At 41.9% G+C, this 288,358-nt stretch overlaps 1 protein-coding gene across 7 annotated transcripts; it reads left to right on the top strand.

Annotated features, from left to right (window-relative positions):
- Window positions 1-50,641: 50,641 nt before the first annotated feature.
- ETV6 (ETS variant transcription factor 6) lies at window positions 50,642-267,427 on the top strand. 7 transcript variants are annotated; one of them, XM_054591426.1, is made up of 8 exons: window positions 50,642-50,945; window positions 137,581-137,707; window positions 218,464-218,628; window positions 230,504-230,647; window positions 244,292-244,837; window positions 257,461-257,603; window positions 259,495-259,595; window positions 263,321-267,427. In XM_054591426.1, exons 1-8 carry the CDS (start codon window positions 50,913-50,915, stop codon window positions 263,424-263,426), a joined length of 1,365 nt encoding a protein of 454 aa, XP_054447401.1. In that variant the 5' UTR covers window positions 50,642-50,912; the 3' UTR covers window positions 263,427-267,427. The 7 variants fall into 7 exon arrangements, with proteins under 7 accessions (XP_054447401.1, XP_054447399.1, XP_054447403.1 ...); XM_054591424.1 differs by having other exon boundaries at window positions 137,578-137,707; XM_054591428.1 differs by lacking the exon at window positions 50,642-50,945 and adding an exon at window positions 54,761-55,024 and having other exon boundaries at window positions 137,578-137,707.
- Window positions 267,428-288,358: the final 20,931 nt, after the last annotated feature.

Raw genomic sequence — 288,358 nt, 5'->3', positions numbered from 1 at the left:
AGTGCTGGTGGAGAGGAAGAGGAGAGGTGTGCTCATGAAGAAAAAGTGTGTCGTCCTGCATGAAAGATGGAAATGGGATCCTTGCCCACCGAGGAAATTCTGGCTTCTCGGTCCAAGCCTATGGTTAAACGCTGTGAAAAAGAAAACAGCCGGCAGGTGGCAGCACCAGATTACTCGAGTAAAACAAGGCTGCAAGGCCACACTCCAGTTCATCTTGCCTATTCCGTCTGTCCTGTAACTTTTCTTGGGTGGGATTTCATTTAGCTGTCAGAGTCCATCTCCATAAGAAGGAAGAGGTTTTGAGTTCCTCTCTGTATTTTCAGTACCTAGCACCGTGCCTGGAACAGGCTGGGTATATTTGTTAAGTGAATGGATCATTAAAGGAAGGAAGGAAGGGAGGGAGAAAGGGAGGGATTTTGAAAATTCACCTAAACTAAAAAAAGCCACCATTTATCCCTGACTGGTATGATTCAGTGGATTTATCATCTGCCTATGAACCAAAAGTTCACAGGTTCGATCCCTGGTTGCAGGCCAGGTCCCAGTTGGGGGTGTGAGATAAGCAACTAGTTGATGTTTCTCTTACATGGCGATGCTTTTCTCCCTCCCTTTCTCCCTCCCTCCCCTCTCTCTAAAAAGAAATAAATAAAATCTTTAAAAGAGAGAAAGAAAAAGCCATCATTTGAAGTGGTCCTGTTCCCTACTTCTTATCCTATCCTACTATTGTCATGTTAATTACAAATTTAATTAGTTTTAGTAACAATAATAACACACCACACTAGATTAATTCTCTACTCACCCTTGTGGCAGCCTACATCCTTATTCTTTACTTAATTAAATTTTCCCTATCTCTTCTGGAGACTTTAAAAAATCATGGACTTTTTTAAAAATCTGAGATTAGAGATACAACAGCTAAAATTCCATGTTTAAAAGAATTCATCTATGTTTGGATGTTGATGTTTGTAAGAAAAGTAATAGATAGTCATTCTTTGATGGGCTGTATTTTTTTTTTTAACCAATTTTTTGTTGGCCAACTGTAATTATTTTAAATTTACTCTTTAAAAAAGTTTTTCTTTCATTGGCCTTCTTTAAAATATGCTATTATGCTGTGGCTGGTGCCTTTTTAGAATCCTTTCTTAATAATAATAATTTGAGGTAATAAAAATAAAAAGACTAAATAAGCTAATACATAATGAGAGTGCACCATGCACCAGGCACTGTGTGATACTGGGGAAGGGTGAGAACTATCACTCTTAAGATGGTGTAAAAAAACCTTCACCCTTTGCTTAACAAGGGGCACAAAATAGCCACAATGGGCAGCAAAATAAAAACCTTCATATTTACCTATCAGAATGAGGGAGAACCAAACTTTCCCTGAAAGCTAGGAATAAGAACTTTGCTGATAAAATGACAGTGAGCATCCCCACCAGCTGAGCATGGGGGTGGGAGGTGTTTATGCATATGTATGGGTTTTTTGAGGGCAAGAATGTTATCTTATATGTTTTCATATCCCTGGCACCTCACCCAAAGTCTGGCATGTTTTAGGGCCTCAATAATATTTACTGAATGTGTGGAGACTATCAGAACATATCTCACTAAACAATGGTACTTGAATCAGAGCCACATTCTCAGCAGAAGAAAATAGGAGAGCCCATCATGAGAGCCAGCATCCAGCAGACTCATAAAAATGGGCTCAGAACCAAAATAAAATCAGATAGCATCATCTGGAAATAATGACACCCTTAATTATATCATCTTCGGAACTCCTATCCCTACTATCTTCAATGTTGTTACACCTAATCATTTACTAATGCTTTCACAGCCTTATTGTAAAGCTGGAGCAAAACTACTGGAGGTTTACAGTAGTGAGTACATGAAACACAGAGTTTATTCTTATTTATTAATTACTGTATTATTTTCCATACCAAAAAAAAAACCCCTGTAAACTTACATTTACCCCACCCTGTGTATTAAATGCAACTTTCTTGAACTCAAAGAGCCCATTTGAGTCCTTTCTATCCATAAGGGAAACTTCTGAGTTATTATTAGTCTCCCTAATGCTAGAGGGATATTGGATCCTACAATTACCTTAAATAGAGATGGTCCCTGGCATCGGGTTAACTCCTATTCTCTTCTCACTCGGCATGCTCTCCCTAGGCAATCTCATCCCCACCCATCATTTCTATACCAGTAACTCCAGATCTTAACCTATAATGTAGATCTCTCTCCTGATTCCAAGTCCATACATACAGCTAATTGCCTGCTACACATCTCAACCTAGACATTCCATAGCTACTTTAAATGTATCACATCAAAGATCAAATTCAGGAGCTTCTCGTTTAAAACAGCAGATTGAGCATATCGATTTATCTTTTTTCCAAAAACCACATTAAAATTAAGGTAAGGAAATAAAGAGGTGGGGACATGCTCAATTGCACCCAGCAAAGAAAATGGAGAGGAGTGGAGATTCCAAAAAAGAAGTCAAGAGATGGATGAAAAGGGGTAACTGATGATCAAAAGGGGTCCCCAACCTGGGCCACAGACCTGTAAGGCCCTGTCTGTGGCCTGTTAGGAACTGGCAGCGAGGGAAGCTCGCCTGAGCTCCACCTCCTGTCCCACATCTCCCCACCTCCCACGAGCAGGTCTCTGGTGCCAAAAAGGTTGGGGACTGTTGATCTACAATGAGACACAGCCCAGGAAGGCATCACACTACCCAGAATGAACCCAGAAATGCTCTCAATTTGCAGAAGGCAAGAGCGTGAGAAAACCAAAGTACTTTAGTATCTTCAGAAATATTAAGAATGACATTGCACCCATAAAACAAAAGCAGGATAAAATCTATGAATACCAAAACGTCGTGTGTCTCCACCAACCTGCTGCCTCTCATCTCGGTGAACGCCACCATCATCCACCCAGTTTCCCCAGCCAGGAAGTTGGAAATGATCGTTTATTGTTCCCTTCTCTTTATGCCTCATTCAATAAACTAAGGGTTGATTCAACCTCGTAAATATCTCTCCTTCCCCACAGCCACTGTCTTTTATTATGTCTTTCCTGAATTCTCTCAACAGCTTCATTTCTAGTCTTCATAATTCTAGTTTGAAGCCTTCCCAAATCATTCTCCAGGAGCCCTTCCTGCCTCATCTGCCCAGCATCTGGCACACTGCTCTTCAACCAGTGAGTGCTCCATAACTACTTGGAGTAATATCTGACCATCCGTCCAGCCCCAAATGTTCACAACGTCATACTTTGTTCTTTATATCCCATTCATGTGAACTTACTTTTTGTTCTTCCTCAAAATGTGTCTCCTTTTTAAAATATGTGCTGTTCTCTTTGCCTGGAACCCCTGTTCTCTTTATTGCCATGGAAACACCTTTCAAGCTCAGCTCAAGTGTTGCTTCCCCCAAGGAAGTCCCCAAAATTCCCTCGACTGATGTGAGACTCCTTGAATGCCCTATGTCTGTCTCATATGCCTCCACCACAGCATTTAAGTGTTAAATCGTACATTTCCTGTTTCCAAGGGCAGACTGAAGGCAGGAGCCGATCCCTTGAGCTTCATAGCCCTTGCACACGCACCACATGGATAAATGATTATAACCATAGCAGGAGGACACTCAAAAAAATCACCCAGGTAGTCCTGGCCCTTAGGCCAATGGAGTATTATCATTATCTTTTTATTAGTTGAGGCATCTGAAACACAGAGATTAAGTGACTTATTTAAGGTTGCAAAACTGAAACCTACAGTTTGTATGTGTGATGGAGAGGGGAGAGCGCGGTGGTCACAACTAAAATCCTGGTTCTCTACCTTCTTATACAGTGATCTTCCCACCACATGATGACACCTCTCACAAATCTATTATTTACTAAATCTATTGTTTACTAAAGAAATGCAACTGGGAAAAAATATATACACCAAAATAATAATAATAATAATAATAATAATAATAATAATAATAAAAATTGCCCAAACTAAGGGTATGACTTTCTTTAAAATAATGACAATTATTATGTGCTATTTTTTAAGCCTGACCTTGTTCTGCACCAGGAGGAACACTTTGAAATCACCATTTATTCATCAGGCACTGTGTGCCATATGTAATTTTCTGTTACAACAAACTAACAAGCAAATGCTTTCAATCACATTCAGTTCTCCCCTTATCCTCTTACTGCCATTTCTGGCACATATGCCGAAGGTGTCAAATAGGCCAAATGTTATCAGTGTGCTGGCCAGCCAAAACCGGTTCTTTGGTCCCTACCTCAGCACAATCTCAAGTAGCCCACCATTACCCTACCTGCCCTTGAGAACTGGCAAGCTTTCTCCACTTCAGAGAAAGATCTGAGTCCTCTTCTTCTTTCCTGGCTCCCTTGGTGCCCTATCAAAGTGCAATGATCATCGCAGGTACTCCAGAGAGAGCTTGCTGACCTGATAAAGACGGTAAAAAGGAGCTTACACTTTCTTACCCAGCTTCCTCTCTTAGATATTGTTATTTGAGAGCTTCTTCTCAACCTCCCTTTCCATTTTACCCTTTTAGGCTCACCATTCAAATTGTGTCAGTTTCCCAAATTCTGCCCTCCGTACTCTTCTCTGAACACAGCCTCCTTGAACAGTCTTATCCATTTCATTTCATCGTAACCTGTATGTTAACGACTCCCAAGTCATGGTTTTAAAAGCAACTTCTCCCAAAAACTAAAGACCCCATTTTCTAAGATCCTCCAACATAATGCCACATATAAAACTGGACAAACCTTAAAAATAAGACGTCTAAAATAAAATTCATCACTTCCCCCAAGCCCATTTTTCTGTTTGTTCAAGGAATCACCGTCTGCCCTTTGTCATCCTCAGTCCCCTTTACTATGCCACCTCTGGGAAGGCTGAGATGGCTCACAGCCCACAGGAGTTCCCCTACGACAGCGCTACCATACCTTCCCTTACCCCCAACCAGGAATTCCTAGCGGGAGCAAAAACAACGCCTCATATATCAGGTCTAGTGACTGATGCAAGAGATGGATGTGTGACCCAAGTTCATCCCTCAGTGTCCATCTCTGGAAAAGTTCTAGCTGGCCCCAGGGAAGGTCCCATTCTTCTTTAGTCCCTGAACCAGAAGAACCAGCTATGGCAATGATCCTCAAGCATGGAGAGAGCTGTTGTATAACATGAAGTTATAAAGGACACCTTCAAAGGCAGGACATGGAGGAAGAATGATCTTAGGCCCAAATTCAATGGTCCCTACCTGGCTTTATCTCTGTCCTTCCCAAAGTTAGGTTAGTAACCTAATTTTGCAAATAAATTACCCCTTTATATGTTTTAGATGTATCAACATGGGCTTCTGTCATTTACACAATCCTAATTTAAACCTTTCTCCTGTTAATCTGTTTCTTATCTATTTGATTGGGGGTGGGAGCAGCCCATGAACCTAAGAGGGTAGAAGAAAAAAAGTCTTTCCTCCCCTGCTGTACTCAACATAGTATTTTCTATCTAGTAAGCTTTCACCAAATGCCTGTTAAATTGATCTAGTTATGACATGTAGATTTGGGAGGAGGAATTGTTTCTGTTATAATCATTTCAATTTTTAATTCAGTGTTGGAATTCATGCTTCCTGTGGAATCTGTGAGGCAGTTATGGAAGTCTAGATGATCAGACTGGTTTTTATTCTACCATTCTCATGGACGTCCTCTGTAAGAGAAGTCTCAGTTTAAAGTCTATTCTATAAAAACACTGAAAGTCTGATTCTACCCCTTAGTAAAAAACAAAATTTCATCTTCCTTTCTCCTTCCTTCCTTTTTTTTCTTTCTGAGAGACAATCAGAATTCAAGCTATGGCTTGGGTGTAATTATAGGTGCCAAACCAGACTCAGCCTTTACTTACAGCCCTTTGCTGAGTCAGCAGTCCATCTCCTCCTCTCTGATGTATGCAGGCTGCTCCCGAACCAGTTTGAGTCATGTTATTTGTATACCATAAAAATGGGGCATCTGATAATATGTTCCCCTTCTCTGGTTCAAATCATCAATGGGGCTCCTCTCTCTTATCTTAGTCACCAGCTTTTGAATATTTACAATATGTGGTAGTACAAAAAAAAAAATGGATTTTGAATTCTATGCTGGCTATAGCTGAAGTGGGAAAGCCACAAAGAAAGAAAAAGCAGAGTGGACCCCTGATAATAATGAGTTTTCTGTGAGTGGGAGTAGGTTATGAAGGATGGAGGAGAAGAAGAATGAGGATGAATGACTAAGAGCAATGAAAGTGTATAAAGAAAGTTAAATATTTGCTTATGAATGAACAGGAAGGGAAGAAATAGCATTATGTTTTTTACATACATAGTAGGTATTTAATAAGCATTTATATAAGGATTTTGGACAGTGCTAAAAAGATAGGCTTTCTTTCTTAGAATTAAGAAGTAATAAGAAAAATTATGTCTTTGAAAGGGCCATGGATTTTTAAAGCTATAGGATGACATATTTAAATGGTTTGACTGTGACTTGGTTAAGTTCTTACCTGCATTCAATTCTGTATAAGCTGAGTTTTATAGAGTCTTTGGTTCTGGGTTTTTATAGCCTGAATCTTTATCTATATTTCTGCAGATGAGCTGTATTGAGGACATGCAATTTTAGATGACCTAATCCTGGTTTTACAACCAGGCAGAGCCACAGCCAGCCCCAGTTTTGCTAGGTTAGCACAGTTAATAAGAACTGAAGCAAACCTGAACAACTGGATTATGAATCCTGAGCCTGGCTGGCCAAGGAGAGGAGACAGATGTTACTGATAGAGTCAAAGAATATGTAGGCAACTAATCCAGTACTGAATTCAAGACGGGATATTGGAGTAGAAATTGTTTCCGATCTGTGGTCAGGACAACATGAATTGGGATCTCAGTTTTCTTGTGTGGACTTTGAGCAAGTCACTGTTTCTCCGTGATTCAGTTTCCTGTGACCTTGAGCAAAACACTATTTCTCTCAGATTTGGCATCCTGTGAAAAATTGGAATATAAAGTAGTTGTGAGAATTAAATGAGAAAATGCATGTGAAAGTATTTTAATAGTTTTAAAGTGTTACATAAATGTAAGGTGGTATGAATTTTAGGTTATGGTCTGGTTAACATTTTGATTAAGCAAATGATATCTATTAGTTTCTGAGAGTGAGGAGTCATGTCTAGTACATGTATAAAGAGGGTGAGCCATTCACCAATTGAACACTAATTCAAATGTCTATTCATGACATACTATGTGCCAGAAGTATTTAAGTGCTAACGATACAGCTGTAAGAAAAAAGGAGATAAAAATTCTTGTCCTGATGGACAGAATAGAGATAATCAACAAACTAGTATAGATGGAGAGCTGCAAAAATTCACTTGTGTGAAATTTGTGGTTACATTATTTTAAGTTGATGTAGAATTATATTTTTAGTTGAGACTATAAAGATAACAAAATACGCTATACACACAATTGATAGAAATTGAGCTGAGAAAATCCCAAATTATTAGGAAGGAGTCACTTCTGAATTCCCGCTCACTTCTGCTCTGCCCTTGCCCGGAAGAACTTGAGCTGGTTATGAGGTGAGAATGGGAGCTGGGCAGAGACTGAGAGCCAGGAGCCTTATACCTGGGGTTAATGTATATAATACAGAGTCTGGCACAAATAATGCCCACTTTTTATTTCAAAATCATAAGCATGTAATTCTGTAACATAACAATATCACACTCAAGCACACCATATGGTATTTTAGGTAAAATGTTCAAATTAAAACTATAAATTCTTACACCCATATTATTACCCTACCAACCACACTCAAGCAAGCCTTACTCTGCCAGACCCTGTCTAATAGGATGTCTCCTGTAGAAAAGTAACATTGGGAAGAGAAAGAGCATGGACTATAGTTGGCAGGGATGGAGAGAGGTCAGGGAGACCTCACAGAGAATGTAACATCTGAGCGAAGGCCTGAGGCAGGGGCAGGAGCCATCCACATGGAGATCTGGGGCAATCACATGTCTGTCTAAAAGTACAATAAATGGAAAGTCCTGAGTTGGAAAATGCCTAGTGTGCTTGAGAGAGTGAGGAGTTCAAGTATTTTGATTGTTATACCTTTTTAATATAGTTTGAAATAAAAAAGTGTGATGCCTACAGCTTTCTTCTTCTCAGTATTGCTTTGACTACTTAGGGTTTTTTGTGGTGTGATACAAATTTTAAGATTGTTCTATTTCTGTGAATAATGCCATTGGAATTTTGATAGTGATCACATTGACTCTCAGACAGTATAGACATTTTAACACTATTAATTCTTCCAGTCCATGAATACAGGATATCTTTTTATCTGTGTCTTCTTCAATTTCTTTCACCAACATCTTATAATTTTCAATATACAGGTCTTTCATCTACTTGGTTAAATTTATTCCTATGATTTTGTTCTTTTTGTTGCAGTTTGAAGTGGGATTATTTTCACCCTGGCTGGCATGTCTCAGTGGATTGAGTACTGGCCTGCCAACCGAGGGGTTGCCAGTTTGATTCCAAGCTGGGGCACATGCCTGGTTTGCGGGCAGGGTCCCCAGTTAGGGGCATGCGAGAGGCAGCCAATCACATCGATGTTTTTTTCTCTCTTTTTCTCCCACCTCTCTGAAAATAAATAAAAATCTTTTTTAAAAAATTAAAATTTAAATGAGATTATTTTCTTAATTCCTCTTTCTGGTAGTTTCTTTTTATTGGTGCATAGAATTGCAACAGACTTTTTTACATTGATTTTGTATCCTGCAACTTTACTGAATCTGTTTATTAGTTCTAACAGTTTTGAGGTAGAATATTTTGGGATTTTTACATGTAATATCATGTCATCTGCAGATAGAGACAGTTTTCTTTCTTTTGTGATGTGGATGTCTTTTATTTCTTTTTCTTGCCTAATTGCTCTTGCTAGGACTTCTAGTGTTATGTCAAATAGAAGTGGTAAAACTTGACATTATTGTCTTCTTCCTGATCCTAGAGAAAAACCTTTCAGTTTTCTATTATTGAGTATGATGTTTCCTGTGGACTTGTTATACATGGCCTTTAGGATTTTTTTTAAAGAGAGCTCTCACCCTAAAACAAACATACATTAATATCTATGGAGAAAACAGACTGAAAGGAAAAGAACTGGAGAGCACTTTGGCTGACCTATAAAAACAAAACAAAATTCTCTTATAAAGATTAGGAGATAGAGATCAGACTAAAAACATGTTAAGAATTGCAAAAGACAATTTTGTGAGACTTATGTAAATACTGATAACCAGGAAGCAGCCTTAATAAAGCTCCTGAAAACACACAGCAAAGCTGACGCATTTACTTTTCCTTACTGTGTAATCAGATCTCATCAGCTCCAGGACTTTCCAAGCAAAGACCTTTGTGAAAGTATTTTGGACTTCCACCATAAACAATTCTTAGACTGCCCTATACTAAATTTAAAAAAAAAAAAAAAAAAAAAAAAAAAAACTTAAGTAGTAATTGCCCTAGATTTAAGCAAGTATGCCTCTGTACTCCTTCTTAGAGAAAACTAAGATTCTTTCTGTCCCTTGGAGGTGTAAATCTTACCATCACCTCAAAATGTAAACACCCAAGATAACTTTCAGCTAAAGCAACCACCTACAACTACCTGGGACTGAAAAAAATAAAAGAAGCCTTTGGAAACAAACTGCTAGATATTTGCAAAGGATCCTTTATCCAAAATTTAAAGTACAGTCTTTTTAACATCACTTATCAAGAGCAAATAAAAATCTTAAATGTCTTCTCCAGAAACATTCATAGAAAGCTGTAGCTACCTATTGAGTAGGTAATCTTCATTTGTTCTGCCAGGAACACAATATATAAACTAGTGAGTTTTGTATTATTGTGCCTGACTCATGAGTAAAATTTTTAAAATATATTTTGTTGATTATGCTATTACAGTTGTCCCAATTTTTCCCACTTTGTTCCCCTCCACCCAGTACCCCATGCCCTCCAGCAATCCCCCCTCCTTAATTCATGTCCATGGGCCATGCATATAAGTTCTTTGGCTACTCCATTTCCTATACTGTTTTTAACATCCCTATGTCTATTTTGTACCAATTTGTACTTCTTAATTCCTGTACTTCTTCTCCCTTTTCTCCCCTTTCCACCTTCCATGTGATGACCCTCCAAATGATCTCTGTATCTATGATTCTGTTCCTGTTCTGTTTGTTTGATTAGTTTGTTTTTTTATTCGGTGTTGATAGTTATGAACTAATTGCAACTTTAATGTTCATATTTTGATCTTCTTTGTCTTATATAATGCCCTTTAACATTTCATGTAATAATGCCTTGGTGATGATGAACTCCTTTAGTTTTAGATTGTCTGAGAAGCCCGTTATCTGCTCTTTGATCCTAAATGATAGCTTTGCTGGTAGAGTAATCTTGGTTGTAGGTCCTTGCTTTTCATCACTTTGAATACTTCTTGCCAGTCCCTTCTAGCCTCCAAAGTTTCTTTTGAGAAATCAGCTGACAGTCTTATGAAACTCCTTCATAGGTTACGATCTGCTTTTCTCTTTCTGTTTTTAAGATTTTCTCTTTATGTTTAATCTTTAGCATTTTAATTATGATGTGTCTTGGTGTGGTTATCTTTAGGTCTATCTTGTTTAGGACTCTCTCTGCTTCCTGGACTTGTATATATTTTTCTTTCACCAGTTAGGGAAGTTTTCTTTCATTATTTTTTCAAATAAGTTTTCAACTTCTTGCTCTTCCTCTTCTTTTTCTGGCACCCCTATGATTTGGATGTTGGTATGTTTGAAGATGTCCCAGAGGCTCCTTAGCCTATCCTCATTTTTTTTAAATTATGTTTTCTTCCTGATGTTCTGATTGAATTTTTTTTCATTCCTTGTGTTCCAAATTGTTGATTTGATTCTCAGCTTCATCCCCTCCACTGTTGGTTCCCTGTAGATTTTTCTTTTAATTTCACTTAATGTAACCTTCATTTTTGCCTGGGTCTTTTTTATGCTGTTGAAGTACTCAATGAGTTCCTTGAACATCCTGATGACCAGTGTTTTGAGCTCTACATCTGATAGGTTGCTTATCTCCGTTTTGTTTAGCCTTTTTTTTTTTCTGGAGATTTGATCTCTTCTTTCATTTGGGCCATATTTGTCTCCTCACTTTGGCAGCCTCCCTGTGTTAGTTTCTGCATATTATGTAGAGCTGCTTTGACTCCCTGTCTTAGTAGCATGGCCTATTGTTGAATAGGACACCTCTAAGTTGTATGAGGTGGAGCCTTAAGTGATCGCCAGGGCAGGGCGACCCATGTCATTGCTCTGTGGCTCTGTTCGGGGGAGGGCCTGGAATGGGAACAATGTTACTGCCTGGCCTCTGGAGTTTTGCCCAGGAGAAAGCTGTCTCCTGGCATTCTCCCTGTTGTCAGTCACTTCCATTTCTCCCTGTACGCCACTGGCGCCCTTGCAGCAATTGCCCTGGGGCTGAATCCCAGAAGGAATGAGTCCGCATAAGTTTTAAATTTGTTGTGGGCCCTTTAAAAGGAGTCTTCTGAGAATCCTTCAGTTTCTTCTACTGCACCAACCCCTATTGATTTTTACAGCCAGAAGTTATGGGGACTTATCTGCCTGGCTCTGGAACCCTGGGCTGGGTGGTATGGTCTGGGACTGGGATCCCTCCCTCCCAAGGTATACCTCCTGATTTTTATCCACCACACTTGTATGTGGGACCACCCATTGAGAATCTCCACATCTCTCCATGCCTCTCCATATGTCTCCATATCTCTGTGTCTCTGTTCCTCCTACCTGTCTGGATGAATGTGGCTTCTTTAAATCTTTTGTTGTTGTACTTCCATATACCTTGATTTTCTGATGATTCTGGGTGATACTTATTTTGTAGTCTAGTTGTAATTTTTGCTGTAGTCGTACAAGGAGGCAAGGCACATTTACCTATACCTCCATCATGACTAAAATTATCTGAACTCATGAGTAAAATTTTTTAATAAAAGTTCTAAGATCTCTTATTTGTGTACGTTTTTAAGTTTGTGTATGTCTATATGTGTAAGATTTGTACATGTGACATTTTTCTACCTTCAGATGGTATTGCCAAAATTCATAAAAAGACCTTTCTTGAATTAGTTTAGAAAGAATTAACACAAATATAAATTAAGTATTCCTAAACCTGTCAGAAAAATAGACACTAAGCCCAAATTTCTTTTATTTATTTATTTTTTTAAATCTACATGATCTAGGATGATCTTTGGTAATAATGCTACCTTAATATCCTTGGTTAAGTAAAACTAGATAAGTCTTCAGAGTTGTCAGCATTACACATATTTTATTCTACCTGACACAATTTTATTCTACCTGAGTTAATTGGTAAAATAAGCTAATGTTACCTCTATTAGCTGTTTAAGAATATAAAATTATAAAACCAAACTAAATCATATGTTTAACTTTTAAGTTCTTTATTTCTGTTATTTTAATTATTTGCCTAAATATATTATGTCACAAAATTTGTTAACAAGAAAGTTACTTTAAATGATGGCTAGTTTTGTTTAAAGTCTTGTGAAATTTTTATGAACAATCCCATACAGTGGTTAAAAACACATGAATGACATGGATGCAAGTGGGGAAAAAGCTTATGAGTGATTCTTTCCACTTAAAAATAGTTTCCAAAACTTTTTTTGGTAACAAAACTTCAAAGTTATACTTAGTTAAGTTAAATGAAAGATATTCATTGACTCTCTAAAGCATTTCCTAATAGGAGAAAATACTGAAACTTTAATTGCTAAACATAAATTTATCTATTTTTGGACGGTTATTACAGAGAGACTAAAAAATTTGGGTGTGCTAGTAAACATATTCTTTTACCACATCGAAATTTATACTATAAAAAAAGTCTCTAAAAATAACAATATGGGTATATTCATAAATTTGCTTATCTACTACAGAATGCTGATGTCTGTAACACAATTCGCAATTGCCTACTGCCTTGTTTTCACTGGAAATAGGGCTGCTAAGGGTTCTGAATTTTACTCAATATATGTAAATTAATCACTAAGAATCATAAAGATGAAGGAAAATTTTTTATGAAAAGTATGAAAAGAAAATACAGTGTGTTTGGCAACATAAGGTATGAGATATGAAGGATGTTTTATTGTTTAAAAAAAAGGAATAATTTTGTCCTAAAGTAGTTTAAGTTTATTTAAGATAATTTCAGGTACAAAAGTGGAAAATAAAGGACAAAACCCAAAATGGATATAGGAATTTGTAAAAGAAGAAAGAAAAAAGAAAACATTGTCTCATGTGGTCAAGTTGGCTAAAATTATGATAAATTATGATAAATAAGGTTGTTAAATGAACTTTAATGTCAAAACAGTACTTGAGACAGCATAGGGTCCTGGGGAGTGGAGAATACCTGGTGGCCAGGAAACCCACTTAAGACCAAGTGATCAGAAGGAAGTAGGGATGAGCTGCCTGAAAAAAAATGTCACTACTCCTTCAATCTCTCCTCAAAAACACAGAGGTAGCTAATTTTATCTCCCTTCTAAATACCTGCTTAAACTACTGACTAAGGTTTGACTGCTATACAACCTTCCCATACTGTAGGCAGGGGCCTAGCTACCAGGTAACATCGCTGGAAAAAAGTCACCCAACAATTAAGTAGAAAAATTTGCAAACCTACCTTTCTCAAAATACCCATCTTTTTCAAAAAGCCCACTTTTGTCCCCTGCTTATAAAAGCAGCCAACCAGAGCCGGCCTCTAAGCCAATTCAGAGGACCTTCCTTTCCCCTGCGTTGTCTCCCTTGTGCTCAAGCATAAGCTAAATAAAATGTGTCTGAAAATTTATCTGGGGTTTCTTCTTGATTTCTATCTTGGTGAACCCAAGATCCCCAATGCTGGTAACATACTGGCACAAAACTGGAGTTTTGATTACTGCTCTGTTTTTAATAAAGATTGTAAAAGGTTTTCCTTTACCTGTTGAGTAATCTACCCAAGAAACAGACTCTGTGACTTACCAAAATAATTTCTAGTGCTCTGTATTGACTTTATCATGTCTTTGAGTACTCAAGAAAACTGAATCTTTTTAATATTAAAACTGCTATGGTTTGTTTTTTACAGTCATAAAATCTTTTTTTGTCACTTTAGTTAAATAGGTAACTAAGAGTTTTTTTCATGGTGACTTGTGACCCTATTTAATCAGGTGTTCAAACCTTTTTTAAATCTTCACCTAAGGACATGTTTATTGATTTTAGAGAAAAGAGAAGGGAGGGGGAGCGAGAGAGAGAGAGAGAGAGAGAGAGAGAGAGAAACACCAATGCAAGAAAGAAATATGGAGGGTTTGCCTCTCATACATGCCCTGCCCAGGGACTGAACCCACAACCTAGACATGTGCCCTGACCAGGAAGCAAACCTACCACTTTTCAGTTTATGGGACGACACTCCAACCAACTAAGCTATACCAGCCAGGGCAAGATGTTCAAAATTTTTGACATTATGACAAATTTCTGAAAATCAAATTCTAAATGGGGTCTTTTTTCCCCCCTCTCAAAATAAATTTGTTCTATCACTTTGTAAAAGAGAGATGTTAAACTAATTCAGTTTATTTGATATATTAAATTATATGGGAAGCATTGTCACATAAGGAATGTTTAAGTTACACTTGTATGGATATGTTATTAGTATGTGTTTCAGACATTGTACGAAGTTCTAACAAAGTCTGTCAACATCTTTGTTACTCATTACATTTCCTTGTAAAAGTTTATCAGTAATAATTCCAGTTATTATAAAATGTATGCTGCAGAAATAACCTAATTTACTTGTCAATTGTGCTATAATGAACTCTCATCAGATCTTTAACCATAGCCACTTAAGTGTTTTGTCATTCATGCGGCTAATGCTTTACTCCAGTTTTTTTCTGAAAGCTTTTGCAATCAATTACAAGTGAAAAATGCTTTCACCTTTGGGATTAATTCATGGAAAAGACTCTAGTAGTACCTCTAGAGTACAGATTTCTGGTAACTTTAAGGTCACGCCGCCTGAGTGGGTGAAGATTACCAAAGCGCCAAATGCAGAAACTGGTGGATTCATAAAACTGCTAAACCAATATCAAGCAAAACAAGAGTTAATTTCATGGGACTGAATGAACTCATGAGAATAATTACAATTTTTTGGAAAGATTACTTGTTCTTCAAAGCTGTATTTTCCAGATTAAAGAACATTTTTTTCTCTTTTCTGTTAACCAGGATTGTGACACTGGTATATATGCCATCGCCAAGGACATGCGAACTGTAAACCAGGAAATTAAAAGCGGGGTTGTCACTGCCATTCTCGCTCCATCACCTAAAAGTGCTTTGAGCCCAACATCTAGAAATCTTTTTTTGGCTGACTTCCTTCTGGTCCCCAAAACTGGTTTATAGTTTACTGTCTCCATTAACCGTTGTTTTTCTTTTGTTTCCATGGAAATGCCTCTTCTATAAAAAAATAAAAAGAAGTTTCAAATGGTAGAATAAAGGGTACCAGGATATGTCACCAAAAATATGCCTTTTTGGCTTAAGGGGTATTTTCAGCTAAAGGCAATTGAGAACCAGCAGATGCAGGAAAAGCTCTTTACCTCCCTCTAACTGGCTAAAAATAGAGTATAAATTTCCCCTTTTGGAAAGGAAATTTACATTTAAAAAGGAAATTTACATTTGTAAAGGTGTTTCTTACCTGGGAGAAAGCTACACCCAGAGGCCACTCTCATCACCTGAAAGGCTCTTATCTGCAAAGCAAGATAACCCTCCTTTATTGCAGTTCCTCCCTGGCCATTCCATAATTTGCCTTTTCTGCCTAGAAACTCAAAACCCCTTTTCCTTTGTCTAGGCCAAATGATATATAAACCTCAATCATCTGGCCACCTCCTTGAGCTTTTATTTCTTTGTGAACCTCCCCCGGGGTGTATATGGAACTAAATCTGTTCTTTTCTCTCTTGCTAATCTGTCTTTTTAATCAGTTTAATTGGAGGGCCCCCGCCAGTGAACCCAGGAAGGTAGAGGGAAAAAAGCTCTTTCTTCCCTTCATAGCCAAAGTCACCGGGGAGGAGTGACACCAGTGGATGTGAAGTAGTGCACAAAAGTGGCCAGTGCGTAGAGACAGTAAGTAACAAATACGTTGAAGGAAATGTATGGACTTTGAGGCCAGACTTGCAGAACAAAACCCAAACCCCGCATCACGTCCTACCATGCCCTACATAATCTGGCCCCTACCACCAGTCCAGCTCCATCTTGCTTCATTCCTTTTTTCATTTACTAAGTTCCAGGCACATTGTTGTGAACAAAAAGGGGTTATGTAATAAATCAGTCAAAGTCAGTGGGCAGAAGTAACATAACAGGGACATCTGATCATAAATTCCTAACAGGGCAGGTCATGGTGTGTAGGACTTTAACTTCTTTAGTGAAAGGGTTTTTTTCCCTTGCTTTGCCTTACGCAAGACCCGTCCATCGTTCTTGTGCATCTGGGTTAATACACCTTTGAAATCCCAGAAAAATCCTCTTTTTCAGACCCCTCAGAGGCAAAACCATCCTCAAGAGAGCACATGATCTTTTGCCTATATACCACCCTTATTCACTATAAATGTTAAATATTGACTAGCTTGTACCCCCCAATGAAAAAGAGATATACCTCCCCATTTTACTTTTTATCTCATCATAGGGACTTCCCTGCCTTGCTTTCTCCACCTCCATCTACCACCACTGGATTTCATGTAATCTTCCTTATGGTCCCTCCTTTGATTCCAAATATATACAAAGAACTACAAAACTACCATTCCCTGGAACAGTTTAAGATCTTGCTTTTGGACACTTCCTCAGTTCGGTTCAAATAAACTCATAAAATTTTCTGTAGGTGTGGATGTTCTCCATTGACTGTCCTTTCAGTTTCTAAGCCACATTACCCTTTTCCTGCCACACGACCTTAGCACGCAAACATCTTCTCTTCCTTTTCTACCGGCAAATGCTTTCTTATCTTTTAGTCACAGCTGAAGTGTCACCTTCCCAGAGAAGTCGTCCTGACTACTCTACATAAAAAAGATTTTTCCCTGTAATTCCCAAAACCATGAGTGTTTCTTTCATAATACTTATCACAGTTTAAAGTTATTTTATTAATTTCTTTCGGTAATTTCTTTTTGTCAGTCTTTCCCTTAGAACAGAAGCCTCTTGAGGAAAGGGCAATGTCTGTCATACGCACCATTATATTCTCAACATGGAACACAGTGCCTGACCCACTCAGAACTTTTCAAATTAAGCCATATTTTTTTTTAACAAAAACTATTTTTTATTCAAACAATTTTAAAATGTTGATCTTGAGCAAGATTTTTCAAACTTTAAAAAATTTGTTTTTTACTAATTTTAATTTTTGTATTACCATCCATAGTGAGAGATATATTTTATATTATCTGCATGAATAAACACATGCCTATAACTGAAACAAAAGCTTCATAAAACAATATTGACACTGTCAATTCAGTGCACTCTGATATTTTGTTCTAATAGATTACTTTTTTCTTTTTCTTTTTTAGTGCAGGTTATGACCCATTAAATTAATTTTATGCCCTACACATGTGTCACTTGAAGTTTTCATATTCTACTAATAAACTCTTTATTAAGAACCACAAGTCCACAGTAAAATCAATCTATTTAAATTTCTATTTTTCCCCTTCCTATGTTGAAGGTGATATGGATAGTGATAAAGAATTACAGGTAGAAAAAGGGAAAGTAGGAGCTTTGAGCATCTATGAAAGAAAATTCATCCAGTAATTTAACATTGACTATAGAGAAAAAGACGGAAGACGTTCACAACTAAATTGGAAATTTTTCACTGATTTTCTTTAACTGCCCATAAACTGTTCACATTTTAAGAGCTTAAGAGAATTTTTGAGAGAAGGAGGAGGCTGAGGCAATAGGAAGAAAGAGAGGTAAGGGGAAGAAAAAGAAGAAAAAGAGAAAAAAGGTAAATGTTCAGGTGTTTGTGGGTGGTCCTGACCCCTCTGGCCTCCACTGGTGCTAGGCTCAGCTTTTATGAGAAATACCCTCTATATATCTACAAAAGAACCTTCTGAGCCATATCAGCATCCCTTACTGCTGAAACACTCATTCTAAACTACAAATCTGATCATTACATGCCTGCTTAAAAATTTTCAAGGACTTCTCATCATTTCCAGGATAATGTGCAGATTTTTCAGCGTGACACACAAACCATTCATAATCTCATCACATTTTCCTCTATTTTCCCAACAACATTCATGCTCCCAATGCTCACACAACATCATCAGTCAGATCAAGTCCTTGGAGTCTTCCAAATCTCCTCCCTCATGCCTCTAATTTTTTTTTCAGCTCTTTTATCTTTCTAGAATACTCTCCCCACTGCTTACCTCTTCTAGTCCTTGAAGCTCAGTACATTCATCCTATTGTTACCAAACAGCAAGTGGTGCCCCAGTTGCCTGCCGCCACCCTCTAGGCAAAATTCCAGAAGCAAAGATTTGATGATAAAAGAAAGGAGTCTTTAACCAAGAGCTACACAATTTTGAATAACAGCTTTCCACATACTTTAGTCACTTAAGCCTATCTATTAAGGCTAAAATCTTGTAACTCCTGAGTTTCCCTATCATTCTCCCTGTTATTTTTTAATTATCTTATTTCTAAAGCATTAGTTTACAAACTGAAACAACATAAAATACAACAGCTATACAATTTTGGAAGAATGGCAGGCTTCTGCGTCAGAGCCCATCCCCTCTAGAAAACCCAAAGAAGACTAACCCTGCCATCCTCTGCCAGGCTGGCCCGATCCTAGGCTGTACCTACAGTTTCTTCTCCCATCCCAAATACTGTCCTTTGGGAAACCCAGACAGCTGCAGCACCATCATCCAGGCATCTGTGAAGAAAACAGCCTGAAAGCCAGTCTCTGCCCTTCTTTTATTTTAAGTCTTCTGGCCCATAATTCCGTGCACTCCAGAGATGGTTAGCTTCTCAGCCAATCCCATCCTAGGCTTTCTATTATTGCCTCGGGCAACCTCCTCCTATGGCCTCTCCCAACACCTCCCCGGTGATCTGATCAGATCCCTCTGTAGCCTCCTCTATTCTCCTCTAACACTGTGCTCATTCTAATCACAGATACTGACACCCTATATTGCAACACATACCTGTTCACCTTTCCCACTAGACCAACACTTCCTTTGTGAGCAGGGGTCATGTATATTCTATTCATAGGTGAACCGTGCTCAGGACATAGTAGAAATTCTATAAATTTGTTAACTCTTCTTTATTCTATGATGTTTGCCAGTCCTGTGTAAGTACATAATCTCCACTCTCTCAATAATACTTTAACTAAATCTTCACATAAGAAGTAAAATGTGAGTCTTTCTTAATTAAAAAAGATCATGATGCAGCAGAATGGGAACACAAGCCTCTGGCAGTCAATCAAGAGAATGTTGTCCTCCTAATGACTCCACCCCAAAACTTTGGAATTAAAAATAAAAAGAACTCAGAAAACCACAGTGGAGAGTTACCAGATTTTAGAAAATTTAGCATTTTAATTGTATCTCCTTTATTAGTGGAAAACAGAGATAAGTATAGCTAATAGTAAAAATCATATGTGTGAAAGAAAGCAAAGCACCTCTAAAACTCTTATTCTTACTTTGGTTATTAGAAGAGTAGGATTTCACTAAGATAATGAACCCTTGATGCCAGGAGTGAGCAACATGGGATTGAGATCATTCATATGATAAACAAAACAAGAGGGTCAATTAAATCTAATAACAGAAAATGGTAAGAGAGACAAAGATCATAAATGTTAGCCTCAAATGGAAAAAGGATGAAGTATCTGATCTCAGAAAATGAACAGAGATGAACCCAGTGAAAGTCCAAAATAAGAAGGGGATAAACCAGATCATGATTCTAGAGTGGCCACGCAGACTCTTCTGGAATTGAAGTCATTTTAGATTTGGTGCCTTAACAGGAAACACAAGAAGACAGCTAGCACATAAAAAATATGCTTCCATTAAGTTGCTGATAAAAAGCAGGTGGGGGAATATAAAGAACTAAGAACATGGTTTAACTCTCCTTGTCTCCGTGACACACAGGATATCTCAATTAGATAATTGATTTATTTTCATTTCCTAAACAACAAAGGAACTGAAGAAAGTAAATGCATTTATTATTGTGCACCAGAAAAAAAATAAAGAAGTCTGATCTCCAAAATTGTTTCCCAGTGATTCAAATTCTAGCCTTCAGTGAGCTCTGAAAAAAAGTCTATGAGCACATGAAGAAATATAACCAGTAAAAGTACATATATTCTTGAGAACAATTCAAAATACTGTCAACCAATGGTCATTGACATTTAACACCAACAAGAATCCCAAATTTGGCATGCAGTGAAGAGGAAAACTTTATTCAGCAAAACAGCTTAATTGTGATAACAGCATAGCTGTAGAGTAGCCTTGGGGCCAGGAGGCTGGACAGCTCTGCTGCGTGCTCTGCACTGCGCTGATGTGCTCCACTCTGTGATGGTCTGCTTCACTCTGTTCTGGCAAGCCTTCTGGTGCTTCAGCTCAGCCAAGGAAAGTCTTCAGTGAAAAGCGCACTCTGGAGCTGGAGGGAATCTGGCTTACATGGACAGAATTTCCCACCTCTGGATGATTGGTCTGTAATCACGCAAACAAGGATTCCGAAAGCACACAATTTGATTGGTTCAAAGGCACTGTCCTGATTGGTCAGAACAGAGCTGCTCTGATGGGTTGGAGCTGTACAGCTATGATTGGACGGGGGAAAGCCTCAGTCCTATTGGTTGAAATAGGGCTCCAGGAACTCCTTTATAAGGCCCGGCTCAGGGGGCAGAAGCACAGAGCAGGCAGGCAGTTTAGCGGCACAGAGGCTTCTTTAGAAGAGCACGGTTTGCATGAGAGCCCCCTATTCGTTTTCTAAGATCAGGTATTTTATTTGAACCCACTTAGCCACCAGGAACCTTTCTTAGTAGGTGTCCATTTTTCTTTCAAGGTATACAATACCGATGTCACTACATATTCATTATTGTTGGGGTTTTTGCCCTAAAAATTACTAGTGGTTAATGATAAAACTGCGGTTTTTGAAATTTTTCTTTTGCTTATTTATATTATCAAAAGTTTCTACAGTGGCCCCAGCTGGTGTGGCTCAGTTGGTTGGTGTGTCATCTCATAAACCGAAAGGTCACAATTGGATTATCAGTCAAGGCACATGCCTAGAATGTGTGTTAGGTCCCCGGCTCAGGCACGTACAGGAGGCAACCAATCAATATTTCTCTCTCACAACAATGTTTCTCTTCCTCTTCCTTCCTCTCTCTCTAAAAATCAATAAGCATGTCCTTGGGTGAGGATTTAAAAAAGAAAAAATTTTCTAAAAAGTTTCTACAATAAACGGGTATTATTATTGTAATGAATAAAAATTTCCTTTCTGCCCCCCTTCCTCCTCCTAGTATTATCAAAAAATTTGGTTTATTTGCTCTGCTGTGGTATAACTATGAAAAACGTGATCCCATCAACGCAAATCATTCCTAAGATGAGCTCTAAGATATTAGACTCTTCAGAAGAGCATCAAGGTCAGACTTTAGAACTACAATGTGGAGGACATAGTTCTAGCAGTACCGGTGGCTTTAATAATCCCTTTGCCCTGGGCAGTGGTGAAGTTATATTATTGTTAGTTGACAATTTGTAATTGAGTATAGTTGGAAGATTTTAATTTTAATTGGTTTAGTCATTGACTATGTTATAACCAATTTCTTCATTGAAAGAATAGACACTAACTCACTTAGTTCAGATTTTATTTGAGTGGTTTTATTTTTAAGGACAGAGAGAACTCATGAAAATACTATTCGCTCCAGCCTTATGGGAGCAGAAGATGGAAACGCATAAGCTGTCAGGCTGGAGGTCGTGCACCATAAATTCTAGACCCATATGACCTGTCTTCTTTGCTATTTTCTGAATATCTGCCCCATTCTTATCTCCACAGACCAGACCCTTTCACTTATTCATAATTTCTGTTTTTCTATGATTTTGGCCCTTACATGGCTTTTTCTAGGCCATAAAAATTACTCCAGGCCCGATGTTATATATAACAGATAGGCTGCCCACAGCTAACACATCTGTTTCTCAGAGGGCCAATTCCACATTGGCTCCAAGAGGAGCTGCCGACGCCTCAGCTTGGGTGAGGTAGATATCCCTGTTCCAAGCTGCTGTGGTAGAGGAATGGATGCATCATATCAACATGGCCAGCTACACTCACCTTGTCTACAGAGGCTTTTCTGAGGGTCATTTCCAGAGAAAGGGACTTTGTACTAACAAGTATCCAAATATATTTATTATCTTCTACTAAGCAACTTTGGACATATTGCTATACTTAGTAATGGGATGAAAATGCTATTTCTCCTTGCCTCTCCCAATATCCTGTCATTCCTTGTTTTGGCTGCCAAGAGCTCCAATCCCAAGCTTTCCCTGGCAGGTAGTAACCCAGCTCCAAAATCATCTGCACTTCTCTCTATCCACAGTCTCATTCCTATAGCAGCCTGCTCTTTCCTGACTGAAATAGACCAACCAGTTTATACTAAAGTGCTTATGACTGATAAAGCGACTTTATAGCAAGCCATTCATCTTACCAGTGACTTTATGTATTTCCAAAGTGACAGAGCTTGGATTAATTGACTCCTAAGTTATTTTTTAGTATAACTTTCTAACTTCAAAAAATAAAAGTTGAGGCTGTTTGCACTTTTAAAAAGCATTCTAAAAAATAATAGTTAACATCCATTTAGTGCTTATTATATGCCAGTCTTCTAGGGCTTTACATATAATAATCTCTTTAATCATTGCAGCAACCTATGCAAGAGACTTGTTAATTAGGACCATATGAACTGTGGTAACAAATAAATGCTGAAAATACATACATTAAACAAACTTGAAGTTTATTTCTCCCTTACATCACAAGCCAGTAAGGATGTCCCTGGTCTGTGGGTGGCTTCCTTCCATTTGATGATTCAAGAAACCAGGCTTTTTTTCCCTTGTGGCTCTGCCATCTCCTAGATGTCACTGTCATCTGCTTTTCACTACAAGAGAAAAAAGAGACTATGGACAAGGCACTCACATACTAAAGATTCTGGACAGAAGGAATCCACCTCACCTACATTCATACTTCATTGGTAAGAGCTAGTCTCAAGGCAACAGCTGAATGCAAAAGAGATAAAGAAATATTATCTCAGATGAGACAGTCATCAGAAAAAAATTAATTTTTTCATTACCCCTAATCTACACATTTGTTTCATGCTTTAACATCTCTTTGATAGGAATGCACTGTTCGATCAAGGGCAAATATTCAGTGTAAATTCATATTTATTTGGTAGCATTTTTCAATCTTAGTCATACATAAAATTGTGTATTTGACAACCACTGAGATCCTAGCTTCGATAAAATTTGGTGTATAATATAGAAAAAGGAACAAAATGTTGGATCTTTCTTAGTCTGCCATTCATTTGACCAAATATTCATGCACTCCCTTTTTTTCTTTTTTCTCACTCCAAGGATGCATATTATAGTCCAATCCAGTTTAAGCACATGGCTCCAAGTCCAGCATCTTTGGGTGATCTGAAGTCTTCTCATCTAAAGCTCATCTCAGTATTATAACATACAAACCTATAGAAAGGTTATCTGCATCTCTCATTATAGCATGGTAAAACAGGGACATGATAATCATAATAAAAAACTCCCATTAAGAAAGAGAAGTACTGGGAATATATAACAGTCACTGGTCCACCCGTAGTAATGAACTCAGTTTCTAAAGTTATCATATACGTAGTTTTTAAAATGCTTTGCCAGTGCATAATGTCTCCATCTTTCTAGCACCCAACATCTGTTTCTTTGCCACCTGCTGCCCAAATGTTCAGCCAAATGCATTTACTTTAGGTTTTTATTATAGCAGCATTTCCTTCAAAGTATCAGTTTCTGTTAACTAGCATAATGTTAGAGGTAGTAAAAAATAGAGTCCAGTGTGTTTGCATATACGTGTGTGTGTGTGTGTGTGTGTGTGTGTGTGTGTGTGTGTAGAGAGAGAGAGAGAAAGAGGTGGGGGGGAGAACATTTATTTGAGAAGATACAAATACAAGAAAATTGTACATAGGACAATGACATCTCAGTCCCCTTCAAAGCAGGCACCTTGGGACCTCACACAGTTCTCCCAATTGCCTTTAGTTGCCCCATCATATTTCCCTGAACCTCATCAATGTTTTGAAATCTCTTCCCTTTCAGAAGTGATTTTAGTTTTGGGGAAAATCTAGAAGTCACAGGATGCCAAATCTGGGCTGTAGGAGGGATGAGTCACCTGGATGATTTGATGTTTTGCCAAAATACTCTGTACTAGACATGATACATGAGCAGGAGCATTGTTGTGATGAAGCTACCACTTATTGCCCATAATCATTAGTTGTTCATAGCTGCAGCCTTCTGAATCATCTGAATAGTTTCCACGGAGGAATGTTTAAGCTTAAGGCAAAATTTGATGCACAATTTTTTTGCTGTACTAGCTCAATCATTTTGAATGCAATGGCCACACAGCACACATGTTCACTCAACGGTGCTTACTGCCCCCACTGACTAGTACAGTGAAGTTGTCATTGTTCACGCATGTGCATTCCGATCCACACTCCTTGTCTGCCAGGTTACATCAATTTTGCACAAATGATTCTTGTTATATTAACAATGGTTGGACTTTTTCCAGACAGGCTATGCACACACACATACACACACACACAAATATATACATATATGTATATATACAGATACATATATGGATATATGGATATATGTGTGTATATATGTATGTGTGTATATATACATATGCACACAAATATATATGGCACAAACATAATAGAGGTTTATGTCTCATTTATTTAACCACTTATGGTAAGTGTTCCCAGTTAATAAGCAGCTTTCCTTCATGCTATAGTTCAAGGATCTAGGCTTTGTCCATCTTGTGATTTAGTCTTTCTCTGGGGCCTCATCTTCAAATGAATCAGTTGGTGGAAGGAGAAAGATGATGGAGAACATACATCTGCTTCTTAAACCTTGACCAGAAATTGCCACACAGTACTTCTCACATTCTACCAGTTTGCATTACAGTCCTCATCTGGGAGGTGGCTTCCAGGAACAGCTCAAGTCTCTGAGGAAGCACGAATTTTGGCAGCTGATCCAAGAAAATGAGGATTCAGTCTTGAATGAAAGAAGTTTAATTGCAAGGAAGAAATTTAAATAAGATTATTAAGGTCTTCATAGGGTGTCTAAGGTCATAACATATCATAACTAACAACTATGTCCTCTATGTTTATGCCTGTGTGTAATTTTGAAATATTAGATGAAACATCTACAACAAAAATGCAATCAAAAGCAAGAATAGATGTTAAAATTTTTAAAGTAGCCAACAATGGTAGTAACAATAAAGTAGAAGCAGCTGGCTTTTTATTTTTTTTTTAGTGGTTTATGTATGCCAGGCACTGTCTTTTGTTCTTTTCAAGTATTATTTTAATTAAATCTCACTCACATTCACTCAATTTTATGGATATAGAAGTTTAGGTTAAATTACCTGCTGAGATAACACCTAGGAGTGCCTCATTCCAGGACCTAGTTTCTATCCATATACCAGTTATTTTTCCAAGTTAAAAACTCATAAACCCCTAGGATTTGTTGAAAAAAATATTTGAGAAGTACTGAATTAGAAGTTAATGATGATGCAATCATGACATAAATATAAATAAATTACCTGAAACTATTTACATGCCAGTCTCTGGTTAAAAGGTTATCAAGTGATTCAGAGCACATTTGTAAAGATGCGAAGATACATTTTATGTAATGTAAATTTAAAAAATTAAAGATTCTTATGGAAAACTCACAGTTTGAGAAGTATTTCCCAATTCCAAATGGACAACTACCTCGATCAGTAATCCTGTTGCTACCTCATAGAAACTTCAACTTGCTGGGAGTGTTTTTTCCTCCTTGTTAATATCACTAGTCCTTGATCTTTATTTTCTTTCTAAAATATCATTGTTAATTTTAAGCATCAGAGTTAATTCCACTGAAACACAGAAAGGTAAAGTTTTTCAAGTTCCAGTTACAGGGAGGAAATGCTAGGTCTTACTCATGAGTGACCCAGGGTGACAAGAGAAAGAATGCCACCCAGCCAGCCAGCCAGCCAGCCAGCCAGCCAAGGTTTAACCAGGAAAAATTGTGACAGTTCTTGGAAGGAAGACAGAGGGGAACGCTGACAGAGGAGAGCCGGTCCAGGGAAGACAGGCCTGCGGGGAATAGCCAAAGGCTCTCCTTTGTAGGAAATTTCTAAGAAAGATGTGAAATGGGATAAGGCAGGATCTGGTGAATAGCGTTTGGCTCTGCTGTCCTTTTAAGGCACTTCCTCCATTTTTTTACTGTTTAGCATCCATTCTTTCCTTGGGCTTCTGAACCTCAAATCTCTCTTTGATTGTTGAGCTTCCTCCTAGTTAGACTAGCCTACAAATTAACATTGCATAGAGTATGCAGAAAGACTAAAATTTTGCCCCCAGACAAAGGAACAGAGGAGCACACTTTACACCAGCCAGGGGCTGCCTACCCCAGGACCAATCCACAAAGCAGAGAGACAGCTGTCGCAGGAGAGCCTTGTGTATTCAGCTGATCCTGATGCTGAGTCTGGTAGCAAAACATTTGGTTACTTTATGTTAGAGGCAGAAGGAGGATGTTGTACCTTCCTCTTACAACAAACTTCAGAGTTTTCACTTAGGAGACTAATAGCCAAATAAATAAATATAAATGACAAGGAACCAATCAAAGGAGTACACCCAGGAAGAGCCAGTTAGTTTTACAACATATTACCGAAGAGTTATGAAATTTTATTTTTTACTTTTTTATTGAATTTATTGGGTTGCCATTGGTTAATGAAATTATCTAGGTTTCAGGTATACAAGTCTATAATAATACATCATCGTATATTATATTGTGTGTTCACCACCCCAAGTCATGTCTCCTTCCATCACCATTTACCCACCCTTTGCCCTCTTCTATCTCCTTAGAGTCATGAAATTTTAGATTTGCAAGGAACTTAAAGGTCCCATCTCATCTAAAGGTCACAAACTGGCAGCCTCAACTGGGATGTGCCTTGTCTGGTTCATTATCTGAATTAGTTGTTCACATTTAAAATAAGGATAGTTTACATTTTTTTAAAAAATCTAGATTCTTGAATAAATCAGAAGATACAACAAGTCTTTCCCCACAGTTGTAACTAGAGCTCTCAGTGTTATTTCCCTTGGACAGGTGTGCATTTCTCAGTTTCCCAGAGTCCCTACTTTCATTTGTTTACATCAACTACCTGGACTCTGTTGGCAGGTTTGGGGTTTGCAACCCTTGCGAGACAAACCTGTTCATGTTTTACAGTTAAGAAAGTGAGGCCTAGAGAGGCCAAATGACTAGCCCATCATCCCACTTTTTCTAAAAAAAAAAGAGTGCAGGCACTGGCACTCTTTTCCTACATTCCTTTCTCTATCCCTAAGAGACTTAGAAAGTAAGCGTGCAGCCTGAGGAAATCATGTTCAAAGCAGGAGGAGGCAAAGATGATGTCAACCACAGAAAAGTTGCAGGCTCACTAACTGGAACCCAAGAGACCTGGATAGGAAGTTATTAATGGGAGGAAGTGGAAGGAGAAGGGAGATTGCATGTAAAATAAGAACAAATGAGAGAAGCACATGTGAAGAGCTAAGGTAAGGTGAGAAGAAGGAGCCACGAAGTCGCTGAAGTGGTCTGATCCTACTGAGATGTCAGCCTTGATGGAAAGCAGCAGATGACAGAAAGGAGGCTGCCAAAGAGACATTATAATCAAAACTATCAGAAAAATGTTTAGAAATTATAAAAGATTTCTTCTTCAGGTTTATTTATTTTGAAAAAATAAAGATGTGTGAAGAAAAGCCCAGAAGACTTCTCAGGTCTGAGAAGTTACTAATAGAAGGAGATGGAGACAATGATCTAAAAGAGTAAAGCTCTGTGGAAGGAAGGAAGGAAGAAAGGAAGGAAGGAAGGAAGGAAGGAAGGAAGGAAGGAAGGAAGGAAGGAAGGAAGGAAGGAAGGAAGGACGGGTGGGAGGGAGGGAGGGAGAGAGGGAGGGAGGGAGGGAGGGAGGGAGGGAGAGAGGTGGGGAAGGAAAGGATAGAATAGAAAGAAAATGAAAGAGAATCTTCCTAAATCAAACATGCAAACTGGGGAATTTTACCAAAAATTTGCTGTTGAAGGTTCAGCAGAAGCTTTTCTAGAAAGAAAAATGAATCAAGACTGTGGCATGGAACTCTGTGTCTTAGGGAGAGGAAGGGTCTCAGGACTAGTCCTGCTGGAAGACTACAGGATTCGTATCAAACACTACTGTGTGAATTCACTGCAAAGTTTAATAAGGAGAAGTAGCAGAATAACAATTGAGATCCTGATCGGTACCAAATCAAAAGGGGATGGGTAATGGAGACAGTTGATTAAGCCTTAAAAGAAACAATGGATAATTAGCATGTAAAGGTCAGAAGACCTGGGTGCTGGTCTTGTCTCTGCCTCCAATGGGTTGTGTCACTTTGGACCAAGTACTTCAGTTTTCTAATGCTCAGTTTCTTCAGCCGTGAAGTGAGGGCCTCGCGCTGACTCTCCAGGTGTTATGCCCGGATCAGCAGCAGCAGCATCGCAGGAGAACTTCTTAGAAATACGCATTGTTAGTCCCCATGCCAGACCTACTGAGTCAGAAATGGGGTGAGACTCTGCGGGCTGCTCTGCAATAAACAAGACCTCTGGGTGAGAAAGGCACTGAGTAAGCCAATGTGGAGATGATCTCTTTTTCTTGTAGCTGTAAACACTCTAATTCTAAATGAAAAGTGAAGGAGTCTGGGTTACCCTAGTAACTGGCATGAAAGATTTTTTAAAAAGATATTCAGTAAGACAAGACATGATTACTTGTTTTGAATTATGCAGATGTTTGGTTAACAATTTGATTTTATGAGGTGTAAGAACACCATACATGGGCAAGGAGCATTCCAACAATGAAATGAAGCAAAGTTCAAGACCATACAGGTAGGAAGACAAGGACAGTCATTGGTAGTAATCCCCTATTAGGGTACATACATATCAGAATGAGTTCAGTATGCAGAGAGAAGAAGAGGAAGAGGAAGAAGAAGAGGGGGAGCGGAGGAGGAGGGGAAGGAGAAGGAGAAGGAAAAGAAAGAAGAAGGAGGAGGAGGAGGAGGAGGAGGAGGAGGAGAATCCCTCCCTTTTAGTGTTTAAATTCTGTAGTTTAAAAAATACCCTTATAACTCATTTAATGAACTACCTTGTAAGTAGCTATTTTATAGTAATGCTGCTTATGTTTACAAAAATAAAATCTTCAAGGCTCATTGGAAGTTCTGTAGAGTCAAAAAGCTCAAAGGTTGCATTCTGATACCAAAAAGCAAAACAAAGCAACCCAGGACACATAAGCAAAGGAGCAAATTAAACAAGAAAAACCAACTTCTTTCTTTCCAGGCCTGATTACATATGAATAAGGCTGCAAAACTGAGATGTTAGTTTGCTTTTCATAGCCTCGTGCTTGGGGTCTTCCCCCTTCACTCTTCAGGGACCAGCCCTTTAATTTCTTTTCCTTGCCAGTCATTTATGTTTGTTATTTCATTGACTCTTAACATATTAGTAAGAATAAGCTTCATGTTGTGATAGGTCAACCATACCTTTTCATTTGGTTATTTATAGTAAATTCTAGAATGAAAGGTCCTGTCATTGGTGAAAGGAGCTTCAGGTATCACCCAATATGTAGGAACATTTTGAGCAGAATGGAGGCAGAATAGCCTTCAAGATTAGTAAGGAGAGCTCTGAAAGTCAATCTTAGCGATCTTTTTAGTGCAATTGGGAGCAGTGACAGTAGGGGAAGTAGAGTAGCAGGAGGAAGTAGAGTAGCAGGGGGAGGTGGAGTAGCAGGAGGAGGTGGAGTAGTAGGAGGGGTAGATGGGGGAGGAGCAGTCCAGGAGCCTGTGGAAAAATGAGCAGTGACTATATAGTCCTCTTTGCTAAAGAAGGTTCTCCCACAGATGGGCAATCTGCAGGTGGGCTGGTCAAGACAGTCTGCATCAGTTGTCACAAAATCTACATGGAGTCTTTTTCAGGACTGAAGTCTTCCTGTCCCACAAGTTAGATCTTTCCCATCCTTCCTGCTTGGTCACCCCATCTTTTCATGCATGAGTACAGGTCAGCTCCTGCCCCCTCCCCCTAATCATAACCCATCTTCTGTCCCAGGAGGCTCGGCTGCTGTGTTGGTTATGTGGGCTGTACCCTTAAACAAAAGAGCCCACAAAAATGGCACCATGCCAAGGAGGCAAATGAAGACTAAAATCTAGTCCAATCTTTTCTCATCAAACCCTGTGTTAGGAGAGTACCTTTTTAAACTCTTACGAAGGACCCTATAAGCTAGCCACAACCATGTCAGTAACCCCTGCATTATATTTTTTGAGAAGAGAAGTTTTCAAAGAAACTTCTCTTAACATACCCTCTAGATTAACCCGTGCTTCTCATTCCCTCTGCAAAACGCACTGTCAAGTGCCATGACACACCAGGCCAGCAGCTGGGAGGCGCTCTCGAGTAGTTCTGGGCACGCCTGCTCCCTCCAGTTACGTTCATATGTCAGTCACCCCGATTGGTTCCCAGAAATGGTTTGTACCAGTTGTACTTGTTGTTTTAATTATCCAGATTAATTAAATATTGAATAAACTGATGACATGGTGTAAGAAAAGGGATGGTTGTGGTTTCTGTGAAAACTAAGTTTAACACTTTGCAGATTGGAAAAGGGTAAATACTAGGAATAGCTGTTGAGTTAGTTGTGGAGAAGCAGCCAATAAAGATTGGCAAAAGAAAAATGCAAAATCTAAGATTCTGCACTCAATCATTTTATATGCGATTTGAAATCCTCGATGCACATTAAAGAAATTCAATCTAGAAATCATAGACCATGAATTATGGGTGTGGTTTATGAAAGAAAGATGTGCCTGCAGACCCATGTTAAAAACAAAAAATAATTAAAAATCTTTTTTAAAAAAGCTTTGGCAGAATATTTAAAAACATACATTTACATGTTTTAGGGTAAAACATATACTTAGGAAATGGCTTTTAATCAATTTTTATCCATATTTTAATCAATTTTTTTCAATGAATCAACTGTCACAAATACACAGCACAGATGTTGTTGCCACATAAGGTTTCTACAGAATTTTATTCAAGCCTAATAAGATTTGTGTGTAGTAGCTCCATAAGCCTTAGTGATGCCTTTCCATGCAACTTTAAGCATCCTACGGAACAGCGGTCCCCAACTTTTTTGGCGCCAGGGACCCATTTCTAGGAAGCGGGTTGGAGAGGCGTCAGGAGGCGGAGCTCAGGCAAGCTTCACGGGCGGCCTCCCTTCTAACAGGCCGCAGACCGGTACTGGTCCACTGCTCGGGGGTTGGGGACCCCTGCTAGAGAAAACATCTGCCTTTGCTAAAAGTATTTTTGGGTTTTATGGTTTTTTTCAAATCGCTAACAGTGTTTTGACAACAAACAATAAATAATGTCTCACTTGAGAAAAGAATCATTCTCACTAAGAGCCATATAGTCTTATGTATACCAACTCAAAATATTATTTAAATGTCTTTTTGAATCCAATTTAACTTTATGATATATATTACATATTAGAACACACATTCTATCCGGCAATCACAAATCAGTATTTGGCACCTCTGCTGGGAGTTTTGTAAAACTTGCCTTTTTAAGTTCAAAATGACTAAAAGACAGCTGGATATAACAAACTCAGATCTTTTCTTAGGAAGGATGATTCAGTGTAAGGTTAATTATTCATTAAGGTAGGAAGGGAGGAGACTGGAAATGAGGTTTTATTCTATCATTTCCCATCCATCTGGAATCAAAGAATCACGCGCAGTTTTGGAGCTGGGGAAAAACTTCGAAGCGCTCAGGTTATGTCTTTTCTTTCATGGCAGAAATTTCTTGTTAAGATCAAACAGACCCCCGCCGTGTTTTATGACCACCTGGAACGAGATGTCCCCACGCTGGACAGCAGTATGCTTCGATATGGGAAAGCTCAATTTAGAAAATTCTTTCTTTTTTAAAAAGTAACAAATTACTAAAATTTATCATCTGAAAAGAACATCGATTTATTTCTCACAGTTTGCGTGGGTCCCTGTCCTCTGTGAGTCCAGGCAGAGCTTAGCTGGATCTTCTTCTCCAGGTCTCACAGGCTGTAACCACGGCCTGAGCTGTGGCTGAGATCTCATCTGAGGATCAGGAACTTCTAGACTCCACTGGATGTCGGCAGAATTCAGTTCTCAGTGATTGCAGGACTGGGGTCCTCAGATCCTAGAGACCGTGCCTCCCCATAGACAGTTCACAACATAGATGTTTGTTCTTTCTTCCAGACCAGCAGAATCAGAAAGAAAAAAATTTTTTAAGGTTTTATTTATGTATAGAGAGAGGAGGAGGGAGGGAGAAAGAGAAGGAAAGAAATGTCAAGTGTGAGAGAAACATCCATTGGTTTTCTGTTGCAGGCACCCCCCGCCCCCCCCCCCCCCCCCCGCTTCCCCCTCCCCCCCTTAGCCCCCCCTCCCCTGGACCTGGCCCACAACCCAGGCATGAGCACTGACCAGCAATTGAATTGGAAACTTCGTGTTTTACAGGACAACAAACAACCCACTGAACCACACCATTCAGCACAGAAAATTCTATCTTGTTGTGGGTGTTGTTCTTGCCATTTTTCACCTCCACTTTTGGATATTTATTCTGAAATTTGCAATTGGATCATTTTTGCCCTTGTATATTTTGACGGAACTGGGTGAATTTATCTTGGAGAAAACAAAATGTGTGTGTGTGTGTCCTAGAGGGATTATGGATAAGAGTAACAAACGTCTCAGTATAAGAAAAAACTGCCTATTAGTTTAGCAATTAAATAATGTGGAGTCTTGCCTTAAAAAGCAGTGTGCTCACTTGCTCCAAAAGAGAGCAGTGGTTACCTATTTGGAAGTCTTTAGGATAGGGTTCCTATATTGGATAGAAAGTCAGAATAAGAGGCCTCTAAACTTCCTTCTGAAATTTTGTCTTTAATATACTTGATATTTTCCCTGACTTTCTACTCCATAACATACTTGGTTTATTCAAGTATACTCATATGCTATAGTTTCCAGAAATTTCCACTATTTTACTTGACCTGCTATGAAAGCATAAATAACCTTAAAATTTGTTATTCACGATTACAACTTATAATTATGATACTGAAATGGAGTCATCATGAAATAATTTCCATTTGGAAATGTAGATATTGCTTATAAAAACCAACATGAAAAGCATTGTTGCGGAAAAGCCTTGGAAAACACTAATTTCACTGAAGTGGCCAGAATTTATCCTTAGAACTAGAATGTCACTAACAAATCAATAAGCTGATCAGTTACTTTGTAGTCTAATAGTAACTGAATAGTCTAATAGTCTAATAGAAATACAGGTCAAGAATACCTTATTAATAATTCCAGGAAACTATGAAAAACAAATTTTTTCATAACTAATTTGGTGGCAGACTCTGATATGAACCACTGGAGACTATTTGGTTATTTGTATTTATACTATTTTTCTGAATATTCACATATTTGGCTGCTTAATTATTTTAATCTGTGATTTGGGGGTACACTATACTACTTTCTAAAACCAAGATATCTAAATTCAGGAACACATCTGGACAAAGACTTTTGGCTTAAGGACTACAAACCTGTGATATGTGAGAGGAGACTTCTGGACATCTGTGTATTTGCAAGGAAAAAAAAGTGATTCTACTTGTGATAGTATGGTGCTCCGGACATTCTGAAGGATCAAGCAATGCAAATAAAAACAATTAAATCCTGAATAAAACATACTTTTAAGGCCACGCTAGATTCCAAAACAGCAATGGAAATCTTCCTCATAAATGAGCACAATCTCAATACAAAATAAATAGAAATAGACCGAAGCCATTCTAAACCAAAAGGAAAAAATGGAAAAAGGGAAGAAAATTAAAACACAACCATTCCAACAATTTATTATAACTTATTAGCCATAATAAGCTACTTGATGCTATGATGATAAATTAACTTCAATATCTGACTGACATAACAACATAAACACAATTTACTTCTCATCCTTGCTGCACACCAGTGCAGGTTGGTAGGAGGCTGCTCTATGGTCATTGAAGGACTTGATCAATGAAGGCTTTGCCATAGGCATGTTGTTGTGACACAATAAAAGAACACATGGAGAACTCAAACGTTTTTCAGCTTTGGACCAGAGATGCCATATCACTTTCATTCCCATTGCTCAGGATCACTCATGTTGCTTCTAAATGTAGGGTAACACATGGAATACTTGCCGATTAGCTATGTCTGCCATAAAAGGAGACTAAAGAAACATAGACAAGGTAGGACAAATAGCAATTTTAAGTGACACAGCATAAAAAAGTCTAGATAAATCTATAAGCACAATACACAATTGAAATGTACCTGTAAATAAAAAAGCAGGTCATGTCAGAAAGAATTATTTAAGTCTAGTTATATTATGTTCAGAAGTGGTCCACCAAAAATGTTAAAAACAAATAAAGCTTTAAAATAAAAAGACAAAAAAATGATATGATAGGCAAATATTTACCAAAATAAAGCTGATATGGCTATATTTTATTAAAACAATAGATATTAAGACTAAAAAATTATTAAGTAAAAATGGGGAAACTCATACTGATTTTTAAAAAGCTCGATTCACCAAGAAGAAAGAAAAATTCTAAACTTATGTGCACCTAATAAAATAGTATCAAATAATATGAAGTAAAAATTGATAAGGTGAAGAGAGAATACACTCAAAAGCTTAAAGTATTTACTAGCTGGGCTTTTACAGAAAAGGTTTGTAGACCTCTGTACATGGACATAGGCATCTTAGCAAATTTCAAAATATCAGGATCAACTGACAATAATCTTTGAATTACAATGTAATTAAGATGTCAATAAAAATAAATTAAAATTTAAAAATTCCATGCTTTTGAAAATTTTAAAGGGTTTAAAATTGCATGGGTGAAAGAAGAAAAAATAATGGGAATTTTAGAATACTATATAGTAAATTATAATGAAACTATTATATTAGAACTTGATAGATGGTCAACAATAGACAATTTGAACATGAATAAGGACAGTAATTTCAATGCATTAAAACAAATCAAATATGTTTAAATCCATAAGTTTAAAAACTTGGGAAAAAGCTAGTAGGTCACCTTGGGATGATAATAAAGAATCATACCTTAAGTTGAGAACTGGGAAATAAGAGGAAAAAACACGAAGCATTTATTATGTCTTTCCCACACAGGCTGTACCAGTGAGCAGTCAATAATTTGTCAAATGGAACCACTGGCACAGGTGGACAGTGGAAACTTGCAGGGAAACCCGAGAGGCCAATCATATCCAGATGCCCAAGTGAGGCCACCTGTTACTTCTGTGGGCTGATAATGGAATTTACAGGAAACAAAGACAAGATTGGATCCAATGGGGAACTCACCATATCTGACACAACAAAATTCCAAAAGCGGAGGCCACTACTTCACTTCACCTTTCAGATTTTATGTATGCTTTTTTGTTTTTTGGACAACTTTAACTCAGAACCATAAGGGAAAGGCAATTCTGGAAAAAAGCATCATAATTTAAAGTAGTTCACTGTTGTTCAAATTGGCAGCCATACACCTTCTTTTAACCACTTCCAAATAAAAATAATAGCAAAATCATCTTCCACCTAGGAAGATGTAACTATCCTTCATACAACTGAAAGGACACTGATTTTCTCCTTCAAAGGATACACCAGTTGAGATGATGTCCATTTGTCTTATAGCTGGATCTTACTCCTCTGATATCCTGTAACTTAAATACTAGTGTAAAACAATTGATCGATAGTAGAGGAATAAGAAGAGGGGATATGATGTGCGCATATATGAATATATTTATTTTAAAGAAAAAATATTCATATTTATAATCTCCTTTTCCTCACTATCCAGTCATTATTCTTTGCTCTCATCAAGCTCCACAGGTCTCCTGGAGGGAGGTCCAAACTTTCACTCCTGAAGGATCTGTACCTTTTGCAGCCCTGCTGTCTTGGGTTGTTGTATTATTTTCCTATCAACTTTTTCCACAGTACATAGGAGTATGAAAAGGAGTCACTAGAGGATCTGTTTAATTGCAGAGATACTCTTCCCTGCCCACATTGTGTAGTGACAACCCAATATCCCCTTGAGAATCAGGATCAATCACACCAGCTAATATAGTAAGCTACTTATTTTCCCCTTTGTTTCAGTAGGATGAGAAACTCCAAATAGCCAGGTTGTAGTCTCAGCTTCCAGTTTGATGGAGCCATTGTATCCTCCGTGAAAACAAATACTTAGTTCCTTTGAGAACTAAGACTTCTAAATCAACTGAGCACGCAGTCGAAGGGACAGGAAGCACTGTTTTTGCTAGTGGAATGAGTAATAGGAGGAGCCAATCCCATTTCTACTCCTTAATTCTTGGGACTGAGAGAAAGGCCACCATACGGTAGTTGCTTACTCAGTGCATATATTGCATCCTGGAAGAATTTACTCTAGCTCTGCAAGGTGTTGTCATCCAGCTGGCCCCACATCTGAGTCTGCAAAGGACCATTTCATTATCCTATCAGGTCAACTCCTTCAACATGATATGCAACATGATCAGCTCAGCGAATTCCATGAGTTTGAGCTCATTGCTATGATTTATTTGCTATAAAATCAAGTTTCCTGCTCAGAAGCAAAACTGTGTGGAATACTATAAGGAAGACTAAGGTGTTTTTTAAACCTAGAAAGGATAGTTTTTCCATAAATTTGGCAGACAAAAGAGGCAAATCTATATCCAGTTCTGACCACTGGAAGGATTTTCTGTAACCACTGGGTTTTTTCTTTTAGGTCCACTCCTGAGTAGGGTGGTAGCTGTGGTGTTCCACTTTAGGGTGGTACCAGCACAGGTCCCCAAAACCATTTGTACTCAGACCTGAACTTATTCTTTAGTATAGTGGACACAGAAAACTTCCCATGAGGCCACAAGTTTGAGAGAGAGGGTGAAATTTCATAAGAATAAGAGCCATAGGAATCTGAATCAGTGGTTCATGAAGCTTACTTGTGCCTTTAGGAGCTGCTTAAGCCCAATCTCTTATACATCACTTCCACTCATGTTGGAGTGAGGCTGTGCATGCCCAACATAATGGCTTAGTGCGTCAAACAACACTTAGTTCAAACTGGGTAGTTCAGGTTCCATGATAACTTGGTAGTTCAATGTCAAGCATTTGGTCTCTTGTAGGGCCCAGAAACTAACCAGAAGCTATTTCTTAAAAGGAAAATGTTTGTGTTTAGAAGATGGCATAGCTTCACTCTTAAATCCTAAAGGTCTTCACCTATAGGATCCTGCCCAGGGCCGCATAAAATGTCTTTATTATAGACATTTCAAATATCAGTCAGCAGAGTAGCGCAGCACAGTCAGCAGCATGCTGGGCCCATAAATCAAATATCAGTGGGTTTTCTGGGTTCAAAGGCTCAAAGGTCAGAGGAGCTGGCACACAGCTCAGACCTGTTGCAGAGATTTCACTTACATGGACTCCACTGAAAACTGGAAGTCCACTAGATGTTACAAGTCTTTCTTTGGAGTAGGAAGGGCTAGATGCAACCACTTAGAAGAGATATCTTGACCATGCTCCAGATCAGAGAGGCAGTCATTAAGGTGGAAGACCCTTAAACTTTTGTGAAATTTACTTCTTACCCTCTGAATATTTGCTCCTTTCTGCTCATAAGATCCAATCAACATGATATTGTTATTATAAAGGACCAAAATAACATTTGTGGAATGAAGAGGCAATCAAGGTCTTTTCAAACTAGATTAAGCTAGAGGGCTATAGAGTTGATAAAAGCTTGAGATAAGAGAGTGAAGTGTAATGCTAGTCCTACCAGTTGAAAGGAAGCTGTTTTTTGTAGTCTCTACTACAAGAGATGAAAGTACTAACCAGATCAAGGGCTGCATTTTAGGTACCAAGGATTGTATTTGTTTGCTTAAATAAAGAAATCTCATTTGGAATACCAATTGCAATTTGAATCATGACCAGATTAAGCTCATCATAATTTATCAGCATTCTCCAAGATCTGTCTCTTCTTCACAGGCCAGATTGGTGAAATAAATCAGAATATAGTAGAAATCACCATTTCCCCATCCTTTAAGGCCTTTATGGTGGCACTATTCTTTGTAATTTCTCCAAGCATGATAAATGGTCTATGGTTTATTAATTTAGCAAGTAAACAGAGTTCTAGGAACTTCTTGCTGGACTTTTCTATTATAAAGCCCTCCTCCATAATTTGGGGAACAATGTGGGGATTCTGCCATTTGCTGAATATGTAAATTTCAACTCTGCATTCAGAACTAGAAAAATAACCATGGGATGGGTTTGGGTATCCACCAGGCCTACAATGAGTTGGGCTAAAGCCAAAATTGCACTTATTCCCTGACTTCTTAGGCCCTAGTCTGATTGGCAAACCAAAGTGACATATTGAGTTTCTACAAATCAGTGTTAATTCAGAGCTAATGTGCAATTATTGCCCCCCCCCCCAAAATTCTAGTTATTTTTCCTCCAGCAATGCACATTCACGCTGGTAAGTGCCTTTAGGGAAGGGTAGGTAGAAAATATACAGTACTCATTTGGGCTCTGTACCAGGATTCTTTTACAAAGAGACCTGCGTCCCCTTAAGAGACTCAACATCCACTTGATCTGGACTGAATCAAGACGGAGAATCAGTTGGGATCCAGGACCATCTGTTCTGGGATTCAAGCCAAAATTCTTTCCTCTAGACCTAGAGCTCTTTTATGTGTAAAAATCAAGACATTAGTAGGGTATATATAAATTTGAATCCTAAGGAGATCACAATAAATCAGCCAACACCAAAGATCATTTTGATCATCACTTTAGCTCTGTCCATTATGACAACCATGGCTTCCTTGTTTCTGGTAGTTAAGATAGTTAAGTGATGTCACCTGGCACCTGCTACTCCAGTATCCCACCATCCCCAGTTTAATGATACCATTAATGGATTACAGAGAATGAGAATGGTTACTATGGAATTTGACAGGGATGCTGATGTTTGCATTTCTTAAAGCCTTGATGGCTCTGGCTGGTGTGGCTCAGTGAATTGAATTCTGGCCTGTGAATCAAGAGTCACCAGATTGATTCCCAATCAGGCACATGCCTGGGTTGCGGGCCAGGTCCCCAGTAAGGGGTGCTCGAGAGGCAACAATACATTGATGTTTCTCTTCCTCTCTTTCTCCCTCCCTTCCCCTCTCTAAAAATAATAAACACAATTTTTAAAAAACTTTCTTAAAAAAAAAAGCCTTGATGAAGGTAGTATCTTCTGAACCCTCCCAGTTCTTACACAGTAAATCCATGCCAGCATTCCAACTCCTTATCTTTTAGAAATCTTCCATTTATATAGTATGAGATGGATTTATAAAAGAGGTGGTTTTCAGGTACTACCTGATGGACAACATATAGTTTCATAGTTTGTGAGTGTGGGTAGAGTTTTGAGTAATACGGGACAAGATCTCGAATAGAAATGGCAATACTGAAGTAAGAGATTTGAGCAGAGATGACAGATCCAGCAGTGATCAGAGATGAACTATAGAAGTTCGGTAGTGGGAAGAGGGAAGTGAGAATAATCCAAACTGGATTTGCTACTTCTGGAAAGATAGAAGAGAATCTGTAGACAAAACAGAAAGATTTGGGAATAGGCAATACACATAGCATAAAAGACAGCAGCAAGTAAAAAATTATTTTGGGGTTCATTAAGCTGGACATCAATAATATGGTGGCACTAGTAAGAAAGATGGGGAATTTATAGGGATAAGGCATATAGAATACAACAGTTTGAAGGTTAGATGGGAAAAGATATGATAGAATACTGAAAAATTCTAAGAATGTAACTGTCAGAGGGGACTTATCAAAAGCTGATTATTGACTAATTTACCCAGCAAGGTTAGGATTTAAAATTGAAGGAGAAATAAGGAGACTCCCAGACAAGAAAAAGCTAAAGGAGTTTGTTAACACAAACCAGTACAGCAAAAATGTTAAAGGGCTTGCTTTAGGAAGAAGAAAAACAAAGGAGGAAAATAGTCTAACAGTAAAATGGCACTAAATACGTATCTATCAATGATCACCTTAAATGTAAATAGCTTAAATGCTCCAACCAAAAGACATAGGGTAGCTGAATGGATAAGAAAACAAACCCCATATGTATATTGCCTCCAAGAGACCCATCTCAAATCAAAAGATATGCACAGACTAAAAGTAAAAAGATATTTCATGCAAATGAAAAGAAAAAAAAAAGCTGGGGTAGCAGTGCTTATATCCCACAAAATAGACTTTAAAACCAAGGCTATAGTAAGAGACAAAGAAGGACACTATATACTGATAGAGGAAACAATCCAATAAGAGGATACAACCCCAGTTAACATTTATGTATCCAGGATAGGAGCACTGAAATATGTGAAGCAAATCTTGATGGACATAAAGGGAGCAATCGATGGAAATACAGTCATAATTGGGGATTTTAACACCCCATTGAATTCAATGGATAGATATTCCAGACAGAAAATCAACAAGGAGACACTGGCCTTAAATGACACACTAGATCAAAGGGATTTAATTGATATCTTCAGAGCATTTCATCCCAAAGCAGCAGAATATACATACTTTTCAAGTGCACATGGAAGGTTTTCTAGGATAGACAACATGTTAGAACACAAAAAAAGTCTCAATAAATTTAAGAAGATTGAAATCATATCAAACATCTTCTCTGACCACAATGCTGTGAAACTAGAAATCAATCACAAGAAGAACACTGAAAAACACATGAAGACATGGAAGCTAAATAACATGTTATTAAACAATGAATGGGTCAACCATAAGATCAAGGAAGAAATCAGAAGATACCTTGAAAGAAATGAAAGTGAGGACACAACAATCCAAAATCTGTGGGACACTGGTCAAGCAATCCTAAGAGGGAAATTCATAGCATTACAGGCCTATCTCAAAAAACAAGAAAAAGCTCAAACAAACAATAACTTCACACTTAAAGGAATTTGAAAAAGAACAACAGAGCCCAAGGGAGTAGAAGGAAGGAAATAATAATGATCAGAGCAGAAATAAATGAAATAGAGTCTAACAAAAATGATACAAAGGATCAATGAATACAAGAGCTGGTTCTTTGAAAAGATACACAAGACTTATCTTTGAAAAGATAAACAAGACTGACAAACCTTTAACCAGACTCATCAAGAATAAAAGAGAAAGGACCCAAGTAAATAAAATTAGAAATGAAAGAAGAGAAATAACAACTGACACCAAAGAAATACAAAGGATTGTAAGAAAGTATTATGAACAACTATATGCCAACAAACTGCACAGCATGGATGAAATGTAAAAACTCCTAGAAGGATACAGTCTTCAAAAATTAAATCAGGAAGAAACAGAGAAACTGATTAGACAGATTACACTTAATGAAATTGAAGCAGTAATCCAAAAACTCCCAAGAAACAAAAGCCCTGGACTGGATGGCTTCATAGGCAAATTTTACCAAACATTCTGAGAGAACTGATACTTCTCCTTTTCAAACTATTTCATAAAATTCAATAGGGGGGAAGGCTCCCAAACTCATTTTATGAGGCCAGAATTATCCTAATTCCAAAACTAAATAAAGACACTCCGAAGGAAGAATATTATAGGCCAATATCCCTGTTGAACATAGACACTAAAATCCTCAACAAAATATTAGCAAACTAAGTACAGCAATGCATCAAAAAGATCACATACCATGATCAAGTGGGACTTTTCCAGGAATGCAAGGTTGGTACAACATTTGCAAATCAATAAATATGATTCACCACATAAACAAAATGAAGGATAAAAACCATGTGATCATATCAATAGATGCAGAAAAATCATTTGATAAAACCCAGCATCCATTTACGATAAAAACTCTCAGCAAAGTGGGAATAGAGGGAACATACCTAAACATAAAATAAAGGCCATGTATAACAAACTCACTGCCAACATCATACTCAATTGGGCAAAAACTACAAGCATCCCCCATAAGATAGGGAACAGGAGAGGAATGTCCATTTTACACTCTCTATTCAACATAGTACTGGAAGTCCTAGCCACAGCAATCAGACAAGAAGAAATAAAAGGCATCCACATTGGAAAGAAAGAATAAAAGAGTCATTATTTGCAGTTGACATGATTCTGTACATAGAGAACCTCAAAGATTCCACTAAGAAACTCCTAGAACTGATAAATGAATTCGGCAGACTAGCAGGATACAAAGTTATCCTGTTGCATTTTTATATGCCAATAATGAACTGATAGAAAGAGAAATTACAAAAAACATTCTCACTTACAATTGCATCAAAAAGAATAAAATACTTAGGAATAAACCTAACCAAGGATGTAAAAGACCTGTACTTAGAAAATTATAAGACGCTGAAGAAACTGAAGAAAATTATAAGACACTGAAGATACAAATAAGTGGAAGCACATATCATGTTCATGGATAGGAAGAATTAACATCATTAAAATATCCATACTACCCAAAGCAATCTGTAGAGACAATGCAATTCCTATCAAGATTCCAATGATATATTTGGCAGAACTAGAACAAATATTTCAAAAATTTATATGGAACCACAAAAGACCCTGCATAGCAGCGGCAATTCTGAGAAAGAAGAACAAAGTTGGAGCAATCACACTACCTAATATGAAACTATAATATAAGACCACAGTAATCAAAACAGCATGGTACTTTCATAAAAACAGACACATAGATCAATGGAACAGAGTAGAGAGCTCAGAAATAAAGCCACAACTTTATAGTCAATTAATATTTGACAAAAGAAGCAAGCACATACAATGGATGAAAGATAGTCTGTTCAATAAATGGTATTGGGAAAATTGGACAGGTACATGCAGAAAAATGAAACTGGACCACCTTCTTACACCACACAAGAATAAATTTGAAATGGATAAAAAACTTAAATGTTAGACCAAAAACCATAAAAATTGTAGAAGAAAATGTAGGTAGCAAAGTCCCTGATATTGCTTGTAGCAATACTTTATTGGATATATCTCCCTAGGAAAGGGAAACAAAAGAAAAAATAAACAAATGGGACTACATCAAACTAAAATGTTTTTGCACAGTGAAGAAAATCATTAGCAACATAAAAAGACAACCCACAGAATGGGAGAACATATTTGCTGATACATCTGATAAGGGATTAATATACAAAATTTATAAAGAACTTACAAAACTCAACACTAAAAAACAAACAACCCAATTAAAAAATGGGCAAAGGACCTGAATAGACAGTTCTTCAAAAAGGATATACAGATGGCCAACAGACATATGAAAAGATGCTCAACGTTCCTAGTCATCAGAAATGCAAATTAAACCACAATGAGATATCACCTCACACCTGTCAGAAAGTCTATCATCAGTAAATCAACAAACAACAAGTGCTGGCAAGGATGTGAAGAAAGGGGAACCCTTTTGCACTGTTGGTGGGAATGCAGACTGGTGCAGCCACTGTGGAAAGCAGTATGGAGATATCTCAAAAAATTAAAAATGGACTTGCCTTTTGACCGAGCAATCCCACTTCTGGGAATATATCCAAAGGAACTCAAAACACTAATTTGAACATAAGCACCCCTATGTTCTTTGGAGTGTTATTTACAGTTACCAAGATATGGAAGCAGCCCAAGTATCCATCAGTAGATGAGTGGATAAAACAACTATGGCACATTTATGCAAAGGCATTCTACTTTGCCATAAAAAAGAAGAAAGTTTTACCCCTGGGACAGTATGGATGGACCTGGAGAACATTATGCTAAGTGAAATAAGCCAGTCTGAGAAGGACAAATATCATATGATTTCACTCATATGTAGAATCTAATGAACAAACTGAACTAACAAGGAAAACGAGGACAGACTCCGATGGAGAGCAGGATGAGAGCTAAGGAGGGGGAGGTGAAGGGGTGGAAGGATTGAGCAAAAAGCAAAAAAGGCTCATGGACATGGACAACAGTGTGGCAACTGCTGGGCGCAGAGAAGTATAAGGGGACTAAATGGTAATGTAAAAAATACAATAGAGATTAAATCAAAAAAAGTTTTTAAGTTGATTATATGCAATGACTTTGTAATTTAACAACTTGTCTAGGTTAAACTACATTTCCAGAATTCTCTTCTTTGTGTTTCCAGTTAGGGTGGGCCATAAGAGAGAGACTTGTGTGAGTTGCTAAAAAATGAAGCAGCAGTTATTTTATAGTTTACATATACTGTTATTTATATGTTGCCTCAACTTGGTCTGTGAGCTGGTGACTGATCCTCTTTTGCCCAGATACTAGTAGAGCTTCTGAAACTCCTGAGTCAGAAGTATGTGTTTGTTTAGTTCCATGGCCAAGGGCCTCACCTTGTGTAGGACACCCAGGCTATCAAGGTCAGCCTTTTAAAAAAATTAAGACACACACATAAATAGATAAATAGATAAATAGAACATATCCAAATTGAAAGACAAAGAGAAAAAAATATTTAAAAAACTTTGGAGTATTTGAGACCTATCGGGAACTGACATATGTTTTAGTCTATCCTAAGGAGAACTGACATATATTTTAGTCTATCCTCATGGATTCCAGCTCATGCTTTTGAGTTGTAGCTTATTTTTTATTTTATCCACTTTACATCCATCTGCTCTTATCAACTACCTGCCCTATATATACATTTTCTTTACTGTATCAGTCAGCATGTAATCAGAGAAGCAAAATCACTATGTACATATATGTGTATATACATTACACACATACATGCTTCTGCTTCTCTGGTTGCACCCTGATATAATAAAGAAAATATATAATTTAGGGCAGCGCTTCTCAATATTTCAAAATCCATGTCTTATATGAATAAGAATAAGCATTTCTTCACTTCTTTCCCACCCTCTGTTATGACAGACCTCTCTCAAAGAAGAATGCCCATTAGGTTAAGGAATTCTGGTTCAATAGAGATATATGGATGCTGTTTCTTACTGTAGTTTATATTGTTTAAAATGTTATCTTTTCATGTTTAAAATATAACATTATTCTATGGCAATAGCTATAGGTTTTTAAATTAAACACACCCACTTCCACATATTCTTAACTGCTCATCCTGGCCCACTCTTTGCCCTTCCCCATCATTCTTTTGGATGATAAAGATTAGACATTTAGGTTCCTTTTTCAGTTTGTATGTAGAAAGTCACAAGAGACCATAATTCATTCCCTAACACCCAAAACAAACCAGATAATCTACATAATTATAGTTTTTTAAAAAAACCATCAGAGAGATGAGAGCACAGAGAAAACTAAATGAACTAAATTTCAGAAAATGACAATCCTTCATATGAGAGAAAAGATCCACAATAGTTCTCACCCCTCACTAAAGTGTAGAGAAGACTCCACCGTAGACAATGGTAGGGAGAAGTAAACTGAACTTTTAACAAATGTTAATGGCAGTGTGTGGGCTGATGTGACAGGTTAGAATCCAGAGGAGTCACAGCCACAGAGCAAAACCGTACTACCTCACGATTCTTTCCTACTGATGTTCATTTGCTACTTGGGTAGGGCCACAAAAACAAAGGCACTGAAGAAGAGCTAAGAGAAACTCTCAGAGATATATTGGACTTTCAAGCTAAGAAAGACTTGTTGAAGGATAGAAGGGCTGAGAGAAAACCCCTGGCTCTTCAGACCTTCAGATGAGAAAGACGGGGGCTGGGAGCAGAAGAAAAGTGAAATCTTCCCCCAAACCTTAGAAACTAAGGAAGACATCAAGAAGAGCAAAAAAGCTGAGAATAACGGCTCTAAAAGATTTGCTTGTAGGAAAAGTCCTGATCCTAACTTGAAAATATTTGAGGCCAGTGGTGAATTTAATCAAACTAAAACATTAAAACAAAGTCCAAATCCAGCTCAACCATAATATAAATATAGAATAAATATAATCCAGATTATAGTTACTCAGCCTCAATTCTAGTGGCCTTATAAAGTGGCCTTTTTAGAGAAAAATATCATTTAATTCATTGTCTACTGCATTTTTACATAAAGTGTCCAGCACATATTTAAAAAAATTAAGACACACACATAAAAGCAGATAAATATAACCCATGGTCTAGAAAGATAACCATCAACGGAAGTTAATCAAGAAAAAGCCCCAGAGGTTAAAATTATCATAGCATGACAAAAATGCTAAAGGACATAAAAGGAAAAGTGGGAACCAACATGAAGATATGGGCAACTTTAGAAAAGTGATGGAGAATATAAAAAAGTGGAAATTCTAGAAAAAAATATTAGAAGTAAAATATTAGATAGATGGGTTTAACAGTAAGTTGGACAATACAGAGGAAAGAAATTTGAAAAGAGATAAATAGAACATATCCAAATTGAAAGACAAAGAGAAAAAAATATTTTAAAAACTTTGGAGTATTTGAGACCTATCGGTCAGTGTCATGTGGTCTAACATCTGTATTATTAGAGTAATAAAAGGAGAGGAGAGAGAGAATGAGTAGAAACAATACACAAAGAGATAACAGATGATAATTTTCCAAAAATAATGAAAAATATCAACTTAAGGTCCCAAAAACTGCAGCCAACATCAAGCAAACAGTAAGAAAAGTGTACCTAGACACATCGTAGTCAAAATTCTGTAAACCAAGTTTAGAGAGAGATCTTAAGAGTATCCAGAAAAAAAAAAATGCATGGCACACAGGGAGCTAAAATGTGAACTACAAATGACTTTTAATAAGAAAATAATGGAGTTAGAAATAGAATGACATATTTTAAGTGCCAAAAGGGGAAAAAAAATCTGTCAACCTAAAATTTTATATAGTGAAAATTATCCTTCAAAAATGAATGTAAAATAAATACAACCTCATACAGATAAAAGTTGAGAGACTTCATCTTTGACAGACTGCACTACAAGAAATGTAAAAAGTTCTTGAGGCCAAAGAAAAATGATAGTCTTCAAGAAGGAATAAAAAAGTACCAGAAAGGGCAAATATCTGGCCAAATTAATGAGAGACATATATTTTATTACCTTCATTAAATACCTATACTCACAATTTTTAATTATCAGAAAACCCTACAATGTATAACATGTAGAAATAAAATATAAGACAATACAAAGGATGGAAGAGGGACAAATAACATCATGTTGTGGTAAATTTCTTATAGTCATAAAATAATATTATTTGAAGGTAGACTGTGATCATTAAAGATGCATATTGTAATTTTGAGAATGATCACTATATTTAAGAAGGAAAGCTAGAAAGATAATCTAGGAATTTAAACAATATATGAAAAAGAAGCCCAATTTACCTACAAGAAGTCAGGAAACAAGGCATAGAGGAACAATTGACAAATGGCAATGAATTAATGAAAAGAACTTCCCTCAACCACTATTACTGAACACTGAATGGCTTTGGAAATTAGCTTTTGTTACAGATGTAATAACAGTTTTCATGATTTCAACCTAAAACTACAAGGCAAAAGAGCTATATGTGAAGCTAATATTGCAATTAAATCACTTTGATATAACTAACATTGTATGAAACACAAATAATATTGATCTGCTCTATACAATTCCAGTGCTGTCAAAAGTGAAAACAATAATTGAGATTTCCATTCGGACACAAATTTGGAGCATTTTTTTTTTCTCAACTCAAACTACAGTTCCAGCAGTTGTTTGTGGATTTTGATGTATGTGAAAAGGAAATTTTCATATTTAAAATCCATGCAACTGTGCAACTGAGGCACTTCCACCTAACCTTTAATTGGAAGTGATTAATCTGCAATGTAATGGCATGCTATAGGGTAAATATCAAAAGAATTTACAGAATTCTAATAGAGTTGTATAAATGCCTTCTAAGGGATGAATATGCTCAAAAAATCATATGCTCATGGACTGATATATTTCCCAGTACCTATCTGGGTGAAAAGGTATTTTTTAAAATGAAATCTGTAAAATCTCGTTCTAGATTAGTTTTAACAGGTAAATATTTACAATTAGTTTTGATGATAGAGAACACTTTGAATTGGGGTTTAAGTGAAAGGCTACCCCCCAAAAAAGGTTCCATTCCTCTCATCATAAGACCTGTATTACAATTATTATTATTACCCCTTATATTTTGTCAAAAAATTGTGACTATTTGTTTTCTCTCTTGTTATATAAGTATCTACTTCATGTTCTCATTTTAGCTCTGTGCACAAAACCTAAAATATTTATTAGCAGCCCCTTCACAAAAAGAGATTGCTGATCCTTAGCCTAAAACCAACTTTTGCCACAGTTGGTACTGTGTATTTTGCTTTGGGACTACGTGCAATACGTTCTATTTCAAACTACTACTTCAGTGAGTCACTTGGAGAAGATAAGGAAGAGATAGAAATGGAAGTTGAGAGTTCTATCAGTCATGAGGTTAAATAATTGAAGCTAACATTAGTTGAGCACATATAATATGTAACATTCAGGTAATTGAGCACTTCATATAAATTTGCTCATTTAATACTCACCAGAATGTTACGAGATAGCTACTATTCTGCACCTTCATTTACAGAAGCTGAGAGTGAGTTGCCAACTATCATATTGATAAGTGAAACCGAGGTTTCTAGGATTTAACCTAGCATTAGGACATCAGAACCAACGTTTGCGACATCAGCCCAGGGATTATAGGCAGATAGATAATTTTGGGGGTGGGGAGGCATCAGGTGATCCAAAAGTAGTTGTTGTGGACATGAGCTCTCTTGGGGAGGATAAGACCACCCGGTGACAAAAACTGCTGAGGTCCCTGGGTGCTTACGGTACCGAGTATTCCCACCTTCCCCAATCCCTTTAATAAATTCTGGTTCAGAGTGTTATCAGGAGCACGTGAAAAAGCCTGAACTTTTGGAGAAGTGAAGGACAGCAGGTAGGATAGCGAGAATCTGGGAAATCTGTCCTGGTATCTACGTATAAATACATAGACACACACACCCATATATATATATATATATCTGTATCTCTGTAACATAACACACAACCACACATTAAACCCCATGTACGCATTCGCAGAGTTTAGGATTTAAATATAATTATAATGTTCTCAGTCTTCAGAAGTGGATACTTAATAGCGGCTATAGAGACCATAAATTAAAAAAAAAAAAAAAAGTAATCAGACCACCTATACATACCCTAGGCTAGAACCCTTAGCTCCACCGACCCAACTTTCCTCTCAATTGTTTTTTCCCATCATTTATTGCATCCCTGGTAGGGTCGCAGAGTCCTTCAATTGGCCGGTGACGGTTTCAGAGCAGTGGTCCTGGGGAGGGCTTTTATTCTCAGGAACACATCCTGTCAACTTTGCAGTCGAGCCACCTATTTCAGTTGGTAGCGACCGCTATTTCTTTAAAAGGACAGAGTATTCCGAAACGGGGAGGAAAAGGGAGGGGGTGGTGGTCAGGAAAAGGAACTCAACTGTCTTTGATAACTGCCCAGAAGCCTTCCCTTCCCTAGAACGCGTGCTCGGTTGGGAAGCCGCCTCCGGCGGCCGCAGCCCCAGCCTGGCGCTCGCGGTTTGTCCTCTTTGCGAGGCGCCCACCTTCGCAGGGAATCCCCCCACCCGGCCGCCCTGCAGCGACTGCAGCGCGGCCGCCGGGGCTTTGTCTCCGGCGTCGCGCTCCGGCGCCCGCTCTCCCCACATTTCCCGGTGTGCAGGCTGTAATCCGATCTCCCATTTCCTGGTGGATTCTCTTAAAGAGGCAGCGGTCGAGAAGCAGAACAAAGGCTATTGTTTTATTTCCTCCTTTGGATTCCGCGTCCTTACTGGAATGTCACTTCATATATAATTTTCTGTGCTTTGTGGGGGAAAGCCTTGTGCATCAAAGAGACGGAGCTGGGGAAGGTGGGAGGCGTTTAATAAACCTGTTTTGCGGTTTCCTGGGCCCCGGTATAACGTTTTTCAACTGTGTTTTCCTTGAGCAAGGCAATTGTTTGGCTCAGCCTAGGAAACCCGGCTCCGGAGCCGGCAGAGGGGCGCGGCGGGGAGGGAGGGCGCCCGCGCCAGGGCCGCGCTGCGGTGGGTGGGCTGTGCCGCCCGCCTAGCCAGCATCCCGGCCTCGCGCGGCCCCGCTTCCCGGGTTTCCTCTGCCCGCGCGCCCGTCGGCGCCCCTCCCCCCTCCCCCCCCCCCCGCCAGCTTTTATTTCCCCGATGCCGGGTTGTAACCCGAGCTTTTATTTCCTGGTGGCTCCTTTAAGAGACAGAGCTCAGTGCTGGGAATTCGCGTCAGTTTCTGCACTGAAACTCTCAAGATCAATGAGCAGAGAGCTTTCTCAGTTCTGCCTTTCAGTTTCTCTCTTCCAGGAAGGAAAACATTCGAGAGAGCGAGCGAGCAAGCGAGGGAGAGCGGCGGGAGGGCGGGGGGCGGGGGCGCCGGCCGCGGGTGGGAGGAGAGAGCGGGAGGCCGGCCGGGCTGCGCCCCCGGTCGCCGCGCCGCGCCTCGACCTGCAGACCCCGCCGCTGCGCCGGGGCTCGGCTCCCACGCCCCCGCCGCCCCGCGCACCCAACTCCGCCGGCCGCCCTGCCCGCCCCGCGCGCTCGCAGACCCCCGGGGCGGCTGCCGGGAGAGATGCTGAAGAAACTTCTTAAATGACCGCGTCCGACTGGCCGTGGAGCGTTTCTGGGTTGGGGAGAGGAAAGGAAAGTGGAAAAAAACTGAGAACTTCCTGATCTTTCTCGCTGTGAGACATGTCTGAGACTCCTGCTCAGTGTAGCATTAAGGTAAAGATCTTCTCCCCCTCCTTCTCTGTGATCGGAAACCTTGAGCTGCGCCGGCCAGGGTAGTCGTGCTGGGCTCTTCAGAGGGGGCTGTTGCAGTCGTTCTCATCGCAGGAAATTATTTGGGGAGCCAGGGAAGGAGATGCAGCTTGTGGCGGCTGTTTGTACCCCTTAGTATGTAACCTTGCTACTCCCCTGCCGAGCCCCCTGTCGGCTCCATCGCCCCCACCCTACCCCCTTTCTTTTTGACAATGAAATGCCCGTCACAATTGGTCAGGAGGAGCCCGAGTGGTCTCTAGAACTGTAAAACACCCCCGTAATTAGTGCGCTTAAAAAAACAACAACAACAACAAAAAAACTGCTCCCTACTCCTACTCCCACCATGTGACTGAAATGTAACTTTTGTTCCCGAGGGGTGGTCTCCTTAGAAAAAAAGTTCTCCGGCCCCTATTGGGGATGGAATCATTTCTTTTTTTAAGGACTCCCTAGGTCTGATGAGACAGGATCCCCCCGCTCCCCCTCCCCCTCTGACGGTAATTGCAAGCGCTTGTCGGAGAGACAGTCCTGGTGTCAGCTTTTCCTGGGCATTGCACAATGAATGTCTTTCTCTTTCTCTCTCTCTCTCCCCTCTCTCTCTCTTTTTCCTTTTAACTAAGGTGAATAAAGTTGCTGAATGGTTATTTTACTCCGATGCATGTGAAAGTTGAGCAATCCCAAAGCAGAAAACTCCTGTGATGCAGGGACAGAAGGAATTATCTGAGTGACCAGGCAAAATGACCTTCCCTGTTTGACAGTGCAGGGAGGAAATCGAAGAGTGGAAACCTCCCGGCTTTCTGGCCATGTTTTGCAGCGTTGCAAATGCAAGGTGCTGGATATTTGCAAACACCGTTCTTGGCTTCCAAGTAGTTTTGTTTGTGCATATCTATCTATCTAGATTTAGGCTGGTGGTGCTTCGGTTCCTTGCTTCTCAGAAGTTGTTGTAAAGTTTGCCACCGTGAGGAGGCAGAATGATTTGTCATCTCCCCCAATTATTTTTCCCATGGCTGCATTTCTTGTGCACTTTATTTATTTCACTGTTCCATTAGTAGCCAGGTGGAAAAGCCTTCTGCTTCTATGAGAGGCTGAAGCTGCTAAAGTTTGTTTGGTTTTGGTTTGGCCCATTTAGTGTGTGTTCGTTGAGTAGACACTGTAGAAATAATGAACAAATAACCTGTTTTCTTCATCTACGGGGAATTAACGAAACCATTCCTGTTTGAACACTGCTTTTCCATTAGAATCTGTTTAGAGGAAACACAGTATTTTATCAAATTGGCTTACTAAGTTTTCATACTTATACTCAAATTTTAGAGTTTCTTATCAGGAAAGATTTTCATGGGTTTGGTGTGAACTGAAAAAGTCAATTGAGTTTCCTTGTTTTTGTCTTGCAAAAATGCCCAATGGAACTTTGGGGCTTCTGTGAACATACATATCTGGGGGGTAGCAATACTTCCGTGGTGGAGGGGGTGTCAGAGCAAAGAACTTAGGGTACTTTGACACTTCAAAACCAGTTTCTTTTGCTGTGTAAATTAGTCTTCAACAAATTCAGAAAATCCTATGGTACGGATAATGTAATTTATTTGACACTTCATACCACAAACAGAGGTAACTAAATAATAGGGTATTAAATCAGTAAATTGTATTTAGCTCGCCAGTAAATCTGACACCAGGAAAACCTGGGCCAATGATGGGCAGTAATATTAGGGTGAAACAACAACAAAAAAATCTTTGACTTTTCTTGATGCCTCTTTTAAAGAGATTATTATCCCTACCATTCTGATAGGCTTATGTTTGTGTGCTGCAGGCAGAAGTGCGACCAAGTGGCTCATTTTGCTGTGTTTTAGTGGGAAAAGAGTGCACTAGCCCCTTTTCATACTCAGAACCCATCCCAAACCCCGACAAAACACTTTCTTAAATGTGACATAAAATTGAAGCCATAGTTTGCTTATTTTTTTTTTCCTACTTAGCCTCTGACTTCTTTTTAGGTGCCTCTGTTCATGACTGTGTATTTCTGTGTAGTTAAAAAATAAATTTAATGTTCTTCACTAGTAGTAGAAGTATCGTATTTTGGATTGTTCTATATGGAACAAGTATACAGACTTAACAGACTTGCTGTTTCAGCACACATGTAAAGTGCATTTTTTCCAAGGAGTTTAATTCACAATGTTCCAACAATAAGCACTAGAGATCAAGGAGTGGGATTATTCCAGGTCATCTGCAAATGTTCTGGTGGTGTGTGCAGTGTCGCATTTAGTCCTTGGGTTGTGGTACAGTGCATAATAAATATGTTTGCTGGTAACCTGCGAGCAAGTACTGGGATCGCTTCTGGAGTTTAGTAAACAATAAACTTTTCTGTGGAGTGGAGACGGGATGTCAGAAGCTTTCAAGGATGAGCTGCTGAATCAGATGCGCTGGAGACGGGTGACATAGAGAGCTCTCTGGATGTGAAGAGATTTCCCTCACTCTTCTCTGCTCCTGAAACTTTCCTCACTTGCTCTCTCATTCTTTACAAGCAGCTGGTCAACAGGCAGGCAGTTCCTCAGCAACTGGGGTGATGGAGCACAGAGGAGCCTCACCAGAGGGAGCCACAGAGGGAAGGGACTTTGTTTACTTCTGAGTAGTGTACCATTTAGGTGGAGCTCCCAAGGTGAAAGTTTCTGAGTTAAGCATCGCTTATATGGTGCTGGTTGCCAATGTATGCATGACAGTGGCTTTTATATTCCTTTTGTGTTTTCTAAGCATGCTTCCCTCACCTAGGAAAGTTAATATCAGCCCCATATTTTACAGACGACAGGTTGACTAACTCAAGGTCACCTAAACTATCACTGGGCCCTGTTTCTCTTCATTGGACTGCCCTCTTGTGTAGTGGCACTTTCCTCAGGAGAGGTTAAATGTTTCCGTTTCTGACCATTCGGGGTTGTTTACATGCAATGACAGGGGCAGCTAACTACATAAAAAATCTGATGATTTTTGTTTTTTCGGAGGAGTTAGTGGCTGACTGTACTGGTCAAAGGAAGAAGGAAGAGGCTGTCTTTTCCATCATCAGCCTTCACCTTCAAGTCACCTGTTCAGTTTTAAGTTCAGCCAAGTAGCAGCGGAAAGTGGTTATGGCCCAGTAGACACAGTGCTCCACAAGGCTTGGCACGGCACTTTAGTCGGGGAGGGATATCCAGAAAACAAAACCTAGTCATATAACTTCCCTGGTCCCTCTTTCCCTGCCCTCTGTGCTGATTGAATTTCTTAGCAGAAGAAATTTCTTTTGATTTTGCTACTAACTGGAAGACTCTCTGGGTTTCCCCTGTTGGACTCTGAGCTCCTTGAGTTTAATGGTGCTTAACTTTGTGTCCTAGTACCTAGCTTGGCACATGACACAGAAATGTTTCTCAGTAATGTTTGCTGATTTGAAGGGAGGCATGGGATGAGGTCATTGTCCTTTCCTCTGTCTGTCCTCGTGCACCCTCGGGTGACTTAACACCTTCATCTACTAGTTTGTACAAAGTATTTAATAGGGTTGCACTTCTGTCTCAGGGAGGCCTACAGCACTCCCTGGGTACCTGCCCCAAAGTTATCATCAGCAGAATTTTGGTACTATTTTGATAAAATTTTCAAGAACTGCTTTTTTTGTCTCAACAAAGATAGCAAAAAAAAAAAAAAAAAAAGGGGGGGGGTGGGAATCAAAGATACAACAAAGGGAGTTCAGGAATCACTGTAGAAGGTTCAGATTAGCAGCCTTCTCTGTTTTCCTCAGTTTCTTATCAGTCAAATCAGGGAACTCTTAGACTTTAAGAGCTGACAGATCTCAGAGATCTCTGGGCTAATGTCTTATTTTTATAGAGAGGAGGTCCAGAGAGCTAAATGGTTTGCTTCAGCTGGTTGGTGACCGAGCCAGGTTTAGAGCTACGCAGGCCTCCTGGTTCTCAGCCCTATAAAAGGCCAAGGAAATTTGATACAATAGGTTGCACTCTCAGTGGCACTTTCTAGCGTGGTCCATTTTAATCACAAGCCAGCTGGTATGAGGGCACGGAGGTACGTGCCGGAGGAAGATGGTGAGTGGGGGGCAATTGGGCAGAGAAGGTATATTGTTAGATGTGAGAAGAGGAAGGAGTAGGAGTAGGGGGTGAGGGGAGAAGGGCCTGATGGACTTGTATTTGCACCATTTGCAGCAATATTTTTTTTATTTTGGTACAACATGTAACATTAAATTTACCATCTTAGCCATTTTTTAAAATTTTTAAAAAATTTTTATTTATTTTTAGAGAGAGGGGAGAGAGCAAGAGAGGAAGAGAAACATTGACGGGAGAGAGAAACATTGATTGGTTGCCCCTTGCACTCACCCCAACTGGGGACTGAACCTGCAGCCTAGGCCTGTGTCCTGACCAGGAATTGAACCAGTGACCTTTTGCTTTGTGGGACAGTATCCAACCATCTGAACCACACCAGTCAGAGCCATCTTTACCGTTTTTAAGTGTATAGTAATGTTAATATACTATAATGTTAATACAGTATATTCACATTGTTGTGCAACAGAGATGTAGAACTTTTTCATCTTGCAACCCTTATAATCTCTACCCACCAGACATTCATTTTCCCTCCTCTCTTCCCAGCCCTTGATTTTGACTACGTTAGATACTTCATATGAGTGCAATCATACATTATTTTTATTTCACTTAGCATAATGTCCTTGAGGCTCATCCGTGTTATAGCACGCAGCAGGGTTTCCTTCTTTTTTTTTTTAAGGCTGCACAATAGTCCATTTAAGGTAGATGCCACATTTTCTTTATCCTTTCATTTGTTCATGGACATTGGTTTACTTCCATCTCCTGGTTGTTGTGAAGGAAGCCATGGTGAACATGAGTGTGCAGATGTCTCTTCGAGATCCTATTTTGAGGTCTTTACACAGTAAGAGAGGGGTATGCGACTGTACTTTTCTTTTTCAGCGTATGAGGGACTGGTATTTCTGCTTTGAGCTGAGGGCACCGGACATGTTATCAGGACTTTTTTGGAGGAATCCTTGAGTGGACCATAGGCTCTTTTATCCAGGGGCAGCCAAGCATACCTCAATTTCTGTGCGGTAAGCTCCCTGTTTCAAACAGTAGCAGCCAAAAACTTGGCAGCTGGTCCTAGAAAAGTAGCTTACCTCCTCCTTAGCATAGGCAAGTCAAGTGTGAAAAATACTCCCAGCGGGTGCACCAGAGGAAGGTAGGAATAAACCAAATTCTATAAATCTGAGTTGAGCTGCGTTTCTACCAAGGAAGGTTGGGGGTGAGGGGGCAAGGGGTTGTTGGGAGTAACCCGAAGAGCAGTTGCATTTTTCTTATCGATTTTCCAAAGTTGCCCTTTGGTGTGGGATCTCCCAGAGAGTGAATCGGTGCCAAATGAAGCCCCCTAGGGTGTGGGATATACAGATGACATATTTTCCTCTGCGAATGCTACTTTAGAAAGAAGACTGGAGTTTGTTTTCTGACAGAGCCCTTCACTGCTGTGTTTGTTTTTAGATGTGTTTAAGAACTTAGTCTCTGTGTGTATTTGTTGAACAGAATGGGTGTGAGAGTACTCACGGCTCACATGCCCGAAGGGGCGTAGCTTAAAGACTGTTCGCTGCCAGACCTAGTATTCAGGGAGAAAAACATTAGACTGAATTAGTGAGAGGTTAGAATTATAGCCTGTTACCAAACAAACTCGGTTTTATTGATTTTTGAACATACGGGAACCAAACTAATAAAAGGTTGCCTACTTGGGCATCTCAGGGCGCACCTCAGAGAAGAGGCAAAAATGACTCACGTCATCTGTTGGAGCGAGTGCTACTATGTGTTTGAAACTGTTCCTACAATGCCAAAATACGCATGTTATGGCAAATATATTATTTGCTTGATGATCCTTTCTTCTTAGATTGTGAAAATATACAGTTCAGCCTGGTCTTTGCCTAAATGAAGTGGAGTTTTCAGAGTATGGTCAGGAAAGGGGACTGACTAAGGCATTAGCTTGTGTTTGATGGGTGTGGCCTTCCAGGTGCACAAAACTGCTCGCCCAGTCCTATGGACTATGATTATGGAAAACTGTAGAACACTTATATTTTGGGAGCATTATCCATTCGATGTGATTAAAGGTGCTTGTGTGCTGTTTTAGTGGTCATTGTTTCTATAGTTCCTCTATTTCCTCCTCCTTCATCCTCATCACCTGCATCATTTAGTGAGTGGTCCTTGTGTTAAGTGTTTTATTACATTATCTCTCATATACTCCTAACAACTCTCTCAAGGATGCAGTTTCTCTCTCCATTTTGCAAATGAGGAATCTGCAGCCCAGAGTGGTTAAGTGATATATTGGCCAGAGATCTCATAGGCTGTACCTGGCAACCGTAGGGCCAGAATCTACATCACGGGACTGCAATTCCAAAGCGTTTTCCATGACGCTGTTCTGAAGTACAGCCGTGGCTATGAAGAAAACCAGGAAACTCAGAGTGCTGGGCAGATGGTAGGGTTCAGGTAAGCCAAGCTGAGAGGCAGGCATAGAGTAGCTGGAGATGTTTCCAAAACTCCTGACTTTTGTTCCCTCTCTGGTCTCCTCTGAAGGGGGGTTGTTCTAGCCATTCCTGTCCTAGCAGGGACAGCCAGGTGTTCACGCCATGCTACCTACCTTGGAACGAATGTTCATGGATTTCATTTTGACACCAACCCGATGTTCTCTAGTCATATTTTGTCTTTCAGTGGGCTTCCTTTTGAGCCCTTCATGTTTTTTCTAAGAAAACTTTCCTTTCCCTCTCTGCCTCTCTTCTTTCCCCTAGGGCCTGACTACTCCTTAATTAAGTGGGTGACAGGCCGAGGCTGTATCTTCTCATCCCGTCCAGCCTCAGGAGTACACACCTCACCTGCATCACTGCTTGGTCAGTCTCTTCTTGCACAACTTTTTGTTTCCTTTACAACTTTTTAAACAATCCATGAACATAATGTTGTCCTTTTTTTTTTTTTAAAGCCATCCTTCATGCACATCTTTAAAACTGTGATTTCTAGGAATCTATTGGAAGTGTTCTCAGGTGTTCCCTGATTGTCCTCCGCTACCAAAGGAGTAATCTTTTTTCTTTTCCTCTCATCCGATAGTGTGACCATACTGGCATTCTTTTAATTAATTTAAAAGAAGAGGGAATTTTGGCTTTTACTTCATAAATTTCTGGATTCAAACAGCTATAATGAAGCATGTTTTCAGAGCAGATGTAGAGAAGGAAGCAGAGAGAGAGAGAGAGAGAGAGAGAGAGAGAGAGAGAGAGATGTACTGTGGAGGTAATAAGAGCGGATTAAGAAAGAATAACCCAAATTTCTTATGGAACAGATGACAAAACTGAGTCCCGTGGCTTTTAAATAGCACGCCTGAGGTCACATTGTTCATTGTGTCTGAGCCAGAGTCACAGTCAGGTATTCTGTCCTCAGGCCATGTCTCTCTAACAGTGTGGTAGAGGAAAATTGATAAAAAATGACAAGAATCCCGAAAGCATAGCTTCATCGGAAGGGCATGTATATAGAGTTAAACCCCTCTGTATGGCACCACACAATGACTGATGGTATATATGATAATAATAGTGACATCTTAGTTAAAGACAAACTTTAAATTATGAGATTTAGGAAGTGAGGAAGTAATGTAATGCATTATGGAAAGCTCTCCAACAAAAAAATGGTTGGCATAAAATAAAGTTAAGCTTCAAAAGGTTACACTTCAGGTATCTGGACGAACAACTTAAAAAACACTTCCCTCTCCAGTGAAGTCCGGAAAGAAGTATTCAATAAATCTACAGGCTCACCAGACCTTGTATTCTCCTCAGGGGTGTTTTCCCTTGGTATGCGGGAGTCAGACATACGGAAAACGATCTCATTTCCTGAATGACCCAAAAAGGATGCGTGGCCCTGCTGGTGTGAGTGCCGTGGATGCATGTGCTCAGTGATGTGTGTTGCTGCACTGTAATGCCAGTCATGTCTACTTCAGATTTTTGGTTTGTATTTTATTCTGTTTGATGCTGTCCTTGAGTTCCTATCCGTGAGGTTGATTTCCCTTACAGGGATTGTACATTGCTGAGAAGCGGCATCAGGTCACTGCCATGCTGTGGAGTGCTTCTAGGAGAAGAACACAGACACTGGAGTAGACTGAGTGTGAATTCTGGTTCTTGAACTTGAACTTGTTTGTTGTCATCTTGAACCTCTTAACTCATCTGAAGTGGTAATAAAAAGGCTTATCTCTTAGGGCTGTTGGGATATGTAAATTCTCTAGTCCAGTGTCTTAGGATATATTTAAAAAAAGTTAGTTCTGCCCTGGCTGGGAAGGCTCAGTTGGTTGGAGTGTTGTTCATCGGTTTCATTCCTGGTCAGGGCATGTACCCAGGTTGCGGGTTCAAGCCCTAGTCAGGGCACCTATGAGAAGGCAACCAATCGATGTTTCTCTCTCACATTGATATGTGTGTCTCTGTCTCTAAAAGCAAAGAAAAAATGTTCTTGGGTGAGGATTTAAAAAAAAAAAAAGGTTCTTCCTCTTTATAATTCTCCACATCGTATGGATCTACAAGGACCTAGCCCTAGAGATTTTCTAGTCCTTTGCCTACATTATACAGTTGAGAATACAGAAGCCAGAGATGTTAATGGTAATGCTCAAGTTCACATGGCTGGTTCATGGCCTTGACTGAACTAAAACCTAGGCCTCTCAAATTGGCTGACTCCCAGCGAGTAAGCTTGTCGCTATTTCATTGAGTTTCTCATAGGGCCGGGGTCACTCAGTCAATGCTCAGAAAGCTCTTATTCTCACTTTAATTGAATACTCGCCTCAACAGCAGGAGAGATGAGCCAACTGCAATTATAGGATAATAAATGCCTTTTGCATCTTACAGTAAAGTTTTGAGGGAATAGCTAGTATGGTTCTGAATAAGTTTCCAGAGATGAAAGAAAGGAAAAAAAAAACCTAAGCCTGGAAGTACTGTACAGCGACTCTAACTAGCAGTATTACTCAGAACTCAAGCATTTGAACCTATTCACGGATCTGCTTGTTCATACAGTTGCTTATTATTTGCGACTGGGGTGAGTCTTGAAAGAGAGCATCAATTCTTCAGTCTGCTTTTGTTTAACAGGCAGTCCCATGTCTGTCTGACCACAGAACAGACACTGTTTGCAGTGGGCGGTGAATTTCCAGTTTCAAGAGCAGGGAATAGATGGCTCTTAGTGAAAGTTTATACAGAAGAGCTGGAAAAAGCCAACTTTTTTCCCTTTGGGGCACGCGGGGACCTTCGCTTTTGGTAGATGTTAAGGAACTGATGTATCTGTTTTGAGCAGCAATATTCTCTTTGCTGGAGAGCTGAAATGCGTTCCTGAGTTTTCCTTTGTATATGCAAGTTAAATGAGGAGGTGAAATGCAGACTGGAAAAATGATCCTTTTTGAAGAACAGTGGAGAGAATGTTAGCTGCCTCTTCCGCCGACCCCACGAAAGCAGGTGTGGGTGAGAAGAACGAGCTTGTTAGGTTTAGAGAGACATCATTCCTCTGCAGTCCTGGAAAACGGAGTGAAAGTTTGTGATTTCTTCTTGGCTGCCTTGTCCCCTCTCCAGAGCACCGTGATGGGCCGTGTAACTTTGTCTTTCTGAAGACTGCCCATAGAATGAGGTCAGTAATCCTGCTTCTCTCACATCCCCTATACGTGAGGAGGCAGAAACCGAAGATGAGATGTTGACGGTAAAGTATTTCCTGGAAGAAATGAGTGACAGATAGAAATCAGCCTTGTAATTAAAAAAAATCCAACCCCAAAGAGCAGCTTGTTTGTCTCTGAAGCTGCCCATTTCCCTAGCGCTTCCCCTGGTTCCCTAGCAGAAGTGGTATGGTCCTGCTGAAAGATGAGAGAGGTAAAGAGAGAGGCAGGGCTTGGGTGGCCCCCTTGCTGTGGGTGTGGCTCGGAAAAGTGCTGGGGTCTCTAACAGAGAACCCAGGTCAAGAGACAATCTAGAATTAGGATTATTCCAGCCTAATTTTGAATGCTCAGATGAATAGATCCACACTGGAGTAGGCAAGAAGAAATGCAATACAGATTTTATAAAAAGGGGAGTGGGAATTTGCTAAGCTCTTTTCTGGACTGCTCTGAAGAATTCAGACAAAGGGAGGAAACTTCTCCACACTAGTTCCTTCATTATTCATCGTTGCTTCTGGACCATTCGTTTTTCCCAGACTATCCTTAACCATCCAGTCAGACTCCTGACAGAACAAACCAGACTGGAATGTCTCCTCACTCAGCTGTATGGACCAATTATATATTTTTGTGTATAGATTTTGTGATCAAAGGCCAGCACCCAAACGAACAGAGGTGAGTTCTCTTTGGGCCTCTTTCTGTGCTCCTGCCCAACCTCCTGCCACAGAGTTGGCACACCTGGCTTTGGGAAATGGAAGATTTTAAGGATTGGACCCCTGGTGTGTTTTGTATCTGCTATATCTTTCCTTTGACTTGAGATCTTGGAGATTTTAAAAATCTGTGTCATGAGTTCACTTGACTGGTGCCTTGCATTGTTGATACCCGGGGCTCTCCTGACTCATGAGTCCTAGCAGTAATGGCCAGTGATAGGTGGGGACAGCAGGGCAGGTGTCACTCTCACTTTGCGCCCTTTGATCTGATCTATATTCCAAGTGAGGTAAGCCAGGTGGGAGAGCTGTCATTTTGGGAATGAAGTCTGAGTATTGTAGATTACCTAAGGCTGAGTAAGTCTCCTCTTCTCCTTTCTCGGAGACCTGAATGACCCGATTTGGCTGACAGCATCTCAAATCGCCTGGAAAGGTGCCAGCTTCTTACTTGACTTCATGCCATTTAGTGCTTCCCTTCGTCTGCCGACTTGAATACTTTAGGGTGAAATAAAGACCATACCATTCGGAAAAGTAAGAGCCTTTACCCTCTGAGAACCAGAGAAGCAAAGGGTCACTTCCTGAATTTTGCATTCTGCTTTTTTGTGCCTGTGAGGCTCTGTGCTTTTGGCAGGGCGTGACTTAGATGGCGAGGGTGCTCTGCTCTGCAGGCAGAAGTCAGCTGGAGGTCAGACACAGCTTTTGAACACGATGGAATCCAGGGGGAATGTTGGCGAGCACAGGAAGGCTGGAGTGATGATCCTCTAATCGTTTTCAGCATGCTGTAAAGGTATCTAACTTTCACCCAGACAGGCAGGGCGACGGGCAAAGGGACCTAGGTGTTCGGTTACGTCTCAAGTAGGGCACCTATTAGTGTACCCGTCTTCCATGCTCCCACCCTTCCTGGCACCGTGGCTTTTCTAAGCTGCCTACCCTAGAAAATGAACGAGGAGGCAGTGACATCAACGGCAGGCTATTTTTTCATTATATTCTGGGTGCAAGGCAGTGTGCTGTGCTTGGAGATACGTGAGATACGTCAAGGTTCAGAGGGAAGAGAACCTTGAAAACATAAGAAGGAAAAAAGGCACAGAGCCACATGGGCCCCACTGAAAGGCCTTGTTATTCCAGCGGAGAGGGAAGAAGTGGACCTGGGGCACAGTTGCTGTTCACGTTAGCCGGTTCTTCTGAGAATTTGTCTGCCTTGAAAATTTTGGGAAAATGGCCAAACGGAGGTTCTCTAAGGTAGGGAGCATACCTGTGGGCACTTTTGTGGTTAGCCAGCATGTGGAGCAGTCCGATTTAAGGGAAGGATGGTTCTGTGCACATTTTCATTTCAGCTGTGGTATGTAAAGGTTTACCGTGGAGGAGGTGTGGATAGATGAGTGTAGACCTCTTGCCTCTTGGTTCATTTATATCTAGGTTATAGGTGAAAGCGAGTTCACAACGTGTCTTATTTCTTACTTGGATGCAGTTTAGGATGATCTGCGCAACCCAGGACAAATTCAGTTACTCCGCCTCAAAGCACATGCTTGTGGACTGCTGGGCCAAGTGCCAGAGGGGATATTGGAAAGAATTCACTTCCCAGCCCTGGCCCCCAGATTGGTGGTGTCTGTGGTTCTTCTTAGGGTCTTGCATTCCTAAGGTTTTCTCCTCTCATCTTTCTGGGACTCCGAGTGGGGTCTGTGTTGACAAGATTCTGCTACTTGAGGAGGTCTGGCTGCATACTTCTCCAAGCAGGGCGAGGCGGGTGTTAGTCTGGCTGGCTGCAAGCTGGGCAGCTGACCGTGCCTAGCGCTTCAGGGCTTTTTAGTATACCATTTGCAAGAAAGGCCATCTCTCTGCTGGTCCCAGTGTCCCCAGGGCACCAATGTTAGGCTTTGGTGGGGGAAATCACAATGTTAGGTTTACTCTTTGCATTTGTGTGCATTTTTTACCTCATACTTGAAGTGCATTGAAAGATTGCTCCACACTCCAAAGCCTAGAAAAGGGAACTTCCTTGGGTTGGGGTCAGGTTCCCAGGTAGTTGTTGAAGGCTCAAGCTTAAGAATCAACACTAAAGGTTAGAGTTAGCATGTTCTAGTGAGAACAGTGAGAGGGTAGCTGACACCATGCCTTTATCTAGTCAGGACTGTATGATGTGATGTGTGCTTCCTTGAGCATCATTCTGCTTTTATTCCAAGGGTTTGTTCTTGGGACTCGTCTTTGTGTACATGCCCATACAGGGCATGCTCACAGGATCATAAGTCACAGAAACTATGGCATAATCTGATTTCTGGCTTACAGAGTGAAAGATTGTACAAAACCCAGCCTTGTGGCAAAGAAACCTTACGTAGAGATATAAAATACATCTCCTTGGAGGTTGGTTTTCTGATGGGCTATAAATGAATTGTTAAATAGCGATGTGAGGAGCTGTTAACAAGCTGCTTCTAAGGGCACCTCCCTGGTCTGTTCTGGGAAGGTAATGTGGACATTGCAGCTATGAAATATTTTGCCTGTGGTGTTTATAAGTTGGTAGCTTCTGTGTGTCTATATCTGCAGTAGCCAGTGAGCTGAAAAGATAATTTTAAATGTTGGTTATTTGCTCCTTTAGCAGTATCCACATTCTACATTGGACTATATTCTGGTTTGTTTTTTAAGCTAGCTTAAATGAAGAGGTACTTGGTCAACCACAGGGCATAAGTCAGCCAAGCTTCAAAAAGCTTCAGTACATTTATGATAGTACCCTAAAAATATAATAGATGCTTTAAGGATTTAGAATACTTGGATGGTTAGATAATCACGTCCCTATAAGCAAACTAGCATTCAGGTTCCCAAGTTCAGCAAAACAGTGTTTGTATTATGTGTTTAATCTAACTGGAACTTCTTTTCACATTCAGGTGACATAGCTGAGAATTGGTTCATTTCAGTTTCTGCTGCTATTGGATTTTAATGAGAACTCTCTTGTAACTAGGACGCCATGCTTCTACTGTGTTCACAGCTGCTGTGTTAAAAAACAAAACAAAACAAAACAAAACAAACCAGGTGTCTTTTATAATGCTCTGACTGGATCAGTTTGCCAGCCTGGCAAAGACTTATTAGTGTTGTTTTTATGTACTTTGTCCCACCTAGGTCAGAGTCTGTCAAGAGGTGTTGATGAGCAGCATTAATGTGAGAGAAAATGGCAGCTATTTCTGGTGGAGGTTTCTGTTCAAAGAATCCATCTAAGAGTCTTATACTGTAAAGCTAGAGCTACATAAAACTGTTAAGGACACGAATCTCAGAGGATAATAGCTAAAGAAGGAGAGTAAATGAATAGTTCTGCCAAGTCACCGCTCTGTCATTCTTCAAAGGCCAGCTTAAAGCGAGCACTGCCACAACAGCCATCCAGGCCCAAGGAGCGTGAGTGATGGCTGTTCTCTGTCCACAGCACACTGGTAGACTCACCCACCATTGCGCCTTTAGGCTGCTGAATTGTACGCTTCTGCAAAACAGATGTACTCTCCTCTGGGACCTACATTCAATATCTCTTACACTGTTCTTTCTTCTCCATCCTGACTTGCACTGCCTTCCCACTGACCCCAGCTCTTCAGCTCTCTCCGTATGATCATCTTGGCTCCACTCATGCAATTTCCAATCCAACCCAGAATGATTCTTTGCAAATAAAACTTTGTTGCACCAGTTTCTATCTGACACTGCAGTTCAGGGTGAAACCCAGCTCTTTATCATGGCATGTAAAGCCTTGCACAGCCTGCCTTTCTAGAATCATCTCCAACCTCCCCCTCCATGTTATGTTCCAACCAACAACCTGCTGTTCTCCCAAACCACATAATGAACTTTTATGCCTGGAATCCTCCCCTGATCCTTTTTCTGCCTTGGAGCCAATTTGTCATCTGAAGCCTTCCTTGTTGCTGACAGGCACTGTGTTGAACATGCTGTGTTGAACATGCCTTTGTTATTTGCAATGATCCTGGTATAGTTTAATTGTTTATCATCCTCTAACTAGAGTTGAATGTCCACTGAAAGCACGAGTCTGATGGATTCATTTTTATATTTCCAGTGTCTAGACAGTGCCTAGCGCAGAGAAGGTCTAGTGTATGTAGTTGAATAGAAGTTTTTATATCAAGAAGTACTTACTAAGCTTCTAGTATGGGCTCAGTAGGTGCTAGGCTCTGTGATATATAAGAAAAGTATAAGATGAAGACCTCACACAGTTGCAATCCTGGGCAAATGCCCTTGCAAGATAGAGAATGGAAGAAAGGCAGAGACCTCATTTTTGTTGCTGTGTCAGGATGACATGTCCGGGCTAACCACATGGCCACCCCCAATGCTGAGGTGTTCCCGTGGGCTTAAGCACTGCATATACATGTGCACACATAACATCCACTCATTCTTTACCACTGAATTGTCCACCTTCCAGAGAGGAACACAGAAAGCTGGAGAAAAGGCTTGAGAAACTTTAGGCTGGGTGTACAAGAAGAAGCATGGACAGCCCAAAATGAATGAACTTCATCCTTTGTCCATCCTCTTTCTCTTGGCTTGGCTCAGGATGCCTCCTGCATGAGGAAAAGAGCTGATGACTGTTTGTTGCAGCTTTGTGCAGTTTTAAATTGTTAGCTGGGTGACTCTGGGAACCAGTGGGCTGTCACTGCTGTGTGGGACTATCAATTGTTCCCCTACCTCATTCCTCTGCTAGCTGATTGGTAGAGATAACTTGCAAGAGCAGCACAGCTTTCTGAGCCTTCTGTGACGTCTGCAATGGCCTTTCCAAGTTTGTGATTGCCTTCCATGTGGGTCACCTCTTCTCAGCCTTCTCCTTCAAACCCCACATTCTCGTCTACCCTTATGTGCGATGATGATCTCTTTGGACCTCTTATTTTTCTCCGGGTCTTGCCCGGGAGGACTAACGGAGTGAGGATGACTGAGCGTACCACAGGACTAGAAACACAACTCAAAGTCACGCCTAATGAATGGCATGGCAGCCTTAACATTTCTGTGTAGACAACTCAATGCTATTTGCTTAGAAAGGAGACTATTGGGAGAGTGTATTGGGATTATGAACCATCTGATAAGTGTGAAATGGGCCAATTGGAAGAAGTCAGGTATGTTGAGATAGAAGCAGATATACCTGGACCTTCCACATAAGCCCAAATGGCTCATTTTTCCCCTTACTCTTGTTGCATTGACATAGAGCAGTGATGCGGAGGATCAGGACCTGTGAGGTTTTAACTTCCTGAACCCAACCAGACCCCAGCAAGGGATATTTTACAGTTCTCCCTAAATTGGCATCTGCCATATTTTCCTGACCATCTTCCGGGGCTGTCTTTCCCAGACCCGCGCCACAACCGCCCGGCAGCCCTGCTCGCCTTGATGTCATCTTGGCTGCAAGTGGGCCGTCGGCACACTGCTTTACTCTAGGCCTTTCTGTCTTCTCAGGGGTCCAAAGGTTACCCTTGCCCCTCTCAGATAGGCTCCAAGAGGGGTTATGTGGCAAGTTGGGACTTGTTACAGGAATGCTAGTCTAAGCCACCGAGGGGAACAGCAAAGCATAAGTCCACTTGTTCCCAGTGAAAGTGCACACTGATGAAACTGTTAAGGTGGGGGTGGCCGCTAAGGGTGTGCCCTCTAATGAACTCAGCTCATATACCTCATACTTGGACAATGTGCTGTTGTCAAATTTCCTCCCCCTGTTACTGTCCTTGCCCAACATCTCCACTGCCAAGACTGTTGATATAGGCGCCATTTCCTTCCCGGTCCACTTCCTCTCTCTTTCTTCTTGCCTTACCAGGTCCAATGATAAGCTGACTGTTCAGGGAACACGGGGGTTTAGCAATGATGGGAATTAAGGTTTGTGACAACTAGTATATCACAATCTAATCTTGGGACTGCCCCCATTTAGTTCTGGGAAGAATTATGATCCTAGTTTTAGCAACCTGCTTAAGAACAAAAGTTGAACCCCGATGAGTCTATTAGGGCTATTGGCCCTTGTTTTCACTTAAAGTTGTTTAAAAACTGACCTGCCTAGGAGAAAATTTCTTAATGAGCTGTCAAAATGTCAATAGGAGTGGAATAACAAGTGTCCACGCAGAAGTTACCGTATTTTCCAAACCCTACATTGTGATATGTGATCTGATAAAGACTGTTTACTGTTCCTTATTTATGTGGCAAGCTTTATCAAAAAAAAAAAAAAAAGAAAGAAAGAAAGAAAGAAAGAAAGAAAAGTAAAAGCTGTGTGGTGTTATATTTTAGCAATTACTTTCATTAAAAATAAAATTCCATGAGATCAGGTTTGTTGCAGGATAGCCTTGCTTTCAACCCATCGTCAGTGTGGTGAAGGTGACACTCAGGGACCAAAGACACCACACCATGTTTTTCTTTCTGAACTTCCTACATTTTTCTGACCCCTGGCTGGTGTTGAAGAAGGATTCTTTAGTATATTTGTCTTTCTTTTGGATAGAAGTTGCAAGGACACTTAAGCCTATGCTTTAGGGCAGAATCCAATCACAATTTGAGATCGGGAAGAAATTTTCCCCCTGTGGTATTAGATTGCACAACTGCCCAGCCAGGTGTGCTCTGTCTGTTAAACAAACACACACAGAAGCTCATGCCTCCTCCCTGGCCATCTTCAGAGCAGGATGTGAGACCTCCTGGGCCAGTAGCCTAATCCCTTTGGCAAGTCCTGCACTCTGAGATGGAAGGCAGCTCCTGCACTTGACTTTCTTCCAGATGTGCTGTATTGAACTCAGGGCCATGTCTTCAAACCTACAACTCTGCCATTCTCACTTTGTGGGCGACGTGACACTGTGTCTACGTGGATACACACCCACACATCCCTGTGCACACATCTTTAAAGAATTTTTCATAAACTCACTTCCCATTTCTTGGCCTTTACTTTAGTTCCCACACTGTGTCAAACCCATATACATTCCCAGAACATCAAAATGCTGTTTACAGCTAAGAGTAGAATTCTGTGACAGAAGGCCCGCAGTTGCCACTCTCAGCTTTGTGTTGTAAGTGACCTCGAAGTCTGATCTAATAGAAGTTGGGGAGAGGGCTGATGGACTTTTTCTTTATGTTTTTTTCTTTATTCAAGGTTCTGTCTGTGCCACCTCTAGTGCAATAGGATTATTACCAGCGATTCCCAGGTTTACCTGCTTGCTTTTCTTCCTTTGCGTTTCTGTCTCCGGTGGTGCAGAGCTTCCTCTTGTCTCTATTATTAGCCTGCTTAGCTTCACCATTCACTTCCAGACCTCTCCTGTCTCCTTCTTCACCTGTCTTTTCCTTTTACCTCTCCAAACTTATTTGGGGGAACCGTTTCTTTCTTTATTAAAATAAAAATAATTTGTTTCTCTTTCAATTCATCATGTACTAATTCATGGTCATCAAATAGAAACCATCACCCTTCAGCACATGTCTGGCCAGACCTTTAAAACAAGATGTACTGAAGTGAGTCTCCAGACACACTTGCTCTGGTCGTAGGACTGTGGGCTCTGATACCCCAGCTGCCATGCGCTCATTTTCATACCATTTCTTGCCTTTCTCTCTGCATTCTGATGATTCTACTATAATCATGTTCCTTCCCTAAATGATTGTTTTAGCACTTAATGGTTAACCTTGCTTTGTTCATTTTGTACTTTATTGTTTCCTTCTAACCTTTAAGTTTTTCTTGTTCTTTGGGGTGTGTTGATATTCTTGTTAATTAAAGATTATACCAATTTTCATTACCTAAATTTGCTAAGTGGACATAATAGTATTTGATACTTATATCAAGTACACCCATCGGAAATAGGGGAAGGAAAGTAAATTTTTGGCAGCTTTTGATATAATGGTAATTGCAACCTGTAATAATTGAAAAATTGTTCTTGTGATTGTTATAGTGTAAAAGCTTAAAAATTACTCTTTTCTTTGTCATTTGTATAGGTCTTGTTCAGCTTGGGAAGCAACCCAGTTTAAATGTTTGACTTTTTCAGATAGTGGCCTTAGAACTTACAATTATTGTTTTATTTTCAACAACTAATAATTTAATTTCGGTATGATAAGACTTCTAATGTTTATGATACATTACTATGCAGTATTGGCCTATTGGTAATTATAATTTTCTCATTTTATAGCAGAGTGTATAATATATGCTGTGCTATATTTAAGTAGTAAAATTACATTCCTTTAAGTAGGCTTTTTTATTCAGATTTTTACTGAGATAGCCGTATTTTTTTACCTTCTATTACTATCCACATGTAAGATTTTTCTGTACAAGTGTAGTGTCGTCCTATTTACAATATGCCCTCTTCTGGGAATAGACAGAGGGAATTCTGTTTGACTCATACCCATCAAAGAGCAACATCATTTAGGAATGATAGCAGAGAAGTCCTTACTCTTCTAAAAATGAGTAGAAGATTTAGGGACATGGCTTGTGGGATCTGTTGTAAGACCTAGCCAGACATATATACTAATTCCCTCTTCGTAAGTGAGAAGTAGCCTTTAATAGCTTTAATATGGTCAGGCGAGTAGGTAAAATTTTATGCCACCTAAAGTGTGATACTTCTGTAAGTATCACACTTTGAAATTTGCCTTATAGGGTTCTAAACATGTTCTTTTCAGGATTTTAATCATTTATAATAAAACAGAGTCACTAACATTTTATTAAAACCATGTAGACTTTTTGGCATGGGATGGGGAGAGGGAGCAGGGTCAGTGGGTTGTTCTTGCTTTTCCTTATGCATTTGCTCTTAGGAAGTGATAAGAACCTTAAAGGTTATTGTGCATTTCTCTTTCCCAGAACAGGGGTCCTCTGCCTCTGACTTGTATCCCTGTGGTTCTGCAGAGGAAGAAAGGAGAGAGTCATTGATATTCTTTCCTTTTTTTTTTTTCTTTTTTTAAAACTCAATGTTAGCTTCCACAGCAATTCGAAAACAATGAGGACTTATCAGCTCAGCTGGGGAATCTAGTAGGGTTTAGTGGTTGGGATTCCAGCTCGAGACTGCTGCTGTAGTCTGAGAGCTATTTAGGAGGGGCCCAAGTCTAAAGCTTTGTGTTTTTGAGTCTTATTAAAGCTAGGTGTGCTGTTCAGGGCCCTGGGTCTCCTGTGGCGGCGATGAAGGATCCGAACAGGCAGCGTCCGTGATGTCTATCCAATCAGTTGTGACTGCTGAACACTTGTAATTCAGAAGATAGTCATTAGAATAATAAAATTTAGACATGTAGAGCTATAGGAATTTCAGACTCAGGCCCAAACTGGAACCCAGGCCTTCTAATTCCCAGCTCACTTGATGATTTTTGACTCAGTAGTTGGTTTTATTTACTTTAGTCTGTATTTTCAAAATAATAGGTCAGTTTAAGTCAAAGCCTTCTAATTCTTTTTTTCTTCTGTGTGTTTTTTTGTTGTTGTTGTTTTGTTTTGTTTTTTTAAAAATAAGCCAGGTGAACTGAGTGAACACATGCACTTTTCAGTCAGATGGTTTTGGTCACGTAAAGAAAACCACAAACTCAGAAGGTCTTGAATGCTTCATTGGGTTTTCTAAAAATTCAAAATGAATTAAGGCGGTGGAGTAGGAAATAGGCCATACAGGTAAGATACCATTGGCTCCCCTGTCTCATCACCTGCCCTCTCTTTGGGTGTTTCGTCAGATTAAGGTGAGAGGTTAGTTCTTGCCCCAACTACTCTCTTTTCTTCTGGTAAAAACCTGGGATCACAAAGTTTTTATTTTACAATGCACTTGAACTATGAGAAGGAACCAACTTTCAACCCAAACTGAATCTCCTCCAAGATCCTATTAAACAGCGAATGCCCTGAAAACCAGTATATGAAAATGCTTTTCTAGGAGGAGCTCAAAGCATTTCATCCTCCAAATAAAATCTATCTCCTCGCACTTAGATTGTTCAAAGGCAGATGGTAGGCAATTGAAACTGAGAGGCAAGCTGGCAAAAGGAAAAATAAAACCACAAATATCTGTACATGAAGGTGATCTACGCTCTTGCCAAACCCCTTCCTAACTTCGTTAACACAGCAGTGTAGCAATTAAGTAACATGGGAACTCAGATTCATATGGCTAATACAATTGTCCTCTGTTAATGGGGTGAAACAAAGCTTGCCTATAATATACAGTGCTATTTACCAAAGTGCAGAGCTAAAGGAGAGTTGGGAGGGAATCAGCAGAGTAGCCCATAAACCATGCTACCCATAGCTCACAACTGCCTTATTGAAATCTCACTGACCCGTACCACATGTTAACCATGGGGGTCCCGGGTATGAAATGTTTGCTGTTAGAGAGAGTTTCCTAAGGAAAGGGACCAGTCAGCAATATTGAGCTTCAGATTGGAAGTGAAGTGTTCTCAGCATGAGGGACGGAAGGTGGTCAGCAGATCCACTCAGAACCCTGGTTGAGTCCATAGCCGTTGCTGTGGGGGCAACCCCGAATTAGCCAGGGGTGAAAGTGATTGCCATGGTACTGCTGTGGGAGGGCTGTGTGATGAGAAAGCCCTTCTCTGTTCCCTCTGCCTTTTCCCTGACTGAAGGACTTTTCAGACTTTAAAATTTGGCACTTCTCACTGACTTTGAACTTGAACATCCAGCGACAGAAGGGAAAGGGAGCGTTTCAGCTGCCGGAGCTGGGTATTTGTGTGGCTCTGACGGTGCCAAGCTGTGGTGTTGTGATGGTGTGCGCAGGAGAGGGTGTTGATCCAGACTGTGGAAGGGGCAGCTTTCTGAGCAGGTGGGCGTGGTGAGTGAGGAGGGATGTGGTGGGGCAGGATGTGAGATGAGTTTGCCGTGCTGAAGAGCAATCTGGCGATGTCTGTGAGGAAAGAAATCTAGATGGCTGTTGAGATTGGGCTGATGTAGGAGAGCAGCTAGTACTGTCTGCCAGAAGAAGAGAAAGGCTGTCTTGGTATCAAAAGGAAGCCACTGTTAGGATCTGAAACTTTTTGCCGCCCAAGTGGCTGAGGGAAGACCTGGAAGAGTTCAACATGTTTCGAAATGGCAGTTAAGTCAAGCCTGAACCTTGAACTCCTTAGTCATATCAAGTTCAAATATGAGGTGTTTGAGGAGCGAAGATTAGAGAAAAAAGTATGTTGGGTGAATAAATGCATTCCTTCAAAAATCAAATTTTATAGTTATAGTTACCCCAAATACATCAGTTTTTCTCTTCCATAAGAGAGCTTGTCCCATTTTACCACGACATACCATTTTCAATTGTTTTCTTGCTTAATGGTCCCATTTTTGATTCTGGCCAGATAATGCCAGTGGCTATTGTTAGAATGGTCTTTTTCCTTTTTCCCAACCCAGTCAGCTGATGTCCCATGGTCTCCAAACTGGGAGTTGGCAGTGATTCACTACTGTTGTGAGTGCACTTCAATAATAAAACTCAGGAATGGAATGGCCATGCTGTGGAATTTGGTTGAAGCAAGTGTCGTGTTTATTCCTCTGCTAATGCAACTCTATCTCAGAGAATTTTTCTGTACCCAGGAGGTATGGCCTCCATGCCCCCTTCCTCTAAAAGGTACAAGTTAATGGTAATGCATATTTAGCTGGTGTTTACCTTGCGGGCCCTGCAAGGACAATGCGCGGAATCCAGCAAACAATAAAGAGCGTGTGCACGCGTGGCCAGATCATTAGCTTCCTTCCTTTTTCCGCCAGATTTTTGGGAAGTCCTTGCTTGTTAGTTCCATAGGCCAGGGGACGTAGCCGTATAAAATGCCAGAGGATGTTCAAAAGGGCATGTGGAGGAAGAGGGAAAGCAGGAATTCTGGGCCAGAGAGCAGATGGCCGGCCGGTGACCTAGGAAGGGATACTCAGGCTTTAAAAGTGAAAAAAATAGTAATATTTTCTTTTATGCATGGTTTTCATTACTTGATACCAATGCTCCAAGTTGGAGAGTTCCAAAAGTGGTCCTAGGTGCCTGCCCTTAAAGGTTTATAATCCAAAGGGGAGACAGTGTTTTTAATGTAATAATGATGTGCGGAAAAAGCTGGAGAAAATGGAGACACCCTTTGGTTTGGCACCTTCTGTGGTCCTGTTAAACTGTGTGCCGTGGCTCAGGGCCTAGGGGATTTTTTAAGGTTTGTTTTTGATGTTTTTCCCCATGATGACCTGGTTGTGCAACCCTGCATTTGGAAGCCAGCTGCTTCCTGCCCCTCTTTTCCAGGAGAGCATGGATGTCCATCCTCCTGGAGTGATGATAGGCTTGAGCGGGTGGGGAGGGAGACAGCGTGGCTGTCATTGCTTCCATGTCCTCCAGGAGTCATGAACCAAGTCCTGATGGCTGTGTCCCTGCTTTGCTAAGCGTGGTGGGGAACCTGGTGGTAATCGGATGAGAGCCGTAGCCCTCCTCATGTCGGAGGGAAGCTGCAGCCCCCGGTCAACACTTAGGGGAGGCACTGATTGCATCATGGGCTGCGTAGGTGCCCCTGGGCCCTCATTCACTTCCCTAGGGTAGACCTTGCCTCTTTGCACACATTTATTTATTTATAATTTTTTTATTGTCTTTTTCACCATTACCATTTAGTCCCCTTGTACCCCACCCCCCACAATCAGCACACTGTTGTCTCTGTCCATCAGTTCTTTTTCCCTTTTTGCTCAATTCCTCCGCCCTCTGACATTCCCCCCTTAGCTGTCATTCTGTTCTCTACCTATGAATCTGTCTCTGTTTTGCTTGTTAGTTCAGTTTGTTCATTAGATTCCACGTAATGAATAAAATGGTATGGTATTCATCTTTCTCTGACTGGCGTATTTCACGTAGCATGATGGTTCTCCAGGTCCATCCATACTGTCGCATAGGGTAAAACTTTCCTCTTTTTTTCCTCTTTTTAATGGCATACAGAGTAGTATGCCATTGTGTAAATGTCCCATGGTTGTTTTATCCCCTCTTCTACTGATGGACACTTGGGCTGCTTCCATATCTTGGCGATTGTAAGCAATGTTGCTCAGGGGTGCTTATGTTCTTTCAATTTTCCGCAGTGGTTGCACCAATCTGCATTCCCACCAACAGTGCAAAAGGGTTCCCCTTTCTCCACATATTTATTCCTCACCTGAGGACATGTTTATTGATTTTAGAGAGAAAGGAAGGGAGAGAGAGAAACATCTATGTGAGAGAGAAACATCGATTGGTTGTCTCCCATATGTTCTCTGACTTAGGATCAAACCTGTGACCCTTTGTTGTACGGGATGACGCTCCAACCAGCTGAGCCACCCGGTCAGGGCTGCATGCATATATTTATTAATAGTATTAGACCTCTAACACTAGCCACAGTGATGAGCCTACTTCTCGAACCTGCGCAAGTATAGTACCACTGGGATGTTTTTCTGCCCCAAAGCACCTGCAGCTCCCAGGTATTTTACATTGAGCTCAGAATTACCCAGAAAATATTCAGAGAGGACTTTGTAGAAATCACCATTTGTATTTCTGCTCTAAAGGGCAGAAATAAAGCAAGCAAACAAACAAAAAGCCCATGAAAGTCCTTTAGTCATAGTAATATACATTTGAAAAGTATTTTAAATTACTAACTGGGACATTTATACATTTCAGACCTTCGAAAAATTCTCTCCCAAACTCATGATACAGCCCTCTAAAGTTAATTAGCACATCTTATACACTCAAAGGAAATATTAATTTGAAATTAATACATGGGGCTTCTTCTTCTTTAGGGAAATGTAGTTAAGGCAGAGCTGTGTATATCTAGAAAAGGTTAAATGAAATAATACTCTGCCTTTTTCTTCGTCTACTCTCAGCTTGGAAATGCAGGAGCTCCGCCTGCCTCTCCTGCCCGCCAGTCATCATGCTTCCCCGAACTGCCCCAGTCACTCCCTGTTGCCTTCAGGGAACCCTGGCAGGGTGCTGTGGCACCCTGTGTGATCCGGCCTCACTTATTACTTCTCTGGCCTTGCCCCTCGTCTCTCACCCCCAGGCCCCCTTTACCCTACCCACAACTCGGAACTCTACAAAGGTACCATCCTCTCATCTCTCAGTCTTTTTGCACATGCCATTTCCTCTTCCTGAGTGAGACACTCCTTCCACCTTCCTTCTGCCAACCGACTTCCTTCTCTTACTCATCCTCAGGTCTCACCCCCAGGAGCCTCTTCCTGAGTCTGGATGAATGTCCCACTCCTGTATCCTCTCCTGTACTCATATGAAACCGATTTTGAAACTTCTGTCATGGGATCTTGTAATTGCCTGTTTCTATCCATACCTTGACAATAAGCCCATTAAGTTAGGGCCCACCTTGGTTTTGTGGCCTAGACCACAGTGTTGGGCATAGAGTTGGTGCTCCGTAAATACTTGTAGAATAGAGGAACATGTAGAAAACTGAATGTGGTCTTTGATTAATTCTGTGTTTGGCTCAGTATCTGGTGCTCCAGTCCGACTGGTAGCTGAGGGTAATGTGGATCTGCAGCATTGTCAGATGGAGTCAGGTTGTTAGGAAGTTTGCTTATGCAGAGAACAACCCGGAGTTTTTACTTGTAGTTGTCAACTCAGAATTCTCAGTCGTACATGAGCAGCAGTGGCTTGGTTTTTAAATTGAGTTTCTGCTTATTGTTAAATATAAACCAGATCAACGAAAGGAAGGTCTCCGTATCATTTGCTTCTCCCTATGAACAGTGTGGCTTGCTCGGAAGTTCCTGAAAGACAGGAAAAGCAATCACAGATCAATTCTAGTTGCTGCCTCTGAAAAAAGAGGAAGATAGATGGGTCTGGCTTTGTGAGGAACCTTTTCTTTTTCTTCCCTCCTCCTCTCTCTCTGCCAGTAATTATGAAGCTGAATTGAAGTGCTACTAAGAATCCAAGTTCTTTCTTGGCTCTGCCTAAGAGAGCATAGCATTTACATCTAGACGACTTGGAAATACAGAGGTGGGCAAAAGTAGGTTTACAGTTGTGAATACATGAAACAGAGTTTATTCTTTTATTATTTATTACTGTATTATTTATTTGCATTACAACTGTAAATGTACTTTTGCCCATCCCTGTACACATGCGTACATATGTACATGCATATACACGTGCATTTGCCTTTGACTTGATGGTCCTGCATGAAGACCTGTTTCTTTTCCTTAGGCAGGTGGACAGCTAAATTTATGTTTCTCTGAATCTTTCTTGCTTAGTTTCCTGAGATGTAGCTAATATAGCATGGGATATAGAGTCTGATTACTTGGATTAATTGAACAAATACTGAACACCTATGATGTGTAATGGGGCCAATCTAGTGCCACTTCTCTGTAAATTTAGGGGACAAATCACTTACCTCTTTAAACTTTCCATTTCTTCACTGTAAAATCAAGACAGAGACACCTACGTAGGGTTGCTGCGAGGATAGTAACATGTGCTTTATAGGGCTGCGAAGAGCGTCTACTGTATTAATGTTTGCCCGTTTCCACCTGATGAATCCCTGTTCATCCTTGACGTCTCTCAATGTAGTCACCCGGCCTTTTCTGATGCCCAGTGGCAGAGCAGGTACTCCCCTCGGCACTCCATAGCCCCTGTGCAGTCTGCTGGGCGCTTTGCTCCCCACTGTAAGCATCATTTGCTTTGGTGCATCTACCTGGGCAAGACTCTTCTTGCTGGAGAACCATATGTGCCCATCTCTGTAATCCCAGCGCCCGGCACAATGTCTAGCACATGACCCTTGATACATATTTGCTCCTGAATAAGTTAAAGAACAAGGTTTATGAATGACCTCCTATCACACATACGCTATTGTTATAAGAACTTCGGGCAAGAAAATAGAACAAGAAGAGAGTGCTTGAAGGCTCTGGAAGTTGAAGGAGATCCTGGCATGCCAATTCCTATTTTAAGGTTGCAAATGTGTGCTGCTTTTTACCATGGGTACTGAGAAACTACCCAAGTCTGTTTGATCAGACATGAAGGAAAAGACACTTCTTTAGGCCAGGAAAGAAGTCTACTTGTGTGTTTAATTGGGAGGTTAGAAAGTGTCTCATTAGCTAATAAAACTAAAAGATCTAGGTAGTTGGCAGTAAGAGGCTCATTCTGATCACTTTTTACCTTGTTCTCCACAACTCACATGGTGGCTACTTCTTCCCCTCCCAGAAAGAAGTATGTTTCTCCTCTTCTTGAAATCACCTTTTTTTTCCTGCTCTGATCATGCATTTTTGAGGTTGTTGTCTATATAAATTAGATGATTAATGTGGACTATTAAGACATTTGGGTTGAAAAGAAATGTTATATCCATTCTGGGGTATGTGTGTGTATGTGTGTAAAAAGTCTTCAGCACAGTCTAAACATGTGGGAAATAAGGAGTACACACTTTTGGAAAGAGATCGTGCCTTGAAGAGTTATTTTTTCCCTTTACCCACCTTTTTTGCTCTCAGCATTGAATTCAAAGCAAGGTCAGATTGTTGTTTGAAAAGAAACAGCCACTCTTAGCAGTTATGTACAGTGTTCTAGGTAGAGTTCTGGGTGCTTGATGAATGAATGAATGAATGGATGGATTGTTGCATTTTTGAGAGCAAACATTTCTGAGTGATGTTTGGTAATTATTCCCACAGCATGTCCTTTCATCCCTCCCTGGTTTCTGCAGACAGGGGAGATAGAGTGATCTTTTCTCCTCCCTCCTTGTGGGACTGCCACAAAGTTCACTTAGGGCATGTTCAATGACCCTGATGTCCCTCCAATCTATAAATAAATACTTAAAAAAATGGGGCCATCATGGGCTTTGACTATATTTATTCTTGTCACTCTCGTTCTTCTCTCCTCTCACAGGGAAATGGATTTAGGAAGAATTTTCTCTCATTGGTAACATTCAGTGATTTGTGTCTTTTGTAGACCATGTCTGTCTCCTGGTATCAGAGCTGGAGAAATGCACAGTATTTTACTTTTCAAATGTGCTTGTTCTAGGGTCCGTGAGCGGCCTAGGACAGTGACCACATTCCCTTCGGCATCCATCATTATGACACCCTCTGGGTTTCACACATCTTCCCATCGTATTTCTCCTCTCAAGTTTACAGACGTCTTCCTACTGATTTCATTTTACTTTGGCATCATGATGTAGTGGGACCAGCACTTGGCTGGGAATTAGGACTTGCTGTTCCCTTAGATAAGACGCACATCATTCCTGGTTTGTAGTTTTCTCTTCTGTAAAAGTTGAGACATCCAACTTGGTAGTTCTCTGGCATTTTGACCTCTGAAGGCTGAAAGGATGCAGGTGGGATTTCAATCTTTCATATTTCATGCCTTCTGGGAGCATTTTGATCAGCCACCTAAGTAATGATTCAAAAAATCCTGTGTGTTTTCATGAGAACCAAAAGGAATTACACTGGCCACTTCAGATGGCAGCTACTAGGAGTAGAAACCCTATAGCTGTTGGGAGCAATCAATTTATTTCAGGTCTATTGACAATAAGCTAGAAACCAAATTCCAAAATTGACCCATGCATGTTATTTATTATCATCAATGTTTACATTAAAAAAATTCTATGCTTTTTATGGTGGAGTAGTTTGCTTCCTTTGTATTTTATGGTTGAGAACTCCTTTTCGCCATAATAGTGGTGCTGTAGCTGACGTCATCCCAAATGGTCCGCATTACACGTGCAGCTAGGACAGGGACTGCATCAGGGCAAGCACCTCTGGTAGAATGTGACTTGACCTGACCACTGATTTTTTTGCAGCCAGGGATTAGTTCTCTCCATTGGAGATTCATGTGAGGGGAAGAACAGATAGCAAAGTGTTTGTGAAAATGATGGACTGTCCTTATTTCACCTTCCGGCAGCAAAATGGTCTGCTTGGAAACTAATTAGAGCATTTCCCCGATGGTGTTGATGATCTGCTCCTCCTCCTGGCTATAATTTGAACACTCCTGTGGTCCCTTAGCCAATTGTACCACGTGTGGGCCTGGCCGTAAAGCAGCTGCCCATCTCTCCATCTTTGTAGCCTGCCTCCCTCGAGTAGAAGAATGCCGAGAATGGCTTGTTCCTTCAAGTGAATCTCAGACTTCTTATTTCAGGTTTGTTGTTTTAAAAGGTTTTCTTTTCATCCTTCATGATGATGCTTGTTATTTTCTGCTTTTCAAAATCTTCTTTCCTTTTGGGTCCCAGAGTAGACAAGGAGAATGTGCATCATCTTTAATGTCAAGCACAGGGTGTTGGGAGACTTTAAGGCCCTCTAAGTCTGGTCCACACTGTCTGCAGCACAGGAACAAAGCTGACCTTACTCTGGAAGCCCGCTAGGCCAGCCTCCCTTCTCTGCACCCCACTGAGTCTAGACTTAATTTCTGTCTAGTATGACTGGTGTACTTGCCACATAGATCAAGGATAAGGATGATCTTTGTAATGCCAAGGTAGCTGTAAGCCACAGGCATCTGGGTTTCATAGTGGCCGAAGGCACCATCAAGTCCATTGGTTTGTTGTTTTTTTTAAGGATAATTTTTGTTGGATTCATATAATGAGTAGCAGTCACAGCGCCACCTTTTCTTTCTGTCATAACGTGCTCAGGATTTGGGTTCTGTGGCTTTATGTGGTTATTTACATAGTTAAAGTTACCTATTAATACTCTTGGGGAAATTTTGTGCCCCTTTCTTTTTGTGCCCTCTTTGTGGTATAATAAAAAATACCACAAAGTTTGTAGGCTTGCATGGGGTAATGCAGAAAATCAGGCGTAAAACTGAAGTTAGGAATGAAAGTTTCTGACTGTAAGTTCAATAATGCTCATTTGTACCCCCTGGCTAAAGGCTTCAGGCCACAGTTTAATGAGTCTGCCTATGTGGCACATTTTTTTTTATACTGTGATTGTCAAAGAGATTTTTTTAAACTTTAAGATTCTGCCTTGATTAATTCCCACTAAACATAAACTCATAAAATTTGTTTGAATTTCTACAAGAATGCTTTAATTTCACATTTCACAGGTAACACATAGACTTAGGCAAACTTTTCATACTCATGCCTCCATTATAGATAAGGTATTTAAATTCTAATGCAACTAAGATAAATTAAAAATGTAAAAAGTACTCTAATAAACGAATTTATTCATTCAGAAACTCGTTTCTTAATTAATTTATTAATTCATTCATTTGTTTATTTATTTATTTATTTTTGTGGCCGTGATGTATATACCACCAGGCTGGGTTACTTTCTAATTTATATATAGGGTCAGAGTACTAGGACGGAAAGAGGAAAGGGAGCATCAGCTCTCCCTTAACACTACCGTATAAGTCTGTTACTTTCTGTAACTCTCATGTCTCAAGTAACAGAGGGCAAACTGTGAGCCTGATTTTAAAGTTTGTCTTCCTCGGAATGTTATCAGAATGTAAACTCAAAAACAGATTGCCCAGTGAAAAATTCCATAAAGAGTTGTTGTTACTTTTTTTCTTACATTACCGGTTTTCTCATGGGATTTCATATAATGATACGTACTTCTTAAAGCTGCTTCCCAATCTTCCCTGCTTAGCTCCTTTTTGGAAAGATGCATTCCTTTAATTACTGCATGAGCATGTGCATAAAGACAAAAGCCTGACCTTCCTAATCACTATGTTATAAAATTAGCTGGTAATTAATTCCACAGATGTGTATTGCCACATGAGTAGAGGACAAGGATGGTCATTTATCACAGACATTGACAACTAAGTCAAAAAACAAAGCAAGGGAGTTGGCCTTGCACATAGGAAGTTTTACAAACACCATGCCCCATTCATGTCACTTATTTCTCTTTTGTACAAGAATGAAAGCAAACATGATGCGTGCATCTGACAGTTCTTTCAAAAAGTACAAAATGATATAAATGATAAGACAATTTTTTTGTTAGTGCTAGATAAATTGGTATGTACAGATGCTATTAATCTATGGCATGCTTTGAGTCATCGCTAATTCGATAAACTGAATGACCATCTAGATTTATGTATGTAGCTTAAAAAATTTTTTTTTCCTTCCGATATTTTGCTTAGAAAAACATTCTCCTAAAATCAAATAAGTATTCAGTTAAGTATGTGGAGTGTTACCTGTTTCATTTTGTCATTTAGGTTTCAAGATTTTATTAGAAAAATTTCCACACATATTCAGAAGTAAAGAGAACAGGTAATGAACTATATATAATCATCACTCACTTTAAACAGTTTCAATCAATATGCGATTAATCTTATTCTATCTATAACCTACCACACTTCTCACTACTTTCCCATTTATTATTTTGAAGTAGAAATCCCTCACATAATTTCATCAATAAATACTTAAGTATATGTCTTTAACAGACTTAAAAAAATAAACAAAAGGTCATTATCACACCTAACAGTTAACAGTAGTTCCTTCATATTATCGAATTAATATCTGGAATTCAAACATACCTAGTGTTGTAGGCACTGAGGACACAGCCTTTAAAAGAAAGGCCCAACAGGTTTTGATACCCACTCACTACTATTCTCATGTGAGGAGACCTACAAAAATATAAATAAAATAGAAACAAGATCATTTCTGCTAATGATGAGAAATCGGCAGGAGAATGACCCAGGTGTCGTCGGGCTGTTCCTGGTAGCGCGGTTGGAGCGGTGCTGAAGCGGCGTGGGTCCTGGGAGCCGAGACAGGAGGAAGAGGCGGAGCTGGGAACAGCTTCCGGGCCCTGGGAGGGACTCGTCAGGGCTCCGAGAGTATGGTGGGCTTGCGGGGCAGTCATCTAAACAAGCGGCCTTTTTTTTTTCTTTTACTGTTAATGTTGGCTGTAGTTACAGTCATTTGGGATGTGTAACTTTTCGGTGTCTTTTCAACAAGGTAAATAGAACCACTGAAAACACACTGATATTGAACTTCGTGACACTTTTTGGCTGATTTGTTTATCAGCTATGCTTAATTGCCCCTGGATATTCCAGAAAAAAATGACACTGAAAATTCGGGCTACTTAAAGACCCTTAGAAACATGCAAACTCCTAAGGGCACAGAACCTTATCTGTGTAATAATAGAGCTCTAATTTCTGTAGGGCAGGTTCTCTCCTGAGATTTTGGGCACTTCCTGATTTTTTCTGAGTAAAATAAAAGTGACAACTTTTTTTTCCTCATGACTTTTTAATACTTCTCCTTCTCTTAGTAAAAACCAGGAAGTGGGAAATGAATGTATAAAAACCAACAATACATACCCCCCCTCACATGTATTTTCATGTATATATGAATATATATATGGGTGATAGGGAGGAAAGATTGCATAGAGAAAATAGTCTATCAAATTTGATGTAAATGTAATAGCAAATTAGAATGCATTCTTCTAATATTTTTTGTAATGAAGTTAAAATGGGGCATAATGTTCATAAGACTGGATAAAAGTGGATGATTTCAGCTTTTTTCTTCTCAGCCATTAAAAGAAGAATTTGAAAGAAACAGTTCTTACAATATACATACAAAGAGTTCATCAGCCTATCTTCAAACACAGCCAGCCACAGTCAGACTAAACATTGGTAGACATTTCATTTAGTCCATGGTGGAGATATTTGTTGATTCACATATTTTCCTTTTTACAAGGAAATCTTCAAGGTTCCTGTTCACTGGATTTGACCCAAAGTAAAATTCCATTGTGTTGTAAAACAGCTTAAAATGCTATCTTTGATTTAACCTAGAAAGTTCTGTCACCATCACTTCTGAAAAAGGTTCTGGTTTGTTGGGCTTAACCATCAGCTACATTAAAGTCTGTGGGTTGTTTTGCAGTTTTTATGAAATTATTAGTCTTGCTCCTTTGTCATCTTCACCTGCCAAATGTCAATGCCCTTGTGTTCACCAGGGCCTAACTTTTGTATTTTTCTTCCTAGTATGTGGGATACCAGGAGGTGGGATAGAGAGTTTATGGCAGATTCAGTTTGTCTTTATTTACTCAACCACTGTTCAGGGACTGGAGCGGTCAAAGGCAAACTAGGAAGTTGTTTACACCTATCAGGAATTCAGTGCTCTTTTTCTTATGAGTTTTTATGCCCTTCAGAGACAATTCTGCATAACTTGACTGTCAGAAAAAGTCTGGGATATTTTTGGAGTACACAGAGATTACATTTCAACAATGTGGTCTGCTGTGATTCTCAGTGTTCTATAGTATATGCTTTCTTAAAATTTAAGTTTCCTTGGCAATAATTCATTTTATTAAGAAAATTGGTAGAAACATCCTTTGGAGTTTACCACTCATTAAGTCAAGATCACTGAGTATGAGCAATGAATTAAGTGAGCTAATGCATGTGAAGGATTTAGCAAAGTTGTGGCCAAAGTAGAGCCTAGTAAGAATTATTTTGTTGTTTTTAATAGCAAACATTTATTGTGTCCTTGCATTTAAGACATTTTCAAGTATTGTAGGGAAAGAAAAGTGCATGAACTATATAGTCTTTACCTTTAAGGAACTTGTAGCCTAATTGAGATAAGATATGCGTATAAGAAGCATTAGTATGGAAAATCAGTATGTAATCAATACCAAATGCAAATGTGTGCTAACGGGGTTTAAAAAAGAGAGTTCATTGCAGCTAGAATAATGATAATAACAGCAGCCAAAGAGTGACTAACCACATACTGAGTGCTTACCATGTATGAGGTACTATTCTAGATTTTACACATAGTCACTTACTTTAATCTTCGTATCAACCATGTGATAGACATTTCTATTATTATTTTTCTTTTATGGGTCAGGAAGCTGAGGCAGGGTTTGCTAATTGGCCCAGGGTCAGATGCCGAGGAAATGGTGGAGCCGCCATTAGCTTCAGGGCTGCCTGACTCCAGAGCCAGTCTTATTCATCTAGGTTGGTCTAGGAAAACCTGAGTGAAGAGGGGAACCTTTTGGACAAAGGACCGATACCCCCTCACAGAAGCCACTGGTGTAGATAGGGAAGAGTGAAAGGTGAGGTTTCAGGGTCATATTGAAGAGGCCTTCAGTGCAGGCTAAACGCATTGGGACTCAATCAGAAAGGCAGTTGGAGAACCAGTGAATGAACTGACCAAGAAAATAGCATGTACCCAACAACAGCTGGGAGGATGGATCTCTCAGAGGAACGTGGAAGATGTTGCAGGGCAACCACTATGGTTCGAGTTTGGGCTTTCTAATCATTTCTGCTTCAGCCTTGTGGCTGTCCAGTGGTTTGTCGTATGTTCCATTAGCCCTTTCTCCCTTAGCCTTGCGGGATCAAAAACTACCAAATCTTGGTCATCAGAGAGTATTGAACTCACTGTCCCATTAGTCTTCCCAACAACTCACACAAGGCCTAAGTGCTAGTGTGTAACCTGCCTTCTCAGATGGAAAGAGGTAAAGCCACGTGATGTCATTCCCCCTTGGGCATCCCTTCACTATTCTCTTGATTTGGGGCCAGAGAATTCAAAACCACACTTCAGAGCAACCTTGAAAACTCAGAAGGAGAACGGTGGTTCGCACAGACTCTTGCAGAAAAAAGCCCCAGCTGTCCCTGGAGGCTTGGCACTGGGTCCCCAGGGGCTAATTAGAAGACTCCTTTGTGATCACCTGGTTAAGACTACACATATTTAGAGAGCATGGTTAGGGGGAGTAACCACAGTTTTCTGCTCCATGCTGATTAATCTAGGGTTTAAATACAAGTTCCAAAATAAAGTGTAAGTGGTGGTAGTTGAAAGAGGCAAACCAAGCTTAACAATAAAGGACACAGGGCTCCTGAAAATGTGGGAAAGACTGGGAACAAAGGTTACTTACTACATCTATAATTCTTTTTAGACAAAGAAAATATGTGATTAAGAAATGTTTTGGCAAGATCTCACCAAGATTATTTACTGGGAAGGAGGCCCAGGACTCAGTCAGGCAGGGAAATGTGGGATGTTTGCTGGGGTTGAGGAAGGAGAATAAAGTATGGAAGCCGAGTGGGGGCCTCCGGGGGCGGGGAGAGTACCATAACATGGTTTTGTGCTTTGAAGGACCCCAGCAAAAGCTGAAATAACTAGAGGAAGGGGCCTGCTTGAAATTTAGAGACCAGACTGCAGGTGGTGGGGAGGGGAGGGCTCAAATCTTAATTCTTCCCATTAGTCATGTTTTGACTATTTAAAGACACAGCACAGTACTTTGACATTTTATTTTATTTTATTTTATTTTATTTTATTTTATTTTATTTTATTTTATTTTAAACCATGGCTAGCTCCTCTCCAGTCTTCACCAGGAAGAAAACATGATTGTTTGTAGCCATGCTGGCATAAAAATGTCCACAGTTATGCTAACAGGCAGGCTTAGGAGGTTCCAACATGTTAACTCGCTAGCTTTTTATAAAAGAAAAAATAAACTGCCATCAACTGAAATTTCAGGTTAGGAGTTTGGTTTGAGGGTGTTTGGAGAAGTGGCAGCTCCTTGCCGTGTCTTCTGTGGACATTGGACATGGTTCAGTGTCCTGGCTGGCCACGTTTTCCCCCTGGGGCGCATTCTCTCCAGAATCATTTGTCTCCCACCGGGAGACTCTTCTCCGCCTCTCCTTTGTCTATTTCTCAGACATCTGTGGCATACTTTCTTCGGGGCATATGGTCCAAACCATCCAGAGAAAGCTGTCAGCTTGGTGTAACTTCTAGAAGATAGAATTGATTGATTTTCATTCGCAAATCCAATGATGTTCTTGCCAGAAGCTCTGTGTACCCAGTGCCACAAGCGTGAATTTATGATGCCATTTGAAAAGGGTCAGAATACATGAAGATGAGATAAATGCTGGTCCACGAGTGCTTTGTGGTGCCGGGGTAACCAAAGTGTATCTAGTGTTCTCCAGAGCTCAAGTTTCTCCAGCAAATGCCAGGAGGGAAAAGAGGGCTTCTGGACTGACACTAGGATATGCGGATGCCCATTTCTTGCCTCCTTCCTGTTGGTAATTTAGACATAGGCTGGCTGGTGGAAATCAGTGGGAGAAGGTGGCATGAGCTGTCCTCTCTATACCCTCCTCACTTCTTTAAAGGATACCTGTTCATTTTGCATAGATTCAGACACCATGTTATAACATTCTTATAACTTTTTTTTTTTTTTTGGACTTTATATGCCAAGAATTGGATTAATCATCCTTATTTCATGACACATTTTCTTCATATTTTTTAGTTACTTAAAGTAAGCAACCATAAACCCGTTCCCTAAAACAAAGGCTAGGACAGTGAAAATAGCCTCCATCTGACCAGATGGTGGTCCTCCCACATCTTATCCCACTCCCTTCCCTGCCCAAGGTAACTATCCTCTGAATCCTGTGTCCACCGTTGCCTTACTTTCCTTTGTATATGCTTTCACCTAAATGTATCCCTAAAATAGACTACATAAAAACATAAAACATGCAAGTAAAAGCTATGCATCTATACAGGTGTATATTTTAGTTTCTTTTAACTTTATAAGAAAGGTATCAGGCTATATATAATCTTTTGGGACTTCTTTTCTACTTAATATTTTTACTGCTATTGTTCACCCCTATTGCTGCATGTTGTCATTGCAGTTCATTTGCTTGGTCTGCTGTATAATGTTCCATTGTATGATTATACACAGTTTATTCATTCACTCTCCCATTAATAGGTATGCACATTGGTGCTAGGTTTCCAGCTATGGCAAATATGTTTGATACAGATATGTTTGTACATATAGTCAGTTGCCCATGTGCAAGATATTATTTTGTGTATGTGACTTCATTTTTTGGAAACCAGCAATATAGTTCTCTGAGCCAGAGGAACATTTGTGAGAAGCACGATGAAGATAAACCCTCAGTGGTTTTGATTTCAGTTGGTGTGAAGAAGTAGCCAGTAAACTTTACATGAGACAGGACACCATCTTATTTTTACAATACTCGTTCCTCCCACCATCTTCCCAGCCCTACCCAGTGCTTGGAACAATGCTGAGCACACACGAAGCTCTTTCTTTTTACATGCCTTCAATGTAGTCTGTGCTTGTTGGCTTCATCATACTTTAAACTCTTTGAAGGTAAGGCCATGTTCCCTATAGACCAGTCTTTTTTTGTGCTTCCATATGTCTAATCGAGTCAGTTCTTTCAATTAGATTATCTAGTACCAGCTGTGAGCCTGGCAGATGTCACCTTAACATAGCACAGTCCTTGCCCTTAAAGAGCTTCCTATCTAGTGAGGAGAGGGTTGTGCAAACCGAGAATCATAATGTGTTATGATATGTGCTGTGACACTTTGATCATAGAGAAAGGGTGCTTACCTTTCCTTGGGAGAGAAGACTCCTTGGGGTCAGAGGGAGAGAATATGGTCGATCTGCTATCTGGAGATTGAGTAAGAGTTCGCAAGATAGATTAGGGAGGTGGATGGGGTAGACTATTGCAGGGAAGTCAGAGGCACGGGACAGCATGGCACACTCAGGCCCTGGCAAGTGGTTGGTTTGACTAGAACACGCATTGCATGCCATGAAATGGGGGCAGTTGAGAAATCAAATGTGCTTGTGTTTTTGTGAGTCTCGTTAGTTTTAAGGAATGCAGATGGACCAAAGTTCTTTTCACTTATTTCCAACCTCCACCCCACTACGGGTTATATGGGTCCGTGGTACTTAGCGGCAAATCTGACCCTTCCCCTTCACGGCATGTCCATTTGGCTAAGTAGGCAGGCCTGACTATGTGCCTAGAGCAGGGGGAGGAGCCCAGTGACCTCTGGTCCTTGTCAGCCTGTCTGTTTGGATAGTAGTGTTCACAGCCTGTGGTCACGGAGTGGTAGTGCTTTTCTCTACAGGGACTAGACTAAGGTAACTCCATTGTATGGTCAGAAAAAGTTCACGCTGGGAAAAGTGTACCTCCTCCTTCTGGTGTCTTTTGGCCATCTCTTTCTCTGCCATATCTCTGCCCCCCCCAGCTGCTTTCTAGGGATGAAGTGCTGGGGGAGCTACAGGGACGACGGCGTCACCCCCACCCATCCCTGGCCATCTGTTCTCAGACACTCTTTGGCTGGCAGAGGGAGCCATGATTTTGGGGAAGTGTACCAGAGGGGGCTGGTGGACAGCAGGCGTCCCTCTTCTCAGAGAAAACTGCTAGTCCTCTGTGGCCAATTCTCCAAGTAGAGGGATTATACAGCTACCATACACAGACACACACACACACACTCGGGAAGATCGGATAGAATTATACCAAATAAAAATTTTTTTGGAATGAATGGAGGGAGAGAAACACATTTTGTCATGTCACAGCATAATATAGTGTTATATTTTAGATGACTTTTTCAAGTATTTATTTTAGGTTTGTCTTATTAGAGGTCTAATTTCTTTGTAATCTTATATCTCCCTTGTGCAGTGGTTGAGAACACAGCCTTTAAGTTCGATAGACCTTCCTGTGTTTGAACTCTGCCACTTTTTAGTGCTGGGACTTTTGGCATATTATTTTACCTCTGAGGCTGAGTTTCTCCTCAGCTGAAAAACAGGCCACTAATACTTACCTCCTATACTGGATTATTATAAGGGTTATATGAGGTGTAATGCATGTATAATATTTTACAATAGCTTTTTATAGAGTCAACTTGACCATCTTGAAACCAAATGGGCTGTCTTCCGTAATGCTTAATACATTTTTAATGTCAGATGTTAAATAGGAGGATGATCATAAACAGACCAGGCACCTTTCTGCCTAAACATGGCTCTTTCATTTTCAAAACAGTGCTTTTAAAAAATCTCCTTCCCTACAAAACTTTCCTAATGAAAACTCTTTTTCCACCTGGTGACTGTGTCTGTGTTTGTTACAGCCTTCTCTCTGCCTTTATATATTTAGCTTTGCAGAGTCATAATCATTTATCCACACATACTTTTGTGTGTGTTTGTCCCATCTCTCTCTTTAGAAGACACATCTCCACTGGTGCATGGAATAAGAGATTTCTTTCTTTGTCCTTGGACATGTCATTTTTCCTGTCCTCAAGGGCCTAGGAGAGAATTTGGCTTGACATTTGGTATGTGTCATTTTATTACAGTGCTTTTCTTCCCTTAGTTCATCATGCGATTTAAAAAGATTAATTGGGGCAATGGTCCTGTAATGATGGTGTATGTCCCTAAGAGTATATCATCTATAACATCTGTATACTGATTTTTTCTAAAATCTGTGAAAGGATACATACAAGACAGGCCCACTGGAAACATTTAGTTTCCTGGCATTTTCTTACATGTCAAACTGACCTGTCGTGAACTGAAGATATATTGTCCTTCCTTTTTACGATTTTAACTAATCTAGCCCAAGTTCAAAGAACTCTTAAGAAAATTACTATGATATGAACAGATTTCTAATGTATTGAAATAGGGATTTCTCCACTTTATGTAATTAGCATTTTGAGAGTTAAATAATGAAGTGGAGGGTGTGGGCAGACCGGGGCAGAAGAGTAATGGAGAACGCCGGAGAGAGGAATGATGCGGTGAAGGGAACAGCAGCCGCCAAGGCCATTGCTTTGAAGCAGTTGGAATCCTTTGATCAGATGTTAGAACTCTTCCTGCCAGGCGCTGGTGTTTGCCCTGGGTTCTTTCTGCTCTCACTGGATTCTGGGTAACCCTGCTGAAGTAAGTTGTATTACAGTTTTGTCCAGGGGACTGAAATGGGGAGAATGTTAACGGTGCAGGTTAGAGGGAGAGGGACTAGTCAGTCAGTGGGACTCAAGACCAGCAAGGCTGTCTTTTCTCAACTATGTTTCTCATCTGGTAGGTGCCCTGCGATGTGCAGTCAGATTTTGAGGGCTTTCGAGCTCTCACCGTCATGCTGTCCTTATGTAGTGGGCGGGTAGAGGGTGTTTGTGTCCTCCTGGCACCTCTTCCTCATCACTGTTCCTTCAGTGCTGGAGACCTCGGGGCATCTGGGGGAATGTGAGGAACCTCAGCTGTTCCCTTTGCCCTCTGACCTGGCCAGGGGCTCAGGGAGCTTTGGGGTTTTGTGGTCAGCAGCCCTTAGCATGTTCATTTGGCCTCTCTATGTTACCAGTGACATATTTCTTCTTCTAAAGCAGCAACTCACGGTTAGGAAAGGTTTCGTAGTTCCTGTAGTCTAACTCCTTCATTTTAGGGGTGGGGACCCCTGAGGCCTGGGAAGTTGAGGTGACAGGCCCACAGAAACACGTTTTGGTGGGTGGCAGAGCTAGGACCAGAACCTGAGTTTCTGGAATCCTCATTCAGGGCTACCTCTTTTACTCGATGCCCTTGCTCTCTTCCACTTTGCAGTGTCAGACTTAAAGAACCGCTCTGATGCTTTCATTTGATGAACCTCCATAAAGTTTCTATAAAACCCAATTTTAAACCTACTTTTTTAACTAAGGACATGTTAGTCTTATAATAAAAAGGGAAAATAAAGTTATTTTAAAGAGATTGATAGAAGGAAAGTCAGAGTTCCACTCATCTTACTCTTTCCCGCTGCATTGTTGGGGAGACGCAGTAAGTGTAGGGGCATGAACCTGGGCTCTGCAGCCAGCATTCTGGTGCTTCTGGGCCACATCTCGATTCTACTGCAGTGACACTTTATTCATGAGCTCTTCACGGGCCACTCTTTTCAAAATAAAAACTACCCAACCCTCTCCAAACAATCCTTTTGTTGTTTCACTGCTGTGTTTTTCTGTCTAGGACTCATTACTCTCTGACAAAAGACTGTCTGATGCCAGTTGCTTTTTGCTTAATATTTCTCTCCTCCCACCTACCATTATGTAAACTCCATGGGAGCAAGGATTTTTGTCTTGTGTTCATTGATGTGCCCGAGCACCCAGAGCAGTGTCTAGAACATAGTAGGTGAGTATTTGTGGAAGCAATGACTGCATGAACTTAAGGCATGTAACAGCTTTTCTGTGCTTAGTTTTCTTGTGAGTAAAACAAGAGCTAAAAATAGAAGCTACCTCATCAAATTGCATTGAGGATGGAGGGAGTTCAGCCATATAAAGCACTTAGAGTCAGCCTGGCACATAGTAAGTGCTCAGTAAAGGTCCCCTGTTATTACAATAATTATTAAATTTTGACCTCCTCAATAGACTGTAGACTCCTTGAGGGCAGAGACTGTTTCTTACATTGTCTTTTCATTCCTGGTAGTGATGTGGCTAACCTGTGAGTGATATTCAGCATTTATTAAGTAGATAAATATAATAAATCATAGAGAAATGTAAGTATTTCTCTGTAAATATACCTCTGTAAATATTTGTTAAATTTGAATGAATAGGTTTCCTTCCTGTCATTTCCCCCCAGGCTGCAGTTGGTGACTCTGCGTGGAATAGTATGACTTTGTCGTGCCTTAGCTCATCATTTAAGCACTGGGGCAGGGAATTTATTTCTGTTGCCATGAGTTGGCTGAAATCCCCTGGGGATTGACAGCCATGGCAGAAACTTGGTGGGTGATGGATGTCACCCCGGCCTGTATGACCTCAAGCAGTCACTTGAGATCTCTTCCATTCATAGCTGGTACTTCACAGAAATGCTCCCCTGGCAAAGGGGGTGCTTAGCAGAAGCTGCAGGCATCTGAAGAGACAGGTGCAGGAAAAGATGGAGAGAGAAACTTACTCTTCCTCTCTGTTCTCAAGACGAGTTAAAGGTTCTAAAAAGATTTAGCTTTTAAACTTGAGCCAGTCATTTGAATTCCGCGGACCTCACAGTTTTTCTGGTAAAATTTGAGAATAGGACTAGATGATCTCCAAGGAACTATCTCATCTTTTAAATGTCCTGCTTCTGTGGAAAAGGTTTAAAAAGGCCCCAGACTGATGAAGAATTTAAGGGCAGAGGTTTAAGTGGAGCTACCGATAAAAGAGAAGGGGATGTTACTGTGGGAGCACTGAGCCTGTAGCTCAATGATATTAGTGCCTGTTTGTGAGACGAACTGGAAAATTATAGTATTTAAAAAGAAGATGAACTCAGAACCCACATCTTGACCTCCTGGTTTGGATCAGTTGATTTAACTTGAACTAAGTTGCATGTTCACTGTCCAGTCTGGGCGTCTGATTTGTGAACCTTTCCCATAACTAAGTCCCAAGAGATTTCCCATCATGCCCATAAGGTAATTCAATTTGGCAAGAGAATTTGGACCTTGACAAAATCTCTTGCCCAATTTGGTTTCCAGAAAGGCTGACTTACCTAATTTGAAAATAAATTGGAAACAAAACCTTTGGTTGTTAGTTGTTTGATGAAATACCACAGAAAACTACAATTCCCCCCACCCCTTACTTTATTACTATGGAGAAGATTGTTACCCTTTGCTTCTAAATATATGTCCTTGATTTACTGTCCTTCCCAGCCATAGTGTTCCAAGAAGGCTAAATCACTACAGCAGTGACATGGAATCATAGGAATCCGTGTGTGTGTGTGTGTGTGTGTGTGTGTGTGTATGTGTGTATGTTGTACCATGTGTATCTGCCTGCATTCTCAAACTCCACATTAATATTATTTTCTATTGCTGCATAACAAATTACTACAAACTTAGTGGTTTATCCTAACACACATTTGCTATCTCACAGTTTCTGTGGGTCTCGAATCTGGACACAACTTGTGTAGGTCATCCACTTAGGAGCTCACAGGCTGCCAGTATGTGTCAGCCAAGGCTGTGGTCTCATCTGAGGCCTGACTGGGGGAAAATCCACATTGATTGGCAGGGGATTTCAGTTTCTTGTTAGCTGCTGGCAAGAAGCTGCCATCAGCTTCTTACCATGTGGGCCCCTTAACATAGGCAGCCCACCCACATGTGGCAGCTTGCTGCTTCAAAACTAAGAAGGAAGTTTAATATTTTCCTGTAACTCAAATTTTTTATAGATGTGACTTCAGTTTTCCCCCTATTATCCTTGTAAGGTAATGTAGAACTAGGGAGAACCAAAAAGCTTCAGAAAAGCTAAGGGAAATGTGTAAGGTTGCAAAGCATCCAGTGGTTGCTTTGGAATAAGAATATGAGATGATTAATAACAAAAACTAACATTTACTCAATATTTATTACATACCAGATACTGTGTGAAGGGTTTTATGTCAGTCTCTACATGCTCATTCAATTCTCAATACAACACTCTTAGTTAGGTATTACTAGTATTAAACTATTTAACAGGAGGGGAAGTTGAGGACTAGAGTGGTTCTATAACCTGCCCGAGGTTTGCAGGTGGAACGTGCCCAGCTTTGCACACAGGACGGCAGATTCTAGAAGCCGCTATCATCCTTCTGCGAAAACCTGCCATTAGAACATAATGCTGCCCTATGTTCAGAATTCCTCTCTTTTGTCAGGTACTTAAATCAGTGAAGTATTCCAAAGGGATAATTGTAGTAGGTTGCTCTTCTCAAAGTGTGTTAATAAAATGGAGGGACAATGTTCTTTCCTTTCTACCTGAGCCAGGCTTTCTCATTTTCCTGAAGACATATGGGGCAAACGGAAGGAAACCAGATTTTAGTGGGATTTGCATGTATTAACACTTCAGTTTCATATGCATCTAAAACAAATCAAAATTAAAACTCCTCAAAATTGCTAGAATACAGCTTATTTATTTTAGTTTCTTTAAAATGTTGGTTTTAATTAGGCATCGTGCATTTCATTTTTCTATAAAAATATGAACACTTCGAAAAGGCAAACTAGATCTGTTGTAGGTAGTTGGATCTTGTTCGGTGAGAGGTGTGCAAGACTAGATCTGAGTATTAGAAACTGAGATTTGAGAGTAAAATAATCTAGCAACATGTGTCTTTTCTATATTTCTGGAAACCTCAATAGTTACCCAGCAGAATACTTTAAAATCTATAAATACAGAGGCGAAATAGAATACAGACAAGGTCTATTGATAATTGAGCTTTTTCTTAAGGAGCAAAGTAGAGCAGCTGGGAACAGAGGTCAGGAGGACAGAAAAATACCATCCCGGGTCAGACCCAGCCCAACATCTGAAAGTGCTGTGGCCATCCTCCATGTCACAAAATGTGGAGGGTGGCAGCGTCCTCCAGCTAGAAGGACCCTCGGGCATACCAAGTGTGCCTCTTCTTTTGCTAGTGGGGATGCAAAGGTACAGTGGGCGTAGGTCACCATCCGTCTTCCTTCATTAAATGCTTATGAATTTGCCTTCCCTTAACCCACATTGGGAGTCTTCCTTGAACTTAACTATTGTTCTTTCTCCCATGCTGCATTTGTATTTCTTTTGCTGAACCTCAATCCAAGCCAGTGCAGTGCTATAGTCTTTTGGGTATGTGTCTCATTTGCCCTAGGATGCCGTGGACTCTTTTTAATCACCTTTGATCTCCTTTCAGTGCCCAGCATGAGGCCTGACATACTGGAGGTGCTCAGTATATACAGCAGCCCCCCTCTTATCTGCCATTTCATTTTCCGTGGTTTCTCTTACCTGTGGTCAACTATGATCCAAAATTAATAAATGGAAAATTGCAGATATATTGAGAGAGAGACCACATTCATGTAACTCTTTATTATATTGTTGTATTTGTTCTGTTATTATTAGTTATTGTTGTTAATCTCTTACTGTGCCTAATTTTAAAATTATAGTTTATCATAAGTATCGTAAATATGTGTAGAAAAGAGTCTAGTATCCATAGTGTTCGGTACTATCCATGGTTTCAGGTGTTTACTGGTGGTCCTGGTACATATCCTCTGTGGATTAGGGAGGACTACTGTATTGGTTGAATTGAATGAAAGGTATTTGAATGCATTTTATATACTTGATCCTAGGGTGGAAGACAGGGCTTCCAACCATTAGTTCTAAAACTCCCATTGTAAGGCTTTGAGGGGATCCTTCATTCCAGGAATCTGAGAGTTGGTTCCACTGTATCACTATTTCTCATGCTCCTATGTTTTGTTTTCTTTTGTTAATTTTTGAGGAGGAAGGGGCTCTCAGTTACTGTCTTTTTTTCTACTTTAAAAAATTGTGGTTAAAATATAGAACATAAAATTTACCATTTTAAACATTTTTTAATCCTCATCCAAGGACATGCTCATCGATTTGAGGGGGGCAGGGAGAAAAAGAGAGAAAGAAACGTCCATGTGGGAGAGAAACATTGATCAGTCTCACCCCACACATGCCCCGACTGGGGACTGAACCCCCAACCTAGGTATATGCCCTGCCTGGGGATTGAACCCACAACCTTCTGGTGTACAGGACAGTCCTCCAACCAACTAAGCCACCTAGCCATTTTAACCATTTTTATCTGTATAATTTAGTGTCACTAGGCACATACACATTGTTGTGCAACCGTAACCACTGTCCACCTCCAGAACTTTTGCATCATGCCCAACCGAAACTCTCTATGTATGAAATAATAACACCGCCTTTCCCCTTCCCTCCAGTCCCTGGTAAGCTCTGTTCTACTTTCTGTCTCTATAAATGTCACTCTTCTAGGTGCCTATATAAGTGGAATTATGTAATATTTGTCTTTTTGTTACCAGCTTGTTTCACTTAGCCTGATGTTTCAAGGTTCATCCATGCTATAGCCTGTATGAGAATTACATTCCTCTTTAAGTAAGCCATTCTCTTTTAGGACTTAAGAGTTTCAGTATTTTTAGCTTTTGTAGCCAGAGGTAGATTTTTCTTCCAGGCCTATCCTTGGCCTTTTTCTGGGATCAAATCTCCCAAGGCATGCCCAGTCTTCCTGAGTGGTGTTCTTTGGGATAGCTGAGTAGCAAAACTGAGGCAATTAATACCAGTGCAACAAATGAGCACCTACTGTGTGTTAGGGGCTCTGCCTAGGAACAGAGATTACACACTCTTTTGAAGGAATCAATTGTATAGTTGGCTAACTACAGTACTGTGTGCTAAATGCGAGAAGCCAGAAGGATGTGCTCAATCTGCCGAGGACAGTGAGGGAAGTTTAAGAAAGGTTCAAAGAGGAGGTCATATTTCAAATGGTCTGGGAAAGAAGGGATGGTATTCCATGAATAGCCTGAGCCAAGGCAAGTGAAAAAAACTCCTCATGGGTGTTGGAAGAATAGCAAGGAGCAGTGCTACAGGTGTAGAAAGCATAGGTGGGGTGGAGCAACGGTGGGAAGCTATAGGTGCTTGACCTTCATGCTGAGGAGTTTGGGCCATGCATTTAGAATGATGCAGTTTGATCTGTGTGTTGAGAGGGTGATAGATGGGTCAGAGTAGGAGTGCTGGGGACCTGTGTGTGTTTGTGGGGGGGATGTGGAAAGACAACATGGTTGCAACATTTTAAGCAATAGGTGATGAGGGCCTGAACCAGGACTGCCACAGACCAGTTTGCTCATGACCAATGTCATTTGGTAGGCTTACCACAGAGTTGATTGGAACACACCTACCTAGCCTGCCTTTTTATGTACTAAAATTCTTATAATTTCAACCCTAGTTTAGAGTTCTACTTCTGTGCAATTTCCATCATGGCTTTCCTTACTGTAACCATAGTGGCAAGGAGAAATTGATTAATAAAAGACAATGAAACATGTTTTTACCTTCAGGACTTCCACTCAATAAAATTCTTTCTGGAGTAGTTTCTAATCGTCTTCCTTGTGCTAAGTGATGTGGTATCTAAATGATTGTTAAAGTTGTATGTAATAATAGAATAACTGAAATGTAACAGTAATTAGAGCACTTCAGTCAAGCTATATTAGAAATGCACCACCCTCCCCTTCCCTGTGATCTCTTGGTAACAAGAGAGCTCAAACAAAATGTTCATACAAGTGAATAAACTTAAACTTTCAAGTACAAAGCCAGGTTGGCCCCAGAAGTCAGCAGCACGGCTGTCAGAGCCTATCTAATAGTCCACACAGGACTTGGCTTTTCACGAAGTGCTTTGATAGTACATGTAGCAGGAAAAGACATAGTCTCTGCCATATGCAGTTTGTATTCTAATTGTAAAATGTCAGAAATTACTCTGGAAAATTAGAAAAAAATGCAATCCATCAGTACTCTTAAAGGTAAGGTGTAAAGAGGGCCCCAAACATTCACATACAGAAAGGGAAAATACTCCTTACTTAGGTATTCAAACAAAATACCCCAGCGTTATTAGGTGACTAAAAGCTGATTGGGGGGAAAGTGCTGAAATATGCTAAAAATAATATGAATTTCAAGGAAAATAATCCTTTTGCTAACCTTTGCATTAGTCAGTTCCTTATTAGAGTATTTTTTTTCCTGTTTTAGTCACCCTTTAAAAGAGTAGGTATAAATATAGAAGATCAAGAGAAGTGTGATAAAAATAATTTAAGATGTAGAACATGGGTTTTAAAAGAAAAGGTCAGAGAAACTTGGGGATTAAAACAAGCTGACTTAGTTATCTTCAATAAAGAAAAATTTAAAAGAATATTTATGGGCCAGCTGGCCTGAGTGTACCAAGAAGTTTAAAACACACACTCTACCATAATGGGGCTTTACGGGCCACGTTTTCATTGTGCAAGTGACTGGTCAATTTTTTTTTTTAAGTTTCCCAAGAGCACTAAGTGAAAGGAAATGCATATTAAGTTTGGGGAGATATTTTGAATGATCCATAGAGCCTAACAGAGTGCCTTTGGGAAGTGAAGAGCTTCCTTCCTGGAGGCTGAGAGGACCAAGCTGAAGGAGTCTGCGCTGCGTCATCTCAGTTGGGTAGTTCCTTTCCATTTTCAGATTGGAAGGGAACTTTAGGAAGATATAGGCCACTGACTGCCCTGTGAGCATAAGAGTCAACACCTAAAAAATGTATATTCCTAAGCTTTTGAAAATAAAGAAAAGAAAAGCTATCTAGGTCATTTCCAACTATTTTCAGGCCCTCCTTCTGTAGTTTTTATCTCAAACTCTTTCTTGTTTGCTTCTTTCTTAGCAGTATTATAAGTTGCACATATTTTGTTTATTTACTCATTATTTTGCCTGTCTCCCTGTTGAAAGATAGGCATCATGAGAGCAGAGATGTTTAGTTCTATACTTTATTTCTAGCATCAACCATGTGTCGACGCATAGTAGGTACTCAAGTAATCTAGCTGAATGAATGAATGAATGAATGAATGAATGAGGGTGAGTCAAGGGGAGAAGAGAGCTCAAAGACCAGTCAGTGGGTAATGACCAACCAGAAGGGATGCTAGCCTAGGGTTAAAGAGAGAAGGGAGAGAGTGGGAGAGAGAGAAAGAGTGTGAATTCATTGGGCCTATTTCCCTGTTGTTGTTGCCAGTACATTAGGTAAAAATGTGCTAAAAATGGAAGTCACATAGTGTCATATAAAGAACAGGAGACAACATGGGCTAGTGCCCAGACACACTAGCTCTGGGAAACAATTCACAATGACTTGCCACTGGGTAAAGTTTGTTAATTTTTTTCTAAAACAGACAACAGCTCTGTAAAAAACACGTTTTCCTTATGTGTCAGTCATTTGGAGGTTTTAGTGGTAGTGGCGTGTGTGTGTGTGTGTGTGTGTGTGTGTGTGTGTGTGTGTGTGTGACATCTGACTCCTTTATTTATATTCTCTGCCCTGGCCTTCAGATGTTTTTTTGAGCAGCTTTAGATTAGATTATCTGCATTGGGATAATGGAGCAATTTTGTGGCAAACTGCCTCTGTGCTTTGGACTGTTCAACTCTTCTCAGCCCAAGTAGCCAAAAAATATCTTGATTTAGTCTAGTCTGGTCTGTTGTAGTCTGACTAAAGGACATGAAGTCCCAAACCTTAGGATGCTTAACCTAAAATATTAGCATATTAACAGAAGGGCAAAAAAATTAAACACAAATTTAAAAAAAAAATCACTTCGTCCAAAACAAATACCTTTCCCAAAACTAAATAATTCTAAACTGTCCCATGCTGATGGAGCTTTGCAGGGAAATTTTTTGGAATCACAGGTTTCGCTCATATTCTGGGGGGAAATTAGAGGACAGTGGAGACAGCTCTACCCCCAACAGCCCACCCAAACTCTCACCACCCCTCTACGCCCTTCACAGAAGCACAGAGAAATGAAGGCAAGAGCCTTGAACCTATGGACTTCTCCAGAATTATTCTGAGAGACTTATTGTAGTGGTGGGAGTCACACCTTTCAGAGACACCCCTTGAGCTTTCATGGTTTTACAAATCTCTGGAGGGCCTTGGACTTCAGTGGCTCTGAGGTCCCCTGCCAAGACCTTTTTGAGACAAGGATGATAAGAAGCAAATGTTCCTTCTGATGTGCCTGTGTCGGAGCTCTCGATGTCCTCAGGCCCCACGTCCATGGTAATGAAAGGAATGAAACAACAGTGCCTTTCATTTGTAAAGCAGATTTTATAATATTTGCTTTGGTTATCTTGGCCCATCCTGATAATAACTGTGTGAGAAAAGCAGGGTGGCGTTCTTATTGTCCTTGCACAAGTGGAGAAACGGATGCGCAAAGAGGTTAAGTTGCTCCGCTTAGTAAAGGCCAGAGCAGGGACTGGACTCCCATGTCTTTCTGCCGTGAAAGCGGGCTCGTGTGTAAGCAGACCTGACGGGAACAGAAGAGTAGAGGGCCTGATGCGACTTAAGCTTTTAGAGGCTAAAATTCCTTTTTCTTCAGTACAATGGTGAATCAGTGTGCTCTGAGCCTGTGGTGGAGAGTCCTCTATACCTCCTCACGCACCCAGGCCTCATCTAGGTGTACCCTGAGGTTTCTAATGACCGAGTTTAAGTGCTAGAGAAACAGTAAGGCCAACCGGATTGTCTTATGTGAGAAGGACACATAAGGGAGTAAGTCTTAAGTTAACTGAGCACTAAAGAAATTCTTAAATTAGCAGGTGGCAAGGATAGGAGAGTCCCTGTAAGGCTGGCTTCCTACAGCCCACCTTCTCCTCCAGGCCCGGACTGGTAAGAGCCGAGTATTTCCAGGATGATTGTATGCATGGCTGAATCTGTTTGCCTTCTGATGAGGTATATAATTTATCTTTTGAGTGCTATAAAATGGAATGAGGGGTAAAGTCTTGACTCCGTTGGACATATGACCTGCAAGTTGGTTTCTGTTGTTTGGGGAGCCCTCAGCTTCACAGTGAACGTTTTGTACGGCCAGGTAGACCTCTCTGCCAGAGGACTGACTCCTGTGTGTTTGAAAAGGAAGACAAACCTGTATTTTGTAGAAAGGGCCTATTGTTCCCAGAGAGTGGTTGTGGCCAACTTCTTGGGCTCCTTGGCCGACTCTGAAGAAGGAATTGAAGTCAGAATGCTAATCACTGACTTGCACAGACATCAACAATCAAACCTCAGGAACTCATAAGAAAGTAAACAACAGTGCTCAATTTCAGATTCTAGAAGAAGAGCAGTGGTGTGAACGAGGCTAGAGATGAAAAAAATGTGTTAGTGGGGGGGGGGAATGATCATTCCCTGCTTCGCACATGGGTAGTCTTAGAAATAATGAAATCCTCAGGTGCGGGCTTCGTTCCGTGGCCAGGATTGGTGTAGCTGGCTGCCCTGCGCTGCTGGAGGGGTCCCCTGGGCTGGGAGCTGGAGCATGGCCGCGGGAGTCGTGCCCTTCAGAACCACAGGATCGCTCCGTGTGAGCCGGACACAGGCTTTTTAGTCTGCATTTCCAGTGGTGCATTTCATGCTCTCCCTTGTTCCCTCTCGTTCCACACAGCAGGCTGGTGTTGAGAATTTTGTCACCATGAAGGGGCATTTTCTTGTAAATGTGAGAAATTCTGGAACTGTTTGAACCAATATGTAGGCCCCAGCAGTGGGTTCATGAAATGTCCTCAGTTTGGTGTAGCCTCTAACAATTTTCCTTCTCTTAGTGTAAATAGAGAATTCTTTTCCCTTCATTGCTGTCCTTCAACCTCTTTCGTATAGATTTATGTGTTCTAATCTGGACCTTTCTTTGATTCAGCTCCAGTTTATACAAACTCCAACTCATCTGTGGCACGTGGCCAAAATGATCTATCTTTGAGTACATCGTGGTAGAAAGAGCGTTGTCCATGAAGTGGGGAGACCTAGTTCTACTTCAGACCATGATTTGACATGTCACTGCTCATGCCAGTTCAGTGGGCCATATTCACCTGTTAACTGACAAGACTGGACTGGAAACATGGCTCCAGAAATTTGAATCTTAGCCTTCTCTCCTTCTGTCTTAAAGAATATGAAGTGACCCTATAAACAGGATCCATTGATAAGCTATTAGAAGTCTATCCATTTTTCTCTTAGCAGTTGTATTTATGATTCTCCAAGACTGATCCCCCAGAGCTCATTGAGTAGAGAAATTATTCCCATCCAGTATTCTGTTGGCCTTCTCCATGTGGTGAGCATACTTCAAAAGCTATACTTTCTCCCCTGGTGAATTTGGTTTCTAATGGGAGAGAGCTCTCACCACCACGAACAGCCCGATCTCCTTTAACTGAATTTGGAACAAGTCAGAGTTGGGGTACATGGGGCAAATGGGAGCATCTCCAGTGTAGGATTGAGGAGTCCTAATGAGAACAATTCACTGAGCATGAACTAGAAATTTGAAGATATATTGAGCACTCCTCACTGTTGTCTTTTGTGGGGAGTCCTGTTATCTTCGTAGTTATTGGTGGGGTTGGGCAAGAAGCTTATAAAAGACTGGAAGTTTGCCTGGGGACTTGGTTAGAAGTACCACAGTGCCTTACTGTGTTTTCTTAAGAACACTTGGAATGGAGGTGCCACAACCCTGGGAGGTGCTTCCCACTGGCCGGACATCACAGATGATCCAGGCTCTTATCTGTCTTGCGTGCATCCGCTTCTACTAGCTTGGCTGTGTTATCCTTATTAACACGGGTACCGTTTGTAGTCTCCACCGCATGGGATGGGCATTGTTTCATTCTAGGATTGTAAAAAATCATACGTGTGACCCTGCCTGGCTTCTGATCTCGCAGGCCAACTTGGGGAGCTGTCAATGCCCTCCATAAACCTGAAACCCAGTGCCGCCCAAGCACCTCTGCTTTTCCACTGGTTTATTTTTGTTATCCTTGTCCCCACCCACCTTGTTTTTCAGCCATCAATGAGTTTTTATTGAGTTACTCAGACATTCAGCCAGACTCCGTGGGGGAATAAAAAGATGTTGTAAGAAGTTGTCCCGGAACATAAGGGACTAAAAATTCATTTGAGAAGGGAAAGCCTGAGCACATGAAAAGGCGTCTAGCAGCATCAGCCCATGAGTAGAGTAGATGATACATAGGGTCATAGGAGGAGATTTTTCTTCAGGAGTTGTCATGGAGGCTGTATTGAGGTGGTGGTCTCACAGCATGACCTGAAAGCTTGATTTCTTTCCTCCTTTTTGTGATATGTGATATTTGATATATACACAAGGAGATGTTTGAGTTACAAAGCATAATGATAAAATGAACACTTGTGAGTTTACCACCCAATTTAAGAACTGGAATATTACCAGTACTGCTGCGCTCCTGGGTGCTCTTCTCCCTTTCCCTTCTACCCTGTCTTCCCACCTGAGTTAGCCACTATCTTGTATTTTCTTGATTTTATTGCCTTTTTTTCTAAAGTCTTTGTAGAACTCATGTTTTCTGTGGAGATCTCATAATTTCTGTGATATGGAATCTCTGAAGGCAAAACACTAAGGGCATATGTGATGGTTAATTTTATGTGTAGCCTGACTGGGCCGTAGTGCCCAGGCACATTATTCTGGCAGTCCCTATGAAGGTGTTTATGGAGGAGATTGACATTACAATTGGTGGACTTTGAGTAAAACAGATCGCCCTGCATAATGTTGGTGGGCCTCATCCAATCAGTTGAAGGACTGAATAGAACAAAAAACTGGCTTTCCATGAGCAAGAGGCAACATGCAGCACATAACCTTTAGACTTACTGTAACATCGGCTCTTGCCTGGGTCTCCAGCCTGTGGGCCCACCGTACAGATTTTGCACTTGTCAGCTTCCATGAATGTATGAGCCAATTCCTTAAATTAAATCTTTTCATATAAATATACTTACATCCTATTGGTGGTTTTTCTATGGCACCCTGAGTAATACAGTATATCACACTTCTCTGCATGCCACGTAGGCAGGGTATTCTAACATTAGCAAATCCACAGTATATTCGTCCCATGCAGGGAAAGCATTTGGCCGATTCTGGCCTAGGCCATAGAAGAGAAGCCTTGATTTTTCTCTCCCTAAATTGGGTGGTAAACTCACAAGAGAGCAAAGGCCGTTCTCTCCCCTTGGAGTATTCTTTCCTCTTTTTTAATACTCTGTTCTCTTCCATAGTTCTATGGCTTTCTCTGGACACTCATATACCTACCTACCATCCCCTCCCTGTATACCACCCCTTCCTAACACATGAGCACACTCACATCTGTGTGATTATGTAGAGAGCCACTATTCTGCTTGTCACCAGGAAAGTCATAGCTTCTCTGATCTCATTGTGTCGCCTCATCTGCTCCAGGGTTGGGGAGAGTCGTCACACTGTATTTATAGTGTCGCCGTGTGCCAGGTACTGATTGAGGTGCTTTACCTGTTTGTTCCATGTTGTTCTTAAAACAGCAGTCCCAGCTGGTGGCTGCTGTCATCACGTTCACTTTGCAGTGAGAACACAGCAATAAAGTTATGGAAATGGGATTTGAATCCATGCCTTCTGGCCCTAGATCCCCCCTTACTCTTTTTAAATACATTAGAAATTGGGCCTCGCTCTGCAAATGTAAAATACAGCTGTTATTAACATGTGCTTACTGCCTTGGGGCCCTGTGCTCTGCTAGTTGATAGCTGAGACATTTGAGGAGCTGATTCCGGCTGATGAGGTCATTGGTAGGAGTGTATTGTCCTTCCTGGAAAGCTCTGGTTCTTTGACAGAGGTCTTCTGCTGGTTCTTGAGCCACAGTTCTTGAGCCCCAAGGAGAGGTTCTCTGTAAGGGGCCTTTAAGGCATGGTGGTTAGTGGCAGATTGGGTCTTGAGCCTCCCCTCAGGTCACACCAAGAAAGCCACTCCCTACTTTGTGTTTAAACGGGCCTGCAGGCTAGAGTGTAGCCCATTCAAACAAGGAAACTCCATACTTGACTCAGGTGAGGACACCTTAGCTTGGAGGGTCGGAGCCCTCAGCAAAGCGAGGCAGATACTTGGCACTTCCTCTCCTTCCCGAGACTGTGGCAGATGTTAAATAATGGCAGCACTCTTCAGAGCGCTTCGCCAGCTGATGGAGTTGGGCAAATAACCCAAAGGTTCTTTGGCCATTCTTCCGGAGGTCTGGGGTGTCCCCAGAGAACTGAGTGTGGATTAGCCTTCCCTCTCCTTTTTCTTTTTCCAACTGTGTTTCTCCAGGTTTTCAACACTAACTCTGCTCCTTACTCTTGCTTCCTCAGTGTTTTTTAACTCTTTTTTCCCCATGTGTGGTAAGAGGTGAAACGATACCATACTGTTCAGTTTCCAAAACTGATTCTGAAGGAATGAGTTGCATCTTTTTGGGGAGACTCATTCATTTTTTTAATAATGGCAGTGCCTGGAGTCCTAGGAGTGTCTCTGCCGACAGTGTTAGTTTTCTCTACCCCAGTTGCAGAGGGAGCAGAAGTTATTCCATGTAAGTGTAGAAACTTAATTTTGATAATACCCTCTTTCCCTTTTTTTTCATATATCCTGGCTCCCTCTCCTGTGCTCTGATGTAGACGCTGCTATGTGGAGAGATTGTTTCTGACCCCCCAATTCCTTTTGTGAAGAAGAGAGAATGTGTTTGTGTTGGCCATTGTTCTCTGTGGGAGATCCACGCTGCTTTCTCTGCTTTCCAGACATTTCTCCCCCGAGCATTTTTAAATGTCAGTACTACAAGGTAACAATGGCTTCTGGGTTCTTTTGAGGCACAGTCTTAATCACTCAAAAAGGAATGAAAGAGGAATACTCATCTGAAGTTGTTATTTATAAGTCATTTCCTTGCTTTCTTCACCATCATTATTTTCAAACCCGTAAGTATTTTTGAGGAAGAATTGTATGGTATTTCCCAACCTTCCCCCGTGGGTGGAATTGCATCACTGAATCACTTTTCTCTATTTTTTTTCCGCTGTCTCCTGTTTTGTCAAGGCTCCAGGACACTCCAGACTCTTTTGGTGTGTTTTTCAGTCCTGAAGTTTCAGGCTGGCATCTGTGACTGTGTTAATCTTCCATCACTATTTTCCAGCCCACTAGGGAATCCTCATAAAAGACAAAGCATTTGGTTTAATCTTCAGGTGGAGGCTGAACCCTGGTCTCACTTTTTAGAAATCTCGGAAGGCAGGAGGATCTCATCCACCATAGGCAAAGGGAAGTACATTCCTTCATTTGCCTTTGCTCCCATTCCCTATTTCATCCACCCAATCTGCTTTAAGGGATAAAAATGCTATTGGAAACACTCCACGTGTGGTCAGATTTTTTAGCCTTTTAACGAGGTCAGACACTTAAGATGAAATGCCAGCTCTAATAGACATAAGGACCTGGAGGCCAGTCTCAGCCCCATCCCTTCCTAGAAATGGAAATTTTCAGAGATGTACCACCACATCATAGATGGGGATGATATTAGTGGTTGTGCCCATCGTAGCAGTCAGGGTTCTCCAGAGAAACAGAATTAAGAACTAAAAGAGAGAGAGAGAGAGAGAGAGAATGGAGAGAGTACACAATCTGTGGGGGAGGCTCACCGACCAGAGACCCAGGAAAGAGTTGCTATTGCAGCTCAAGTCCAAATGCAGTCTAGAGGCAGACTTCCCTCTTCCTCGGGGGACCTCATATTGTTTTCTCTTAAAAACTTCAACTGATTTATTCACTGAGACCTACCACATGATAGAGGAGAATCAGCTTTGTTCAAAATCCACTGATTTACATGGTAAGGTCACCTAAAAAAATTACCTTCACAGAAACATCTAGACTGGTATTTAACCAAATATCTGGGTTCCATGGGCCTGCCATATTGACATGGAAAATTAACCCTCACCCCACCTTCTAGGGCTTTTAGGAGTATCAGCTCTGAATAGTCAGGAGCTGAAGGCGTGGGTGTAGGAAAGAACTGTCCTTTAGTGCTTCTCGTCTTTCCCTCTGCGCTCTTTACCTCCTGAATTTTTCTTCTCTCCTCTCACTCTTACCCTTCCCCTCCTACTCCCACTCACTCTGTCTAAGATAGGGAACGTTTGTGAAGTGAGAATAAGGGAGAATAACACAGTTTGTGATTAATTTATAATGTAGTGAGAATAGATCTTTAGACATTCAGGCTGTAGGTAATCTCGTCCTTTTATGATCATGAGCAAGTGACTATACCTCTCTGAACCTCTGGTCACTTATTTCTAAAACTGAGGATAATGATATTTATCTGATACAATTCTTGTGATGCATAAATGACCTAATATAGCCACATGCAGTTCCCTTGCTTCAAAATGTTTGCCAACTTTGAGTGTCTTTTAGATTAAAACATTACTCATTTTGAACTTTTTCAGACCTTGGTTGCCAAGAGGAAGGAAAGAGGGAGAAAGGAAAGAGAGGGAAGGAAAGACAGAAGAAAAAGCTTTGCCCTGTCCATGTGCTTTGGGCACAGGTATAAACAGCGCTGCTCTCTTCCCGGCTCCCAATAAAAATTTAACCATCCTGGTGTCCAACATCTCGTGAGCCTGCCTCCAGCTTGCTGTGCTTTTCAAGGTTATAGCTGACTAATGAGAGATATTGTGATAATGAATTGCCTCACTACCCAGCCCTGCTTCTTCTCTTCTTGCATATATTTGACTAGAGGCTGCTGAAACCAATTAACCAATTAAGTAATCATTTAGTAAGGCTTTATGAATTACTTCATGCATGGCTTAACATGGCTGAAGAGGCTAAGAACCAAAGATGGAAAAGATACGACTTAGAGTCCAGCAGTAGAGACAGTCATTTGTAACTTGAGGCAAATGCTGGAAGAGAATGTACACAGAGTGTTATGGAAGGTCAGGAGTAAGTGGTTGTGTCAGATTGGGGGACCAGAGTGGGCTTCCTGGTGGAGAGGGCAGGAGACACTTGAGTTGGGAGTGTGAGTGGCCGGAAGCATGCTCAGGAGTTCGGTCTTTAGCAAAGGCAGTTAGAAGGCAGTGAAGTTGTTGGCGCAAAGTCATTTCTATTTTCTGAAGATGATTGATGGCTGTGGAAGGTGATTGGAGAAAAGAGACCATGGATGTGTCAGGACCAGTTTGGAGATGATTATGGATAATATATGTACTAGTTAGTTGATAGGCACCTGATCTTAGGCAGTGCCAGTAGGGTGTAAAATGTGGAGAGAGTTCTGAGGAGTTTTTCAATTGTAGAAGATTATGTCTTTGTTATTTGACATAAATAAGTAGAAATTCTTGGAGTGGCAAAATTTAGTAATATTTTGAGCATATCCTTTGAAAGTTCTACAATATTATGTAATTATAAGTTGTTTTCTCTTTCATTGGCCATCAGATAGACTAGAGGAGAACTGAGCGCTGACCTTTACTTAGAGCCTCCAGTTGAGATAGATCCTAATGGTTACTTATTGTGACCATTTTATTTTGAAGATGAAGAGAATGAGACCAGTATATAGAATGATCATCAGACCCAGAACTGGAGCTCATGCTCACCATCGTTGGCAATAGATTGAGTGTCAGCAGTTTTTATATACATTGTCTCCTTTAATCCTCACAACAATCCTGTGAAGTCGGTGATGCTATTTTCATTTCATATATTATTGTTTATTTTTTATTGAGATATAATTGGTACATAATGTATTGGTTTTATGTGTACAACATAATGATTTAATATATGTACTATATATTGCAAAATGATTACCACAATAAGTTTAGTTGGCATCTACAGATAGCTACAAACTTTTTTCTTTTTCTTGTGATGAGAACTTTTAAGATCCATTCTCTTAGCAACTTCCAAATACAATATTGTTAACTATTGTTACCATGTTGTACATTAGATCCTCAAGACTTACTTGTCTTAAAACTGGGGTTTTATACCTTTTGACTCCCTTCACCCATTCCCATCCAACCACAATTGGGTTCTTTTAGATTCCACATGTAAGTGAGATTCTCTAGTATTTGCCTTCCTCTTATTTATTTCACGTAGTGATTTTCATTTTAAAGATGAGAAAACTAAGACTCAAGAGGTTAAGTACCCATTTAAGGTCGCATAACTAATAAGTGGCATATTTGGGATTTGAACCCAGGTCTGTGCTGTCTATGCTTTATTCTTTACTATGCCCTGCTGGCTCCTCAACCACTACTGATGGTAATTCAGCTTATAAAGGAAGATCCTATTTGGTTTCCTTATTTTTGAACAGTTTTTTTTCTGATTATTTTAAATTGGGGGTTTATGACAGCTGATTTCTCTCTATAACTTCGGTCACATTTATACAACATGACTTTTTGGAAGTAAAGGCTTTGAGTTCCCTAAAAAAATCTAAGTTATGAGAGGAAATAGAGGAAAACCAGCCCAAATCAGAGAATTTCTATCAGATTTCTTTTTTAGGTTTATTATAATAGTAACTATTCAGCAGTTTTTTTCCCCACATAAATAGGAGAGCCCAGGGAAGAACAGTGACCCTTGACCTTACTGTATCAAGCCTACAGTCTTGGTAAAAGGGAATTTGCTGAGCAAATTGCTGATACGGAAAAGTTGAAGAAAGCAACTTCTTGCTTATTACCTTTGTGTCTAAGATGTTTGGACCCACCAGGGTGGAGATTGGGCAGGATCCGGTCAGTTGGGACTCAGTTATGGCACCCATGTGAGTTTACCTGAGTGAGTGGAATCCATCGACTGCTTCAGTTCCTAGGCTGTCATTTGTATTAATTTTGGTGGAAATTAGTCCGCTTTTGGCTGAAATTGTGGATGTGGGCAGGGCAGAACTGGTTTCTCTCTTTTGTCCTCTGTTCTAGAAATGCCCAAAGGAGGCTCAGGAAAACTCACTGTTCAGCCCGGCAGCTTGACTACCTTAGACAGCTCCACTTCTCTACCTGTGAAAGAAGGGACCTGGTCAAGAGGATCACTCTTTCCCCTCCCAGCTCCAAAATTCTGTGATTTTTCTTTAATGCAGTGAGTGAAATTGCCACCTGAGATGCTGTGTTAGCTTTTGATTATTTCTTCACGAATTGGTCTGATTCAAGTCCACGGCCATGGCATCCAATCCTCAGACCACCTCAGTGGCCTCAAAGCAGCGTCCACAGTGCATATGCTCAGCCACATACCCAGCCTTATGAGTAGATGCAGATTCCTTATCTCTTAGACCTAAAATAATTAGGCGGATTTCAGTTCCAAGAGTGAAAGGGGCAGTGTGGTAAGCAGCAAGCTCTCATCCAAGCAGATATTTCAGAAGGTGGTGCTGGGGTACTTCTGGCCTCAGGCAGATAACTTCCCCTGAGCCTCAAGGAAAGCTTCTCTTTTGCCTGGCATTGCTCTTCCTGCACCGTGTATGTTAATGTTCTCCTCCAAATACAGCAGCATCTGCTCAGCTCAGTTTTCTCCCTTTTTGCCAGGAAGCAGGACCAGCTTGTCCTCTCTGCCTTCCCAAGGGAGGTCAGACCTGGAGCCAAGGGTGCCACATTTTCAGCTATAATGGCAATGGCTTCAATTCCCTTATTTCATCACCGATTAGAACATGCAGGCAGTACTAAGTGACACATAGCCCATAAAACAAATCTGCTTCCTGCTGATTTCATGGTTCTGGAGGAGAGGCTGTGCATGGGGATTAAGATAGACGGGAGCACTAAGCAAGGGTGCTATGGACTATTTACTTATACTAAAGGAGTAGGTTTCCTTTCTAAGGGAACACAGCTGTAATGCTATGGTGTGTGCGCATGTGGGCTCTGAGGAGTGAGGAGCATCCATCCATCTCTAGCTGTCATGTCTGAGTACATTAATAAAAGCCTCAGCCTCATATGCCTGCAGGTGATCACAAGGCCACTGTTGAAGCATTCAAAGAAACAATGTCTTTGTCTTCTGGCTCCTTTCAAAAAAAAAAACCAAACAAACAAAAACAAACCTGGGAAAGCTTTCCTAAAGCTACTGCTTAGAGAATATGCTTTGGGGAAGCTCTGTAGTTTGCTGTTGATGCCGACCGTTGAGAAGTTTGCATTTAGACAGGCCCTAGACTGTGAGTGGCCCTTGTATTCTCGGTGATCGTTCTGATCGGTGGGGCCTGACCCCGTGTGACTTGCTGCCGCAATCTCAGCTGTAGCTGGTACAGTGTGGACTTCTGTTAGAGAAGTTAACAGCTTGAAAGTGGAGTTGTCTCCATCTCAACAAACCACATCTCATGTAAATTTCTCTCCAGCTGAAAAGAAAAGAACAAATAGAATGACAGCTTTGAAAGCAAGCTTCTGTAAAACATTGGGAAAAAGTTAGGATGCGTATAAATCAGAGAGAGAAAATGAGGCCCATAATCAAAGATTTGAGATAGATTTGGGGAGCTTCTGAAAAGAAATAGTGCTCCAAAGTGAGCAATACTTGGTATGTGTATTTGAGAAGCTCTTCTTGGTGCCACTGTTGTCACCCTGTATGGAGCTGTTGCCGGACCAGCCCCCTTCTTCCTCTTTAGAGCGATCATCCTTCACACCTCACCTTCCATCCCTCTTCCCTCCCAACCCGAAGCCTCACACCCAGCTTGACTGCACCCTGCTTCTATTGGCACAACCTCCCAGATTTACTTGAGGTTTTGAAATGACTCTTTGGCATTAACATGTTCGGCAGGGCCTGCTATATCATTCATGGGACCCAGTGCAAAATGAAAATGCAAGTTCCCTCATTCAAAAAGGAAGAAGAATTTCCAGATAGCCACAGCACAGCATTAAAACAAGCACAGACAAGCTCAAACAAGCACAGGGCTGCTGCACAGGTCACACACAAGGCCAGCCTGAGGCTCAGGATTGTATTTTGGAATAAAAAGGAGTCAGTTTTAGGGCTCCATGGCTCTCCAGCCCAGTTCCTGTGAGGGCCTTTGACACATCTCTGACCTGTGATTCAGAAAGAGTCATTCAGACAGGAACTGCCCAAGGTCTGGGCCTCTCTCTTTTGAAGTTGTCCAGGCCATGCAGAATGCATTTGGTTAGTGTTTCATCCAGTCTCGTCGGGCAGTCAGTGTGGTTTCTCTTGGCATCTCCAGAACTGGAAGCAGATCAGATTTAAATGAAGGGTGTTGGAGTTACCTAAGCCCTGACGAAGCTGCCATGCTGTGAGCGAGCCCATGGGGAGAGGAAGCTGAGGCCTGGGCCACAGGCAGCCATGTGACTGGAGTCCGGGATCCATTTGCTCCCGGCAGGAGGCCTGCATCTCAAGTTAGGAGGCCTCGTGTGAGCACCTAGCATCATATTGGCATTCTTTGGTCCAGAAATATGGTCCTTGCCCCAAACTATTTTATGATTTCTTTGGGCAATGTAATGCCCATTAAAAATACCAACAAACTTTAAATCCATGAGAGATACTGATCTTCCCAGTCTACGATGCAGTAAAGACAGTAAGTGCTGTGGCCAGGAGAGTGAAGAGATTATCTTCCCTGAAAAACAAGCTGTTGGAGTGTTTCCTGCACTGAGATTAAGTCACACCAGCCCATCTTTCACTCACCAGGGACAGCAGGGAAGGACTGGCTGACAAATAACGAAGCCAGCCCACTTGTCATTTTTATAGGACACGGAATAAACATGAGGTTATCTCTGGCCAACACTGAGAGGCCTCAGTGTTTCCCACAGAGAGAGACCCGTGGTGCTGTGGGTGGCTTCTTTGGGGAGCTAGGGCAGAGTTGCAGGGAGCAGCATGGCCAGCAAGGCTTGGGGAGGAGAAAGGCAAGTCCAGGCACTAAAACCCAGCAAGAGTGGGGTTTGGGAAAGGGGCAGGAACAGAAACAGGGGAATGGAATATGGGGATCGAGACTGTCAACAGAATCACTTCCCCCTTTCTTCCTTCCGCCTTCACACTAGACCATCCGGCTACTTCCCTCACTGAAGTAGGAAGTGGTCATGTGGCGACACTGAGGGAACCGGCTTCTGCTGCATCCGCTTCCCCGTGTGCTCGCTGGCTCTGAGTCAAGGGGAAGTGAAGACCTTCTTTCCCACCATGTCTGGTCTCCCGCTAATCAGAAGTTATGGACAAGACTAGTTGCAGTTTGTACGGATTAGGCAAAGGGATAGAAGCTGGTGGTTATTTGTATTAGTGCCGATAGCAGGTGAAAGAGTAGATATCTGAAGGTATTACGGGGGGCTTCTGAGGATGCTCTTAGCGTGTTCAGGTAATAGCCTGCATATTTAAATGTCACAGAAGATAATTAGCACAGTCATCCCCAAAATCAGCCTTGAGAGCACTGTCACAGTTGGAGTTCTGGCTGGAAGTAAGAAATCCTGTCAGTGAGGCTGAGTGGTGGAGTGGAAAGAGCATAGGTTTAGGGGTGAGATGGAGGGAAGACAGATCTGTGTTCAAATCTTAGCTCTGGTACTTAACTAATTCCAGGACTTAAATTCTCTATAAACTTTGGTTTCCCTTTAAAATCAGGATAAAAATTTACTGCCAAGATGTTTTAGAAGTAAGCAAGATAATGGTTATAAGCTATCCAGTAGGAAGTCTGACACCTTAGAATATAGTAGTTGCCTAATTAATGTTAGGTTTCTTATTATGAGAGCAAGTAAAGATACACGTATTCAGGTCACAGAAAGTTGGAATGGTTGGAAAAAGCAACTGTTAAAATGGGTTCCATAGAGATGTGATCATTTTTCTGGGTGTTTTCACCTGTGATCAGAATTGTCCCTGACCTTGGCATTTTTAAGAGTTTTAATATAAGAAGTGTCATAGGTTACCTCTGTAGAGAGTTTAGAGTTTGAATGTTATGCTGCATACACTTGTAGACTGAGCTCACTCTGTAAAGCTAGGCTGGCTTGACTGTATGTGATAATGAGGGACAGGGAGAGCGTCAAGAATTGAAAATCATAGAAAATCCCAATGTCTCATTTTAGCTGATAACAATTCTCCCACCAAGTCTACCAGAACCGCTAACAAGGAGAAAAATTGAGTGGTTTGAGTTTCCTCACCTTTTCTTCTTCCCTGCTTATCCTCAGTAGAGGTGCTAATGAACAGCGAAGTGGCCAAAAGGGGAGAAGCAAAAGGCTTAGAAAATTCACAAACTGGATAATCGGTCTGAATGCTTAACTCCAGTAGAAAGAACAGACAGCTTCTCCTGCAATGCGTTGTCAGATGAATACGTCAGAAGTAAAGCTTTCAAGTTTCATTTTTAATCTAGTGGTAGATATTTCAGGACACTGCATCTTACTCAGTTGGAAGCTATGAAGGAGTTAAACCATTCTAAGAATATGCAAGGAGTCTCACCCTCTGCTAGCCTCCTTATGTCAGAGTATCAAGTCTGAGAAGCCAAATTGACTTCTCTGAAAGTCAAGAGAATTGAATTTGCTCTCCCAGGCCTCAATCCTAGGCCATGACCCATTGCCAAGCGAGTCCAGTCACATTGAGGGTGAGGTTTTAGTGTTCATCAGAATCACCTAGAAGGCTTTTAACAAGCAATGCTGGGCCCTTCCCCTAGGGTTTCTGATTTAGTAGGCCTGGGTTGGGACCAAGAATTTGCAAACCTCGAAAGTTCCCAGGTTCCAGGGACCACACCTTGAGAACCAAGGGTATAATAGATAAGAAGATGAGCTCTGAAATCATACAACCTGAGTTTGAATCCCAGATCTCTCATCTGATAAGTTGTGTGACTGGGTGGTTATAGTTTATGTAATCCCGTAATGTCCAAGTTTTCTCATTCGTAAAATGGGAATACAAATATCTCATAGGGTTGTGAGCATTAAATGAATTAATACATGATAAGCCCTTAGAATATTGCCTTCTGTATCATAAGTGTTCAGTATAGTCTAGCATGACACAGTTATAGGTTCCCTACAACAATGAATGTAATGAATGGCAAGTATTTACTGAGCACTATATGCCAGAGGACCTAACTAAGCACTTTATAAAGATGATCACATTTAAGACCCACAAATTTCTCTGCCTCTTTTCTTGCTTCCTGCCTTCTTCCTTCCTCTTTCTTCTATTACCCCTTTCCCTTCTACCTACCTTCCATTTTGTCTTGGTCTTCATAAACTATATTGACACAAAATTAATCAAATTCTAAACAGAAAAAGAAAATACATGTTTGCTGTCATAAAGCGTGACCTTCAAGAGGATGAGCTCTTTAAGGACTGTTCCTTGTCTTCTTGATCCCTGTAACCCAGTGTGGTACCAGGCATGTAGGAGGAGTTTGGTGAATGTTTAGTACACAAGTCCTGTCATTGTCACAAATCAAACTGGACACATCCATCAGGGTTCCCTCTTGCTCTTCATCCTGTCCTGGCTTCTCTTTGACTCACAGATACACTGGTGAGTTCAGTCTCTGTTCTTTCTTCCCCCAACTGTGGGTACACATATACCAAAACAGAAGTGAGATCACCAGCCATGTAGAAAGCTTTTACTTAGCTGGCTGCTCCATGGACTACCTGTCAGAATTTTTTGTACTCTTGGGATAAGTCCAGGTTGCCTTTTGAGCCTTCAGGAAGCGTGTGGGACCCCTGGTTGGGGAGGATGGAACCTGTATCCCTGAAGGCTCCCGGCGGGAGAGCAGGACATCTGCAGGCACCCTGTGCTCCCCAATCGAGCAGGATCGGCCCCCTCCGTCCTCACCCCTGATTCAAGGGATGCTGCTTGTCAGCTCACCTGACTCTCGGTCTTTACAGGGAAGTTGGTTATCAGGTATTGCCCAGTTACAGTTGGCTTAAGTTCACAACTAAACTATGGCTGCCTCCAGATCGCAAGCAGGTCAGCTGCCTGAGTCTCATGTTACTCTTTCAGCTTGGGTTTCTCTCCGGCAGGTTCTGATAGGAGCTGGTTTCGCACAGTTGATGTGGCCAGGGCTTACGTCAGGGTTTAAGGTTTCTGTGTAGAGCCATCTTAGCAGGCCCAGAGAGGGAGTATGTCCTGCGAGTTGCAGAGGAAGCTTCTTTCCATGCAAGGCATGTTCCTGGATCTTTAGTATTTGGAGCCAGTCATGAGAACTGGATCTGAACCTGTCAGACCAGGAGAATTTATACTTGGGGGCAAATTTGTAAACTCTGGGATCCGTTTTAAGGGTCCATTTTTGCACTGTTTCTCTGCTTTCCCCATGACTGGGTATTACATAGGCATTGATTAAGGGTTTACTATGTTCCAAGTACTCTGCTTTGTAATAGCGGGGGTTGGGGGGAGAAAGGTAGAACTATAGATAAGACCTAGCCTTCAGGAAGCTTTTATTTCTACTCTTTGTGTCCGTAGAGAGTGTTGAGTTGATGACAAGAAGAAAGAGTTGGGGAGAGGGGGCAGTTCAGAGATAATGATAAGCCTTTGGAATAGTGTTAACCTGGAAAAATGTTAAGACTGTTCATGAAGGTATTTGGAGTAAGTATGTATCTAGATGGGGCTTGTCTGGCCGTGTGGCTCACCCATGAGACCCTTGCAGGATTCCCAAGCCACTTGTGACCAGGGGCTCTCCATTAGCATGAAGCTGTGCGAGGAGGCCTTCCTTATGACATGACACCAATGTCCAGGGTAGAGCTACTCCAGTGGCCACACAGATAGGGCCTATCCTCCTGCCCTGGGGCTCTCCCACTTCCCACTTAGGAAGACTGGAGTTTTATGACCATGTATTTCTTCCATCATGAAATGGCTACCACCCTGCTTTTCCGCCCATTTTCCCTGACAGGTTCACTTCGGGCCAGGGCACATTTCTTTTCCAGGGCCCATTCATTGTCTGCCCAGAACTGGCAGGGAGATTTTAAGACTTATATTTCTTTCTTCTTCATTTTTTCACTCAACACCTAGTCTGGTGCTAAACACTTGCGTGTCATGCTATGAATATGTGTGAATGGATTGGTCAGAATTCCAAGTTTGAGTTGCAAGCAAATTCTTTTGTATTGCAATGTACATGGCTTAACATGAGAAAAGGTACTGACAAGGACTTGGCAATCCTGAGAGTGTCTTTGGAATGGCATTTGATTTAAGTGTTGACCTATTTTGTAACAGACCAGGATGGGGTTTCTCTTTTCCCTACTATTTCAAAAAAGTAAGTGTATTAAAGGTCTATATCAAAGGCAATATGTATATTTAGAATTTCAGAATAGTGTTCTCAGGCTGAATTAAGATTTCTTCCATTTTGTCCCATAGGACTGATGGAAGCATCCTCTCTTAGCATCTGATTTGCTGTATTATTTTCAGAATTTATTGACTTTCCATCTAACTACCTCCAGTTGCTGCCAGGGTAAACAGGAGTCCTGTCATACCATTTCTGTGTCCAACTATGGATCCACAGTTCCTCTTGTTGATACATAGTGTGTACGCAGGAAATGTCTATGTGCTCAAGAAGTAATCAGATGGATGGATAACTTGGCTTATGGGAGTTCTTCAGGGCATTCCAAATGGCAGAGGGATTTGTTTGGAAGAAGGGACATGAAGAGCTCAAGGGACAGAGGGGAGATTAGCTATATCCAGAACTCACAGTCATTTCCTCAGGAACCATCACCAGATATTATTGGATGTGGGGGGAAATGATGCCCTTGTTCACTGTCCTAGACCACAGTTGTTATATTGGGTACCCTTTTGATGCACAGCTCATACAGTGGGCAGAAAACATTAAAGCGACACGATTCTTCACAAGCTAGGTACTATATAAAAACCAAATAATAAAAGTCAGTTCAGGATTATGTATATGAGGACTTAGATTAGAGAGAGGAAGAAACGTACCATGTTTAACACAGCAGCAGGATCCTTAGACACACACACACACATGCACACACATACACAATTTCATTTAATCTGCACAGCTTTTCAAGATAGGTGTCTTTATCTCCAGTTTCCACATGAGGAAACTGAGATTCAGGGACCAGGTCACTTGTGCAAAATTACACAGCTAGTGAATATCAGTGACAAGATTTGAACTTGTGATCAGGGAAGAGACCTTATTATACTGTGAAAGGCAGGTAAACTGTGTGTGGGCGAGAGGGAAGGACACCAATATACAGAGGTCCTGCCTTGCAGCTTTGAGGAGGTAGCCTGCCCTTGCATATATATCTAAAGATTGTCACCGATGGCAAGCTGCTGAACATGGAGTTTGTCCAACTCCCCCAGTGGAGAGAGTGGCACAGAAGGAACTGTATAGACCACTGATGTGCCTGCATCCCATAGGCTACGGAGGCTATTTGTCCTCACACTCAAGCCAATGGCACACTGCACAGAGCTAGCTCTTGTGACATGGACCCCATGTAAAAACCCTCCTCCAAGGCCCTCTCCCTGATCGTGGCAATGTACCTAGGAGCTTCCTGTTCCATGTGCAGTGTTTATGTTCCCTTTGATCGTTTTACATCACTTTGGGCTGCGTCTCCCTCATCCGTGTCCCTCTGAAGTTACTTGGGAGGAATACTAATCCTAAGGAAAGACTCAGAAAATAAGAAATAAGAGGAGCTGAGAAAATACAGCCTCCAGCATAATTGGAGCTGGTTTTCCAGTTAAGAAGTTTGAATAAAGATGTATTGACTGAACCCAATTTATGTCATTATAAAAAGTGAAGAAAGTGTTATAGCACTGGTTCTGTACAGGCTGCATCTCACACATGCAGAAGAAACTTAAGGGCTTTGTGGTCCGCAGGTGTGTGCAAGGTCCTATGACCAAGTCAGTGCCCCTTTGATGGCTCCGCAGGAGCTGACCGTGGCAGGAGGAAGTGGCTCTGTTTCCAGGTCTAAGATATGGTGACTCGTTATTCAGTACATGGGGCTTATGTAAAGGCTTTTGTTGCCTGTCTATTCCTCTTTCAAGCTGGAATTAGTTTAACACAGAGGAGTAAATTAGGGATGGGTTATGCACTAGCAAGCATTAGTACGTCTCACAAGAGAATAGTCTACATACACCTTAAAAAAATCAGATTCTTTTACTTTGCTGTGGCTGGTGGAGGAGACGGTGCTGACCTTGAGGCTCCCTGGAGATCCTCTTCAAGGTTAACCTTTAGGACAGTAGTTTCACTCTCAAATTGGATCATAGACATTTAGAGTTAAAAGGTAGCGTTTAAACTGATTTCTTATGTATTAAATGTTTAAATCACTTTAAAAGATTTTTTTCAACTTGAACCTTTTTACATAGAAACTGACTACGTGTACCTGACTTCCTCAAGCCTATCCATATGCTCACAGAGTTGTTCCACAGTAGTTATCAATGTGTATTTACAATTTAATATTCCACTTTTAACATTATTTAATATCAAAATGATAATATATAATATTGTATATAGGGCTTTAGAGTTTACAGAACACTGTGACATACATTCTGTCTGTTATTTCTGGTGGCTCTGTGGCGTGCCACTGAACTGATCTGTGACAGTTGAAGGCTCTGTTTCTAAACCGAGTCTGCTTCAGTGTGAGAAACCATCGCGGCGTTAGCCTTATCACTGTTTCCTGCTCAGGCAGGTAAGATCTGCTAAAGGAAGGAACAGTTGCCAAATGGCCAGGTGTGCCAATTCATGGCCTAGAAGGGGCAGCTGTCAGTTGAACTTTGCCCATGTTTTCAGGATTTTATCTGATCTCTGGGTGTTGTTACGAATATGCCCCTGTGGGTGGGAGCATCGGGATCAGAGAGTTGTTCAAAAGCCTTGTGCCTCTAACTCTTTCTCAAGGTCCCTAGAGCTGTGAGCAGCCATCTTGGAACAGGTGGGGATTGTGTTGCATGTGCAGGGGTGGGTGTGGGTTCATGCCTCAGAACGGCCTCTCGGAGGCTTTGAGAGGGTTGCTCCCTGGGCCACCAGACTGTACTATGAGTGGAGGAGATGTGGCAGGAGTAGCCAGTTTCCAAGTCCTATTTGGTATTGGCTGCTGGCAGTTTGACGATTCCGTCCTTAACCTTGAGGCAATCTCAGTATGACTAACTCATACCATGGGGAAGATAGTGGCCTTTGAACTCTTGGTTCCAGACAGTCTTGACCTTGGCTAGATAACCATCTTGACCTCTGGAAGGAACTGTGCCCAGGGCTACTGTTTTGTGACTTCTCTCCACAAAATAACTGGTGTCTTTTAAGATTTTTTTTTTTTTTTTTTTTTACCTTACATGTCTAAAGTTGAAGGTCATCTCTTTTGCAGTGAAAAAATAACCGTTTTCCTTGTGGTCTGCCAAATATGTGGGTTAAAGCAGGAAGACTAACTGTCCTGGCTCTATGCTAGGTTTTGTTTTGTTTTGTTTTTTTGCTGATTCACAAAGGCATTTAATTTCTTTCCACCACTTTTTCTAGATCTTCAAAATAGAGAGGGAAGTTTATGAATATCTCTGTGCTACTGAAGGATTGTTCTTTGCAAGTGAAAATTACTATTGATACAACCATAGGATTTGCTGCCAGCTTCAAGGGGTGCATTTTACTTTTTCTGGAAAGAGGCCAGCAGTAATGATAGAAACACAGTGCATTTGACTTTGACCTTACTTTTGACAACTTTTCCCTTACAATCTTTAAAAACACACTCTACCATTTGAGAGAACAGCAACAAGTCTTCAGTAAAGCCTGTGGTCTATGCAAGCCTTTGTATAACTTTGGGATTGTGGTGAGAAAACCCTATTCTTCATTTGCTTCCTGATATCTTGAGATTTTAGAAGTATCTGGAAATAAAAGTGGCAGAAAAGTAGCATAACCTGCCTGACAAGTCTTGTATCAACAGAGGAAGTCTAACAAGGCTCTTGGTCTGGGATCGCCAAGCTTAAAGGAGCCAATTGTAGTATGTGCAAAGGCGAGAGTCACTGAAGCCCAGGGAGCTCGCAGGAGGCCCCCAGGCAGGCTGGACCCAGAGTTCTAACCAAGGACAGAAGGTCCGCTGCAGCACAGGAGGCGGGCTGACTTCAATGACGGTGGATTCTTTGGTGAGGTGGCATTGTTACCTGAACTGACCATGTTGCTGGGTGAACATCTGACCGTTGTTCCTGATCTGCTGTCCCGTCGCCCTCTCATCTCAGCCCTCTAGGCTTCATCCCACAGGTGCAGAGAATGGTGTTGGCAGCTCTCGCCACTGCAGAACGCGGGTGGATTTGTGAGCCTGATTTTGATTTTCCTTTTTTTGTTGAGGGCACAACGATCAACCCATTAGAGTGAAAGTGTAAAGAGGGAAAGCCTTTCCAATGACCCATGGCCCATGGCCCCTCCATGGGTTGCCATTTGCCTCTCCCTAGAATATTACTTTATATTAGTCAAATCATACTTCCAGAAAATCAGAAAAAGTGGGAGAATGTCTTTCACAAATTTGTATGTATACAAGGCAGCTTTAAGCTATTCTTGTGAGTAAGGGAACCCATTCACATGTGCCCTGGTATAACCCCCTCCTTGGCTCCCATCCTCTGTCCCCCATTCTAGGCTGAGTGCCTCCAGTGTATTTGGTGACCCAGAAATGGTGAAAGTGAAACCACTTTTTGTGGCATTGCGCTTTTTGAATGGGAAGTGCTGCTGGGGAGAAATCATTTAGTGGTGAAGTTTTATGTCAGGAGTGGTCCTCTTCCTCCACAGCAATAAGAAGACTCATGAATATATCAAAAAAGGCAGTTTTTGGTCTTTATGAAATAAAAACAAATTCTCCTTATTGAGTGTTGCATTGTTAGTACCTAGCTCAGTGTTTAACAACAAAAAAGTTTTTGATACAGAATAGAACTAGATGGCTGAATGAATAGGTGCTTTCCTAATCAGGTGGTTTTATTTTATACTGATCCAAAATGATATGTAGCCAGAATGTAAGATCTTATGGAGAAAAATGAGTGCCGTTTGTTTTCCAGTAATATTTGTATGTGAAAGGAAGAGCTTACTAAACTTTAGAAGTCTTTGGAAGTTGTGAAATTTCCTACTGTTATTCTTTAGAGGAGAAGAGAGAACAATTTTTTTTCCCTACCTTCTTAGCCAATAAGGAAAAGCAAATTTCAGAAAAACATGGGACGGAACAGGAAGTGCTTAGAGGTTTAGTCATACTTGTTAGGTATGAAAAAGCCCCACTGCATTCTCATATTGTTTCTTTTATGGACTTAACACTTCCTACTTTGAGAATACCTTCCTCCCCAAGGGTTCAAAACCCTTTATAGTCATTAACCTTCATCCTGCTACTTAAAAACTTGAACTGTTAACTACCATTTAGCTGATACCAGATCAACTAAAACTTCCAGCTAAATGTATTTTATCTGGGTCCTATTGCTCAGTTGATAATGTGGCCCTGCTGAAGGCAATAGGGGGACCAACTTGCCCCCATTTCCCTGGGACTTTCTGGTTTTAGCCCCAAATCCCATATCTCAAGAACCCTCTCAGTCCCAGGCAAACCAGGATGGCTATCGTAGCCCAAAGGTGACCAGCGCAGGGAGCCCTGCGTATAGAGAAACCCTCTCACCCCACAGTCCTTACCTTCCACCTGACCAGGGCTTTAGAAGTGGCCTAGGCAATAGTTTGTGAACGACGCAGTACAGACCTTTAATGCCACCTGTTAGAAGAAGATTCAAAGCACACAGTCCTGGAATTAGGGAAATCTGAGATAAGTAGTTACATCTTTATGTCTACAAAATACAATATCTGGTTTCTTGTGTTTTTTGTTTTGTTTTCGTCTACCCTGTCTCTCTTTACCACAGTATATGGTGAAAAACGAAAACAAGAACTCATACCTACCTGATTTCTGAAACAAGAAGTGTGATTGCAGATACTTCTGTTGGTCTCAGATTTTTCATCTGAGAAATGAGGACTCTGGTCTTGATTCCTAGGGCCCCTTTCGGTTCAAACTTACTAGGAGGGAAGAAGTAGGATGCAGGAGAGATAGAAAAGAAAATGGATTCCATCTCCTCTAATAAACTCCAATCATAAGGAGGACGTGTCCTTTAAGCATAAATCTTCCCATGTACTTAGAGCATTTCCACCCATGACATCCAACCCCATTGTTTTCTGCCACCTTACACTGTGTGGTTTGAACGTGCTGCTTTGTCAATGACAGAGTGGGCATTGCCGTGGCTCTCCAGGTGCACCTGACACTGGGCCTAAATACGTTACCCTGGATGTCAGAATATTTAAATTGCCCCACTCCAGATTTTTAATCATCTTATGAAACACCAGTACTTTCAGAAAGAATATATATTTCTAATATATATTTCACTATCTTCCATGATTCCTTGGAAGTACCATTTTCATTCTGAAGAAAGAGCCTTCTCATTTTGGGGAGAAAACATAGATGGATCATGGTTCTGGAATCCAGCATATCCTTGATTAAAACAAAGTAAGCTTGCTGAGAATTGTCTTTTTCATTTATAAAACAGGAAGATATCATAGCCTAAGTGTCTAACACATGAAAGGCTCTGAATATATTTTATTTACCTCTTCATTTTCCCTTAGCCCTTCTGCCTACACCATGCTTCCTGACATACCACCTTGTTTTCAATCTTCCCCCTCTGTTTAATTTTAGGGGTTACAGAAAAGGTCACAAGTAAAGGAAAGTCAATGCACAGTGAGTGGGTACCGATTGAATAATTATACCAGGCTCACTCTCCCTGACAACTCATGAGACTACACTGCCCCTGAATGCTTATGAAACCAACTAGGAAAGAGGTATCATTAGCAAAGAACCATTACCTCAATGCAAGAAATGAAATGTGTTCATTATCAGAGCACAGTGGGCACATTGCACACTACTGCTCCCATGCTGGATGGTGTTGAAGAGCCGATCTGTAAATCCAGGTGAAGCTGATGCTGAAAGCTGTCCCGCTGTACTGATTGTTGTAGCAGACAGTGGGAAAGCCACTTGGTGTTTCGTGTAGTCACTAGCAGGTTAATCAAAAGAAGAAAATGGATGTTCTCCCTTTGGGCAGAACATGGGTCTTAGTGTTGCAGAAATTGCCTTGAAATATCTCTCATTGAGTACCTACCTAGTCCAGATAGATGGATTATCTCATCGTGCCAGGACATACAGACCTGGCAGTGGCCACTTCTCCTGTTGGCAGCATCTTTATAGGCATCGAATCTTTGATTTCCATTTTCTTGGATTTTTTCCCCCTGAAAAACATGACTTATAAAGGCACTTGAAAATGATTTAAGTTCTATAATAGATAATAATCTTACATGAGCATCATGTCTTTTATCACATAGTCTTCTATGTAATTAGGTGATATCTTGACCCTAGCACGGATGAGGCCACCAAGCCCTCTCCGAAATGACCATATCTATGTGTGTGTATATCTGTATGTCCTTAAGATTTGCCGCAATGCTAGCACATGTACTTGATATTAATAGTTACTAAACTTTTTATGTACCAAGCCCTTTGCTAACTTTATCAGCATCAATCCTCGCAACCTTTTAAGTTAGAGCCAGTGTTGTTTTCTATTTTATAGATGAAGCTATAGTTCCTAACCACCATTCTGCACTGCTCAAAAATATGTTCAGAACTGAGTGAAGAACTATAAGGGAAAGGAAAACATAGTCCCTAGATTCTAGTGTTTTTTTTGTTGTTGTTGTTTGGTTGGTTTTTTGAGTGTGTGTGTGTGTGTGTGTGTGTGTGTGTGTGTGTGTGTGTGTGATAATACAAAACTTTTGTCTCTTTAAAATGTCATTGAAATGAAACTTGAAAGGCTTCACTCTTCATCTTCTCCTTAATAAAAAGGGGCAAAATGTCTTGGTAGTTTATGGCATGTGTCCCAAAGGTGCCCGCTTTAGTGACACTAGGTCCTGCTTCTCAGCCTCCAATTCCACATGCACCATCGTTTACCTTCTGCTTATTCCACTGTCACCCCTTCTGAAGGTATTTGTAGTCCCGCCAACATTCACTTGGCAGCTGCTACCCTAAAATGTCTTCGCCCCAACATCAGCACAGCTGGGGGTCATGGACCTCCAATTAAGTCAAGCCGTCTTGGAGTGTGTAGGGATTAGGGCAATGGAGCTGGTCTTTGAGGGACTTCTTACTGAGATGAGAGTTGGTGTGTTGTCACCTAATGTGATTTCTAGAGTAGTATGGGTAAGGCTAAAAAATTGTGTTCCCATACCAGCAGTGAAATATCCATGTAAGACTGGCCTTCTTCAGAGTTTCAAAAGTAGTCACTTACAAGACAGTTGAACATGCCTTGCTTGGTGTCATGGAAGGAAGGACCTAGGTTTTTCTGCCCATAGGCCCTGGGTTCAGAGACTGGTCTGCTGCTTATTAACATTATGCAAGTTATATAACATTGCTGAACCCCAATTTCTTAGTCTTTAAAAATGGTGATTAAAATGTCATGCTTATTTGATTGCTGGGAAATTTAAATGAAATGATATATGTGCCTGTTACAGAACAGCTGATGATGAATAATAGTTTTTCTTTCTCTTTAACTCTCCCTCATCTAGACTTTAAGCTCCTTAAGAAGTTAGGGACCTTTTTTACTTATGTATCTCTATATTCTCAGTGCCTAGTGGTGCCAGGCAGGTATTTGTTGAATCCCAGAACAATCGTTAGGTCTTCAGATAAATCTTTCCTTCACTCCCCAATCATTGGTTGTGTATCTACAGTGTATCAGGTGCTGTGCTGGGGGAGCGGAGCCCACAACATAAATATAGCCTGTGTCACCACTTTTTAAAGTCTATTTGGGAGAGAAATATTACATAGATAATTAGAGTAATGAACAATTTTGGTCCTTGACATGGGTCTTAAATCTTCAAGACAGCTGAAATCGTTTGCTGCCTATTACATGTGATGAGTAAGGTTTTTGGTCAGATACAAGAAATAGCAGTAAGTCATTATCTATAACTGGCTCTGAAAGTCCTGAAAGAGGTGTTATAAAAGTACTTTTGAGGAATGATGACATGACTGGAATAAGTATAAATACATTATAGGGTATCTTATCTTGAAAGGCAGGAGAGTTGGTGGGATGAGCTCTCAGCAGGTAAGGTGTTTCAGGAACTTGAAACCGCCTGGAATAAGGCCTAAAAACAAGTGAAATAATGGGATAATCAGGCAGTGAATGTGTCTCCCGGAGAGAAGTAGGAGATGGGGCGGTGCTGGCAGCGTGTAGCAAGATTCTTATGTAGACGGACTTAAAACTTTGTCAGTAAGTCACTAGATGGCCCTAAGGGAAAACACAGGACAAAAGATGAGTTTGTGTTGGCATTAAGAAATGCTGTGAGATTGTCTAATGAGGCCCATTCATTCATTCATTCAGTAAATACTTGACTAGTGCTACTGTGAGTCAGCAGGCACCACTCACCAAGCAAGGGATGTGATGCTGAGCAGAGCAGCTAAAGTCCCTGCTCTTGCAGAGTTTTCTGCTAATAACGGCCTTCGCTGCTGGGTGAGTAGGAGGGCCTGGGATTCCAGTGTGGTTTTGGGTCTAAGAGGCAGGAAAAGGCGAGGTAGGCCCCCAACTGTGGATGTGGGCACAGGAAAGTCAAACTCTAGGCTCCAGCAAACCATCAACCCAGAAACAAGGAACTTGTGAGGTTGAGATCTAGATCCTAACTCAAGGTCAGGGTCTGCTGAGGAGGTCAGGCAAGCACAGACTGGGGAGGCTTGGCCCGGGACGGGCATGAGGTACCTGCAGCTGAGTCCATGGATGGGGAGGAACTGCTGACAGCGGTGAGTCAGGATGGCAGAGTTAGAAACACACACCCAACTCTAAGAAGTTTTCTGAACACCTTATTCTAACGAGAAAATGTTTATTGACAGTGGTTTGAAATGAGTGGGATCTTTATTTAGGCCTTAAGATATTCAGGGTCATGCAGAGATTTCCATCGTTTTAGTACTTGTTCTGTAATCTAGAGGTAACACTCAAGGCTAGCTTTTGAAAATGACACTGCTTTATTTTTCTAGTCTCCACCTTAGAATTGTTGAAACCATTGGTAAGGCTTGACTGGTGATACTGTAGCGTGCTTTCACAGCTTCGTTGGCAAGCTGCTTTCAAAGGATGTGAAGGAAATTACCGGTACTATCCAGTCAAGTAGTTTCAACACCTGAGTGAATTGCAGATGATAAACCCATATTCGTGTCACAATTCTATCACTGTTTTAGAACTGTGTTTTGCCCAAAAGGAAGAGAGAAAAAAAATACTAATAACATCAAAATGCTTCAAAACCTTAGAAAAAAAATTTTAGAGGAAGAATTTGAGTTCTTTAAGTTCCAGTGGTTTTTTCTTTGAGATTTTTTTTTTTTTTTAAATCAAGGAATGAATAAATAAGTCATCTAAGTCCTTAAGGAAGCTTTCCTTCCCCTTTCAGAGCCATTTGATGCATGGACTTTTATCATGGTAACGAACAGTTTCAAAAACAGAGGCAGAAGGTAGTGGAGACCATGACAACTTTGAGGCAAGGACTGCTAGCTCTATCCAGAGAAGGCGATTCACTCAAGAATCTTTCCTGTGTGTGTCTGTGGTGTAATCTTTATCGTGTTTTTTCCATGACCATTTAGTCACTTTATACCCCCCTTCCCCCAGCACTCACCACACTGTTGTCCATGTCCATGTCCATGAACCCTTTTCCCTTTTGCTCAATCCCTCCACCCCTTATCCTATCCCACCCCCCGCCTCCCCCCCAGAACTGTTATCTTGTTAACGCTTCACCCTCAGTTCTTACATCTGTCAAGTGGTTTTGTGCTAGTTCTGGTGACAGGAATCTAGGGGTGTCAGGAGGATATAGTAGCATGCCCTTGACTGTAAAGATTATAAACTGTCTTTATTAAAAATCTTAGTAGGCTCTTCACCTCTACTAGTTTAGGGTTCTAAGATATTATTAAAAAGTTAGCTACTTGGAGTTCAAGGCATTTCTTCAGATTATAATCAGTTGATAGCTCATTATGCAAAAGCAAAGACCTAACCATTAGCACCAAGACTACTTTGAGGGGGGGAAAATGTCCCCCTCGCCACTTTAGCTTGGCATAAATGCATCCTTCAGAGCAGTCACAGGCTCACACTCCTCACCTAGGGGGAAGGGGCTCTTTCATTTCCCAGCGCCTGGATATGGATTCATTCTTGAGGAGAAGGGGTCTGGGGCTTGAGCACGTGAAGACCGACAGCCTTCTGGGTGGAAGAAGGGGAAGAGAGAGCAGGGCAGAAGTGGGATGGGTTTTCATGCCTTCTTGCTGCTTCTTCATTGACCTTGTCTTGCTCCTGCTCCACACTTCAAGTGCTGGGAACTCGGGCTCCACAAGGAGCTGCAGAAAGTGGAACTGGTCAGCCTTCCTGGGGGTGGGGATGGGGAACTCCAGAGGCAGTTGGGAAAGAAGAGGAACCGCTGCAGACGCACCTGTCTGGGCAGTTGTTCGTATATAGGTCAGGTAGTCACTATTCAGGAACTGCCTGTATTACACTGATAATCTCTGTCTTATGGTTAAAAGCAGGACAGTAGCAATTTACTCAGGAGGGAAGGACAATTGGCAAGTTGATTAATAAGGTTTTTAAAAGTCTATTGTGAAAGATAATCATCTAACATGTATCTTGACTTACTCTATTATTTCTGTCTTGATTTAGGACAGTGATTCTCAGTCTTACTCCTCTGCATATTGGAATCACAGGAGAAGCTTTAGAAATATTGATGCCTGACTGATTTACTTGGATACTGGGACTTTTTTTTTTTCCTTAAAGCTTTTCCAGATGACTCTGGTGCACAGCCAAGATTCAGAATACCTGATTTAAAATGTGTTTCCTAAATCGTTAGCTGATCCTGAGTTCCTCAAGTATGTGGAAATTCAAGCATATTTTTCATGTACTGTTGAGCACTAATCATTTTAATGAGGGCAGGAATCTTACGTAACATAAACTATTAATCAGTCTTAACAACAGAGCTACAAGAGTGCAACACATCAGTTTTCTTATTATTTCAAGCTGCTTAATATTCTGTTAATCACTGGTGTCATCATGTACACACACATACTTTTATATCTTATTCTCATTACTGTCATTAAATTTTTAGAATGGTACTGATGCTGACGGCATTTTTCATAGTAATAGTCACCTTGTCAGCAGAAGTTGCTTTTAGTAAACAGTTGTCAGAAACAAAACTCCCAGATCTTTCTGTGACCGCAGTGAAGGGGAAGACGCCTGAGCTCCTATAAGGAGTCTTGTGTCTAAGAACCAGAGAATTTCTATGAGTTTTGACAAGTAGAGGTAGAAATGACATGCCAAGGCAGTTTTTCTAAAAGAGGAGGTGCAGATGCGTGACACTCTTAATCCGTGTTTGATGTTGCTTATATGGTCCTTTTTACAGCGATAGAGGTTGGGAGGGAAAAACAAGATAAATTCAACCCTTATTCCTCACTCAGTCATATAGTGAGGTCATTGTCATCTTCAGTCTTTGTTTCAATTAAGTTAATTTCTCATTTTACAGCAAAAAGACAGATTTAATTATTAAAGCATACATAAAAAGTAATGCTTTACTTGAGACTTCTCAAATTCCTTATCATAACAATGCCTTGCATTTATAGAGAGCCTTTGTTTCAAACTCATAATATTTTATAAGCTTCATCTTATTTATCCTTAAAATAACATTATGTGGCAGTAAATGTTGGGCATTGTTATGCCATTTTCTCAGACAGCAACACTGAGGAGATGCTGACTTATTTCTTTTACTTTGCTTTTTAAGTATAGTGCTCTTCTGTGGTTTTATTGAAAATTATTCTGGTAGTAAACATTTTGCAGAGATATAAATCTTTTCCAGATCTAATTTACGCTTGTTACTCTAGGTATAGCTTACAAGGCTTTTTCTATTTATATTTATTTCTCAGCCTGAGGCAACCCAGGAACTATCTGATATATGTAGAGCGTGGGGCTTTGTTCAGTTTGAGGACCGTGGTGGTTGTAGCCCGGCCTTCTCCCTTCCTGATTGAGGCATGTGGGGGAGGGGGTGTCCCCTGGTTCCTTGGAAATGGGCTGGGTCCTGAAAGGACCTTGTAGGACTTCATGCAAACAGCTTCACTGGGGCTGCCATTTTAGAGACTTTTTTTCAGCATTTCTATGGATTGCCCTCATGTGAATTAGAATGTAGATCTTGCTCTTGTATCAGGTCTTTAAAACGTTCTTATCAGGCATGTGGGTCATTTAAGCTGTAGACATCTTGTAATGACAAATCACAGGGCATAAAGTCTTTTTAGTTTGAAAGGAGGTCTGACTTTCCTCCCCTCCAAACACCATCCCCCCCACCCCCAGCAGCCAGCTGGGCTTGTGGGCTTGAGCCATAGCTTCTGCTTATCTCTCTTCCTTTTACAAGACTTCCAGATACAGCCATTCAAGAAAGAGATGAAGATGAGCAAAGCCCAGTGTGATGCTGTAATAGAAAACAGAAAGCTGCTTGAGGAGGGGGTGAAGGATTTATGAGACAAGAGAGGGCAGGTGGGAAGGTAGAAAGGGAAGGAGGAATTAATGGTTAATGCACAGGTTCGGAGCAACCCTTTAGGCTCCTGCCTGTGGGCTCTGCAGAAGCCTGACCCCCATCCTTTCCTCTGCTCAGGTTTTAAAGTCCCAAGATTCCCTGGGGTAAGGACACCGTAAGTTCTGTAGGAGGGCAGTCACAAGGCAGGTGGAACATGCCTGGAAGGTATCTCTCCTTTGGGGGAGACATTGAGAAGCCTCTCTAATGGCGTCCTTGATACAACTAAATAACAGCTCTCTCAGTTCATTACTCGTTAGCCTCAGGCGGGGACACGCAGACCAGCTAATTGTCATAGCCAAGCCAAACCGTTAAAGCTACAGAGGAGAAAGTAGCTAATAAAGAGCTGTACTTGGCCACTCGGTTGAGCCCAGGATATAAGCTGCTGTTAATTTAAGTACCTGTTTCTTCTGCTATTAAAATTAGGAAGAAAGGATTTAGTGACCCTCTCTCAAAAGGCTAATCAAAAGCTTGGGGGCACTTTTGGATAAATCCATCAGCAAGACTTTATGTTTCCTAGAAGTGGTGCCTGCTGCTTCTGTACACATACAGCCACACCACCTTTCTTCTCCTGAAGCGACCCACTCCCAGCAGGACGTGCACTTTCCCGGGGTTTCCTGGAGTGGTGATGTGTGTTGCCGCGCTCACGCAGGCTCCACTCTGAGTGACAGCAAATCATCTACCACCCAGCAGGGATTAGGGGCGTACTCTGCGACATGCAGGAGCACACACGCTGGTCTGTCTGCCCCAGACAGAGCCTCTGCCGTGGCCCTGTCTACATCAGCTCTGGGTTCCAGCCCAGCGAGCTGAGCACCCTTCAAGCAAAAAACAGCCTGGAAACCACAACCTGGAATCACAGCTTGAGACTCTGCTTGCTCTTCATGTCAGAAGTATTTAAGAAGTTCAGAAAAGAAAAAGAAAAAGAAAAAAAACAAACCCGTAGCATCTCAAGGTTGGAAAGGATCTTGATTAAAATGTTTTAAAATTAGAACAATAAAGATATGTATTTGATTTTTTTTTTTTGGGGGGGGGCTTTAGGAGCTTGTCTTTAAAGGGGTTGCTCCTAGTTCGACACATTGCTTTTTCTAATTATGCTCAGAGGAGCTCTCAGAGCCTGTAAGTGCACTAGGGGGACTGCATTGATAGAGAAGGCGATTGCGGCATTTGTGTTTCATTTGGATCTGCTCTGCCCATGCTGTAATTAATAACCTTCGACTTACCAGGGGATCTAAGATTGTAGAGAAGTGGCATCTTGGAGTTGTAAGGCACCTTCAGGTTCCACCTCAGTGCTTTCCCACTGCGGGAACACCCCTTGTCGAGTCAGCTTCTAGCCTTAGCTTAGATCGGCTGTTGGGGGAACAGTAAGTCATACATATTTCCAGTGCCCAGGTGTATGTTGCCGGCCCTGCCCTCTGAGATGCTACTGGGCAGCCTTAACTCTTCCTTACACCAGTCCTTCTCGTGTTTGAAGACCTCTACGAGGATCCTTTAAATCTTTTCTCCAACAGGCCACCTACATCCTTAGTGCCTTCATCCAATCCTCGTTTGAGAGGCTGGGGGCCTGCACCCTCAGGCCCTCGGAGAAGCCGTGTAGGCCTGTGGCCACTCTGATTTCTGGAGGCAGACTCAGCTCCTCCTTGGCATAGCGGTCTGCACGCTGCAGGCTCCGAGTAAATGTTGACAGGGCCTTTCCACCTCACTGCTCCTGTTGTCTCACCTGTACCTTGGCATTTGCTGCTCTTGGAATAAATGGAAAGGAGTTGAGTAAGGGAAAAATGTATTTTGTTGTTGTTAAAGAAAATGTTAGAGACAAAAGTAACATTTTTACTGAAAAAATTACCCAAGATGAGATCTCTGTACAAAGTGAAGTCATCACATGCACAAAATCTGTAAATGCCCTGTTGGCCCTGCTGATCATGACCACGGGCAATACACGTCCCCGGATGAATTCTAATGGCTGCACCTGCTCAGAGGTCATGCCAGGAGAACTTCTCTGGTACATCGTATTTGGTCCCCTTCTTTCAGCTAAATGCATTGACTCCCTCCATCTCTGCTCCCCACGGGGTAAGCAACAGGCTTAAGAAAGTCAGCAGCCTGACTCAGGCAGCCCTGTTTGATAGCCCTCGAAAATCCTGCTGTAATTGTGAGGCCACAAAGCAATGAAATAAACCCAAACTGAGACAGTTTTTACAAGCTTGAATTTATCTCTTGGGATTCCCCATCAGTTGTAAAGCCACTGTGGAATGGCTGGTGCTACCTAAATGTCATTTCTTATTTTTCCTCTTTATACCAACTATCCTGTTTCCCAATCTGGTTACTTGAACAGATTTCTCAACCCCTGTGATCTTCAGATCAGGTTCATTATGTGGAATGAAAGTAATAATGCCTTCCTGACAGGGTTGTCGCAAGTCTCAAATGAAGGCTTCATGGGAAGCACATTCCAAAGGCTCTCTTAATACGAGCTCCACTTCCTGCAGTGACTGCATTTTCCAACTACGATTGAGACACATGTTCTGAGTATTATGCATGAGTACCCGTTTGTATTGGTGGGTTAAATGAGACAGAATTTTTAATATTTGGGCCATCTGGGAAAGCCTAGGAATTAGGGTGGCAGAATTTGTAATGCCTAGTACATGCCTGGGCTCCTACTGGATGCCTGATGAATGCTGAAATATTTCATAAAATCATAGGAGGAAAATTCCTTAATGACCTTTTATAGCAATGCTTGATTGCAGGGTCTATTGCTAATGCATCTTTTTATTCACCTTCTTGTGCATAGATAACATTGTTCCGGGTAAAAGGAAGACTTAAGATGTTTCTCTTTATTTGTATCTGACAAACACAATACCCTGTCTTCTGATTTCAGAATATAATAGGCCAGGAAGGTGAGGAAAGGGACTATTTCAGTTATAAGTATAAATATAAATATGCAGGAATCTGCATGTATCAGGTCCCAAACCCACCTTCTTCAATGTCCAAAGCAAGAGCACTCATTAAACTGGTGAAGCTGGGCACCTAGGAAGATCCCCGCATCAGAGTGAGTGTGGTTTGTTGGGCACCTTGCCCTGCCCCGCTCCCCAGGGCTGAATGGGTATCTAGGTAACCAAGGGAGGAGGCTCCGGAGACCAGGAGTATAGTTCCTATCCATCTAATTTTTTCCCCTGGAATCATTTCAAAGATGTTAAAAGCCAGAGACCCAGTAGGTTGTAAAACTCTAATGCCTGAGACGCAGAGGGCTATTTCTGTCAGGACAGGGGCTGGATGCCAGGAGGACAGCCGCCTCCGGCCGCCGGTGTAGATGTCTTCTTGGGCCTCTGTGGGACGGGATGATAGCGCTGCAGCTTCTCTCGGGATTTGATGGAACTGGTTTTCTACTCCAGAATTCATACTTGAATACCTCACGTCCTAAGGTATATCCCAGAACCTAAGGTGTACCATTTCTGGGGAGATGCCAAAAATGCCATGGTCTGTGACTGTCTGTACAATGTATCTTATGAAAAGACCAACAGTTGCATCTTTTCTCATGTTCTTTAAGTTCATCTTGCTAAGTTTTGGGGTAAACAAAATAGTCAATGTAGTTTTTCAAGTAAAGAAAATCGACATTCGAGAGTTTAGGTTTCTGTGTATGTCTATTTGTATCCATGATGCCAAAAACCTAGAAAACTGTAAACTGTGCAGTTCAGATTTCAGTCTTGCACATTTTTTGGTGATGTGTCACTTTTGCTTGTTAATGAAAGCTTAATTAAAGAAAGCCAAAGCCACCACCTTAAGCCATTTTGCAGCCAGAAGAGCATACTTAAAATAAATGTGTACTCAGACCTCAGCTTCGCAAATCTCAGTAAGTAGCTTCCAATAGGAGGGATTCTTCTGTTCAGTGTACAGAAAACAACTACCGTACAAGCATCAACTTTCCTAAAAACCTTCAGGGTGGAAAAGAGTCCTTCCCTCAAAATACTGAGTATTACCTACGTGACCAGTGTGTCTCTGGTGCCTGCTGTTCTCCATCTTGCCTGGGTTGCGGAATTTCAGCGCAATGATGGGACACCAAAGAGCTGCAGGATGCAAAGGGCACCGGTGGCATGTTTGCTAGAGTTCCCCAGGAAATGGTCACAGTCCCCACTTTGTTCCCATGACACTCATCTCCTCAGGACTTTACGCAGGCTTCAGAAACCGTTGCTGGGGAAATCCTGGCATTTATAAAGGAGATGGGACTCTTTCTGAAAGAGATCCTAAACCAAGGACAACTCAGCTCTGCGGTAGAGGAATCTTTGAAATTACCTGCAGGCCATCATTTAGCAAGCACAGCGAAACACCCTTTTTGGTTTTCTCAATTCCAGAAATGCTTGTTCTTTATTTCTGGAAAGTTAACATTTTATTAGCAATAGGCTCTAAGTTTCTTAACCTTTCAGCCTTTTCAAAGAGTTAATGGTATAAAAACAAATGCGTAAGTACACTAGGGGGATCCTCAGGATTTGATTGATTTTGAATAGGAAGCTCTATATTGAAAAATTTTGAATAGGAAAGGGTTTTGTTTTTTTTTTTAGTAATTTTTTTTCGACTCTTCATAATATACAACCATGGGGTCTTGTGTGGGGTGGGGAATAAATGCCATGTTTCTAGTCAGCATATAGTGTTGTTCTGCATGTGTAGTCACAGATGCCTAAGCACTTGGTTTAAAATGAGCAACATTAGATTGGTGCCCTTCCTTGGCCCTTCATGGTTGGGGAAGGAATGAAGAGGGAATAGAACTTATTCTGGTTTCAGTAGTTGTGCTTACAGCAACCCTGTTCTATATTCCATTACATTTTTTCTTAGAAGATTTCTATACTGATTAGTAAAATTTACATGTCACTCCTTGCCTAAAACTATTTTTAGCCTCATTTTCTCTTTTCAGGGCTCCGTGCAGCTCCTCCTCGCCCCGCCTCCCCCTCCTTCCCAGCAGTATCACAGTCGGCCTTGGGACTGGCAGGGCTTCCTTCTTGATCTGCCGGTTGGTTTGATAGGTTGTGTCTGCAAATTTGAGAGCAGCCTGTTTTGTTTTGTTTCGTTTCGTTTTGTTTTGTTTCAGCATCCAAATAATAATGTAACCACATCACGGCAGTTTCAGTCATTTCATTGACCTCCACTGGCAGTTTATCCCCCGACAACACTTGAATGCACCGATGTCACTGTCTGTAGCATTTTAATTTAATTAGACCAGTGGTTATAATCCCCCTGGGAAAATCGTTATCTCCTCCGTAATGTTAGTGAACCATCTTTGGTTTTCATTCTACTGACAGTTTGTTCTAGAGGAGAATGAGCTGTAAGCCCCTACGTCTCTTTGTTGGGGTTGGACCAGGGAAGTGCTTGTGAGAATAAGGAGGTTTCCTTTATTTAGGAAATTGGATGTTAGTCTCCTTATGTCTCTCTGTCTAAATGTCTCCATCTGAGATAGCACAGTTTGTTTTGTTTTTCTAATTGATGATAGTGTATTGAATGTTAAGTGCATGGTTATGGTAATAGATTGACAAATCAGGAACATGTGAGTCACCCTAGAGATTAACAAAAAGACATAGGATTCCCAGGTGTATGTTTTGATACTTTTGGAAAGGGGCCCAGGCACCGGGCTACATTCTCTCCGGGGTCCCCTGCGTACTCTGCTGGCGGCTGAGCCCAGGGACACAGTAGGTGGGTAATGACTGTCAGCAAATCACTGGAGGCCCTAGAAGTGCATTTTGCTTTCCCCTTCTTGGTCAAGGTACCCCCTCCCTGTTGTTAAAAGGTTCTCCTCAATGAACCTTTTAAAAAGAACTTCCCATCCCAAGGTTAGGGTGTTAAAATATCACTGACTTCAAACCATCATCAGGAATTCAGGGTCCACAATCACTCAGTCTCTGGCCTTGTTTTATAGGTTTCATCATAAGATAACACAGCTGTTTCCATCTAGAATTGTTTGGACGTGTGGGGGAGACATAATGTCCCAGGGCATGTGCTGAAGTGTGGCAGTCCATGTAGTAGTAAGGGCGGGACCATGCTGAAGTTTAAACGCGGGGGTTGCCTGCAGAGAAAGTACTGAAATGAAGGTACAACACAGTGGTGCTTTAGCAAGTCAGAACATAACACATTTTTACGGTGGTACCTAATTGACTCTTTTGTAAGTAGGCCAGAGGTGAATTTTCAAAAAAATAAAGTAAAATCCTCTTGGAAGACTGGGTTTCTCCCATCTTGTCCTTAGTGGAGTTGGTGAGGGATGAGGGAGCTGGGATGGGGTGGCCTGGCACGCACAGGGGCTGTCACTGGATCTTGGGTGTTTCTCCTTGCTTTAAAGAGAAAGTCATCGTATTAGGAAATGCTGTCTTCTTTTTTTTCTCGTGCTCATGCCAAGCCATTTGAAAACTCTTTGGCTGTACCATGTTTTCTTCATCAACAGTTTCACTTCTGCAAAAAAAAAAAAAAAAAAAAAAAAACCCTAACAAAACAGAAAGCTATTTCTGGGAATGAAGTTAACGGTAGATAAGATATCTAGATATATATTGGGACTGGGAAGGGAGGTTTATTCGAGGGTTGAAGCAAGTGGAGAAGTTATTACACTAGAAAAACAGACTGTTGAAAATGCTTTAAAAGTCCGTGTCACCTCAAAAAACTCCTAAACAGATTTTGTGTGTTTCTCATATGTGTGTTTATAGCTTTGCCTCTTTCACCCACAAAACCCCAAATCAAACACAAAAAATATAACTCATCCTTACTTTAGAGTTGTTTAAAATATGTGTGATGTTTGGTAAAGTTCAAGAAAAGTGAAGTTGAAATTTTCGCCTCTGGGTGACCTTTCAGAGAACATCTTGATTTGTACAGAAATGAGATTTAGGATGTATGTGACTGCCCTTAATTAACAAATTCACCAGGAAACTTTAGGATGAATGTTTAAACAGATATATTCCAAATACCCTATTTGCTGATAAAGGATGCCTCAGGGAAGGTATAGCAATTCCATTCGGAAATTACAAAAATATGTATATATTCATTTAAAATCGAAACTTCCTACCACAACCACCAAACTTCCCAGGGTATGAGCAGAAGAAAAACTTTACTTTGGTTATAGGGCCAGGGGACTCCCCTGCTTCCCTTTGCACACTTGATGAAATATAAAATGTTAGAGAATTGTCTTTCCGAAACATAAACACCCCCTTCACGTTATTTTAATCCGTGATTTTTCTTTTGCCCCTGATTTCTGTTTTCATAATGGCATCTGACTGATCTTTTCCCCCAGCCTATTTTTAGACTCGGTGTGTCCCACTTTACTTTACCCAGTTAAACCACAGAAACTAACGGAAGTTATCAAACTAGTGAGTATGTAGATCTAAGATGCAAATTGCACTGCTCTTCTGGTCCAGCAGGATAGTTAGTTTCTTGCCATTATTTACCATGTTTTAACTTCTGACAAATAATAATCTTTCTCATCCCATCCAGTTGTTTTAAGTGATCTATCAAACACTGTGTGTTTGAGTTTAAATCGTGGATCTGCTGAAGCACCGCCCCCCCCCCCGCACTTTTCTGGTCAGTTAAGTAAGGATTTTCATTTAAATAGTACTTTTCTTAAATGGAGATGATTCTTTGAATCTCTGAAATAGTTCAGAAGAAAAGGAAATACTGATTCTGAGATAGAGAATGAAGGAGTTGTCCATTAATGTTACAGATATTCCTTGCTACGAAGAAAAAAATTAAACATTAGGTATTTTGTGTGATTGTTGTACAATGAGATTGGTAGGTAATAGAAAAATCTTGCTCGTAGATTTATTAACTAAATATGGAATTTATAATCCATCACTTTGAGCTCACACCATTGGATCTGAGTACAGGATCACACTTGGATTAGAAGCAGGGGATATTGCCAGAGAGGAGGAAACGTGGTTTTAATGTGTTGGTGACAGTAATTATGTGACTTGGTACAGTCATTTTTGAGAGTAGTCTTTAAAGCCATTCTCTTGGACATACTTTTTCATTTCCGTTACCGTGATTCCCCTCTTTACTTTAGCAAAACCACTAGTGCAGTGAGAGAGAGAAAATGGACACACATTGATCCGAGGCCAAAGGAAAAGCCCTATTTTAAACCCTTCCAGAGTTGTGTTCTAAATCCCAGAGCTGGAGATCTGAAATGCAAGCGAGCGAGGGGCAGGCAGGATGCTCGCCCAGTGCTCAGGCATCCCCTCACCCCGGCCCTGTGCCCTGCCACCCCTCTCCCTGATTTCGCACCTCAGTTCCAAGCGTTCATTGTCTTTTCCCCCCTCCTCTCTTCCTGCCCTTGTTTTTAACAGCAGGAGCGAATTTCATATACACCTCCCGAGAGCCCAGTGCCGAGTTACGCTTCCTCGACTCCACTTCATGTTCCAGTGCCCCGAGCGCTCAGGATGGAGGAAGACTCGATCCGCCTGCCCGCGCACCTGCGTGAGTGTCTGCGCGCCGGGGGCAGGGACAGACAGACCGACAGACCGACAGGTGTCCAGAGGGACCACAGGGTCAGAACGATTGACAGCATGGGGCCGGAGGGGCAGGGCTTCAAGCTGGAGAGGGGCAGGCTCTGAGAGTGTTTGCACATGACTTCACCTCCTCCCCAGAACGGCTTTGAAAACCTTGAGATTCCTGCCCCTTGTTTTTCTGAGTATTTGTTCCGGCTGTCGGATATGTTGCCCCAAAATCTGGGAATGGGCAATATATAGGACAGAGTCAACTAAATCTAAGAGGCGAGGTAAATTTTGGGGGACAGTTTGTCTGTTTTCCTAAACTCACACTAACTCCCTTTTAATATTTTCTTAGGCCTTAAATTTTGCTCAGCTTCTGAGTCAGACTCAGTCCCTTGCTTTGCCCGATAAGCTGTGTGCTCTTGCTGCCCTCACAGGGCCTTCCCCTCCTGCCTTTTCCATGCCAGCTGCTTTTCTTTCCTAAGTTTTGTACGCCTGGATATGGCCTCTCTCTCCCCCTCCCTTCTGCTGCTCTCCTCTCTTTCTTCTCTTGTGCCTGCATTACCTCCACAGCTTCCGTCAGTGTGTGGTATTTCCACTCCCAAGTCCTCTCTGCCCCTCTTCGCTACCACCTCCCCCGTCTGAAGCTTCAGCTGCAACTTGGCAGGGCATCGGGGCCAACACACTTGTGCTTCTGGGGCCAGGCTCCAAAGCACTCAACACCTGTCATTTCCTTTTTTGTCTTTCCTGTGTCGCTACCCAGCCCAGATGATACAGTGTGATGGGGGCAGCTGGGGAAAATGAATCACCTGATTCCCACCCTGGTCACGGTGTCCAAGAAAATGCCAGGTTCTCTGGCTTGAGCATTATCCCGAGAACAGAAGTCCAGGCTGTGGAGGACACTGGGGGTCACCTTGGCCCTCCCTAGTTGATTCCTATTAACTTAAATAGTGGCACGATTGTGCTTGCTCTCTCTTTCTGGCAAGGTGATGCTCCCCAGGTTATCCTCCTCTTGTTCCATCTCTCCTCAGGAGCCAGAAGGTTGCCTGCTGAAAGTGGAGAACAATAGGAGGCAGAGGACACAGACTGCTCTCTTCTCTTTCTGGGATAATTTAGGGGATCAGATGACCAATGCCGGGAGGTGCTGGGGGAGCGTTGCTGGTCAGTCACCCACAGTCAGGGTGATTGCTGTGCTTTTGGCAAGGAGTTGGGGACCATGAGGACTCTTCCTCTCCTCCAGTTTACTGATTTCATCACTAGTTACGGAGTTGCTACGGATTGGGCTCAGCACAGTCCAGCTTCTCTTAGGCCAGGGGGTACGAGGCATCATTCCACTCTACCATCTTCTCCACAGTGAACTTTTAAAGATGAGATTGGGACTGTAAAGGTGCCAGGGTCACAGCTGCAGGCACTGTTGCCCTCAGTGAACTAGAGTGTTTTGGTACCACGGCAGCAAACAGGATTGCAAAAGAAACCACAGCCAGGTAATAGCATCTTTTCTTCAGAAGCTGTCCTATATTTGCTTCAGGATGGAACTCATTCATGCCACAGATGCAAAACGCTCCTACTCCCTAATCGAGTTCTTTCTTCATTCGCAAATAGTTATTGATTACCTATGCTGTACCAGGGACTCTTCTGGAGGCTGGGGATACAGAAGTGAGCAAAGCACCAAACTCCTTGCCGGGTACGGAGAGGAAAGAATTACAAACACTTGTCCCAAATGGGCCGCTGTTTCTTTCATAGCTTTTTATTCTTATGTTTTGAAACAGCCCTCCAAGGAAACCCTAATTCCTGGTTCGATTCTGGATGCCTTGGCATGTGTCAAGCTCTTTGACTGTAGAACTGCCTCTCCATAAGAAGTTATTTTGGTAAAACAAACTAATCTACACACCAAACTGGCAGCCAGGAGATCTTAATTCTTAACTAGTTCTGCTGTTAAACCACCTATTTGACTGTGAATCAGTCATTATAATACCAAGTTTTCCTACCGTACAACACTCTGACTGGACAAGAGAACATAAACAGCCTTCTTCCACCCAAGGAGTTCCCACCCAAGGAATCATTCTCCCCACTTCGAACTGTTCCTTCCATACCAAAACTTTAAATTTTTCAGGAGTAGACAGTTTTCTCATTGAGCCACAGCCATGCTGCTTACCCCTGTTTTGCCAGGACCTACTGTGTGCCTAGCACACAATCATAATGGCTAGTATTTATCGTGGATTGCCTTGTACCAAGCACTATGTGAAGTCCTTTATGTAAATTATTGTATTTAATTCTCACAGCAATATTTGTAAGGTTGATATTTTTATATCCATAAAACGCATAAGGAATTTAGGGCTTCAAGAATTTAAGCAACTTGCCATGGTCACACAGTTAGTAAGAGAAAAAGTCAGGATTCAAATTAAATTCTATCTGACTCCAAAGTTTAAGTTCTTCTCTATTATGCCACAATGTTTGTTCAATAAATATTTTCGGATGGATGGATGAATTCAGAGTTGACTTTGAGCCATTTTTCGTTGATGTGGCCATAGCATTGGTTTATGGCTAGAATCTGTCTAACAATCTGTCCTAAGTGATTGGTATTCTCGTAGTCAATCAGTTATTGAATGGTTTGCTCCATTAGGTGGGTGGGTGAGTGGGTGGATAGACGGATGGATGGATAGATGGATAGATAGGTGGATGGATCCCCCACATAGGTAATTATGAGATACAGAACTGTATCATATTGCTGCCAACCTTAGAATATATTAAGTTGTCAGATGATGGCTCCAGGTCAAGGGGATGATTTTGCTTGAAAGCCTACTCTGTGGCAGCCTGACTTTAGGAACCTCCTTGGTAATCTGCATGAACCCCACATTGACACCATTAGCTCTGACATCTGGAATGAATCCTTTGAAAGTGGAGGTTCCCAGGCTCTTGCTGTTTGTGGGCAGCTGGGGCTTTCCACATGAGGCTGAAATACCCTCCTTCCTCTCCCGCTGCAGGACTCGGCTGCCCAACAACCTGTTCGAGAAATATCTCATGTGGCCCCTAGGACGGTTTAGGCTATGCTGTGTACTTAAAGATGCATCCCAGCTGAGTTTCCAAACCTAAAAGAAAATAAATATTCGAACAAGGGAGTTGGGTTATTGCTGTTTTAATCTGGGATTCCAGACAATTCCCAGTGGAATGCTCATGGAAAGTACGGGGAAGAATCTGAAAGCCAAGAAAGCAGCAGGACATTTATGGTATTGCTTGGTTGAAAGCATTTTTAGCTGCTTGTTTTAAAGAGACACTCACTAGGCTGTTGTGCCTCAAAGTGGCTTCTTTTCACCATTTATCCTCATTGGTTTTCAGCTAAACCCTCTTTCTTAACTCTTTTTCTCCTTTCATGGTTATATTAAAATTTATCCTTCCCTTGTTGGAGGGAGGGCAGGGATCGTAGTAGTCAAGCTTCTCTTACTGAGGGTTTCTCACCATTTTCCTCTGCAAACACAAGGCTGTACCCAAACTGAAGACACAGTGTGACAGATTAGCAAGCCACTGAGAAGTAGAAAGTAAAAGCCTTTTCTTTTTATTTGCCTGTGATAAAAACAAAGTGATAAATGGAGCAGAGTGTTAAGTGGTGATTATAGAGGACTTGAAAGAGACGGCCAGGGGTAGTCTGGGCCTAGGTAAGGACCAGGGAGAGGGGAGCCCCCTGCCATCCTGGTGTGCTTTCCTCAGTCCCCAAAAGAGCAGATCAGTGCCCTTCAACAATCCTAAAGCAGGTTCCTGGAACTTCCCTGATTCATCAGGAAAGCAAGCACAAGTACGTTTACTGAGAAGGTAGGAAGAGCTTTTTTTCTTCTTCCATAAACGGTGCTGAATTGTTTTTTTTTAAGCTTGAGGATAGATGAGCTGAAGTACAACAATTATAGCAAGTAGATAAAAACAAAAAGTTCCATTCTCTAAAGAGGATGGAAGCCTCTTACCATACCTTGAAAACACTTAAAAGGACCAAAGACCGCCCCCCGCCCTGCCTCCAGAATTCCTTGACAAAATCACTCTTGATTCTCCAAGCAGTGAAGGTTATGGCTTGGAGCAAAAGATGCCTTTTTTTCTAATTCTCACTAGGGTTCTCATGACATGCGGGAAAGACTTTTTCTGAGTGCTGAATGCACAGCAAAAGGTGCCTCATGAGGCAGGGCCAGTCCTACAGAACGCTTGGCCTCCCATGGTGGTTCAGTGCGGCCCATATGATGACAGGAAGTCTATTTCAGACTGATGGGGCAGCATTTAAGTAAATGTGTTTTCTTTATTCTAAATTCCTTTTTCCATCATCATTTCACGTTTTTGCCATAATTGCATCTAATCACATCATCACCATTTGCCCATAGACTTTGTATTCCACACCACCAGTTTGGCCTTCTCAAGTTCCTATGAAGTGGTATTTAAAAATCATAACCTAGGACTCATTCATCATATTTAATAGGGTTACGGTTTATGATGTTGCAGGTTAATAAATAGCCATGATAGCCACTTGGCGTTTTCTAGAGTCAGAACACCAGAAATAGTCCCTTGGCTCTCCTGCCTTTCCTTGTGAATCTTTCAGAATTTTTACATTACTACTCCTCCTTGTGTGTGTTTAATAATTTAATTTAATGCTTTCCTCTGGAAACGTTACCTCACCGCCGCTCCCCCACTTGGCGATTTTGCACTCTCAGCAGAGTAACCGAGTTTAAGACAGTCATGTGACAAACAAAGCTATATTAGAACCAGGGTAGTAAAAAGAGATGCAGTGTCTCTCATTTCTAATTAGCTGGAGCAACCAATAATTTTATACACTTTCAAGTTATTTTTGTTCCCAAAGAAGAAACAAAAATGGGAGTTCCATATAATCATAGTTAATATTTTATACTGTTATAAGTAACCAAACGCATTCATCTCTACTATTTAATCATCAACAGTCCTTGAAGTAGGTGTATTAATTCTGTTTTGTTGACGAGATGACTGTGGTTCCGATAGGTCCACTGAATCGTCCAGATTCACACAGCATGCGAGGAATCTGGATTTCTAGTTCTGAAATCCCCACTTGGCTTTCTTAGGAGAAGACATAATGGCAGAGTCTCATGGACCTGAAAGGACTGCTGACTATGGGAGCCCAGGTAGCCATGGGTGCAGGAATGGGAGCAGCTAGCTAGGGCTGTGGTGATGCACTTGACCATTAATTTGTGCAGAACCTCTGGTTTTCACCAGGAATGCGAGCCTGCTTTTTACCATGGGTAATTAATTTCTGATTTTGCTCACCCATTTCTACTGCTACTCCCTCTTTGCTTTCTTGTGAGCTCAGGTTGAAGTTTAATTAATCTCTGCAACCAAAGCACAGAACTGGCCATAAAGGCTTCAGAGGGCCAGCGCTGGGAGTGGGGTTCACACAAATACCCCCATTCTCTGGCATTTCATCAGGGATGCCCTCCTGGGAGCAGGTCCCATTTTCCTTTCATTCTTGCCAAATGAAAAAGCATGGTAATACGAAGGATTTAGGTTCAGGCAGACCCAAGTGGGCTTGATTCCAGGGCCACCTCTCTGTATCAGAGAGATGATTTAACCTCGTTAAGACTCAGATTTCTAATACAGCCACTGATGAGGATTTCTTACAAGTGTCAGGGCTATTGGATGTATAACACCTAACACAGTGCCTGAAGACAGTGGCCAGTAACTCATTAGAGCTCGTTTTCAGTTTCCTAAGACGGAGAATAGCCTCTTTAGGAGGTGGCTTTCTCCCATTTTCAGGGGCCAAGAGAAGCATCTATACATTTGTTTGTTTCATTAAAGAAAGGGCCTAGAATTCTGTCTACATAGCACTGAGACTGATTTCCCTAGGTCACCATGAAAATCAGCTTCATTTTCTAACCACTCCCTATGATTTCTAGGAGTCAGGTTCTGCTCCCGGGCCTTCCATTCCAGGGCCTTTTCTGCCTGCACCACGTCCCTAACTCTGTCTGGAAGTGTTTGCTTCATGGACCTTGCCTGATCCATAAGCCTCCTTCCTCAGCCTTCCCCAGCCTCTTCAAAGACCTAGCAAACCCTCCCCTGTCCTTTGCTGTTATCAGTGTTCCAAAAATGGCCTCTCCTCACACAGCTGCCTGTGACGTGCTGTGACATCACCAGCAGAGTTGAGGCAAGGACACGGGGAAGAAGATTTAATGCTCAGAATCTTGACAAAGCAATAATGACTTCTCACAAAGACAGCCAGCCTTCAGCGTTTTATATTTTGTTCCCCTTCAGCCTTCTTTGAATGCCTTCACTTTTTACATTCAAATGCTTAAAGGCTTTTCTACTGTTCCAGCAGCCCATGTGAGAGTACTAGGGCCCTGGTTCGCTGCTCCAAACAGCCTGAAGAGAAAAAACAGCCCACAACAGGCCAGCCAGGATACTTTGGAAGGGAAATTTCCTTTTTGGGTTTGCTGTCTGAAAGAATTTCCGATGCAGGCAGACGTTAATTCCTAGCTCCATGCTTCCTGATAAGGAAGCAGCTTCAATAAATGCAGCTATTTTTAGATGTCTTTTTTTTTTAAAAAAAAATAATATATATAACCAGAGGCCTATTGACCTTTTCTTTCACTTCGCATCTCCTGCCGTGCGCTCCGTGCACATTTAAGGCAGTTCCTCCAGCATAAGCTCTGACAAAGGGGCTCTGATCCTCTGGGAAGGGCAGGGGGGCTCTCAGTTTCCTTAGAATTCTGAAGTAGACATTTGGAAACTATTCGCAGTAGATTGTTTCTGCCTGGTGCAGTGGGTTATTGATGTGAGTTCAGAGATGCCCAGCTCTATTCCAGACCCAACACTGAGGGTTTACAACAGACTCAACAGGAGAGCCATTTAAAAAGGCCTGTGAGAACCGTTCATCTATGAATAGAGACTTGAACAACAGGAAGTAAGAAGTGACATTTTTGTTTGTTCTGTCTCCTCTTAAGCATCTCCCCTTGGATTTTCCCAACCCTCAGTGCCCCTGTGATCTTTCTCTTGGCATATTAGGGTTCTGCAGAATGAAAGGTGCCTGCCCTTAAGTTCCGTGGTCGGCCTCATGTATGTCTACGTAATTCATGATAAAGACTCTGTATGATGGTGGCTTGGCCTCTGCTTTCCTAGGCTACTCCCCACCTCTTCTTTATGACCTCCAAGCATTGATTGCGCTGAGTCCATACAAATATGATAAAGTTTCCGTTTTCAGATAACAGATACTTTCTCCCATTTTGTTTCATGCCTGAGTTAAACCTCCTCGGTAGCTCAGACCCATGGAGGTGCTGACAGGAGTGCCGTTGACCGCTTTGTCTTTGTGCTTTTCCAGGGGTCAGTGTCACTGATTTCACTGTTGCCGTGGGGGGATTCTGGCTCAGCTGCCTGGACCATCCGTGTGTGTTTGGGGGGTTTTGTCCAGTCTCTTCTGAAGCAACATAGAGCAGGATTTGAGGGATTTAAGCTGTCCCTGTCTCTGGCCACATGCTGCCTGTAAATTCCCAAGAATAATTAGTCACCCTCCCCTGATACTTAGTGCTTGCATCGTGAGTGGGTGGACTAAACCCCATTCTTTTGAAATTAGACTCTATTTCTGTCTCCTCTAGATCATGGCTAGAAATAGCCTCAAATGGGACTCTAAGATTTCAGTTAAAAAAAATGCAGATTGCAGATATGGATACTGGATAGAGTGGTAGCTGTGTGGTGGGTACAGATCGGATGCCTGGAAGGAAGAGTCTAGCCCGTGCTGGGCTGCGCAGGAGACACTATTCTACCCATTCAGCTAGGGCTGAGTCCTCTACTCTGCGGGTGGGGCATCAACCAGAATGGTTCACTGAGGAGGGTAAAGGTTTGTAAGGAGAGATGTTACAACCATTTTGTAAAAAAAGAAAAAAGGAAAAATTACCTATGTGGGTGTTGAAGGATGTGGAAATAACAGTACCATAAGATATATCAGGCAGTTTATGTAGCTCTATTTCAGAAGTAACAAAGTTAGGATTTAATTACTTATTTGTTTTCCAGGAGTGGTTTATCTTTGCAAATGAGTTCCTTTTTTTTTTTTTTTTTTTTCTTTTTGTCCACATACCCCACCTGCCAGTTTATGGGAGCTGCGCCCCTCCTTAGGAGCCATTCCGAGGCCAGCTGTGTATAAGATGCCACTTTAGAGAATCTCTGTTCCAATAATGTGTGGAATGAGTAATCATTGTCACTCCTATTTATTGAGCACTTTGTAGTGCCAGGAACCTTACACTTCAGAAGTATTATTCTGAATAATCACTTACACTGCGAGGTGGTTATTATATCTGTTTTGTATCTGAGGATCGGAGTGATAAATCACTTGCCAGAGACAGAGAAAGTGGACGAGCCACACATGGAATCCAGATCTATATCCAAAACCCAGGTTTGGTTTGGTTTTTTTCTCTTTCACTTCACCATGTTGCTTCTTGAAAGTATTAGAACTGATGGAAGTTACTTCTTTCTAGCTGTTGGAAAAACAGCTAGCAGGGGAAAAGCTGATGCAACAGATTGATTTTTTTTTTAATGTAAGCAAAATTTATATAAACTAAGGACAAGAGAGGCCAAAGGGATAAAATCAGAGTCATAAACTATTATCTTTTGAACTTAGAGGTTCAAAGATGATGTGCTGGAATAGAGATTGTATTACTGGGTTCACGAATTAGAGCATTTCAGTTTCTAATACCTTTGTTAATCTGACCTGCTTCAGAAAGAGTATCTGGTATTTTGGTGTCTGAGTTCACCCACCTTGTGTATCTGCTGGGAAACGCTACCCCGGGGCTACAGAGCAGGGAGTGCCCTTGTCTGGGGGTCCATTTTCTGAGTGTCAGCCCAGCATGTTTACTAGTGGGGTCACCCCAAGTAACTAAAGCCAAGTAGCCTGAATATATGATTCTTCAGGTTCTTCACAGCTCAGCCATTTTGTTGTTCTGTAATTCCAGGAGAGAAGCCCAAGGGATATTAGTAATGGAGCATTATCTATAAATGCTAAGAATCATGATCGTTCACTTGATTTCAAGCACTCAGCATCAGGTTTTAGTCCAGATGATGGTATTTCAGTGACGCAGGAGATTGTCCTCTACATTAGCTGTGATTGTGTTGTAAGAATCTCCCCCTGCAAGGAAATACAGAAATTCAACACTTGACACTGTTGGATGCTTCCCTATGCTGCCTGCGATTGAGATCAGATATAGAGCCAGCTCCTGGGCCTTACATGTCTTCTGAAATCAGTCATGGCCATTTGCACCTTACGCTGGTTCCCAGGACCTTACAGCTGAATCCCAGGCCTGCTCCCCTGTTCTCAAAGCCCACGTTCCAACCTGAGACTTGTCTGTGATTGGGCCCTTTGCTTGCAGGGTTGTCCAGCCTTTTGGCATCTCTGGACCACACATGAAATACACAAACACTAATGAAAACTGGTGGGCAAAAAAAAAGGTTTTAAGTAAGTTCACAATTTGGTGTTGGGCTGCATTCATAGCCATCCTGGGCCGTGAGTTAGACACCCCTGGTAGTGCATTATGCACAGGTGTGGCTTCTGGCAGCTACCTTCTTGACCCCAAGTCTATGATTTGTGGGAATCCCTTCTGCAGCTTGAGGCATGTTGCCCTTTCCTGCAGCCTATATAAAGGACAATCTACATTTTGCTCTCTCTCTCTAGATGGTGTTCATGGGGTTTGGGGCTTTGCAGAGCCAGCTGATGGGCATGGATAGGCCACACTCTCCTCCTTCAGCTGGCACCATAGCACATGCACAATTAATCCTGCATTAATTAATTATGGTGGGTAGGGGGGAGCGCACAGTTGGCAAGGAATGAAGGCTTTCAGCATCTAAAGTGAAGGCTTCGATGCTGAGCTTTAAAGTACATTTCCATCCTCCCAGCCAGCAGAGAGAATCTGTGACACTTATACCATCCCCTGGGCATGAAAACTCACACCCAAGAAACTATTTCTAAATAGAGGCCCTGAACTAGTTACCTGAATCATTTACTCCTTGCCACAGGCTGGGAAAAGCAGGTGTAGGGTTAGGGAGAAAAGAAAAGCCCAAAGCAGCAGCAGTTCATGAACAAAGCTGAGGAGGGCTTTTATTTTGCCTCCTTAAGTAGCTCTTGGGTCACTAACATTAGAGCCTCTTTTGTAGAGAAACAAATATGAGCGTATGATTTGGTGCCAACTCTCCTGAGGAAATAAAGTTGCTCTTCTTTCCTCCTTGTACACCTTTCGTTAGGAAGTAGCCCTAATAACTTCAAGTTCACACACCTGTTTTTCTGATGGGTTGGAAGGTTCGATTATCTTGGGCTTATTTTCCTACTAGATGTGAACCAAGTGGGGAAGAAAAGTCTTTCATTTCTTCTTCATTCTGATTCCTTCCACAAAGTCGTTCTCATAGAACTGAACTCCCTCCCACACTTACTCTTTTCACTTCTCATGCAAGGTGGTGCAGAAGCCACCTCACAAAATCCCCGCCCTGCACTGACAGTTCTTGTTCCCTTATTGGTAACTCTGTCAAGCATTTTGTATGGGGCTCTTGCTGATCTTATAATTTGGCCATGATTCAAATATTCACCCAGATATTTTGGGTTTTATTTAAAGGTCTTTTAGGAACACAAAAGTAGAAATTCCCTTAGAGAGAGATTTCTCACTTGAAAGTCAGGGGTTAGAAACTGTAATTCTCTGATCATTCTGGGAGGAACTTGAGACCTACAAAAATCTAAACAGATGTAAAATTTGTTTGGCCCTTGTAAAAGGAAATTTTTTTTTCCTTTTGATTCTTAGGCAAAGAAAAAGTTTACTTCAGATGAATCCAAATGAGAGAGAAAGGGAAAGTGAGTTTCAGATTGTCCCATAGCTATTACACCAAATATCTGCTTCATGGAGCTTCTATGATGATTCCTACCACCCAGAATGATCCAGGGAAAGAACTTGAAAAAATACAACTGCGTATTATAGCATCAGCATTGTGCACCCAGCTGTGAAGCAAGCTCATGGCTGGTACTTCGTTTGCTGAAGGAGTACTGAGATTCAGAAGGTGGCTGGTTTATAAACTTTTATTGTCCAGATAGCACTACTCTGGATCAGGACAGAGGGCTTATAATTGTTTGTGAACAGGGCCAATGATGAGCTTCAGTAGGGTATGCGGTCACTCAGTTGCATGATTTAAGACTGCCCTGAACTTAAACGTCTCCCACAGGGAACTTGCAGTACCTGGAATTTCACTGTTAAAATACATTCCTTTTGGACCAGACATTATTTCTACCTAGCTCTACTTTTAAAGAGTAAAGAATTATGATAGCCGCTGGTACCTTTGGATAAAGATTATTAATACCTTAAGCCCCTGATATCTTATTGAAAATTATTTTACCAAATCTCTTGAATCTTTTGAAGTGGAAGAACTATGGCCAGAAGGGAGGTTCAAGGGAGGGGGTAGAGTTGGAAATAAACTTCATAATTTTGTTTGGGGCTGGCCTTTTCCATGGAAGAGACAGACATAAGATTAGATAGAAAATCCAGGCCCCTTGATTTGGTTAAAACATTGTCAACCTGGACCCTTGAGACGAGGATAAGTAATCCTGCACTTACCATGCCCAGATCTTGGTCTCGGGACATTGCTAGCACCAGTATCAGCCGGATAAAGTTGGACCTTCTCAAGCACACAGTCAATTTGAGAATGTGCAAGTCATCTGTATTTTCCGGAGAGGAGTATTGAATTTGGGGATATAAATCTAGATTCTTAAGCCTTTCAACCATTCTCTGGGGGGACTGTGTGATCGTAATGCCAAGACCATGCAGATGAGTAAGGGACCTTTTAATCCTAATCTCAAGTGAGTCAGGAAGATCTTGACTTGTGTGGAACTTGAAGAAGCTAGCCAGAGGCAAGTGGCTTGTATGAGGAGTGGGTACGTAGAATTGGGGAGAAAGATTCCTCATGGCCCTCCATATGGAGTAATAACTTCCCTTTATTGAGTGCTTATGGTAGGCACTTTTCACATGCATCGTATCATTTAATCCTCATGATGGTCCTATGAACTGAGTTTTATTGTCTTTACTGATGTAAAGTCAGGTTTAAAGAGGTTAAGGAGCTGGGCCAAAGCCACAGACCTGGTATGTGGCAGAACAGGTCCATTAGACTCTCCACCTTTCCTCCCAATACAAGCCAAAGACCTATTCCCTCCTAGACTATTCTCTTTAAGAACATGAAAAATAGTGTTGGGTCCCCCTCTGAGATCCAGCTGTGGTTAGAACCTCATAAATTTTAGAAAAACAGAATAACTCATTAAAATAAAATTGTAAGTCCACTCCACAGAAAACATCTACCACAATCTGAAACCTCAGACTTAATAATATATTCAGATTTCAATCAGCTATATGATTCTCATTAGTCCCTTAACTATCACTCTGTTTCCTGGTCAATAATATCCCTTACGGAGTCCTGGCTTATGACTAGTGTAACAAGATCAGATCCTATCACTCTGCTATTCTAGTGCAATCTAATTGCAGGGGGGAAATCCAGGGCTGCCTTCCTCATCTGTCTGTGTCTCTCTTTGTCTTTCTCTTATGCTATACAGTTTGAAGTTCAATGCCCCTCCCTCTTTTTGTGTTTTAGGTCTCTATGTTGTTTCCTTTTCACCATTTTTTTTTCCCTTAAATGAAGTGATTAGAAATGGAAAATTAAAAACTTAACTGTGAGTTTGGCAGTTTCCTCGCTAACGCCTCTCTGCTAAGAAGCTTCATAAAATACTATATATTATTATTCACTTCAGCACAGCTGCTTTGGGCTCTCACCGCTTAGTCATTCACAATATATCTGAGAGATTAATTTTTATAAGGCTGTGGTTGGAGATGTTTTCCTCTTCCATATTTTACTTAAAATCCTCACTGGGGAAGTTTGTTTTGAAAAAATCCACCACTCTTGAGACAAGGTAATTTGGTAATATATGTGCTTTAGGAACCTATAATTGGCTGTTTCATTTTTCTTCACTCTCTTCATTTGAAATCCTGCAGTCTTTCTACCAGAAATCTCAAGTGTGTGGCGAGAGCTGAGGGGCTTCAAGAACTGGTACCTGGTGTTTAAGTGCCATGTGATGGCTGTCAGGAGCCTGTTTGTGTGTGTATTTGTGTGCGCACACAAGGTAGGGAAGTCTACACATATTCCTATTTCTTTTTTTTTAAATTGATTTGAGAGAGAGAGAGAGAGAGAGAGAGCGAGCGAAACATCAATTTGTTCCACTTACACATTCATTGGTTGCTTCTTGTATGTGCCCTGACCGGTGATTGAACCCACAACGTTGGTATATCGGGATGATGCTCTAACCAACTGAGCTACCCAGCCAGGGCCCAGATATGCCTATTTCTTGATGAAAGTTGCAGGTACTGATTCCCTCTCAGAGAGTTAAAGCTCTTGCTATTACACAGGATGTGAGGGGGGCAAGGGCACAAGAGAATGAAGAAGAGGGAGGAAGAAGAGGTAGGCCAGGGTCAATTTCGATGGGGTCCCCACCCCCTGGGTCAGAGCCCAACTGTTTACCCTGACATCCCAGCAGCCGCAGAAAACCAGGGGTGTTTTCAGGACTCAGCTGCCAAAGTTTCTTGAAACAGCTCTGCTCAAAGGCATATGCTGGGCTCACTTCTGAGGGAAATTTCCTTTTTGGGGAAGTTGAAGCAAAGGAATTTCCTGTGTGGGCAGACAGAGCTTCCTGACTTGAAGGCTTCTTGGAAGGGAAACAGTTTCATAATGAAATGACAAATTAAAGACATACCAGCCGGGTTCACTTCAAAACAGCTATTGAGAGTGCAGGCAAAGCCCTATTATACTCCCTCACAGAACAAAAATAAATCCCATCCTGACAGGTTTCTGTATGCTGGATTATATCCGTCCCCCCGCACCTTCCCTCACAGCCTTCATCCCCCTTCCTCCCGCCCCCACCATTAGCTGCCACCATCTCTATCTTTAACAGCCCTTGGGGAGCAGCCAGCAAGGAGATTTGGAGTGTCTCTCTTGCTGCCTTCCTTTGTGGCTTCACCCATCCCTGACCTACACTGAGCCCTTACAGGTTCTGTTAACAGCCCCATGCTGCCAAGACTCACAGAAATGACCTCCTTCCTTCCCTCTTTGACACAAAGCAATGATTGAAGATGTCTTCAGCAATGGGGCAAAAAAATTTTTAAAAATGCAACCATTCCTCAGGCTGGCCTTTAAAATCTTGCAGGCAGTAAATATAAGGGCTGTTCTGGTGTTGGAAGCTAAGTCTGAAGTCTTTGCTTTGTTGAAGGAAATAAGGGTCTGCGTTGGGCAGAGGATGTTCTTATCCCCGAACACTGAGCATAGCACTTGCTACAGCCCAGTCAGCCTGCCTGGTTAAAAAGTTGACTTGAAGATTATTTTTTCAATAGAACAGACTAGGAGAAAGAATGATGGCAGTATCATTTGGGGTCAGTTATTAATTAGATTTAGGCTAATGAAGTAGAAACAGCACAGGGTTTAGAGTCAGCTGTTTAAGTGAAAGTGCCAGCTCTAGTAATATACAGCTACCAGTATAACCTTGGGCAAGTCTTTCAGTTCCTCGGCTTTTCTGTCTCTAAAGTGGATATAGCAGTGACTTTTCCACCTTATTTTAAGGATTATAATTAGGTCATGATTTCAAAAACACTTTGTAGACTCCTAAACCCTTCGCTAAACAGCACTTGTTAATTAGCTGTTACTGAGATCTTTGGGGATTGAAATATAATATTAGATTAAAACATCAGAATTACAGAATTTGTAGATTAATTTGGCAAATATGTACTAGAGGTGTTCTATATGTACAGTATACTTGGGTTCTGTGGGGGGATATAAACAAAGTGAGATGTTTGGAGCAGCTACATGGTATAGTAGAAAGAATCTTCGACTAGGAATCAGGAGGCCAGGGTTCAATCCCAGCTGACACTCAGTAGCTCTGTGGCTTGGGGCGAACTATTTAACCCTTATGAGTCTTACCTGCTCATCTGTAAAACGGGGGACCTCAAACTCTATGACTTGAATAAATTCTGTCTAACTCTGACATTGAGTAATCAATTAAGAAGTCTCTGCCTTTTACAGTTGTTTATAAGATTTATTATAAATGGCCTTTCTGGTAAAGAAACTTACGTCAAAAAGCTAGATATTTCCTGGTATAAACAGGAAAACCTGGTGCTTGCCAGATGTGTCAGCTATAACGATTTTTTTGGGGGGTGTTTCTGAGTGAATGCTGACTTAAAAAAACCAGGATCAGGGGTTGAATCTGGCAGTTTCCTCAAGACAACTTGTCTTAGCGCTTAGGTTCACCCTCCCCTCGCTGCTCCAGGGGACACCCAGGATATTTCCAAATGGTTGTGCGTGTAAGCCATTCCCATCACAGAGACCCTTCTCCAAATAGTCATCTAGGACAGAGGCCACAATGTTGACTGGTTTTGCCAGTTTGGCTTCATTATATGCTGATATGGAATTTTAACTGCCACATTGTTTTTGCTCTGTTATTCAGTTTGTATGAGTAAAGGACTATTAGTAATATTGCCTCACAAAAGCCTTCTCAGTATTCATTTTTGGTTAGAGAAAACCGAGGTACTGGAAAAATTAGAGACCATGTATAAAATCACAATTGTACAATGGTAACATCCCAAGCACTGAGTAAAAACAGCTGGCGTTTATTGGGTGTGTACTGTGTGTTACAATCAGGGAGCTAGTGATTTTATCTTCACTTTACAGGTACAGAAACTAGGGCTCTGAAGTGTACAGTGACTTGCTTGAGGCCACAGAACTGGTTGGTGGTAGAGCCAGAATTTGTACCCAGGTCTCTCTGCTCTGCAATTTGTGTTCTTTATCCCTTCAGCGCATCCCATCTCTATTGTTGAGTGTAATTAAATGGACCTCAATTCTTAGAAGGGAAGCAACTCTATACCAGATCCCTGGAAAGAAACAAAACTAACCTCATAGTCAACATATTCTTATAATGGCAGAAAAGCTTGCAACTCTCCATTATGAATAATAACATACCTGAGCAATAAACTGAGCAAACATAACCGTGCCCCTCATCTCTGGAAGAGATTGTTCTGGTTCATTCTGGAGTCAGCTTGGTCTAGGAACCTACTAGCTAGCTCTGGCCACATTTTGCAGATTAGGACAGAAACCCGCTGACCATATTTCAGATAGGTAAGGAAAGTAACCAATGCCAGATAGCATTCTTTTCCATATGAAATTCCTTGGAAATATCATTTATAGCTGCCTGGGCTTATTCTGAAGAAAATTCAAATCTTGTTCTATTCAATGAGCATTGATTAAAAGAACCACTATTCTCAGGGCTAGGAATACAAAGATGAGTGAGGTAGCAACTCAGTCCAAGAAAGCAAAAACTCACATAATACTGTATTAATAAAACCAGTATCTACTGAGCACCTACTGTGCCCAGTAGAATGGTAATTATGGGAGATAAATATGCAAAGCTTACAAGGACATGTTTTATTTTTCCACAGGGAGTACATTTTTTTCTTGATTCTATGTTTGATTGTATTAACTTTCCTCCATTCAAGGAAGCTTTTCATGTGTGACCCATTAAATCCAAAGTTTTTCTTTTATTCCTCCACTTATTTGACCATAGTGTAAATAGCCTCTGGAATTAATTTCTCCTTTTCATTTCCATCATTAACCTTATTTATCTTCCCCAAAGAATATAGACTTTCAAAACTATTTTTCAATGAAAGCCAAGGTGTTTTTTGTTTTTTTAAATTCACTTATATTTAAAACACAGATAAGATCCAGGAGAAACTTTAAGGGGAAAAAAAAAATGCCATTTTGATGGTACCTAATTATAGAAGACTCTCAACAGTACTAACTGACTCTTTGGCATGCAGCGGAACACTGTGTAGGTGCCATTTGAAGTTCATAGTAAGAGGAGAAATGGTGTCATTTCTCCTGGGGAGAAATGTAATCTCTCATTTTAATTTTTCATTGGCCTCTAGCAGCCAGTGGGGTCTTTAAAAAAATTTCATTTCCTTCATTACTTTATATTTCCTATTTCGGCTTATTGTACAAAAAAGGAAGGGACCATTGAAATGCTATGGCCAAAGCTAAACTTTACTATGCTCTTTTGCTCCTCTGGTGAGGAAGGGAGGGGCTGTGGAAGAGACTGAGTGAGGTATTACTTGATTGGGCTGGAAGAGGGAAGAAGGGCTGTGGAGGAGAGTTGGGGTGACGAGCTGGTGTGCACCCCCTGCGTCTCAATCCTGTGATTCCTTGGCTGTTTTTCTTGCCTGCCACTTTCTGGCAGCATTTCCAGGGGAGAATACATTAGGAAGAGGATATTAACAGAGATGTTTCAGGAGCTGAAGAGGTGCCAAAGGGAGCAAAATGACTGACAGGTGGATGATATTCAATATCCTGTCTGCTCAGTTTTAAAAAAAGAAAGTTGCTAATTATTACATTGGAGTTATCCCCTTTTCAGTATCCCCTGCTCTTCAGACACAAGTGGGAAAGAAAAACCACTGGGCCTTGAAATCTCTCAAGTAGATCACCAGGCCTTGGATGTTGGGAGTTTACAGTGTTGTTGGGAGTTGACAGTGTTTTCCCTGTGCCTGACAGTTTCCCTGTACCACCAAGACCCCGTGTGACTGAGTCCAGGTATGCAGAGAAAGGAAGCTCTGCCCCCTTTGCTCTCCTCACACTTGTGGGATGCTGGACTTGGCCTCTGCCCATCGTAAAAAAGCAAAAACAGACAAACAAACAGAGAACTTTATGTCTATGTGGTCCAGGCCCATCATGAAGTCTGAGGTTTCTGAACGCAGACATGGCAGTTCTAGCCTCCTTTCCACAACTCCTGGGAATTCCTAATGGGGAGGGTCACTCATATCTGGCCAGTGTGAACCTGAGGATAGACCATAGCCCCTCCTCCATCTCTCTTCCTGCCTTCTAATAACCTTAAAATTTAGGGGAAATTAAAACAGACCTCCTTCCAGAAAGGTATCAAGTTCTCATGCACAAATGTAGCTTTGTTGACTTTAGAGAAAGAAAGTCTTTGACTTCTGTGAATAAGAAATAAGGACTGGCTATGTTACACCCTCCTGGATGATCCAGCAGATTTTCATAAGACCCAGAGTGATCCTGATATGCATTAACGGATGACCAATATCACTTCTATTTGTTTCTGCCATTAGAGGCTGATTTTGACAGCATCGCTACTGACCTGCCCCACATAGGAACTCCAGTTTCTGGAAATATAGTGGACTTTATAGGGATTAACACCAAGTAATGCTTTAATATTGCATAACTCACCATAATGAGTTATGTAAATATAGTACATTGCAAGCAATCAATAAGTGTTAGGGAGTAATTCCAGTGGTGTTCCCATTCTGATTTTACTTTCGGTTCTTTGTCAAGTAATATAATAACCAAGTTCATAACTCTAATGTAGGTAGGGACAATTGCTGTATGTGCACTTTGTTGCTTTAAAATCTTGAGACATGCTTTTCCTACCTCCCTCTTTGTCTCCCGAGGATTTATATTTATAATGGCATTTAAAAGTTAATCTTCAAATGTTTTAAAGCTAAATCCTAGCAGAGGCGAACTTTAAACTGGTGGGAGTTGGAGGTACAGCAACCCTTCTAAGAGTCAGAATGAGATACTCTGTGTCTGGACCGGTGGCAGGTTTGTAGGTTACCAGAGTGATCTCCATGGTAACAGATCAACATGGTGCCAGTGACAGCTCTGCACTCAGAGCTTTAGGTTCCCATGAGAAAATAGATTTTTCACAGTGATGCAGGGGAAGAAATCAAGGACTATGGATGCATGCTCCCCTTCCTTGTGGAATTCTGGTCATGCAGTTTCAGTTTGTATAACCAATGACAGACAGGTCCTATTTAACCACCTGTGTTCCTATGAGTAAACCAAGATTCTCCAGAGAATGCATGGTATTCTCTTGAATGTCGGCTAAACTCATGCAAGGTTTAAACAGTCTTTCATAGCAAAGAACTAACTACATTGTAGTGGAAGGAGAATGTGATTTGGAACCAGAAAGCCATACCTAGCTTTCACACTACCTTGCAGGTCCTTACGTTCCATGTTCTCAAACACCCACTGGCTGTAAAAGTCAACCATCCAGTTATACTGGAAGCCCCTGCCTGATAGAAAGGTAGCTGATTCAATATAACAGTGCGCCATCCTCACCGCCATCAAAGGTTTGAATGATGTGATCATGTGTATGCACACTTTGAAACGCCTGGGTGGGATTCATCTATATAAAAGATAATCTCTGAATATAACAACCAAATCTGGAGGCTGAGCAGCAACAGGAGTATTCATTTTTCTGGACTCTTTGTTACAAAAGTCTGTTAGTTTGAAGAAAGAATCAGCAGTCACTTGTTTATCTTAAACCACAAGAGAACATTTGTGAATTCAAAAGAACAGTTCATGTACTTTGGTAATCTCAGGAGCCTCTTCCCTAGAGAATTGTAACTCAGTGATCAAAGGTATCAGTAGTGAAGGTAGCTTGCCACCATTAAGTCTGAGTTCAGGGCTGCATTTGGCTCTACACTGAAGTGATTCTTTGTGGCCAAGACCTCAGTGGCTGGGTGATGGGAGAATTGGGAGATGGTTTCTGTCGTTTACATTTAAAGGTGACCAGTTTTCCCCTCCATGGGAAACGTCTTTTCTAAGGAATTTTTTTGTTGGGCTGTGGGGGAGTTAAACCCAGTGTGAAACAAGGAAGTAACTGATTGCATATTTCCTGTAAAAGGCAACTATGGACATGCTATTGACTAAAGCAAACCAGCAGCTCCTTTCTAACCCCCTCCCCGTCAGAATATTTTCAACCAGTAATGGTAAAGTTCTCTTCTGATTTTCTCTGGTCTATCTTTAACCAACAAAAGTCTTAAAATGTTTATTTTAGAATCAAAATGCTGGAAGATCTTTGGATGGCCCCCATCATAATGCTGCTTCTAAGACTGGTTTTGGGAAGGTCCATGATCAGGACTTAAGTATGAAAATCTTGATTTTATCTTGTCACTTCTTAGTTTTAAATTTACTTTGTTGACATAAGAAAAATTTTTGCTTAGTTCAGCAAGAGCTAAAAGATATATATAAGTACACACACACATATATATATCTTTTTAAAATAAAGATCTTGTTGCCTGAGAATCAGTTGTTCTTGAGGTTGTTTCAGTTGAAAATGGGAAAGTGCTCGAAGTGACATCGGAATGGACAGGATGAGAGCTGGAATTCTGAAGCGCTGCTTTATTACTGCACAGTTCCCGTTCCAGAGCGTTAGCGTCATTTGTGTTCACGTGCATATATGCGTTATTTTATTGTTATCTACTAAGTTACATTTTTGACTCTGCTTGTAATAAAGAGATAATTGGTAGCTCTGAGCCCTTTTAAAGGAGACTTTATGCGTGGATCAGTCCAGAGAAGCTGATATATGAAGCACTTTTTTTTTTATGCTCTGGCTGCTAGGACTTTCAGAAATAAGGTTCTAGTAGAAAAAGGAGGGCAGTGGAGGAAAACAGAGCAGGTATTTGTAAGGAGAGCATACTTCATTCCCTTCTAAACACAAACAAACCAACAACCAACCAACGAAGTGAAACCCGACTCTCAGGCTCTGCTGCCCAGGTCTGGGAAGGAAATCCCTTCTGGAAAGTTCCCCTAGAACTCCCCGGCATGGCTTCTGGGGATGCGCTGTTTCTGGGGGTGCAACATATATTTGACCTGCTGCTTTGCTGGCATGTACCCTCCCCCATCTCCTGGTGCCGCCAGAGAAATGAGAGATGATGTGAAGAGAACAGGGACACACAGATGCTGTCACACAAATGGGGGCAGACCCGGAGCCCAGAAGGCCGAGGTGCCCCTTGTGGGGAAAGCAGGACCCAACTGCAAGGGCAATGGAAGAAGGAGTTGGCAGGTCTCAGAAAGGGGAGGAAAAGGAGAGGTGTTTTGTTTGTTTTGCTTTTGCTTTTAATGAAAGTTGGGAGTTAAATGAGCAAGGAGAGCAGTTGAGAAGGTCCTGGGCAGTTTCCCGTCCAGGGCTGAGAGATGTTCTTCCTCCATCACCAACTACCTGGAATTCATTTTGATTCGACGTGTGGCCCACCCTCCTGGGGAACTACATAGAGATCCTGCATTTTAACCACCCAGGAGAGTTTAGGTTAGAACATGGGGGCTTGTACAGGCAGAACTCAGAAAGTCAAGGGCTGGATTTGGGTAAAGACTACACACTCTCTACCTTCCTGTCATCCCAGTGCCCTGCACATCTTCTTGCCCTCGGCCCTGTGGGGATATGAAATTGCAGGGTTAATCCACATCTTAGAATAAGTGTCCCAAAACTTCATTGTTTATATTCCCCCTTCCTGATAAATACATAATGTCAATAAGTAGAGTTCAGATGTCCATTATCTCACAGAAGCCTACGTAACTCATCATCTATCTGAGGTATAGTTCTGTTAGACTTGTTTCAACCAACCACATTTTCTAGCAGAATTCATCTAGCAAAATCCATGCCCAGATTCCTACACAATACACCAAGGAGCACTTTCTAACCACCACCCTGCCCCTTGAAAGAACTTGAGGAAAAATGAACTAGGAACTTGTTAAATAGCCTCTGAGTGAGGGAGAGTACTGCTCTAGACAGCCCCCATGAATTCTGAATTATGCAACAGAGGGCGATGACCCCATGGGGAAAGGCTAGAGAATTACAGCTTCCACTTCCTTCATGTGGGTCACTACTGAGTGTCTCTAATCAGGAACTCCGTGTATAAAAACACGATGTCTGCATATCTGAGCATGGCTAGATGCCTTCACTGTAAGCTATGTATGGTCTCCACCTTGCATGGTGGCCTTGCGCCAGAAGGCAGTTGGTTTTCTCCCATCGAAACTATGGTTTGAGAGTTTAGCTGTTAAGGATTGAGAGTAAAGGAAGATGTAGGGATCTGGAAGAGTAAAGCCGATGTTCCCAGAACTAAGGGCTGAATCGTGGATGGTGGCTACAGAACAGAAGGTCGAGGCAGGGAGGCCAACAGTGTCTAGCAGCCTCGTTCACTCAGGTTCTAATCCCAGAACAGTAGCTGAAGAGGAAAATGTAGCCATTCAGGACATTTACCAAACTAATCTTGTGGCAGGCCCTGTGATGAGTGCTGGGGTTATCCTATGAACAAGATAGAGACACTGCTCTCTTTATTACTTACTAAGATGTCTTTATGTAAGTTTGTGTTCGCTTCTTCAGTGCGTAGTAACTGAGCACCTATCATGTGCCAGGTAGATGCTAGGCACTGTCGAAACCATGGTGAACAAGAACAGACATTTTCCCTGTTAATTCATGGAATTTACAGTCTGGAGGGGAAATACCTACCCCCCCCCCCATGCATACAGAAGACACTGTCTACCTTTGATTGAGCCTTAAAATTAAATAACTTGCTAAAAAAAATACCAATACATACTAGCAATAATAAAATATCTTTTTTCTTTTTGGTTTTTTTAACTGGCAAAAATTTTTAATGTCAATTCTCAATTCAGATGGAGTCGTGGGAAGATAGGCGCATTTATTTGCACCTGACACAGCTGTTCACTCCAAACTTCCAGCAGCTCACACAAGTAATTTGTGTATAAGTGAAATAAAAAACAAAAAACAAACCAGAAAAAAGAAAAACACCAGCAGGAACTTGAGAACAAAAATATACAGTTTGGTGAACATAACCTTTATAGAAACACTTTGGCAATATAGGTAAAGAACCGCTCAGTAATTCCTTTTTTAAAAATCCAGTACAAGGAAACCGTTTCAGATGCCTACAAAGATTCTTACACAAGGATGTGCCAGGCAGCAGGAGCCAACAACAGGAATTGGTTAAATACATTAGGGCAGGACATTATGCTGGAATATTATTCAGCAATTAAAAATCATGTTTTTGAAATGCTCATCTCATGTCATTGAAAAGGCAGGATACAAATCTCTCTTCCTCAAAATAATCCCATTTTTTTAATTTATAAAAATTGACCAGAAGGAAATGCAAGAAAAATAATTATTGTGGTTATCTCTTGATGGAAGGATTGTGGGTAGAGTTTTTTCCCATTCATTCCTATAATTTTTTTCTAGCATTATCTAGGGTTATTTTTGTCCATAGGGGCCTATGAAACAGTGGTCACTTCTGTCCCCAGCTGGCCACTGTGCATCTGGATTTATTGTGTTAAAATGCAAATCTGGACATGTGTTTTCCATGATTCCCCTCACCCCTTTAATACCCACCAGGACTTTCCCACTGAGTGTAGAGTGAAAGCAGCAGCCTGCAAGGTCCTGCAATCTCTGGGTCCCGCTCACCTCTGCAGCTTCCTTCTGTGCACTCATGTCTTTGCTCTCCGCTCTTCAGCCATACAGGGTCCTTTTCAGATTCCCGTATGGATCACATTCTCTCTCATCTTCCTTCAGACTGCCGCACTCATCTCTAGGCCGAGTCCTTCCCTGGGCCCCACTACACACCCTTAACTTAAGATAAATTCAGTATAATTCCAATTCATTCTTTTAGGCCTCAGTTTAAGTCACTTACACCAGGCTCCCCTAAGGACTCACAAGCACCCAGTGTGCTTTTACATGCTCTCGGCTTCCCTTCTGCAGTGTGGGTGGGTTCCCTGTCTGTCCTCACCACTGAACTGCAAGCTCCGTGAGGGCTGGGACTGCTCCCCCTCCATCAGCACTGCATCCCCTAGAATGCAGCCCAGGGTTCAGCTCACTGCAGATGGTTTGGGGAATGGATAAACGGGTGAATCTCACCAAAGTGGACTGGAACTCCTGTTCCCATGGCAAGCCATGCCCAACAGTAGAAAACGCATAGGCTTTGAGCCCTACAGACCCGAATGGCACAGAGTCCCATTTTCCTCCTCCCTTAAGGGAGGATCTCTAGGCCCATCCTATGCCGCTGCCATGAGCTTACATGAGTTATTGCTTACCAAGTGCCTGGTAGAGTGTCTGGCACATGGCAGGTCCTCAGTAAATGATAGTGTCATCCTGGGCAGCCTGCAGGGCTCAGCCACAAGGCCAGGCCTGACACACTCCTGTTTTTAATATGACCTTGCCTGTTGTAAGTCACTTGAGGAGAGGTTCCCCGCGGAGAAATATTTTTCCAGAAAATGAAGTCTGGTTAGGCAGCATGTTGTCTTCACCATCTTAGATTCCTGGGTCCCAGCACAGTGCCCTCGATGTGCGTGTGGAATTGGACCAGAACCAGACTGAGGTTCGGAGTGACACGTATGTGTCCATCTGCTGCCTTCTCCTCGTGAGTGCAAATTGTTCTGAGCTCTGCCTGAAACTGCTTGTTGACACCTGGTTGGAAGAAGAGAAAGATAATTCCTCTGATGGGCAAAAGAGCTTTTATTTTTTTTTCTTTCTAAAAAAAAATAAAATAAATCACTGTTCTTTCAAAAAACATTAAACTAGCTTGAATGGCACGGTGTAAAAGCCTAGCTCTTTCTTTGAGGTTAGAGCCCTCTTATGTGGATGATTTCAGGTAAAGGCCTTAGACACTGCACAGATTGTTCTTTTATAAAACTGACCATTCAAACATTATAGCCCTAGGGCTGTCTCCTTACTGTAGCTTCTTGTACATTGTCAAACTGTCAGATGTGGGGCTGGTTGTTATTTTATCTTCCCAACAACCGAAACCAGATTTATGTTGGAAGTAGATATTAGTGTGGTTTTTTTCCTTCCTATATCTGGGCCCCGAACAGTTGAGAAGTGTATTCATTAATTTGCTCTATATTTTTGTAGATTTGGGCTTCAAGCAAATGTGAAAATTGGGCCCACTGGCTTCCCTCTGTGTATGCACACACACATCTCTGTGTTTGTATATGCTTGCTTTCCTGAAGAAGTCCCCACTTAAAATGCAGTCTTGTTGTTTTACAGCTTGTACTCTCTGTGGTTTTTGGAAGATCACTGCAGCAAATACACTTTTGATAGAAAGCACACAGAACTTGGTACCAAATTTGCTGAGTTCTCATCTTCGGAAATTGAATCTATTGACTTTTCCTGTGATGTGCTCATTTCTGATCTAAAACTGTAGTTGAAAATCTTAGTAGTCACTCACATCAAGAAAGGAATGAATTTCTCAAAAAAGAAGTCAGGTACTAAAAATAGCTTCTGTACCGTCAAGGCCCACTTACGTTTCTACCTAGGGAATCAAGACAGAAACATTTCCAGGATGGAAATGACATAGTTCAAGCGATGCACACATTTGGCTGCCTGTTATTTTATTTTTTTTCTTTCCTGCCAGAAAGAAAATATATAATGTCATGTAGAAAAAATTTCCCCAGGGTTGTTAAAATAATCACTGACTTAACCTTTGGTGCTTAGTATGCTACCCTGAGAACTTGGATTGTTAGAATGGTGCATTTCTAAGGTTTTCCAGATAGCCAGGTTTTTAACTCCAAGATTGCTTGGGTACAGCCATTCCTGCTGTTATAGTTCAGTACATTATGAGAATCCTTCACAGAGGCAAAACGTGTAAAGACAATTGCCGAGAAATGGCCCATTATTCCTTTCTGTGTTTGCCTAGTGTGCTAGGTAATTAAATGAGAAGCTAAAGTCTGTGTGAAATAAGCCTTTATGCAATACTAAATAAATTATATGACTTTTAGAAAAGGTTTTGTGTCTAATATTTTTGTTCTGTGTCTATAACATTACAAGTGTTCTAGTGTTGACCTTCTCTGCTTTGACTTACATAGTTGCCAAAAAACAGAAAGGGCTAGTTAGGAATCATTCCTTTCTCTCTCTCTCTCTGGCACAGAGAAGGCTTTCAATAAGTAAGTGCTGAATGAATGAAGCAGTCTGAGAATCAACATGTATCACATAGTTAATTAATGGAGGTATAATTATCTCTTCAGGTTTAATAGGTATAGCTGGTATTTTTTAAGTTGGGATTTTCTCTGTCACCGGGATTCCTGCTTTTTTACAAGAGGAATCTTAGGTTTATATTAGAAGTAGTTTTTAGGTCCAGTAATATATACATATTACTACAATATATTGGGACAAGAGCAAATATTTAGCCAAACCCATTCTTTGATTTAACACTGGTAGAAGTGTGCCAGTTCTTACTTGCAAATAACAAAAACGAGAAAGTTATGTTTGACTTAATCAGAAAAGTTTTTATTAAAAGATATGGGGTAGTTCATTGGCTCAAAAAAAAAAATAAAGGTAGCAGAAACCAGGGCAGGATTGACAGCCAAGGGACAGTCCTCTTAGGGTGCCACCACAGCATGGCCGCCATTGACATTTATGAGGCTAATGTCACTGCCGTAAATAACATCTTACTGTCCCTGGGGAATTGGTCACTCCCTTAAGATTCGAAAACTGGGGCAGGTGCACATGAGTGGCCCAGCTTATGTTCCAGGGAACAGGTCAGAAAGCCCTGCCAGTCTTGGGATTCCCCCAAAGAGAAGGGGTGTGTGGATGCTGAGCAGACAAAAATATAGACACCTAGCATAAGGTTGTAAATTACTGGATGGGAATGTGTCTCATCTTGTTTTTAGGTCTTGTGGAAGCTTTATTCATGAAAACACTAAGTGGCTCTGCATTTGCATTCCCCAGGTCAGCACACAGAGCGCATCTGTGGGTTGTCATCTCTGTCATCTTCGCTCCACTTTCATGTATGAGGCTTTAGAAAATTATGCAAATCTCAATGACTTTTTGTTTCCAAGCTCTGTTAGCATGTTAACAAGCCTGACTATGCCGCAAAACAGTGGCAAAGCCCTACTTCAAGAAAAAGATGGGCCTGGCTTTTTAACATGAAAAAGCATCTTAACTCTTTGGAAGTATGTATTTACTTTTTTTAAAAATGGCTTTTAATAATTTCTGATACATATCTAAGAGTCTAAGAGCTGTAAACGATCTCAGAGACAATACCTTTCAACTTGCCGCCCGAGTCATGAGTGTTTCTCTGCAGCATCCCAGGATATCACAGGACATTCGACTTCAGCTTGAATGTGTTCAGCGAGGAGTGCATTACAGCCCCTTTCCATCCCATTCTAGGATGGCTCCAGATGTGATAAGGCATTTCTACAATTCACCTTACTGTCTCTCACTTTGCTCTTTGGTTCTACTTTGGTCATGTGGGACCAAATGGGACATGTCCCTTCTACATTAATTCTGGCGACAGACATAACTTTGGAAATAGATATGGATTTGACTCCCACCTTTGCTATTTGCCAGCTGGGTGAATTTTAGGCAAGTCATGTAATCTTTTTTGAAATGCTGTTTCCTCCTTGGCGAAATGAAAAAAGTAGCACCTACTTGGTAGAGATTAAAGTATACTAGAGAGACCCTTATACTGTGCCTGGCCCATAGTAAACATTAATAAATGCTAACTATTCTCATTCGTATTAATCATACACTTGAAGATGATTATCTTGTCCCTTCAGCTATGCCTTTTCCATGTTAAACCTCTTCTCACTTGTGATGAGTCCTCTTGAGCTCTCTTCTGTCACTGTTCTCCCAATTTTATTTGTATGAAATACCATGTTTGTATGAAAATGTGGTCTGCACACTGATGGGGCTAAAGGGAAGGGGACTATTACTTCCTGTATCAGTATTTTTATTCCAATAGCTGTAAACTAATTGTTGAGTGTAAGGTTTTGCTGCCATTGTAATACCTGTGTTATACTCATGTTGATTGTTTTTACTTGGACAAGTAGCCAAAATCAGAGTTCTCCCTTAGGCTTTTGTGGACCTTTTTAAAAAATTTAAATATAAGCCTTTACATTTAATTCTGTCAAATTTTACTTAAGTTGGGTGAGGAATTTTGATTTTACATCTTCATCCCTCTGTGGACTCTCTTCTTTTCTACTTTATGTCACTCAGTTTGGATGAGTCTTCCCTATATGTCTTATGTTAATGACTCTAAAGGAGAAAAGATTGACTGGGACAGGATCACTGAAAGAGCCTTGTGGCGCACAACCAGGGGCTGCCCTCCAGGTGGGCACATACTTATCTTTATAATTAACAAGTACGTTGTGGTTGTGTTTTATGGCATATAAATCTCTTTTTATATGCCATAAATGACATATCCTTTCTGCAAATATGTACAATAGTTCTACATTTCAATTTAACCCATAAGTAAATGTTAGGGTAGACTGTTGGGTGATTTACTGAAATTAAGATGTACTCCTAGGCTGTCCTAAAAAATCTGTACCAAGTACCTTCTCTTCACTTTGCTAACCTGCTCATGGTGAACACAAAACCTTAGAGTTAGGCTTGTGGAAGAAGTCTTCTTGGGTCATCAGTAACACAAGATGGTTAATCAATTTATATACTCTCAGTGCTTTCAAGAGAGAAAAAGGAGAATTGTAGTTTTGTCTAAGATGAGTTTTTTAACCTTTTTAGCAAGACAGCTAAAGCATATCTTTAAATCTGCTTAGAATATGTTTTGTTCTTTTTACTCATGACAGTATGTGTATATGTATATTTGTGTTTCTGCAATTGAACACTTAGGATAATGGTTTGTATATTTTATTTTTCACTTTCATATGGGTCCGTGGAATGCTCACGAATGTAATGGAAAGACAGAGGGATTTGGGGATCACTGGGAAATGCTCAATATTCATCGTAACAAGTTCAGGAGGGCGTGGCTTTTCTCGCTTATTTGCTATTTCTCTCTAAGTATCTTTTCAGAAAATTCTCAAAAAATATAGAAACATATGGGAGTTATACATATGCACGGTGGAACAAAAGTAGGTTTACAGTTCATATAGGAAATAATATAATAATAAATAATAATACAAGAATAAACTATGTTTTGCATGCACACAATTGTAAACCTACTTTTGCCCCACCCTGTATAACTACAAACCATAACTGCAAACCTATTGACTGGCTGAGGAAGGAGGTAGGAGCTAGTTTTTGAGTGGCCTAGGGTATGCCATGCTAAGGAATTTAGATTTGTACCCTGAAAGTTGTAAGGGTACCATTCAGGGAATTTACATAGGGGGAGAGAAATGATCAGATTTATGTTTAAGAGCTTTTGATGGCAGCAACTCAGAGCATAGGATGAGATAAAAAGCTAGTGCAATGATCCAGGTGAGAAAAAACACAAGTCCAAACTAAGACAATGTCACTGGGGATGGAGTGAATGGGAAATACCAAGTGGATTCATTGGGCAAGGTTTAGTGACGGAACAGATGAAGAGGATAAGGGACAGAAAGAAAAAAGATGTATCTCTGTAGAGCCCAATATTTAGGGCTGAAAGATGAAAAGGAAGAGCCAATAACTAAGGGGTCCAGCGAGGTGGGAGGGGAATCATAGAACTGCCAAGGAAAGAGATTTCAGGAAGGACATGTTGATACCTGCACAGCCGAAGGCTGCGGAGGCATCAGGTAAAGTGAGGACTGAGGATGTCCTTGGCTTTTACAAGTAAGGAAGTCATTAGTGACCAAGGCAAAACCATTTTTGAGACGGGAGAGGTGAGTGAAGACTTGATTGCTTCACCCTGAAATGTGGAAGATGGTGATTATCAGCATCTTTCTAATCGGCCGTGGATTGGAATAGAAGATGAGAGGAGCTGGAGGGCAGCAGTGGGGAAAGGGAGGTGTTTCATGTGCTTGTTTTGTTGGTTTGTTTAATGGAAAATATTTGGTCATGAAGGATTGCTGATGTAGTTGAGAATTGAACGTTTTGGGGAAATAAGGTTAATTTATGAAACTGGATCTTACAGAAGTGCACAAAAGGAGATGCAAAATAAAAAAAGTCGATGCAGTCTTTAGATTTCAAGAGGAGGATGGGTTCATTCCACTGGAACTAGAAGAAAGGCATGTGTACATACAGGATAATTGTTTGTTATGAAGGCAGGCTTAATAATTGATAGGAATTCCCCACAAAACTCTTTTTTTTTTTTCCCCTGAGAAATCACAGATGGACAGGGTGGCAGTGAAGGAAATGCAAGAGGGGATGACTGAGCCCAAGAAAGAGCTTGGCAAGTGGGGGGCCTAGCCTTGTCTCTGAGTGGGAGACCATGAGTCAGTGTTTGTACATACGTGTCTGTCTGTCTGTGTGGTTCTCCCCTGGGCTGTTCAACATGATCGTATAGCAGGAGAGCAAGGAGATGGTAAGACTCATTCTTTCAGTAAATATTAGATATGTGCTATGTTCCATACCGCTGAGAGATAGCAGTTAACAATATAGAGAAGTGGGGAAGTGAGCCACGTGGCTGGCTGGGTGAATTATATATTTCAAGCACAGAGGGCAATAAAGGCCTTGAGGAGGATATATGTTTGGTGTATTTAAAGGGATAGTGAGGAAACAAATGTGTCTAACATGATGTGTAGCAGATGACGGACAGTTGGGTTTGTAAGGAGGAGTGGCAGCAGAGTACTTGGGATGGCCCTGTAGGCCTTTGTAAAGAGTACCTTTTAATTTGCCGGTGGGAATTTTAAGCAGTGGTCTGGCACAGTCTGAGTGATTTTTGAAGGGTCGCTGCAGGGATAAGAGGAGACAGAGTGTGAGGAAGGAAGGAGTGTGAAAGCATAGAGCCTGTTAGAAGCCTGTTAACAACAAGTCTGGTAAGACATGGTGGAAGGTTAGACCAAGGGCATTCCTACCTTCAGGCCTTTGCATTGTCTCTACTCTCATTCTGGGATGCTCCTCTTGAGCTATTCCCATAGCTCGCACCCACCCCACCAGATGTCTGCTTACATGCCACTCCTCCATGGTAGCCCTCCCCCTCCCCCCACCATCATACCCCTTCCAGGACACTTTTTTTTTCCTGTCCATAACACCATCATTTGACATAGTATACATTTTACTTATTTATTTATATACTGTCTGCTTTTCCTCACCAGGATATAAGCTCCTGAAGAACAGGGATTTCTTTCTGTTTTGTTCACTGCCGTGTGCCTGTTACCTAGGACAACTCTTACACTGAGGAGAGCTCAATAAATATATGTTGAATCAATTAGGGAATGAAGTACTTCCTTTTCCATTATAGCCAGTTCCACCTCCACCTTTATAATTGGTAAGAATATGGCAGTGCTGATATTCTTTTCCTGTCACATCTCCCTTTTTGGAAAGATGTGATACATCAAGCTTCATATATCTTCCTCTCTAGAGTAGAAGTATGTCAACTAAGCCATGAAGTTGATTTCTTGGTTCCTCATATAGCAGGCAGCGCTGCATTTGGTTTGTGTCAGCCTTTGGATCTTTTTTTAGTCACGTCGCTCACACTCTTAAGAATCCTCTAGCTTTAATTCTTGAGTAACTCTGGACACTGGAGTTAGCTGGGAACTTGAGAACCAGATGAAGGATACTGCCAACAGCATGCCTTCTGTGCTTGGCATCTAATTTTGGCACGTGTTTTAGCAGGTTTGATTGCATAATTCAGCCATTGGCTACAAAAAGTGACCACATATCCCGGGGGGAGGGGGTCGGAGGAGGATTTGGAAGCACAAAATGGAAGCTGTCGCAGGATTCAGAGGGCTAAGGTTCTTGTTTTTAAAAATATACCTGCATTTCCAGAATTCTTGGGGCTATTTCAGGCCTTATGCATCAACCATCAGTGACTATTAGTTTCTTTGGGGAGTATGGTTTGATGCTTCTGTTTGTGGTCCTTTAAACCAAATTTCAGTTTTATTATAGTTTTTGGGTTTGAGTCCCCATATTTCGCACTACTTTCTCGCCTACAGACTCTCTATCAATTAAGTAAAACCTAATATGTTTTTCCACTTTTCCCTGGTTAAAGACATATACATATAGACTGATGTTCAGAACTTCTGGTAGGTATGAAATAACTGAAAACAGCTCATTTAATAGATGTAATTCCAAAATACAAAGAATTTCTAGATTTAGTCCTCTACACCTTCATTTTGGGTCAATAATAGGACTTTTGATATTTCTGAATGTACAAACATGATGCCTTTTGAGAAAGTCTCAGTTCATTTCTAGAGAAGCAACTTCAGGGTTGTTTGTTTTGTTTTTGATGTGTGGGATTTAAGTTGCAAGTGAAAAAAACACTTCATCAAGAGTCAGGATGGTAGTTCTATCCCTAAACAGGTGTGTCATCTCGGGCAAAGCACTTGGAGAAGAAAGATGCATGGACAGTGTTGAACCAGATGACTCTTAAGCATGAAAGTACGGTAGTTCTCTGCATACATCCATGCCTATTGCCTCTTTACAGCATTCAGGGTCAATGAGAGCTATCCGGAGCGCTCTGACCTCAGAGGGAAATGGCTCATATCAAGGGAGCAGATGCCGGTGCCTCCAGTCCTCTTCCTGAGCAGATGACCCACTCCCTATTTAAAACCCTGAATATCTACATCACTGAAAAGTGCCTGCACTGTTGCCAGTGACCAAATGCTGAAATTACCAAATGATAGAGCTGGAGGAGACCCTGTGATGTTGTCTAGTCCAATTACGGCTCCCAGGTCCCTAAGAGTCTGAAAAGGGGAAAAGGGTGATGGGGGTGTGTCCACCAGCCAATTTTAGTCTCTACCGTACTCCACAGTAATTCTCCATTTGAGGACAATATTGTAAGGTTAATCAGGCTGTGGATGTATGAGGGTGCTATGCTTTGGGCTGGAGTTATAAAGGTGAGAATAAATCAGTTGTTCCTAGTAACTGACCGTGACTAAGCAAAATCTTTCAGAAATTGTCTATAGCTGTGTTGTTGAGTACAATTAGCCACTAGCCACGTATTGTTATTGAGCACTTGAAACATGGCTAATCCTTACTGACCTACACTACAAGTATAAACTTTATACCAGATATCAAAAACCCGAAGTAAAAAATGTGAGCTGTCTCATAAATTTTTATATTGGTAACATGTTGAAATGATAATATTCTAGTTATATTGGGTTAAATAAAATATTTTATTAAAAGTATTTTTTTAACTTTTTACTGTGAGGACTAAAACATTTTAAATTACTTGGCTTACATTATATTTCTGTTGGAAACACTAGTCAGAGATTTCTGGGTGGTGAAAAGGCTGGGGCTCAGCCTTTATTTTGCAGATGCTCAAAGTGAGATCAGAGAGGTTAGGCTGTTTGTTGAAAATCACACAGCGCATTGGTTGCTGATCCAGGATTAAGTCAGTAAGTTTTCTCTGACCAAAAATGTCAGAGGGATCACAGAGTTTGTTTTACCTGATGTCTATAAAATTGCTGCTTTGAGTAAAAGCCAAGACTCTAATATAGATTATTAGTGGTTTTCCGAGCACAAGCCCCAAATTGTATACCTTCAATATCAAATCCAACCAAATTAAAGAGAAAAAAAGGAGGAAAAGAAAAAGAAGAAAAAAGCCCTCCTTTGTAGGACCCAGTGAGAAATCCCAGTTTTCATCCTTGAGCAGAACCTGGCGTGGAACATTAATTGCTGAAAAAAACCACAATAAGAAAACATTTACAAGGAGTCCAGCCCTCATTCATCATGTTTTTCCCTTTAACACACCAAGAATCCCTTCAGCAAATACCCATTAAGAGATTAAGGCTGACCAAGAATAATAAATTGTTTCTTGGTCCCCAGGCAGGCAGTTCACTTCACATAATTTCCTCAGGATTAAGGGACCCAAATGATACGTGTTTAGCATGGAGCTATGTTAATCCTACATAGTAATGTTCTAAAAAGTTTTAAAATAATTTCTAAAAAATATTGAACTAATAAGACTTAAATGTCGTGAATAATCATAATAATATTTTGCCCACACATGGGGTCTTTTTTTCCCCTCCACAGTGTGTAACCAAGTGCACTTGAAAAATTGTAAAAAGTGGTCTATGAAGTATAGTTTTTGTCATGAGCACTTGAGGAACTGTGTCATTGAATGGAAAGGAAACTTAGCATCTATTGCACTTGTCCGTGGTCCCTTTTCCTCTGAGCCATCGTTTCTCCTCTGGTAAGTTTTTTCAGCTTTTATGATTATCAGCTTTGTTATGTATGGAGTTTAAAGCAACTAGCAATTCTACAAGGTTTGTTACAAAAATATTCCATGCCCTCCACCCCCCAGTTCCGCTGTCCCCACTCGTGATTTCCAGCTCAGCTTGCCAAAGGCAGCCACTTTCAGATCTGTTCACTGAATCTTTTGTCATTTACCTCCAATTCTTAAATTACATGTTCCTGTTGCTTTGTCTTTATTTTTTCAGTTGTAGACATTATCTATTGTTACCTCACTGTGAAGATGACCACAAATAAATTGTTTATCCCTTTGCCCCTGACCCCAGTCCCTATCGTGGAAGCAACCCAGAAATCTTAATTTTGGATAGATCAATATGTAGTGTTTGCATATTGTGATTATGTCAGTGCTATTGCATCTGACTCGTGTACTCTATGAAGATTACTTTTCCTTTCCTGTAACTTCTCGTTTTCTCGTGTGCTTACTATTGTAATGTTTTTATGTACTTATGGCTAATTTGAACTCTGCCGTCCCTTTCCCTCTGCAGTTCCGATGCAGTAGGCATTAGGAGTCCTGGAGCAAAGTCTTTCAGTCTTCCACATGCCCCAGGTTTGGCTTTAGATTGGTGCCCATTTGCTTTCTGGGTCTTTCTTCTCTTTACCTCTTCTTTGAGTTGGACTCCATTCCCTGAATTCCATGCTTTGTTTTCTGTTTTAGTTTATACCCTGTTTTAATGGAGGACAATTTCCAATACCTTACCTTGGCAGGTTGGGGCGCTAGCAGGGAAGTAAATGTTTTGAGACCTTGCATGTCTGGAAATATCTATTCTCTCTTTATTCTTGATAATTTGATTGAGTCTATAATTTTAGGCAGGAAATAATTTTTCCCCAGGATTTTGAAGGCATTGTTCCATTTTATTGTCTTTCAGCGCTACTACTGTTGAGAAGAACATGTTGTTCTGATTCGTAATCTTTGAAGTGTAACTCTTTTTGTTTGCTTGGTTATCCTCTCAGAACATTTTTATCCTCCAGTTTCAAAATTTCATTGTCACATGCCTCGGTGTAGGTCTTTGCTTTAATCTGTGCCTTTATTTCTTTGAGTTCTGGGAAATTTTCTCCCCTGTTTTCTCACTTCTTTTTCTGGAATGCCCATTATTGGGATGTTGGTTTTATGATTTTCTTTTCTCTTTTATTTTCCACCTGCTTGTATTTTGAGCCCCTCTTTAGAAGGTTCTGCCACTTTATTTTCCAATACTTCAGTTGAAGTTTTATTCCTGACATAATGCCCTTAATATTCAAGTGGATTTTTATTGTTGTTCTGGATATGTTCCTGTGATAGCATTTTGATCTTATTTCATACATGTAATATCTTCTCTTCATTATCAAAGGATAGTAATGATGATACTTAGGTTTTCTTTTTCCTGCATTGTCTTTGTTGTCTCCATGTTGTCTCTTTCTGTTTGATTTTTGAGTTTGGTTTTGTTTTGCTCTCTGCCTTTTATACTCAAAGGTCGGGTGATCTCCCCTCATCTGCTCACATGTGAGAGTTGATGGAGCACTAAAGCACTGATTGGAAGATTTTGACCAAGAGGGTTACTGGTCTAGGTATTTCCTTAGGATAACTTTGGTATAAATATCTCCAGGAATTTTGTCTTTGGCTACTCACATTCCCCAAGGATGAATGACTCTTCTGGTATTCATCTGGATGGTTTAAGTCTAGCTGCCAACCTCCTGGGAATGCAGTGGGGGAAGGGGTGGGGGGAGGTCTCAATGGTCAACATACGCACATTCTGTTAATCCATATATAAATCTTCAGCTAATTCCACGGCGTCATTTTGGTATCAACTCTTTCTAATGTCACTGCATTTTTACTGTCTCCAGAGCATAAACCATTCCAAGGTGGAGGAGGAGCAGGGATTTGATTGTCCAGTTTTTCAGATGTAACTCGTGTCCCCAAGCCTTGCAGAGGTTCTGACCTGTAAATCTGGTGATTTCACAGCTTCCCTTACTGTGAGTTTTGAATTCCATTTTCTTGAGTCTCCTGAGTGAATTACCACTGGTCCATCTGTTTTCAAATTTTCAGTTTGTTGTTCTTTTCTCTTTTTCTTCCCCTTTTCCTCCTGCCCCTTCTCTCCTTCTTTTTGTTTTTATCTCCTCTCCTAGTGTTTTTGTCCTTGTGCCTTCTAAAAAATCTCTTGCTCTTATTTTAGAGGAGTTTGGGGAAATAGAGCAGAGCTAAAATGACCTTTCTCAAACTCTGACGAATTTTGACAGTCTGCCATGAGATTGTCCAAAATATATGAGTTCTTATATATACATTGCACCTGAGCTTCCCAGGAAGAAAATTCTTGGTCAATTGACAATATTATTACTATTGATATATTTTTCCCCCTTAGACAAATACAACCTTTGTCACAAGTATTGCCTGTGTAGAATTCCTATAAGGTACTCTTTAAGGAACAGGGAGTTGTATCTTTGTATTCCTATGTGCTGTTGAGGAAAACAAATTATTAGATCTCTTTTGTTATAAGAAACCAATGGAAGGATCTGGCTAAAACCCAGTTAGTTAGATTTTTGTTTTGTTTTTCCACCAACAGCCTTTAATTCAGTAAAGAAACCAATATATGTAGTAACAACATACTAGCTAATATATGTAAAACTCTTAGAATCATGACTGGCACATAGCACTATGTGTTAATTGCTACTATTATAGTTTTATGTTGTTATTTTTATAATACTTCTAAATTTTCCAAGTGTTGTATCCAGTGGTTCTTAAACCCAGCTGCACAACATATTGACATGATATTCTTTTAAAAATATTCAGTTGCTTACCTCAGAATATACCTAATCAGGATCTTCCAGGGTGGGTTCCAAGTACATAACAAAACAGCTCCATTTTTCTGGCAAAGAGACAAGCGAGACATTTAGAGAATCACTGTCCTGGGGGTCATCGCATCACTGGTAGAACATGTCATGTGGATGGCTATTCAAGAAGACAGCAAGATGAAGCAAAGGAGCCAGCCCTGAGAGCTGAGACTAAAGGCAAAGTATATATGCACACCCAATAAATAAACTTACACAACAAAGTAAATGCTCACAGACATGCATGCAACACACACCCCCTCAAAACCAAGACATGATACCTGGCCCTCCATCTGTACAGAACATTTCAGCACTATGTTGTCCTTTCTTTCTGTTGCTCTGCCTTTTGTGTAAATCAGATTTTACCTGGAGAGAACGAGCAGAAGAGGTTCATGTGCATGGATGTGCGTTTATTCCCGCTCTCCTAGTGGCAAACATTTGTGAAGCACTGGCCAGAGGCAGCTGAGCATTTACTTTAGACAAAATCCACACTTCTGAATGGGGCCCCTATGATTCTGATGGATTACCTTTAAATTAATCCTGTTCAGAGTCAGGTCTCATCTGCTAATGGGGTTCAGCTTTCATTCATTTACTATAAAACCAAATAACCCTTATTTGCAGCTGAACTAAGGGAGCGAAAAGGGAGGAAATAAAAAAGCATTTTATTTTATTTCCGTACAAGTGACTCAGTAGGCTCTCAGTGGTTATTTTATTTGAGAATTAATAGCAACCCTTTATTTAACTAAAATGGCATTGGTTAGAATCATTAATAGTATTATATAATTGTAGAATAATTAATAGAAATCATAGTTGGAGGCTGGGAGGAGGGGTGGGCAATAGAAAATGCAGAATTGCAGAATGCCCAAATTCACATCTACTAATGTTTTTACATCATAACGATGTAAATGCTTGATCCTAAGGAATACTGCCTTATAAAAAAAAAAAAATCTTCAGATTCTCTCCATAGTGTTGGAACTATGGAGAATAATACTAGAGCTTTCTGTTGGTAGAATAACAATAGCGAACACTTACTAAGTGCTAACTACATGCAGGCTCCCACTAAGCACTTTACATCAGCTAACTCATTTAACCCTCACCACACCCTTTCGAGAAGGTTCTGTTAAGATGAGGAAACTGAGGCATAGGAAACTCTCCTGCTAGTAAGGAGTGGAGCCCCTCTCCTTCCCAAGTTGCAGCACTGTTTTGGGAAGCTTACCACAGGTGCCAGGCCCAGAGGACGTTGTGTGCTGGACTGGGCTGGCAGAGCTGCAGCTGTTTTAGACAAAAGCTAAAGGAACCCATGGTGTGCCTACTCCTCCTCCCATGTATTGTCTCACGCAAAGCCTGGGGGGCTCTAGGAGAGGTGAGGCTCAGAGAAATCTACTGCATTACTCAGGGTCTCACAGATGGATGGTGGCAGCCAGGGTTCGATCCAAGTTCGACTCTGAAACTGGTGGAATGCTTTCCTTTTTTCTTTGTACACATTCCCTTTCGCTCTTTTTCGCCTCTCAGGGGGTGGGAGAGAAAGCCCAGGGTGAGCGGGAGCTTCTTCGCAGTTACATGGGGAGCACTATGTGACTCCCATGCCTGTTTCCCAGGCATAAACCGGGCTGCATGACAGATACAGCCCAGGGAGGAGGGCAGCGTCTCCTCTGTGCCTAGAAAAAAAATGACACTCTTTTGCTTTTGCACCAGAGAACTGTGCCCACCAATTCTGGTGGTGGTGGTTTTTTCTCTATCTTCTCCCTTATTCTTTCTTCCTTCATCAAAAAGATAGGAATGCTGAGATCATCTCAGAGAAATCTAGAATAAATACCATGAGAAAATGGTCCCTCTGGAAGGCATCTTGTTCTCCTGCTGTTTGTAATTGTGGAGAGCTCAGCAACTGGGCAGCTGGATGGGTATAAATATAGCCTGCAGCCCTGACGCGCACTGAATCCTGCTTTCTTAGAAGCACAATGGGAACCCACGGAAGTCAGGGAAGGAGCAGTAAAGCCCAGTCAGTCAGTCAGCCTCCCTCCCTCCCTCCCTCCCTCTCTCTCTCTCTCTCTCTCTCTGTCTCCATCCTGGACCTCAGTGTGGGTGTGAGGATAGAGGCAGCTCTAAGAGTGCACTTAAAATAGCTATTGGAACTGGACACTGGCTAAGCTCAAAGGCAGGGAAGATGCTTCCTATAAAACCGGCCCCCGTCTGACCCCTTAAACCCAGGACTATTTTGACCATTCTGGTCTGGGGATCTGGGAACATGTTCTTTCTCAGCCCAGCTGCTTGGGTACAAGCAAGTTTTCTGCTATGAATTCCAGACTTTGGCGCCCCACTGCTGCCCCAGACTCAGATATCTTATTCTAACCAGACTCCACTGTCTAAAGCCTGGGGAGTAAATATAGCCTCCTCGCGCTAGCTGTGGGACTGAAGGGGAGATTCTTCGTGAGCAGAGAGGCCAGCTCGATTCAAGGCACCTGACTCATTCCTGTGGGTTCCACTGCACCTAAGTGTTTAGTCTTTTGAGGTTGCTTTAGTTTTATGCTATACCATGGCCCATTTTTTATGGCTTTGCAGGGTAAAACAGTTGTCTTAGATTTGTGGGCATCGGTATCATTAGGAGTCTGGATTTTGGCAGGGGAACACCATTATATTACTTGGTAGTTCCAGAAACAAATTGTGTCTAGTTATCTTTCCATACAGACATCAATGGCATTTGCTCCTGATGCATACATTTATTTGTTACCCCTTTCCTATTTGGCAGTAAATACTTCAAAGATAAAAAACCATGTCCTCCTCTTTCATTTTAACTGCCTGCAAAACTTAATAAAGCCTCATATATGTCTTAATGTGTTTTGTGACTATTTAATTGACCAAAACAATCTTTCTTTCATATCCACGGCACTCCTCTGGAAAATGGCATAAATACTATGTTATTTGCCTAACATTTCTTTGTTTAAGGTTCTGTGTTCACTGGTAGTCTAAGAGTAATCAGTGTGTATATGTGTTTTTAATAGTTTCATTGGATATGAACTGCATCTATGCCTTTTCTTTTTTTAATTTGTAAGATTGCTTCCTTCAAATTGAACCTTGGAGTATAATACTTGTTAAAAAAAAAACAAAAACAGGAGCAGTTAAAGCAAAATAGATTTAGACTATAAATTTAAACATGGATAAATTGGAAAGGGCCCTGAAGTTAAAAAGTAGGGGCACTCTGTCAGATCACTGGTGGCTCGAGTGCCCAGCATAGGGCCTTCCTCACGAAACATCCTGCCTCCAATTCCCTGGCCTTGGAACAAGAGGCCTGTTAGCAGAAGAGCACCAGCTGTTCTGGCCTCGGTAATGACTCATGGAGGAGGGGCACTCTCCAAGGAAAGCAGGCCACCGCATGGAGCAACTTCAGAGAGCCAAAGTGGCGATCATCCTCAGTTACCGTGAGGAGCCATTGCAGGTGACACAGAGCTTGAAGGGTTGATTTCCTAAAATCCGTTCACTTAGTACAGTGCCTGGCACACAGTAAGGACTCAATAAATGCTAGCTAAGATGTGAAGAGGCTCCCCGCCTCTACAGTTAGTTCAACTTCGAAAAGCCTAGAGAAAAATAGGATATATTTAATCATAGTGGTCACAGCAAGTCCATTCCTTCAGTGGATGACACTTGAAAGACCTCAGCCACATTCTTCAGGTTTTTCCCTTTCCCTCTGAATGAGGAATCTACTTTCCACAGGTAAAATGCAGACAGCTCAGCCTCCAGTTCAGCTTCTGTCCTATAAAGACAGAAAGTACACTGCGAGTAAAAGTCATGCGAGAAGGACTAGTTAATGATACATTCAAGACAAGAGGGCAGGTGGAGATTTAGGTCTTCTGCACATGCTGCAAAGGAAAGAAGAAAAGCACGTTGTACTAAATCATCCTGGCCAAGATTCACGTACACCTGTTTATGCCACATTCCTCCCCACCCCCTTACGTGCTGGCCCTACAACATTTACCATTTTCCTAAGGCCTCATAACAACCCACATGCTAGGCAGTGTAATCCACAGTCTGCGGATGAGGAAACCAAGACTTGTCCAGGATCATCAAGCTAGTAAATGACAGAGTGAGAATTTGAGCCCAGACCTTCTCATTCCCAGCCCGTTGGCATAGGAATAAAACAGTGGAAACAACTGTCTGACCCTCCCACAGTGTTCACAGGCATTAAAGGTACTGACGGTCTTAAAGGCAGCACTGATTCTTATGTGTCACTTACCACTGAAACCAGAGCTCTGGCTGTGTAATGTCATGCCTGGAATCTGTCAAGGAGGCTGAGGCTATGCACTCACAGGTTTTTCTCTCTACAAACTTTCTTTTGCTCTTTGAGAAATGGAATAACCCCCAAGGGATCATTTCTTGAAGGAGGGCTTGATCTCCTTCTTTTTGAGAGGCATTCCGATGTCCTTTCTTCAATGAAAGATACTTTCTCTCCAGTAAGAACCTAGAAATAGTTTGCTCATCCACCACTATGATGTTCCTAACAAATCCAAATCATGCCATAAATAAAGTTCAATTTTTGACAGGCCATTCATTCTTTCAAACACTATTATTTTATTCGTAAAATGCACCCAGCACTGGTCTAGCCACTGGGAACAGAGATGTGACAGTCACATTTCCAAAATGGCAGCTGTGCCCAGGAATTCGGAGCAATTAGGGAAGTTTCAGTATCAGAAAATGGGAGGAAGGCCAGGGCTGCTCGTCGCTGGTAAGTGTGGTAGAGAGGCAGTCTATTGGTAGGTGGAAGCTGGGATCTAACATTAACTTCGGAAACATGAACTCAAGGAGCAGATGTAGAAACTGGGATTCAGTCATGGGACTTCTGTTATGGAGAAGGACTGGAAGACAGAGTTGGGTGGGAAACTAAGATAAGGGCCCCATTACAACAAAGCCTTTTTTCCTGTTACGGAGCAAGGCCCAGTAAAGCCAGCAGTTGGGATGATTCAGTACTGATTCCCTGAATGGCTGACCCCAAGCTACCTCTTGATAAAGGGGGAGGGAGGGTTGGGCTGGTGTCTGGGTGGAGCTGAACTTATAGAGAGGGGGTTAAGTAAGCCCAGCTGGAAAGGTTATAGGGCCACAGGGGCAGACAGCCAAGCATCTCACTACAGTTAAACCGAAGTAAAATAACTAAGACTAATGTTATGCGCAAATTTCTCGTACAGGAGAAAATGGACATTCCAAGTTTGCATGATTTCAAGGAAAGGGTTTTAGCAGTTTTGTAGATTAAGGAGATTGCTAGATTGTTTATGACACAAAATAGTGTTGTGTGATCTGTTTGTTTATTTTATAGTAGAAAAAGAGATCATTCCTGTAGTTTTTATTACCCCACATGGGTAAGATGTCTTACCTTTCTAGCAAATACCTAGCAACTGTTTTGTGTCAGGTGCAGTCATTTGTTCTCGGATTCCAAAAATAAATAAGGTTGTTCTTGCCCTCAAAAAACTTGTCCTCTCTTGGGGAAGACTGAAAAGAAAACCACAAATTAGAACCCAGGGCGAGTAGGGATGCATTTCATGTCGTTGGCCCACAGGGAAGACGCAACTGACCCGGGAAGGGAGAGAGTGTTTCAGCTGGGTCCTGAAAAAGTAAGCTGAGGAAGGCAAACAGAAGTGCAGAGGCACGGTTGGTTCTAGCAGCTAGCCCAAACTGGTGGCTGGAGGGAAGGGGAGCGATACAAAGTAAAACTGGAAAGCAGGGCCTGAAGGCCTGCCGTGCTAAGCTGAAGAATTAAAATTTCCCTCTGAACTGGCGGGCAGCCATGGAAGGGTTTTAGACAGGGATGTGATGTGCTCCCTTTTTGCTTTTAGGAAGAATACTTTGGGACCTCTGTGAAGGATGGATTGTAAGACAGGAGTCAGTGAGAGAGCTGGGAGGGAAAATGATGCTCAGGTGCTCGCATTTTCCTCATATCGCTGCTGTAGCTTCCAAAAGTGGAGGCTCAACTGCGGGGAAGCCGCCCGCACCAATGTGAAATGGTGGCTTGTGAGCCTCTCAGGAAAGGGGATACTGGTGCCCAGAAGTGGGCGAGATGGAAATGACTCTGTAAATAATGAAATAAGTTCTATTAGGCACATATGTAAGGAAATTGCAGAAAGGTTTAAAATGTAAATCACTTCATAGCCATGCTATTTGTAAGAACACAAATTTTACAACAGTAAAATGTACAAATTGCTTTGAAGTTTCCACTCTTCCCAAACCTTGCCTACCTTCACTATGAGTTAACAACAACAAAATAATTTAAATGTTGCATGACTGTGAGTATTTACATTCTCTCACAGTTCAGCTCTCTCAGGTCCATTTTGCTAGTATTTGCTTTCCTTTGAGGTAGGAGTTAATTTAGTCGCACGTTCTTCTGACAATAACTGCATTTTTTTTTTCCTGAGGTAGCTTTCCCTCCAACCGTTTTTTGTTGTTCTTACCCAAGACCCAGTATCTGCCAAAACAAATGTATGTGAGTGATAAAGGCTGGGAGGAATGTCTGTTGGACCACAGGAAATTTCCTGTTCAGGAAGAGATCTTAGGAACTTCCTGCGGAGGAGTGCATTGTGGGACTGTTGGCTGCAGGCCCTTGACCACAGCTGCAATTAACTAAAGGCAAGGGGGGAGGGGAGAGGAAGAAGAGGAGACGGCTTACCCACAGCCATTTTTATCCATGTAGCCTGAGGACAGAGAATGGGCTAATACAGGTTCAAAGTTTTCCAAGAGCCCTTAAACATCTAGTGTATATAAAGTCTCCTTTATTGCCACCTATCTTTCACAGCATCCTGAATGCTACCTTACGGCTCCTAAACACAAGCATGGTCACATTCTCCACATGTGTCCTCCCATTCCCCTGGAGGCCAGGAAGCCTGAGGGAAGCTCCGCCTTCCTCGAGCCCTGCCAACCGGTTGCAATCTCCTGAGATGCTCATGGCTCCTGGTGCCCAGGCCTTGGAGTTGGTGGTCTTTTTCCATCCTCAGTTAGGTGTGGAAGGGAGATGAAGAGAAACCTTAGCTCTGTGGCTTACCTCAATTTGCCTCAGAAAACATGAAAGAAATGTTGCTGAATTATAATGATAGACGAGATGAATGTGGAAGCATAATCAGAACCAACAGGAGAACGCTGCTTTCTGGTTCTGCATTGCCATTCAGGTAGGAAGGCCTGATTAATGCCTCATAGCCCGACTTCTCAGCTCCCCTGGGTGGGGTGCATGGCAGACCTGGATCCTGCTCTGCAGGGAGGCTTCTGTGGCACTGCGGTGGGGAGGTAAGGTGACAGGGCTTGGAACTTCAAAGCTGAGACTGATGGCAGCAGTGCGACTCGCTGTGCAACCCCCAGCTCTGCGAAGGGCAATCACTTTCTCTGCATTTCAGCTTCTTTGTCTAATTTGGGGAATAAAAAATTGTCCCTTTTCAGGATTGGCATGAGGATTAACCAGATAATATATACGAAAATGCCTAACCCAAGGTAAATGCTGAGTTTTAGGTATATTTTCCTTAGAGTCTGTCATTACAAATTGGAAATTGTTTGGGTGTGGTCTGAGCTAGAGTCGGTGGAAAGGCTCTGAGGGGCCTTTCACCCTCTGCTCCTGGAATTTGTATTTAAGGAAGTTCTTCTAGCGCTTCTACTTTTCATCCCAGTGCCAGTCATTTCTTTTCAGCCTCCACTCACTACTTTATGGTGTCCATCTGTGAAGAGCAGGGCTTGTGTTTGAGTTTCAGAATCAAAGTTGCACGTTGGTGGCAGATTATGTTGTACTCTAGCAGGAGAAGTATCCTTCTCACTATGCGTCATCCACCTCATTGTCCACCCCTCTCATGCTGCCCTAACATGTACAGCCCCTGTTCGTGCACAGGGCTGATCGCTAAACATGAATTTATTTGTCTGTCTGCATCACATGCTAGAGAGTGACTCCTTGCGGACAGAGGCCATGTTTGCCAAATAATATGTACTTAATAAAGACTGAGTTGAATCCACTTGGTTTTAGGGGAAGAGTTTCAAGGAGACCATATTGTGTTGCGTGATACCCTATTAGCCAGGCTGAATGTCTTTTATTACTATTAAAACTGTGTGTTTGTCTGCTCTGCTGACTATCCCTTGTCAGTTGGCTTACATGCGCCATTGTCACATTGTTGAGTTTCCATTTTCATGGTCCCCATTTCTTCAGAAATTGTTTTCTTTTTCTTCTCTCTTTTTTTGGTTTGGCTCTTTCCTCCTCTAGAAGTTTGAAATACAGGTTTATTTTTGCAACGGCGCTGTAAAAAAAAAGAAAAGAAAAGCAATGCCATTGCCCCTTGATAGAGTGAGCCCCCAGAATATTTTCAAAAACTGAGATTCAAATTTTAAAATGTTTTTCAAGAGTATGGGACCAGGTGTTCTCCAGAAAGAATGAAAAAGCAAGGGCATTTTACAGCAAACATTGAGTGTTTAGTCTACCCCTGAAGCAGTACAATTACATCATGGTTTTAAAAAGAAAAGCCAAAAAAAAAAAGGGAGCCATATTCATTGAAAACTTGTCTTCACTCATCCCATGTGATCTTGTTTTACATTATTCTGAGGAGACCCCTCACATCAGAATGGCAAATATGCAAACAGAGAAACGTAAATTAACTGAAAGAGAACAACATAGACCTCTTCACTGACCTTTCTTTTTAAAACTCTGACCTTGGCCTTTAGAAGAAAAGGGAAAAAAAAATATTTTTTTAAGTTATCTGATTTAGTTCAAGAGGCAGCTCTCTGGTTATGGCTTAGAGCAATTAGGCCTATTTCCTACATTTTGAACATGTGTCTTACAGTTGGGAAAATAAAAGCTCGTTTAATGAATCTTGATGTAACCAAAAAAATTTAGGTAATGACAATGCTTCATTTCCACAGCTGATGCTCTGCTTAATTCAGACTGCCTGTCAAAGACCGGGAAATAGTTTGATCCGGCCAGAGGCAGACCTCGCTGTTCTGTACCTAACATGCCATTATCTAGGCATTTGCTGTGGTGAAAATATTATTATGGTTAAGCTCGTATTATCTCATATTTATATGACACTTTACGGTTTATCAGTATCAGCGTATGTGTGTATCTCTCATTTAATCATCATAATGCCCCTAGTTGTACAAATAGGAAAATGGACTCAGAGAGGTTAAGGGTGAGGGTCTCCCAGCAGAACTTGCCCTCACATTAGCTCTTCTTCCTCAAAGTTCAGTCTGGCCTGGGGTGAAGCTGCTGGCCAGGAGGCAACAGCCAACATGTGCCAGTTAGTAAGCAATTTTCTGACAAATCCAAGGCTAAGGGAAGTAAAACAATTTCTTTGTTCCCCTCCATTTCTTCCCATGCTGTTCACCCAGCAACCCCCTGCCAACTTCCACCCCTATTCACACCCACCCCCTTCTGCCCGCACTGCCTCAGCCGCCTCTGCAGTTTCTGTAGGGGCTGAGGAACTCTTTGTTTGTGCAGTTAAGAGCTTCCTCACAGGAAATTTCCTGTGATGGAAACTCTGGGGAAACTTCCTGTTGGTTAGGACACTGCAGGGGGCTGATAACATGAACCACTTAAACCTCCAAACCTCAGCTGCCAAGGAGGGTGGGATGGTTTTTGCCTCCTGTCTCAAAGTCTGGGAGGACAAAAAAGTGCAAGTGTACAGAAGCCTCAAGAATCTCACTTGGGTGGCATTTTCTAGAAGCTAAAAGCTACAGCTGTGATCAGCAAGTTCTTCTAGACGATCAGCTGTCATGGTTAAATGGACTGGTTAGATTTCTAATGAGACTGGTTCCTACCAGAACACTTTTGTCTGAAACACTGATGGCTCTGGAAACAGTCTCAAAGTTCTGGATCTGATTCTTTCTATATCATTTTAAAACACATTACTCTTCAATATTATGGGTTTATAAGTACTACAAACATTTATTTTCAGTAGCCTCTTATGGATTGGGAATTGTAATGAATCCTTGTCATTGGCAGACGTGGTTGACTACGTATGCAAAGTGGTTTACTTAACACGAAGTGTAAATCGGATGTACACTGTAGGACAGATATACACTGTAGGACCAATATTGGGCCATAGCACAAAATTCTTCAATCAGCTTTACGTCATTTGACCTACTCTGGATCTCTAGTGGATTATTTTGTTTGCTGGCATTTGGGCAAAGTCATTGGGCTAAATCATCCTTTGGGGTTGAACTTGGCTTTGAGTATCTCCAGTGATGGGAATTCTGCAGGTTCCCTTAGCAGCTCTCAGCCCAGCTCATAGTTTCAAAGTTTGGTTTCCTAATTAGCCTGAATTTTCCCTGGTGACCTATAGACCCATTACTACTCGCCCTGCCCTTGTGGTATAATGAAAATAATTGACCCCCTCTTTTTTCTATTTCCATATGGCTAGACAGTTACTTGAATGATGTCTCCTAATTACTCGATTTGCCCCAACCCACGTCCACTTCTCTACAAGTTTCTTAAAAGGTATTGTTTTCCTGGCTTAAGGATTAATGTGGCCTTTTTTTTTTTTTTTTCAATGTCTAAAATGCAGTAGATTTAATGGAAGCTTTTACTTTCCACCTCCCCAAACATCTGCCACGGGCTGGTATTCTTTCTTGCTTTGTTTATGGGAAATGATCATTCCAGCATCAGGAAAAAAATCATTGACCTGGATATATTTTTAGGTGAGGGGTTTTGTGGTTATATCTTTGGTCCACATGGCAAATTAGGGAAGCATGAAAGGATTTACAATTAACCAGTAAGAAATTTGCTGGCTGATAAGTCTGCCTGTTAGACTCCTAGAGGACAAAGACAGTTGTTCATCTTTGTAAATATGAAACTTTATAATTTATTGGCACTTAGCATCAATACGTGTTTGTTGAATGAATGAATCCTACAAGTCAAAAGGGAACACGTTCTTGCACATCGTTTGTTTCAAGATGTATAAGAACTTTGAATTTTTTCAACTTACTGTGTATTGATTGAGTATTGATCTTTGAAATAGTAAATTATCAGTGATAAGTTGATTTTGCAAAAATGCCTTGGGATAAGCTTTAAATAATGGAAATAAAAACAGTGATTCAGTTTGGGGCATTCAGAAGAAGCATAGGGTTTGTTTAAATGTTTTGCAATATGACTTACTTTTGGTTTTATGTTTGATTTTATTATTATACAATAGAATGGGATTAACTGCAATATGTTATAGAGAGATACCGTCATCATAGATACTAATTAACATCATTTGTCTATGTAAGAATAATTGCCATTTTCAGTGCATTCTTATTTTAAAATAGATCACAGTGATGTCATAATATCTATAGACTGAACCACAGTGGTATTTCTGTTATTGTTATATCATGGTCTTTATCAAAATTGTAATAAAGTATTTCAGGACTCTGGTACGAATTTTTGTCTTTTTAGGAAATCTAGTACTGTATTAGAAGCACCACAGACTTTGATTTCTCAGAACTAATTTCCAGTTCTACTCTTGTTTTATTTGTTCTTTCAACAGATAATTTATTGGACGACTCCTGTATACTGTGAGGTACTAGGTGTGTATCAGTGACTGGAAAGATATGGCCCCTGCCTTCCTGTTGCTTACAGTGTAGTAGGGGAGATAGACACTTACCGAGGAATTAATCCACACTAGATATACAGTTGATTTCCCACACAAAAATCAAAGTGATCTCTTGTAAACTATTAGTAAAGTCATGTCATTTACTGCCACAGAACCCCCACTGGCTCCCAGCTACATGAAGCGTTCTGAGCTCTCAGTGTGAGCTGCTAGACCTTTTAAACACTGTAAACCTCTCCAACCTCGTTATCTATCGCCTTTTGTTCTGCTCATTCTTCTTTTGCCACATTGCTCTTGTTGTTAAACTTAGAACAGCTGCTTCCCCAGGGCCTTTGCACTTGCTATCCTTCTGCCTATAACGCTGTTCTTGTAGGTTACCCTGTGGCCCCATCTCTCACCTTATCCCAGTGTCTTCTCAGGTATCACCTCCTGGAGAAGCTTCCCTGACAGCGCTATCTAAATGGCACTGTCCTTCATTCCCCATCCCCTTTACCCTGCACTTTTTTCTTCATAGCAGTTTTTACCACCTGATTAGTAATTTTTTAATTGGATGGTGACCCTTAGGTGTCTATTAAAAGTGGCAATTGGTAGTTCTGTGTGCACAGAAGGAGCTTGATGCCTGGTGGGTCCAGCTATGGTGATTCAGGTGGATGGGCATCTATTTCATGAGAGGCTCCCAAGTCTTCTGGGCAAGTGAATGTGCCCCAAAAGAAATCTTGTGAAATCCTGCTTGTAAGGAGCCAAGCCAGGAACGGGCTTGAGCTTTTATCATTCAAAAGGCGAGTTTCCACTGAATTTCCCGGTGTGCTTTTCATCCTTGCTCCTTCCTGGACCAGTTGCTCTCTGACTCAGCCTGGTCAAGCAAGCAGGTGTTCATGTCATCTCTCAGGAGGAGCAGTCACTGGGCTGGAGGAGGCTGAAAGACAGACATGCCACAGGTCCTCTTATTGGTAGCCCCCTCTGCTCTCCCTCCTGCCTTCAGAGATACTCGGTACCTCTAGTTTCTGAGGTTTTCTGAGATTCGGTCAGGAACACCAGCTTGTTTCTTTTTGGCGTTTCCCCTGCAGGCAGGCAGGGGTCAGCTGTTCCACTCTGCCAGCTCAGATACCCGTCTGCCTTCCATCCGCCATAATTTTGTGTGCCCCGCTCAACTGCTGTTGTTTTTTCTCCCATTCACTCTCGTTATGGGTTTATAACTTTCATATCTCCCTGCTGTGGTTTAGTGGGCACTCGGACAGGAGCAGGGATAGACACAGATAAAACTCATCTATTAAGTTACACATGGGGGTAAGTGAATTGATGTGGTGCTACATGATGCTTTGAAAGCATAAAGTGCACAGACTTGGCCTAGTTAGTCTATGGCATGCGTTAAAGAGACTTAAAAGCTTAGCAGAGTTAATCAGGTAAAGAGGAGGTAGGATTATTTCTGGGAAGGGGAATAAGATGTATGAAAGCCCTGAGACTAGAAGAGGATTTGTCCTTCAAGGAATGGAAAGGCTAGCCAGATGAAATTGGGTGAGTTTGCTGTGAAAAACCAGAGTGACACGTTATAGGACTGCACGGGGTGCAGATGGTGAGGTAGAGAGAAGCAATGTCCCATTTTAAGATTTTGGTCTATATTCTAAGGACAACGAGCAGCCATGATTATGCTAACTTTGGGCCTCATAAAATCTGGATCTTCTTTTGTTAGCCAAGCACAGTCATCTCTACCCCATGGAGTTTTCAGTATTAAACTGCGTGCGTGCGTGCGTGCGTGCGTGCGTGTGTGTGTGTGTGTGTAAGTAAAATGTACATTTAGAAGGGTCACACTTGTTTGCCGAATTTGATCTTTTGGGAAAATGACAAGTTACTGTAGCGCCTCAGAACAGTATAATCAAAACATCTACTTGAGGAATCTTTGAAGTCAAGTAAAGTTAAAAGATCTAAAGTAAGAAACAATTTAGATGCATGCTTCTGGGATCCAAATGTCTAATAAAGGGGAAGTTTCCATTGTCTATGCCCTGGATTAAGACAGCGTAGGGGTGAAAAGATGAGAATTTGATAGTATTCTAGCTACACTGCAGAATAAACACTGCATGAAAATTAAGAAGCTTACCAACTGGTGTGGGGAACTATAGAGGAAGCAGACACCAAAGAAAGATGCATAGTTCTATTCACCTGTGTCCTGGGCAATGCAAGTTGATAACAAAGCAGTCATCTTAGGTTTTCATGTAAAAAAAGTTTCCCAACATATGCTTGACAGTGTGCTAAACAGTATAGAAAATAGACAAGAAAATATCTAAAAGCACGCTCTTGTCCTCAAGGAACTTTTAAACTTTAATCTATTTTTTGTTTGAGTTGCAATATATTTATTATTTTAAAGAATTGGCCTGAGAGGTGCACCTTCAGTGCAAGATGAAATTGGCCCATTTCAGAGCTCTGAGACTTGTAACATATGCACGTGGAGTTCATCCTGCCTATTGCCAGCCGGCATTGAAGAAGCTGATGAGCTCAACTCTGTGAGCTTATTTACCCTTTGAGCCCTGGAATTAGCCTTAACTCATGACTTGACATTTCTGAACATGCCGAACATTTCTTAAAGAAAAACAGTGACTTTTAACAGTTGCTTGACAATGTCCCACCACCAATCAAGTCAATAAATAGAATTGTCACATTGACAAATGTTCTTAGGTTTCTAGACTCTATTCTGGGTTTTAAAGATGCAGGCAGACTCTGAGGTCCACTCATTTCAGATTGCCAGGTAAATTTAGGCTGTAAAGTTATCTGTAAAGAGGCAGTATGATTCACAGGCGATTGATGTAATTGTGTTGCTTTTTATAGCTCAGTAAAAATTACTTGGTAGTTGTAAATTATAGTAGGAGCAGGCATCTATTTCGTTTTGATCTTAGTGGATTTGAAAGAAAATAAATGCACACTAGAGAGTAGGTGGGTTTTAATAGCATATTTCAAATATCACTTTTTATTAAGCACTTGCAGAAATGTGCAGTAGTAGAGAAAATTGGTAGAGGGAAGAAAACTACAGACACGTGCTCATGGGCTTTCAATGAACGTGTGCATGGCCAGGCTTCCAGTCAGGCAACAGTGGCTCTGGGTAGGGACCTCAACATTTGCAGGGCTCATTAGGCATGAGCAGGTGAGGCTCAAGGCTATTAGGTTGACAGCTGTGCCGTGAAACCTCAGAAATGAATGTTGTTTTCATTTCTGAGCCTGTTGAAAGGTAGACAGGAAAAGGATAGTCCCATAATAAAATAATATGTAAAGACTAACCAAATAACCCACTTTAGGTTTTACTCATTGGCAGGCAGGAACACATCATATTTAAAGAAAGGCGGCTTTACATAAATCTGTCTATGTAAACTACCTTCCCAATGAAACAGATGCATCTGTCTAGAGGTGTCTTTATTCCTAGCACAGGGCATGTTTGATGGAACTAACATTTTATTTCTTTTTTGGAAAAATAATTGTAAGTGGTATCAAATCACCTTTTCACTTGCCCCAAGAACTTTTGCAAAAATAGGAATTACTTTTTGAACTTGAGAAACCAGTATTTAACCTACATTTTTTTGGACCCTGGCACATTGTTCTAAAGTCGCAGCAGCATGCATCTTTTTCTTTGATACCCGGCAACTTCCTTTCCCAATGATCATCAGCAATATGCCCACTCATAAATCAGTGAAGGGATCATGAGAGAGAAGGATAAACTTCATTTGAAAAAGAATACCTGTAAAGCATTCTAGAATTTTCAATATAAATCTTTTTTTTTTTTTTTGTCAGCAGTTAATTGTCCTCAAATATTTGATAACAAGGATGGTGTACATAGTTCGGTTCCAAAATCTCAGCTATATAACAGATGCAGGGGGAATGCAGTTGACCCCCACAAACTATTGTGTCATATGAGTAACTCCAGCTTTAATGCGAATTTTATATTTTTCTTCACAATCCCAGCCACACCTCCACCTATCCATTCCCCACTTTTCCCATAGGGTACAATAAGAGGAAAAAAAGTACCCGATAAGGTATATGAGAAAGCTACATGGAGGAGGATTATAGCAGGCGGTAATGTACTAAGAAAAAATAATAGAAGTGAGTAGGGTACCTAGGCAAAGTAAAGGAGTCCTTGTTGGAAGAGGAAGGATGAGTTGAGAAATATGACTTCGGGGAATTCACCGATGGCTGGATGACCTATTTAAACATGATAGGAAGTGTGTGAAAGAGAAGCTCTAGGTAAAGGGATGAAGGAATGTGTCATGGTCAAGGAGGAAGTAAAGGGTGCGGGGGAAGTACTGTAGAGGGAAAAGGAAAGACCCAAAATCAATGTAGAAACAAAATGAAAGAGATGTGAAGGAGAAAGGAGAAAAGAAGCAGTAAGAGGGGAGAAATGAAAATAAGTAGGAATTAAGTTTCAGATTTGTTCAACCAGATCTATAGAAAAAGCATATAATCAACAATTGATTTTATATTCTAATGAAGAGAAGAATGATATGGATGATCCAAAACAATGGATCATTTTCAAACCATTAGAGTGTTTTGACTTAGGGGTTTTTTTTAATAATTATATTGAACTATATATTTGTCTTAATGTGTGTGTTGTTTTAAATTACATATTTTTTAATAAAGCAGAGAAGCCACAGAATACAAAGTTGATTGAGTAGAACCCGCTCTTTATCCCTAGTTTAGTCCCTTTCTGCATCCTCCTTTGGAATGGGAGGGGTCAATATATTTAGATGTCCCTTAGTCTACAAAAAGCCATATCCCCTACCCACCCTTTGTAAAACCCTCCGGAATTGCTTAGAAGCCGGGGAAGGAGGAGAACATGCTGCTTTACAGCCTTCTGTGAGCTGACCCCGCGTGCAGGGAGGGAGCCCCAGGCCCCTTCTCTCCTGACTCTCTCTGGACAGTGGTGTTCCATAGCCAGAACTCACAGAGGGGCTGGAGGTAATTCAACAGCACCATGTCTCAAGTTGAAAATTCTTACATGTAAATCCATGAAAAGTAATTCTTCTTTACTTCAGGAGTACAGAAGGCCAATAATTCAAATACGTTTTTTTCAAAGACCTAGGAAGAACAGGGGGTGCTTGTGTGCGTAACTTTGTCTTTATCCTGGCTCTGCGGCTCAGAACCAAGCGTCTGTGTGCCCCGATCTGCAGTTTCTAAATGTCACGGTGGGGGAAGGTGTAAGTGTGAATTAGTTTAAGAGAAGCCATACTATAATAAAAATACCTGTTGTGTGCTGAGGTTCTAGATGCAATCCAAAACCTGTATGAACATCATTGTTAACAAAATCGACGTCAGATTTTTTTTCTCTGTTTCGGATTAGGATTGACCTGGAAGATTTGAAATTATTGTTTACTTTTTTCTTTGCTGCTGCTTTTACAGATTTATAGTAGGACTGTTGGGGTTAGACAGACGTTCCAGATCACCTGATCCACTCCCACCTCACGTGCGAGCATTCCCCCTGTGGCTTCACTGGGTGCCGACCAGCCACTTTCTGCTTGGACGCTCTGTGGGTGGGACCTTACTGTTTCCTAGTCAGTCTTGCCATTTTCAAACAACACCGATTGTCAGAAAGTTCTTTTAAGTATTTAGAAGCATGACATTTATTAAAACAAAGCTTCATACCGCTTTCATAGCAGTGGTACAACAAATCCTCTTTCTTCTTCTCCAACTCTGATCGTTGGCCCGATATTATTTGCCACAGGATCTCAATCTCAGCCACGCTTTCCGCCTCATGCTCTAGTGGTATCTAGAATATGAGACTTATTTAGAATCTAACTAAAAATGAGAAATCCTCTGTTTCCATAAATATAAAGCTTGCCAATCAGTAGGAAAAGAAAGGCGGGTTAGCGAAGGCTGGCGATACTTCCAAGAAACAGTGCCTTTTGGAACATTCCATGGTGTCCCTGCCATTGGAGTAGTCTGCTTATCTGTCTGGTTTTAGAGTTTCCAGAAAGGACTTGCTGCCCTCAGAATACTTCCTGGCCTTATTTTGGTGCCTGGATTTCTACCCTTAGCAGTTTACTGCTTGAACATGGATTTCGGTTTTTCAACGCGCACGCGTGCGTGCACACCCATACACACAGAGACCTGGGTGGACATTTTACTTTGAGCATTCATCATTTTGAGATCCCTTTCTGGAAGCATGTTTTAGTGGTGCAAGGGGAGGGGGAGGAAACACAGATGCGTAGGTCACTGGGGTACAGGTTTCAGGGGAAGGGTGGGTAGGGAGGAGAAAAGAAAAGGAAAGTAACATTTCTGAGTGCTTGCTGAGGACCCAGCTCTTTCACACATTTAATTTTCACAGCTATCAGTTGAGATCCACTTTTTACAGATAAGTCAATGAAGATAGGAGACGGAGTGTCCTGCCGGGGTCATAACGCCAGTCAGGGACAGGGCTGGGCTTTAAACCAGAGCTGCCTACTCCAAAGCCTGGGCTCACTTATTATCTCATGGTGCCATCGTCGAAGGGAACAGACAAAGAACTGGAAAGCTGAGAGGGGATTTGCTTACTTCAGGATTTTGCATAAGGCTCACCCTGTCTGGAAGCACCACCTGGGAATCCCATGCATGGGACAATAGAAATGTCTTAATGCTAACTATGTTTAAGCCTTGGCTTAATCTCACATTTAATATACGTTTAACACTATAAAATATTTTACTTGCAGTGAGGTATTGATTTATAAGGAAATGTTCTCCACCTGGTCAGAATACTTTTTATTACTTTCTTATTTACTATCCTGACCATTCCCCCTTTTGGAGAAATGAACTGCATTCACACGCTTTGTGTGAATCTTGCACAAATCTCACATTATTCGCAGAAGGCTGGTGAGGATCAGCTCTGAGCGCCCTTCCGCCTTGCAGCATTTTGACTGTAGGCCGTTATACTAGATCATAGTACGCAGACTATCCATTTTCTGCGCAGGTCTCCTAAGGGAATGATACGGGACTAATACCCACGTTAGTCACAGCAACCAGTGCAGCAAAGCAATGCACTTAATACTTGTCCGGGTTATTTCCTGCCTCTCACTTTGGCACTTTTGGGAGAACATTGAGGACACATGGTGTTCAGATGAATCCCCTTGTTTTCCTGAAACAGGCCGCCATCAAGACTTCAGGCGAGGATCTTGTGGGAGGCGGGTCTCTTCTCCCCCACTCAGTATTCTTTCACAGCAACCACAAAACCACGCTTTCTCTGTTAAGTACACATTCCTAGGACTAACAAAAGGCTTCTGTGAGCCTAAAAGCAGCAGGGGAGGGTACAACAGGAGGGACGGAAGATTTAAAGGGTTTCATTTCTTCCTTGCTAGGGACTGTATCGTATTTGAATGCAGTTTGGAATCTGCTTCCCCACCACAAGGGGAAACAGAAATGTGCCCTAAAGCTGCACAGGGACCCTGATGGGTCTTTATCCTCATAGCTTAGTGATTTCCTGCCACGAGCAAGCTGCAGGGCTCCCGACATTGAGGAGGCCCCAGGAAGCCCCAGCCAGTGGGGACTGAGCTCTGAGTTCACCGGTGTGACCTGCTTCCCTTTGCTGAGTCGGCTCCTCAGCCGGAGCCTACGGCCACTGCTAACCTGCCCTCCGGGGATGTAGGGTTCATTGTTTTAGAAGAGGTAAAGGAAGTCAGAATTTTGCATCCTTTCCCGACTGGCTGGCGGAGAATTGAATTGTAAAGAGAAAGTAAGCCTTGAAAATAATCTCCACGCCCTCGCGGGCAGGGCAGTCCAGGCCCCAGGGCACAGCACCGTGCTGCCCTGCGTTTGATGGGGACCTGCCTCCTGCCCGATAGTGCCAGGCACTGGGAGCTGAGGGCTGCCTGCGCTGCCAAGCTCCTGCTTTTTCAGTAGCAGAGTTAATGTGGCCATGACTCAGAATTAGGGGACCCCAGATGCTAAGGAAGTGAACTAACTTCTTTTTGGTTCACAGTGGACTCGTAGTCAACAGAAGAGGTTTCACATTCTAATGAAATAGCGCAGAAACTCTGTCCCTGGTGGCTGAGGGGTGTGTAGTGTGCCTCTCCATCTCTGTTCCCCCTCCTCCCTCTCTCTTTCATTGCCTCTTTCTTCCTTTCTTCAAGTCAGAGCTGAGAACTGTAATTCCAGCCCACATTCCTTTAATCAAAGGGTCCTTCTGAACATGACCTTGAAAAGATTTCTTATGATATGTCTGTCCAGAGTCGCATGTTTTAGGAAAGGCTGGAGGAAGCTTTCACTCCATTTAGGGAGAGCCTTAAATGTCAGTGGATAGGGCCTGGGACGCAGGATTAATAACAATAATGCAAAGAAATACACATGCAAAATACAAACTTAACGAAGAACAACTTACAATTATATAGCATTTTTCTTCCAGGGAGTACAAAGCACTTCCTTGTAAATCCTGCCCTATTCTCACAGAGCATGAATTATTTCCTAGAAATGATTTAGGCTCTTGGAAAACGCATTGATTCTTTTAACCATCATGATCCCAGTTACAGTAAAACCCCTATTATCTGATTTTCTGTGAATTTGTAAAGCTATTATTAACTGGCACATTCTATATTTCACCAGTACAATGACAGCTTATGTTTATAATGGTGACCTCAGACTTCTGTAAGATCTTGAATTACCCACTCAGGAATCAAAGAAAGATTAAATTGTGTTCAATAGAGTTTTTAAATGTTGTGTCTATTTTATTTAAATCTTTTATTTTATTTATTTATTTATTTATTTATTTATTTATTTTACAGAAGTCCAAGTATATATGCACCATGATTTTCGAGGGCAGTACCAGTTTAAAATATTTTTTCTTTTCTTGACATTGTAAACCAGACCTTGTGGAAAAAAATTAATTTCAGTATTTAAGTCCAAGCAACAGATGATTAAGCCTCAAACCTGACAGGGAAACAAAGTTTCTTTTTTGGAGCTGATGTGGCAGATATGAAATATCCTAAATATGATCACCAAAGTGTGGGATGCATCACCGCAAACATCCCCACTGTTAACTTCTCAGATCTTAGCCCAACTCTGCATGCCAGGGTTTGACACCATCATTCAGAGACACAAAGTAGTTTAGCATTCACATGATATAGCTCAGATAGATGGCCCTCCTTTTTAAGCTCTGCAACTCTCTCTCCGGCTTTGTGAGATGTGCTTTGTATCACTTTCCTTGAAGGAAACCTTATATAGAAAACCAAATACAATACACAATGAGGAGACTTTAACCAAGAAATTAGAATTCTACAAGCATCCTGGAAAGGGGTTAAGACAAAATGCACCCAAGGGAAGAGATGCAAGCAGAATGCCCCCTCCCCCACTGCCTCTGCCTTTGCGGCCGAGGTCCTCCCTGGGAGGTGCAATGCGAACTGCCTTCCAGGGTAGCGAGGGTCTGGAGGCAGGGACCTGGGCGCTGCTTCTGCCGGCTAAGCTCAGAAAGCCAATAGCCGGAGCCCATCGAGAGTGAAAGGAGAAGGAAACAGGACCTACAGCCACAGAGAAGGATGTCCCCTGCCCTTCTGTGGTTAGTGACACACCTAGCTGGAGGAGTCGGAGCTCTCCGCAGATAGGACATCTGCTCATCAGTTAATGTCGCCGTGTGGGAATATTGAAGCCCCTTCCTGTCGATTGCCTCATTTGATTTCACAACAGCCCTGTGAGAAGGGTATGATGGAAGTAGTTGCTCCCACCTTACAGGTGAAAAAAGACACAAAGTCAGTGAGTGTCTTAGCTAAGTCCTCTCCAGCCAAGGCAGTGACAGAGCCAGGACTAACGTACAAGGCTTCTTATTCTTTATCCGTAAGTCCCTGATGGAATAGGGTCACTCTTTAAGGTGACTGACCGCCCCCCCCCCCCGAATAGGGCCCTGTTGTAAACAGGTGAATCACTGTGGAAAGGACCTTACAGGACACTGACCCACAAGGCAAACTCTACTTTTAGAGTTCAGTGTATTACACAAATCCTGGACTGAGAGCCGGAAAACCTTACTTCTAATCCTGGCCCTGCCTCTAACTAGCTGAGCAACTTGAAACATGCCAGTTAGCCTCCTGCCCTTCTGGTTGCTCAGCTGGGAATAAGGACAGGTAAGGCCTGCACCACTGACCCACCTGGCTGCTGTGAAGGCCACATGAGATAAAGTGTTTGAAAGCCCTGTGCTGCTAGATACAGGATCACATCTCCATTTCCCATGATTTGGCTCAGAAGAGAAAGACATTTAGGCAAAGGGCTTGGTTGGTGTGATGACTTAGGGATGGGGATATTTGTGGACAGGACACAACACATAAATTCATTTGGCTGGGAGCAGAGAATAGTATACCGGGTATAGTAGAAACACCTGAAACCTGCAATCATTGTAGAGTTCCAAACACAAAACTGATGCAAAGGGCAATTCCATTACCGTTCCTCCTCCTCTCCCCCCGCCCCCTCCTTCTCTCCGTCCCCCTCCCCCTTCTCCCCTATTTACCACCTCTGAGGATAACATGCCCAGTCGTTTCTGGGGTGGTAGATTACAAAAGACTTCACAGACAAGGTGATGCTTGAGGAAACTTAGTATATTTTGAAGCATGAATGGTTCACCAGGCAGAAAACAGAAGCAGCCCATCCCAGGCAGAGGGGGTGACCAGTGCAAAGGGCAGAGAACACAGTGCCTCTGGGAATTGCAAGCATGTCCGTGTGGCTGGAGCCAGGTCAGCCAGAGGCCGACATGACAAGTTAAGCAGGAACTTAGTTAGGAGGCCCTGGGAGGCTCCTGAAAGTGCTTAAGCAAAGCAGTAACACAGTCAGCCTTATGTTTTAAAAAGATCACCACCTCACACTCAGTGCTCAACTACTGGACCCTTTTAGTTTTTATTGGGTGGAGGAGAGATCTCAAGGTGTAGAGTTGGAACTCACGCTGGCATCTCCCTGCCCGAGCCCACAGTCAGCCATCTTTCTCTGTCTAAGAGGGAGGTGGCGTGGCACACAGAGCCGAGAGCTGGTCTGCACTGCTTTTGACAATTACATAGCACTAAGTCACTCAGATTAAACTGTCTCCTGCTTTTCCTTTGATATTTCAATGTAGCAAATGGAATCTTTGACCAGACGCCAGCTTCTCCCCATCCTTCCATGGACCTTGCAGCCCACTTAGAATTCAGATGTTGGGAGTCTGAAGCCTGCAGTAGCGTGTGCCGTCGCCGCCCTGAGGGTGGGGGGAGGGGCTGCACTCTCCAGCCTTCAGAACCATCTGGTGATGAGCTGTGACACTGGGGGCTAAGGGACTTGAACTTTGGAGTCGGACGGGCTGGGCTGTGAGTGCTGGTTCTGCCACTATGGACTCAATCTCTGTCAGTCCTTTAACTCCTCTGTCTGTGTCCGCATTTTCTCATCTGGAAACTGAGAACAGCAGCCTCCATTTGCCAGAGCTTTTGTGAGGATCAAACAGATAGTATCTCCAAAGCAGCATGGATACACAGGGTGGGGCAAAAGTAGGTTTACAGTTATTTGTATGGAAAATAATACAACAATTAATAAATAATAATACAGGAATAAACTGTTTCTCATACTCAGAACTGTAACCTAAGTTTGCCCCACCCTGTACTGTAAAATCCCAGTTTGTTTTTCCTTCAAATGTCAGAAGTTAATATTTTTTCAGTAAGAATTCTCTTATATCTGCTAATCTGTTTTACGGAAGCTGAAGAAATAGGACTTAATGATGAGGTATCGTCAAGAAAGTAATTGGCTCTAAGATGCCAAGCAAGGAAAACTTAGGAAGGAAGAAGAGCCAATAAATCAATCAATTGATTAGGGGTTGAAGTGTCCTATACATTGGCCTACTATCATAACTCCAAGGACCAATTTCTACTGATGAGTTCAGTGCCTAACCGACCAATAAAATGCTTTTCAGGCCAGAAAGACAACACTCAGAGGGTATATTCAATTTTAATACACAAACCATTATTGCTTGTTAAAAGTTTTTTGCTGTTTCCATGGCTGCAAACAGCACCCCCCAGCCCACCCTCATGCCAACTCAAGTGCATGAACACGTACCAGGGCGGGTTCCATGGGAGCACCGGGTCAAACATGAATAGGCTTGCACACGGAACTCATTGCCTAGTGGGGAAAACAGCTTCAGCACAGATAAATCTAATTTAACACAGATTCTGGAAATTCTATGTACCGCTTCAGAGCGCTCTGGAAGCAAAAACTGCAGGAGGGAAGAAGGCTTTATAGAAAGAGTAGCTTTAGTTCCAAGCCTTAAAGGAGGGATGAGTTTCAACAGAGATGGAGGGAATACACAGTCCAGGCAGAAGAAGCCGGTCTGTGAGCTAAGGCATTCTAAGGTGTGCCTGGTCCAGGACAGGTATTCGGGAGTGTCGGGCGGGAGGTCTCGGGGATGGTGTGGGGGACAGATTAAGGTGTCATTTTCCAGGGGAAGAAATGCAGGCTCAGGCAGAGGGTTTAAATGAATGTTAGTCACTCTTTAAAGGGAGTGATTTTATTCTGTATGGCATTTCTGGGGAGCCTTGAAGGTTATCAATCGAAGGAGCAATGGGAATGGTTGGTTTCTGTAGGGACACTATATATTCTCACTGAATAATTTTTATGGTTTTGGTTTTATATCAGTTACAATGTGGAGCTTGGTATCTCTGAGCCTACTATTTGCACTTTCAGAAGAGAATGGGTCACTGTTGCTTTGTTCACAATACAGTCCTGGGCTGGACCCTGCTCTTCAAGCCTTCGAGTCCCGGGCCAGCGCTCATCTGTTCCTTGCAGCTGTTTCCTAACCTCTCAGCTCACCCCCTCCTCCTTTGCAGGCTTCAGCTGCACCCCTCACACCTCCCCTTCGCACCCGCAGTTTATCACTGGCATTCTTGCCAAAGCCCCGCTCTCTCAGTCACAGTGCAAGAGGACGCCCCGCGCTGTGTCTAGGAGAGTGTGACAGGATGACCCTGCACTGCATCAGGGCCCTTTCCCGGAGCTCGGCACCCCTCCCCCGCCTCCCCCGTTCCTTGTCCTCTCCCTTCCCTACACTCAGACTTTGTCTCACTTCCACTTAGTTGCTTCCATCTTAAAATAAACCTGCCTGGATTCTGTATCACTCCTCACTACCACCCCATGTGTTTTTTCCTTCACAGCCAAGTCTTTGAGGGGGTTATCCACACATACCCCTCATTTCCTTCCCAGTAATGCCTCTATCCACTGGGACCTGGTTTCCTCCCTCGTCACACCCCTGCTCTGGTTAGCATCACCAGTGCTCAATCCAGTGGGCACGCCTTGCTCCTCCTTATGTCGGCGACAGCATGTGAGATATCTAACTACTTCCTGAGACTCTCTCTGCCCTGGTTTGCAAGATACTACTGTCCCCTGGTTTGTCTCCTGCTGCCCCATCTTTCAAGGGCACACCGTTTTTAATTCACTTGCTCCTTAAATGTTTTCATTAAATGTTTTCATCTACTCCAATGATTTCAACAATCACCAGGTGACTGCTTACCCCCAAATATCTTTTGTATTGAGCTTAGATATTTCTAAGGGCCAGATGCGTGTGTACAACTGCGTGCTGGGCCTCTTCACATAGCCACTCCACACTCACTTCATATTAAACAAAACTGAGTATGTTTTATCTTTAGCAGTCCCCTGTGGGCTGGGATGGGTGGGCACCACCATTGAGTTACGGAGAGATCAGAAGCCTGGAATTTGTCCTCGACTGCTTCCTCCACATTGAGTTTATCTCCAAGTTCCGTCCACTCTGCCTTCGTCACATCTCGAACCCATCCTTCCCCCATTCCTCATGCTTTAATTCAGGCAAACAATACCCATCATCTCCATTTCTATACATCTCCTCGTACCAGTCTTGCCCTGTTCTAATTATTCCTCCACTCTGCAGCTGGAGTGGTCCTTCAAAAACAATATCTGATTATGTTACTCTTGTGTTTAAAATCCTTCAGTGACTCCAAGTAGCCTTAGGATAAAGTCTAACCCGTCCTTAGTATAGCAGACAAGGCTCTTCCTAACAATGGCTGACATTTATCAAGTGCTTCATCTATGCCAGACACTGTTCTAAGTGCTGACACCCTCAGCATACCGAGTGCTCACCGATGCACCTCCTGTTACTATCCCAGTTTTACAGTTGAGGAAACCAAGGTAAGTTCCTTGCCTAAGATCACACAGCAAATAAATTGGAGAGCCAAGATTTAAACCCAGAAAGCCTGGCTCTAGGGCCACACTCCTAATCACTGAGTATCTACAATGGTCCAGAAACTGCTTCAAGCCTCAGGGATATAGAAGTAATCAAAATAGTTCCTTCACTGCTTTCTTAGATTCTTGTGACTACAGTAAAGATCAAATATATTTAATCTGGAGCCTACCTGTGGGGCTCTAACAAAGGTTTTTGAGAGGGTATTATTCAGAGACTGGATGTCCAGATAAAACAACTTTAATGACAGTAGCAGTTACTTTATTTAGATAGCTTTCCAGAGAATAAAATTGCATTAAAAATTTTTAATGCACCTATCCTTTGATCCAGTGGACCTCAAATAAATAAATAAAGCAGGTTAAAAAAAAACAAAAATCTGTTCTAGTGAAGAAAATGAATAATAAACAAGAGAAATAGTAAAATATATAGATCAGATATGATAAAGACTAAGGAAAAACCTAAAGTAAGAAAGGAGTCAAAAACAGAGATTTATAGTTTTATATGGAATGTCGAGAGAAGACTTGAAGGAAGTGAAGCTACCTAGGAGAAGAAGAGCAAGTACAAAGGTCCTGAGGAAGGAATGTGCCAGGTGTGTTTGAGGAACAGCAAATAGGCCAGTGTGGCAGAATGAGGAAGAGGAAGGTTGGAAGGGGTCAGATCATGTGGGGCTCAAAAGGTCACTTTCAGCACTTTGACCTTTAGGGTTGAGTGAGCTGGGAAGCCACTGGGGATTTTGAGCAGAGGAGTGAGCACCCTGTCAGTTACGGGCAGAGGAGTGGCACGTTTTAACTGGATCCCTCTGGCCTGCACGTTGAGAACAGCCTCTAGGGGAACAAGGCTGGAAGCTAGGAGACGGGTTAGGGACCAACAAGAATAATCCCAGTGAGAGATGATAGTGGCTGGGACTAAAGTAATAGCAGCAGAGGGGGCAAAAATGGTCAGATTCCCAATACAGTTTGAAGGCAGAGCCAACATCACTTACCAATGAGTTGTATAAACTGCAAGATGTGTGGCCTTGGCAACTAGAAGAAAAGAGTTGGCATTCCATGAGAGGGGAAAGACTGGGGATAGCAGATTTAAACCAGTGGTAGTAGGAGGGCAGTTTGGGACATATTGTCTAACAGGCAGCTGCTTTTATCACTCCCTCCCTCATTTAAGCACATGTTCACATGCATCTCATTTGTGTCCTACTGAACTGCTCAGAGTTTCTCAAACTGGTTTTGCCCTTTCATGTGTCCAGGCCTTTGTATCTACTGTTCTCTCTGCCAAGAAATCCGTCACCCCATCTTCCAGTTCAGAAAGTCTTCCCTGGTCCCGCACTAATGTACTGATCTGTCAATCCCTCTTCACGATTCTTTCCTCCCTCCCAGATTTTAAAATCTGTATGTCATTCACCTTGATGGACCCTGCACCTACTATAAGACCAAGAGCATAATGGATGCCTAATCAGTTAGATGGATGGGTGAGTGGGTGAATGGATGGAGAGATGAGCTCTCAGCACTGTTAGACCAAACGCTGTTTTGATGGTAATGATGGGAATTCCCCTGGACCCTCGCCAGGTGAGATGATCGCCCCAGACTGAAATGAAAGAAGCAGCAGATGTCAGGAAATTTTTGTGTTAATCCTGACATGACTGTTAGAGCACCCCAGCACAGGTCCCCGTTTCCCGCAAACGCTCCCCACCTTCCTGCCCCAGTTCTGGCTCCTGGTCTTGTTAATCTCTAGCATCAGTAAACAAAAGACCCTCTACTTTATGCATCCAGGTCTGTAGGGGAAATTTTGTTATAAAACCGGAAGACTGTTTAACCCAATGACGTGCTGCAAGCTTGCTTCCCGAGGGCCTCCGGGTCTGCCAAAAAGATCAGGCCTCATTATTTAGGAAGCTGCCTCAGCCAGGCATTACTAATTTGGGCATTAGTAATTCGGGTGCCTATTCAGGCAAATGAGCAATGAATGTAAAGTGCTTTTGTCAGTGAATTGAAAGCAAAGAGAAGAGGGAGGGGTGAAGTAAGGGAAGGTGATAGAATGTTTGAGTTTTGCCTCATTTCCAGAAAAGACAATCATTGCTTCCTGGAAGCTACACTTGGCAACGGGCATGGGGAATGGGAAAGATTTATTCCCCTTTGCCAAGGCTCCATAATTCAGCTTGAGGATTTCAAATCAATATGTTTCTTGCAAAGTTTCCAAGGACTGCATTAAAAAAACCATTTTTAAAAATTATCATTATATGACAGCCTCCTCTGATGAGACTCGTGTGGCAGGGGTGAGTCGGGTCTTCCAAACAGACAAAACTCTAAAGAGCAAGGAGGCTCTTAAAAGCAGGAAAGGCAAGTCAGAGCTGACAGCAAGGCCAGCCACACCTGCAGAGCCTGTGGCATTGTGCACACTGCTCCGTGGGGCTCTCTGCCGGGAGCAGCTGACTCCCTCCTCCTCTGGCTGACATGGGAAGTCGGTGGCTAACACAGAAGCTCCGTATTTCTTTGAGCTGCACTTTGTCACTAAGCAGGGGAAAGACTCGCCTGGGGAGATCTTCTCTGTGATCTGGGGTTATCAAGATGTCTAGTGCACAGGCTGTCACTCAAATGTTTGTGAATTTTAAAAAACGTTGTAGTTCTGACTTCTGTCAGTCTTGAGTTTTTGTGATAGGAGGTGTGGAAACAGAGTCATAGGTTGGGTTTCTTTATTCTGGTGGTGGTTGTTGTTGCTATTGTTTTAACCCCACTAGCAATTCCTCCCACTTGGAAGTTTTATCTTCACAAGAATTATTCCCTGAGTTCTTTAAATAAGAGAAGCCAGGTGTTCCCTCCCTTGACATCCTGTGCCCACTGAGGCTCACAGCCAATTTATCACGTGTCTTCCCTCAGGGTGCTGTCTCTGTGCCTTCTGAGCTTTGGGCTGTCACCCCCTTTGGGTGTGGTCAGAGACCCCTTGTGTTCATTATTTATTACACTTCTTTCACCTACTGCCGCAAAATCCAGCAACAACTCACCCAGGGACACAAGAAGGTTGATGCTCTTTTTTTTTTTTTTTTTAATGAGACACCAGAAGGATGCTGTCCTTGACAGGTAGTATTCTGGGACAGAGTCTGGAAAGACGGCATGCACAGCAGCATCGTTTTTAATCTCTGAGAACCCCCAGGTAAGAGCAGAGCAACTCAATAGCAGCACTAAAACGCCAGGAGAATAACAAAGCTAGAGGACAAGATATCCCCAAGATACAATGGGGCTTTTGATGGACTTTAGGACAGGAAAAGTCCCAAATGGCCAAGAGAGTCTTGCTGGAAAGCATGGGTGTTGTTTTGAGAACAGTAGCTGAAAGTGGAAGTCCTTTTGCCAACTCCAAGAGGGGCAAGTGCAAGTAACCTACCCCGAGGCCCGAAGGGTCTAGAGCTCTCTAGTCGCCGTGAACGCTACAACTAACCAGCCAGGTCCTCTTTCCAGGATGACCGTACATGGAGAAGCTGCCAGGAGTGGAATCAAATTGAACATGACAGAACCAACAGAAACTTAGGCCCTCAAAAGGGAACAAACAGAACCAGGAAATTTCAGCAAGCAAGCAAGCAGCCATATACTTGAACGCTACCTAAGTACACTAGGAGAACTTCGTAAAGTTAGAACCATGCTGTGTTTTAAAAGTTCAGGAAAATGAATTTCACATGGAAACGAACAATAGAAAAGTGATGAGGTCAATTCCATACAGAGTGTTCATCAGATAAAGGAAACTAAGGTGCAGGATTCCCTAAGAGAGCATCCCAAAGAGACATGGCGTGGAGCAATTCAGAACTGTAACCTGTGTCCAAATGAGCTAAAAGACATTAAGAACATCATATAAAACATGAAAAAACCCCACAGAAATTAGAATTAGGGAAACTTAGAAATGAGATGACAGGAAAGAATTAAAAATGAGAGAAATGAAGAGTGCTAGTAAGAATACAAGACGATTACATACAAAAGGTAATTTTTAGAAAGAAACAGAACAGGAAAGCTGGAACGTTTTAAGAATAAAAAAAAGAGATTAGTGTTGGGGGAGGAGGAAGAGGGTAAAGGAAGTCAAATACAGGCGACAGAAGGATATGAGACTTCGGGTGGTGAAAACGCAATGCAGTATACAGATGTCACATTATAAAGTTGTGCACCTAAAGTTTGCATTATGTTCTTTACCAATGTTACCCCAAGAAGTTTAATTTAAAAAGAGATTAAAGAATTCAAGAGAAAGTGACCAATATGGAAGAGAAAGGCAAAGGAATTTCCACACGTGGACAGTACGACTCTGTGAGGAAGAAAACCGGGACAAGCTTGGGTCTGCATAACCCTAGCCTCTGCCTCTGTCTTCCTGTGACCTTCTCTTCAGGGTCTCTCCTCTGTGTTCTCTCATAAGAACATTTGTCATTAAACCTAGGGCCCACCCAAATAATCCAGGATGATCTCATCTCGAGTACCTTAACTAATTTCATCTGCAGAAAACTTTTTTCAAATAAGGTCACATCCACAGGTTCCAGGGATTCTGGCATGGACATATACTGTTTTGTAGGAGGGGTCCACCACTGAACTATTAGATGACGGAAACAGGATTTGAATTTTATTTTATAATAAAGTAACTAAAGGAAAAATTTACTATTTTCAGAAAGTTAGCAATTCTTGCCAAGAAACAACAGTAGGCAGCATGCTTTTATAAACAGGACAGTTGGAGGTCAGCCTGCAGACCACGGGGAGATCTCACCCTGGTTCATTCGCTGCCCAGCCTCAGAGAAGTGTTCGTGCACTTTGTGAATGAACATTGCTTGTGCCACCAGCAATGTGTCACTTATTCTGTTCATCTTTTTTTCAGGCTCTCAAGCCAAAGTTTAAAAAAAAATAAAAATAAAAAAGACACAGGCCTCTGCAGAACTCAGAACCATCGCCTCTATATTGTAGCATTCACCTTTCTAATGCAGAACTAAAAGTCCCTCTGAAGAGTCATAGCCATAAGCAGCAACAGGCAAAAACAACCGAAGTCATCTTCCTTCTGGTGCCCCTCCCATTCTGCCTCCAGGCTGCTCCGGACCTCACCCCCATCCTTAAAACTTGAGGGTCCTATCACCAACTCCTTCTGACCTATCACCTGACTGCCTAACATCTCAGGTGTGAAAAGATTCTCTTGATTTGGTGGGTTCCCTTTACCTGCTGCCCCTTCCAAGGAGGTCTTAATGCATTCATCCGAAGGAGTGAATAATACAGAACTTCAGAGAGGATGGCAGAGCCCAAGAGAAAAATACTGAGTGTCAAGGAGGGTCACCTGGTGCCCCTTTGGCCACTGAGCTGGCCCAGCCACCCCATCTCCCAGCGTCTGGATTCTCAGACCAGCACAGGGCCAATGGTAACACAAGACAGCATGCGTCGATGCATCCTTTGAAGGGTGCATGGGGTTGTTTTGTTTTGTTTTTCAACTTCCCTGATTCCAAGTGGCCATCTTAAGCCCTGAAACCAGGGGATTAGTAAACTCGATCACCCTGACACCAGGGAAAATAACTGGTGAGAAAATCATGACGATTTATCGCATGGGTAAATCTAGGAAACCCATTTCCCTGTGAATATTCTCAGTAAAGAAGAAACAAGGGGGCTGAGGGGTGTAGAGAAGTCTGTGACACACACGTACATACACACGTGCACACACACAGATGCAGCACAATTATCTTTAAATAGAAGTCGCTTCTCCAAGTTTGATTTTTCTTTTCGTTTCATGAGGCATCCGCACCGCTGGTAAGATGATTTCATCCTGCCTTGTGTTGCCACAGTCAGCCTGCCCCTCGGAATGCTGCGTCAGCATCGCTCAGGCGGCCTCCGCAAAAGAGAGTTGATTCCCCCGAAAAGCAACCAAGCGAGGCCTTTGAAAACACAGGGAATCGCTCTCCAAAGAGTCAGGGATGATGAGAAGGAAGTGGGGTGGAGAGGCGGGATTCCCCTTAAAACAAGACATTTTTCAGAAGAACCTTCTTTTATAAGTTAGGTTGCTTGAACCCTTGGCCAAATCTGCCTTTCAGCCCTGTCTGTATTTTCTGAGGTCTCCGGAGTTAACGATGTAAAAAGTAAACACTTATTTCAGTCTCTCTTTCCCTGGCTCTTCCCCACCACGCACACACTCTCCCCCTTCCCCAGCCTCCTGTTTACCTCACAGGAATCAGTGATAATGGGGACTGTCTCCATCCTGAGAAAAGGCCAGCCTTGCTTTTCAAAGTTTCCTTGGAATAAAGAGATCCCGGGAGGGAAGGGACTAGGCATCGCTGAACCACACAAAGGAAAGCATCTCCCATGCCAGTGACTGGGCAGCTCAGACCCCGTCCAGAATGAGAATGAGTTCTACTCTTGTTACACTTTGCAAAGGAATGTTCTGGAGACTGTGGTGGGCACAAGAGACAATCTTGTGTGGTTTAAAGGACCAAGAGGAGAAAGAAAGGATGTCTGTTTTCCTTTCTGCAGACACCTGTAGTAGGTCATCTGTGTTTTGTGGATCATGCAAATCCAACAAAATCTCTATGTTTTCAGTACTCGATCCATTTCCACAGAGGATTAAAAAACCTTCCTGCACGAGCTTTCTGCCTGCTAGTTTCGATTTGCTCGCTAAATCTACTTGAAGAACATTTCAACTCTTAATATCTGTGTTCCTACTCCATTTTTTCCTTCTTAAAAATGGGCTTCTTAGTGTGCATAAATATCAGCAAATTTTAAAATAAATGTAGGTTTCTGTCCTGCAATATGAGAAATTCTGTCCTTAATTGCCTCTTTGCTTTAGAAATTTGTCTTTCAATAGTCTCTCTCCTTGCACAGCCCAGTTGCCTCGCTGTTCATAAATTAAGATAATTTGCAGTGATTAACCTTCACTGGTATGAATAAAAATGTGCAATATGTTAGCAATGATTTCTAAAGTAGCTGAGGAAGGGGCATTCCATATTTAGGGTCAGGTGTATGCATTTCTTAAGGAAATGACACCTAGAGGTGATTATCATTTCATTGCACCCCCTCCCCCCACTTTGGAGTTAGAGGAGGGCACCCTGCCTGCCTCTCTTCTCCTTCTCACCCCAAAATATCAGGAGAGATGTATATGTGTTTTTCTTCTCAAATCTAATTTGGTTTTGGCATTATATCACTAGTACATATTATCAGATCTATTTGCATACACGAAGCTAAAAAATTCTAAAGTGATTCTCCAGGGGTCCAAAGAAAAACGTGAGCTAATTCATAAACTTTGCAATTGCAGCCAAATATTGGTGTATATCTGTCTGCGAATTTAGAAAGAGAGTCAATAGCTCTCACTGAATTCCCAAAGGGCTCTGTTACCCCCAGACTTAAGAAGTACCCCTTTAATCTCTCCTTTTCCCCATTATCTCTACACCTTCTCCATCATCTCCCTCTTCAATTTAACTTTAGTTAAAATGTTGATGTTTTGTTCATCATTATATTTTGCATTTATTTTGATTTTTAAATAATGCATTAGCCTATTATTTTTTTGTGTTTGCTGAGTTTTTTGGCACAACCTTACATTTTGCACCCAAGGTGAGGGTCTCACGTGCCTCAGCCTAGTCCCAGACCTGAGTGGGCTCCTAATCTAGCCTTCCCTCCTCCAGCCTCTCACCTGCGCCAGTCCTTTCTCTACATCTCCTTCTGAACCACTTTCCCCATCTGCACGCTGATCGTGCCAGTCCCTTTCCTTAGAGCCCTGCGCTAGCCTCTTAGCGCCAACAAGAGCCTTCACACCACTTGCAAGCGTTCGTGTAAGTGAGCTGTGGAAAGTATTTCAGTCTCCAGGAGGCATGTGACAAAGTACAATTAATCTGCTATCTAGTCTCCATCCTATCCAACCCTCCAAAATGCACTGAGCACATCCTGTGTATGAGGCACAGTGCAGAGTCTTCATATGGATTCTCATTCTCTACTTAAACTTGCTCGAGAAGGCAGGTACTATTCTTGGCCCCATTTTACTGCTGGGGAAACTGAGTTTCAGAGATACAACTTACCCACGGCCACTGAACTAGTAGGTGACAGGTCCAGTATTTGAATTCAGGACTACCTGAGTCCAAAACCCAAGTTTTTATTTAAAATATTACATGCCTTTCACTGCGTTGGGCTTGTCGCTCAAAAGCAGAAATGAGAAGGAATCTTTAGGCGTGTTCGTTGAGGGTGAGTGGCAGGACCCAGGCCAGTTTTATTGCCAACAGGTTTGCTCATAAAAATCCTTTTGTGGATAAAAGTGAGTGAAAGTCAAAAAAATCTACCAAATGAGGTTTGTAAGAAAAATGTTAATCGAGGGAATTGAATATGAAATTGGATCTAAATATGAATACATAGTGTTCTTGCTCTCGGGGTTTTGTCCAAAAGACATGAGTATATAATCTCCCGACCTCCACCTGGAAACTTAGTGCTGAGATACAGGGTAACCTTGGGGACAAAAATCGGAAATGCGTCGGAACTTCCAATTCCCAGGACCCGAGTTTGTTTGTCAAAAGCAGCTTTGATCAAATAGCACATCGAAAGTTAGAGGCAGACCCAGTGGAATGAGAATGCCGGAGCTTGTCACAGCACATCCATGACGAGTGTGGGAGCTTAGGGGACGCGGCCCGGCCAGTGGGAAGGGAAAGGAGTCAGAAGAGCCCCGGGAAAGTGCTCTGGGAAGCAGAGTGCTGGAAGGGCTTCGGTGATTCATTGTTTGATTGTGAAGGGTTTGTTTATTCGAAGGTAAGCCCTGCCTGCCGAATCCCCTTTGCAGAAGTCAGAACGGGCTCTCTGGGGCACTGCTCAGAGTTCTGAATCTACTGCTGTACCAGACCTGCCATGAGAAGTTGAGTTTCTGGTTTATTATTCCTAAATCCCTTGCTTTTTTTTTTTTAATCCTCACCTGAGGACATTTTTTTCATTTTTTAAGAGGGAGTGGGGAGAAAAACATTGATGTGAGAGAAATATCGATTAGTTGCCTCTTGTAGGCTCCCCAACCAGGGCTCAAACCCACAACCTAGTTATGTGCCCTGACCGGGATCAAACCTGCAACCTTCTAGTGTCCGAATGATGCTCCAACCAACTGAGCCACACCAGCCAAGGCCTAAATCCCTGGCATTTTAACAGTGGATTTTAGAGTGCAAGGGGCTTTTATATCTTTTATTTCCTTTGACCCAGAGGAAGTTCACTTGACTGATACAGAAAACCTGGACCTGGCATTCTGGTCTTAGGCGTATTGTATCCTTGGGAAAGTTCCTCAGCCTCTCTAAGCTTTAGTTTCTTTTGCAAATATGGTTGTGCAGCCTTAGCTCAATCACAGAATAGTTGCTGGGATGACATGGTTGTGGAAGCAGGAGGTAAAGGTAAAGAACTGCATGGGTCTGAAGTGTCCTGCCTGCTATGAATGGTGTCAGGCAGGATAGGGGTGGCAGTCGCAGGCTGCAGAGCTGGCCCACAGATGGATTATTACTGGGGACCTTTGGCTGAACAGCCTGACATTAGTGGGTATGCCAAGCAGGGCACGAGAATCACTGAGCAATCCCCTTCTGCAACGTGCATGCACATTTTAATTCTGAACACATGCACCTACAGTTAGCAATTTTATTTCCCAGAAGCTAGAAGAAGCAATGAGAGGTGCTGCTAATTTGGACTCAAGTTTGACAAATAAGGAGGAATCAGTTGGCAAAGTGGAAATGATGGAAACTTTTGGTGAGGATGAAGGCATCATCTTAGAACTGGGGAAGGGAACTGAAAGGCATGATCAGATGTGTTTTCTTGCCTTGGAGAAGGCAAATTTTAAGAATTTAGAGAAAAAAGTACCTATGGTTCCATGACCTGAAATACTAAAACACAAAAGAGTCAGGGTGCTTTCGAAAATGACATGCTCACATATCAGCTACACATGACATTTACAGTGGAAAGGGAGAAAACCAAACAATCAAGTAAGACTGTGTTGGGGTCATTCTCTGATGAGCTCAATTTCTAAATATATTCTTTTTTAATATGCAAGTAACACATGATTAATATAGAGAATAGGAAGACAAAAATGAAAATGAACTAGCAAACATCACCTATAATTCTATGGAGTATCAGTAGCTGTTAATATTTTTATGTTTTACGAGAATATTTTTCTTTGCATTGTGTGAGGTTATAATATATATGTACATGCTACTTGTTTTTTTCATATGAATACTCCTTATAAATAGTACTGCCTGAATAATCTTCTATCAGAGATGTTGTTCATAGTTTACATAACTATTCCCTTATTGGTGTTGTCGCTTTTCCAATATTAAAAATAACATGACAGCGGCCTTGGCCAGCTCAGTTGGTTGGAACATCATCCTGTACACCAAAAAGGTTGCGGGTTTGATCCCCAGTCTGGGCGCATATGGGAGACAACCAATCAATGTTTCTCTCTCACATCGATGTTTCTCTCTTGCTCTCTCCACCCCGCCCTTCCTCTTGTCTCTAAAATCAATAAACATAGCCTCAGGTGAGAATTAAAAAATAAAATAAAATAAAAACACAGCAGTGAACATCTTAGTGCATGGCTGATTTCTCTGCATCCTAAACTATTCCTTTAAGGTAGTCTCAGCAGTTGACATTTGCCGGGCCCTTAAACCACCATCACCAAGTTGTTTGCCAGGAAGATCATGCCAATTTTTCTTCCCACTGTTTTGCACACCAGTCTATGGAGCTCAGATTTTAAAAAGATGTATATAGTGGGCGGGATGGAGGTGGGCAAATGGAAGGGGGAAGGGGGACACCTGTAATAGTGTCAACAATAAAAATAAAGTTTAAAAAAAAGATGTATACAGTGGATGACAGAGCCACTTACTGAAAAGAAAAATATTAAAGAGATATTTTTAGCTCTAGAATGTTAAAACTAAGTGATCCGAAAACTATGGAAAATGCTTAAGAAAAAGAAAACAGTAAGTGTTGGGTGGGCAGTGTAAAAATAAGCATGCTATCAGCGTGCAAATAGGGTTGAATGCAGTGACATAGACAAATGGCAGAGAGAACAAAACTGTTCCGCTTCTCTCTTTCTTCCCTCTCTTCCGTCAAGGAGGATGATCGTCAGACTGAAACAGGTAGTACAAACATTGACAGAAGGGAATTGAAGCCCAGGATAGGTGAATTGATTATAAAGGCAAATCTAAGTTGTTCTAAATAAATTCAAGGGCCTCGGCCCAGACAAATGACAGCCCAGAATAGAGAACTTACAAGGGTGAAAGACAGGCCACCGACAGTGATCCCTAAGGGTTATGGACAATGGAAAAGGTACTAAAAGAAGGAATACGAGCCATTGTTTACCTGACATTTAGAAAAGAAAAGGAAAAGAGTGTATGTACAGACTAAAAACAGCTACTGTGATCTAACTTGCAATTGAAATTCAGGACAGATTTCCAAACATGTATGTTATTGGCACTTATAGAGAAGTTACCCCTTAATAGCCAACCTGCTGCTGCTTCTCTTTCTCTTCAATAAGGGTTGCTGTAAATTTTGTAGTTACTGTATTTCTGGACTTCCAGAAAGCAGGTCGTTGAATTTGGGGTTGTGCCTTTATGGCTGACCTTTGAAAATGTAGTGCAAATAGCAAAATATGTAGATGGATTGATATTTGAACACCTGTACCCAGAAGGAACCAATAACTTGATCAGTGCCCATCGGGAAGGAAGTGGCCAGTGTGTCACCAGAGTGCTCCCATCTTAGCCCTCACCTAATCAGCTCTGTCAGTAACCTGTTGAGGTGACAGATGCTTGTTGATGCTGCAGGTAACTTGAAGCTACAAAGTATAGATGGTACTAGAAACAGATCCCACTCTAGAAAGACTGCAGCAGACTAGAATGATGGTGAAAAATAACAAGATGAAATCCCATATTCATTAACATACATTCTTACAGTTGGGTTCCATACATGAGCTATATATGTGAAAGGTGGAGTGATTGTAAAAATGATAATGGTAATAATAGTAGAAAAACAATTGCTAATATTTATTAATGTATGCTTGCCGACAGATGCTATCTGTGCTATGTGTTTTATATCATCATTTGCATAACCTTTATACTAGTTTTATGTCATCTGCAGATTTGATAAGCACATCATCTGTGATTCACTGTTACTTACTTCACAGGTTGAAAGCTGTCCCCATTTTCCATTGGGGGCAAGTGAGACACAGAAAGTGTAAATCACACGTCCGAGGTCACACAACTGGGGAATAGTTTCCATGCTGGTGCTCAGTGCCCGCATGCTTAGGCACTGTGAAAGTTCACACTGTCGTTGAAACTTTTCTCTTTCTCTCTCTTTTTCAGTCATGAATTTAATTTGATGCCCTGCCAAAACACCAAATAAGCTTAGAGAGATAGGGGGTTAATAATATGAACTTGGAGCCAGGCCAGCTGGGTTCAAATGCTGACTCTTCCATTTCCTGGCCATGTTACTTTGCCCAAGTCACTTAACTTCCTGTGCTCTAGTTTTCTCCTCTGTAATTGGGGATAGTGATTGTTTATCATACGGGATTGCTGTGGGGATTAAACGAATTTCGTACAGAAAGCATTTAGAACATCACTTGCAAGTGTATGCTGTTATCATTGGGCTACTCAAGAAGCAATACGGTGGGATGTTAAGAGAGGGAACTGTGGACCCAGTCACCTGGGTTTTCAATCCCAGCACTACCACTTCCATCTTTTGCATGCTGCAGATTTCTCATTTGTAAACAAGGATAATAATCGTTGTAGTGAAGATTCAGTGTAAGTGCTCAATAGTTGTTAGCTGTTACTATCAATAGAAGTCTATTGTCCAGAGAAAGAAAGGCCCTAGTCCTGCTTCTGGTACTCTCTTTAGGAATGGGAGCCAAAATATTGGATTGGCCAAAAGTCTGTTTAGTTTTTTCCATAAAATAAATGACACATTTTTCATTTTCACCAATAACTTCATCGAGTAGGATATTTTGAGTATGTCAGCTACTCCTACATGGTATAATGTTGGTTGTTCTCAGTTAATGTCTTGATTTGATTGCTATCAGCTTCAGCTGGTCTACCTGACTATTGGAGCACTATCCAGCCAGAAATCTCTGGCACGAAACTTTGCACACCCCTTTTGACACATTTGATCAGTCACAGCATCTTCTCCATGACACTGCACAAATCTTTTTTAGCATTTCAGTTGCGTTTTTACCTTTCTTGAAATAATAAAGCATAATATGCTGAAAATGTTGCATATTTCCTTCCATCTTCAGTATTAAAATTGCTACACAAAAATCCACCAATTTTGTTTAAGTATTTTTAAATGCATGCTGATATGACAGCTGTCGCAATACAATCTAACAAAATAGTTTTGAATGAAGGTAAAGACAACTAAACACTACTGGAGCCATCTTACGGAAGAAAGAAAAACAAACGGGCTTTTTGGCCAACCCAGGATTGTCTCCAGAGGGGGGAGGGAGGTCTGTGCAGTTGTGAAAACTACAATACAGAACTTATATTTGGGCCCACTAAGAACATTTAATCAGAAAGCAAGATGACTAAGCAAGGCAGTGATAGCTTTCCTCACTTATTCAAGAGTTGTAGCATTGGTCTGTGTCGTCAAATCATGTTATGAGATGACATGAAATGTCGGAAAGTCAGGGAACCTGGGGCAGCTTCATCATGATTCAGTCTGTTCTCCTGGCTTCAGTTTCCTAATGAGTAAGAGGGGGTGAGGGTTGGACTAGATCATTGCTGAGGTGTCTTCTGCCTTTTATGATTCTAGAATCTTTAGGAAATTCCTGTTTATACAGAAAGTTTGAGTTAAACGGTGTTTTTGATTAATGTATACTATAGCTAAAGAGCTTGAACTGAGTATTGTTCTAACCAATAAAGTCACCTACTGACCCTGAGCCCCCTATTTTCTCCTTTGATAAATTGACATGAGAATACAACAGATTTCCTAGGTCATTTGTGAGAATTCCAGGAGCGAATGCATGTGAAAGCACCTTGTCAAAGTGTTGTGTTAACTATCACTATAGTTATACTTTTTCCAAGAATCAGAATATAATAAAATACACTTAAGTGCTAAACTCATTTAAAGTAACTTAATCTGTTTTCTGTGATTCAGGAGATCTTTGAGGAAGTTACAAAACTTAGGGTCATTGTCATAAGCATGAGGTAGTTCTGTAGAAAAAAGTATTTTAAGTTTCAAATTAAATGGGAGCATATTAACTGTATTAAATCCAGAAAGAAATAGAGATCACCTACTTTGAGCCCCGCGTTTTACAGATGAAATCACTGAGCCAGAGAAACTGAGTGGCCTGCCTAGAATCACATGTTAATTGATGTCAAATCTGGGAGTTAAATCCAGGCTCCTGACTCCCAGCACTCTTTTTATGGTGAGTTATGTTTAAACTCAGAATGTCTGAAACGAGACTAAGAATATGCTGATGATGAATGTGGCTGCAACTTTGTATATGGAATCAAAGAAATATTAGAAGGAAGTTGAAGGGCCTGGGTATGTCACTGATGGGTATGGCACCATGAACTTGACTTGATCCACTGGGTAAAAAAGTGCTGTGGGATTCTTAGTGATTTTCTTAATCATAGCAGTTCATGTCTTCTGTACAAAATCCATCTCGAGTTTGCTCTGAAATGAATCGGCATTAAAAACCCAAGTTTTCGTGTGACTCTCACAGGCTTGTTATATGCACAGGGAGTAGCATAACATAGATGCAGAATAATGGTCTTGTTTTTTCTCTTCTTATCAATGATCATTAAAAGCTATGCTTTTCAACTTTGTTGAGTTTTAAAGTTGCAAGAGATAACTGTAGAACAAGTTCTGTTACATGTGCCTCCCTCATCTTGCCCATGTCGCTTCCGCGAGCCGTGTGAAGTGTCAGGACCAGTGACTATGGGCAGTGAGTGCTTCTAAGCAAGAAGCCAGGGAAGGCAGCGCTTTATTCCTGGGTGTGCTAAACACAGCGTTCCACCTTCAGCTCCTTCCTTTTTTCACTTATAAATCTATTTCTTTGGGGATCTACAGATTTTTGTTGTTGTTTTCCTTTTTATTGATAACTTGAAAAAGCTTCCAAGGATCAAAGTCTTGTGTGTCAAGGATTCAATTTACTCAGTCTTGTCTGAATTCTTGATAGGGTTGCAAATCTATCTGAATTTGAATCTGGATGGGAAATGCATGGTAAATGTAGTGTGATGGCTACGAACACAGACTCTGAAACTAGACCGTAGACTGCCGGGTTCGAGTCCAACTTCTCTTGTTACTATGGCCCTATGAACTTGGCAAAATCCCTTTAATGCACTTACCTCAGTTCCCTAATCTGAAACACTGTCTCATAGGGTTGCTGTGAGTATGCAATTAAATGAATATTTTTAAAGTCCTTAGAATAGTGATAGAAGTGCTTAATAAGCTAGATTAAGTGGTTCTGCTGAGACCAGAGTTGTTCCTGGGTCCAAGGCTGTGTTCCAATAAACGCTGTAACACCCAGACCTTAGGGCCATAGGTTTCAGTAAAGGAGACATCTTTTTCCTTAGTCAAAATTGCAAAGTACGTCCTGCAGCCATCTTTTTATTCTGTTGAACTAAAAAGGTAATAGCAGTAAAACTTGACTTTGAACACCAAAATGCATCAAGCCTCTCTTCAGCTCAGTGAATGTGTCTGCCTGCCATCGCTTCTTGCTAATTGGAGAGTAGTGACTCTGATAAATTTATTGAGCAGCCTCAAGCAGGTAGCCTGCTCTGTGGGGGTCACCTTTGGAAAACTGCTAGGATCGCCGTGGTGTTCCCTGCACTGACTGTAACCTGCAGGACTCCTTTTGCACACAAGCTCAGAGCGGCTCACTTAGGTTCCTGGTGAGGGGGTTTCCGCCCGGCGGCTCTGCCTGCGGCAGGGGCCAGGCTGTGGGAGACACTAATGGGAAGTGAGAAGAGAAACTGTCGTTCTTAACCAGCAGGGCTGTTTGGAGTGTGTGACTCTTGTATTTAGGGAAAAGATTACTCATGACTATTTTCTTCCATAGAATATAAAGAACCTCAAATTACTACTTGCACCCCCCACCCCCTCCTCACCCGCCCTCCTCCATTTCCGTGTATCCTCTGCAGAAACTTCAGCATTTTACTCTCATTTCCCCTCCTGAGCGGGATTCAGTTCTGTATTTGCTTTGGCACTTGTGCTTCCAATCAGCTCCCCCGCCACTTTTTCCTGTTTCTGACCGGGCATCTTCTGCTGTGTGGCCCTCTCACCGCCAGGTGCTTTCTTAGGCCACGCTTGACTTGGAACCGCGCAGTTGTCCCCTTGTGTAAAGGAGAGGAAGGGAAAAGCCCCTAATGACAAATCATTATGCTGTTTTTGTTCAAAGATAACTGACACCATTGACAAAAATAGGAAGTAGACTTTTAAGGTTTTTTACCAGTTCAAAAGTTGAGATTTTGCTGAGCCATCCTCACACCCACTCCCACCTCACCATGATTCCAGATACACAATTTCAAGTTCGTTGGAAAGAGTCGGGGCGCCCCCTGTATCCAAGGTCCGTTTTTTTAATAGGCATTGCTTCTTGACCCAGTCATAGTCTAAAACAAAACACTGACTTCTTTAGTGGCCATTTTATTCTAAAGATCATAGAGCAGTAACACACTATACATTATTATTTTATAATGCCACTTTTTTCTTTGTGACAAAAATTATAAAACTTAAAAAACAAGACAAAAAAAATAAAGGCTCCTACATCCTTATCTCTATTATTCTAGTGCTTGTAGTTCTTTATTGGTGCCCTACACAGTGGACCAGTTTTGAAGTTACCTCCACAGAGTTCAAGGAAACCAGCTATCACTCTTCAAAACTAGGCTTTACAAAGCAGCCACCTGGAAGAGAGAGCCGAAGTCATGCCTTAAGACCCTGAACCTTCTCCAGGGGGTCTGAGCCATTCATTCCCCAGGGATGGTGAGCAGCCTATCCACATAGACCAGACAATTCTTTGGCATGCCTGATTTAAGCATGAAAGGCGATTCTTTCCAGGAGCAAACTGAAGGACACTTCTGTAGCACGCTCATGTCGTCTCCTTACCAAGTTGAGGTAACTAAATAAGAGAAACTGAGGCTCGTCTTAGCCCTGGTATTTGAACTATTAATTCACACAATGCGGTTTTAGAGAATGAAGCTCTGTTGAGCAGCTAGCTGTTTCTAACACATCCTCTCAAAGATGTTGGACTCAGGACTCCTTTCAAATCTAAAAATTATCGAAGACCTCTAAGAGCTTTGCTTATATGGGTTTTAGCTGTCTGTAGTTACCAGATTGGAAATTAACACTGAGACTTTTAAAAATATTTGTTAACTCACTGAAAAAATAATAAGCCAAGCATATATTAACATAAATATATATTTATAAATATACTTTCCAATTTGCTTTACATTTTTGCAAGTCTCTTTAATGTCTAGCGTCATAGAAGATGGCTGGATTCTCATCTCTGCTGCAACACCACATGTATAGCCTTTAGAAAACTCCACTCATGAAAGAATGAGAGTAAAAAAAAGCTAATTACCTCTTAATATTGTTATGAAAAGAGTTTTTGACTTTATAGACCCCTGAAAAGGTTTTGGGAACCCTGAGGGGGTTTCCAAATTATACTTGAAGAACCACCGCTCTAAACCACTTGAATGATATCAAAGATTTCTCATAACAGCAAAATAAAATAAAAAGGTAGACTCCCAGGCAGAGATCAGCCCTGAGCTATGGGCCTCTCTTTGACCCATTTTCTGGTCCTACTCAGAGTCTAAGTACCACCCCCATCAAGAAGTTGTAATATCAACAAGCAGAATAAAAAGGCAAAAGGCCTTTTCCCATTACCTTGCCCTCTCAATTCCCAGAGGCTAGACTGATAGTTTCCCAGAGGCTGAGCGAATGGCTCTTCCTGGAAGAAGTTTCAGGGAATACTTCATTATTTGGCATCTCTGGAAGGTCAGGCCCAGCTCTGGAACATTCTCGCTTCAAAATGATGCTGGGCTGCAATCAGATCAGCTCTGAATTTAAGGTCCCCTTTGAAGTACATTGATATGTGTCATGACTCTGAGCCCCTGTGTTGTGTCAGGCCCCCCTACGTTTACGTAAACTCTACCTTTATGGCAAACCTGGGATCAAGACAGCCCCCGAGTTGGGCAAGGAAGGGCAGGGGTCTAGATGGGCAGTCCCTTAAAGACATAAAAAAGGATTTTCTTTTCTCATTTTGCCTCTACATATAAAGTTCATTTGATATCACACTTTGGCACTTACGAAGCTTGAGTTTTAACCTGGGATTCAGAGTTGAATATAAGGGCTCTTGAGATATGGAGACTCAATTTTGTTAACCATTCAGAAATCTGTCCCTTTTATTCCAACTGTCTAACTGACAAGACCTTTTTTTCTCTCTTTCTTTCTGCCTTGCTCTCTCTCCAACAGGCTTGCAGCCAATTTACTGGAGCAGGGATGACGTAGCCCAGTGGCTCAAGTGGGCTGAAAATGAGTTTTCTTTAAGGCCAATTGACAGCAACACGTTTGAAATGAATGGCAAAGCTCTCCTGCTGCTGACCAAAGAGGACTTTCGCTATCGATCTCCTCATTCAGGTGAGAGTCTGGACTCTTGACACGCACTCAGCTTAGAAAATCTGTTCATCACTGGTTGGTCTTCGCCACTGCTCATCCGCCCAAAAAATTTTTACTGTAGATCATCATGGCTCAGCTTAGTAGAGGAAAGATCCTGCTGACATGTGCCAGTTTGAGGGGAGAAAAGGAGGAGCTTTCAGATCAAGGGGAAACTTCTAAGGTTCAGAGAAGTAACCCTGTTCAGATCTACAGTCACTGGAATTTAAGGGATCTAGTTGGGCAAGCACGTAAGGAAGAAAATGCATTCCAGCCCTTTCTCTCTAACGCGCTCCTGAGTGTGAAGACCTAAAAAGAGATGCTGGAGATTGAGTGAAGGTTGTGAACTGCTCAGTTAACAACAAATACAGGAAAGGAAGGGGAATGAGCCCTGCTGAGGTAGCTGGACTAGGAAGTCAAGAAAAAAGGAGGGAACTGAGAGGTAAGGACTGGGCAAGGTGGAGATCCTTAGCAGCCAAGGCAAGTTGAGAAATAAACTCAAAGGGCCACCTTTGAAAGTACTGACTTTTTTGAAGTAATACATCTTGTAGCACGTAGAAATCTTGAACACTACAAGTGGTAGCTTCCTAGTTAGACTCATCTAACTAGGGAGATTCGTTAAAATGAGGGCCCCAAAGACCGCAGGGGAAGATTTAGTTCGGTAAGGGGTGTTTGGACCTGCAGAGTATATTAATGATGTCGCTAAGACTTCATACATGCTTTCCAGTTTCATATCTTAAATTCGATGGATATTTTAGAAGGTAGCTGTTTGGGAACTCCATATGTCAAAGGGGATCTTTGGCCTCCTGAGGGGTCTGCCATTCAAGTAGCAACAGGCCCTCCTTCTACTGAGTCTCATTGACTTAGCTTGTCTGGCAGAGACCCTTTTTCCCTTGACCAAGGGCAAAGGTCCAGCATAAGGTCTTGGGATAGCCTCCAACTCCATTCAACCCTTATTTACCCCTGGCAGCCTGCCAGCAGTTAATAAACTAACCGTCATGAGGAAATGTCCCTATCACAAGGGGCAAGATAAGGATAGAGAACAGAATCTCCCCTGCTTTTCCCAATTTCAGCAGACCGTTTATATGAGGAAATGACAAAGGGGAAGTTTCCCCCAGAAGTATAGATGGTATTGAAATTTGAAGGCTTATATCTCTGAAAAACAGATCATCTTTTAAGGTTTTATAATGGACATAAAACACACCTGATATATTTTATCTCAAATCATTGATTTTTATCATTGATTTTTACCATTGATTTTTAGTCTCAGAATAAGAAAACTATAAAATAACCATATAAATAAAGCTAACATAAAAGGAACCTAGATAGTTCCTTTTAATTTAATGCAAAAATACTTCCCTTCTCTCTTTCTGTGGAAACTCAAAGATATTACGCTCAAAGAGACAAAGTTATCTGTCTGGAGGAAAAGAACTCTTAACTCTTATGCTGCAGACAAACCATTTATGTAAGACAGATGAAGGAAAACATAGAGATGTGTTTTGACTTCATTTGACTTAGACCTTGGGCAAGATTTTCTCTCCTAGTCTTTTTAAATTCCCCTCTCATCATATCTCAAATGCTCCTTTTTGCTGCTGGTTTATTTTTCTCACTAGTAACCTCTCAACTTCACCTATGAAACTAGGTTTTCTCTGCTCAAAGCTGGAAGCAAGGATATGCAAAAGCCTGCCAGTCGTTCCTTGCTCCTTTGTCAAGTCTTTGCTGATGTGGGCCATGTGGAAGACTGGACAGGATTCTGCTGTCCAGTTAAACAAGCAGGACTGCATTGAACCTGAAGACAAAGGATGCTGGATAAGGAAGAGGGCCGAGCAGGATGGGCCTTAGAAAGAACGAATGGGGTTGGTTCACAACATGAAGGATGGGTGGAACTGAGTGGGCAGACGGGAGGAGAACATTCTGGGTAATTGGGACAGCATTAGCCTAGGAAATCTGGTGACGATGAGAAAGCCCATCTGATGAATGGAAAAGGCAGGAGGCAAGAAGGCCAGCTAAGGCCGATTCATAGTCTGGACATGAGGTGATGTAGGTGGAGGCATTCAAAATTCATTCCATGAATACTCCCTGAATAGCCCATGCCAGTGGTACAGGAGTACAGACTAAGGAAGTTGAGGGTTAGGCGAGGTGATTTCTAGCTGGATTGTCAAATGAAGCTCAAGGGTATGGTAATGGAGAAGGGCTTTGAAAGGTATGCAAGGGGGAGGTAAGGAAAGGTGTTGAGGAGCTGTAGGCCAGTTTGCATGGAGGAAGAGTTTAGAGAAAAGGCCACATACTCTAGATCCTCTACTTGAAACACTGTTCATCGTCACTCATCACCCCTCCCTCACTTGTCTAATTGCCTTCATATTTCAAGTTCTGCTACTCTCTCCAGGAAGGCTCTCCCTGACTTCCAGCCCTACCTCCCTGATTCCAACCTGCCTTCCTTTCCTCCACCTCTCTCCATGTCCGTCTTGGTTAGGGACTGCTCCTCCTTTATCCCAGAGCTTTCCCTAATTCTGTCATGGCCTCTGACACACACACACACACACACACACACACACACACACACACACACGAGTATTATGTGTGACTGTTAGCTATGCCACATCCTGTAGTGGAAGGTTCATTTGGGGCCAGGGTTGTGTCCTGTTAAGCTGCCGTGTCTCCAGCATCTAGCACAGTGCATGGCATCCAGTTGGTACTCAATAAATACTGGTTGAAAAATTACTCAGCATGAGAGGACCTTAAAGCCCAGGTTAAGATATTTGGATTTTAGTTGCAGGTAATGGGAAACCACTGAAAGGTTTTGATAGAGAGAATGATAAGGCTGGAGCACTCCCTTTGGAACAGATATTTGCCATCAGCGCATAGAATAGGTTCATGGAGCCACTAAACGCAAGAAAGCTAGTTTGAATGCCACTGCTATAGTCCTGATGTGAGCCACTGAAGTCCAGAGTTGGATCAGTGAGACCAAAATAATAGTATTCAGGCATAGGGTAGTTAGCTAAGACAGGAGCCGGTCTGGAAGCAGGAGTTCGTTCTGGCCAAGCGATGCCAGGACTTCCAGGAAGACGTGTCCTGTTCTGAAGTTGGAAATGTGAGATAAGAGCCAGGCCAGAGCTGGGAATTGTAGATATGAGTATCATTCCCATTACCTTGAGCTGAGAATAAAGATAAATTTACACTAAGGGTAATTTAATTAAGGAATCGGCCAGAAAGCCATGGATAGAATTTCAAGGTGATAACAGCCAATAGGGGCTGCAAGAAAACTTAACACAAAAGAGAGGAGTATATTCAGCGGGTTTGGAAGAAAGAACTAAGGAGTTAAGGCGGCCGTTTTCATGAAGTGTCCCCCAGCAAGGTAATGAAGCCATGATATACCTACTCACGTTTTCCATAGGTAGAAGCAAGGTATAAATAAAAAAAGTCTTTTTTTATCTCTCAGGTGTAGCATTTGCCACAGCTGCTTCTGACATGAGCTTTCTTTTTTCTCATCTGGTGTAGCTGGCTCTTCCATAGATCACACCACCTCATTTGCTCTTATCTTTCTCATCCATAAAATGGAATTTTCACCTCATGGCTCTTAAACTCCCTTCAAGTCTTAATGCTTCAGTCCAACTTCAACCACTGAAATAGTGTTAAACTTCTAGTAAACAGTAGGACTTCCCACTCTATAAGCAGTGAGTAAATTCTTTGATCTTCTCCAACTTACATACCTTGTAAAACTTACACTTCATCCAATTTTGTCCTGTCTTTGCTTAACTCTCTTTGGCTGCGTAAGGAGACTCAGCAGTAGTGTCTCACTAATCATGCAGCTGCTAGACTAATTAGTGTCTGGCTACCCTGTCACTGTGGATGGATGTTTGTAGCTTCCTTCCAGCCTTGTTTCCACGCAGACCTTACCCAGCATTATGCTCTCTAAATATGGACATAACATCCCTTAACACTTTCAAATGTAGGAGGAGAAAACAGAACTCAATGAATCATAGCTACTTGATATGTTAATATACCTTACCTCCAAATACGGTAGCCTCCTTGAACTCTACATTCTTGAAACAATCTAACAAACTATATTTTTCTCGTCCAGTTCGAGGACAACGGTCCTCCATTTTCAGTCATTAGACTAAAGCAGGGAACTACGAGGCAGGGCTCAAAGAAACCACAGTTATTTTTGGGAGGGAGGGCCCCTTGTAATACAGGCTTTCCCCCCTAGATGAATGTTCCAGAAGCCCATCTGTATCAGTGTACCAGCTGGTGTTGTTGTGAGAGGCAACATTTGGCTTCAGTGAAAAATTTTTTGAAGGTTCTATCAACATGTTTGCCCATTTCCCGATGGGTGATTTATCAGTATGAGCATGCCTGTCCACACCATGCTGAGTGTTCAGCAGCCTTCATCCAAAAACAGCATGACACCCATGCCCATCCTCCGCATTTACCCGATCTCACCCTGAGCAACTTTTTTTTTGTTTACCTGGATGAAAAACATCCTAGAAGAAAAACATTTTGCCAAGGTGGAGGAGGTGGAAAAAAAACGGTAGAAGCACTAAAAGGCCTCAAAATCATTCAAAAACTATTTTGAGCAGTGGAAAAAAACATCTTGATAGGTGTATCACATCAAATGGATAAAAACATCTTGATAGGTGTATCACATCAAATGGAGAGTACTTTGAAGGTGACTGAAGTTTAAACATGTAATAATAAATACACAGCTTTTCATAAATAAATTCTGGGGTTTGTTGGGTTCCCGCTTGTATGAGGATAGGTACATAGTCAATCATCACCTGAAAATCCCATTTTAAATCTACTAAACTTGAGAAGTTGAACACTGTGAAGCTCTAGGAAAGCTCTGGGTAGCCTTGTCGATGATACTTCACATTGGTTCCAGCCTTCTGGAGAACAAGCAATATATAGTAAGAACTTTTTTTTTTTAAGATTTTATTTATTATTTTTAGACAGAGGGGAAGGGAGAAAGAGAGGGAGAGGAACATCAATGTGTGGTTGCCTCACGCACGCCCCCCACTGGGGACCTGGCCTGGGTAACCCAGGCATGCGCCCTTACTGGGAATCAAACCAGTGACCCTTTGGTTGACAGGCTAGCACCCAATCCACTGAGCCACTCCAGCCAGGGCTATAATAAGAACTTTACACTAACCTCACCCTTTCACTGATAATACCATTTTAAGAAAAAAAAAAAATCCTAAGAAAACAATAGGAGTAAAAAAAAATTGTTGTTAGCAATTCTATTTATAATTATAAAAATTGAAAGTACCCCAGCCACCCCAATATGAGATTTGCTAAATGAACTCAGAGACTGTAAATATAAAGGAATACACTATAACTTTACAACCATTCTTAAAGTCACTTATTATTTCTTCAAGAGATTATAGGGCTTCGCAGATCATGTTCTGGACTGTCAGTGTTATTCCAAAGGCAGGTAGAAGCCAGAGTTTGAGCAGAGATTGGCAGGACAAGGCAGAGATGAAAAGCTGATGTCGGTGTGGCTGGCATCTGAGAGCGATGGTGGTGACTTCAGCTAAGACAGGGCCAGCAGGGAGAAGGGGATGATTCAAGGAATATTTAGAAGACAGAGTCTATAAGGGGGCTGATTAGAAGGTAGATAAGAGGGAGAGAGGTGTTAAGGACAACTCTCAGGTGTCTGGCCTGATGAGCTGGGCATTTACTGAACTCTGATATACCATGTGGGTGTCAGGACTTAATGCATGGTGCCTGTAGGACATGCTGGAGGAAGCCTCTGGAGAGAAATGAATGTTCTGGAGATAAGAGGAAATGCTTGGCAGGAGTAGGTTTGGCAGAGACAAGCTGGTGGAAGCCATGGGAATAGATGAGAGTGCCCAGAAAGACCCGTAAATTTTGAGGAGCCTTACTGTGGAAGGCTTGGAGAAGGAGGAAGAGCAGAGAGAAGAAACCCAAGAAACATCAGAATCTCTGACACCGTGAAGTATTCTGAGGGGAGAGGTTGTGAGCTCTGGTGACGAATGCTGCTGAGAGGGCAGGCGAGTCCCCAGGTACCAACCACTGCCCTTTGGGTTTGACAGCAGGCAGGTGGCCTGAGCAAGAGCGGTGCGGAGAAGGCTGGGAGCAGAGACCGGAGTGAGGGGCCCTGAGGGTTGGAAGGGGAGGAAAGAGACAGTAACAGGGTTGGACAGCTCCTGAGAGAACTGAGAGACTGTTGGCTACAATGAGAAAGAAACAGGGACACCTGGAGGGGAAGATGAAGCCAAAGGTGTGTGTATGTGTGTGTGTGCACACGTGTGTAAGACAGGAAAACTCGAAGCTGCTTAAATGCTAAAGGGAAGAAACCCATAGAAAGAAGTTGAAGAAGAAAATGTGAGTTAGATAGAGAAAGAGACTATGAGCTAGAAATGTCTGTGTGAAATGTCAACTAGAAAAATAATTCCATACACATAAATGTGACTTCATTAAACTTTCGTGTGTGCTTTAAGTACAAAGGTATTGAAGCAAAGCAAATAGTTTACAGACTTTTTGAGACACATCTGTTAATAATTATTATAATCATAAGGGGTCCCGTCTATTGAGCACATGTGATAGCAGGCAGACATGGACTAGTGCTTGTTCACATCATCTCATTTAATCATCCTAACAGCCCTGCCAAGTCTGTGGCATTATTTTCACTTGAAACAAAGAATATTGAACTAAGTTTCAAAAATAGTTTGCCTGAATGCATGCAGCTGACAAATAGAGGAACCAAGATTCAAACTTGGGGCTTCCTAGCTCCAGAGCCCAAGTTCTTTCCTCTGAAAGTAAAGAAACTTAGATAAATTTGACCCCATAAACAGCATCTGTATGTTCTTGATCTTTAGACAGTAGTAAAATTGATAAGCAACTTGCAGCAGTTTTGTTCTATCTCACTGTTACCCATTTGAAACAGGCTGCAAAGAGAATAGTGGATTTAGAATTCTCAAAAGTAGATGCCTGGCTTTTCGCATCCAGATCACCAGTGCAAAGCTGTATGTGTGTTTAGTTTGTGAGTTTCTATGTATGTGTGTACATGCACTCACATGTATGCACACATGGAAGTTCTGCACGTGTCACATGTATGCAATGCACCCAGAAGTATATCTAGGTTTTATGGGGCCCGGAGTTTATAATTAGGGGGATGCAAACAGTTGTAGGGCTTCTCCCAAGGTCTAAGTAAGTGAAGGCCTCCGAAACTCACTAGCTTTGTGGCAAACCCACCTCTGCACAGGCATGTATGTCCATGAGCTGTGTATGTATGCATTCAGATTTATGGAGGCAGCATTAACAAAAGCTAGAAGCACCTTTTACGGTTAGGACTAGTTATTTCTTTTCTGGGAAGACAGAGAAGATTTATCAAGAATTGAATGGGCCAAGAATTTTCCGAAAAGTGCCTTTTGAATTCAAGCCAGTGATCATTAGCTAAGTTAGATATGAGTGCTTTGGCTCACACTCTTTATTTTCCACAGCAAATAAATATAACATTTTTAAATGCCTTCTTTATTCCAGAGATCTTTTTTTACTACTACTTTTCAGATATGATCTTCTGCCCATAGGAACATTTTAAGGGTGTACCAAGAGAACAGGCCGGGTGTTGGTGGACTTAGAAGACAGTAGAGGTGAAGGAGGATGGGATGCCGTCTTTATTTATTTAGAAAACAGTTGTAGACGGGACACATGTTCATGCAGCTCCAGAAGCCAAAACTAGGAACTGAAATACATGAGATTCCAGGGGGGCCTGATTCCAATTCAGCAGAAGAACTAACAACTAGAGCTGTCCAAAAATGGTTTGCTTATGTTGTGGCCAATTGCCCATCACTGAAAGTCCTCTGCCAGAGCCACTTCTTGGCAGGGGAAGGGGAGGCAGGGGACTTTTATTGAACACAAGTTTGAGTCGTTATAAGAAACTATTAGAACACTCTCTCAGTCTAAGATTCTAACCTGTTATCAGGCAGACGCTATTATTACTGCCAATCATACACACACAGAATGTGTCACGGATAGTTGGGTTTCCCCCTAGCAATGACATGTTTGTGCTGGGCCTGACACATTCCCTGGTTGCTGAGGAAACATGTCGGTGAATGGACAGATCTAGCTATGGCCATACTTCACGGCCTTAGAATAAAGTGCTTTCCTGGCCTGGGAGCTCCGGCCCTTGCTCCCATCCATTAGCCAGCTGTCACAGGTGGTACCTATGAATGCCATCTTAACTGGCTTTCAGAATAGGCTTACAGTGTAGATAAGAAACTGGCCAGGTTCCATCATAAACAGATCCACAAACAACAGGTGCTGGCGAGGCTGTGGAGAAAAGGGAACTCTAGTCCACTGTTGGTGGGAATGCAGACTGGTGCAGCCACTATGGAAAGCAGTATGGAATTTCCTCAGAAAGCTGAAAATGGAACTGCCTTTTGATCCAGCGATTCCCCTGCTGGGACTATACCCTGAGAACACCAAAACGCCAATACACAAGAACCTATGCACCCCAATGTTCATAGCAGCACAATTTACAATAGCCAAGTGTTGGAAGCAACCTAAATGCCCATCAGTAGATGACTGGATCAAAAAATTATGGTACATATACACAATGGAATACTACGCAGCAGAAAGAAAAAAGAAGTACTAAACTTTGCGACAGCATGGATGGAACTGGAGAGCATCATGCTAAGCGAAATAAGCCAGGGGGCGAAAGACAAATACCATATGATCTCACCTATAAGCGGAACCTAACCAACAATGCAAAGAAGCAAGGAAAATATGACCAGCAACACTGAAAGGAAAAGAAATCAACAGAGACAAGAGGGAAGGGGGGGGCAGGGAAAGGGAAGGGAAGGGGAAAGTCAAGGAACATATAGCAAGGACTCATGGACAAAACCAAAGGGGAAGAACTGAGGGAGGGAAGGTGGGAGGAGGCAAGGGAAAGAGGTGGGGGGAAGGCAGAGACAAATGTATTTAAAAAGTAAATAAATTAATTTAAAAAAAAATAAAAATAAAATTTAAAAAAAAAAGAAAAAAGAAACTGGCCAGGTTGAGCTTGATTTGCTGCTCCCCACCCCCTCGGCCAGGTTTGGGATGGGAGGCCGAGGAGAGCTGGCACTGAAGGCCTGGGAAGGTATGGGGCACAGCCCATGTCAGCCCCGCTGTGGGCTCAGTCCACCAGGCCAGGGTGAGGTATCCGGAGGGGCCAAGAATGGGTGAATGGCCTCAGTTAACCTTTGCCCTTTCTGGAAGAGAAATATAGCTCTCATTGACCATGACCCAGACACTCTTTCTTTGTTCAGTATGTGAAGCCTCCCTAGGAGCCACAGGTCTATCCTAAACCTCTTTAATAATATCAATAATAATAATGGTGGTGGTGGTGACAGCTGAGCTCACAGCCACAGCTAGTGTTTGCTTGCTGAGCACTTACTGTTTGCCTGATGCTGTGATGAGCCCATTACTGGGTTATCTTCTCAACTCCTCATAACACTCCGTGAGGTAGACGCTGTTTACAGGCCATCATCGTATAGAGAAGGGAACTGAGTGAGGCCTAGAGGGGTTGCAGGACACACCTGAGGCGCCAGTGTGACTCCACAGAGTAGACCCTTCCCCATCCACTTTAGTGCCTCTTTCTCTGTACACGCATAGAGGGATGGGAACACAGCAAATCAAGTGACCTGCTCCCTCTCTGCCCAGTCTTTAGCCACCACACCTCAGGACTTCTCCAGCCCCGGGAGCGGCCTCCAAGAAGAGGTTAGGGTGGACAGTGCACTGCACCCTGCTCTGGGTGCTTTGAAACATTCCTTTCATTTACTCCTCACAGCAAACTTCTGAGGTGGGTGTTGTTTGCTTTTTGCAGAGAAGTGCAGGAATTCGTTCAAGGTCACCTGGGTGGACGAGCCAGCGCTCCAGCCCAGCAATCTGTGCCTTCCCACCACATCAGCTTGCCTCTCTAAACGAGCAAAGTTGAACACCCTCACAGACACTAAATTTATATTTCCTGGCTTCCCCTTCCAAAATGGATGCACTAATTACTGACCCTTTTTTTTTTTTTTTTTTTTTAGTGATAGTCATCATCAGGAACACATTTTTCAATGTGTGTTCGTTTTCTCTTCTGCATACTACCGAAATAAAGCATCACTCAAACCCACGGGATAAAACCCAGCAAGCGTGAGGCCATGTTAATTAAGAGAAGTTTAGGAAGACATTACACTAAACCAGAAGAAACAAAGTGTTGATTAGGGACTTATTTTTGTAAGCGATTAAAATATGAATCATTAAAATAGGACTGTATTTCAGGCTCTGTAGCCTCATCTCATCGGAGACAGCATTCCCATGACTACTCAACTGCGATTAGATGAGCTGGCTCCGAAGCCTTCCCAGCTCCAGAACATTCACGTGTGCCAGGACTCCACCTTATAAAGTACTTCGTAAAAGTCTGATTCAGAACACCTCTACGTCGTCTTGCCCATTTCATTAAAAGGAAATACCCAAGTGACATGGTGTCTTCAGCTCTTTTTAGTCTTTTGCTTTATTGAGTCATAATAGTAAATAGTGGCAGTAAGTTATATTAATAACAACCAAAATTCAAAGGCAGAGGAAGGAACAAAGCCAAAACAAAGACGTAAGATACCTCAGGAATCCCTTAGAATAGAATATTATAGAACTTTATTTAGTATCAGTGGAAGTGGAATAGAGGTTTGCACAAAGAAAGACTTTGACATGGAGCATTTCTCAGTTTCAAAGAAGAAAAAATAATTTAGCAATATCCACAGCCCTAAATATGCAGTTAAATTATGTTGTTAATTAAAGAATCTGTTTAAAATAGCTAAAATTAGAGATAAAAGCCCATTGTTGCTATAATTGTTGACTGTGTATCTGTCTGTGGAAGGGCATGGGGGGACACTCAGGAGACTGTGGTACTTTAAAGATTAATCGCCCATTCCAAGGGGTTTTGAGGCACCCACCTTCATGTTGAATTTGGATCTAAACCAAGAGGGTGGTACAACACCACGACAGGTTTTTTTCTGTAATAAACTTCTCGGTGCACACTTCAAACACCAAATATATCAGAGGGCCCCACCATTCTCTGCACGGGGCTGATACCCAAAGATGATTTCCTGGAAATTGTGGAGCCTTAGAGCAATGCTTGTGTTGCATTTTTAAAGGAGGGAAGCATCCCAGATGTGCCAGTTCCCTCTACAGTCTCTTCAGTACTTTGCACCTCTGATGGGATTGGGTGGGTAGAAAAGCATGTTTTTGCTTTGCTGTGTTTTGTTTTGTTTTGGAATGATTTCTATGAAGAATCTATGAGTTGTCACTGGAACATTAAAACTCTTTACACTTAATGACTCATACATAATTCTTTGAATTATCTGTAATGCAAGCAGATATAGATGTGGAAAGGATATTTTCACAAAAGTAAAGGCAATAGAATTAGGACAACTCACATTTCAAAAAAGTCTACTACATCCCTGCAAAGCACGATGATTATGCAGCTACTGGAACAGTTCAGAAATGTGAAAGGACAAAGAGGGATACTAAACTGTGATAAGCTTAAATCTAATTATATAACTACAGATAGGATGAACAGGGCTTCTTCTTAGTGATAGAATTATAGATGACTTTTGTTTTCTTCCTGGTTTTCAGCATTTTATGAAACTTACTGTACATTTCATAATCAAAAAGCTCTATTAAAAATCACATGTCTCTGACCTTGAGTTCCAAGCTGTACATCTTGTGTGTCCCCTATAAGCTCTGTGAGAGTAGGTATCATGCCTGTCTTACTCAGGTGATATGGCATCCTTAGCACAGTGCCACACATAGAGTCAAAGCTCAGTAAATAGTTGAATAAAATATTCCCATTTCTTTATTTTTCTTTCCTTCTTTCCAGGTGATGTACTCTATGAACTCCTTCAGCATATTCTGAAGCAGAGGAAACCTCGGATTCTTTTTTCACCATTCTTCCACCCCGGAAACTCAATCCACACACAGCCGGAAGTCATACTGCATCAGAACCACGAAGAAGGTACCCGAGGTGATTTCTCTTGCGTTGCCTGACACTTAGACATATCCAAGATGTTTCGTTGCTAATTTGATGTTGTTCTTTTTTTATGTGATTCATTTTTTGGTCAACAAACAAATTATAGAGTGCTTGCCTTGTATAAGACCCTGGGGAAATGCCAAGATGAAAAAGTACTCTCTTGGTTCTGTGCAACTCGCAGTCTAGGTGAAGCAACGAGAAAGATATACACGTATAATAGAAGGCATCCTAAAGAGGTAGTGGAAGGGGAAGTACATCCAGGTGCAAGCAGCAGGGTCAGCATCACGAATGAGGTGGCTCTGGAGGACTCCTTCATGGCCCAGCAGGATTCAGATAAGCAGGGATGAAGTGGGGAACATCCCAAGCAGAAAGAATGACACAGGATGGCGTAAGTCCTTGGACTAGAAAGAGTCAGCTGGCTTGGGTTGTAGAGCTTACCTCCCCTCCTCCCAATGGCCTTTGTTATGAGAAATTTCAAACATACCACAAATAGGGAGAATAAACTAAATACACCCCTGTGAGCCATCACCCTACTTCAACGACCATCAGCCCTTTGCCTCTGCAGAGCTACTTACTCCAAGGAAGTTAAATTGGAAATAGAATGTGGAGAATTTTGATGGAGGAAAGTAATGGGGAGTCACTGAAGATCTGTAAGCAGAGGATAATAAAAGCTGGAGGAAGAAAATAGACCCAAACCCTGTGAACTCTGGGGGGAAGGAGGGGGAGCAGGGGTTTCCTCTCCTTGCACCAAAGGCGGCTTCTTGCAGTGTCCTCAGTGTAAGTACTTGCTTCAGCTGTCCTGGGTGCTGCTCTTCTCCTGTGAGTCACACTCATCATAAAAGTTATTGATAGAAGATGGAACAAAAAACCGTACTTGAATTGTGGCCCGAGACATAAGTTCCACAGCAGGCGTACGGGTATGGAAATAGGGTATAAAAATCATACTTTGCTCATCATTCCATTGAACAGTGGTGCCTCTGTTGGAGCTTAAGTCCATGTGTTCCTCCCAGGTTGTTTAGACAGCAGATGTGGGCACTCAAAGCAATACTATTAAACTTGTATTTTTTCTTAGGACCAGATTACTAGGGGATTAAAACCCCAGTCCCTTGGGGTATTTCCTTAAATTGATAGATTACACCCAGGAGCAGGGCTATTATTTTTGTTTTGTTGTTGGCAAATTTTTTTAAAAAATGAGAAGTTTACTTAATTAACACTTCACAAAAGAGATCCTGACTCCAGGCGATCAGCATGTCTTCCCTGTGCCAAGTGTTTCACAGAAAGTGCCCTTGCTTTCGTGATGGGGACGTGAGGAGTGTTTCTTCCACCTCCCTGTTTCTCTTATCCTTTCTTCTTCTAGTTTTACCCTTGCTAAATTTAGCAGCTGGCCCCACCCCAAATGGGTTTCTTCATTCTTCTGCTCTTCCTGCATGTACATTTCCTGCTTGCTTAATAACCAGCAGCTACTCCAGAGGAGAGGAGGTGGGTTTACTGAAGCTTGACATTAAGGCGAGAATCATACTACCTTGCCTGCCTCTTCAGATAGAAAGGGTATGTGATGGGGTGTTTTTTTTCCCCGCTCTCTCTTTTTCTCATTACTTAAAAAAAAAAAAAAAAAAAAAATCCATTTGGAATTTCTATTCCTCTTTTTGTTCCCAAATGTGATTGGAGACTAATGGTCTCACCTCATCACAAATTCTGCCTCCTTTCTCCATGGCCTGATTTGACTCGTAAGTAGGCGTGTTTGCCATTGTTCTCATTTGCAGGAGCTAATCAATAGGGAAAGCTGGCTTACTCTCAGAGCTCCTCTCAAACTGAGTAAATACAGATGTGCCACGACCTACGCGGTAATGAGCTGTGCTCTCAAGTGTTATGACGGTGGTGGTGATGAGCTCAGTAGGTAAAAGAATGAAGTTAATGAGGCCAAGGTCAAGGGCTTTGTCACCCTGTGAACCAGTTAGCTCTGCTTCAGACCCAGCTCTTAAAAGAATGGTGTTCTCAGAGACCATTCCTTAAAGCTGTCAGCCCAGAAACAAGATCTGAGTGTTCGTGTGCTCTCCCGTCACCTGTTCAGATGCAGGCCGTGCTCTCAGATAAACAGGTGGACACACAAGAAAGGAAGTGTAGGTCTTTATCAGGTGGTAGCAAATGAGAAGAGCAGTTCAAGGCACAGAGATGATATGAAGAGGCTGTCTGTCCCTAGACTTCCAGATATATTGGTGCCTTTGGTGATAAAGGAACTGACTAGAGAGGTGAATGGACCAGTACAAGTTCCCTACCCCCCCAGCCACCTCCCACCTCTTCCCTTTTCTACCAACCAGAAGAAGTACCCAGCTCAACATGGACTATTTCTGGAATCAATACTGTGATATTTACTTGTGGCTGGTAACACATTAATATGGGCGTAAGTTAACGTACAGAAAGAGCTGGTCCTGGAAAAAAAGGTCTGTAAAGTGAAATTATGCATATCAAATATTACATCCCCAACGATTTATTTACATAATTGGGGACCCAGTGCCATGTCAAAGCACGTCATTCTTGACTTGGCACAGAGAAATATGACAGAATGAAAGGAGAACAGAGGCATTTCAGAGAGGGCCCCACTCATCCCCTAAGGAGGCTGGCACAGTGAGGCGTGCAGGGCGAAGTGCAAACACAGAGCTGCATTCAATCCCCCTGTGACTTCACGTCTTCACTGCCACCCACTTAACCCATTTGGACCGTCATAATTTCACAATGGGAGTTTATCATACAATACAAAGGTATCTTGTTTAACCTAGCAACAGTCCCCTGCAAATACCCCATCTGAGTACATTGCGTTGAAACCGCGCTTCCCTTGCTAGCAGCCACAGGGCAGCCCCATAAGCCGGAAGCTGGTGTTAGCTCAGAGGCCCCCCTCCAGGCTCTGACAGGAGAAGAAGGGTATCCTACTAATTCACACTCCCTTTATTTTTTTTTATGTATTTTTTTTAGTAAACACTCATCATATACATATCTGTTCTGAAATTGTGTCATGCCTTGGGCAAAGCAGTCATCAGACAACCACCCAGGTGTAGGAGAACCAGTATTTCCACTCTTTTTCCTTATTTACTTATGGGAAGAGAGTGCAATATTATATAACTAAGGTAACCTTCTAATTTTTCATCCACACCAAGCCATTTTTGGCATTGAAATGGGACTCTAATAAATAAGCTAAGGCAATAAGCATAAACCAGAACCATCTCTGATAAACTGGGGCACATGGTCAGCTTAGATAGTCAGGAAACCAGTTCTAACCCTCAATTCTTCCAGAACAAACATGAGGGCTTAATTTCCCACATCTCTGGCCCTCAGTTCCCCCAGTTGTAAGATAAGGGATTAGACTAAGTGCTCTTAGATCTTACACCTCTCAAATCCTCACATTTCACCAGGGCCCGAGCCTCACTGGGCAATAATGAAGATGAATAAGATACATTCTCTACCTTCAGGGTCACGGCAACTAAAATCTGGGAAATCCTAACAGTGTCCTGCCTGGTGTTGCTCAGAAACAGCTGAACATTTCTCCTAGATTCCTTTTCTTTGATTGTTGTGACCCATTTTATCTGCATATTATAAATTAGATAGTTTTGTAAGAAGGAGACAAAATAAACAATGATACTACTTCTTTCACCAAAGCCAGGAGGCAAAACATCTTTAGAAATTTCAGACCAGCAGATTATTTTAAAATAATGTATCTTGCCACACACAGTTGTAATATCAACTTCTTTTAATACCTTAGGTTCCAAAATCACTAGCTTTTAACTCCCATGGAATATATAATAGAAGGGCGTTGTCCCAAAGTATTACATTACCACTGATCCTTTGGTGTTAGAACTACTTGAATAGTGATTCCCTAAAAGCTCACTGAGTGATATAAAATATTCTTTCAGTCTGGGCTAGTCTCAGAATGGCAGAGTTTACCCCTTTCTGCCTGGACACGTGTAAGTATCTAGGGAAAAGGAATAAAAGCTCTATCTCCTAGATGTTCTTAATCCCACCAGCTCTTTGGAGGACCCTCCTATAATTTCAGCTTCAGTTCCATCCTCTCTTGTTGTGCCCCGTCTAAGAGACTGGGAGATGATTTTTTAGTCACTTTAATTTGAAAATATTTATACATGCAGTGCTCTGATTGTTTCTGCAAGAGTGGACACAGTTTTGAAGGTAAAGTTCTGCTCTGGGGCAGCATTTTGTCCCCAGGTGGGCATGGAAAGCGGAAGTGAAGGTGAGAAACTTCAAGTGTCGGAATACTGTTTTTCTCAATTCTCCTTACTGCCAGCACAGGGTAAGAGAGTAGAGAGAAATCATGTCTTTGATGGGGGGCAGGATCAAAGGCCTGCGTTCTGGGATGGCCCACAGAGTATTTATTGATATGATTGCTTTCTTAAGGGAAATATGACCTCTCCCCACCCTCACACCCAGCCTCCCAATCCAAGTGCCCAAAGACTGTTTTGGAGGAAGAAAATCTTACACAAACTTAATGAAACAATTAAAGAAGATGAGGTATATGAATCTGCTTGATAACAACAAAATGAAAGCTAACATTTATTGGGCACCCTCTCTGCATGTAAGGCCCTGTTCTAAGCTCTCGCATGTTTCAATCATTCCATCTTCACAACTAGCCTTTAAAGAAAAGTAATATTATTCCCACTTAATAGACAAGGAAATCGGGTCTAGAGCAGTGAAGTAACATGCCCTAAATCACACAGCCACCAAGGAGCAGCACTAAATTTTAACCCCAGGTCCACGTGACTCCAGTGCCGGTGCATGAATGAGCCACCCAAAATAACAATTTCATTAATTTTTTTTTTGTAAGCACCCTGAAAATGGAACAAATGAATGGATGATGAGTATGGCTGTAGAGATCAGGATGCTAAGTCAGGTCTCCTGACTGGGGTACACTGTGGCAGGTCCCAGCATGCCCACTTAAAATTTTTCTGCTTCATAGTACTTGTAACTGCCAAATCTAAATGAAAAGTCAAAGATAACTTCTGAGATACCAGTGTATGTCTTCAATTGCTGATAGGAAAAACTCACACTAACTTGGACTGAATTAACCTGTATCGATCACTGACTGCCTCAGGATGACTGAACTTGGCATGACGCGCACCCCCGGCCTGTGAGAAGCGTGGGCTCTGAGTCAGGCACTGAGCCAGCCCCTCAGGACAGCTGTCGAGTGGGCAGCAGGGGAGATGAAGCTTGTAGCTGCTCCAGCCACATCCTATTACTGGTTGTTGTTACAAAACGCCCCCAATTCTGTAGTCTTGCTGGAATCGTGTTGATGTCTGAAGTGTCAAGGGGGCCATCAGCTGGCCTCTGACATCGTAAGCCCTATTAACTGTGATGGAGCCAGAGAGTATAATGGTGTGTGTCTGCACTCTGGATCCAGACCAGGTGTTCAAATCGCAGCTCCCCAGTTTACCAGCTGTGTGACGTTAGCCAAGTTATTAAACTTCCTTGTGCCTCAGTTTCCTTCTGTAAAATAAGGAAAAGAGACCTATTGAATATGATTGGTATAAGAAAGGAGCAAGTTTATACGGAAAATGCCCTTAGAATAGCATCTCTCACATGACAAGCACTCAGTAAATGCTATTCATTGTCATTATTTGATTTTTTTTTTTTTTGCCACTATTGGATTGCGTTTTTTCTTTTTTTTTTAACTTAAAAATGTAATTATGATAAAATATACATAACATTTATCATCTTAACCATGTTTAAGTGTTCAGTAGGGTTAAGTATATTTGCATGGTTGTGCAGTGGTTGGTTGATTTATTTCTTACCCTCAATTCCAGCTTTCTTAACCAATCCCATTACTGCAACTGCATGCACTTCATGTAAACACCACGTCTGTGTAATCCAGACACAGGAAGGGCCTTTTGCCTATCCATGCCATTATTCTAGAACTCCTTCATTGATTAACCGGGCACCAGATGTAGCATTATTTCTGTGGTAAAATATACTTAAAGTTTCAGCCTTAGTTACTTTCAGGACACCACCTGATTTGAAAGTGAGCACTGAATGTACCTGGCACGTGGTAGGCCCTTCAGGACCCATTTGGAACCTATTCATCTTCTGAGGGGTTTCTCCACTCACATTTAAGAGCTGTAAGATTAACTTTTGTGTGCCCCTTTCATTTCGGTGACTCTTGGATCTGACAGAGCACAAGGCTCCCCCTGAGGAAGAACAGGCCCAGATCTTGAGTTCTTGTCCTCAGGAGAACCAGCTAACAACATCTTTTTCCATTATCAGGCCTCATTCCACTGTCCCCTAACTCCTTTCCCCTGCTTTGCTTCCTACATTTCATGGCCTAGGTCAGCATGGCCTTTCACTCTCCGAGGTTGGTCCCCTGGTGCAGGACCTGATTGTAATGGGTCAGGGCGGAGTCGCTGGACGGCGCGCAGAGCCTCTTTACAATGGTGTGGACTGTCTACTTCAGGGAGGACCCACTCACCTCCCCTGCCTCCCCTGGCTTCCTTCAATGGTAGAGGCTGCTCTTAGCCTGAGAGCTAGCTGGCTCTATTAAGCCACACGTTTTAGGGGCAAGGATCCCTAATATGCATGATTAACTGTCCCAAGGTAGCCAGGAAGTCTTCAAGAAACTTCCTCTTACCCAGAGGGAAATGTCATCAGATTTTTTTGAGATAAGGGCAGTGGGAGTCGTGTGGGTTCACTTCCAGACAAGGAGGCCCTCAGTTGCCGCTATCTTGCTCTTTCCCCTTTCAGCGCTCCCCTGCCTTATCTTTGTGCCACCCTGACCCAGTGCCTGTAAATGATTTACAAGGTTTACACACACACACACCCCAAGGCTAGTAGGCTCATTTGAAATCTGATCCCTTGATTTCATTTACTTCTTTTGTGCCTCTTTATTGAGACAGAGGGAGATTCCTTTCTTTATGCTGCCTGCCTGCAAAGGGCAAAGCAAAGACAGCTTACGGCTGCTTGCAGACCTGCTCCAGCTCCCGGCGCTGAGCCACTGTCAGGGTGACCTGCTTGGAGGCTTTCCGCCCACAGTAGTGAAGATGAAACCTCAGAGTCCTGCAAGTTACCTATGTAGCTTCTTTCAGTTCCTTTCACCAAATGTTTATAAAATTCAAAGAGCTTGCTTAGGCTTATGGTGTATGACCTCAGACACCTGTAAATCACACCCTGCACACTTGAGCAGTTTAATTCTCAGGCCCTACAAGGGAATCAGTAGCATTGGCAACTTGTCGAGATGAATAGACTGAAATGGGCAGGCCACGGGTGAGGGAAAGTCTTGCCTGAAACCCTTGGAAAGGGAGTAGGGGTTAAGGGGCGTATCAGTTTTCTAGGGCTGCCGTAACAAAATAGCACAAATAGTTGGCTTAAACTACGGAAATTTATTATCCCACCGTTGTGGAGGCTGGAAGTCCAAGATCAAGGTACAGGCAGGATGGGTGCCTTCTGAAGACTGTGAGAGAGAATCGGGTCTGTGCCCCCTCCAGCTTCTGGTGGTTTGCTGCAGTCTTGGGTGTTCCTTGCCTTCTTGACTTCCTGTTCACATGGCATACTCCCTGTGTGCGCTGACTTTTTCAGCCCCTGTAGCCTTTCGATGTTTTTTTCTTCTTATTGTGTCCGTTTTCTCCATTAAATTATATTTTTGAGAGCAAGGACCACATTTCCTTACTCTTTGCAGGTTCTGCATCCAAGATGCTGCTTAAAATATAGTTGACGTCACTCAAGGTTCTGTTTCAACACCTATTTTGCAATCACTGTGGGGCAAAATATTCCCCTTTCAGTCATGCAGTGTGGATATGTCTATGGGTCCAAATTCCCCTTTTCATGAGGACCCAGTCATATCAGATTAGGGGCCCACCCAGCCCTAATATAACCTTATCTTAACTAATTACATCTACAATGACCATTTTTCCAGTAAGGTCACATTCTGAGGTACTAGGGGTTGAGACTTCCACATATGAAATTTTTTTGAGTGGAGGGAAAGCACAGTTCACCCCCTAACAGGGGGTGACAGCTTAAGTGTATATATGAAACCTGCTTTGAATTCCACGTCAAGACCTAGACCCTTTGATCTCCATAGAGCTCTTTATGTCATTCATGGCTCCCACTAATCTTTTATAAAATTGTTCTGGAAAATGGTCCCTTCTGGAAGACTGTGGAATAGGATAGACTGAAGCGGAGGAATGAGATTTACCCGCTGGGCCTGCCGATCTGCGTCTCCCCAACCTGACTTCTCTTATCACCAGCCCTGGCCTGTGGGAGTGAGTGCCCGCTGGCGGCCGTGGCATCCTGATGTGCGGGCTATAAACTTGAGGGCAGTGTGTTGGGTTGTGTTTTTTTGTACGATTCACTAGTATTTTTTATTTATAACATGATTAAGTTAGGTCAAATTTTGGTAAATTTTAAAAAGAGAAGCTTTTCTAATAAATAAAAGGAAAGAAGATGAGAAAAGAAATCAGACCTTTTTTTTTCTAGTCATTGCATTTAACTACCTAATTTATTTGGGGCTGACTGGTAGTGAGAAAGGATTATTTGTGTCTAAAAGAGACCTACAAAAAGAAAGGTTTGGGATCAGAAAACACTTCCAACAAGGATGGGGTCCCTACCAGTCCTTGGTCTTTTTCTTCCTTTCCTTCTTCCTTCCACGCCCACATTAATTATGTGTGGCTTTCCCTCCCTCTTCCTTAAGCATTTCCCTCCCATATCAAGACCTTCAGACCGAGGGCAATGTGGATAATTTCCCAGTTTTCCATCTGGGCAGTTCACCAAGAACAAACCCAGACATCAAGGCCAGACCAAAAAAATCTTCTTGTTTTAGACAGAAGACTCCTACATCTGGGGGATTTAATGCACCCACTGTCCGCTCGGTGCATTTCCTGTGTCCGGAGCTTCTCTGCCTGCCGGCTCTGGTCTCACAAGTTTCCATACCCTGCTGCCAACTTACAATAACAGAGGCAGCAGGCAGCAGGGTCAGAACGTCAGAGCCCTCTCCATCTGTGGGCGCGTGCTTTGCAAACTGAAACAAAAGCTTGGAAGACCTCACTGCAGGCCTTTCAGCCTTGACATCGGTTGTGCCCAGACCACCAGTTGCCTGGAATTAATACCCTCGGATCCAGTTCTCTACCATTAATGTTATCAACTTCATCAAGTACTTCCTCTTGGAGTGGTGTCTGCAGACAAAGAAATAAATCAAGCCCTTCCAAGTCCTGTTCCTGTCCGGATCCTGAGTCAAAAGTAAAATCTGAGTTGATTATCCAGAGCACTGTCTCCCTCCTTTATTGTTCCCAATGATCTGGGCAGGAACGGAGAGTGAAATCTCCCCAGGACATTACATCAGTTCCTTTTTACCCTTGGCATAAAAGTTCACCCTCTCACAGTCCCCCCAGACTCCCTAAGGCTTGCGGCGGCGCACACCCAGACGCTGAGCCTTGAAGCCCAGGACATCAAAGGAAGCCTGCAGGTAACCAGACAACTGGCCAACGCCTGCGCCCATTTTGAAATTTGTAAGACAGGAAATGGATTCAGGAAATAAGACTTTTCAATACATGGTCTTCATCATCCTTAAGTATTGTTAAACCTTAATAAGTTTTTAAGGAAAGGGAGCGATTCTGCCAATGACATTTGAAAGAAAATATTTGAAACTTCAGGATGCAAATACTCAAAATATCTGCTTATGATGGCCATCCTCTGTGACAAATGAAAAGTGACCCATAGATAAAATATGTATTCATTTTCATGGACAGTAGAATTGAGATCCATATTAGCTGTGAAAAGATTACCCCATCCCTAAAAGATTGCAGAACATTTCTATCATATGAATAATTTCAACCGTTAAAGTTAACTCCATGGGTCTAACCAGTACCTTGTAAGCATTTATTTGCATTTGGGTTCAAGTGATGAAGTTAGTACTTGTTATCCCAACCTGTATCATTGAAAGACTGACTAAGCACTTTAAAAAACTTTTTATAGTAGAAAATATCAAATTGATACAAAAGTAGAGAAAATTATATAATGAATCAAAATGTACTGATCACCAGCTTTAATATTCAATTATGACTGTTCTTGTTTCCTCTATGCCTTACCTACTCTCTGATTCTCCATTCAGATTTTTGTGACGCAGACTCCAGGTATATAATTTCATCTGTAAATGTGCCAGTACAGGACTGAGAAGATAAGGACCCTTTATAAAATCATAATCACAGAGCTATCATATCACCTGAAAACAAATAGTTCCTCAATATTACCAGTTTACTGACCCTGTCTTCTGTCATCTCCAACTGCTGTTACATCCATCCAGTCCAGTTTAAATCAGAATCCAAGCAAGGGTCTATACATTGGAAATGCTTGATGTGTTCCTTAAGTCTCTTCCAATCTATAGGTCTCCATTTGTGTGTTTCTGGTGCACATGTTTATTCTCTCTCTCTCTCTCTCTCACACACACACACACACACACACCCCAACACCTCTCTTGGTGTTTAAAAAGTTAGTCAAAAGTAGCATAACTTTTCCCTTGTACATTGTGTGTCTTTTTTTCCTCTGGTTACTTTCAAGATTTTCTCTTTATCTTCAGTTTTCAGCAGTTTGACTGTAATGTGCCTGAGTGTAGCTTTCATTGTATTTATTTTGCTTGGGATTTGCCAAGCTTCTTGGAACTTTAAGTTTGTCATTGTCACCAAATTTAGGGACAGTTTGGCCATTATTTCTTCAAATTCTTTTTGCCCCATTTTTTTTTTGTGTTCTCGCCTTCGTAAACACCAATTACCTGCCTATTAGACCATTTAATACTGTTTCAAAGGTCACTGAGGATATATTTGTTTTTAATTTTTATTACTGTCTTCATGTTTACTCACCCTATCTTCTGCAATCTCCAGCCTGCTGTCAAGTCCATCCAGCCCGTTCTTCCATTTCAGATATTGTAGCTTTTCAGTCCTAGAATCCTCTTCTTTTTTTTTTTTTAACACTTTCCATTTCTATTCTGACTATCTCCATCTGTTATTGCTCATTATGGCCATCATTTCTTTTAAGTACTTGAACTTATAGTTACTTTAAAGTTTTGGGGGTTTTGTTTGTGTTTTTGTTTTTTGTTTTTGCTAATTTCAATGTCTGTATCATCTCAGTCTGTTTTTGTTGATTGCCTTTCCTCTTGATTATGGATCATGTTTTTCTGTTTCTTTGCATGTCTAGAAAACCTTTAGTGGATACTGGATATCCAATAAAAATAAATAACACATTGTACAGACTCTATTATGTTTTATTCCTCTGAAGGGTGTTAATTTTTATTCTAGCAGGCAGTTAAATGACTAGCCAGTGACTCTGAATTGGTGGAAGCTTGGTCTTACATTTAGTTAGGATAGATTTATTTCAGTTTTGCCTTTAGCCCTCAGGTAAATCCCTTTGTCCCAAAACACTTTTCTTACTCCTGAAGTTAATAAATTCCTGGGTTAATAAACAGCCTGAGATATTTACAGAGCTTTGTTGATAGGACTTAAGCTCCAAACTCTGTCTCCAATACAGTGGCCAATACCTGAGATTTCTGCTCATATCTTTCAACCATCCAGCTGTTGCTTTTCACTGAGCTCTTTAGCAGCTCCCCTACTCGTGTGCTGTTCAGTACACATGTTAAGGATTTGAGGGAACTTTATGTGCAAATTTAGTGGCTGCTTCTTCTGAAGCTCTCTTCTTAATGAGACTTGCTCTCCCACTTTCCACCCCTCCCCCCATTCTGGCAGCTTCATTCTCTAATCCCTGACACCTTAAGCAACTTTCCATTCACTTTCTAGTTGCCACATATAACATGGACTTAGGAGGATCCTCAGGGCAAAAGCTGTATAAATTTGGACCTTACTTTGTGCACATCTTTACTTTCAAGAGTAACACCCCCTTCAGTTTTCTTTATGACCTTCAAATAACTCTTACAAATGTATTTTATCCAGATTCTATTTTTTCAATCTGAGGTAGATTAGTCCAACACAAGCCATTCTACCATTATTGAAACTGGAAGCCCTTTCTTCTCCATTAGAAAAATGGTAGCATATCATAAATACTTTATCTTGTTTTGCTTATCTAACCATAGAGCCTATAGATCAGTCCTTAGCAGAATATTGAGATACTCCTCGTTCCATTTTATAGCTGCATAGTTCTCCATTGTTTAGAGGAATACTATAATTTATTAAATGAGTCTCCTACCAGGAGCTATACCAATAATTAAGCACTTTTAAATTCATGGCAGCAGGTACACAGTAGTCACAAAATTAACACTTTGCCTTCAAGCAGATGATCTCTTGATGATAATTAACAATATTTTTTTTTGTTCCTTGTCTCATATCATAGGTGATATCAACAGGAATGCCCATTTTTCTGCCAACCCTGAGTAAAACTGCCTAAGAAACCACCACCTCTATCTCTGTTTACTAACCCTATCAGATTCCCAGACTCCCTTTGTACATTCTTCATATGGGTATTGCCATCATTGACAAAGGAGATACCTTTGGCCTGCTTTACTTAGAACCATGGCCAAGTCCCTGACTGGAACAGAAGCCTCAAGCATGCCCATTGTTTTTTGGTGAGACAGCTCTGGGAACAGATATGGCCATTAAAACCTCTCTAAGATGAGCATGGGGCCCTGTGGGAAGCTCCATTTTCAGAGGCAGATTTATCTCCTCCCCATCCTTAGCAGGGACTCTTAAAGTCACATGTGTGCTAGTTCCTCCCTCAGCCCAGCCTACAGAACTATTCTGTGGCTGAGCTGTGAACACTTCTGAGCAAGTGTCCTTGCTCAGTGGTCACCAGCTTGAAAGTTCAAGTGGGATGGGGTGGAGGTATGTGAGGGATCTCCATCCCTTCTTACTTCAGCCTGTCCCCGAGCACTTGTAGACAGGGTCTGTTCACTCAGAAACAAGGTGATCCTAAATGTTCTTTCAAGTACAATTAGATTGTTATTCTGTACATTAGGCCCACTGCTCGTGCTTAGAGCAGGTTTTGATATGACTTTCCCCCCAGTGTGTACATAGTAAAGAGGTAGATACTGTAATAGATACACAGGTTCTAGAATCTGATTGGAATCTGGTTCTAATCCCCAAAGTAACCGTGTGACCTCAGTTGCTTAACTCCTTTATGCCTCCATTTTCTCACCTGTGAAATAGAATTAATGTAGTTAGTATCTCCTACTTAGGAGTACTGTAAATTTAAAACAGTGCAATCCAATACCTAGGATATAGTAATTGCTTTATTATTATTATTATTATTATTATTATTATTAAATGCCAACAACTCCTGGAGATAGAGAATATGAAAAGTAGCTTATGAAAAGGTACGGCAAGTGAAAGCATCTGGAGAGAAACACTTTAGGACCCTGAAAGCCATGTTGAAGAGTCAAAGATAAAGAATGAAAGTTTGGCTTCCTTGGATGTGTGAGCCGCCAGTAGGTGGTTAATGGAATGTTTGTAGACATTCTTAGCTTGTCTAGTAGCAGGAAAAGAATTCTAAGTATGTGCGCTTTAATTATTTTTCAAGTGGTGAAAATGACACTACATCCTGGGAAGAAAGTTTATACCCTGCACACGCTCCACTGTTGACTGCTGTGGAGCCGCGGTGAGGTCCCTGTGCTGACACTCACTGGGGGCTGTGATTGCCTCTCCCTCTGTTCCACAGATAGTTGTGTCCAGAGGACCCCAAGGCCGTCAGTGGAGACTGTGCACCACAACCCTCCCACCATTGAACTGTTGCACCGCTCTAGATCACCCATCACGACAAATCACCGGCCGTCTCCTGACCCTGAGCAGCGGCCCCTCCGGTCCCCCCTGGACAACATGATTCGTCGCCTCTCCCCGGCCGAGAGGGCCCAGGGACCAAGGCTCCACCAGGAGAACAACCACCAGGAGTCCTACCCCCTGTCAGTGTCTCCCATAGAGAATAATCACTGCCCACCGTCCTCCGAGTCCCACCAGAAGCCATCCAGCCCCCGTCAGGAGAGCACACGCGTGATCCAGCTGATGCCCAGCCCCATCATGCACCCTTTGATCTTGAACCCCCGGCACTCCGTGGATTTCAAACAGTCCAGGCTATCCGAGGACGGGCTGCATCGGGAAGGGAAACCCATCAACCTGTCGCACCGGGAAGACCTGACATACATGAACCACATCATGGTCTCCGTCTCCCCGCCCGAGGAGCACGCCATGCCCATTGGGAGGATAGCAGGTAAGTGCGCGCTCCCTTTTGCCGCCACTTCAGCCTCGGGGGGACCTAACAAGGCCCCATTCTCTCCTTAGAACCTGGCGGCTAGCCTTACACCATTCCCAATTCCGTGCCCTCAAAGGCTCCGTGAAGGCGAGCGGAGGCTTCTGCCTGGATGAGGCGAAATCCCTGCCGGGCTAGTTAATGAGCCACTGGGACGAAGTAGTTAATGAGCCTCAGAAATGTTAAGAAACAAATGTCCTACATCCAGCTTATAAGGAGAGTCACACCAGAATCAGGGCTAAGCGAAAACATTTAAAATACAAGGTTTATGAGCATGTTAATGGCCCTGTCCTGAAGTTTCCAGTTGCTAATTAATAACCAGACACAGCATAAAGAACCTTTGTCTCAGATTCAGGCCTGTAATTCCATCCTATGGGCAGTAACTGAAATGCAGCCTTCACCTTGGGAGTTGGGTAGGAGAGAAAAACAGAATTATGGTGTTGGAGGTAGGTGGTGGTGGGTCGTTCGGATAGAGGAAATCACTCTCGAGTTCTTTTACTTTTATGACGACAAGCCCAAATTTGCTTCCCTAAGACAAGAAGTCAGTGGAAATCTACACATTGTATTTTTGCTAGTCTTCCCATAATTTACATGAAGTCGTTCTCCAGAAGCTTAATCCTCTAATCACTTGGCAGGGTTAGCTCTTTTCCTGGTGCATCACTCCATTTGTGAGACATTTGTTGAGCATCAACCATGCACAAATGCATTAGGAAGCAAGGGACACAGCGCTGATTTAACACAATTATTTCCTCAAGGAATTTAAAACTTACTGGGAGAGACAGATGTGAAAACCACTAACTAAGATGTAAGGCAGAATGAAATAAGTCCTATGTCCCATTCATTCAATGCACACACATTTATTCACTTATTTAGTACTCACTTACTGTGTGCTAGGATAATTAAGTACTGTGGAAGCAAAGCAGAGAGAAGGCGCATTTTGACTGGAGGACTTGGGGGCTGAGGTGATTTGTGTTCAATAGTAGGAGGAATGCATGGGGTTGTGGGGGAGGAAGGGCCAGACCTATTCAGGGAAAGGTGAGAAATGCCTCTTCCCCAGGAGTTGATGCCCCAGGACAAAGCTCCTGCTGAACCCCAGGACTGAGCAGTGCTCCTTAACAAGGTAACACCAGGACAGCACGGAGTCCTGCAGGCTCCCTTAACTACATCTGCATCAACTCCTTGTCCCTTTTTTATTTAAATCATTTGTTTCCAGATATTTCTCTGGCCCCAGGTGCACCTCCAGTGTTGCCTCAATGTTTTTGTTATAAATAATTACATCAAGAATGTTGAATTGAGAAAATAAGATGGCAAAGAAATATGACCTTGTGTTTTAAAAAACTATGGAAAAGGAAATGGTCTCTGTCTGGGATTTGATTCAAAATGATGCCGCAGCTCGGGCATGAAGGATGGATGGGGTCTACGTAAAACGAGAGCCCTGCGTTGATGGCTGTGTGGCCAGGCAGTGGCTACACAGAGCGGGGTCGCATGATTGTTCTCTCTACCTTTACATATAGATAAGTATTTTTTTTTAATAATAAACTGCGTAAAGAAGAGCAGGGAGAGAAGGAAGCAGAGCTTAGACCAAACACGAGAATTTCCCCAGACAGTTGGAGAACAACCCACATTACAGCGAATACTATGAACAACCCATCTTGTGCTTTCCAGCAAGACCCTTCTTGTATTGTTTCTTACATGGACTGCACAGCAGTACTGGGCATTTTGCAGATACTTTCTGCTTGTTTATGGCTCTCAGGACAGCGCTTTGAAGTAGCTTATTACTGCCATATTCATTTTATATGGGTCACTTGGACAGGGAAAACCATAGCGGAAACTGAGCCCCCGAGAAGCAGAGGCCAGATAGGGGTGGGTGACGCAGGACAGCCTCGCTGACCAACAGGTCGCTGCCATCTGTAGTGCTGCCCTCGCGGGGCCTGTCTGTTTTGTCCACCTCTTCTGTGACATAAAGAAAGTTAAGTCTTTTAGGCTTATGGAGTTATTTCTCCCTTGTTTACTAGATTTGTAAATTTTTAAATATTAGATCCTTAAAAATTATGCTACTCTTTTTTTAAGTCTTACTCCCAAACATGAGAATTGTTGGATGACAGATGTACTCTCATCTAGTCTAGTAAGACATTCCATGGAATATTGTACTAAGAGATGAACCTTGGCTCCTGAGGGTGCCTCCTCTCTCTTAAGAACACACAGAAAAAGGAGAATCTATGCCGGTCTTGATGATTCTAGGAAATCAGAATATTCATGTTAAATAACCCAGATCCTTTGGGGGAATGCGTTAATGCCTGCAGTATGATAGAATCCCCTAAAGTTATTCATTATTAGTGCTCTAATGGTATATTCAAAAGTATGAACATCTCCACGTGTATGTATTAACTAATATAGCCCGATGCAGGATTGGCTAATTTAACTTTATGAAAGTCACTGTTTTTTTCAAGGGTGAAATGAGACGGTTGAAAAATCTACAGTCTGACTCCAACTCCAAAAGTCTGTGATCTAAGACTTAGTCTTTATTCTGTAACCTGCCGAAGAGAACGTCACAATCCTAGGCTCCTTTGTTCGTTTGGGAGAGCCCTGTCTGTCCACCCCAATCCTTCTGGTGCCTTTTTGGATTACTCCGATCTTTGTAAAATTAATTCTTTTTATTGAAGGTCAAATTCATTGGGTGATTTCTATGTATAATGTAAAGTTCTGTGATTATTAACAGCCATAATAATCCTTCAAATCTCTATGAAGCAGTTGTCAGAAGCCTTAGTTCCTTTGGCTTTTTGAACGAGCACAGAGCAGAAGGAAATGAAGGTGCTATTGAATGTCACTCTGATGAGTACGATAGCTGGAGGATATAGATAGAAATGCTACTTATGAGTGTTAACCAAATAGTGAAGTCAGATTCTTACCCATTCAGATATAATTTGCTCAGGTACAATAGGGTTTATGCATTTGGATACCTTCTGCATTTAAGGCACTGTACTGCATTCATGGGGGTAGGGTGTTCGGAGGTGGAGATAGAATCTTTATCATGAAAGAGCTGGACACAGCTCTAAGTACAATGTAGGGTGTCTTTAAAAGGCTCCTATTAAATACTATAGGAGGTTGGAGTAGGCCTATCAGGGAAGACTTCATGGAAGAGATGGCTTTTGGCTGGGTTTAGATGAATGCTTTGAGTATGGACAAGTGGAAATTAGGGGGAAAGTGGTTATTCCAGATGCAGAAAACATCAGCAAGGTAAGGTTCAGTATATTTTGTCTACTTCAGATAAAAATGTAAATCTAAGAATCCAGGTCTATCAAAAAATCCCTCACACTTCATCAGTTCTTTGTATTTTCACTTCTGAATGTTGAGATACATCAATTAAGAGACTACATGCAAAGTTATGATAGTTTACTTGGGTATTTATCTCGTGACAAAACTAAAGGAAGCAATAAAGGAAATTCAGGAGGTAGTTGACAGTTTCAATACAAACTACTAATTAGATCTATTAAAATAGACCGTATAGCTTATTTTTAAAGGTGTTGTTTATTTTCCAAAGATAAGATGGACTGTTAGAGGGTTGAACAAGTTGGAATGGCTGGCGTTTCTGAGAGAGAGCTTAACATCAGCCAGAGGGAGACTTGATCCTGGCTTCTATTTTTTTATTGAATAGCTAATGTTATCTGGAACAGTGAGCAAGTTGCTTCTTTTTGTGCTTATTTTCTATTTATTATTCTTAGGGAGAGATTGCTGGGTGAGGCAGGGGAGGAGGGGCAGCATCTGTCAACCGTCTAACATTTTTCTCAGCCCACAAAAGTTTTACTGGTCTGTGTCTCACCAATGTGTTTTGTAAGTAAAGAGTATATTGGCAGTGAACACCATTAAGTTGATGAAGTGTAGCTCTGGTGATGGCATGAGTCATGTTTTCGGTGTACATTGAAATTCATTCTTAGAACTCCATGATTTCAGAGCTAGAAAGGTCTTTTATAGACGAAGAAAAGGAGACTCAGACACATCAAGGGTCCAGCCCCAAGCTTCCGTTTAGCCTTCTCTCCAACATACTTGTCTTGTCTCCTTCTGACCTGGGACTCCAGAGCAGGGATTGGAAACTGCAGGGGCCCATGGGCCAAATCAGCCACTGCCTGTTTTTGTAAGTTGAGTCTTATTGGCACATGGCCACACCCAGTCACTTAGTACTGTCTCCGGCTGCTTTTGTGCAGCAGAGATGGTTTGGCCAGCAAAGCCTAAACTGCTTACTGATGGGCATTTCACAGAAAATGTTTGTTGCCCCCTGTTCTCCCGCACTGCTTACTTGTCTGATCAGTGTGCTTGCAACCATAGGCATAAGGGGGCTCACGGAAGTAGAAAATGCTGTCCCTCTTCTCAAGGAATTACTTGCACTTTAGAGCATGAGGCACACCTAAGACATGTGGGAGGAACAATAACAAGTGATGTAAGAAAGGAGACACAAGTTCTAGACCACAGGCTGTTTGCAGAGCAGTCCGGAATGGTTACAATAACATCGTCAACATAAATAAAAGACAGCTGAGTAAAAGAAATTATTTCTTTGCATACAATTTCTTTGAATTGTATAGTTAAAATCATTCGTGCATACAATTTCTTTGAATTGTATAGTTAAAATCATTCATTCATTTATCCAAAAAATTATCATGAATCTCTATGTTCCAGGCATTTTTCTAGGTGATGGGCAGAGAGTCTCTAAACGCCAAGTTTTGCATCTTTTGTGACCTACACGGTGTCCTTCTTACATTATGCCATCAAACAAACTAAGCACCTGCTTTTTTAAAAAAACTATAAACAGCTAAGTCTTAAAAGAAAAATTGTAAGTCAGTGTGGCTTTCTCTTAAAATTCTTCAATTCCATTAACACCTGAGTGATCAGACTTCCTGTCTGCTTCTTCCTTTCTTGGCCTTAATCTAAAAACCTGCTAAGGAAGAAGATTCATTGGCACACTGCTTTGGAATCCATTCATAGCCCCTCCCTTGCTACACAGAAGTGGGGACTTTGGAGGTCTGTACTGATCTGATTGTTCAAAGTTCATCACGCTTCCAAATGGAGGATGCTTCTTGTGCTTGTGTCACAGCTTTTGTTTAAGTCTCTTGAAGTGCTTTGCAAATGTAAACTTCCTCGAGGTTTGTGAGGACTTCGTTGGTTGGCTGACCCCACAGCAGTTAAACACGGACCTGCCCCCACCCAACCCAGGCCGTGTTCTCTCCATGCCCAACCTTCATGCACGCCTCCTAGCGATCTTCCATGTCCTTCTAAAAAATATGTTAATTATCTCTCAAGCTCCCTTTTTCTTAAAAAAAAAAAAATTAATACTTTAGTCCTCACCAGAGGATAGATATTTATTGATTTTAGAGAGAGAAGAAGGGAAAGAGAGAGAAATATCGCAACATAGTTACATGCCCTGACTAGGAACCAAACCCACAGCCCCTGGTGCACAGGTAGAGTCTCCAAAGAACTGAAGCACCCGGCCCGGGCTACATTTTTAAAAGAAACAAAATTCTAATTGTGGAGACATTGAGTCTCCTTTATTGCTTATTTGTCACTAAACTAGGACAATGTACTTTCTTGATTTGGTTGTATTGACTGGATGAGTTTTATATGCACAGAAAGTCAATCCTAGAAACCTCTAATCTTAAATCAGAGGAAGAAAAGTAAGCATGAGACCCCAAGGGTAAGCAGTTGGAGGCTCATCTTCAGGGCCTTCAAGGACAGGGAAGTCACACCGCACTGTTTCCTCTGGCGTCCTCTCCAGGTAGTAAGTGCTGTGGAATTGTTTCACATGAGGCTCTCAGACTTGTTTGTACAAATGAGCCTCAGGAGCCGCCTTGCAGGGGGAAAAGGTATCATATAAAAGGAAGTCTAAAGGGGTTAGTGTGAAAGTAATGACAGGCCTTTGCGGCAAGGCATGGGGTGTGCAGGCGTGTATATGCCTTTGCACGCACCCTCACATGCACAGATGTGTTTGGAGGAAAAAAGGACAGGCCTACGGGCTGTCTCCATGAACCTGAGGGGCTCAGAATTTTAGTAGCAGCGGAAAGAACCACGCCCCCTGCCCACTCTCTCAGGCAGATAACCCTCCACAGACCCTGCAGCCCAGAACCCCCTGGGGCCCCTGGCCCACGTCCTGTTGCACAGCCAGCCTGGAGTGTAAGGCAGCAGGGCGGGCCTCTGGGACAGCGTGGGCTCTGGAGTCAGCCGGATTAAAGTCCCGTCCTTGTCTCCCAAAGAAAGGTGCTTAATGTGCCTGAGGCCTAGTTGCCTTTTCTGATCAGGAGAAGATGAATACACATTCCTGAGCTCTTGAATACTGAGGAGATAACAGGTTAATATATAGCACAATAGGCTAAATATGAGCGTCCTTCCTCTGCTCCATGTTTCTTTGCTCTACCCCAGGGCCGTGGGAAGCAGAGTGCAGTGGGTACAGCCAGCAGCACAGCCCATCACAGCTGGCTCCGTGCATTGACCTCTGTCTGGGGCATTTGTTTCCAGTGATACTGGCCTGCGAAGGGTGCCCTTCACGGTGCCCTGGTTTCCGTGTTTCCTTGGAGGTTAACTCCTGCACCCCCTCCCGCCTCCTCTGGGCTTTGTCTGGTGTCCATATTTGGAGGAGATAGATGGGCGCCTTGGGGAGGGGAGGGTCCTTCACTCTAACAGGACTGTCCCGGTGGCTCCGACCTCTCACACTCTGGCTGAGTCACTTTATTTTCACCATGAACTATTGAGAGATCAAAGCGCCCCAAAAGAGGAGGAAGTTTCAGGACAACTGCGACAGTGGCTGCGTAGAAAATAATAGAAGGGGCCTGAGGAGACTGGAAATTCCAGTTTGTTCAAGGGTGCACATTTCCGCAAGGCAGCGTCCCTGCCTCCCGGCAGTCCCCGGGTAGGAATCCCCAGGCTGTCCCACACCTGAGCAAAGCAGGGGCAGGCGGTGCCGTGTTCCAGCTGTGGCTCAAGCTGAGCTGTAAGGCCTGAGTTGCAGATACCAGCATTTCCCAGCCTTGCTCCACCACTTTGGCAACCAGAGGTGTAAAGGTCCAGCCTTGCTTGTAGCTGCAGTCCCTCTGCCCCCTGAAGCCAGGAAGCATGGACGTCTTCCTTCCCTCAGCGCCTCCCTCCCACAGCTTACCACCGTGCACATATGGTTTCTGTTTTCCTAAGCCACAGCAAAGCACAAGGAATTATCCATTGCAAACACACCTCTGCGCATCAGCACAGGGTTGGCTGTGCTGGCTTTAGAGGCAGAAACTTTCCGCTTCTAGGTAATGGCTTATCTAGAATAGCGGCATTGTGGGCGGAGTGTGGGGTGTGGTGGGAGGTGACCGGGGACTGAGCTGAGCTGCAGATCACCCCCTGCGTGTTGTAAACTCCACGTTTCTATAAGCAGGATTTCTCAAGTTTGGTACTCTTGATATTTGGGCCAAATAGTTCTTTGATGTGCGGGGTTGTACTGTGCATTATAAGATACGTAGCAGCATCCCTGGCCTCTACCCATTAGAGGCCAGTAGCATTCTCCATCCCAATTGTGACAACCAAAATTGTCTCCAAATATTGCCAAATAGCCCACAGGGAACAAGAGTTTAGAAACTGTGGTTACTTTTATAATGCAGAGTAACAATTTTTTTTTTTTGCATATTACTTACCTGTTTTGTTGCTGAATCTGAAATAAATTTATTTATTTTTCATAATACATGTAAAGAAATTAAACAGGGGTACTTAGCCTCTTTTTGTTCTTATTGGAGACTATATCCACAGAACTCCAGTTTCCAGAACTTCATTTAAAATTCCATTTAGGCAATAAAAACTACATAAAGTTACTCTCCTAGAAGCTTTACCAAAATTTAAATTAACCACCATCATTAAACATTCCCTTTGTCAATAACTTGACTTCCCACTCAGATCTTATAAACATCAGTTTTGTCTAGCATGGTTTTTTTCCCATTGGAAACCGTGTTGGTTATATGTGAGTTGCCCATCTTTTTCACAATTTCTGCTCAATAAACTTATACAATGAGTTTCTGTTAAGAAACAGACGTGGGAGTGAAAATATTTCTTCCTCACTGCAGGAAGAGATTTTTTTACAATGTCTTTTAGTTGTAGACACCCAGGGTACATCACACAGCAGGAAGAGCACTCTTTCTGCAATTGGAAAATGGTTCTTCATGATGACATTGTACTCCAGCTAAACCCTTTATAAACTTCCTCTCATGGAAGAGACAATCCAAATAATAGACATTTGTTTAAAATATCCAAGCTTTGACATAGAAGGCCCTTTAGTTGAGGAGAAAGGTCCTTAAAAGTACGAACGCATATCTTGTGATATAAAATTTTTTACATACATGTTCAAGTGTTTTATAATGGCATGAACTTCTGTTCATAGAGTTTGATGGCTTTTATTACGTAGTATTAAAGAACATTGTATCAAAGAACATTGTATCTCAAAGAACGCAGTGATGGCTACCAGAGGGGAGGGGTTTGGAGGTGGGCCAAGTGAGTGAAGGGCATCAGAAGGTACAGACTTCCAGTTATAAAATAAGTCCTAGGGATGTAATGCACAGCATGGTGACTATAGTCAGTAGTATTGTAGTATATCTTTGAGAGTTGCCAAGAGACTAAATCTTAAAAGTTCTCATCGCAAAAAAAAAAAAAAAAAAATGTAATTTTGCCTACCACAGATGGTAACTAGAATTATTATTGTGATCATTTACCTATAGATAAAAATGTCCAATCATTATGTGATTGACGTTTTCAGGTTGTATACCTGAAACTAACACTATAAGGTTACATGCCTGTTATACCTCAATTTTGTAAAGAAAAAGAACATTGTATCTGTGCAGACATGGATTTCCACAGAGCTGAAAAACAATCTCCAGAGCATCTAGGGAAGTAAGAAGGATCTGCCTTTTATTTAATTGAACTCTTAAAAACAAAAATAACTCATATGGCTTGAACTTCAATTGGGAAAAAAGAAGAAAAACTTGTGTGGTCAGGCAGTTATTTTTATCATCTGGCATAATTTTTAACTAAAGAAACAAAACAATCAATAGTGTCATAAAAGCCACTTATACTCTGAGCTTGAAACAACTGCTTTATGCCACAAAATTCCTGTTGCTACCTCCATTAGTGACTGAGTAATTCAATATGTCTTGAATGTCAACATATTTTTATTACTCAGCTAAAGTTGGCTTTGCTGGATTAAATGCCATTTAAAATGATTAAATGACAGCCTGTTTGGGTTATTTTCACATTTATGAAAGGGAGAAGTTTGCAAGCTACAAATGTTTTTGAATCTTACAAGTAAAGTCTGTTCTCTGGTAAGCCCACCCTTCATTTGCTAATCAAAGAGCAAATAACTTTCTAGATCTTTTTGTAGTAAATGGTTTGCATAAATATCCCAGTTTGATAAAAAACCAGCATGGTCCCCCACCTCCCTGCTGGGTAGGCCCTTACTTGAAAAATTGGTTACATTTTACTGTTTTAGGAGAAATAGATGCTACCAAGACAGTAAAAGAGAATCAACAGAAACAATAAAGTGAAAATCCTTGTGCATGTCGGGGATGAGGGGAGAACCAGCCACTTGAGGATTGCTGGTATTATCGCTCACCTTCATAAGGGCAGAGTGTCTCTATTCAAACTACGTAAAAAACTAGATCATTTTTTATTACTAAATTTTATTAATATGAACACTCTAGCAGGGGTGTCCAAACCTTTGGCGTCTCTGGGCCATACTGGAAGAGGGAGAGTTGTCTTGGGCCACACAGTAAATACACTGCACCGTGAAACCACAAAAAAAAAAAAAAAACATGTTTTAAGTAAATTCACAATTTTGTGTTGGGCCACATTTACAGCCATCGTGGACTGCATGCAGCCCGCGGGCCGCAGTGTGGACACCCCTGCGAGAGTCACATTCCCAGTCCACATGATCCAAAGGTGTCATCAAGCATCTTTGTAGTAAAAATGATTGTAACCCTTCAGGAGACAGCACAGTTATACACAATACCCCCACCAAACACACATCTTGTTTCTCCTGTTTACCAGCATTTAATGAGATAATATTTGGTTCTGTCAGATGTTTCCCAGTTGGAAGAAGTGATGGGAAATCAATATGTAACTGCCATTTGATGGTAGGACCGAAACTGGACAATCAAACTACAGCTCAGTTCTCTGTTTTCCATTTGTAGTAAAAATGTGCAAGATGGAGGGGTGGTGGGGGGAGGGGGTAAGCCACTTTGCCTGTCGCGCTGCTTTGCCGAGGAACCAGAGTCGTCCTCTTACTAGAGCTCGATTATTCTCAGTCTGCAATAGTGTGACCCTGACTTCTCAAGGTGCTTCGTGACGCTCAGATTCATCCCTGTCCCCTCCCCCGACCTCAGCCCAAGCTCTGGCAGCAGGAACGTGGCGGCAGGCAGGCGGGGGTGGTGATAGAAGGGGCTGGTCAGCTTCTGTTGGAATGGAGTTCGGACTCCAGCAGCCCGGTGTCATTGTTTTAATATCGCTTGGCCTTTTCCAAAACACAGTAAATCACACATTAATTTTTAGGTGCAAGTAACTGTATGGGGGGGAAGGATACAGTAAGAGATACTAAAGATTCATGGTCATTTTAAGTTTCACGGTAGTTCCTAGAAAGATTAAGACTCCCGGGAAATGTCATATTTTATGCCAGTTCCTTCTGTTCAGAAAAAAAGGCTGGATCTCATAACAGGTGCACTGAACAGAATTAGACCTTGCTCTGGAAAAGTCCTACAATTTTACAACTCTATACCTGCTCCCCAGCGTCTCTGAGAATAGCAGTCACCTTGAGAAGTGTGGCATAGCTTAGGCCTCAGAGTCACATAGAGCCTAGAGCTCTGTGTGGGTCCCTCACGAGCTACGCCCCTTGAGTCAGTTACGGAACCCTCTGGGTCCCAGCCTCCTGGTCCGTAAAGTAGGAATAGCAACAGCACCTGCCTCATCAGGTGTCACAATGGTCACATGCCACCACACTTGCAGTATACCCAGCGCAGTGCCTGCAAATAGCACCAAAAATACCAGTGTTATTTTCATTACTTTGTCTTCACTCACATTATCATCACTCACCCAATAATCCTGTAAAGTAAGTGTTTTTAGTCCCTTTTCATGAGTGAGGAACCAGAACCTGGGGAGAGTCAAGAAACTTGCCCAAGGTGAACTGACTCAATTTCTCTTGTAAAAATCCCCCAGAGAAGGGTGTGTTTCTTTCTCTGAGAGGTGAATGTGCTGGCTCCAAGATGCTCCAAGTCTAACCCAGACACTCCCTCCCACATCTCCCAGGCCTCACCCAACAGAGGAAGTCAGCACATTGTAGTGCAAGAGCCTCGGAGTTCAAATCCCACGACCTCGGGGATGAGAGGATTAGAAATAATGCATTCTGCCCTGGCTGGTATGGCTCAGTGGATTGGGTGCCAGCCTGCAAACTAGAAATAATGCACATGAAGTGCCAAGTACATACGCGGCATCCTGTAATTATTTATTTATGACCAGTTATTCTGGCCAGTGCCTAGCAGAGCTCCCAGAATCAACAGTAAACACCCGGAAATTGGGCCTCTCTTTCCTCATCTGGAGGACAGTCCAACATCAACTAGACCCAGAAAGTACCCCCCGTCCCTACCCACCTGCCAAGGTGCTGCTAGAAGGTAAACTACATACCATTATAGCACAGACTCAGAAAGCACTAGGACAAAGGAATGGCATGCAGTATGTCTGTTTGCCAACCCACAGCTAAAAGACGAGGCCTAGCACTGGGTCTGCCTATACTAACTCACTTAATAAATATTTGTTGCCTAACCAAATGATCGAGCATCAGTTGTACCGTACAAGTGGAGAAAGGGGATTTTTTTTGCACTGCCTTTTTTTCCACCCTGCTTTCATTATAATAAAACAGTTTTAAAGACCTCCAAAGTATGCCGCAGTGAGAATAGCTATATTCTTTAAAAAAAAAAAAAAAATGCTAGTCACAGTCACCAAGTCACATAGTTTTTCTTTTCCCACAGCCTTTCACACATCGTGCTTCTTTTTCTGCCATTTTTTAGCCAACCCCAGTCTTCTTGTCTTCATCTGTTCAGTATCACCCTCCAACACCAACGTAATCTTAGTGCCACCACTTACACCACCCGCTCTCTCTGGAACGCCGGCACTCTTCTCCTCTGCCACCTGCCAGCCCATTTTAGAGCCCACTTTTCCACCCACTTTCAGAACCAGCACATTTGCAGTTCAAGCCTGTTTCTCTCTGTCTTTCCTGTGGGCTCTGCTCAAATTCCAGTTATTGGTCGTAACCGAGGACGAGTGGCTTCCTTTCTCCAGGTCACTGTGACACCATCAATGGAAGGAGGCAGTTGACCTGGATGGTCTCTGAGGCCTGCACAGGACAAAAGTCGCCCTCCCCAGCACCATCCCACATGCCTCTCTGGACATAGAGCTCCTCCCTGGCAGGAGAGGAAGTAAGGTGGTCCATCCAAACTAGACAAAAGCAGTTCCTTACTCGACTGTTTTATGATTCTTGTCCTCAGCCTCAACAAGAAACATTTTCAACAGTGTTTTCTTGCCCTTTTCCTCTGTAGACTGTAGACTGCTTTGGGATTACGTCTATCAGTTGCTTTCTGACAGCCGGTACGAAAACTTCATCCGATGGGAGGACAAAGAATCCAAAATATTCCGGATAGTGGATCCCAATGGACTGGCTCGACTGTGGGGAAACCATAAGGTAAAGGGGCACCCGATACTCATTCTGTAAACTAGAGCCAAAATAAAGCCTTTATCCTGGGTTGGAGGATGATTGTCTGTCTGCTTCCTAGGCCTGCCCGTAATTATTTCGTTTCTTCCTTACTGGGCAAACAAGGCACACAATTAGACAGTTGCAAAGGGAAGTAGATAATTAAAGATGCCCCTTTCCGTTTGTTATTTAGGCCAGGTGCCAGTTAACTCAGCATATCCTGCCTGGTCTGTTAGGGCTAAGGTCTGAAAAACCCTCCCTCCCATGCCCTTGACCTTGACCCGGCCCTGTTCCCCAGCCATCATTAGGAACAGGGTAACAGGGAAGCGCTGAGGGGCTGCCTGACTCACAAGGAGCTTTGGGAAGCGTGGCTGCTGTTGTGCTCAGTTAGAAACTCCCCTGTTCCTGAAGGCCATTTCTATATAGAAAATACTTATATTCCAACTTTAATAAAACATCCCCCTTTAAAAGCAGTCAGTGCAAGAAGTATTTGCCCCATAATTTTCCATACTGAGAAGAGAGAATGGGATATAGAAGATAATGTCTGTTACAGTTAAGAAAACTGTTGAAGTATGTAGATGTAAAAAAGTGGGTAAAAACAGCTGAAATGTCCATCCATGACCAAAAGGATTAAACAGCTATGGTCTATGCATGTAATAGAATATTATCCAGCCTTAAAAAAGAAGGAAAATCTTCAATGTGTGACCACGTGGATGAGCCTTGAGGACAGTATGCTAAGTGTAATAAGCAAGTTACAGAAAAACAGATATTTTTCTGATTCCACTTACGTGAAGTATCTAAAATAAACAAAGTCATTGAATCAAAGAATGGAATGGTACTGCCAGGGAGTGGGGGAAGGGAGAAATGAGGAGTTACTAGTCAACAGGCATAAAGTTTCCTTTAAGCAAAATGAGTAAGTTCTAGAGATCTTCTCTACAACATTGGAGCTATAGTTAACCTAGTGTTTTATGCACTAAAAATTTGTTAAGAGGGTAGATCTCACATTAAGTGTTCTTACCACAAGAAAATAAAATAAATAGAGCAAAGAGCTACCCTCCCCCCCCCAAAAAAAATCTGAATAAATAAATCTGTATTCCTACTTAAAAAAATAAATAAACAGTAACCAGGATCCAGACCTGACCATAGACAGGTGGATGTGGTGCAAAGCCAGCAAGAGGCTGTGGTGGCCCAATGCCTGGTCAGCTGAATGGGAGGGGACACGGGGGCCACAGCGACTGAGCCGTGGCCCAGCTGCAGCCTTGGAGGACCTAATGCAGGCCATGACCAAATGTGGCAAGGCCCGCTGCCAGGCACTTCCGTGTGAGCTGCTGAGAAAACTCCCTTGGCAACGCCTACATTGTGCCATAGCCCCGGGGCTCAGAACCACTGTATTCTTGCTTCCACAACAGGAATTTAAACAACAAAAAAAAATCTCTTCCTTAAGATGACAAACCAGAAACACAGTTTGAGAAAGGTCACCACAACAAAAAAGAAAAAAGAAACACTCTGTGGGTCAGAAGGTGAAGGATGACCCACAGATAGTGGGAGCCTGCAGGAAATTCTTTGGGCATAGCAGAGCCAGTCTTGGGAAAGGAAATAAGGGAGGTTACTGTGGGATATGCCTTATTAGCTAGAGCTCTGGGGCTTCTGACAAAGGGTGATTCACTGGGAGAAATCTTGGCGGCTACCTTTGTAAAAGCAAAGGGGTGGGAACTCATGCGCCTGGAAGGCAGCAGATTAGCAGGTAGCTTTCCCAAACTAGCAGGGCCACAGGAGCAGCTGAAGAGCTTTTTTTTTCCAATAGCTCCGCCAGCGCCTTTTCTGAGGTTCATTTCATTGTGTCTTTGTGCTTTTTTTCTCTCTTCCTCCTTTGAACAAACAGAACAGAACAAACATGACCTATGAGAAAATGTCCAGAGCCCTGCGCCACTACTACAAACTAAACATTATCAGGAAGGAGCCAGGACAAAGGCTTTTGTTCAGGTAGCACTTCCTTTTTCTCCTTTCCTTCTTTTGGGAGCATATTGTTTTCTTTATGTAAGTGGGAGGAGGGAGATTGTTAAGATCTTTACCTGCCTATCTGATGCTCAAAGCCACTGTGGCTACAAATCGGATGCCAGGTTCTGGTCTGTTAGAATCTTTTTTTTAATGTTTTTTTTCTACTTATGCCTGTCCTATAGTAAAACCAAAACTAAGTAAATACAGTCTGACTCACTGTTAAAATAATGCAATGATAAAATATTTATCTGGCATTAACACCCATTGTAGTTGAAGGGAGCAACCAGAGTAACATTGTCAATAGCAAAGCAAGGAATTAAGCCTCAACTTCCAGCGTACCAATGCTGTAAGGTAGTTTCTATAAGCTGTTTGTCAGGCTGCAATCATGACCTATGAGTGAATCATGAAATAGATTTAATGAGTCAGTCACAGTTATTTTTTAATAAAGTAGAACAGAATTAATTAGGATAGAATTGAAAATATCAGACTGTATCACATGAAATTAAGAGGGACTGTTGATTCATGAAAATTTTGTTGTGTGTGTATGTGTGTGTTGCATCATGATGTAAAATGTATTTATTACAATGCACTGTAGTCAGAAATCAGAAAAGTCTGAAAGCTATTGCACTAGATATTCCTGTTCCCAAGATTCCTCAAAGCTGAGTTCCAACCATTTAAACTACCATATAGATGTCAGTTCCAAGTACAATGTCAGAAAGGAGAAAGAATTAGAAGAGGAAGAAGAAGGGATCTAAAGGACCAATGAGGAGAAGTAGAACGCTGGTGTTCATGGGTGGTAAATGACATGGTGAGGCCAAGGGAAAGTTAGAAGACAGTGGGGTCAACAAATAACCTGAAGTCATGGCTTTTGGCAGGTGGGACAGAAAAGACTTACCGATGGGGCTAGAAATGTGGATTTGGAATTACTTCTATACAGGTAGAAAGTGACACCGCCTATGAGCAGATAGGCTCACCGAACAGAACCAAGAACCTGGGCTTTAGTGTCGGGAAGGGGTAGTAAAAGCAATTTGAGATCTTGAAATCAAATGGGAAAGGCTGTTTGAAAGATGGAAACAGAAGGGAATGAAGTAAAGAAGAGCCCTCCTTCATCCGGCCCTGTAGATGCCTTCCCTTCATCCCTCTCTCCAAACTTAGTCAGTCCTTGGCTATATTCTTCCTGCTCTGTACTTTTTCCTTGAATGAGCTGATCATGTTACACAGCTGTTGTCCCACCTCAATGGTTACACTCTTAAAATCTCCGTATCCAGCTCTAAAATCTCCCTAAAATTTCAAATCTGAATTTCCAAGAGCTTCTCGTAGGGCACACATGTCTTTTTAAATTTTGCGTTAGTATCTCAGACATGAAACATTGCAGACAGACCTTCATTCGCATACCAGAAATACCCTCCCCCTGCCCCAAATTCTTTTTTTCTCATCAGTAGCATCATCACTGTTTTAAGCAACCGAACTTCACACTACAGTCCCCTTTGAGTCTTCCTATATCCAGGTCAGTCATTATGCTGAATGGTCCATTGGCTTCATTGTGTGATGCAGGAACTAGAAACCTGGAAAGCACATGTCCCAAGATTTCTTACCAGCAGGTTCCAGGCTGGAGTCTACCAATGACAAGGCCTTTCTTAAGGTTTGGAAGATTAAAGAAAGGCAAAAGCATTATTATTGCTTCCCAAGCCAAAGTCTAGATACTGATACCTAGACTTTGTATTCACACCCAGATTACTTCATTTTCTTTCTACCTCTGGTCTACTCTCCATCCTTCCGAATTCATAATACACACTGACAGCTGCTCCACAACACAAATATAATTCCCTGTGCCAGAAACATATACTCCTTAACATTTGCTTTTTTAATCTATATACTCTGTAGGTCCATCTCGAGTCCACTGCCTTCATGAGGCCTTCTCCAACTGCTCAAACACACACAGATATCTTCTTCTGTCATCTCTTGGGTTCTCTTGGCCCTAAACCACATCATGATTCACATTTTTAATAGTGAAGACCTTCCCCACAACTACATCATACACTCCTAGAAGGCAGAGGATTACATTTTGTATAATTCTGTTTTACAACTTATGGAGGCTTTTAATAAATACTTCCTGGCAAGCATGTCATGGAATACCAGAAGCTTAATAAGGAAAAACAGTCAGAAGACGAAGGGGTACTCCAAAGGGCTAAACATAGTCTATCTGTGGACGTAGCCTACAGGATATCAGTGACTTCAGCCTCTGCTGAGGGAGAAGTTTTAGCTCGGGGAGAAAATGTGGAAGACAGGCTGCAGGCGCCACAGGTCACCCTGCTTGAGAAGTTCAGTAATATGGGCAGAGAAGAAAAGCTGTGGTAGATGGAAGGTTCCTAGGTTTCCAGTAGTGATTTTCAACAAGATGCAAAGGAAAGAATAGTGCTATTAGTGAGGGAAATTGGTCATTTTTGAGAAAATGAGTGTTGCAAGCCAGACTTGCCACAGAGGGAAGGCTGGCCGGGCTGCAATGGAGGGTATAAAACCCAGGGTGGAGTCACGTGAAGTGTTAAATCGTGGGTACCCTTTACAAGATGGCTAGGGGTTGAGGAAAGGAAGGTTTCCGTGTGGAACTGGTGCCATCAGCAGCTCTTTGGTGACGAGGCAGAGCTCAAAGAATGAACAGGGCTCAGAGAGGGGAAGAGTAAAGAGGGTTCCGAATATGGGCAGAGCTAGAGGTTTGGAGGATGCCAGGAGCCATGATTATATAGGGACAAAGACTGGCTAGACTGCAATGGAGGATTCACGCTAGTAAATAGTGGAAATCAAGAGTTTCCTGGGTGGGATCACAAAGGGTCCCAGGGGGCAGGCCAGAGAGCTCATCCTTGACTTGATAAGTGGCCGTCAGAGGCTTTTGAAGACGGAGGGATGAGAGAGCGTGTACAACAGGTGCTAAGACAGTTCACCGGGTGCGGGGCAGAGTATATGAGAAGGGAGCGGCGTGCCCGCACAGAGCCAGGCGGTGGCTCTGCACTCCACGGGGGGGCAGGACACTTGCCAGGCTGCCTTCCCGAGCCATGGAAATCTTGGTTGAAACATGTTACCGAAGTTGTTCCCAAGCGAACCCAATGAACAAGATAAGGCTTGCCATATGCACCCTGCTGCAAAGGAAGACAGACCAAAGGGGATTCATTGCTAACACTTAGGAAACATCCGTGATAACACTGAAAGAGATTTCCTTTTTGTTTTTCTGATTTCCAAAAGCACCACTACTCACTGGCCCAGTTACCAAAATTTTCCACTCAAAGTTTAATTGTATCCATTGAGTTAAATTCCAGTTTTGAATACCATTCCCCGGACTCACAGGCCGGCATGGAAACGGAGCTACAGCTCTCATGGGTCCTTGTGAAATGTAATTCTCTAAAAATAAGAACCGCAGGTAAGTGAGCTGCACCAGGGTTCCCGTGCATGGTTGTGGGGGAATACACCCCACCGCTTCAGCGGGTGCTCACTACCTTGCAGTCATCCTAGCCCTTTTTTTTTATAGTTATTTCACCATTTTTCAGGCACTCGGGAAGGTACACCTTGTTCTAATTGGCACTGAGTTAGTGTTCATAGCTGGGCTCAGCAGCCCTCCAGCTATCTGAGCTGTTAGGGCCTTTCTTTTTTGTTTTGAGTTCAGGGTGAAGACTCTAGGGAAACGTAATCACTTTACTCCTCCATTTCCTTTCTGAAAGGTTCATGAAAACCCCTGATGAAATCATGAGCGGCCGAACAGACCGTCTGGAGCACCTTGAGTCCCAGGAGCTGGATGAACAAATATACCAAGAAGACGAGTGCTGAAGGCACCGACCCCCCATCTCAGCGGGCCGCAGCCGAGAGAGCCCCTGCCCACCAGGACTGCCGGAGACGGGACGGAGCCAGCGGGCTGAGGGGAGTAGAAAGGGAAGAGACCCAGGAATGGGAGGGACACTTCTCTTACATACCAGGAGGGACCCCAGAGCACCTTAGACAAACCACCCAGCAAAGGCGGGGCTGGAACTCTGGCCGAGGGCACGAGCCTGGGACTCGCGTTTCATGTTCCCTGCTCATTTGGAATCTGTCTATCTGTAATTCCTCACCCTCACCCTTCCGCCTACTGTTAGTTTCATGGTGTTTTTGTTTTTGTTTTTGTTTTTTAAGACCATGCAGTTTGACTTTTCATCATTCATCTAGAGGAAGACACCCAAGGTTGTTTTCCTATGGAAATATATATCTGTTATATATATGTATTTTTTTTGCAAATCTCACAAAGTGTGGCAAACCCAGTTGGTCAGGGAAAAGAATACTTGTGAAAAGGTCCAAGTTCCTCTTTCTCCTGCCACGTGGATCAGGTCTGTTCCTGTTGCTATTAGACTTTGGCTAGGCGGGGGGAAAAGATGCTTTTAAAATAGATAAAGTGAAAAGGAGAGCTCTCTTTTTCTCTCCTGCTCGCTTTCCTTCCCTGTGCCCCTGCTCCCAAGAGTTCAGCCTCTTGGAGAGTCTGGGGAGCACTTGGCACCTAAGCAGAATGGGCGGCCTGGGTGCTTTGGGGCCAGCACCGCTAAATGAAACGCACGCCCCGGCATGTGACCACCCGTCGAAGGGAGGCCCGAAACACCAGAGATGCTGCTGTCCCCCAGGCAGATGAGCGCCAGCCCCGCAGACCACCTGGGACACGGCCGCGAGAGGCACACGGCTCCACGGCTCCACAGAGCGTCAGAGCAGGGTGGCGGGCTGTCCGAGTTATTCGGAAGGCCCTGCCACCTCGGGATCAGCTTGCAAGGGCTACAAAGTGGAAAATGCAAAAAGACCGCACAGGCCTGATGGTCCAGAAACTGAGTGAAAAGTCCGCAGGTTATAGAGGCTAGTGAGGCAGGAAGGGCCTTGTCTTTTCTTCTCCATCCCAAAGGTCATCATGTGGTCAGTTCCATGCCCTCACCTAAGTACTTTTTCAATTCTTAGGCTTTTTAGAAGTTTCCTTGTCCCCACAGGGAGGACCCTGGAGTGTGCAGTCTTAGTTGCTGCCGGTGTTTACCCAGCGTGGGCAGAAAGGAAATTCCTCAGATACAATACGTTACTACATTACCATTTCCTTCTTTCCTCCTTGCATAGCTGTGTTTTAGAATGGACCCATTCGTGGCTCTTTTCACCTCAAAGTAAGGTCAATAGTATCTTGGAAAATGAGCACCCCTTAGTACTTTGGATGATAACATTTTTAGAGAGCTGTTTAGATTTGCTTTCCTTTTCTAGCCGTCTAAATGGACTCTTCCAATACAGGTTCAGAATCCAATATTAGGAGTACAGTGTTTTTTTTAATTCAAAAGATTAGGCCTGCCTTACAAAGCACCCCCTCCTTGTTCCCTCAGCTCAGTCAGGGAGCGTCTCACAGCTCCCCCCGGGTACGTGTGTGACTGGCAGCAGCGGGTCCCAGAAAAAGCTGTCAGACCCCCAGCGTCTCCTGCAAGCATCTCTGAGTTCAGTCAGGCACCAAGAATTCTACCCCACCCTCCTGACAAGGACACCCGCCTGGGAGGAGGGAGGCACAAATAGATGGACTGTGGTTTAAAGACACTGGAATTAAGGAGCTGATCAGGGCTTTTCAGTCCGGCTCTGTTCCCGCCCCGTATCAGACCGCACATAGACACATGGAGGTGGCCAGCGTGCGTCCGCCATCACACGACACCCCTGCCCTACTCTCAGCATGTGGCGCTTGCAGTGAGGCTGGGGACCTTGTGTGTGAGAGCCAAGCCTCCCTTTATGGAGGGCTTGGTCTGAACCAGCTTGGATGGTGATGAAATCAGCTGCATCTCAGCATGCCGCAGATGTCTTTCAGGAGTGTTCAGCAGCACACCTTGGTACCTTCCAGCCTCTAGGATGACTGATGTTGTGTCTCAAAGGGAGAGATGAAGCCAGATGCCTGGTGTGTTGTGAAAGCCATTGAGTTTAAGGGCTGGAGAGAAGGGTGGATTTTACTGGGGCCCTTTGTGTGATTGTGAAATCGGACACCAGGGCGCGATGCTCTTCCCTAAGATTAGGACATCTCATTCTGTTTCCCTTCACCCAGGTATGGGGACTCAGGCTCTGTCCATTCCAAGAATCCTAAGGTTGAACTGTGGAGCAAAATCACCTTTTGCCCCAAGGACTCGTGTATTTAAAGCAATATTCTATAAGAATATGTAAGACTTAGGATGACACCTTCAGCCACTTAAAGAAGAAATAGAAGGTGCTAATTCCAGTATAGTGTTGATTCCCCATCCAGGTATTACCGGTAACGATTTTCTATTGATTCCCATACCAGCAGAAGACCTTCCCATTTGTTCTTTGAGAGAATGCCTGGGCAGTGCTGACACCAGAGATGGATACAGGACTGACCCTCTGCAGACCCCAAAGACTTCAGATTGAATTTAGCAGTCCTCGATGGAGCCCCTGTTACAGACACTGTGAGCAAGTCAAAAACGATTCGGCCACAATCCTGCCCTCCGAAAGCTTACCTTCTCCCCGCAGAGGCTAGCCAGCATGACCGTTCTCCCTTCAGCACCGCATACTAGGGGCGATGAAAGCTTCACCCGGGGCCAAGTTAAAAGCATGCCTATGACCTCAATAGTTGGTCTTTCCCTGCTGCCACCGTGGGAATCCTTGGCTTGTGAGATCAGAAATTGGGACAGGAAAATGCAGATGAGCACGTGGGGGAGGAGCGCGGTCTCCAGCTGTGTCCCAAATGGGTACCGTCCTCTCTAGTCCTCTCTAGCGTCTTCTCCCTGCACTGTGAGTTAGCCAGGTTTCCTCCTGTCCTTCAGAAGATCGCAGTGGCAATTGGCTAGACAGGCTATGTGGAGGGAACGCCATCTCTGAGGCCTTTGATCCCCAGGCAGCTCAGTCTGGCTTAAGGCAGCATCACCGGTGTTCTGGATCCTGGGGGCGGGGCGGGGGGGGCTCCTCAAAGGAAAAGAGAAATAACAGACTGATGGACCTTGTCCTTTCAACAGCATCTTTGGAAGCTCTGATCCATTGTCTTTTTACACTGAAAATATGGATTTAGCTGACACTTCAAGGCTATGGCAGGATTTACCTAAATGACTAAGTAACCACCGTTTCCACCTTTCCCTCCCTAGGTTCCAACTCTGAATACGTTTTTGAAATATTAACCTCCTTTGGCAGAAGGGAAACCTGAGTATCAGAGAGGTAATAGGACTTGTCCTAAGAGAAGACAACAGGCCAGGGACAGAGTTAGGTTTGGGACCTAGCCTGATCATACCCCTATTTGACCCGTTCTCACCCAGGAAACTGAAGATAAAAGGTCCAGGAAAATACACAAAGAACAAAGGGCAGTTTTCTTTGCCCAAGCATTCGGTGCTAGTTAGTTTTCTCCCACTCAGCCTGCTCCTCTTCTGGACAGAAACCTGGAATGAAGGGCGTGACACAAGGAAGCCAGGGCAGGGGGCGGGGAGGGGACACAGTAATCCCTGCTCATCTGAAACCACAGAAGACTAACCTGACACCCTGGGCCCCATCAGCATCAACACTAAACTGCGGACTCCCTGACTTTTTCACACATGCCAAGGGAACATTCTTGATTTCTCTTTGTGACTGCAACCACCTGCAAACCAGAACGAATCTAGAATTTCTTTGTCTTTTCTCTCTCTTTTTTTTTAATTTCTAATCTCTTGTTGTTTAAGAGGTGTGGGGTTTATAAGGGACTGAATCAAATGAATGTAACAAAAAGAAAAAAAAATGCCTTTTCTCAGGGCCAGTGAGTTGCAAATAATTTTTAAAGAAAAGCCTATAATTGCATCATCTCAATAAATTTTTTATTAAAAAAAAAATACTCCCAAGTCTCTGTTTTTACGAAGATGGAATGGAGTCAGACAGGCAAGGTGCTCTGGTGAGGTCAATCCTGCCTCCACTCAGTGATGGTATAAAGTGCAGTCTTGGTTTCTCCCTGGCAGGAAGGCTGTGTCACAGAGCCGTCTGCAGGCAGTCTTTAGACAGGCAGCACCAGAGCAATCAGTTCAAACCTGAGCCGCTGCCACAGGTGGGGAAACGAGCCAGGAGGAACCCCGACCACAGAGGCTCTGGCCCTGTGCCGTGCCGACGACGTTGCAGTACACTGAGGACTGAGGCAATTCCAAGAGTTAAAAGGCCCCAGGTCTTTTCACAAGATAACTGCTCCTTAATTCTACTGCAGTCATGGATGTGAGCCTATAGGTGCCGAGGGCAATTGTGGGTTGAGCTCATACCTACACACAGGACCATAATGGCAAAGGGTCAGCACTCAGCTCAGAGCCAGCCCCGTGCTCAGAGAGTCTCGGCAACACGGGCCAGTGGAGCCACCTTGCCAACCAGTAGGTGCTTCTGATTTCAACATCAAACAACCAGAACTCTCTACTTACTGTCAGTGGTGGGTAGGAACTAGGAGAAGAATGGAAAATAAAGTGAATTACGTTTTTTTAGCACCTCAGTTGTAGGTGTAGGTGATTTCAGAAGTTTGAAATCAATGGTCTCAGAGAATGTTGTCATATGATTTCTGTACTTAAATTGCCCCAGGGACGCCAACTCCCATGACCTTGGATGGACTGCTGAAAGTTGGCCCTATGTGCTATATCAGCAGAGCGCAGCATCGAATAGTAAGGGTCTAGGAATTTCCTATGGTGCTAAAAATGCATCTGAAGCTACTTTAGCTATAACCCAGCATTAACATCACCTGAGAATTGCTAGACATGCAAAGGATCAGTTCCCACCCTACAAAATGAACCAAAAACTTCAGTGGCGGTGCTAAGCAATGTTTTAACGAGCTCTTGGGGTGAATCTGATAACCACTAAAGTTTGGGAACCACTGCTTGCATCAGTTTGTTCATTTAGTATGAAAAACAATGAGTGGCCATTTGAACACTACACAGAATAATTAACAACTCATTTGCATTCATAGTACGCATAATAATGCTGCATTCTCCTAAGACTGGATATTCTGCTGAATTAGGCTAAGTGAACACAATCACATACCAAAGCCCTCTTATCGCTTCATTCAAACCTTTGAAGCAACAAGTTTGCTACAAAAGTTAGCTGTTTTAAAGGGTAAACTCTAACAGCTGACCTGCCCATGTAAATTAGAGTATAGTCATTTATTCACTTACATCCCTTTATCTGCCTAACCAGCCTAATCTAAAAAGAAAAGTAAAAAGATCGTTCTCATCTGCTGACTGCCCTTGGCTATCTGTCCCTGGAAGTACTACAGTGACCCCCTAGCCAGGCTATTTTCAGGGGACTCCAGAACCACCGGACTAAGCCAGTGCTTCTCAAACCTGAAAAGTGCTTGCAGATCACACGAGGATCTTGATAAAAAGCAGATGTTGCCCGTAATGTCAACATCTTGGGAAAAATGGGGAAAAGATCTGCTCTTCCACCTTCCTCAGAGTGAAGCTTGAGATTCAACGCTTCTAACAAGTGATTTAATGCTGCTGATCCTCAGGCCGCACTTTGAGTAGCAGAAGACCAGTGCCCTCCCTTCGAGCCCTAAAAATCTGACCCTAAAGCAAAACTGAGGTAGCCTCTCTCTTTGCTGTAGTTCTTCACCAGTTCCTCCTAGGATAGTCCCTGGGGCCAGCCCTGCTCTGCGAGAAGTTTGCTTGGTCTCCTGTTAGGGCAGCAACGGGAATAAACATCATGATCAAAAGCCTCTTCCCCGAGGGAAAGAACAGCTGTTCATGAACTAGACCTTAATACTGGTGCTCATAACCAGATGCCTCACAGTCGCCATCCTTACGGGAGGGAGTGAAAACTCCTGGTGTCACAGCCTCTCCTTCAGCTTCTAGAAAGATCAGTTTTGATCACTGTAAGAAAGCTGATGATGCCATTCTTGTCTTTCCAAAAGAGAATAGATGAGCAGCTCTTCCATCCAAACTGCCTGAGAGGCTGACATTAGAAGGGGACAATCTTGGGGGCAGTGTTCTCACTGTCAATATTTACAGATTTCATCTTTTTTTTTTTTATGTAACTTAGAGACCTCAGTCACCCCTGCTACATTGGAGAGGTAGTCTCTGCCAGTAAAAATACTAAGTAAATTCTGCCTAAGCTCTTTTGAGGCTATAGAAGACTATTCTCTTCCTCCCCAAATCCTCTTAGCAATACTCCTCTGCAGTCCTCTGGGAGCCTCTGACTGTCCCCTCTACCAGTTTTGGTCCTGAGATTCCGTATCAGACCACCTGAGCCGCCTCTCGCTTCCACCGATGGCTCTGGCAACGCTACACACTCCCTCCTCAGTGTCCCAACTGCAGGTGCTTCTGTAAAAGCAACCAAATGCCTGCCTACGATGGACTGCCCCCTCAGAGGGGAGGGAGTGTTTCGTGCGCTTTCGCATGAATAGCCCCTTGCACGGTGCCTGGCACAAGCGTAGCTTAAGAAGCATTTTGAATGAGGAAATGAAGCCAAAGAAAATCTCTGTGATCTTAGAACATATAAAAATTTCTTAGATATGACACCAAAAACACAACCTATAAAAATCCCTCTTCAAATGATACCACTAAGAAAATGAAACAACAAGCCACAGACTGGCCTCTCCTATGCCTAAAAATAAGAAATGTATTACGTGCACTGAACATGTCTTCACATTTTTACTTTATCTAAAACTGTCTTGAAAGACAGTTATCTTTCCATTCATAACTGGGTGGTGTTAGTCACTCACCCATAAAAGACAAAGATATAATATATGTCTACTATAATAAAACCATCCTCAAAAATGTGTTTTAAAATTATTTCCTTTGTCACATTGGCGAAACACTTCATTATTCTGTAGTTTGTATTCCCTCTTTCCTTCCTTTTTTGTGAATTTCAGAAGTAGACATCCCCTTAGGAGGCATATTCAAGGGTTTTCAAATTAGATAATAAAGTAAATCTCTTATTTCTGATAAACAGCACTACACACTGAGCCATTTGGCCTCAGAACTTCAGCCTATTGCAACTACAGGCAAAGCAACATTTTTAGACACGGGGCTTCAGGGCTGGGCAACAGCCTGCAATGTCAAGGTATGACCTGCTGTGTCAGGAGCAAAGCTGTCATTGGTGGTAGGGCAGGACTCGGGAGGGCGTTGCTTTTGTCCACCTGAGTATTCTGCCTCCTTGGGCTTCAGTGTCCAGCTTTCATTTTGCACATTGGGAATCCCTGATAGGGACCAGAGTTCACTGGTGCCAAGTTTCTGATTTGTTCCATTCTGATTTCGTGTCCCTTACATGGACTGGGACCCGGCACACCTGGCTGGCCAGCCTAACTGAGCAGCACGGTTGAACCAGTGCGATCCTAGGCAGGGTGCCTGCCTCCAAATCCCGCACTTCCTGTCACTAACTATGATGTCAGGCAATTTACTTAACCTCTTTGTGCCTCAGTTTCCTTAAACGTAAAATTGAGATAATGATTATAGTTCCTACCTCAGAAGGATGTTTGTGAGGATTAGTGAGTTACTAAGAGAAAGGGCTTAGAAAAGTACATGGCACAGTAAATATCACCCTTTATCATTTCTGTACTTTACTCAGGATCGGCTGAGCCACAACCAGCTGCACCATCCAAAGATACTCTGCTTTTATCAGTTCTACATACAGGATTCCCCAGAAAGACACCACCTTCAGAAAGTTTCCACTGCTTCTGATTACGTTTAGTTCAGACACCTTGGAAAGAGTGCAAACCAACTAGCTTACAGATAAGGAGTCAGAGGCCAGGCCAGGTGAGGGCCACCTGAGCCCCCCTGCACCCCACGGCTGCCTGAGCCAGGGCCCCCAGCCTGGTGTCCTCTGCAGGCCAAGTTTTCAGTCTCACAAAGCACCTGAGCACTCGGTGACATTTACTTGTGGCCATGGACTCGACCCAAGGGAAATATTGGCTTGATTCAGGTTTACTGAGAATATTTTATTCTGGTTTTGTTTCAGTTCAGTGGCTTTAGGAAATGCATAGTTTTTGTTCTATTTAAAATTGGTTTGTAAGTTTCCTTGATTTTTGGTTTTGCCTTCTTGTTGCGGAAGTCCTCACTTGGCTCACATGTGCACAAAGCAATGTGATTTGGGTTCAATTTAGGGACTGGGAAATTAGAATGTTACTTTTGAGGGAGCTGCGTCATAAAGCCTGTGAGAAGGGTGGCCTCCTGGGAAACCAGGAGAGCCTCCGTGATGCACTCCTGGCCATCTTGTTCACGCGGGACTCCTGCTTTCCTTTGAGAAAAGAGAAAAGTGCACACAACCAGGTTGAGAGTCTCCTCTTTCCAGTCAAGATGGATCTTCACACAGAACAGTAGGAGGAACAGTGGCCATACGGGGTTTTAGCACTGTCTTAACCACTATCTCCAACAATTCGCTGTAGGTCTGGGCCTCGGTTTCTTGGAGAATTACTTTCCTCAAAGTACATTTGAAATGATTCAATGAAGAAAACATGTAACAATCCTAACGCGTACATGTTAGTTCCCTTCCCACTTTTCTGCCTGCCTTACCCTCCCCTCAACCCACATACATGCTGCTCTTCCAGCACTAAACTTCTCTCATTCTGACTCTATGGAATTCCAAGTGGGAAAATCACTCAATGGCAGCTGCTGAGGGATAGTAGACCTTCTGTTTCTAATCAACTGAATTGCCACTTTAGTTCCTCAACACACCTACGGCCCTTAGTCAAGACCTTGACCAAAATAAGGTAGAATGCCTTTCAAAACAACCTGGGAAGTCAGAACAGGTACCCTCTGCCAGCCTCCCATGGGGAAGCCTCCCTCTGCATTAGAAGCCTGCAAGCTCTTCCCCTCCATCAGCCCCTTTCTCCTCGTAAAGTCCTGAGGCCTGCATGGCATTTGCATCAACCTGGAGCTGACTAGTCAAATCAGTAGATGAATGCAAATTCTCCAAGGAATTGGAAATCTGCGTAGGGCAATTCAGCTTGGAGCTCTTTCCTTACCTTTCCGTGACAGCCCCCAACACTGGTTTCCCCCAAGGAAAACCCAGGAGAACATGGAAAACTCCAGAGAGTTTTATCCCCAAACCAAAGATTTTCTATTGAAAGGGAAATGTGGGTATTTTTTTCAGTTTCCTTAAGTATAATCATGGTTTCAGACACTCAAATGCAGCTCCCCTGCTAGTGGGCGCTTTACTTTCTTGCTCTGCTCCCAGCATTCACCACCATGATCACCTTCAGATATTTCTTTAGTGCCGGGGTGGGGTGGCAGTTGGCCACATGCAAGGGTCCCTTGAGGACCACAGAGCCCTTTCTCATCAAGGGTGTAGACTCAGACTTCAGTTCAACCTGAGTGGAGGAAGAGGTGGTGACTTCAGGGACTCCAGGACCAGGCCACTTAGCTGAGATATTGCCATGAAGAATACCCTATTCAGGTCTATGTTTACCTACAAAGGCTTCTTCCATTTCAGACACATAATGTGAGTTAACCAGCAGTCAAGCAGCAATTACACCAATGTAAAATAATTATACAGTGTCATGATGTAGTTGCTCCTTTAGTCTCCCTCACTTTATAATTTTGAATGCCAACCTTTGGACGGGCTCAGACTTGACGAAGCATGTTCCCTACTGGCTGTACCATAGAGGACCCTGTTCTGGGGAGACTGCCCAGGCCACAGTGTAGTTCCAACCTGTCTGGCTCATGAGCCTTCAGGCCAGTCAACTTCAAATTATTTTGAAACATGTCCACTCTTTGTTTTTGAACCTACCCTGAAGGAGACCCAGGCGCCCCAGGTGCTGTGTACCTTGTGAGATGGCTCAGTAAGCTTCCTCAGGGAAGTGAGATCAGGGTGGTCTTCTGGTTAAAAGAACATAGACTTTGAGATCAGACAGAGCTGAGTTTGAAACCTGTCTCTATCCACTGCAGCAATGCAAACTTATACAAATTACTCATCTTCTTTGAGAAGTTGTTTCCTTCTCTACAGTTTGGAAGGGTTTCTTTGAAAAGTAGAGACAACTGCCCTAGCTGGTGTGGCTTAGTGAATTGAGTGCTGGCCTGTGAATGCAAAGGCTGCTGATTCAGCTCCTAGGCAGGGCACAGGCCAGGTCCCTGGCTGCGGGCATGTGAGAGGCAACCGATCTCTCACACACGATGTTTCTCTCCCATCCCCTCTCTCTAAAAATAAATTTAAAAATATTTTTTAAAAAAGAAAGGAGATACCAGAAAAGTGCATGGCAATTGTAGATGTTCCTCCATAAATAACACATATTATTATTCAAGTGAATAGGTCTTTTCTCCAGAAAATAGATGAATACGTGGATATGGAATCTTTTGTCCAAAACTTTTATCTTTCACTCACCAAATCTTACCTAGCTGCTCTCTTTGTATTTTGTTTTTTGTTCTCTTCTTTTTTCAAGGGGGAAAAATTTTAAAGAAGCAACTTCACTAAAGGGACTATTCTGGATTTATCTTTTTTCAGATGAACTGATCTCTTTCCCAATTAATGATGTATACGGTGAGACTGAGAAACGTTTTTAAATCCCAAGTAAAAAGTCTTTATACTGGCACAGTATTTGCAAAGAGTGCTTGCATACATTATATCCAAAAAAATCTTTTAACAACCCCATGAAAAATATTTCCTCTCTCATTTTAATGAAAAGGAAACTGAGATTCAAAAGAAGGTAAGTTACTTGGTCAAGTTCACATAGATAGAAAGTAGGAGAACTTGGTTTCAAACCAAGATCTTCCAATTCCTTTTTTTCATATTCTGTCATGTTATCTAGAAAAAGACACTCTTCATACCACTGTTAGCCTTTGGAATAAATGTTTCTTGATCTGGCTTGCAGAGAACAGGGCTCTCAAGGTGTGAAGACAGGACATGTGAGTCTGGTTAGAGGGAAGAATTGAACGTGACCATAATCTGGAACCTGGGGTCCTGAGAACGAGGTGAGGGTGCCGCTCATGTGTTCTCGTACTAGGGAACCGTATGAGAGCACTGGAAATGTGGGATACTAAAGAACGAGAATGTGTCTGAAAAAGCTATGAGAGAGTTTATATTGAAAATAAACTCCCTCCAAGCTATCATTTCATCTTCAGCCAGCCTCACCTCTCTTCTTTACTATATTGACTTCATAAACTTCTCTGACTTTTCCCATGTCCTTTTCTCTGGAATCCTGTCACCCACAAGAACATAGTCCAGTTTGTTCACATTCTGGGAATGGCCACAGATGTGGCAAAATGGAAATCCCCATCCTGGGCGAGCCATCTGGAAGCAGAGGGCCTGGAGAAGGGATTAAGGAGTAGACCTCTGGTGAACTCGGCAGGCAGAGGTGGAGTTCCAAGCCAGGGGCAGAGCCGTGCACATTACCAGGTAGCTGAAATGGGTACAAGCCAGGTTCAAGAGTATAAACACTGGGGGTATTTGCAGAACAAGATACAGGCAGCCACATACGGGGGAGAATCAGATGTACAGAAGCAGCTCTAAGGGTGAGGATGACCAAAACCAGAAGTGTTAGAGTTTAAGGAGAAAGGAGAGCTCTGTGTGTGTGTGTGTGTGTGTGTGTATTTGTGTGTGCTCTCGTGTGTGTGCATGTGAGTGTGTGTGAAGAAGTGATAATATTGCTATAGCAGCTCCAACCCCACCCCCTGCTGGGCAGTGTTTGTGTGTCACTGGAAGTGCAGTTCAAGTCACAGAATCATAGAATATTACAACCAGGAGGAATTTTAGGTCACTTTATGTAAATTGGAGCTCAAAGAAATTGAGTGACCGACTAAAGTCACACAACTACTTGGTGATATAGTGAGCACGCTTCTGTGTGGTTCACGGGCTTTGGTGCAAGGAGGCAGGGGAACACCTCAGGAAGGAAGCAGAGTCAAAGAATAAAAAACAGCCCCCAAGAACTATCAACTAACAGCATAAACATGACAGTATAAAAGGGAGAGGAAAATATTCTGGAAAGCACAACTTCAGATATAAAAAGTACCACAGATGAGAAGACAATTTAACCTTAGCAAAAACAGATCCTGAAAGCAGAAATGGCATAAGATGCTGTCTCAGAAGGAAGTGCAGAAACACACACACACAGAGTCATGAATAATTTTAATTTTACGGGCAGCTTGATGCCAAAGGGTTATAATAAAGTGCATGCCATAAATATTTGATTTTGCATGAAGAAATACAAGGAGCTGGTTTGTATGAGAGGAAGAAGTCTTGGATGCTCACTGCAATTTAAATTTTCAAAGAGGATGAATAAGCCTAGTTTATTAAGTGAAAGCCTGCAATGGGGTGTTCCAATAAAGTGGCCTCCTGAGGGCTTCTAAACGATTTATAAATACACATGGACAGTTTCAGAAACAAGGAGTCCACTGAGTCTGTAAACTAGGCTTTGGTTTTCACTTTTTTTCCCAGAAACTATTAGGTAGGCTAGTACTTAAAATCACAAAACTTCAAAAGAAATGTGATTAGAACAGAAGTTCTAGCATTGTAGTGTGGGACATTTCACATACAGAAGTGTAATACATATGACAACTTCAGGCATACATGACAATGGGGAAGGCAGTAAATGGACCTATATAGTTTCCAGATTCTTCTTTCATTTTACATGAACTAGTACAATACTCGTTCTAAGACTCTGAAAAGTTAGGCATGTATATGTTGTAATGTCTAAACAATAACTTTAAAATGCAAAAATTAAAATGAAATTTAAAAGATAAATTTAAATGAAATTTTGAAAAATATTCAGTTAACCCAAAAGAAACCAGAAAAGGAGTAACAGGAAAAAAAAAAAACTGTTGGTACAAATAGAAAACAAAATATAAAATGTAGACCTAAATGTAATCAGATTAATTATATTAAATGTAAAAGTACTAAGTACTCAAAATAAAAGACAGAGATTGTCAGAATGAATAAAATAGCAAGACCCAGGTATATGCAGTCTATAAAAGACACACTTTAAGTATAAGGACAAAGACTGGTTAAGAATGAATGGATAGAAAAATATGCCATGCAAACAACGAGGATAAGAAGTCTAGAGTACATATGCTAATGCAAGACAGAGTAGACTTCAAAGCAGAAAGCGCTGCTGGAGATAAAGAAAATGGGTGGCTCTGGGAATAGGCACTAGTTTGCTGATTACAGAACTGAAGAATCAACAAAGTCAAAGGGAAGACAAGACGTAGTTTTAAAGCCATTTCTCCAAATTCCTTCTAGTTTATCTTGAAGATAATTTAAGACCACTTGTTTCAAGAACACTTAATTTTCTGAGTTCTTTCTTACTAGGAAACATAAAAGGTAAATTTTTAAAGGAGAATAGACTCTTCAAGTAGGAGAAAAACTTGGGAATACTGAGTTATATGGACTCTCCAGCTTTATGTTTAATTTGAATGAATGGGGAATGTGTTTAACAAATATGTATTGAGTTTTCACTATGTGCCTGGCACAAGGTGAAGAATTGGATGAATAATGTAAACATATCCCCTGCCCTCATATATAAAATGAATAAACCAACAAGTCACCAAACCAGCTATAAATCATGATAATTATTATCAAGAAAATATTCATGATGCTGAGATAAAGAACAACAAATGAGAGGGGAAACCTGCCTGAGACAGGATGATCACAGAAGGGCTTCGGAGGAGGTGACATTGAGGAAAAGCCTGCGCAGGGTACTGGGAGGTGAGGGCAATAGTATGTCCAAAGACACCCCAGGAGGAGAGAGGTCCAGGGTTTTTAAGGGACTAAGTAGAGTGGCTGGAGCCCAGAGAAAGGAAGACAGAGACTAAATCTTATAAGACAGTTCCACCAAACCTTCAGACATAAAATCCAATCTTATATAAAATTGTCCAAAAAGTTTTTTTAAAATAAGAAGTAAATTTCCTAACTCGGAAGACCAACAATTACCTTGATACCAAAACCATATTAAGACAATACGAAAGTGGAAATTATGGGACAATCTCACTCAACAAGTCAATATAAAAATCACAAATCCAGTAAGTAATAAGAACATTTTATGTAGACCTTGGGAGGTAATACAAAATAACCCAAGCATCACATTTGGAAAACTAGCAAAACAATTTATTGTTGCTTTTCATAATACTGAAAAATTTGCACTTGACTGAGGTGTAAACAAATCTATAATAGGTAGCACTTATGATCTGAGAGACACTCAGCTTTCAGATTTTATATTGCAGGAGAGAACCAGCCCCATGCAAATTTATAAATAGGTAAATTCTGCCTTTGAATCTTAGTCTGCTTATTTTCCTACCCTCAGCCCACAATCTCACCTTGAATGGCCCTACATTTCCCTTTGGGAAAAAGCTTTGGGGTTGGGGTAACCTCTCCATAAAATGGTGGTAATGCCTAATTATGACATACTGTCCAGTAGATGTCTGCTGTAACATTTGGAGAACAGCAGCAATTCAATCATTCGTTTCTGCTTGTAGAATGAAAGGTTTTGCTCTGTGTTCTAGGATTGCTGGTGCTTCAGGAGCACACAGAGAAATAGGTGGGAACTAGAGCCTCTGACACAAAATCTCAAGGAGTTACACGTGCAGTAATAATTCTGAAGCATACTTTGAGGAAGAGTATCAATCAAGAACTTAATTTTATTTGTTCCCCAATAAAGTTTATATTGCCTTTGCTTGGTCCTCTTTTTTTAACCTATAAACAATCTTTCTTTTAAAAACCTTAGCTGCTCATATCTAACCAGGGATCTCATTAAACCCCAGACTCTCTCTTAATGACTTAATAAATATTTATTAGATTGAATGAATCAAATGTAAACATAATTGCTTTTAAAGGACATCTCTTCCATTTGTAGGTCCAATGAAGTGAGTATCGTTAGGTCCCTTCAAAGCCGTCTAATGCTTGCCATCTTAAGAGTTCAAAATTTGGAGTCAGCCAGGTAACATCCAAAAGTAGAACCAGATTTCTCCACTTGAAAGAGGAGTTCTGTTTGTCTCACAACTAAATAAAGCACACCAATGCTATGGAACCTTCCATGCCTCGCTCCCCTATATTCAATTCCGTAGCAGAAGGGGAAGTAATGGCTTGACTTGGAATCACCTGACATAGCTAAAGGCCTTCATCATGAGAGTTCATTACTAGAATAAGAATAATATCACCTCACTGAAAGCTATTGTTCTATCTTTTCTTACAGCTCTTTCCACTATATAGAGCACTCCATGGAAGTACATCAACCAGAAAGACAGAAGACTATCTTTTTTTAAACCTACCCAGAAACAAATTCTAAACCACAACTAACCCCAAGTTAGCTCTGATAGATACTGATTGATTGACTTATTTTGATGAATATACTAGTTTCCAATGATGATTATTTGGATTCTGACTTGTCTAATCATTTACGTATTTCTTTGCTGCTCCCCATTCTAAAAATTCTCAAATTTTTTAAGCCTCTGAGAGGCAGATCCATGACTGACTCATATAATCTGTGCTTTATTGCCCTTGCATCTGGGAAATACTCTCAGGGAAGAGGGATCAAGACTTAGCTGTCCCTGTGGGAGCTCTGGAGGAATGAACTGGGGCAAAGGCTGATCTGATCATCCAAATCACCAAGCCCAGAGGGTGGTAGCAAGCTGGGATCTGAGCCATGCTTGAATCAACAGCCAATATCTCACACAGGGGCAGTAGATGGGGTAATGCTAAAAGAAGAGGGGTGTCGGTGGGGGAAGAGGCTGAACACTGCATGATGGGAAAGTCAGGTGTGGCTCCCAAAAGGTTTAGTCTCCCCCACATCACCACAAAATGATTGCTGAGGTCCCATTTCTAAGTCAGTCCTGTCTGGTGGAAGGAACAGGGCAGCCAGTAGCTTCAAGAAATGGAAAACCAAAATCAGCCCCAACAAAGTGAAGAGATCCCATTAGACCCAAAACCTTTCTTTAATGGATCAATAAATATTCAATAGATTGAATAGATCAGATATAAACACATTGTTTGTAAAGTGCAGGTTTGTCAATGAAAAGGGATCCAACTGTATGGGAAAGCATGTTTTTCAACAATGCATTGGACAAGGGTTTGATCTCCAAAATATATAAAGAATTTATGTGACTCAACACCAGGATGGCAAATAATCCAATTAATAAATGGACAAAGGACCTAAATAGATAATTCTCCAAGGAGGACAGACAGAGGGCTAATATGCATATGAAAAATGTTCAACATCACTAGCCACCAGAGAGAAGCAAATTAAAACCATAATGAGATATCACCTCACACCTGTCAGAATGGCCATCATTAATAAATCAACAAATAACAAGTGCTGGTAAGGTTGTGGAGAAAAGGAAACCCTAGTGCGCTGTTGGTGGGAATGCAGTCTGGTGCACTCACTGTGGAAAACAGTATGGAATTTCCTCAAAATCTAAAAATGGGACTGCCTTTTGACCCAGTAATTCCACTGTTGAGAATATACCCAAAGAATCCCAAAACATCAGTTCAAAGAATTTATGCATCCCCATGTTCATAGCAGCACTATTTACAATAGTCAAGATTTGGAAACAACCTAAGTGCCCATCTGTAGATGAGAGGGTCAAAAAACTGTGGTACATTTACACATTGGAATACTACGCAGCAAAAAGAAAGAAGAAATTTTTACCTTTTGCAACAGCATGGATGGCACTGGAGACTACTATGCTAAGGGAAATAAACAAGTCGGTGAAAGAAAGATACCATATGATCTCTCTAATAGGAGGAATCTAATGAACAAAATGAACTTATGAGCAAAATAGAACCAGAGGCCTAAAATCATGGAACAGACTGACAGACTGACGGCTGTACGAGGAGCCAGGGGAGGTAGGGGCTGACTGAAAGAAGGGGAAGGAATTAGTCAAAGAATGTATACGAAGGACCCATGGACATGGACAACAGTGAGGGGACTGATTGTGGAAAGGGGGGGAGGTGCAGGTTGGGGGGAGGGGGCAAAGGGGAAAAAGTGGGACAACTGTAATAGTATGAACAATAGAATATTTAAAAACTAAAATAAAATAAGTAAATAATTCAGAACAAAAGTGCACTTTTGTCATTTCTTGATCCATCTAAGAGTTTCCACTGGCAAGATTCATCTGCATGACGCCTCAGAGAAGGCGGAGGTGACCAAGCGTTCTAAACAATTTTGGCCTCTTCCTGGTTGTACTCCATGAGGTCAGGCTGCCCAGCGACTGGTTAGACTGATTCAACAACAATTAGAGTCAATCCTCCTATCTAGGTAGACCGCCTATCTTCACAGCCATCCTTGTTTCTCCCTGCCATACCCTATATTCTTCCCCTCCCTCATCCCTTAGGAAACAGAGCTAGGGTAACAGGTGCAAAAGCCATGATGAAATCCAGCTCAAATAGCAATAATCTGTCCAGTTTTACAGAAGCATTATCGGTGCATGGTATGGTCAGTCTGTCTCTTACACCCCCTTGCAGCTTTTAATATGGCTCACCTACTGGTGTTTTCTCTCAGACTCCACATTCCTTCTCTACTTGCTCTCCAGGGTCTGACTCATTATGACCATTCATCCTTTGGGGTGAGGTTTAACTTCTGCCAAGCTACACCCTTGCCAACGAGCCAGCATTCCTGGCCCCAACTACACATAGATGCAGCCCAGATTCCACTCAAATCCCCAGCAGAGACACTTCCCAGGCAATATAAAAAGGCAAAATGGGTTATATCTAGATGCAGCCCCTATGGAGTTTCTTGCAGTTAACTTCTTTATTTTCCAATAGTCATGTGAAGACTTTGCTTCTTCACACCAATTGCCAATTAAAGCTTAGTTTCCAGGGTGGACAGCCCATTCTCACGTTTGCTAAACATAAACCTGTAACATGGGAGAACCTAGGAAGCAGACAGCCAGAGAATGCTTCTTCTAAAAAGGAAGACACACATTCCATAGGTCAAACAGGAAAATAAGGAGAATATGCTTGCTTCCTTCTTTAACTCATATTTGCAAGATTCTCTACTGAATTCTCGGTAGCCCCAGAGAAATCAAAACTAGAATCTTTACCAAAATCCCCAAACTTGCATTTTGAATATTTTTAGAATTCCAAATTCTTTTTAATGAAGAAATGAGTTATTAGTTATCCATATAGGTGATGTAAAATGTTCAGAACATGGAAATTAATATTTTAAGTCCTAAATGATTTCTTTTTGTTTTTCTATAGTTTCATTTTAAACAGGAGTTTTATGTTCGCAGTGAAGTGGAACAGAAGGTACAGAGATTTCCCACATCTCCCCAGCCCTCACACATGCGCAGCCTCCCCCACTATCAACATCCCCACCAGGGTGGTAACTTGTTGCAACTGAGGAATCTACATGGACACTTCTTATCAGCCAAAGCCTGTCCTTCACCTTAGGGCTCGCTCTTGCTGTTGCACATCCTATGGGATTGGACAAATATATAATGGTACGTTTCCACCATTACAGCATCGCACAGAGGAGTTTCACTGCCCTGAAAATCTCTGTGCTCAGCCATCTCTAATCACTGGCAACCAGTGATCTTTTCACTGTCTCCATAGTTATGCCTGTTCCAGAATGTCATGGAGTTGAAATCATACAGTGTATAACCCTTTTCAGATTGGTCTCCTTCACTTAGTAATATGCACTTAAAGATTCTCCCTGTCTTTTCATGGCTTAATAGAACATTTCTTTTCAACGCTGAACAAAATTCTGTTGTCTGCATGTACCACAGTTTATTTACCCATTCACTTACTGAAAAACATCTTGACTGCTTCCAGGTTTGGGCAAATAAATAAAGCTGCTATAAACATGTGTGCGCAGGTTTTTGTGTAAACTAAGTTTTCAATTCCTTCAGGTAAACACCATCAAGCATGATTGTTGGATATATGCTTAAGACTAGGTTTAGTTTTGTACTAAGTTGACAGGTTGTTATACAAAGTACCTTTTTGTATTCCCTTCAGCAGTGAATGATAGTTCCTGTTACCTCATATCTTCCCCTGCAGTTGGTGGTGTGAGTGTTCTAGATTGAACCATTCTGATATGTGTGTAGTGATAGTTCATTATTGTTTTCATTTGCATTTCCCTGGTGACAATGATGTGAAGCATTTTTTCATATGCTTATTTGCCATCTGTATATCTTCTTTGGTGAGGTGTCTACTAAGGTCTTTGGATACTTTTTTTAATTGAATTGTTTGTTTTCTTACTGTTGAGTATTAAGAGTTCTTTGTATAGTTTGGAGAAGAAGCCTCTATCAGATGTATCTTTTGGCAAGTATTTTTTCCAAGTGTATGGCTGTGCTCTTGGTTCTGTGGACAATGTCTTTCACAGAGCAGAAATTTTTCAGTTTAATGAAGTCCAGCTTACCGATTCTTTCATCATGGATTGCGCCTTTGGTGTTGTATCCAAACAAAGGATCATCCTGTTAGATTTCCTCCTGTGTTATCTTCTAAGCTTTATAGTTTTGCATTTTACACTTAGGCCTGTGATCCATTTTGAGTAAGTTTTTGTGAAGCTTGTAAGGTCTGTGTCTAAATACTTTTTTTTTTTTTTTTTTTTTTTTTTTGGCGTATGGATGTCCTATTATTCCAACACCATTTGTTGAAAAGATTATTTTTTGCTCCATTATGTTGCCTTTTCTCCTCTGTAAAGATCAGCTGACTCTATCATGTGGGTCTATTTCTGAGTTCTATTCTTTTCCGTTGATCTGTTTGTTTATTGTTTTGTCAGTGTCACACTGCCTTAATTATCGTAGCTTTATAATAAGTCTCGAAGTGGGATAGTGTCAGTGCTTCAACTTTATTCTTCAATATTGTCTTGACTGAATGACATTAAAATCTTTTTAAATGTATGCTAAGTGAAATAAGCCAGGCAGTGAAAGACAAATACCGTATGATCTTACCTGTAAGTAGAACCTAATCAACAAAACAAATGTAAGCAAAATAGAACCAGAGACTTGGAAATAAAGAGCAAATGGACAGTGATCAGAGGGGAGGGGGAAGGAGGAAATGAGGGAAAGAAGAGGAAGGGGCAAGGAACACGAGCGGAGGACTCATGGGCACAGACAAGGGGGGGATTACCTGGGGGGCAGGGGGTGAGCAATGGGGAGAGAGAGGACAACTGTAACTCAAGAACAATAAAGAAAGACCTCAAAATCAAATCGTTTTAAATAGCAGCTTTACCGTGGTATAATTCCTTGGTTTATTAAGCATATAATATTTATATATTTTAAATTTTTGTTGACTCGGAATCATGTGTATTATTGTTTACCCCCGTACAAGATGCTTCCAGAATGCATTATACTTTGGTGATTCTACGGTTTCTATAACCTCTTCTCCCTGTTCCTCATCCCTTCAGTTCCCTTCCAACCTTTTTTCTTCATATGCACTTAATTAGATGAATTACGTGGGAATAAGCTGAGGGTTCCAGGGGAACGATGTTTTACACTCAATTTTAAGATAAATGGTCTAAGAGTTCCTAAGAGGGACTTCATGTGTTTCTTCTGTGGAGTGAATTACTGAGTCTCAGAAGCTCAGAGGCATGGCCTGGGCAGCCACACTGCCCACCAGTCCACCTCAGATGTGAGTCACTTGTTCTGATACAGCCATAACAATAGCCACTGTAATTGGCAGGTAAATATTAACTGTATTTTTCTTCAAAAACTCAATTTCTGGGAATTTTTCCTCTCCCTTTCTTTTTTTCCCTCATTTCATTTTTACAAAAATGAGCAACTTGAGCTCCTTCAGAACTTTTAAAACTATATAATAGGTGTCACTCTTCACAGCCACCAAAACCTGCATCTATCAGGGACACATTCCTCCCCAAATTCCTCATTCAGACACCTGCAGGTTACTTTTCAATGTTTCTGTGCATCTAGAGATATGGGAAGGACTGCAGCTCGGGAAGAATTACCCAGCTCAAGGATTAGAATTGATCTAATGAAAGTTGATAGGACTTGTTTGCCTGGGGTCATTGATTTGCAGCCAAGCCAGCTCAATGGGGCCAGTTTCTAACTTATCACTTTTCACCCGTCAGGAGCAGGCACTGGAGGGACAGCTGAATCCACAAAGCCAGTATTGTCGATTGTGATTAAAAGGAGTGTGGGATTCACTTTCTCTAATACAAGGGAGAAACTGAAGCTGACTCAACTAGAAGGAGGGCACGAGGAGTCCTGGCCAGTGTCACCTCACCTGGAGAGGGAATGCAGAGAGGACTGGGGTTTCCATTGTACAGGGCCTGGGGAGCGCTAGGAGAACAGGACTCTCATTGTTCCCACCCAGCATTTAACTGCCACAGATGAGAGCTTCCTTTCTACTTATTACCTATGGTCCAGAGTTGCTGGGAGAGGTAATCAGACCATACTGTAACATCCTTTGAACTCCCCGGAGAGCTTCAGTGTCGGTAAAGATGTGGGATCCTTATCAGCACTAACTCTCTTGGGTCCTCCTTTCCCATCTTTGTCACCTGTGCACAGTCACTCAACCTGGTTTGGTCATTCTTCATTCTTTTCTGCTGCTGTTTGCTTCAAGTCCATTAGAATTAGAAGCTCACTCCAGGAAGTGGAAAATAACATAGAAAGCTACGTCAGTCCTCCGAGTGTCAGAGCACAACGTGGGGGGTTTAGAATGAATTCAGCCCCTTTGCAAATACTAAAGTAATGACAGTGCACATTCATTCTGCAAACTTAAAACCTTCAACAGAGGCTTTGGTTGTTACTGTACCTACGTTAACCTATTGTACCTACTTTCCTGGAAGGAGAACACTAATTTTTTCCTTTATATTCTTCTCCTTCTTTAACTCCAAATAAGGAGTTTCATATTTCTTTGCATCAAAAAGGAAGTTGAGCAAAATGTTCTACAGATTTTAAGGATGTTAACGAAAAAGCAAAAACATGAATGGACACACTTTCTAAAAAATGTATTTCATTCCAAGAAGATCTGAGAATGCAGGGATATAGAAGAACATGAAGTCATCTCAAAATATACTGTGTTGGATTTAACCTTCAATTATGAGCAACAATTCAGTCTGACGATTCAGTGTGTCTGGGCAATACAGAAATGGATCTTATTTGCCAGTAAATAAAAATATGTTTTACTGCAATATGCTACATTCTGAAACCTTTCCCTTTACCCTCCTATAAACTTAATAATCACACTACTATCTGGATAAGATATCTTTTTCTCACTTACTTCTCCTCCATACTGCTTGGACTCTCCTATCTGGTCAATAAATCTAAAATTCAAGGGCTTCTATCTTAATTTTATTTTCCAAAACAAGGTTTCTAAAAAAGCATCAGTCAAAAACTCTTATAATGAGCATAGATGAATAGTTTCTTGAGAACATTACATGTAAATAAACACACACATATATAAAGCAAAAATATGGGAGAATCAAGATGGTAGAGGAGTGAGTGGAAGTCACACTGACCTCCTCCCAGGAATTACAACCTGGAATTACAGCTAAATTGTGAAGAAATCACCTGGAACAAACAACTGAGCAATAGGAAGAGAGGAACCTTGTAACCTCAGACACAGAAGAATCGGCTTTAGCGCAATCTAACTGGTAAGGAGTGTGGTAGAGACTCAAGAAGGCGGGCGGGGCACCCAAGGGCAGCAGCACCAGAAGGATATTGAAATGGTCAGTTGAATCTCCCTGAGAAGAGTAGAGTCTAAACCAAAAGTGGGGATCTCTATCCTACAGCACCAGAGACAAAAAAAAGTACACAGATAACAGCCAGCTACGAAAAGCGTCAGAGTTGCTCTCTGCCAGAGACATGCAGCTGGAGACGCAAAGAACCGTTTAAAGGGCCATCGCATAAATTTTTATTTGCAGCCACTTACCCTAGTGTCCGGCAAAGGTGGGGGCAGAGTGGGCTAGAGTCACCTGAGGTAAGACTGGGGAAGGAGGCTTTGGGAAGAGAACTGAGTGGCTGGCGGGATCTCAGTGCTCACTCATCCTCAATGCGGCAGCAGCCATCTTGCTCAGGCAGAGACCACTCCCCCTGAGTGGCAGCAGCATCAGAGGACTTAATTGCACCACCCCCAGGTGGGATTCCACCCCGCCCTGTGCTGTCTAAGCCACCTGCTGAGTGCAGAGTGGCAGCCACAGAATTAGATCCCTGGCTAAAAGGGCTCAGGGTGGTCTGGAGGCACTTGAGGAGGGACTGGGGACAGAGGCTTTGGGGAGAGAATGGAGAAAGTAGCCAGCAGTATCCCAGTGCTGACTCCTCCCCCATATGGCAGCAGTATGAGAGGACCCAATAACCCCACCCCCAAGGAGGAACTCTGTCCTGCCCTGAGCTGTCTAAGCCAGCCTGCTGAGTGCAGAGTGATTAGATTAACAGCTGAAGGAGACAGCCACAAACAGTATATTCCTGGAAGTCTCAACCAGACTGCCTAAGGTCAGACAGGGACAACCTCTGACATCATCAGAGGCAGATCCAGAAAGTAAAAACAGCGGTCTCCTACCATAGAAGTTCAAACCACAAAGTCAGGAAATCAAACAGATCAACTTAAGAAGCAGAAGCAAAAAAGAAGAGTCTCACAAATAATGGGAAGACAAAGAAATACCCACCACTCGAAGGGAAAGGAGGAATCCCCAGAAATAGCACTAAATGAAATAGAGGCAAGTAAACTATCAGATATTGAGTTCCAAACAACGGTTCTAAGGAAGCTCAATGAGCTCAGTGAGCTCAGAGAGAATTACAAAAAACTACAGGGGAACTACCAGGAACTTACTGCAAACTATATCAGCATGAAAAAGGACATAGAAACTATCAATAAGAGACAAGAGGAAATGAAGAGTACAATTTCTGAATTGAAGAACACAGTAGAAGGAATCAAAAGCAGCCTAGGTGAAGCCAAGGACTGAATCAGTGAACTGGAGGACAAGGTAGAATAAAGCTCCCAGAAAGAACAAAAAAATGAAAAAAGACTCAAAAAGAATGAAGAGGCATTGAGGAAAATTCAGGACAACCTGAAACATAATATCCGTGTAATAGGTATACCAGAAGGAGAAGAGGATGAGGAAGGGATAGAGAACCTGTTTGAAAAAGTAATGATGGAAAACTTCCCTAATTGAAGGAGAGAAAAAGTCACACAAGTCCAGGAAGCACAGAGGGTTCCATTCAAGAGTAACCCAATGAGGCCTACTCTAAGACACATCATCATTAAAATGGCAAATAGCAAAGACAGAGAATCCTAAAGACAGCAAGGGAAAAACAGGTAGTAACATACAAGGGAGCCCCAATATGGCTAGCATCTGACTTATCAACAGAAACACTACTAGCCAGAAGAGAATGGCAAGAAATATTCCAAGTAATGAAAAGCAAAGGCCTGCAACCAAGACTGCTCTACCCAGCAAGGCTCTCAGTTAAAATGAAAGGCAAAATAAGGAGTTTCCCAGACAAAAGAAGACTAAAAGAATACACCTCCACCAAACCAGCACTGTAAAATATGCTAAAGGGATTGCTTTAAGATGAAGAAAAAGAGCCTATGAATACCCAGTTCCTTTCACAGTCACCGATACTTGATATTATCAATATTTTTTAATACATACTAATCTGATTGTGACAATGATGTGTTATTTTAATTGTTCCTTTATTATTTGTTGAAACTAAACCTGTTTTTGTGTATTTCTTTCCTATTTCTATTATTTTTAAAAAGCTTTAAATGACTTTTTGGTATTCTTTATCCATTTATCAATTAAAGGTTTATAGAATTCTTTTCCCTAAAAAAAAAACAAAACTATTAACCCTTTTTTAGATGTGTGGCAAATACTTTCCCATTCTATTACTTGTCCTTTAACTATTTTTATATGTATATTACTGTATAGTCTTAAATGCTTAATACAGTCATATTATCAATATTTTACTTTGTAGCTTCTGGGT

Source organism: Pteronotus mesoamericanus, unplaced genomic scaffold (genome assembly GCF_021234165.1).
Source record: "Pteronotus mesoamericanus isolate MK-2021 breed Mesoamerican mustached bat unplaced genomic scaffold, CSHL_Meso_final scaffold_21, whole genome shotgun sequence".
NCBI classification, from domain to species: domain Eukaryota; kingdom Metazoa; phylum Chordata; class Mammalia; order Chiroptera; family Mormoopidae; genus Pteronotus; species Pteronotus mesoamericanus.
The sequence above is the reverse complement of the archived record's forward strand: the minus strand, read 5'-3'. Positions and strand labels throughout refer to the sequence as shown.

Excerpts from the sequence above, each read along its gene's own strand:
- ETV6 (XM_054591421.1), top strand. The coding sequence starts at position 61,233 with ATGGACCAATTATATATTTTTGTGTATAGATTTTGTGATCAAAGGCCA. Across the intron at positions 61,299-137,577 it reads CAGCACCCAAACGAACAGAG|CAGGAGCGAATTTCATATAC; the intron begins GTGAGTTCTCTT and ends TGTTTTTAACAG. Across the intron at positions 218,629-230,503 it reads CTATCGATCTCCTCATTCAG|GTGATGTACTCTATGAACTC; the intron begins GTGAGAGTCTGG and ends CCTTCTTTCCAG.